The sequence below is a fragment of the Oryzias latipes genome, chromosome 21 (assembly GCF_002234675.1).
Source record: "Oryzias latipes chromosome 21, ASM223467v1".
In the NCBI taxonomy this organism is placed as follows: domain Eukaryota; kingdom Metazoa; phylum Chordata; class Actinopteri; order Beloniformes; family Adrianichthyidae; genus Oryzias; species Oryzias latipes.
The window spans coordinates 571,477-794,777 of record NC_019879.2 but is presented as its reverse complement, the minus strand read 5'-3'; the positions used below and the strand labels follow the sequence as shown (position 1 = coordinate 794,777).

Sequence of the window (223,301 nt, the reverse complement as noted above, 5' to 3'; positions counted from 1 at the left end):
AAATGTGCAAAGAGTGTCGGCCATAGTCCATGCTTCTTTTGATGACTCTCATGACGATTCCCAAGTGGGGAATTCGGAGGACCTCTTTTCCACACCCAGACCGCACTGCTATGAAGTTACAAGGCATCCGAACTCTGATCGTAAAATGATTGACTGGGACTTGAACGTACGGAAAAGGTGGCTAATACTGGGAGATTCCAACCTATCTAGGATTCAGCAACACCAGGTCCGTGACCTACAGGTTGAGAGCTACCCTGGAGCCAATTTTCGTCATGCTCAAGCACTGATGGAAAAATCAACCAGCCATGTGACTGTGGAGAAAGTAGTTCTGTCTTTTGGTATAAACCACAGAGGACAAAAGGCAAAACAGACCACAATAAAACAAGCACAGGCAGCGTTGAGAACTGCCAAAAAACAGTTCCCATATGCAGAAGTGTGGATACCACTCTTGAACTTTTCCAAGGACCTACGTCATGCAGAACGAAAAACTCTGCATTTGTTGAATCAACACATCAGACGCAACTTTCCTTTCATTCCCCCTCTTTCGGAAACTGACTTTGAAACAGAGCCAGACGATGTGCATTGGACTCGAACAACAGCTAGAGCCATGCTTAACCACTGGATTAGTTATTTAAACTTGAAAGCCCCATAAGTCTTTTTCAAGAGGGGCCAAAAGATTCTACACCACTTTTCCTTCAGAATGTTCTACTTTTAAATGAGAATTTCACTCTAACCCAGGCTCAGTGGAACCTTCTGAATAGAGGGCTAACCTTTGTTCCCACTATTAAAAAAAGTAAATTTGACACAACCCAACTTCAATATGACATTCAAAACTATCATAGGAAACTAAAATTAGCTGCATATTTTGGGGATAAAAATGATAGTAACCACCAGCAACAAAAATTTATGCCAACCTCTCTTTGGATCCCTGACAATGACAAATTACCTCCAGAAATCAAAACTTTAATTAAAAAGGATGAAAAGGACTTCTACAAACACTTTAAAATGCAAGATGAAAAACCAAACTTAACATTACTGGAACAAAGAGCACTTACGGAATTGGCCCAAAATAAACATATAATTATTAAACCTGCTGATAAAGGTAGTACGGTAGTAATATTAGGTAGAGACCAATATATAATGGAGGCAAAAAGACAGTTAAATGACAGAAAATATTATAAACAACTGAGAAAACCTATTTATTTAAACACAGTACCTAAGGTACATAAAATTCTGGCCCAACTACATGAAAAGAAATTTATTAATGAAAAACAACTAAAATATTTAAAAGGAGATGTAGAGCCACGACTGAGAAGATTCTACATTCTACCCAAGATTCACAAGGATCCTAAAAATTGGACTGTGCCCTTCAAAGTGCCTGCAGGACGACCCATCGTAGCAGATTGTGGGAGTGAAACTTACCAAACAGCAGAATATTTAGATCATTTTTTGAATCCACTGTCTATCAAACATCCCTCCTACATCAAAGACACATATCATTTCATAAGCATCATTAAAACCTTGACTATCCCTAACAACTCGTTCTTTTTTTCTGTTGATATTGAGAGTCTCTATACAAACATTGACATTCAAGCAGGCATGAGATCAATCAAAAACATATTTAATAAATATCCAGATGAGAATCGACCTGATTGGGAATTACTACAATTATTGGAAATCAATTTGAAAAGAAATGATTTTGAATTTAATGGGGAGTATTTTTTACAAATTAAAGGGACAGCAATGGGGAAACGATTTGCTCCGTCTTATGCAAACATTTTTATGGCTGATTGGGAAGAAAACGCACTACAGAAATGTAGAGTAAAACCTTTGGTATATCTGAGATACCTTGATGACATTTTTGGAATCTGGACCAATTCTAAAGAAGAATTTCTGACATTTATAAAAGTACTTGATACCCATGATTCTTCCATTCACTTGAAATATACCTTTCATGAGCATTCTATTGATTTTTTAGACACAACTATTTACAAAGGAAACTCTTTTGAACAATCCGGTAAATTGGAAGTTAAAGTTTTTTTCAAAGACACTGACACACATTCTTTATTATTCAAATCAAGCTTTCACCCACAACATACATTTAGCGGGTTGGTAAAGTCACAACTACTCCGATTTAAGCGTATCTGTACCCAAGACAAAGATTTTAGGGTTGCTGTGAAAATATTATTCTCTGCCTTAAGACATAGGGGATACTCCAGGTCATTTCTACGACGTTGTTTCAAAACTCTCAAGGATTCTGGACAAAAACATAACGATGTAAAAGAAAAAATCCCATTGATTACAAATTTCTCAAAAGGAAGTAAAACACTAAATCATAAAATAAAAAATAACTTCAAACACTTTATTACAGACCAGGGATTACTGAAAAAGCATCAAGTAATCTCTGCATACAGACGGAACAAAAGTCTAAGAGATTATTTGGTGAAGGCAAAAGTACAACCCTTACAACAAAACCAAAAACATACAAACCTTAAAGACCACTTTATTAAATTACAATACATTCAAAATCAAGTAAACAAAAAAATCTTCAAACTTCCCCAAACCTTTACTTTGAAATCGAGGAATTGTGTCTATGTCATTTTTTGTGCCAAATGCAAAATTCAATATATTGGAGAAACTAAAAACTCACTTTCCACAAGAATGGCTCAACACAAATACAATATTATTAATAAAAAGGACACAGACACTAATTTGGTCAAACATTTTATTTTACACGGATGGCATAATGTAAAGGTTGCAGGTATACAAAACAATTCCATTTGGACTGACAAAGAAAGAAAGTCAAAAGAGAGACAATGGATATATTTATTGAACACAAACGAACCAAATGGTCTAAACATGAAAAGACATTATCCATTATCATAAAGTCCCATTTTGCAGTTTCAATGATTAGTCCCCTTAATTTAGTCGAGCCCCTAATTAGTAATTTAATCACTTACCTTATAAATTACTTACCTTGAATGAATCACTTACCTTGATTGGATCTTCTTAACCTGGCCCTTTAATTTAATCCTAACCAGAGTAATTAGCCCTAACCCTAACCAAATTGAGTACATAGCCCTAACCTTAACCATATTGACTATATAGCCCTAACCCTAACCAAATTATTGAAATATTAAAGCAAATTAGAATATAGCCCTAACCCTAACCAAATCCTTTACAAATCAATAAATTATATAAATAATTAGTTTATAAACATAATTTAAAGATGGGATTATTAAAAACATGCAATACAACATTAAGATCCTAAAAAGATTTGTGTACATGTATATGTGTATGTGTATATGTATGTGTATATGTATATATATATATGTATGTGTGTATGTGTATATATATATATATGTATATATAAGTATATAGGAATAAAAATTGGCTAAAGTAACAGTAAAATTGATTAAAATTTAAAATCATTACTATTTTCTTTTACACAATTAATATACTATTTAAGTTTACAATTTAGAGGCATTAAAATTTCATTTGGTATTTGATTGGGATATTCAGTTTAAAAAGTAACTTTAAAATAAAAGGCAAAAATTAAATGAAACTGTGAAAAATAGAAGCTGGGAAAATACAAGGGGTGGAGCCCAGAGGCTATATATACAGAGAGGCTGAGCAGGGCTCATTTCTGCTCTGCTCTTCGAAGGGACAACATCTCTCTTAGTGCCAGCAAACCCAGCCAACTTTATCAGCGTGCTATATAGGCCTGAGGAAGACCTGAATACAGGTCGAAACGTCGCCGCTAAAGCACGCTAATTTGGTTTAGATTTTGCACTTGTCTTTTTTCTTTATTATATTTTTTTTCTTCTTCTTCTTTACAAACCTTTATTTTTTTGCTTTCATTCGGCTGTTTTACTTTCGTTCACAAAAAATAAAAAACACAAAAAAAATTAAAAACATTATAAGAAAATACAAAAAACAAATTTCATTTACGCCTTATTAAGATTATAATAACAAAGGCGAACCTGAAAAACAAAACATGGACAGGGAATGGATCCTTGTACAGCCACGGAGGGGAAGGAAACGTACCTTCCAACGGAACCCGAGGGGACGTAGCAATGATGCTCACTTAGGGATGGACCGTGCACCGCCCACCTTCCGCGGAAGGGGGTCCAGAACCCATCGACCTAACCCTAACCCTAACCCCTAACCCTAACCCTAACCCTAACCCTAACCCTAACCCTAACCCTACCCTAACCCTAACCCTAACCCTAACCCTAACCCTAACCCTAACCCTTGACCCTAGCCCTAACCCTAACCCCCAACTTTAACCGGGACAGAACCAAAATGACACAAAAAGTATTATTAAAAGTTGCCTTACATACAAAATTTCATATTAACATCGATAAAATTAGCTTAAAAGGGTTAAAAACTATTCAAATAGAGTTTTAGTTGTTAAAAAAATATGTAAAATTTATTCAATTATTAATAAAAATGGTCTTACTTACAAAAAGTCCAATTAAAGTTCATAGTGGGTTTAAAAGGGTTAAGCATTCAATCAGGGTATAAGATGTTTAACATACATGTACAGTTAATTACTTACAAACACTTGATTTACAATAAAACAACAAAATTGCAGGTTAAAATTCATAGAATTTGGTTAAAAGGGTTAAAAGTATTCAATTAGGTTAATTTTTATTCAAAATACATGTACAATTCATTGGCAATTCAAAAAAGACAAACCGTTTTAAATAAAAGCCTTTTATTTATTTATCGTCAAAAATAAAAAACGAAAGCCAAAAAATACATCCCAGGCAAAGACTATAAATAGGGAAAGTCTATGGGCAGCAGTGTTCATTTCACCACAGATACTCAATGAGTGAACATCTAAGAGCCTTCTCACCTATGAGTTTTTAGTGTGCTGATTCAATTTTATTTTATTATTTTGGACCTGAAGAAGACCTAAAGAGGGTCGAAACGTCGTCCTGTTTTTTCGTTTGTTTTTTCTCATTTTCATTTCTTAGCACACCTTCTTTAGTTCATTAAACAAAAAAATATAATTTAATACAAAACGACACAAAACATAACAAACACATAAACAATAGAAAAACATTTCTGCTTTTCTCCCCCCAATCATGGGTGATGGTGACTGGACTTATGTCCAGAGACGAAGGGGACGCCGGAGGGCTCCCCAAAATGACTGGAGCTGGAATGGGGACAGGTCTGGATGGACGGCCCGTGCACCTCCTGCCTTCCCAAATGGGAGACAGGTTATTTTCCCCAAACCTAACCCTAACCCTAACCCTAACCCCTAACCCCTAACCCCTAACCCCTAACCCCTAACCCTAACCCTAACCCCTAACCCTAACCCTAACCCTAACCCTAACCCTAACCCTACCCTAACCCTAACCCTAACCCTAACCCTAACCCTTAACCCCTAACCCCTAACCCCTAACCCTAACCCTAACCCTAACCCTAACCCTAACCCATTGTCTCTGACTGCAGCAGTGAGTCCTACGGAACTGCACAGTTCATAGATCACTTCCTGGGACCACTCTCCACAAAACACAACAGCTACGTCAAAAACACCATACATTTCCTTGAGAAGGTCGCAGCAGAAACCGTATCTGACAACAGCTTCCTTTTTACTATGGATGTTGAAAGCCTTTACACCAACATTGAGACGGACATGGGACTGGAGGCCATCAGAAATTGCTTCAAGAACAACCCGGACCCGAATAGACCGGACCAAGACCTCCTAGAACTCCTCCAGATTAACCTGGAAAGAAATGACTTTCAATTCGACGAAAAGTGGTTCCTCCAAATCAAAGGCACAGCCATGGGAAAACGCTTCTCTCCCTCATATGCCAACATTTACATGGCACAATGGGAAAGGGAGGCACTGGCCACGTGCCCTTTACAACCACAAATTTTCTTGAGGTACCTGGATGACATTTGGGGAATTTGGAACCACTCAAAAGAGGATTTTGACCATTTTGTCACGATTCTCAACAACCACCACCCCTCCATCAAACTCAAACCGACTCTACATTCATCCTCTGTTGATTTCCTAGATGTCACCACCTTCAAAGGAATTCGTTTCAGGGAAACGGGACACTTGGACACAAAACTCTATAGAAAACCAACTGACACCATAACACTGTTACACTTTGACAGTTTCCACCCCAAACATGTTTTCAAAGGCCTCTTGAAATCCCAAATCCTACGCATCAATAGGATTTGCTCCTCCAAAGACGACACAGATGCAGAAATCAACAACCTCTGTAACGCCCTGAAGAAAAGAAATTACCCTAGAACTTTACTTCGCAGAGCAAAACACACCACACACACAACGGCTACAACACACACTACGCAACGAGTGGTACCTTGCATCACCACATATTCAACAACCAACAAAAAGCTACAACTCCAACTCAAACACAACTTGGAGAGGATGAAACCAAGGATCCCTGCTCTAAGACACTTAAGAAGCATCACAGCCTACAGGAGGAAACCCAATCTGAGGGATCTTCTCGTCAGATCACGTTTGACGAACGCACAGCTACAAGAGGGTAACACTTCACAACGAAACATCATTCGCAGTTCCAGCACACCACGAAGATTCACCATTTCAGCCCCTCAGGATGCAAAAACAGCCAACCTGATCTACAAAATCCAATGTGGAAAATGTGGGAAACAATACATTGGAGAGACCAAAAACTCACTGGCAACACGATTGTATGCACACAAATACAACATCAGACACAACAAAAAACCACACACAACTTTAGTTAAACACTTCCGGAAACACCACTGGACCCACTTACAAACCCAGATCCTGGAACACAACCCTCACTGGACTACGGAGGAAAGACGGAAAAAGGAAAAAGAATGGATCCAACGTCTACAGACACAAGCACCTCAGGGACTAAACGACAAGGAGCACCAATCATACAACAACCCTGGAAAGTCATAGGAGTAAGGGATAAGATCCCTTCACACATCCACAGAGGGAACCCTCTGGAAACCTTCTGGAATACACACCTCAAAGGACAACCCTTCTCCTTGGAAAACATCAACCTTTTAAAAAAATTTAAAAAAATTTTTTTTTAAACATGGTCCCATCCTTACATTTTTCATTGTTTTACTTATTGGAACCTTTTGAACCTTTGGAAAAAATAAAAATTATTGTTTTTTTATATAATTTTTTAACTTTTTTATAAAAAATACTTTATTATTTATTTTCTACTTTTGTGGATAATTCTGCTTCCCTATTTCCCCAAACAAATCCCTTTCAATAACCCACCACGTCATGCCTCCCCCCCCCCCCTTTATTTTCTCCCTTTCTTTTTCCTTTTTTTTGAACACTGACTCTCCATCCATCCTTGCTCCACACCACACACTCCAAGGTATTAGATCCGCCTACACCATCACAATTACATTACACACTTCAGGGATTTTTATCCCAGTTACACATCACTGACACAAGTTCTTCCCCTCCTTTTCACACTCTCTCTTTGATCCCCAAATTTCCTTCCTATACACCACACACTTCAAGGTCTAAAACCCATCTACACCAATGCAATTACACTACCTACTCAAGGGTTGAACCCTAAGGACACCTTACTGACGCACTCAACATTCCTTCCTTCCCCCCCCCCCCCTTTTTTCCCCTTCCCCCCATAAACACCCCCCCCCCTGAATTTAATTAGATCCTGATACCTATTTTCAACAACCTATGAACATAGCGCCCTACCCTGTACCCCTCTTCTAACCCTAACCCTTTAGCACAACCCCAACCCCCACCCCTAATCTTAATTAGACTCCACACCCTATCTTTTTTTACATCACCATTACCACTAAACCCTAACCCTTTATCCCTTTTCTAACCCTAACCACAGTAACTTTCCAAATTTCACTCCAATAGGCACTGACATTCACAGGATCACTTACAAAGTACCCAAGTACATACATAAGGGAGATACTGGCGATTGCTGGGCCCAAACACCACACAGCACATCTCAAATCACCAGACACCATACACTACTGACCAGGCACCTGTGGCTGTCCGTTACCTCGACTGAACAGGAGTGAGTGTGCAACCCCCACCCCCTAGAGATCTCAAGGCCGCCAGGCTGACCTCTTTGGGGCTCCAGTTTCGCTTCGCGAAACTGTCGCAAAAACCTAACCCTAACCCTAACCCCTAACCCTAACCCTAACCCCTAACCCTAACCCTAACCCTAACCCTTTCTTCTTACAAATCAAAGGTACTGCCATGGTTAAGAAATTTGCTCCAGCATATGCAAATATTTTTATGGCAGAATGGGAAACTTCAGCCCTGCAAAAATGTTCATTGAAACCACTGTGTTATTTCAGATACCTGGATGACATTTGGGGAGTATGGACCCATTCTGAGCGAGAGTTTGAGATGTTTCTGAGGACACTCAACAGCCACAATCCATCCATAAAGCTAAAATCCACCAGCCATAAAACATCTGTGGATTTTTTGGACACTACAACATTTAAAGGTGATAATTTCCACATCATTCACCAATTGGACATCAAAGTCTTTTTCAAACCCACAGACACACATGCTCTCCTACACAAAACCAGTTTTCATCCAAGACACACCTTTGCTGGATTAATCAAATCGCAGCTCTTAAGATTTCACAGAATCAGCAGTCAACCATCTGATTTCAGGCAATCCACAAAAATATTGTTTGCATCCCTGGCCACTAGAGGGTACTCTCGGTCCTTCTTAAGAAAGTGCTTTAAATCCTTTCTTGAAACCAGACCCATCAATCTTTCACCCATCATGCCAGTTATTGTCACATATTCTCCCTTCTCCCTGAAGCTGTTGAGGGTCATCAGAACAAACTTTCAGAATCTCGCTCAGGAGACCACAGTTCTGAAAGACCACAGAATCATCTCAGCTTTCAGAAGGAATCAGAATCTTGGTGATCATTTAGTGAAGGCGAAAGTTTCCTCCTCAAAGCAAACCTCATCCAGGAGTCACTCACAGTTTTTTAGGCAAAAAAAGTGGCTCCAAAGCTTTCATAACCACAATGTTTACCCCTCATCATCAAGGGGCACTCCGCATTCTAAGAACTGTGTTTATTTGATCACCTGTCTGAAATGTGGGTTGCAGTATGTGGGGGAAACAGGAAACTCCATATTGATCAGGTTCACCCAACACAGATATAATATACTCAAGCACAAAAACACCCACACACATTTAGTTTCTCACTTCATCTCCCATGGATGGGATTCTGTAAGTGCGTCAGTAATTGAAACTAACCCCAGATGGACAACAGCTCAGAGACGCAGAGCTGAACGGATTTGGATCACAAGACTTGAAACCACACATCCAAAAGGGCTCAATCAGAAGGGCCCTTAATAACCTCAACACTTTTATTCATTATTCATTTAGTTCGATACCTCAAAATTAACAACCCCCCCCCCCCCTTCTCCTAACCCTAACCCTTTGACCTTTGCCTAACCCTAATTTTCGAGCACCCCCCGTTTAACCCTTACTCCTGGGCTTAACCCTAATCCTAACCAGAACCCCTTGTTCTGCTCTAATCCTAATCAAAACTCCATCAGGATAACATTCAATTATAACCTATAAAGCTGGGTGAGCAATCTGTTTTCCCCACATACTTCATTTATTTATCCCAAACAAGGATCCTATTTGAGTCTGAGGGAGGATGACCTCTGGACTGGGTTCCAAGATGGCCCGAGCATTAAAATCACGCCGCCTTCGGCGGCGCGATTTTCAGTCGACTTCCCCTAACCCTAATCCTAACCCTAACCCTAACCCTAACCCTCTACGGCAGAAAGTGTCGTACGAGTTCTCGACATGCAGAAGGCTGACTCTGAAGCCGAAGAGGAAATCACTCTGGAGCCAGAACCAGCAGATGAGCAGATCACAGCGCTGAGCCAGAGAAAAGGAAGCCAACGCTCCTCCCACAGAGAAGGGAGTCCTCCTCCTCCCGTCCAAACCAGCACCATGGAGAGCAGAGGGTACCACACACTCACCCCTGCCACTCTCTCCAAGCTGAGATCCAGCGTGGAGTCCAGACTAGCCGTTGAGCGAGCAGAGCAGACGACAACTTCTGCAGCAGAAATGCAGGTGTGTGCTCCAACACGACACGACAACACACCCCGCAAATTTACAGAGTGGCACCTGCACATACAACAGAAGAAGGTCATCATAGGAGACTCAAACATCAGCCGCCTCCCACCTTTCAAAGGTGGAAATGTACAATTGGACAGTTTTCCTGGCGCCAGATGGCATCATGCAGAATTTCTCCTGAAGACGGCCACCTTCCAGACGGAACCAGAGGTTCTCCTGCTATCCTTCGGCCTCAACAACAGATCCCAGAGGGATAAAAAAGCTCCAGTGAAAGAGATGATCAAAGCCCTGACTGTAGCAGGACAGAGATTCCCAGACGCCACGATCTTCGTCCCTCACGTCAGTTTTTCACCTCACCTTTCACCAGATGAAAAAGCCGTCCTGATTCATCTGAATCAACACATCCAAGAACTGACAGACTACATCCCCCCACTCAGTGGCTTCTTTGAGACCCAAACTGACAGCATCCACTGGACGGCAGCTACCGCGAAGAGGATGCTGGAACACTGGGCTTCATGGTTAAACTGAAGCTCCCTTTAAGCCTCTCACAGAGGGAGGGGAAAGATGGAGTCATGAATCTATGTGATAACTTTGTTCTTTCTCTTACACAGCTTTCCCTGCTGAGCAGAGGTCTTACTTTTATCCCTTCCAAATGTAACAGTAAGAATTTGACCTTTCAATCCAGACATGATTTACAGGAGTACCATCGCAGAATTAAGTTAACTGTTCACTATAAGGACAAAAGCAGCATCCAACCTCAGCCATTCATATTGAAATCTGACTGGACACCCCCATCTGCTACTCTCCCACCACAAATTAACCGTTTAATAGACCAGGATATTTCATACTTTGAGAATGATTTTAAAATCATTCATAACACTCCAAATTTGAGTGGTGAGGAAACCAAAGCTCTAAAAGAACTAGCCCAAAATAATGATATAGTTATTAAACCAGCCGATAAGGGCAGTCTAACAGTAATTATGGATAAAAAAGATTATTTATATGAAGGTTACAGACAGTTAAATGATGTAACTTATTATCATAAACTCAATAAACCCATTTATTTAGATACAATCCCTCTAGTAGATATAATTATTAATAATTTACTGAAAAAGAAATTTATAAATAAAAAACAAAAAACTTACCTGCAGGGCAACTCGCAACCGAGGCCCAGACGTTTTTATATGTTACCCAAAATCCATAAAGATCCCCAAAAATGGACCGTTCCATCTAAAATTCCTCCTGGCAGACCCATTGTTTCAGACTGTGAAAGTGAAACCTATTATACAGCAGAATATTTGGATTTTTTTCTGAATCCGTTATCTAATAAACATGACAGTTACCTTAAAGATACATATCATTTTATTGAAAAAATTAAACAACTAGTAATCCCAGCAGACTCCTTTCTGTTTACTATGGATATTGATAGCTTATATACCAATATTGATCACAAAGAGGGCATTGACAGTATTAAAAGAATTTTTCAAAAATACCCGGACAAAAAACGACCAGATAAAGAATTACTCCAATTATTAGAGATTAATTTAAACAGAAATGATTTTGAATTTAATGGGGAATTTTTTGTTCAAATTAAGGGCACAGCTATGGGGAAGAAATTTGCACCGGCTTATGCCAATATTTTCATGGCAGAGTGGGAATCCTCTGCACTACAGAAATGTGCTTTAAAGCCGCTCTGTTATTACAGGTACCTCGACGACATCTGGGGCGTGTGGACCCACTCTGAGCAGGAGTTTGGGACCTTCCTGGGGACTCTCAACAGCCACAACCCTTCCATCAAACTCAAATCAACATGCCACGCCTCTTCAGTCGACTTTCTAGACACGACCACATTTAAGGGAAGTGACTTTCACACCACACACAAATTGGACATTAAAGTTTATTTTAAACCCACAGACACACATGCACTGTTACATAAAACCAGTTTTCATCCCAAACACACATTTGCAGGTCTGGTTAAATCCCAGCTGCTCCGCTTCCACAGAATCTGCACCCAACAGGCAGACTTTAAAAAGGCCACAAAAATTCTTTTTTCGGCATTATACACAAGGGGTTATTCCCGCTCCTTTCTAAGAAAATGTTTTAAGTCATTTCAACAAATTAAACCTATTGATACAGCCCCCCTTTTACCCATTGTCACAACACATTCGGCAGCCACGTGCAGGATGGTGAGAGTCCTCAGGAGGAACTTCCGGGATCTTGTTCAGAGCCAGGGGCTGCTCGAGGAGCACAGATTTCTGCCAGCCTACAGGAGAAACAAAAATCTTAAGGACATTTTAATTAGAGCCAAACTTCCTCCCCCTACACAACCAAAATCCAGAGCACTCACCTCTTTTTTCAAACATTTGGATTGGATTTGCAGCCACCACAACAAAAATGTGTTTCCGTCTCTATGCAGGGGGAGCCCCCACTCTCAAAACTGCATTTATGTTATCTCCTGCTCCACCTGTGGGATACAGTACGTTGGGGAGACTGGGAACACTCTCTTAGTTAGATTCACCCAACACAGACACAACATCACAAAACATAAAAACACAGACACTTACCTGGTACAACATTTCATTTCCCACGGATGGGATTCAGTCAATGCAACGATCGTGCAGATGAATCCCAGATGGTCAACCCCAGAGAGAAGGAGACATGAAAGAAATTGGATTTCTAAATTAGACACCCTTCATCCTAGAGGCCTAAATGACAAAAAAAACACCATTATTCTAATTAGAGACACTTAACCGCTCTTCCCCCTTTTGTCCAGCAGAGGGAGTTGCTAAACAGTCCCTCTCCATCATCAGATTTTCTCAAAACCCCCCCTGTAAATTTTCTTTTTTCCAGCAGAGGGAGATTATGAATTCCCATAATCAATTTTCATATGGCCCTGCCCTAAAGGTTTTTGATCCTAACCCTAACCAAATTTAAATTGAGAGCCCTAACCCTAATTAGATTATGAAAAAAATAAAATAATTTATCCTTCATTACCCAGAGGGAGGAGCGAGATCTGAGTGGGGACAGAAATGGTCCGTGCACGAGGGCTCCAGGCATACAGCCTGGAACCCTAACCCTATCACCTAACCCTAACCCTAACCCTAACCCTAACCCTTAACCCTAACCCTCCGGTGCCTGGCGGGGGGTGGTGGGGGCTCCGTTGGTCGGGGGTCGGGTCCGGTGCCTGGGTGGGGCGGGCTGGGGTGCTGCGTGGTCCTCTGGGCTGGGGTGTCCAGGGCCAGGGCCCTTCCCTGGGCCCTGGTCCCCGGTCGCTCTGGGTGTCATCCGCTTCGGCTGCGGGTTCTGGGGTGGGGGGCTTGTCGGCCCTGTCCTGTGGGGGGGCGTTCTGGGGGGGAGGGGGGGCCCACTATTGGTACGGGGCGGGGGGGGTTGACGGGTCGGTGTCTCCGCTGAGGCAATCGGCGGTTGCCCCGGCCGTTTGGCTGCCTTGGTCCCGTCGAGGCCTGACCAGAGCTCTTCTGGGGCCGGTGTTTGGGGGTGGGGGCCTGGGCTTGCTCCGGGGGGGGGGGGGGGGGGGGGACGCTCTCTGGCTCCTCTCTCTCTGTGTGGGGTGGGTGATGCCAGGCCTGGGGTGTCGGTGCCTCTGGGGGTGGGGCCCCTGGGCTGGGTGGGCCTAGCCCCTTTGCTGGGGGGGGCTGGGGGACAGCTGTTTGACCAACGGGGGACAGTATACCAGCTGTCCCCAACTCACCCCCTTCCTCATATAACCTCATATTAGGGTGAGGGGGTGGAAGGTTTAGCCTGCGATGCGCCTTGGGGGGGGGGCTACTTGGCAGTGGCCCCCCTCCTATGGTTGCTGTATGGAGTGGGCCCCCCCTCTGTCGGTTTTATTTCCACCTTAGACATGTAGGGTCCTTGGTAGGGGGGTGCTTGGACATCACTGCCAGCAAGCAGCAGATGTCCTCCTAGCACCCTACCCGCCAATTTTAACCGCACCTTAGACATTTAGGGCCCCTTGGTGGGGAGGGGACATCACTGTGAGTAATCAGGAGATGTCCCCTTAGTGCCCTACCCGCCAATTTTAACTGCACCCCCCTTAGTACACACACCCGTCCCCCCTCAATATATACATTCCAACATAAACACACACACATGCACACACACACCCTCTCAAACACACATACACGCACACACATTTTGCAAGGAAGGTGGGACCTAGGACCATCTGTCCCCTGCCCCTTCCCTGGTGGGGGGTGCGGGCCCCTTGGCAACGGCGGCCGTGTCCCTTGGGTGCAGGCTTCCTGGGCCCGGCGGTTCTCTCTCCGCGCGGTGGGGGGGGTTTACATTACACCTGAGCCGGGGGTGTTCGTGTCCCTGGGGGGTGGGTCCTGGTCCTTGCCCCTGAGCACTGGGCCCCGCCAAATTTCCAACTGTGGCCGAGCCTGGTCGGGCCATATTTACAACACACCTTGTGGGCCCCCTTTTCTTTCCCCGGGGTTCCCCCCTCCTGGGCGGGGGCGGCGGGCCCCTACCTTGCTCCTCTCTGGACCAACCGTGGGCCGGGTGGGTGGCTGCCTGGAGTGCGGAGTGGGTCTCCCTTGGGGGGTCTTGGCTCGTACATGGGGTTGGGGTGGGGGGATGCCCGGAATTCCTGGGTGGTGATGGGGTACTCCTCTGGGGCTGTGGGCGTCCTTCTCCGGGGGGGCCCTGCGTTGGGCTCTCCCGGCGCGGCAGGGGGGCTGCTCTCCTGGTTGGGCTGGGGCGGCGCTTTCTTTCCCTCCGTGCCTCCCTGCTCTCTGGGTCTGGGGGCCTCGCGGCGGTCCTGCTGGCCCTGGCCTGGGTGGCGGTCTTGGTCGCTCGGGGTGCGGTTGTTCCCTGCCTTTTCCCGTTTGGCGTTGGGGGGATTCCGGCTGCCGCTGCTGCTGAGGCGGGGGTCTTGGGGTGGGGATGGCTGGGCACACTCCCTCCTTCTTTTCACGTTCCACCATCCATTTTAGAAGAACATAAACACTCACATGAGCACAGGTGTTAGCTCACCTTTGCACTAACAGTTTGCATGGTTTAATGACTGAAATATTTCACACTAGTTGGTTTGAAGGCACAAGTATGCGTGTGTGAACACTATCGGTTTTGTGTACATGTTGACATGTGGACATTTTTGCAGCTAACAGGTGTGTTAACATTTATTCTATACATTCTATTGATTTTTTAGACACAACTGTTTACAAAGGAAACTCTTTTGAACAAACCGGTAAATTGGAAGTCAAAGTTTTTTTTAAAGACACACATTCTTTATTATTCAAAACCAGCTTTCACCCACAACATACACACAGGGGATTAGTAAAGTCACAACTACTCCGATTTAAACGCATTTGTACCCAGGAAGAAGATTTTCGGGGTGCAGTGAAAGTATTATTCTCTACCCTGAGACATAGGGGATATTCCAGATCATTTCTAAGACGTTGTTTCAAAACTCTAAAGGATACCGGACAAAAACACACAAATATGGAAGAAATAATCCCACTTATTACAAACTTTTCTACAGGAAGTAAAACACTAAATCATAAAATAAAAACCAACTTCAAACAAATTATTACGAATCAAGGACTGTTGAAAAACATCGAGTAATCTCAGCATTTAAACGCAATAAAAATCTAAAAGATTATTTGGTGAAAGCAAAAGTACAACCTTTACAACATAGCCAAAAATGTGCATACCTTCAAGACCCAAACCTTTACTTTAAAATCAAAAAACTGTGTTTATGTAATTTTTTGTGCAAAGTGCAAAATTCATTATGTTGGAGAAACTAAAAACTCACTTTCCACAAGAATGGCTCAACACAAATACAATATTATAAATAAAAAGGACACAGACACTAATTTGGTCAAACATTTTATTTTACACGGGTGGCATAGTGTAAAGGTTGCAGGTATACAAAACAATTCAATTTGGACTGACAAAGAAAGAAAGTCAAAAGAAAGACAATGGATATATTTACTGAACACAAACGAACCAAATGGTTTAAACATGAAAAGAAATTATCCATTATCATAAAGTCCCATTCTGTAGTTTAAATGATTCCCCCCTTAATTTAGTCGAGCCCCTAATTAGAAATTGAATTACTTACCTTGTAAATTACTTACCTTGAATATATGACTTACCTTGATTGGATCTTCTAAACCTGGCCCTTTAATCAAATTCTAACCCTAACCTGGCCCTTTAATCAAATTCTAACCTTAACCTGGCCCTTTAATTAAATTCTAACCCTAACCAGAGTATTTAGCCCTAACCCTAACCAAATTGAGTACGTATCCCTAACCTTAATCAAATTTTTGAAATATGAAATCAAATTCAGAAGTTAGCCCTAACCCTAACCAAATTGTTGAAATATTAAACCAAATTTAGAATTTAGCCCTAACCTAATCATTAAAACATCATATCATTGCATAAATGTATTTTTTTTTTAAAACATCATAATTTGAAAAGGGGTTATTTTATATAAATTCATTATACGAAATACAAAAGTAAGATCCAAAAATAAAAACTATATAAATGCATAGGGCTATAAAAATTGGCATAAGAAACATTTTTTTTAAATAATTTAAAATCATTACGAATTTTCACTAAAAGTAATAAATATTAAGTAAATTTACATTTTAAATTGTTAAAATTGAATTTGGCAATTGATTCATGCATTAAATAACTTAAAAAAACAACTTTAAAATAAAGGGTATAAATAAAAAGAAACTGGAAAAAAGAAAATTTTGATTTGATTTGATTTGATTTGAAATGGTTTATTTCAAGCAATCAAATAGAAATAATACACAAAAACAATATAATCATCAGTTATACATTCATACAGTAACTAATCAAACTTAGGATAATTAGACATAATTAATAAATATTGCTTGAAAGGGAGTGGAAGGAAGCGAACTTATATAATCCCACCCCGTTATACTATAACCATTTTATTACATGATTTATCAATATCCGGTTCCTAGGTTATATCAGACAGAATTAATAATCATAAGGTATCAATAAAGCACATGCCAAAGATGAATATCTTAAGTACTACGTCAAAAATAACTATTTTAGAAATCAACATGGCAAATGCAGCATCTGAAATATATGCAAATTATGTTACTTTTAAAAGTCATGCTTTAAAACATAATACTATATCAGTAAAATAGACACAACACTGTTTCAGGAATTTTCATAGCAAAAATTTCATCAAGTATCAAAAGTTAAAAACATGTGCAAAGTTATGCTACATTAGGAAAGATTTTTGAATCAATTTATCAATTTTAGGAGCTAGTGAAGTACTATCATCAAAAGTCAATCAATTTAACAATTTTCAAAGGTGATTAATCATTTGTTTTACTCTTTTTGTATATTTTTTTTTGTATTTTTCTTTTTTTTTCTTTTTTTATATAATAAAGTAATGCTGTGGGCGAAAAATAAAAAGGGTACATAAAATGTCGAATTGTCCAAGGTTGGCATTTCTTCTTTTACTGATAACAGCCGATTCTCTTGGTTTAAACAGTTAATAGTTTTCTTCCATGTTATGTCAAATCTAGCCACAGGGGTTGCGAATCTAGCCACAGGGGTTGCAAGCCAGTAACTTCTGTGCCGGTCCCAAGCCCGGATAAATAGAGAGGGTTGCGTCAGGAAGGGCATCCGGCGTAAAAAATTGCCAAAATAACCATGCGAATCATCCACAACACTTTAGACATACCGGATCGGTCGAGGCCCGGGTTAACAACGACCGCCACCGATGCTGTTAACCTACAGGGTGTCGGTGGAAATTTGACTACTGTTGGTGGAAGAAAGAGGGGAGGCAGAAGGGTCCGTGGCCAGAGAGAGAAGGGAAAAGGCAGGAACATAGGTTTGAGAATAGGGACTCTTAACGTTGGCACAATGACACGGAAAGGCAGAGAGCTGGCAGACATGATGGAGAGAAGGAAGGTAGATGTACTGTGTGTGCAGGAGACAAGGTGGAAGGGCAGCAAGGCACGTAGTATTGGAGGAGGATACAAACTGTTCTATCATGGTGTTGATAGGAAGAGAAACGGGGTAGGAGTGATTCTGAAGGGGGAGTTTGTAAACAGTGTTCTAGAGGTGAAAAGAGTCTCAGACAGGATGATGAGCCTAAAGTTAGAAATTGAAGGGGTGATGGTGAATGTAGTCAGTGGGTATGCGCCACAGGTTGGCTGTGAGTTAGAAGTGAAGGAGAGATTCTGGAGTGAGTTGGATGAGGTCATAGAGAGTTTTCCCAGAGGAGAGAGAGTTGTTATTGGAGCAGACTTTAATGGGCATGTTGGTGAGGGCAACAGAGGTGATGAGGAGGTGATGGGCAGGTTTGGTGTGAAGGAAAGGAATCTGGAGGGACAGATGGTGGTGGACTTTGCGAAGAGGATGGAAATGGCTGTAGTCAACACTTACTTCCAGAAGAGAGAGGAACATAGAGTGACATACAGAAGTGGAGGTAGGAGTACTCAGGTGGACTACATCCTATGTAGACGAGGTCATTTGAGAGAGGTTAATGACTGCAAAGTGGTGGTAGGAGAGAGTGTAGCCAGACAGCACCGCATGGTGGTGTGTAAGATGACTCTGGAGGTCAGGAAGAAGAAGAGAGGGAAAACAGAAAAGAAGACCAAGTGGTGGAAGCTACAGAATGAAGAAACTTGTGAGGAATTTAGGCAGAAGTTGAGGCAGGTCCTGGGTGGTCAGGATGAGCTTCCAGAGGACTGGGAAACTACAGCAGAGATTATCAGGGAAACAGGTAGGAAGGTGCTAGATGTGTCATCTGGAAAGAGGAAAGACGGTAAAGAGACTTGGTGGTGGAATGAGGAAGTACAGGAATGCGTCCAGAGGAAGAGGTTGGCTAAAAGGAAGTGGGATGTAGAAAGGACTGAGGAAGGTAGACAGGAGTACAAGGAAGCGCAGCGTAGAGTGAAGAGAGAGGTGGCAAAGGCCAAACAGAAAGCTTACGATGAGCTATATGACAGGTTAGACACAAAGGAAGGAGAAAAGGACTTGTTCAGGCTAGCCAGACAGAGAGACAGAGATGGGAAGGACGTGCAACAGATAAGGGTGATTAAGGACAGAGATGGAAAGGTGCTAACAACCCAGGAGAGTGTACAGAAAAGATGGAAGGAGTATTTTGAGGAGCTGATGAACGAGGAAAATGACAGGGAAAGAAGGGAGGAAGATGTGGTTGTTGTGGAGCAGGAAGTAGCAGAGATTGGAAAGGATGAGGTTAGGAAGGCTCTGAAAAGGATGAAGAGCGGAAAGGCCGTTGGTCCTGATGACGTACCTGTGGAGGTATGGAAGTGCTTAGGAGAGACAGCAGTGGAATTTCTAACAAGGTTGTTCAATAGGATTTTAGAGAGTGAGAAGATGCCTGAGGAATGGAGGAGAAGCGTTCTGGTCCCGATCTTTAAGAACAAGGGTGACACGCAGAACTGCAGCAACTATAGAGGAATAAAGTTGATGAGCCACACAATGAAGCTGTGGGAAAGAGTAGTGGAAGCCAGGCTTAGGAAGAAGGTGGAGATTTGTGAGCAGCAGTATGGTTTCATGCCCCGTAAGAGCACCACTGATGCCATTTTTGCTTTGAGAATGTTGATGGAAAAGTACAGAGATGGTCAGAAGGAGCTGCATTGTGTGTTCGTAGATTTAGAGAAGGCGTATGACAGGGTGCCGAGGGAGGAGCTGTGGTACTGTATGAGGTCGTCTGGAGTGGCAGAGAAGTATGTCAGAGTAGTTCAGGACATGTATGAGAGAAGTATGACGGTGGTGAGATGTGCTGTAGGTCAGACAGAGGAGTTCAAGGTGGAGGTGGGACTACACCAAGGATCAGCTTTGAGTCCTTTTTTGTTTGCTATGCTGATGGACAGGCTGACAGACGAGGTAAGACAGGAATCTCCCTGGACAATGATGTTTGCGGATGACATTGTAATTTGCAGTGAGAGTAGAGAGCAGGTGGAGGAACAGCTAGAGAGGTGGAGGTTTGCTCTGGAAAGAAGAGGTATGAAGGTCAGTCGTAGTAAGACAGAATACATGTGTCTGAACGAGAGGGATCAAGGTAGAAGCGTTAGGTTACAGGGGACTGAGGTGAAGAAGGTGCAGGAGTTTAAGTACTTGGGGTCAACAGTTCAGTGTGATGGGGATTGTGGAAAAGAGGTGAAGAGGCGAGTGCAGGCAGGTTGGAGCGGTTGGAGGAAAGTGTCAGGAGTGTTGTGTGACAGAAGAGTGCCAGCAAGACTCAAAGGAAAGGTGTACAAGACAGTGGTGAGACCAGCTCTGCTCTATGGGTTAGAGACGGTAGCAGTGAGACAGAGACAAGAGGCTGAGATGGAGGTAGCGGAGATGAAGATGTTGAGGTTCTCCTTAGGAGTGACCAGGTTAGACAGGATAAGGAACGAGTACATCAGAGGGACGGCTCATGTTGCCTGTGTTAGCGACAAAGTCAGAGAAGCCAGACTGAGATGGTTTGGACATGTTCAGAGGAGGGATAGTGGATATATTGGTAGAAGGATGTTGGAGATGGAGCTGCCTGGCAGGAGGGCAAGAGGACGGCCAAAGAGGAGATATATGGATGTCTTAACAGAGGACATGAAGTTGGCTAACGTTAGGGTAGAAGATGTTCATGATAGAGTGAGGTGGAAAAGGATGATTCGCTGTGGCGACCCCTGATGGGAAAAGCCGAAAGAGAAAGAAGAAGTTTTCTTCCATGTTATGTCTGCAGACATTAGATTCAGGTCCATATCCTTCTTCAGCTGATATCAGCTGCGGTGAAAGTTGAGGTCAAGTTGTCTGCAGGTCAGAACTCTGCTGTTATTCAGGTTACGTCAGACATACAGAGAAAGTGATGATTCAGGTGTCATATTTCTTGAAATTATTTGGCTCTTTGATTTATTACTCCACGTTGTTTCAGACAACCGTAATCAAGCACTTCTCAAAGTCCTTCATGGTGTTCACGACCAGAACCTTGGACCGGTCCTCTGGACCGAGCGGTTTGACGTAAATCCTGCAGCCTTTAACCCAAGTGTTCTCAATCTGCTTCTCCTTCCTGAGAAGCCGTGCATGTTTTGAGATTTCAGCATTCCTTCTGGTCAGATGGTCGTTCAGATAAACAGCCGAACCTTTCAGTTGTTTCCTTTGGTTCATCAAAGCTAGCTTGTGTTTGTGATTCACAAACCTGATGAGGATCGCTGGTTTATCCGTCTCCTTTCTCCTGGGGAGCAGGTGGCAGGTCTCGATGGTATTGAGATCCAGGGAAATCCCTTTAGATGTGAGAAGTGAAAGTATTTGCTGTTCCAGCGACGCTGCACCGAACTCCGTATTAGAACTGCTAGCTACGCTAGCGCTAGCATTAGCAGTGCTTGCTCCTGCTGCATTCAGCTTCGCTCGAGGCTTGATTGGTACTCCAGTGAGAATGACATTATTCATCCTTACTTGCTGTTCCACATCGTCCAGTCTTTTCTCCAGAATCTCGACCCGGTTTTCTCGCTGCTCGTTTTGAGCCCGAAATCTTCGGAACTCTTCCATCATCTCCCAGAGCGGTGTTAGCTTAGCCGACACTTGATCCATAAAACTTTTCAGCATTTCTTGAATAATGTCAAGAGACTTTTTGAGCTCTTCATATTCCTGGGGTTTCTGCGGGTGCATGGTCAGCTCTCTTTTTTGGAGAAAAATCAACTTTTTAAGTAATTTGAAGATAGTTGTATTCGCAGAGAGGCACGCCACGCGTCCTGCTGTATAACCCGGAACCGGAGCAAGAATGCCAAAAATGGGAAAATACAAGGGGGTGGAGCCAGGAGGCTATATATTGGGACAGGCTGAACAGAGCTTATTTCTGCTCTCCTCTTCGTAGGGACATCTCCACAAGTGCCAGCCAATTTAGCCTCAGTGATCTGCGTGCTGTATAGGCCTGAAGAAGACCTTATTAGAGGTCGAAAAGTTGCCGCTGTAACACGCATTTTTTGCTTTTTTGCTCTTTTTCTTTTGAACACGTGTTTCTTTTGAACACTTGTCTTTTTTCTTTTTTTAAAAAAACATTTCTTTTCGAATTTGATTATTTTATTTCACAAAAAAAAAAAAAAATACTTAAATAACATAAAAACAAACAGAACGTTTTTACACACACCTTATTAAATTAGAATAACAAAGGCGAACCGGACAATAAAAAATAAAAAAATCTAATCAAATGGACGGGGAGTGGACACTTGTCCGTCCGCGGTGGGGGAGGAAACAAACATTCCCAAAAAATCAGAGGGGTCATATCAGCGATACCCGCTTTGGGATGGACCGCGCATCGCCCAACTTCCGCGGAAGGGGGGCTACAACCATTCGCCCTAATCCTAACCCCTAACCCTAACCCTACCATCCTAGGCATACATTTAAAGGTCTTATAAAATCACAAATCATCCGTTTTCATAGAATCTGTTCAAACCCCCGTGACTTTCACTCTGCCACCATCACCCTCTTTAAAAGTCTCAGAACCAGGGGCTATTCAAAACGCATCCTCAGATCCATAAAGTCTTCCACTTAGGCTTCTCTTGCTCCCACCCGCTCTCAAACTACCCCCTCCCTGCCCAGGTCCCAGAATCTGACCCCCCAGATCCCTCCCTCTCTTCACATCCCCCCTCTCACACTCCACAATTGGTACCATTTGTATCTACGTTCTCACACAAAATAACAGGACTTCATCACATAATCAAGCAGAATTTCACCAACTCAAAGGCTCACCATACAGCATTTAACAACCTCCAAATCATATCAGCATATCGAAAACATAAAAGCCTTAAGTCTCTCCTGGTCACGTCCCTTTACAGTGATAATAAAAGCACACCCCAACCCAAATTGACCCATCATTTCAAATCCAGGAAAATCATCCACAATACTAAAACTGGCTCATCATATCCAAATTTAGCTTTACTACCTTTAGCCACAAGAAACGTAGTTTACATCATCACTTGCACCCTGTGCAATAAGCACTATATTGGAGAGACACAACATTCACTTCAAACCCGTCTAAATCAACATCTTTATAACATCAGGGCAGGACGACTTGCCACCCACCTGGTTTCACACTTTACACTACACCCCATAACTCACCTCATAATATCTGGACTGGAACACAATGACAGATGGACGTGTGGGCAGAGAAAGAGAGCAGAGAGAATCTGGATCCGAAGACTCGGGACGATGGCCCCGGGCGGCCTGAATGAGGATTGACCTCCCTGACTAACCACACCGGTGCTTCCACTCCCCACCTATAAAACAACCTCCGCCCCTTTATGCGTTTTTTAATGCATTTTAAAACATTTTTTTTTACTTTTTCAAAGTATTACTTTAATTATTTCCTCATCTTTTTCCTATGATTACTTATTTATTTATTTATTTATTTTTACCTATCCGGTGGTGGGCCAATAGATTATTTTAACCCCTTTCCCCAAAAAATTTGATTTTAAATTTGACTTCTGAGTACTATTGTGGCTTACACTTTTATCTTGGTGGACGATGTAATACCTAATTGTTCTATATTGTATTTTGATTATTTATTAATGCATGCGACCCTAATCTTGCATGCTTTTATGTGTGTTTTTAATCTTAGCACTTGCTTTTATCTTTAGCACTTTACAATTTTAGCACTTGTCTTTTAGCACTTACTATTGCATCCATCCACCTCTTAGCCACCTATATCTCTTATTTTTTAATTTCTAGGGCCCCTGAATTCCCCCCCCCCACCCTTTTTATTTTTATTTTATTATTATTATTATAATTGTTTTTTTTTTTTTTCTATCAAGTTGTTTAAATAGAACTCAAGTTCACAGGACTCCATGGGTTCCCAGTGGCACAATCTGGAAATCACTGGCCTGTCACTCTGAAAACCCAGGATCAAATCCAGCATAGAACTGACATTTGTTTTAAACCACAATGTCAGCCGGTTGGCCAATGCATATAAGTATATCCCTAACTCCTAACCCCAACCCTAACCCCGCCCGTGCCACTGTGAGGACCACTGGAAATAAACAGCTGGAGCCAAGCAACATCCACCTGTCTTGAAATAATCTCATTGTTATCATGAAATTTTAAATGTATTATTTTCACTCTTCTAACCCTTAACCCTAACCCTAACCTAGGACATTTCACACAGGTCCCTTCAGCACATTTCACCCTGGTTTCCCCAATGTCTAATCCCAGTTTTTTACTTCCCCAGTCGTGCCCCCCAGGGTCTCCGGATGTGCAGTGTGGTTCCCCCTGAAGCATAGCCATGCTAGTGGAAGAGGAAATTAGCATGATGAACGGGCATGCAGATGTCGAACCTGACCTGCACAAAACCCACTCTGATTCCTCCTCTATCATTAAGGGGGCCTATCTGCAGCCCACCGGGACCCCGGGCTTCCTCTCCTCCTTTATCCCTCCAGCATCCCTAAACAGGGAACTAACCCTTTCCTTCCTTTTCCCATCCCTCCTTAGTAACCCTAAAACTGGGAGCTATTTATCCTTTTTCCTTTCCCTGATCCTCCCCTTTTGGAACCCTACTCAGGGTCTTAAGGACCTACACTCCCACCCACTGATAGCTACCTTATTCAAGGAGCCCAAGAAAGCTAATTGACCCCTTTAATATTTATTTATTCCCCCCCCCCCCTTTTTTTGTCTCTCTCCTCCTCTTCACCCATTGATCATAATTACTAAGCTGAGATGCCCACTCTACCAGGTAGGCTCTCGCCAGGAACCCTAACCAGGGAACAACCATTAATTTTTCATAACCAGCCCCTGTTGGCATCCCTAGCCTGGGAACTAACAATTTAAACCTGACTGACCCCCTCTCCCCTTCCGTCTAGCATCCCTAAACCGGGATCTAGCTCTCCCTTTCCCTTCCCTGATCCTCCCCCTTAGCATCCCTATTCAGGGTCTTAAGGACTCCCACCCTCACCCACCGATGGCTACCTTTCTCAAGGAGCCCCAGAAAGCTAATTGCCCCCTTTAATTATTATTTTTCCTCTTTTTCAATATTTTTTTTATATAAATGAATTTAATTGGAATTCTAGATTAGGTTTGTGGTATTCTCTTAGGGACAGCAAGATTTTACTAACCCTTTGTATTAACTTTTTTAATCTGCTTGGTTTTATATGTATTGTTTTTTTAGCACTTATTTATAGCACTTATTTTTAATATTTTTATTAACGCACTAACATTTGTGCATGGTTTTTACCATGTTTTTAGCACTTTTTTAAATTGCTGCTCCTAATGTAACTGCAATGAAAGTTTATTAGTAAAACAATTTGTTAAATTTCTATTTTTTAACTATCCATTAACCTTTTTATTTCTTTTATTTTATTTTATTTTTATTTTTTTTTGTTCCCTTTTTTCTTATTTCCCTTTCTTATACCCCCCAACACCTAGGGTTTACATAAGGACTAGTAGTGTAGTGGTATTGGAAACCGCCTGTCATGCAGGCAAACAGGGTTCAAACCTCAGCTGGGCTTTTTTAAATGTCAAGTTTTATTTCAGTTCCCCCTTTCCATTTTTTATTTACTTTATTTTGTTTTTCCAGTACAGCAGGCCAGTGCTAAGAAAATACAATCGCATTTCTCCAAACCCCAACCCTAACCCTAACCCTGTTTTTAAAGACGTCACACACCACCACCTGATGACGACCCTGACGAAGGCGGAAGGTATTCCACAGAAACATGTCGGAACGTTTTACAAAAAACAAACCAGTGTCTGATAGAAAATAATCTAAGTACTCAGAGACTCTGCAAGTTTCTCATAAAGGACTGGTCAGCCCAATTTGACATTGCGTCGTCCTGGGCCAAAAGAATCTGGGCCCCCACTTAAAGCAGGGGACAATAGATCATGCCCAAGGTGTCATTGTGGCTAAACTAGCAGATCTAATCAAAGATGCTGATGCTGCTGCACCCCCACAAGAGGAGGATTCAGCTAAAAGCCAGGCCAGATCACCACAAGACGCAGCAACAACTGATCTTCTGGACATGCAACCACTGATCACACAGGCACAAAGGTCAGCTCCCACGACTTCAGCACCACAGAGGACCACAGGCAGAATTAAGGTGAGAGCAGAAATACAGGTGAAAAATAAAGGTGAGCGGCAGCAAGACATAGTATCTGAGTTAATGAGAAAAACTAAAGAGGAACAGAGAGCAGAGGAGGTGAAGGACTTTAAATTAACAACAGAGACTGTGGAAAGAGGTGGAGAGGTGTTCAAACAGGTTGGAATGGGTGGTAGTGAATGGGTTCAGGTGTGGTGTTGCTGCAGTTTTGCTGCCATCTTCTGGTGGAAATAGGGAATAGTTTTTTTGCTATTGGCCTTTTTTATTTTTTAAAGGGCTGAGGGGAGAGAGGCCGCACTTTGGAAATGCCTGAATTTTATAGGCATAAACTCTTTAAAGGCACCCAAAATGTCCACAAAGGGTTGAAGTAATGATGGAAATATTTTGAAGCCTGAAAGTTACTCCACAACTTCACAATTTACAGTTACAGTTACTTCACAATTGTGAATGCCATGCTACATATAGAAACATCTGTTCACATTTTTCAAAACACTTAAAGTGAAGGCTCTATTTGTTTTTAAACCTCCCAAGTTCAAAGGTCAGACAGTTTGCCGAAGCCTATTCCAGCAGCATCTGAATGGACCACCCTGAATAGGTCGCCATCCATCACTAAGTGTTTTTAAACAGGCTGAACTGATATCTAAAGACATGCTTTGGAAGAATCGCAGAAGCTGGAGAATCGTATCAGTTCCAGATCTCACAGAAACCCGTAAGATTATGTCTGCTGTCTGCAGACTTTTCAAGCCTTTCAGCAGATGTCTGATGCAGAAGAGGTATTCTATGGCATGGAGAAAGAGCTGCTGTGTTTCAGTGCTTGCATTAGGTCCCGCCTCCACCCTCACTGGGAACAGCAGTCCTCTCATGAAGCAGCAGACGGAGCAGCTGAAAACATCTGCAGGATGCAAGCCGCGATTCTCCTCTGGATCCTCAGCCTCCTGTTGAAGGAGGTGCAGGCATGGGGCTACAGAAATGGAATATTTCATAACTCTATTTGGTTGGGTAAATATCCTCACTTTAAGACTGATGCTTCAACTCGGCTGCTTAACTTCACCTTCATTCACTTCACTGGTTTGTAACCCTTGTGCTATCCTAGGCCCTTTAACATTTGGAGTTGGGTCATCTAGACCCACTAGACAGTGCTCTGAACCTTTTTTCTTCAATGATTTGTGATCTTCACTGCTGTCCATGGATTACATGAAATCTTTCCACCTTTATCCACCTTTGTCATGGTAGGGAGAACACGTCACTGTAAGGGTGGGGTCATCTAAGATAGCACAAGGGTTAAATGTGATTAGGTTTAAAGGATTGAGCAGATCAAACAACCTCAATGTTTGATCTGCTTATAGTGCTTATAGTACAGTTGTTTGTTTTTAGTGGGATAAAAGGAATACATCCATGAGCTGAAAAGAGAAGGACTAAAAGAAGCAGCTTGTGGGCTCCTTGTTTATGAGCTGGGAAAGTTTGGAAGTTACTTCATCTGGGTTTTGCAGAAGCTCCAACTTTGCTAATCTTCCACCATTTTTCTCTGAATGTGTTCCTCTGTATTTCTTCCATGTGTCTCCTGTGGAAATCTTTTACTCATTTGACATAGATTTCACAGTTTACAGAACTCCTGTTAAATTAGTTAATTTCAGTTTTGGCATTGTTGAGCTGAAGCAGAAAGATTACTCCCTCTGGAAGTGTTTCCAAACACTTTAGCACAGAATTGTCCTAAATTTTCTCAAGCAGTCAGTTTTCTTAAAGAGCACATACTTAAACAGCTGTAGTCCTGGCCTGATCCACTTTGGTCCTGGTCTAGTCCTGGTGTCCTGGTTTTAAAAAATGGTTGTTTCCTTTGATGGTCATCTTGGTTTGTTAGGTATGAAATTTGACTTTAAACTCTGATTTGGAACAAACAAGAAAACTCTGGTACTCTTCAGTACTAGGGTCCATGTTCTCTTGCAGATGAACTCTGGTGTGGTTCACTTCTGTGGGAATGCAAATGGACTTCCACCAAACCAAAGGGAGAAAATGTTGAAAGCGCTCTGTGTTTGGAGGGAAAACAGCCTCAGAGTAAATCTCAGAAAAGAGGAACCATGAAAACATTTAAAATATCTGGGTCCCCTTCAGTCTTTGGTTGTTAGTGTTGTGTGTGAAAGCATATTAAACCAGATGTGGGGGGTCTGCAAGAGCTCCAGTTTTCCCAACTTTTCTTGAGGAATCAGTACTACATGTCATATAAACCACCAACCTGCTTTTTCCAATTACGATGGGGGGGGGTTCTGCTTTCTTCCCAGTTTTTTGCTGAATACTCAGCATCAGAGTGACAGCAGCTCACTTCAATGCAAAACATTGATACTTTGCTTCAACTCAGACTTTCTTCTCTCTTTGACAGAACAAGCTGCTGGAGTTTACCACAGAGAGTCACGCAAAGGGAGATACCAGCTGACATTCATAGAGGCCAAGGCTGTCTGTGATTACGAGGGGGGGAAGCTGGCCACCTACGAGCAGCTGGAGGCGGCGCGACAGATAGGTCAGCAGCAGTCTCCTTGGAGCAGACATCTTTACATTAATCTCAGGGTTGATGTGGTATCGCTGGATCTCCACACTATCATGAGTCTCTGCACACGTCTCCTTTTATCTGGCTTTCCTTCCATTAAACGAGTTCAACTCCAGGTCTGGGGGCAGGGGTGGGCTGTAAAACATCCTATAGCTGCTAAAAAGCTTTTACCACACAGAAAGAGGAAAGGTTAACGTGTGGAAGAGTGTCAACCTCGGTTTGTGTGTTTCATGGTTGTGGTTCCTTCTATCGGAGCCTTAAAAGCCTGTTGACACTTTCTAGTCTGGAAATCATCACTGCAGACAGACTGGCCTTCTCTTATCAAGCCACTCTGCTAACTCTCCAACAAACTTCCATCCTGCAAAGAAAAACTACATGTTGACGTCATCTCTGGCAGGCTGACATCCAGATGTTTGTTGGAGAAGGGAGGAGGCCTGCATGTCTGCCTGCATGCTGTTGGTCTTTTGTGCTTCAAGACAGTAGAGCCTTTCTTCTGCTCCTCAGGTTTCCATGTGTGCGCAGCAGGATGGTTCGACAAAGGACGCGTTGGTTACCCTATTGTGAAAGCTGGCATCAACTGCGGCTTTGGAAAAGTTGGCATCATCGACTATGGATTCAGACTGAACAAGAGTGAGCAATGGGATGTTTACTGCTACAACCCAAACTGTGAGTCTGAATGAATCAATGAATACATAAAATTTATATTATGGAAAGACTGACATTAACAAAGATTAACAAAGATGCAAAGAGATAAAGGTGATAAAAATGGGTCAAATATATTGGACCTCTTAGACCAGACCTACTTTAATTTCTTTTTTTTTTTTTTAACTTGTCCTGTCCAACAGCTGGGCAGGCAGATGAGAGCTGACGGCCTCTTGTGTTGGACATATTTTACTTTAACAAGAGGGGTTATTAATCTTCAGACAAACCAAAGGTATGTCTGAATAAACCCCTTTGTAATTGAGGCCAAACTTTATTAATTTCAATCATGTTTAGAAATCTTTGGTGTTGGACCAGACGGAAAAGGAAAGAAGGGAAGAAGAGAGAGGGATGTTAGAGAGAAGGGGGGGGGTAAGATGGTGATAATAGGAGGGGGGGGTAAGACCATGAAGCAGCATAAAGCAACAAGTTTACTGGTTGTTTATCATTATGGTAAGGTTCAAATGCAGTACAAAAAGGGCGGGGCCTGTCCACACACACACTCAAATGTTATCAACACACCTGCTGGCTGAAAAAAATGTCCACATGTCAACATGTACACAAAACCGATAGTGTTCACACGCATACTTATGCCTTTAAACCAACTAGTGTGAAATATTTCAGTCATTCAATCATGCAAACTCTTAGTGCAAAGGTGAGCTAACACCTGTGCTCAGGTGAGTGTTTATGTTTTTCTAAAATGGACGGTGGAATGTGAAAAGAAGGAAGGAGAGTGCCCAGCCATCCCTACACCAAGACCCCCGCCGCAGCAGCAGCGGCAGCCGGAACCCCCCAACGACACACGGGAGCAGGCAGGGAACAACCGCCTCCCGGGCGACCCAGTCCGCCACCCAGGCCAGGGCAACCAGGACTGCCGCGAAGCCCCCAGAGCCAGAGAGCAGGGAGGCACGGGGGGAAAGGGAGCGCCGCCCCAGCCCAACCAGGAGAGCAGTCCCCCCGCCGCGCCGGGAGAGCCCAACGCAGGGCCCCACCCGAGAAGGGCGCCCACAGCCCCAGACGAGCAGCCCATCACCCCCCAGGAGTTCCGGGCATCCCCCCGCCCCAACCCCAGGTACGAGCTAGGACCCCCCCAAAGGTGACCCGCTCCACACTCCAGGCAGCCACACACCCGGCCCATGGTTGGTCCAGGGAGGAGCAAGGCAGGGGCCAGACACCCCCGCCCAGGAGGCGAATGCCCCGGGGAGAAAGGGGGCCCACCAGGGGTGTTGTAAACTTGGCCCGACCAGGCTCGGCCACAGTTGGAGATTTGGCGGGGCCCAGCACCCAGGGGCAAGGACCAGAACACACCCCCCAGGGACACGGACACCCCCGGCTCAGGTGTAATGTGACCCCCCCCCCCCCCCCGTGCGTAGAGAGCACCGCCGCGCCCAGGAAACCGGCACCCAGGGGACACGGCCGCCGTTGCCAAGGGCCCCATACCCCCCACCAGGGAAGGGGTATGGGACAGATTGTCCTAGGTCCCACCTTCCTTGCAAAATGTGTGTGCATGTATGTGTGTTTGAGAGGGTCTGTGTGTGCATGTGTGTGTGTTTATGTTGGAATGTATATTTTGAGGGGGGAGGGGTGTGTGTACTAAGGGGTGCAGTTAAAATTGGCGGGTAGGGCACTGAGGGGACATCTCCTGATTACTCACAGTGATGTCCCCTCACCCTCCCCACCAAGGGGCCCTAAATGTCTAAGGTGTGGTTAAAATTGGCGGGTAGGGTGCTGGGAGGACATCTGCTGCTTGCTGGCAGTTAGGGAGGCGCCGACACCCCCGGCCCAGCACCACCCACCCCACACAGAGAGAGAGGAGCCAGAAAGCGATTGGCCCCCCGGACTAAGCCCAGGCCCCCACTCCCAAGCGCCGGCCCTAGAAGAGCTCTGGTCAGGCCTCGACAGGACCGAGGCAGCCGACTGGCCGGGGCAACCGCCGATTGCCTCAGCGGAGACCCCGACCCGTCAACCCCCCAAGGTCCCGTACCAATAGTGGGCTCCCCCTCCCCCCCAGAATGCCCCCCCACACGACAGGGCCGACAAGACCCCCACCCCACCCCAGACCCCGCAGCCGAAGCGGATGACCCCCAGAGCGACCAGGGGTCCCAAAAGGGTTGTCCCGTCCCACCCCAGAGCTAGGGAAGGGCTGATCCCAGCCCCAGGTGTAGATGGGCAGCCCATCCAGCGCCGTTGCCCCCCCCCGCCCAAGCAGGGCCCCCGCCAACCCCCCCCAACACAGGCAAAGGGACCAACCCCCCAAGCCAAGACCTACTTTAATTTCTATAAAATACTTTTCGACAGGATAATAAGCAGATGGGAATGCGAGTTTAACTTTACTGAAGTATGAGAGTGATTGACAGCTGCTCTGTTCTTTTGTTAAAAACCAGTTCTGAGGGGAATCCTTATTAGTGGACCTGCAAGCAACAGGGGCCCAAAAATTGTATGGTTTTGTCCAGCTTAATGGGTCCATTTTATGATGGAAATGCTCAAAGAACTGGACTGGACTGGACCGGACCGAGGCAAGACATGTTCCTGGTGTCTGAGAAGGACATTGTAGAAGTTCAGAAAAAATCATTTCCATTGTGAAAAAAATAACATCTGGATCAATCCCTGAGTTGATTGAAGTTTGGTAAAAAAGCAGCCCCAGACAGACTCAGTGTAGTCAGGGAAAAGGTTTCAAACCAACATTCACCTTCCATTGAGAAATTTGAGACAAACTGTTTTGGAAGGAGACGGTGAACAGCGATGGCTTGAATCCAGCTGAAAATGCTCATTAACAACAAATGATACTGTTATAATAATTGTCAAAATTATCCTCATTAAGAGCTTCATTTCTTAAATTAACCTGAACTTTTACTGATATTTGTGTTTTTGATGATTCATTAGCAGAGCAGCTGTTGATCAGAAGCCTTTGTAAAGTCAGCTCACCCATTCAGGAAGATGCCAGGGATGATGAGGAAACCACAATTATCTGGAGGGAAGACATGGTTGATTCAAAACCACAATTTCAGTCCCACCCTATGAGTCAGTGTCAGACAAAAAAATTGGTCGCTAGAAACAATTAGTGTTTGTAGGCAAACAGAGTGAGGGACATGGAGGCTCATCTGTGTGGCTGATTCATTTCACAGCCATGGTCTTCTGACGCAAATGCACATCATAATAGTAAAGGTCAAAATATCTGGGCTTGGGTCAGAGGTTTTAAGGCTTGACTCAAGGAGGATATTGAGCTAACATGTGTAACCCTTGTGCTATCCTAGGCACTTTAACATTTGGAGTTGGGTCATCTAGACCCACTAGACAGTGCTCTAAACCTTTTTTCTTCAATGATTTGTGATCTTCACTGGTGTCCATGGATTACATGAAATCTTTCCACCTTTATCCACCTTTGTCATGGTAGGGGGAACACGTCACTGTAAGGGTGGGGTCATCTAAGATAGCACAAGGGTTAATCAGACTTAGAAACAAGGTTTTGATAGAAGAAATGTACAAAGTTTATAAACATCTGAAGTAATCACAAAATAATATAGGCTTGTTTTTCTTCACAATGTCCACAAGATCCACCATGATGTGGCGAGTTTGAGTTCATGGTGTTAATGTGTTTTGTGTCTGTGTGAAGAAGATAAATGGCTGTGGCTCCTCCTACCTAACAGGCAGAGAGTCACAAAGGATCTAGTTCTTCAGGTTGGAGGTCTAGTGGATAGCTCACAGAAAATCTGGTCTTCACAAAAGAGGGCCAACAACTTAGTAACAGTGTAAGGTTGCTGCTAGAACTGAAAACCATCACATGGATATGCTTTTCATTTAGATTCAACAAAAGTATGTCTATACACATTTTCAAAAGGGTTAGGGTTAGTGTTATGAGCGTGCAAGGATCCCAGTATCACAGTCAAGAAGATGATACATCCCCTTTCAGTGCTGTCATAGAGAGAAGAAGAAAACAAGGGAAAAAACGGTATAGGGACAGCAGAGCTCCATGTCTCAGTCCGCAGGAGGACTAATGCTTTCATAGAACTTTTATAGACTCATAGAATGCAGCAGGCTGAAGAACAGCAGGGTGCACTGGGAGAACTGATTGGGCGTTGAACAATCTGCAAGGTGTTCTCCTGCTTGGATGCTGATCATAACTGTGTCATGACCTTCCATACATAGGTATGAACATGTTTGTAAAGAAATGGAATGCAACGCACAAATCTGTGAATGTTTTATATTTTGTTACTTAGACATGTTTGGTTGTGGGAAACTCACTTCTCAGTGTTCCACTGCAGTGTGAAAAGGCATACTTGAGTGGGTGGAAATGAGAAGAAATGTTCAAAAATGCTGAAATTTGCTTTCGTTTGTTTTTTTGGACTGTGATGTGTAAAACATAATTCAAAAATGTGTTTGCGTATTATTAATACATGCAAAACAGCGAGGAATGAAACTGCAGTGTTCAGGTGAAAATAGATAGTTTTACTCTACTACACAAACATGACTTTTTGGTATTTTATGAAAATTCAGATCTAAGGCCCAAATACATTGACATAATTTTTCTAAATCTACATAATTTCAAAAGATGATACTTAGTTTTTATATTAACCAGGTTCCAATAAGCCACACTAACAAGGAGAATTCAAATTTAAAAAGCATTTCAAACAAGCTCGAATCTTAAGAGGGATTTAATCCTGGATTCAACATCTGCTGTTAAAGGAGGGAGAGGCAGATCACATCGAAGTCGCTATAAGAAAGTGAAGTGTTTGAAGGAAAGCTTTTCCTCCACATCTTTTATGTGTCCAACAGCAAAGGAGTGTGGAGGAGTTCTGACCGACCAGCAGAAGACCATCCAGTCTCCTGGTTTTCCTGACAAATATCAGGATGGACAGATTTGCTACTGGCACATACGAGTCCAGCTTGGTCAGAAGATCCGCCTCAGCTTCCTGGAGTTTGATGTAGAGGATGACACATCATGTTTGGCTGATTACCTGGAGGTCTACGACAGTTACAACGACATCGCTGGCTTTGCAGGGAGGTCAGGAGTGCCAATTGACGAGTGGATCTCAGCATGTTCTTCTTTTTTCAGTCACTAGTGAATTTTCTGTGTTAACCCTTGTGCTATCCTAGGCACTTTACCATTGGGAGTTGGGTCATCTAGACCCACTAGACAGTGCGCTGAACCTTTTTTCTTCAATGATTTGTGATCTTCTCTGGTGTCCATGGATTACATGAAATCTTTCCACCTTTATCCACCTTTGTCATGGTAGGAATAACACGTCAAAGTAAGGGTGGGGTCATCTAAGACAGCACAGGGGTTAATCTTTCAAGAATTTAGCCTCACAGACATGAAAGCATTTCCAGTTAAATATTCATCTGAAGGAACTTGATGGAATTATGGGACAAACATTTATTAAAAAAAATCAGGCCAGCTCTAATCTATTTATGAAATTCATAATGAAGATTGTCATGAAGCTAGGGTATCTGAATCCAGGCCTCGAGGCCCGGTGTCCAACATGTTTTCCAACCAACATTGAAGCTCCTTATTGGCTGAACACACCTGATCCATGTAGCAGATAAGACAGGATTTCTGGAAAACAGTGGGTGGCCGGCCCTTGAGGCCTGGAGTCTGAAACCCCTGGCATAAAGCAATGCACAAAAAGTAAAAAAAAATAAAAAATTGACAGAACTTTATTAATTGTGAGTGTCATCACAGTGTCAGTCAAGGTCAATTTAAAAGGTAAGATAATGTCAAGTGACCAATAGATTAAGGCGGTTCATAAGATAGAAGGGGTCCAGCCCGGTACTAGCAAGGTGTACCTAATAAAGTGGCTGGTGAGTGTAAAACTAGTGCTGTCATACAATTAATTTCTCAGTGCAATTAATTAATTGTTAATTCATTTAATTAATCCATTTGTAACCCTTGTGCTATCCTAGGCACTTTAACATTTGGAGTTGGGTCATCTAGACCCACTAGACAGTGCTCTGAACCTTTTTTCTTCAATGATTTGTGATCTTCACTGGTGTCCATGGATTACATGAAATCTTTCCACCTTTATCCACCTTTGTCATGGTAGGGGGAACACGTCACTGTAAGGGTGGGGTCATCTAAGATAGCACAAGGGTTAATGGCAGCTATTTTTAACCTAATAATTGCTGTAAAAAGCCTCATTTTTGAGATATTTTCATTTAAAATAATGACATTGTGATGCAGTAAAAGATCAAATTACAGCTAAAAAAGTGACTTCATTACGTTTTCTTGATATAGCAGACTTCCAAACAAAAAATTTTCTCTTTAAAAAGTCTCTAATTCAACAAATTAACTGTAGAAACACCTTTCAAAACAATCCAAAAAATAATGACCACAAACCCCTTATTACTATTACATAAATGTTGAAAACCTTATTCCACAGTTTAGCGTCCCATGCGATCAGCCCCCCCCCCCCCCCCCCCCCCCATTGATTTATGAAAATAAACACCTCGTCAGGCTTAATGTCTTAAATAGTAGGTAATAGTTGTGTTGGTGTGGGCTTGTTTGCATCATTTCTGTCTAGAACTACAAAGTTCCACATTGACGTCACAGTGGCAACGGCACGTGTTTCCAGACACCAAAACATGCACTGAAAGGGATGTAAGAGCAGAGTTAAAAAAAAAAACATTACGCAAGTTTTTTATTTTTGAGAACACGAAAATAGTCACAGATTATAAATAAGATTAACGCAATAATTTTTAAAAAAGCACGCTAATTAATTAGTTGCAATTAACGCTATAATTTGACACCCCTATGTATAACCACAAATAACGCTCTGATGTCTAAGCTGAGAAGGTATAAAGTTATGGCACGAAGCCCATCCACAGCATCCTTAACTACAAAATATTTATCAAAAAGAAAAGTTTGTGAAATAATGCATTTCACCTCTGAGGGACAAAAAGGGCTTCGTAACCCTTGTGCTATCCTAGGCACTTTAACATTGGGAGGTGGGTCATCTAGACCCACTAGACAGTGCTCTGAACTTTTTTTCTTCAATGATTTGTGATCTTCACTGGTGTCCATGGATTACATGAAATCTTTCCACCTTTATCCACCTTTGTCATGGTAGGGGGAACACGTCATTGGAAGGGGGGGTCATCTAAGATAGCACAAGGGTTATTCATATCATGTTTTTTTCGTCGCACGTTCTCTCTGACTATTTTCGGTTTTGTTTTTTTAATCTTTCTTCAGGTTTTGTGGTGACTATTTACCTGAAGACATCGTCAGCACTGGTAAGGGTTTGTTGCTTCAACGTTTGCAGTGTCAATTAAAAATGTTGATCCAGTGCTCATTTCCTTGGTGTTTAACCAGGCCTTGTGGTTAGTGTCCGCCCTGTGGCTGGAAGGCTGTGGGTTCAAACCTAGGTCAAACCCGTGTCATCCAAAGACTTTAAAAATGGGACCCAATGCCTCCCTGCTTGACACTCAGCAGTAACCCTTGTGCTATCCTAGGCACTTTAACATTTGGAGTTGGGTCATCTAGACCCACTAGACAGTGCTCTGAACCTTTTTTCTTCAATGATTTGTGATCTTCACTGGTGTCCATGGATTACATGAAATCTTTCCACCTTTATCCACCTTTGTCATGGTAGGGAGAACACCTCAATGGAAGGGGGGGGGGGTCATCTAAGATAGCACAAGGGTTAAGGGGTTGGATTGGGGGGTTAAATCCACCATATTGGTTCCTGAGCGCAGCTGTGTCTGCAGCTCACCGCTCCCCCAGCAGATGGGTCTAATGCGGAGAACAAATTTCACACACCTAGGCGTGTGACAGTATGATTTGAATTTAAGTTATGTTGACACCAAGGAAATGGGTGGATCCATTTTCTGACGAAATGTCCCTTTTTGTCTGATCTTGTCTATTCTTGGGGCTTATTTTTGGATTACTTTCTGAAATGGGAAACTTTTTAAACTTCACCTTTTACACACCAATATTCTGGTGGTGACAGCTCTCAAAAAGACTTGACAACTTTGGAAAGCAAATCTTCACAAATAAAAGTAATGCAGATCAAAATCTTGGTCAAAAAGTAAGATGAGATGTCATCGAAAAAAAAGACAGAAGAAAAATGCTTGGTGTAGTCACACAAAATCCAACAGAAACACCAAAAAAAATGTCATATTAGTGAACTTTTATTAGCTTATAAGATAATATATTAATTATTTAATGACCATGTACAGTTATTGTTTACAGGCTGCAGTGCAAATTTCTGAAATTTATCCAACTGGGGGAGACAGCCCAAAGTGACCTGGCAAGAAAATAATACCGACTGTAGTTTTTTTTTTTTTTTTAAATCAGACAGCAGCTTTAGCTGCTGTTTGATGACAGCTGGACAGTATCTGATTTTTATTCTATCTGAAAAGTAATTTTCCCCAGAAAAACTCAAACGTGGGTCAGAAAATTTTGATTGGAAAGAGAACCCTGAAAGTTTTAGACAAAAAGCCTCTGCATTATCATTGCTGTGACATTCTAACCAAGTACGGCCTACTGGATTTTGAAAGTTACAAAATGCACATGGATGCCCGTCTCATTTTTAAAGTTTTGAATAGGCTGGCCCCTCCCCCCTTGTTAGATTTTATAAGTAAAAAAACAAATGTTGGAATGGGCACCAGGGGGGACTGTAATGTTCAAAGGCGCAGGACTAAATTCAGCTAAACTGTGGTGTCAATCAGAGGCACATAGTTATGGAATACGCTGACACATCATATTAGAAACTGTGAAAACTACCCTACCTTCCAAATAGATCTTAGACAATAGCTGAAAGCAAACCAGTCCTGCAGACATTGATGTTATTGTTGTTTTTCTTGGACTTTTTTAGACTCACTTTTCATTGTAAATAACCTTTCGTAAATATTTTTACCACTAATATTGTACTATTGTATTGTGTTGTAAATGTAACTGTTGAACCTTTTATCCTGTCTTAGAACAACGGATGAAATTTAGCTCCTGTGCTAACTCTGGCATATTTATGTCGAAGCAGCTGCTGAAACATTTCTTTAATATGCACTTTCCTAATTTAAATACATAAATAAATAAAATACATAAATCTCTGTCAGCTGTTTTCCTGGCTCAATTCAGCCCAGCTGTAGATGAACAGCAAAGACACCAGCATGCCACTGACCACTTTAAATGTGACAAATTTCACTTGTTTGTGTTGCAGGAAACGTGATGACGCTGAAGTTCCTCTCGGATGCTTCAGTCACCAGCAGTGGCTTCAGGCTGCAGTATGTCGCATTTAACGCGACAGAAACACACCAATGATGTTCCTGCGCACAAATTTCTTTCTGCTCCATTTTTATATCCTACAATACTTTTAGTTCTAATGACGCATTTAGTATGTTTTCATAAAGACATTTGGTGGTGAGAGGTTTAAATGTGTTTGGGAAAATAACAGGGTCATTGTTTTGCCACATGTTTTTGTGGAGAGCATTTTTACTGCATCTTATTTTAGTTTTAAAAATAAGATGCAGTAATGGCCTTATGTTAGGCTATGTAAAAATATTCTTAGAGGCTTTCGTTCTGACAAAAAGTTTCTTCTGTTACACATTTTTTTCAAAGTAAAAATACATAAAGTCCCACTGTGATCATGTTTTGATGTTTTGTCAAAGCGCTCTCTTTTTTTTACGTTTATTCAGTGACGTGTTGACAGCAAACACATGAGACGTTTTTAATGCTGCTGTCACCAAAAAATCCATTTCCCTGTCAATGCAACACTTTTAGGAACAGTTGAAAGCTAACATCAGTGTCTGATTAGGAGAACTGCGTTTCTCTACAGCACATGGGTGTTGAACCCTCATCACTTCGCACACACCTAAGCATGAGAGGGGCAGGGGGTGCGCGTTTGGGGGGGCAGTGAGACTTTGCCCCCCCGTCCCAGTTTCTGCATCATAACTGAAGCTTTTTCTAAAGGCAGTTTTTCTTCTGCGACTAGAATAAAGAAAATAGCCAGAAATGCAGTTTTGATCTGGATTTTTCTCCTCCATCATCAGAAAAATGCTACAAGAACATGTTAACACAAAAATAGCTGTTTTGTTGGAGTGGGTCTTTAAATGTCATCACAGACTTTGAGATAAGTCATGTTTTAGACAACATACCAGTAATGTGACATTAGATAAAGGATAACCAGCATTCATGACTCAGCAAAAACATCAGTTAAGGTTGTAGCTCGTAGCTCTGCAACCTTGAATGCTGTAAGAACCATATGGTCCAGTTTCTTCCAGACCAAAACCTAGAAGAGCCACCAAGTCCCACCTCCCCATTTACAGCATTTACACTTTATGCTTCTATGGCCTTCATTTATAAAATGTAGCTTTTACCATCCCATCCATTTTTTTTTTCAAAATTGGAGGATCGGTATAAACATGACGACCTAAGCTTGAGCTTTAGGGCTACAAGCTTCAAGTAAAAAAAAATTGAAAGGCTTCTAAAAATAAAAGGAAGTGGAGGGTTTTTACACAAAAATCACAAAGATTTCTATCAAAAAGGTAAGAAACATGGACTTCATTTACAAGAAAAGGTTACACCAGAGTGCAAATTCTGTTTGTGTGTGTTATTTTGTATGAGTTTTTGTGTTATCTCTGTGTGCGTGTTAATATTGTCTGTCATATAATGGCGGGAATTGTAGCTTTAAGAACGAGTGTCTTTTTAAGGAGAGGTATCAACTGAAGCTACTGAAAGACCCTGAAACGCATTTTACGCCAGAAATGTGAATAATGCAGACTTTCAGCAGCATGGGAGAAGCGGGGCTGGTGAGAAACAGCTGCGGAACGCTGCAGACGCTGGTCGGTCAGAGAACTTTAGAATTTTAGAATTAGTTTGCACGGCGGGCGGTTTTTCTCTATCTGCTACCTTGCGGGTGTTGGGGGGGTCTGGACTGCTGCTGCGGCTTGGTTGTGGGGATGACTGGGCACTCCATCATTCACATTAGAAGAACATAAAAACTCACTCGAGCACAGGTGTTAGCGCACCTTTGCACAGTTAGCGTGCCTGAATGAAATGTTTCACGTGTTGGTCTGAAGGCATAAGTATGCGTGTGGGAACATTAGTTGTATTGTGTACATGTTTTCTTTTTTTTTTTTTCTAAAAAAAAACCAAAACTATCCGCTGGATAGCTCCAATATTGCTCGCCGTGCAACATTTATTTTTAAATAATTAACTGTCTGAATCCTCTAAGAGTTGCAAAAGCAAAATAAAGAAAAATAATATTTTCTAAATTATTAGACCCTACAAAAGCTGTTTTTGTGTTTTTCTTTATCTAAATGGTTTTGTTTACAGACAAAATGTATGGAGTCCTATACTGTAGACAAAATGTATGGAGTCCTATACTGTTCACAATTAAATAAATAAATATTTAATTAAATAAATAAATATGAACTCATGCAAATACACAATCAACCAATAAATCTCTCATAAATATATAAAAAGCAAATCATGAAATTAGGAAAAACCTGCACACCGATTTTAAATTAGCCATGATATTATTCAATAGATTTCATTTTGCTTTAAAAACCTGTTCATTATTTTAAAACAGCATTTTAAAATATTTATTTTATTCATGTGGATTATTATTATAATTCTACGTCTTTTTTCGGAAGCTCGTATTTCAAAATCAATATTTTCCAAAGTAGCTTTGTTTTTATTTCATGTTTTTCACAATGACTTATTTATTTAATGAAGAGCTTTTACAGGAGAATCAGTCTATCTGTCAATCAAACCAGACAAGGCGGACACACTTTTGTGATTGGCTACTCCTTTACTCAGACATGAGCAGCAGCACCCTGACTACATCGAGCGTAGATGCTTCAGCGAACATGACGGCGCAATGCACACCCCTCAACACTAGGGGGAGTGTGCACCTCAACACATCCACAGTGTTACTATAACTTGGGCAGTTTTGGTTCTAATTTTGCGGATAAAAGTGGCTTTGGGCGAGTGTGCATAATTCTGTTGATTTTGTGGTCGGTTCTGCAATTTTCATCTTCTCATGAACATCTAGTAGTGGTCTAAGTTAGGCTGGGTGGCTTTTGGAGTTCCACTAAGCTTCTATGAACTGGAGTTCCATGAACACACCACGCCGCGTGTGGGAGGAGCTACCAGCTACTGTTTTTAGCCTGATAGCCACAGCCTGATAGCCACATGGAGCGGTTGCCTGTGCTTATCTCAGTAACAATGCATGGATGCACAATGCACAGAGAATGTTAAGAGATCAGGTATATTTATTTTGAATAGTTCTACATGATAACAATGTTTCCATATTTGAGTTCATGAGATCATCCCAGAGAGAGTCTCTGCTTCAGCTCCTGCAGTCAAACTACGTCTTAAATTACGTGTAAATCAGAGCGCCCAGGCAGCGCAAGAGTGTGTGTGTGAGCGCAAGTTAAGGGTCTGTTGCCCAGTTCCCCGGAGAAGTAATAGTAAAAAAGGTTTCCTCCAAAGTACAGAGCCTGATTCTTTTATTAACCCGCTGTGGAGGGTCAGAACAAAACAAAACAACCATTCGTGCAATTTGGACTAACGTCATTCAAACATTTGGCTGCCCGTCCCGGTTCCATTCTGATCAGGGCCCCAATTTCGAGTCAGAACTATTTAAACAGCTTTGTGACTTGTACGGGGTTAAAAAGAGTCGAACCACTCCCTATCACCCAGCAGGTAATGGGCGAGTGGAAAGGATGAATCGAACTTTAGTTGACATGCTCCGCACGTTGGAGATTGATCAGCAGAGCAGGTGGCCAGAGTACTTGCTGGAACTAGTGCAAGCATACAATAACACCATACACAGTGCAACAGGTTTTGCCCCATCCTATTTGATGTTTGGGCGTCATTTTCGCCTTCCAGTCGATATAGGGATGGGGGTGGGACAGCATGAGCACACCGGCAGCCTGACCGATTGGGTGCACGATCATCACCAGAAGTTGCAGTATGCATTTGGTGTAGCACGCAAAAAAATGTTTGTGGCTGCTGACCTTGCTTGTAGGGGAACGTGTGTGGGTTAAGGATCGAAACTGTAAAGGGCAGGGAAAACTACATGGGGGTTGGGACCTGAACCCTATGTTATACTCGAGGCAGTCGGTGACACAGGAGTGGTTTACAGGTTGAAATCTGAACGGGGAGGGATTGTGAAGGTGTTGCATAGGAACTCTTTAAAACTGTGCATAAGTCCCATGTCTTCAGAACAAGAAACTTTGCAATCACCACAGGACAATACCCCAAGAAACCTGCTTGTTTATGACTACGTCCTTACGCCGGTGCCGGAGTGTGTGGACCTACCAGATCCTGCACCCGTAAGACGTTCTACAAGGAACAACTTTGGTGTACCACCAGCACGCTTCCGATCATGAACATGGCAGAGACTGCCAATATTCCATTGAGGGGGGATGTAACAGGGTGAACTGTTTTTATTGTGTTTTTTATTCTTTGTGAAACCCGGAGGGTCCCTGAATGCAGCAGCTCATGCTGCAAGAATTGGACACAGGTGTGCACTGGGGGCGTGCTGCTAAGAGACTGGATTAAAGGATCAGCAGAAACGCAAGAGAGGAGCTCTCTACAGCGAGGAGACGGCGGGGGGTGCTTCTTCCAGTGGTCGGTTGCGCGAACCAGTGGAGCCAGCGGAGCCAGCGCAGCCAGCGCCGGGCCGACGGCAGAGGAAACGCGCTTGGAGTAAGGCAGCTCCGAGTGAAGTGGCGCTGGAAGACGACCAGAGGGAGACGCCCTGCGTAGATGGATGAGCGCTGACCCGCACCGCAGGATCAGCTGAGCCAGGAGCCAGACAGCGTTCAGAGAGGGAAGCGACGTTGGAACGTAGAGGGGTGTGGTTGTGACCCGCCCCTCTTCGAGCTAAGTACCCCTCTGCTGTTTATCTGTTTTTTTAACCCAAGAAAGACTTTTTGTATAGCCGCCAGAGCCACGTTTTAACAAATTGCATGCTATTTATTTTTTTACTAATTGTGTGTGTGTGTGTGTTTTTAGTGGGTTTTATTGAGCCTGGTGTTTTAGCTTTTTTATGGACTCCTTGGTTTTTATTTTCTGTTTTTAGACAGAGGCTCCTGGCTCCAACGGATGGACAGAGCAACAGACTCCCCAAACATCGCCCCCCTGGAATAAACTTTTTTTGTGCTCCCTTTGAACGGTGGTCCCTGGTGTCCTGTCTCCACACAGATCCAAATCTGAGAATTTAGACAGAGGCTACACCCGCCCCTTTTAGATTTGTATTGCTGTCTTTGCTGTCATTGCATCCACTGACAGCTCTCTTTCAGTACTCTGCCCTCGACTTCGCTAAACTCTGCCTGACTCAGCTTGATGCACCTCCGCCACTTCATTTGTTTTCTGCTTTTAACCTCCCATCCGTTGATCAAATGAGTGAACTCATCCGAAAATCCAACATCTCCTCCTGCCAGCTTGATCCAATACCCACTGCTTTGGTCAAGGCTACTCTCCCTTCTCTGTCCCCACTGGTCACCAGCATCATTCACGCCTCCCTCAAGACTGGAACAGTTCCCACTCCCCTGAAATCAGCTGTAGTCACCCCCATACTAAAGAAATCCTGGTTCAGACCCCTCCAACCTCAATAATTTCCGTCCAATATCAAATGTCCCATTCATCTAAAAAATTCTTAAAAAACTGTAGCTGCTCAACTCCATGCTCATTTCTCCAGCAACAATTTATACCAGGGGTGCTCATTACGTCGATCGTGATCAATTGGTCAATCTTCAAGAACATGAGGGTAGATCGCAGGTCAGCAAAGACAAATAACCAAAAAAAAAGTACTTCTAAAAAAAATCCAACAGCCAATCAGATCCTCTTCCTCCCGTCAACTGGCTGTTCCACGACCACGTATGCTTACCATGGGTGGTAGAGCATTCAGCAGCTCTGCCCCGCAACTCTGGAACTCCCTCCCTTCTGATCTACAAAATATGGAATCACTCTCTCAGTTTTCCAAACATCTCAAAACTCACCTTTTTCGTCCTACATTCAGCACATGATATTTAAACTGCTGTTTTAACTTTTAACTTATTTTGGGTTTTGTGGAGTTTTTATTGTATTTTTAGGCCTTTACATAATTTTGTACTGTACCTTGAGTGTCCAGAAAGACGCCATATAAATACAATTTATTATTATTATTATTATTATTGTATCGCAAATCGTATCGTAAGGTACCAGTGATTCCCAGCCCTGGTGTAAAGCTGTGTGTGACTTTCTAGTGTCTAGCCATGCAGATAAGTCGATTCTAGGTGGAAAAGCTTGTGAACAGCTGCACCTGGTGAAAAGAATTGGGACAATCGCAGCAGCAAAGTCTCCACAACCAACCAAACCACCAGCAACCAAAGAAGAACTCATTGAGAAGTATGCAGAGGTTTTCACAGGCTTGGGTGAGTTTCCTGGAGTTCACCACATACACAGACCCAAACGTCAGACCTTTGATTCATGCATGCAGAAATGTTCCCCTGTCCATAATGGACCCACTGACAAATACACTGAAAGACTTACAAGACAGAAAGGTAATAAAGCCAGTCAACGAGCCCACAGATTGGTTAAATAGTCTGGCTGCAACACAAAAAAAAGAACAGAACACTAAGGGTGTGTTTGGACCCTTGTGACCTAAACCAAGCAGTGAAACGCCAGCACTATTCTATCCCCACACATAAGGATGTTCATAGTAAACTGGCGGACAATCAATTATTACCATTCTAGCTGAAAAAAAAGGTTACTGGCAGATCAAACTGGATGAGGCATCTTCTAGGCTCTGCACCTTTAACACAACTTGGGGCAGGTATCGTTTCCTCCGGCTCCCATTTGGCATCAAGTCCGCCAGCGACGTTTTTCAACAAAAGAACTGTGAGACTTTTGGTGACATCCCTGGTGTGTTTATCTTCGCAGATGACATGATCATAGCAGCAACTTCAGAGAGCAAGCATAATGAAATCCTGCAAAAAGTAATGGACAGAGCAAAAACAGACAATGTGAAGTTTAACAAAATTTCACTTCAAAGTAGACACAGTGAAATACATGGGTCACATCATAACTGCAGCAGGCCAGAAAGCAAACAACACAAAGATCAAAGCCAATATTGACATCACAACTCCGGAGGATAAACAAATTCTCCAACCTCTGCTGGGAATGGTGAAATTCTTGGCACAGTACATATCAAATGAAGCGTCGCTCACTGCACCATTGAGACAGTTACTAAAAAAGTACACTGTGTGGCAGTGGCAACCACACCACACAGCAGCGTTAAGCACACTAAAGACAGCGCTCACTCAAGCTCCAGTTTTGAGAATTTATGACCAAACTAAACCTTGGACTCTACAAGCAGAGTCCTCAAAAGATGGACTGGGTGTGTGCCTGCTACAGGAGGGACAACCCGTCTGTTATGCGTCACGAGCACTGACCGACAAAAAAGAGATAAGAACCCTTTACTCCTCCAAATATACATTCCAACATAAACACATACATGCACACACACACCCACCCTCACAAACACACATGCACTTCTCAAGGAAGGTGGGACCTTGGACATCTGTCCCCTACCCCATCCCTGGTAGGGGGTACTGAGCCCTTGGCAACGGTAGCCACGTCCCCTGGGTGCTGGTTTTCTGGGCCCGGCAGTGCTCTCTCCCCGCAGGGAGAGGGATCCCTGAGCTCTCTAGCAAGGCCAAGAGCTGGGGACACACCTGAGCCCGGGGTGTCTGTGTCTCTGTGTGGGTTCTGGTCCTTGCCCCTGAGAGCTGGGCCTCGCCAAATTTCCAACTGTGGGTGAGCCTGGTCGGGCCATGTTTACAACATCTCTTGTGGACCCCCTCTTCTCCTGTGTGCCCTCCTCCTGGGCGGGGGCGGCTGACCCCTGCCTTACTCCTTCCTGGACCCACCGTGGGCCGGGTGGGTGGCTGCCTGGAGCGCGGAGCAGGTCTCCCTTGGTGGGTCCTGGCCCATAACTGGGGTGGGGCGGGGGGAGGCCCAGAACTCCTGGGTAGTCATGAGGTACTCGTCTGGGGGTTTATTCAGACATACCTCTGGTTTGTCAGAAGATTCATGACCCCAGTTGTTAAAGTAAAATATGTCCAACACAAGAGGCCTTCAGCCCTCATCTGTTTGGCCAGCTGTTGGACAGGACAAGGTAATAAAAGAAAAGAGACACGAACCAATTGTAAAAGAGTTGCTTGCCATTGTGTTTGCTACCAAAAGATTCCACCAGTATGTCTATGGAAGACCAGTGACTGTGCAATCTGATCACAAATCTCTCAAAGCAATCATGCGCAAACCGCTTTCCAAAGCACCAGCGAGATTGCAAGGAATGCTGTTACAGCTTGTTGGAAAATATAATCTGTCGCTTTGAGATTACTTTCCTTGTTGCATGTTCAATAAAGTTGAGAAGAAGAAAACCACGGGATTCGGCCGGATTAAGTTTAACAAATTTATTCCCTAACAATATTTCTAAAAACAGAGTAAAAACAGATCGATCTGGGTGTCCAAAATCAAGGCCTGCAATACGCAAGAGGTTACATTCCGAATTCACATGCAGCTTGTCTGGAGACACAGGAAAATTCCTTGAGTTCAGAGTTTTAAGCATGTGGTCCGAACATCCTCCCCCGGGAGCAAGATGGCCGCCGAATCTCCGCCTCTGGTCGCTGGAGATTGGCTGACAGAGGAGCCCGCCTACTTCCTTCAGCCCATGTTAGGAGTTACAGCATTTGGTCCTAGCTTCCTGCTTCAAACGTCCAGGGGGGTTATTTCAAAGACGGACCACTGTCCGACCACCAACAGTGTCCCCATGGGGGTCCAGCACCGTCGCCCGGATCCTTCTCCGCAGGCAATCAGTCCCAACTCTTTGTCCTTTTCATGTGAGTTGACACCTTCAGGGGGTTCCCATGAATTGAATTGAATCCTGGAGACAATTTAATTCTGGTCCATGTCAGATCTACAGTTAAGGCTTCCAGATGGTCTTAGAAGATCAAAGACTGTTTTCTCCTGAAGGGGGTTGGAGGTTGGAGCTGCATTCCTGAAACCTCTCACAACTTAAAGAAGCTTCTTCGAGGTTTTAAGGATGTAAAAGCACACACTTCAGCAAATGACTTATCTTCAATGTAATAAAATTTAAGACTGCAAACCCTAATGAATTTACCAAAAAAATATAAATTCCTTCAAGCTGCAAAGGTAAGAACTTACCGTCACATGCACACCCGGCAAAAATGTTCATAGCCAATGCCCTCTCACGTGCTACCGCAACCAGCAACAATTATGCCACAAATGAAAATGCCTTTAATGAAAGAGTTGTATATGCATTAGAGGCTACAGAGGCACTGAGTGAAAACACACTCAATAGACTGAGAACAGCAGTTGCAGCACAGTGAGCTACAAGCTGTGCGTGAAAAACACATGAATGGGTGGCCAACTAAATGGAAAGTTTAGACAGAGCATTATATGGCTACTGGCCCATGCAACACAACATTAGAATTCATAAAGGCATAGTTATAGTAGGAGACAAGATTGTGATACCACAGAACTTCAGACAAACTATCCTGGCAAAACTGCACATGGCTCACCAAGGTATTCAGCGCGCCAAAGCAATAAAAGTGCTGTACTGGCCTGGCATGTCCAGTGATATAAAGACTATTCAGAAATGTGAACAGTGCCAGCAAATGCAACCAAAGAATCAGGTAGAGCCACTTTTTCCACACATGATTCCAGTGCTGCTGTGGATGAAAATTGGAGCAGACATTTTCAAGCTGAATGGTCAATCGTATCTGTTATTAATTGATTACCTCACCAAATAACCCTAACCCATGTTCACTGCTGTTCCTGTGACGTAATTTCCGGGTGAGCGTAATCCAGTGCTGGTTGTGATTGACATTAGTCTGACCACTTTTGCTTAATATAGGTGTTATTTGGGCTAATATTCACATCTAGCACCTTTTAGTAGCGAATACACTACTGTGTTAACCGCTTGCTGTCCGCCTATTTCTAAGTTTGCTAAATAAACTACTTCTCTTTAGCTAAACACCGCTAGCCCTAGCTTTGCACTTTTTTAGCATGGCTATCACTCCTGCCTTTCCCCCTCTCTCCTGCCCCATGTGCCATATGTTTAGTTAGGATCCTGCCTCCTTTATTGTAGATAAGGGTAGGTGTGTTATGTGTAGTCTTGTGTTAGACTTGTGTTAGAGGCCAGGCTAGAGTGGCGTAAATGCTTTGGTCTTAGCTTTGGGGTAGGTGAGGGGAGTCCAGGCCCCAAAATGTCCCGATCACCTCCCTAGAGAATTTCCGTCGGCGAGCACTCCAGCCAAACCCTCCTCAAGGTCCAAACTGGATTCTTTTCCACACAGGATCAATATAAGGTTCTGATAAAATCAGTATACACGCCACCTATAACAGCGTATAAGAAACAGCAGCTGTTTCACTCTTGGGAGCTTTAGAAAGTCCCAAGGCTCTGTTCAGCACCTGGTAGAAAAAGCGCTAAGCCGCGCTATCCGCAGAGCTACAAGAGCTCACCCTTTGGCCGCGAGTATCTGGCGCTGTGAGGCTAAACCGGATGTATACAAATGGAAGTGGGCGGTCCCAGTGGCCAAATGCTGCACATCCTGCCAGTGACAGCTTAAGGCTTTTGCCCCAAGAGGCCATCGCTCGTAATTATTCTCCGAGCCACACCTGAGCCGATTAATCCTGCCACAGTGACATCGAGGGGAACCTTAGGATGTTAGCTCAAAGTAAGTCTAGGTTCCGTCGAGTCATGATTCACGCAGGCGGTAATGATGCCCGACGGAGAAAATCAGAGGTTCTTAAGTTAAATGTAGCTTCGGTGTGTAATCTGGTTAAGACGATGTCCGACACTGTCATTTTTCTCCGGTCCCCTGCTGAACTTAGGGATGAAAAGTACAGCCGCTTTTCATCATTTAACCGCTGGCTTTCTAGATGGTACCCAGAAAACGGCGTTGGTTTTGCTGATAATTGGAGCGCGTTTTAGGGTAAACCCGGTCTCATGCGGAGAGATGGCGTCCATCCTACTCGGGACGGTGCCGCTCTTCTTTCTAGAAACATTTCTGCTAGCCTTAGTCTGTCAACCTGACAACCCAGAGACGAGACCCGGGCGCAGAGCAGCAGTGGAAAACGCTCCTCTGAGCTTCCCTTAGGGTTAGTGCTGGTGCAACGTGTGTTCTCCCTACCATGACAAAGGTGGATAAAGGTGGAAAGATTTCATGTAATCCATGGACACCAGTGAAGATCACAAATCATTGAAGAAAAAAGGTTCAGAGCTCTGTCTAGTGCAGGGGTCGGCAACCCAAAATGTGACTGCTCTGTTGTTGAAGTTTAACTTCATTACAATATCAATGAATTATGTTTCATTGCTTTGATAAAATTAAAGAAATGTAATAAAGAAATCCTATTTTTGATGTCATTTTTATTTTGAGGATTCGAACAAAAAACAAAATGGAATGTGTGTGACTTGCCCTTCTCTGGGAACTAAACAGAGTGCAATAGGATGCAGCCTGGGTTTATAAAAAAGAAAACAGCAGCCTTTTGAAAAGGTAAAGTATATAAAATCAAATGAATACAGTTGAATTGGATTTCTGTGCAAATGGCAAGCAAGTCAGTGCAAGGGTAAAACGCATCTCTGGCAAAGACAGTCAGCTTGCCCTCGAATGACAGAACAGCTTGAAGCATTTGTGGCGCCTGGAGACTTTCATTCAGCTCGTTTAGCTGGCTTGTCAATGTCATATCCACCAAAAAGTGCAGTTTTTCGAGGCACTCAGTATCATCCAGTTGCGGGTAGTTCAACTTCAGGTCTTTGCTTTTCAGGAATGTTTTCACGTGTTCGAAACAGACGACAAAGCGACACAAAACGTCACCCCTGGACAGCCATCAGACTGTGTTGTGTAGCAGGAGATCAGAATATTCGCTTTCAACTTCCATCAAGCAATTCACGGAACTGACGGCGGTTTACATCAGCCACCTGCCTAGCGGTCCGCTGCCCTGCTGGTAGAAACGTGTGTCACAGGCTATGACGCAAACCTTCGTTGACAGAAATGTTGAAATTTAACATTGTAGTGGCAGTCATGTGCATTTTAGGTCTGTTAGCAGCAAGGGATTGTGGGATGCGGTCTTCTGATATAATTAGGGCTCAGCAGGAGCGTTTCTGTTTGCCCACGTTTCTTTTCATATGGCAGTTTTGTTGTTCCACCTTAGTTTATTCTTCCTGTTATGTTGTTTCTTTATGTTGCACCATGAGTGTGGGAGGGGGAGAGGTTGACGATCCCTGTGCAATGTTCAATGTGGTATGTGTTCAAAATAAATGGGCTTGTTATGCCGAAAAGGAGACTGCGCTCTCAACTTCTCTTTCTGCCTCATCCTCTCTGAGACTGTTCAGAGTCGAGCGGTGTTTGGGACACGGACAGTCCTCTAGTGCAGTCAGTTGACTGTCGGCTCAACTTGTTGACAACGTGGCTCCCGAATTTCCCGCGACAAATGACGTATCTGCTGGGCGTTAAGAATGTTTGTGTCATGTTTTTCCTCCGACAGAAATAACAAAACAAAACATATTTCTCTCACCCATCTTTTTACATTTTCAAACATTTTTGAAAATTCTCCAGGGAGCCACTAGGGCAGCGCTAAAGAGCCGCGGGTTGCCCACCCTGGTCTAGTGGGTCTAGATGACCCAACTCCCAACATTAAAGTGCCTAGGATAGGTTACATTATAAAAAGGCTCTGGATAAAGCTAGAAGCCAGTACTATTCAATCCTAATGTCAGAAAATGGAAATAATCTAAGATTTCTTTTTAGCACTATAGCTAAATTAACTCGCAGTCAGAGCTCAGTAGAACCACATGTTCCTGTTTCTCTCAGCTCTGATGATTTTCTTACATTTTTCCATAGTAAAATCTCAAATATTAGACATAAGTTAAATCAAGTTATTCCTACTATCAGCCCAGAACAGGCTGAAGCGGTAGAAATGGAGGCATCCATAGAAACCTCTGTAACATTAGACTGCTTCACTGCTGTGGATCAGACGGAAATAACATCAATTATTACGTCCTCCAAATCCTCAACGTGTCTGTTAGACCCAATTCCCACTAGACTTTTTAAAGAAACTTTTCCCCTAATTAATGATCCCATATTAACAATGATAAATGCCTCTCTGGAAACGGGTTACGTGCCACAGTCTTTTAAATATGCAGTTGTTAAACCTCTTCTGAAAAAGCCCAGTTTGGATCCTAGCATCTTGGCCAACTATAGACCGATATCAAACCTGCCCTTTATTTCTAAAATCCTAGAAAGAGTTGTAGTTAAGCAGCTTTACTGCCACCTACAGGACAACAGCCACTTTGAAGACTTTCAGTCGGGGTTTAGACCTCACCACAGTACGGAAACTGCACTAATTAGAGTCTCTAATGACTTGTTATTGGCCTCAGAAAAGGGACTACTTTCTATTCTGGTCCTGTTAGACCTCAGTGCAGCCTTTGACACCATTGACCAGAATATCCAGAAGAGGATTGGAAGTATTGAGGAAACTTCAATGACACTTTAGTTGGAGGAGAAAAACTGTCCATTAGCTCCCCCTTTTATTTTAGCATTTAAAATCCACAAGTAAACTATTTATTGAGATAAAAATTATGGAGTAAAATGAGTTAAAAGCTAAGAAACTAGAAAAAACAAAATATATATATATACACAACAGCAGAACTAAAAGCTGGATGGAGCGGCGTCTTCATGGATGACGGTAAGAAAATGCTAAAAATGTTTGTGGACAAACACTGGAGAGAAGATGATCTGTCCAAAAGCTCAACACTGAACAAAGCCAGTGTTCAAAAAACACTAAAACCCCACTCCTGCTCCCTCGGCACAGCAGCATCACAGTTTTTGGAGGCGGGTCTGCATCTCCGCCACCATGCGGCTCATCATGCCTCCCAGGTGGGCGTGAATGTCCACCAGCTGCTGCGGCGAGAGGCTACTCAGCTCCATCGGCGTCATCCTGGAGCTCAGGGCCTCCAGCTCCCCCAACAACCCGCTAGGATGCAGCCCCTGTGCAGGACTTCGGTTCCCCTCCAGCGCCATGGTGTCCAGCTCAGGGGGAACGTCTGAGGACAGCAGCTGGTCCAGCGGCTCTGCGGCTGCAGACACCAGGAAACAAAGGTCACACCGAGCAGAACGCCTGTACTCCACAACTTCTGTCCCTTCAGAGCCACTGGGAGAAGAAATCTGCCCTTTAGACATTGAACAGCAGCTCAACCCTACAACTACTCAAAGACACAAAGCAGAAGCGGGGGGGGGGGGATCTGCCTTTCTGTCCTCAATTGCGGTGATGCCGAAGCTCTGCATCACCATAACCACCATGAAGCTTAGACTTGGATAGCAGAGGGACATCAGCGACCAGAGGGTTGACGCTTGCTCACCTCTGTCTACTAAAAAAAGACGAAGAACACTCGAGGAGGAAGTATACGGGTGCAGAGATGAAGGTGATGCCTTCAGAGGAATAACAGCAGTTTGTTTTGAAAGCTTATCCTGCTCACCTCAAATAAAGAAACAGCCTTACACTTTCTGAAACCTGAAGCTTAGGTGGGTTTGAGGACTAAACAAGGCCCCACCCCTCAAAAAAAGCAGCAACATCATAATCTCTGCTGTTTCCATTTACACACCAAGCTGTCCAGAGGTCTTCTCCTCTTCGTCTGGGTCATGAGGGGCGCTTGGCTCCTCCAGCTCAGAGGTCATCATCTCAGTTTCATCAAAGCTCTTCAGCTCGACTCCTCCCCGTCCTCTCCGCTGTGGAGCCACAGCTCAGGTTAAACCTCCTCACTGCAGCAGGGCCTTCTTTGTGTGGACTTTGTGCTCACCTGTTGCTCAAAGATCTTAAGGGCCTTCTTGACATTTGACATCTTCGGGGAACGAATAGGCAGGGTCTTAATCTCGCCAGGTGTCAGAGCGCTGAGGTCACCGACAGTTCTGATGTTTCTTGCGCGAACAAGCTGTCCGAACCCTCGAAACCTGAGGCCAAAGTCAACAACAGCATTGAGTCACAAAAAACACTGCCTGAGGATCTCTGTGAGGAACAGAAAACTCTCACCACATGGTGGAGGATATCTGGGACAGCACCGCCTCCACGGGAGCAGAGCAGCCGACCAGGGCGGGATAGATGCAGTCTTTGGACACAGCTCCAGGTTCCTGACTCATTTCCGAAATCTGGAAAAGTCAGCGGGAGACAGTTCTCCTACAGATGTGGTACAAACAGGTATGAAGACTGTAGACGCTAATGTCTTGTGGAGTCTTAAAGTGAAGCTTTTAGCAAAGAATTGTCGGCTGCAGGACTTTTGATCTGCTTTCACCATCAGCCTTTTGCAAAAGCGTCTCCAAGTTTAGAAGGTGTGAGCTCTCCTCAGTATGCTAAGAGCAAAGAGAAACTCCAATCAAATGTTCTGATGCTGATGTGGTCCAAGCTGCCGTAAACATTCAGCTCCACCGCTGTAGACGTCAGGAGCAGAGACCTGTCACTGTACTAAACAGCAGGAAGATTTCCTCATTTCAGCAGCTCGTCTCATTGAAAGGATTTAGTCGATGAAAAAACTGCTTGCTTCATGTTTAAGTTGACGTAAAAAAAACAAACCTTGACGTCTTGGGATATTTTTAGCGATTTAATTGTTGAGAAGTCATCCTTCACTGCTGAACAAATGGTCAGAAACTACCACCCATGGTCATTTCAAGAAGACATTGCCAAAAGAAATGTTTCCGGCTGGCATCACCCATCAAGGCTAACTCAACAGCTGGTTGGACAGGGAGAACGCGAGTGGCGAGAGAGGACACAGATCTCCACCCCCCTTTTGATCTGTGACTATGCAGTGATGAAAGTCAGGCAAGGAAAAAATCCCTGAACTTTTCTTTGAGCGATATGGCGGCGCAGAGAGAAATTTTTGAAAAATACATAGTCTTAGATGCATTCTGGTGCATTCTGGCAGCTCGTTATTCACTTCTTAATCAAGAAACTAAGACTAATTGGAGCATCATCATTTGTCATTCAAACCCCTAGTTTGACTTAACATTAAGGACTTCCTGGTCCTAAAAAAGAATTTGGATCATTGCTCAAAGTATAACAATCCTACAATCTAAGCTTTTCCTAAAATCTGCAAAAGATACAATTGCTAAAATATAGTAACATCAAAGCCCCAAATGGCTAAAAGAACACCAGTAACTATGATATTCTATGAAAATACCTCAGTTATTTATACATTATTTCTGCTTTAGAAATGACTGATGTACAACATTCACTTGCACTGTTTTCTCAAACTATAATTACATCAAAATATGGGATCTGCTTTAAACTATAATTCTATAACATAATACATCAATTCTTTAACACCAATACTAAGTAATCTGGGAAATATCAAAACAAACATACAAACTAAATTAAATATTGTAAACATTATTTTTTAAGGGAGTGCGGGTCCAAACCATCAAATACTTATAATTAATGTCAACTATACTGAACTAAATCATGGTAATTAGGAAATACAAATAAATTAGATAGAGAAATGTATTCAAAATAAAAACTGAAACTCAAAACTAAAACTGAAATTATTTCTGAATTTGGTTTTGAGATTATTTTACACAAAAAAGTATTTGACCTACACTACCTTAAAAATATTTTTCTTCCAGCCAAGACCACTTCAATTTGTTTTTTATCGTCTTCTCACAACTGAGGTCGTGACCACGCTCAATAATGACGATGCCTGCCATTATTTTAACACAAATTTGATCGAAAACTCTTCAGATTTGTTTGTGAAAGTTTAGCGTGGGTCAGCCAGTTTTGGTCTCTAGGGAAGCAAGTCACGCTGACCACGTGGTGCAGACAGAGCCAATCAGACCCGTCGACGCATCCGAAAGCAACTAAAACGTCCCGTCATTGGTCAATTAGGCCGGGAAGACGAGAGATGGCCGCGACCATAGAGGAAGCGATCCGCGGAGAAATATAGAAAATAAAGCTAAAATTCGCCGATTTCAGACCATTTTTTCATCCGGAAAGCGATTTGTCCGTAAAGATCAGGTCTTTATTTCCCGGAAAGTACGTTCGGTTTGCTCAAAAACCCGGATTTCCGGGAATTCCCGGAAGACTTTCATCACTGCTATGAGCGCACATCTCACTTTAAAGGTGTAGAAAACTCATTTGGAGCTTGCCATCATTCCAGATGAATTAACTTTAGTTAGATACCGCTTGATACTGGAGTCAGTAGGCCGTTCAAAGTTACATTGGGATCTGCGTGGAAGGGATAAATGAAAGGGCGAACACATTCCACGAGACTGGGAGGCGATGCTGGATGAGCTTTGAAGGCCAGAATCATCGCGGAACAGCAGAGCAGCAACCAGACTGGCTCAGATAACGACAAGAAGGCGTGTTCATTCTGAAATCACTCATCACTGAAGATGAATTTGAGAACAAGGAATGAATAGAAAAGTGTTTGTACAAAAAAAAAATCTATTTTCATCCCACTTCCACTCATCCGGGACAGCATTTGAGTTATTAAAAGAATTTCATTAACTTAGACATATCTAATTTTTAATCTTTTTTGCTTAAGATGCCTTATAATCTAGTACAGGGGTCGGGAACCTTTTTGTCCGAGAGAGCCATAAACGCCACATATTTTTAAATGTAATTTCGAAAGAGCCATACAATAATGTAGCGTCCCTTTCCCACACTGAGGCACGGAGACTTAACCTCTTTTAAGGTTCTTAATTCTGGTTACTGCAGACCACAACAAACGCCGAACAATTAATTCAGCAACTCCTGAATCTCTCCCGCCGAGACGAGAGCGCGTCTCCCAATTTTATATTCCCCTGCTCCCGCTGCAGCCCTCCCATTTCCCTTATTCGGCCCATAGCTGAACCCCATTGGCCCAAATTACCTAACAACAGGCTGAGCGACAGAACTGAGGGCCAATCAGATCTCTGCTTGACGCGTTCAATGAACTCCAGAACTTTTAACTCGGCCCAACAGCCAAGTTAAACTCAGTCCGCGACAATATGTTTAAAACTAAATATACAAGTGAATGTGTGCATTTGATGTAAATTCAACATTTTTAAAGTACAATAAGTCTGTGGATTCTTTTTAATAACATCGTTATGCTGTTGCTAATAAATGATGATTATTTCTGGTGGTAGTTTAGCTGATGGTCTAGTCTGGTTGATACGTGGTGAGTTTCTGCTTCATGCAGGCGTTGAGACTTTAAACGTGATTTTAGGTTAGTATCAATGTTCTGTAGATGTGACAAAGACTGATCACATGCAGACGGGGAGCCAAACACACACTCACACGCTGCAGTGAGTGACGGGCAGCGGGTTTTACGTTTTTACAATCCCAGCGCGATTCACCTGCTGCCGCCCGCCCCCCCCCCCCCCCCCCCCCCCCCCCCCCCCCCGGCTTTCTTCCTCACACATCCCGTCCCCGCAACTGCGCGCTCTTTCTCAGAGACGGGAGTGCGCAGTTTTGGGCACGGCAATTCACAGGTTTCAGGCTGGTACAAACTCTGTGAAATATTAGATAATAGTAACTGATAGCGCTGGCGTAGATTTTGTTCTCCAAGCACGGCTACTACTGCGCGCCTCTGCCATCGCATCGCGCCCGAGAAGGACTGGTCTAATGAAAAAAAAAATTATAATTAAAGATTTGTCTGCGAGCCACATGTGACCATCAAAAGAGCCATATATGGCTCGCGAGCCATAGGTTCCCGACCCCTGATCTAGTACATCTTTTAAAATGCAGTACATCAATGAAGCCGTTTTTTTTTACAGCCTAATTCGATATTTTGCATTACGTTCTTTACAGTTTGGTTTACATAGTACAGAAACGGCTATGGAAGTGACTTCAGAACTACGGAGAATCAACACGCGACACATCCATCCACCTCTGCTCAAACTAACTTGGGAACTGTACAGGTTATCTGGTGTGAGTGTGCCTCAAACAAAAGTCTTTGCTGTTAGCCCCACAGAAGATGGAACATACCAGACACTTCTTGGAGCTCTTGTACCCTGGACTGTGCAGATTTCTGGGACTCCGCACCTGTAAGCCTTTTGTTGGAGTTGTCACAAGCTGGAACCAGAAGACACTCAGAGTTTGTCTGACTTCAGGACAGCTAAGTCCCCCCCACACACACTTAGATGGACCTTACCTTTGGCTGTGGGATGGTGTTGCTTTTGGACCTTCTGGGGGAGTTGGTGCCAACAGCCAGACTGCGGCGATCAATATCGTCAGCGGTCTCCTGTTGCTGGATTGGATTAGCAAAAGACACTCGCCTGGACTGCAAAGTGACAAAGCGTGGATGGTTACCACCACAAGGTTCAGAAGTGAGGGACTGAAGGAACATTTAACACTTACCTTCACAAGAGGTGAACTCATCTCTACCTCCAAAGGTCTTTTCTGGGCTTTTTTAAGGATACTGGTGGAGGGTGAGGCAGACGGAGACCAGGTACCTCTGGTATTACTATCACTGGGACTTTGGCCAATGTCAGGCCCTGTCACTTTGTCCTTGGGCCTCATTGGGGACTCCTGACCTACCCAGGTGGGGTCAAGTAAAACTAATTCTGTCTGTTTAGAGACACAGGCTTGTGTAGCCTCTGCATCCTCCTTTGGTGTATTCCCGTCTTCATTAATGTCCTTCACCGGTGCGACTCCATTTTCTGTTCCTGCTCCAGCAGCTGAGACAGACTCCCCACCACACTGACTGACAGGGGCCAGTGGCTCCTGTGAATGCTCCCCCTGAACCCCCTCCTCGTTTGGGGCAGTCGAAGGATCTTGGGGATCTGCGTTTGACTCCATTGATGTTTTTTCTGGGTGCGCCTCGCTGCCTTCCGACACTTCCTTTTCCATCTGTGATGACTCTGAGACATTCAGCTTCTCCCCTGTCTCTTGGGGGGGCACCACACTATCAGCAGCACATATGCATGGGTCCTGGATCAGATGAGTAGCAAGCCCAGCAGACTCCAGTGTGTTCTGGTCTTCAGGCTCAGAGCTCTGCACCATGCCGCCCTCTTTCCTCTCATCACCAGCAGCTGAATGTAAAACCTCAGAAGTCTCCGTCCGTGTTGAAGACTCTTCCTCTCTATGAAGTTCCTGTGGATCTTGGCCTTCTGGTGCCTCCGCGACTTGTGTTCTTCCTTCTAGACTCTGGGTCATTTCTACATCACCACTGCCCTCCTTGCATTCTATGGTACGAGACGGAGACCCTCGAGGTTTCCTCCCTCTCTTTTTGGGGACTGGTGACTTATTCTGAGTCTCAGAGGTGGCAGATTTTAGGGACTCCAAAGTGACACCTGTTTTTAGGGACGATCTTCTCAAATCTCTGCCACCCTCCTGAGAAAACTCTGTTCCAGAAAGATCTAAAGATGGAGAACTTTCTGCGGTAGATTTAGGACTACATTTTAAAGGATCTTCCTGATTTTTTTTTCTTCTTTTTCGGCCACCTTTGGTTTCAGCCTCTACGTCCCTGACTGAGACTGTCTGAGACCTTCTCCATGGTCCAACAGACTCCATATTTTGACCTTTATCTTGAGACCTTTCTGTGTCAGACAATACTTCATTTCTTTTGGATTTCCTTTCAGGTTTTGGCTGACTATCAGAAGATGAAGGTGTGACCGGCTGACTATCAGAAGATGAAGGTGTGACTGGAGAGTTGTCCTGACTGAGGATGTCCTCAGAACCTTCCATTCCTTTGATCATGTTCTCACTCTGTGTCTGGTGTGCCATTTCATTCTGGGGGTCTTTTGGTGGTGAACAAATCTTAGAGCCCTCCTCTTCTTGGGAATGGTCAGCAATGTCAGATGAAGACGCTTTCACCTCCAATGTCTCAGCAGGCTGTAATTTTGCATCCTTTTCTTCCGGTTTCATCACCTGTGGCCCAGTGTCCTGAGGAGCAGCAGTTGTAGTCGGCGAGTCCATTGCAGGCAGATTTCCTCCATCATTTAGTTTTGTTTGGTCAGGACTTCCCTCACTCATTTCAGCTTCTGGATTGGAGAGAAGTGAGACATTTTTTGATTGAGAGTTATTCTCAGTTTGGCTCCACTTGGGCTCACTGATCCTTTTCTTTTTGCGGTCTGGTTTTCCTAAGAAAACATCAACAAAAACCAGTAAGAATTAGTCTAAAAATGCCAAAATCCTGTGGAGGCTTAGAATTACCCAACTTCCACAACTACTTTCTTGACAATAGATTATTATACTTTTTCAAATGGTTAAAAAAACTCATGGATGGACCTGGAAAAGGCGCTATGGGGAAAGATCAACCTGTCAGATCTACCATTTATCAGCCAAACAGTTAAAAAACAGGACTGCTTCCAAAGTATTAATATAAACGACACTTTTACAGCCTGATGGGAATTTCTCAAAGTGTCAAACGCCTCACTTTTACCGTGCAAACTGACACCCATCTGGAACAACCTAGACATCCTTGTCAACAAAAAAATGTTACACATCCCAGCTTGGCAAGAAGCATAACACTACTAGTGCACTTAATTATTCATAAAAGCTTCATAACTAGCGCATGCGCCGCAAGAAGCTTTGGGGGCTTTACATGTGTTAGTTTGTGTGTAGACAGGCCCCACTCCTTCTGACTAACTTCTAAACCTGACAGTAATGGTGATTATCCTCCTGCATCTTTTGCTTTGTGATTCTACCCCCCCCCCCCCTGTAATCATCCTCCAGATTTCTTAACCACTTTTTCTCCCCTTCTTGGACCCTTATGCCAATTTCTATCATCCCACTCTCTTCTCTCCTTTATTCCATCTGGTCCAACAAAAATGTATAAAAACATAATCAATATAAATAAAGTTTAGCCTCAAATCCAAAAAGGGGTTTATTCAAATATACACCTTGTGTGTCTGAGGATCCTTAAACCCCTATTGTAACAGTAAAATCTTTCCAACACGAGAAGCCTTCAGCTCTCCTGTTTGCTGTTGGACAGGACAAGTTAGAAAAAAAAGTGATGTTATTCATCTTACCCTTGGGGGTGCTTTGGCTCAACTCTGAAGAGTATCTTCTAGATTTGGTCCGAAGCCCATCTCCCTTCCTGCTGTCCTCAGCAGCCAGTTTGGCTCTTGTGTTTGGTCTGCTTTGCTTGGCCTCTGGTGGCACGCTTTTGGTTTCTTCTCCAGAACACCTGCGTTTGGAATTTGTGAACTTTGCCTCTCGTTCCTCTGGATCCTCTCCAGGAATCTGGGGCCTCATTCTCTGACGTCCAGACCTTCTAGGTTCCTCTGGGGATGTCTGGGTCGATAAATCATCTGGCACCGGTTCTTCCTCTGTATTGGTTTCTTTTGGAATCAAATCTCCACTCTCCATTTCAGTCTGCATGTCGGGAATAACACTGGCATCCTCGCCGGGGTCTTCCGGCAGTCTTTCAATCAGCCGCACAGGCTCCGTTTTGGCCCTACAATCCTTAGGTCTACGGGGGGATTCGGGGTCTGGTGGACTTAGTTTCACAGTCGGGTGAGAATCCTGTGATTCCAGACATGTGGATACATGGGAAGCTTCAGAGAAAACCTTGTGACTATTGCAGGCTACCTGAGGACCAGTAAATGACGAGCCATTGCTGGGACTGGCAGGTTTTCCATCACTGTACTTCTCCAGAGTGATAAATGACTGACGTCGACTGTTGAGTTTCTGCGGAGTCCCCAACACCAAATCTGAAGACGAGGAGGTGTTGGGACTCGTGTCATTCTTAGACTCCACATTTTCTGTCGCCTCATCACTCTTCTTGTCAATTACCACAGAAACATCAGAGTCCTGGATGATCTCCTGAGGACTTTCAGTCGTCTCTGTTGTAGCAGTTCTGTCATGCTCTTGGAGCTCCTTCATTAGAACTTCTTTGCTTTCTTCATTTTTGGGAGGAATCTAAAATGAAACCGACAAAATTTACAAAATGTGGTGGCAGACATCTGCAAAGTGGAGTCGACATGCAGACATCTGCAAATGAAATAGGAAGAATGAAAAGCAGGTGCCTTACCTCGTCTGGAGTTTCTTCAGTACCTCTGACATTTTGTTCAGCTGTTGCTTTGTCGATACTGGAAAAAACAATTGTTTTCTTGCATTCTCAAAACAGGAATCCTAACAGATTTCCTCTAATTCAAACAGAAAAACCTACCAGTCCTCTTGGCTCTGGGTGTACTGGCTGAAAACGGTGGTGTCAAGAGAAGCATCCAGGTTGTTGTACATGGCGGGAATATCAGCCCTGCGTTACAGAACAGCTCAGTGTCAAACAGCAGAAATAGCCATCATATGACAAACGGCGGTAATCTGACCTTTTGGTTCTTTTCATCTCTTTTTGGTGCTCAGTCAGAACTCGCTCTTTTGTCTCAGGAGGTATGAAGACAAAGTCAATGGAGGCCTCTTCTTCAAGAACACTCCTGCTTGGAGGTCTGGGGGAGTCAAAGTCCAGCTTTGTCTAAAGAAAGACAGAAAAGTCTCTGAATAGTTAGGAAAACTAGGACAGTCCTGTAGATTTGGCTGGACTAGGAAGGAATGCTGATTAATCTGGATTGGTTCGTCTTAATATTACACTTTAAGGAGACAGCTGACGCAGAAAAATCTGAAGCAGGAGCAATCCTGAAAAAATTTGAAAATGTCAGCTGGGTAACAGTTGGTGTAGATCGGAGTAGGTGTTTTTTCATAAGCCACGGTTACATGCGGAAAATATCTTGATGGGATCAATGGTCAGATTAGCATCCAACCGTGCACATGGGCCCAGTCAAACTTTTTCCGATATTAACAAACGTTCACATGGCCTCACTTTTGGTGGGAATAAATCATCTGGGCATGCTCAGTAGTGTTGAAAATACCGGAAGAGGAAATGAGTCCTGATGTAAACAAACCTAGCTGCCATGCATATTTATGCAGCAGCTCAGTAATATACGAGACGATCTTCTAAACGTGCTTTTATTAATGTTGTGAATATTATGAAGCGCCTGTTTGCTCATTCAGTGCTTTGTTTGTGGAAGAACGGAGCCGGAAGAATCCAGGGCTAAGAGAGGCTAACACACGCTAACAACACGCTAACAACAACATTAGCCTTCTATGAACATAATCCATGCAGGAAATGCTGCAATCTGCATCCTGGCTGAATGTAAATATGTGGGAATAACATCAGCCTTTATTTTCTCGGGACACGACTGGAAACACAAATCCATGTGATTGTTTGAACGGTTTCTAAGGACTGAGCCACATTTCTGCTTTGAACAGCTCACACACCGCCCAAGAGCCGCTGAGTGAGCTGGAAGTCCGAGCTCTGCCCGGAGACACGGTTCTCCTGAGTCCGGCAGCCGCCAACCCAGAGTGGCGGGACGGATCGCAGTCACACAAAAAAACAAAACAACAAAACGCACACGTAACAAAGCATCCTCCCTCCCCTCAAACACAAACTTATTAATCCGGCTGCTCTGCTCAGAGACACAGTTCGCCCGGTCCACCGGCACCCGAGCCCGGACCGCACAGGGTCCAGACGTCACGGGGCACGAAGCGCTCCTCCCCCGCACCCCCCTCGTGAGGGGCGTAAGAGAGGGGAGCGGCAAAGAGCCAGCGGGACAAGGGCGGGGCGGCGCTGTGCTCTTCGCTCTGGGCGTCTGCGGAGCAGTCAGCCGGTTTGAGCTCCAAAGCTTCTGTGGAGCGAAACACCGTCTGAGCATGACGTTAAACCAGAGCAGAAGTGACACGATCGGAATGAACCGTTCACAATCGGATCAACAATCGGTATGACCCACCTATCTCCATCAGAAAGAAATTTTGATCCGAATGAGTCTGATGGGGGCAGAGTATTCCGAACGGCGTGTTTACATGACGCATTTCTATTCTGATCAGGCGTTCTTTCTGATTACTTTTGTTCATGTAAACGCAGCTGTAGATGACGGTCAAACGACTAGCCGGACTCTTCCTGTCCCGGTCAGAGTTTGTTTCCAGCAACAGCAACTCAAAATGATCAGCTATTGGAACTCCAAGACTTTTCAATGTGGCACCCAATTGAGGGTGAAACCTATTTCAACATCTCCCGCTCCATCAGTGCCAGTCCTCTTGTGTTACAGCAAATTCAGGCTTCTGGTTCCTCATCAGTCTCAGTTTTAAGGACGCAGATCGCTGTGAACCTAGTCTCTTAGCATATGAAAGAAAATCCCACTGCTCCATTTGGCCTCTCAAAAAACTTACAGAAACTGGTTTGTTAGATTTCCTGGAGCCCCTTTCCTCAGCAGCTTTTCCAAGCATGGAGTCTCTCTTCCCTGCAGATGAAACCGGGATCCCACTGAGTTCGGTCTCCAGCTGAGAACTCTCACTCTGGAGATGCACAAATCACAGTTCAGTGGTGAAGACAGCTGCAGCTGCCAGCAACCTAAAGTCCAGCAAGTTACAGAAACTCACTGAAAACTGTTCGCTGAGCTCTTCAGGAAGAGTCAGCACCTCAAAGCCAGGAAGGATGATGGGAGTCTTCTTCTTCACCTGGCTCAGGACAGGCCTTTGGGAGCAAACACAAATGATTGAGACGATGCTTCTCCAGCAAAGTCTCTCTCTGATACTGCACGGCTCACCTGATCTCTTCAGGGTAGGTCAGGCTGACCGAGTTGGCAAAGGTTGCATTCCAAAAGTGTGTGATGGCGGTGCGCAGGTGCTTGTTCTTGTGAAGAAACAGCACACTCATCAGAGGCGTGAGCTGAGCCAGCAGCTCGCTGTCGTACGCCAGTGTGCAGTGAGTCTGCAGACAACCCAAGATGTCGCCCAGAAGCTTCTCCAGCTGCAGGACAGAAACGTTTACTGCCTTAAAGGCCCCAGGGTCAAATGTGTCATCCCAAAACCACTTTGATGGAGAGCCCACCTTCCCCAGGAGCTGTGCTGTAAACTTGGACGTTTCACTGGATGCTTGCTTGTAGAAGAGCGCCAGAGGTTGGACCAAGGAGGTTAGAGCTACCTTGATGGCGCTGGTGAGGGCCAAGTTGTTAAAGATCACCGATAAGATGGAGAGCAGGGTGGAGCCTATGGCTTCAGAAGACTCCTCCACCACCTCCAGGTAAGTGTGCAGGGTCTGCACCAGCAGAATCTGGAAGCTGGATAAGTTCCCAAGGGCTTTGCTCTGCTTCCGAACCCAGTTTATCGGCGTGTGAGGAGCTGCGAGGAGAAACTGTTAAAACACATGAGCCTCTACAGAAGAAAATGACAGAAAATGTTCTTACACTTGAGCTTCTGCTGGAACTGAGAAGTATATGGAGAGAAATCCACAGACTCCACCATCACGTGGAGGATGCTGGCCATGGCGTTTAATGTTGAAGGAACCTGGATCACAGTGTTCAAATCAGCAGATTGTACATTTCTGAGTTTGGAGCCTCTGAACGATGAAGATCACCTTCAGTGCCTCACTGTCGATGGCTGCTGCCATCTTGGAGCAAAGCTCCTCGCAGCAGATGTTCTCCTCAGCTGTCACCACCAAGGCAGAGCAGCGTGCGAACACCTTGTACAGCTTGGACCACGACGACAGCATTGACTTTTGGGCCGCCTTAACAGAAAGAAATGATCAGAATCCTCTACACAAAACTTTGGATGATGGTAAAGCAGTAAACCAAACCTGAGGGAGCGAGGCTCCGTCCAGGAGGTGCGTGATGGGGAACATCAGAGAAGAATGGATCGCACTGAAGTTGTGCTCCAGAGCGTCACCTTGGTTGACTTCGTTAGACTGATAAGAAGAAAAAAGTCAGAAACTTGTCAAAGCAAAGATTAAAAAAGGCTTTCATCTTAGTCCCATCTTGAAACAAAAGAGAAACAGCTTCTGAATGTGAGGAACAAGAAGAAAGAGCTGCAGCCCCCCCACCTGTGTTATGGCGTCCGTCAGCAGGCTGACCAAGGTGGTCCACAGCCTCCACTGCTGCTCCATCAGCAGAGACGAAGCGCTGCGGCTGATGGCCGCCAGCACAGCCTCTACAAACGCCAGAGCGGAGGTGGGACCGGACAGGCCACAGCTGATCAAAGTCTGGAGGCAGACAAGGAATCTGCAAACACGCGTGGACATGCAGAAACGTTTGAACGTATGCAAACATGCAAGAACATGTGACAACAGGTTAGAACATGTCAGAGAAAAAACACGATGCATAAGTGCTGAGATGCAACTCTGAATTTGTGCTCCGCGTCAAAATGTTCAGCTAAGCTCGCTGATTGCTGCACCAGCTGCTCAAATTACACCAACAAACATGTGGAAATGGGGTAAACTCGCGGGAGTTGTTGCAATGGCAAAATACTGGGGGGGCTAGCTAATTAGAATATAAAAACAAGCTCTCCTGGGAACCCAGGAAGAAAGAAATCAGAGCTTTAAACTGGGAGGATGGACACTTGCTACGGTTTCAAACCTGAGGCCAAAAGCATTTTGCCATCAATTCCCATTCCTTCATGCACACGATGCTCCCCCGCCACCAAAGGAGCCAACCCATAACAACCAGGAGCAGCATGGGATTCAGTGCCTTGCCCAAGGACGCTTCAGCACATAGGCAGATAAGGTGGGAGTTGATCCTCCAACCAGAGGTCTACCTCTGTACCACAGCCATCTGAATGAGGAAGCCATCAGCGAGTGTACAAGAGACCTGCTGAAAAATCCCCAGTCTGCTTCGGGTTCTAGTCACTACAGGCCCTGAACCCTCATTCACCATAAATCACGCCAAAAACAGAAGTGCATCATGGTCCCACAGGTTCAGGTGAGACGTCGACTCAGAGCCGAGTCAGTGTGACTCATCTATAGAAAAGGATTCCGGCTCCAACCCAATGAAGTCGATTCAGTCGCCTTATATCGAGGCATCTGATTGGTCTGTTTATAACTTCAACTACAGAAAAAAAGTCATGAAAAAATGAGGATTTTCAAAAACGTGATAGAAAAAAAGGTATCAGATCTAGAGCGGTTCTTCTGACCAAAAGAATGAGCAACAGCCGTTTATTTCTCTATAGAAGTCAACGGGATTTTGGCTTCTTGGAGCCACTTCCTGTGTGGAACGCCAGGGGGGCGGGGTCACTCAGTCCAGCTCTCATACACAGTCAATGGGTGTGATCAGTTGTTTTCCAGTGCAGTGTTTTTAGCCCATTACAACAGATCAGCAGGCGATGCCCCACCCACCTTTCATCCTCCACGAAGGCGGGAAGACTGCTGCTGTTGAAGACGAGGAGGACGAGGAACAATGCCGGCGTGCCCTGAAGAGGGAAACAGAAGTCAACAACCCTCCCTCTGTGAGACTGACACGCAGCTGGGCAGGAAAGACTGACATTCAAAACGTCCATCTTCCCAACTTGAAAGGAGGTGGAGCCAAGAACTCTGGGAGGGATGTTCTTCACAGTGGCCTCAAGCAGAACCTGAGGAACACGGACCACAGAGTGAAGACCAGGATAGTTTCATTTCTAAGAGCAACCACCTGAAACTCACCAGAAGTCTGTCTGCAGGCAGAGTCTCTGCGATGCTCTGCAGCGCCTGAAGCATGGATGTGAGGACTTCACCGCCTTGACGCTCCTTCTTGCTGCCTGTCCGACAAGCACAGACCTCATCAAGACCGTTCAGGCTCGAGTCAATTCTGCCTCGTATGTGAGAGGAGAGTCATCATCGGAGACACGCCCCTCAGAGTTCTCCTTTCCTCACAGAAACCCAGATGATTTGAGGGCTCAGACTTAAACTGATGAAGATGATGTCAGTGGGTCGAGTAGGAGGAGGATGAAGACTTGCTGAACCTCCTCCCAAGTAATACAATCACGACCCAATGAGATTTCTGTGTGTGGAGCTGCAAGGTTGGACACATGACTGAGAGTCCGCCTACTGAGCAGCAGCCACAGGTCTGAAGACCGTTTCACCTTCATTAACTCAAACCCACCCACAGGTTTTCCTGCAGATGAAACCCACCAACTATAGAGCACCTGCAAAGCAGATGCAGCCTTCAAACTGTATCAGAGGAGGTTCATCTGAACACGGAGCAGGGATCCATGCTTCCTACAGGCCAGTGTCTCATTAGACTGAACAGGTGCAAGAGGGAAAAGGTTCAAATCTGGTCAAAAGAACTTACTAGACTCTATGGTCAAGCTGACAAATCGGACCAGTCTGGTCCAGATGATGGCCAACAGGGACTCTGCAGACAAAAGCAACGCCAGGGTCAAGAGTAGAACCTTGAAGGTAAAGGACAAACCCTGGCAGGGGGTCTGCAAATGCCCCCCCATGTACCAAGGACAAACATTATCAAGAGCTGGAGAACAACCGTGATTCATGGGGGTGTACAGTGGTCCCTCACTAAAGCTCTGTTCACCTTTCGTGGTCTGGCCGTTTCACACTTTTTTATGTGCAATTATGCATGTCTTTTCTTGTGTTGTTTTTTGCGGCACATTGTGCTCTGCGTCCTGATTGGCTGTAGACCATTGTCACTCAGACCTTCCTGATCATCCACTCTCAGACCAACAGATCCATGAACCTCTTTGTTTTCCTAATCTGAGCTGGAATCTGGATCTAAACCGGACGGATGGACCTGAGATCTACTGCTGCCATTTTTGTTGCACTGCTAATGTTAGGTTGGGGGCTGAGGGGCTGTAAGCTAGTGGGAGAGAGGGTAAACAAAATGGCACAGGCTTACTCCCTCCCAACATTTCCGCCACAACTCAGAGGCACATCATGTCAGACACCCCTTGCCCCCCACCCACCCAGCTGGATGTGACGAAGTCTGAGAAACTTCATATCCGGTGGTTATCATTAAACTTGTGTTGCTAAGGACAACCAATAGTTTACGTTTCATGATTAAACTGAAACTAACGTCGATCTGTTCGTCATCCCGAGGCGACCAAAACATAAAATGGTTGCTAAGGAGATAAAAATCAACATTTTGAAAAATGTGTTTTTTAAATTAACTCATGACATGTAGCTCTCACCAATAGAGCAATGTGTTTTTCTGAGTGAGTTGATGATGCCGATCGCTATGCTAGCACTTTTAGCAACAACAGCAAAACTAGCAAAAATCCGATTAATTACCATATGCGGCTTTGACTAGCCTTTGTCAAAGGTGCTCGCTGAAGGGCAGCGGTGCTGTGTAGAGGTGGGCGTGGATGGCGGCTTGCGCCTGCGGGCCACACGACACCGCTTACGGCTTTAATTTTTCTTTATTCACTTGGACAGTCTGATCCTTCATTAATGGAGTTATGTGGGTTTTAATCAGCGGACAAGTTTAAAAGGATTTATGTTAGAGTAACAAGCAAACATATGTTTCCTATGCAACTATAATTGTCACTTTAAAAAGTTATGATAAATAAATGGAGTTATTTAACATTAAGGAATACTTACATTTATTTTTCATTACATTTAGTTACATGTATAAGTTACATCTGGCCCTTTGAGGACAGACACTTTGCTGATGTGGCCCTCAGTACAAATGAGTTGGACCCCCCTGCTGTAGAGGAACCAGAAACTGCAGCCAACAGTAACCCCAATGGGGTGCAGGTGAAGGTTCCACCTCCAGCCCTTTTGCTGTTTAATGTTTGACTTAGTCAAACTGCTAATTTAGCCGAGGCTAAAAACTGTTTTCTCAACCTATAGCAGCAAGGCTGTCCCCCCACCCCCACCATGGCAGATGTCATCATTCAGCAGTACCAGAGCACAAACCTGCAACCATCCAGCAGCAACCAACACAGGAAACTGTTTATACAGTGGAGTTTGCTGGAGCTTCACAGGGAAGCTGGATTTTTCCCAGCGTAAGGAGACTGACAGCAGCTGAAACCCCTAAAGGGGGAGGATCTACCTGGAGCGTCTTTGCCGATGCCGGTGAAGCCAACTGTGATGGTGGAGATGAGCACGGCAGCGTGTTTGCTGAAGGACGAGGCTCCAGTCAGGAGGGAGTGGGTCAGGGGTTCTGAAATGAGAAGGCCCACGTCAGCAACCCCCTCTGACCTCACTGGCATTAATTCCTGGCATGCAGTCATTTTTCCAACCCAGCTCCAGCCCGACTGTCTCACAGTCAAGGCAACCAGCAGCCAGGCTGGGCGGACAGAAAACATCTGAAGAGGTCTAAACAGCATCTTCTAAAGAGAATAGCGGATATTGTTATTCAACAGCTGGACTGTTGGAGCTGAAACTTGCTTTCTTGCAAACATCACTGAAAGACTGAAAACGTTGGACGATTCCTTCTCTGATGGAGTTTCATGTCATGTTTTCCGTTCTCATGAGGGCGGGGCTAAAGGTGAGATTTTGACCTCCAGGCTGTTTCTGTGACCCACCCAGACTCAGGACAAGCTTGTTCTTGGCTGCACATGCAACAACTTCAGGTCCAACCAAGTAATGCAGCAGCATCTCCAGGCCCAGCAGCTGAATGGAGCAGAAAGTGGAGGCGGCCTGCATGCTGGGGCCCAGGCTCATCCGGGGGGTGCTGGACAAGCTGATGAAGGTGGAATTTCCTGACAAAGACAGAAAAGACTTCAAAGTTCCACATTCAGAGCATTTCTGAGGGCTTGCGTTTACATTCACACGCTGAAAACCAATGAGGCCAAGGGGCCCTGGGGTGAAGGTGGAGCTCCACAGGTACTCTTGGACCTAAACTGCTTTTTAGCAGCTACTGCTTTAGGTTAAATATATATGTGTCTCTTGGAACAGATTAACATTTTCACCCATTCTGGCCCAAACCCTTGGCTTTCTTACTTTTAGTGGTTTTATGTTCATGAACAACAGATAAAGACTTAAAAGCCAAAACTGCTTTTTGGGCTCAGGTGGTCAGCAGGTCAGCCAATGATCAAAGGTCAGCGGTTCGCTGACCCCAGTCATCTTGTGTCCTTGGGCAAGACACTTCACCCTCCCTGCCTCCAGTGTGGCTCCACTGGTGTGTGGATGTGCATGAATGTCCTGTTGCTGGTCAGAGGGGCCGTAGGCGCGTACAGCCACGCCTCCGTCCGTCTGCCCCAGGACAGCGGTGGTGCATCAGTAGTTACCACCGCCATGAATGAATGAGTAACAGACACATTGGAATAACTTTAAGCGTCTGGAAAAGCAGATAAATGCAATCCATGATTATTATTAAATTCGTCAAGTGTTGTATTTTTGATCAGGTCTCACAGAGATCACCCAATAGCTCATAAGGCTCTCTGCTCTGAACTTTTAGTAAATTCCTTCTGATTTTACATTTGTTTGCTTCAGAAAAACTACTTAGAATGAAGGATTTGCTTTGGCAGAAAACATTTGCAGAATTTCCTTAAAATTGTAATAATTTGGGCTTTTTTATCCAAAAATGGGCTTTTCCAGTTTTAGAGGTGACATTCAAATGTATTCACATTTCAATTCAGCTTTCAACAATTACATTTAATTTCCCCTCAATCACTACTTGCTTTTGTTTTGATGCTTTTAAAAAGAAAAATGTATATATTCTTGAGCTGAGTACAGCCTTGACACTTGGACCAATGCAGTGGTTGACCGGTACGGGTGTTGCAGGTTTTTCAGTCGTCTGGGTCCATGGAGGCTCGTAGAGAGGAGCAGCGGCATCTTGCGGTTCCCTTAAGGGATGTCGTGAAAGTGGATCGTACCATTGTTGTGCGTGTGGCAAGTGTATTGTGGCGTATTCGTAATGTAAATTAGGCGTACACATGGCGTACGGGTAACACTGTTGAGTACTGGCTCCTTCCTGACCGTGTGCAAATACTGCATGCATGGAGTGTGCACGTGATGCAGTACCAAGTCCACCCAAACTACACTCCGTCTAGTTTCCTCATTTCTAACAGTCAGGGTGCACGCAAAGAGCAAAACGTATCACGTGACCAACACTAACGGGGTCCTTGGTGGGGGTTGAAAATCCATAGGGCACGCGTGCGTCTCACCTCCTTCCCCTTTACGTGTTGTGTTGAATAGACCTGTCACAGCATAAATATCATCTCTCAAAGGGTTCTCTAAGGGTCCACACAGCCTTGATGCTTTGTGCTGTATGGCCCGTGTCCGTCCGTAAGCACAGCTAGGACTAAGGCTTCAGCACAGGGTCGACAGACCCAGACCTCCAGGCCGGCCTCCTGCTGGTTTTCCAGAAATCCTGCCTCATCTGTAGCAGATTACCTGATCGGGTGTGTTTAGCCAATGAGGAGCTTCAATAGCAGGTTGGCTGGAGAACATGCAGGAAAGCGGGCCTGAGGCCGGGATTCTGACACCTCTGCTTTAGCCTCTGTCATCTGACTGCCTTTTACGCTGTAAGATTCTCTGTTTGCTTCAGAGGCAGAGATCACGTTTTTAAAGAAAGCAACTGTCAAATGCTCAAAAGGTACTTCAGCATTCAAACGTTACCGTGTCTCACAGACGAGCCTCATAACCGGCGAGGGGGGAGCCAGGACCAATATCACGCTCGCTTCACTGGCTGCCTGTGTCTTTTAGAATCACTTTTCAGATTTTACTGGTTTTTAAAAGGCCTGGCACCTCAGTATCTTTCGGAGGGTTTACATTGTTATCGTCCACGTCGAGCCTTAAGATCTGAAGATCAAATGCTTTCAACGGTTCCAGGACTCGACCTGTGACTCGGGGAGACGGAGCCTTTTCAGTTGCAGCTCTGGAATGCCTTCTCCTTTTCTGTGAGGTCTGCCAAAGCCGGCAGGGATTTTAACACTTTGAAAAACTCGTCTTTTTCTCAAGCTTTTAACTGCTGTGAGCGGATCTAGTGGGCCAGTTTGTTAATTTAGTTAATTGTATAGTTTCTTTATTGATTGCGTTGTTCAGTGATTTTATTTACATTTGATTTTATGTTCAGCACTTTGGTTGCCTCTGCTTTAGAAGTGCTCTATGAATAATACATTGATAGATTGATTGACCCTACCAGACTTGGGTGTGCCAGGAACAGAAGGTCCATTCTGGCCTGAACTTCGAGATGGAGTGCCAGGGACCGAGGAGCCGGTGGATCCAAACGTGGATTGGAGCAGAGGCACCGACACCTGTGGGGTAAAACACACCCCATCAGACTAGGGCTGTAGCATCCGCTTTCCCCCATTTGGCTCAGTGGTGGAACGTACAGTTTGGTTTTAAACCGAGGATTGTGGCATCACTAGCAGACACCTGGTTTTTAAAAAAGCAAGAGTTCTGTTTTCACATAGAGTGGCACATAATGGAGAGGCAGATGGACATTCATGTTTCCTGAAGGTTTGGAGAAGCGGTCCAGATTCTTCAAAGACTCTTCTTTGTTCCGACTACTCTCACCGTGTTGACCTGCAGTTGCCATCTTCTTCTGCATGAGTGAAGGAAGGTTGTTTTAAAGTCCAGGACCTCCACCAGTCTGTCCATCCTCCGAGGAAGATCAAGCTAATGAGGAGGAGGATGGCTAAAAGCATGCAGGTCTGATTTTAACCCTTTAACACCAGGGATGTCTCCTAAACAACACGCGCTCTTTAACATGCCATCAACGTGAATCAGCAGAGAAAAACAGCTTTTCATACATTTGTGTTTTCCTTCATGGCCAGAGGACATGACTTTACTGTTAAAACAAACGACTAAAGTGTTGCACAACCGCGCTAAGCTGCTTTCTCTGCTTCAGAATCCACTGGACTCGCCTTATTTGCTTAAGTGGTTGAAGCGTTAAAGCTCAGATGTTAAAGGGTTAAAGCAACCAAAGGAGCTGCTTCTGCTTTCAGGTTGAGTTTTTTTTTCTGAGAATTAATCTGATCATCACCTGAACTGAATACAGTGACCAAAGCAGCCCACCTGGTCAAAGTGGGACGACAGGTTGGGTCCAAGCTGCACCACCAGGTACCACCAGACCTCCACCTTAGTGAGCAGCAGAGCTTCGGTCCTCACATGGATGGACAGGAGCGGCTGCAGCAGCAGCTTCATGCGCTTGGAGCTGCACAGGATCTCTGGAAGGATTCCAACTGGACAGTCATACAACCTGATAGCAGTTTGGCAGACCCTTCTCTGCCCACTGAGCTCACCTGGATTCAGGGCAAAGTTATCAATGAGGCTTTTCCACGCTATGAAGGCGATCTTCTTGACGGTGGGGGAGGAGCTCCGGAACCCCAGTTCCTCCAGATGCAGTAGAGAGTTGATGAATGGGCCACCTCTGTGCAGCAGCTGCACAGAAAGAACGTCCCTCTGCATCAGCGTTCTGCAGTCCAGTTGAAGAGACCCTTCCATAACTGATAGTGTGGCCCCCGTCCATCCCCCGATAGTGTGGCCCCCGTCCATCCTCCCGATAGCGTGGCCCCCGTCCTCCCCCGATAGCGTGGCCCCCGTCCTCCCCCGATAGCGTGGCCCCCGTCCATCCCCCGATAGTGTGGCCCCCGTCCATCCCCCGATAGTGTGGCCCCCATCCATCCCCCGATAGTGTGGCCCCCATCCTCCGCCGATAGTGTGGCCCCCATCCTCCCGCCGATAGTGTGGCCCCCATCCTCCCGCCGATAGTGTGGCCCCCATCCATCCCCCGATAGTGTGGCCCCCATCCTCCCCCGATAGTGTGGCCCCCATCCTCCCGCCGATAGTGTGGCCCCCGTCCATCCCCCGATAGTGTGGCCCCCGTCCATCCCCCGATAGTGTGGCCCCCGTCCTCCCCCGATAGTGTGGCCCCCGTCCTCCCCCGATAGTGTGGCCCCCGTCCTCCCCCGATAGTGTGGCCCCCGTCCTCCCCCGACAGTGTGGCCCCCGTCCATCCCCCGACAGTGTGGCCCCCATCCTCCCGCCGATAGTGTGGCCCCCGTCCATCCCCGATAGTGTGGCCCCCGTCCTCCCCCGATAGTGTGGCCCCCGTCCTCCCCCGATAGTGTGGCCCCCATCCATCCCAGATAGTGTGGCCCCCGTCCTCCCCGATAGTGTGGCCCCCATCCATCCCAGATAGTGTGGCCCCCATCCTCCCCCGATAGTGTGGCCCCCATCCTCCCCCGATAGTGTGGCCCCCATCCTCCCCCGATAGTGTGGCCCCCATCCTCCCCCGATAGTGTGGCCCCCATCCATCCCAGATAGTGTGGCCCCCATCCTCCCCCGATAGTGTGGCCCCCATCCATCCCTGATAGTGTGGCCCCCATCCATCCCCCGATAGTGTGGCCCCCATCCTCCCCTGATAGTGTGGCCCCCATCCTCCCCCGATAGTGTGGCCCCCATCCTCCCCTGATAGTGTGGCCCCCATCCTCCCCCGATAGTGTGGCCCCCATCCATCCCAGATAGTGTGGCCCCCATCCTCCCCCGATAGTGTGGCCCCCATCCTCCCCTGATAGTGTGGCCCCCATCCTCCCCCGATAGTGTGGCCCCCATCCTCCCCCGATAGTGTGGCCCCCATCCTCCCCCGATAGTGTGGCCCCCATCCATCCCAGATAGTGTGGCCCCCATCCTCCCCCGATAGTGTGGCCCCCATCCATCCCTGATAGTGTGGCCCCCATCCTCCCCCGATAGTGTGGCCCCCATCCTCCCCTGATAGTGTGGCCCCCATCCTCCCCCGATAGTGTGGCCCCCATCCTCCCCCGATAGTGTGGCCCCCATCCTCCCTGATAGTGTGGCCCCCATCCTCCCTGACTTCAACCCTTTGGAGAACCTTTGGAGCATCCTGAAGCCAAATATTGTTGAGGGTGGGGGGCAGTCCACAGTTCAAGTACTGTTCTCTTTAGCAGGTTTGTTCAAATATGTTTAATATTTACTTAGTTACTTAGGTTAGTTACTGTCATTTGCATTGAGGATTTAGGAAAACAGCGTCTGCAGAGTCATTGGGATGGCGCTGTAGGTCTGGACAGAAGCAGCTTGTTCTGCTGGGAGAACTCTGGGACTGACTAGAGCCAAACGAATGGGATCGCTGATTATTGTTTGCTTTACAGCTGGGGCTTTCAGGGGAGGGGCCTGCCTGTACTACCTTCATTTACAAGTTGTTCCCACTTCTTGTTGTGAGCGTTTTATCACTCATCCAATGATGTCATTTCCTCTCTGGTTCACCCTGTGGTGAGCAAACACACACGGACACACATGCACACACGGAGACTGCCGCACGGATGGACGGACGGCGAACACAGCATCAGAGATGGGGAGGGGCACGGCAATAACTAAAACAGATTACTGCAACCATTCAGTGCGGCGCTCTAACCTGCAGCTATTTCAGTCTAGGGTTGTGCCGATGGTGATGGCTGTAGTGTTTGAAATACAGGAAGAGGAAATGAGTTCCACTGAGAGGATACATACGTAGATACCTGGCAGCTCCGTAATATACGAGATGATCTTCTAAACGTGCTTTTATTAATGTTACCGTTATTATGAAGCGCCTGTTCACTCATCATTTTAATTTTGATCAGTGCTTTTTCTGTTGAAGAACGGAGCTGGAAGAAGGCAGGGCTAGGAGAGGCTAACACACGCTAACAACACGCTAACAACAACATTAGCCTTCTATGAACATAATCCATGCAGGAAATGCTGCAATCTGCATCCTGGCTGAATGTAAATATGTGGGAATAACATCAGCCTTTACTTTCTCGGGACACGACTGGAAACACAAATCCATGTGATTGTTTGAACGGTTTCTAAGGACTGAGCCACATTTCTGCTTTGAACAGCTCACACACCGCCCCAAAGCCGCTGAGTGAGCTGGAAGTCCGAGCTCTGCCCGGAGACACGGTTCTCCTGAGTCCGGCAGACCAAAGTCTCCCACACATAGCGCACACGTAACAAAGCATCCTCCCTTCCCGTCCGTCGGCTGATCTCAGAGACACGGTCCACCGGTCCACTTGACTAATCAGGTGCAGGAGCGACTTCTTCTTTTCCATTTTATTAAAGTTACTTCCCTCAGTTTATAATGGATCGTCGCGGATGAGTCATTAGTAGGGAAATAAAAGAAATAAAGTAATAAATTAAAATAACGAATAATAATTATATAATAACGAAAAATTAAAAATACCCCCCCCCCCCCCCCCATTTCAGATCAATGAGGACATGAAAGCATCAGATTTCAACATAGAGGGTCATGAAACCAGATCTATCTGCTGGACTCCTGAAATGACCAAATACGTCCATAAACCTGAGCCTTCCTTACTAAAGACCAGGAAAAGCTTTGATGAAGGCAAAGTTCACACGCTGAAAACAGACCTTACCTTTCCCAGCAGCTTCACAAACAAAGGCCAGAGCTTCAGGACGTTGGTCTCATTTTTGGACATGAAAAGCTTCTGAAGTTCTGGAATCAATTTCTGTGACGACAAATCAAAAAAACAAAAAGACAAACGGTTAACCCCTTCATGCTCGGCCCCATTTCCACTTATAAATATACTCTTCAGTGCGTTTTCATTCAAGGTGAAGCTAAATTAAATGGAGTCTTGTTTTTAACCACACATTCCCAACATTCCACGAGAAAGGGTTAACCAGGAAAACTCAATCGCCACCTTTTCATGCTTTCTGGCCATTTTTGGGAGCAGCAACGGTCCCATTACATCAGATTGAGAAGATCACGTTTGACCTTCCTAAACGCTTAGGAAGGTCAGACGACAGACCAGGAATGTTTGAGATTCTTGAGGTCAAACGTTAACACACAGCCACGTCTACAACTTTTACTCTAATGCAGACAGTAGACTTCATCTGATACATCCCAGCCATATATTTGACATGGATTTATAGAATATTTATATAACCTTCTAGACAGGATGTTTACTTTGTGGTAAGAACTAGTGTTAGCAGTTAACCCTCCTATGGAAGTCCCCCCAACAGTGGACCGATCCATTGTTCTGAAACACCCTCTGCTTTCATGTTCTGGGTCTCTAAGGTGAGAACTTATCTACAAGCCAAAAGAGACTGGAAGAGTTTGGAAGGTTTCTCTTCCAAACCTTTCATTTCATTGATCCATTTCCTGTTGCAATGGAGGCAAAGCGGTGGTCACATGACATCTTCGGAGCTCAGGACTTACCGAGGCCATGATGGGCTCGATGGCAGCAGCCACCTCCACCTGTTTGGTCAGCAGCAGAGGCAGGCCCAGCTCCATGGCAGCAGCCGCTCGAAGACGAACCTTGGAGGCCGAGTGCACCACCAGCGGTATGACCAGTTTTGCCCACTTCACCGCCCCCTCCGCCATCTGGGATGGAACTTGCTCCAGCATCCTACAAAGAGCAGGGACAAGACTGGATCACACACCACGGCTGCAACAGTCCCTTCAGTGGTGCAGAAGTAGAGCTGTCAATCACTGATGGGAAGACTGCCGGTTCAATTCCCTGTGCTGCATTAAGAGACCGTGCATCCGACCGTCTGCGCCAAGTCGGATGCTTTTTCAGCCTCAGCTCTCCTCATCATGCCATGTTCTCTCAACCGATTCGACCTGATGCTTCGCGTGGAAGCGGCCGCGTTTTCTCGTCTCAGATGTAAGCAACCTTCATCTAGACCGAGCTGTAAATGCTTTTACTTGATGATGACGTTGAGGACTTCGTGCTCTATCACCACAGACTGGATGTTGGGGCGGTTCCACACGCTCTCCAGGGAACTCAGCACCATGGGCACCTGACAGCAGAAAAACCGGCATTGGTGACACTCCTCCACCTCTGCGTCTCCTCTGTGAACAGCAGCTCACGTTTTTGCCGACCACATCCGCAGGAAAGCTCTGTTTGGAGATGACCCATAATGCTCTGCTGCAGGTGTTTTTATGCGTCGAGTTGGTGATCAAGGAGCAAAGAGCTGACAGGATTTCTTCGGCAAAAACGTCTGGAAACAGCCAGAGAAAAATGAATCGAGCTGAGCAGCAGCAAGACGGCAGCAAAAGCAGAGGAGGCGTGGATGCGGTCACGCACCAGAGACACACACGGCCACCTGGGAGTAGAACATGCAGAAGCCCAGGGCCTGCAGGGCGGCCTGGCTCAGCTCCACGCTTTCACTGTGAACGTGAACCTGGGACACACTCAGGGGTCAGACACAGAAATGCCACAGATGCCGGAGGTCCTGTTCAACGCAGCCTCACCTGAAGAACTTTACCCAAACGAGGAAAGTGCTTCTCAACTGCAGGGAGGAAGTGGCGGCCGTCGTCTCCGCTCAGCCGACTGCAAGCACAAGACCCTGTTAGAACCCCCGGTCTAGACCGTCTCCTGTTCAGAGCCAGGCGGGCCACTCACTTGGCTATGGTGAGGTAGGCGTCTATCTGCTCCGACTGTCCTGCAGCATCGTCCTCCAGGGTCTCCATTAATGTGAGGAAGCTGGAAGTGCTGGGGGGTCCTGCAGCTGCCATCATTATTGCTCACTGCCCTCCTCTGTTAAAGAGAAAAAAAAAGTGGGAGGAGTCACAAAACCCATTAGATGGAAGCTGCAGTTGGCATAAAGACGGGCAGCACAAAACCAAATATCAGCTCAGAATTACACAACATTCATACAGGACTCAGCATAAATGAGTAAACCCCACTACATTTGTCAGAAAAACTTCAGTGTTTCAGAATCAACATTTTCTGTGAAATACCAAACACACCTACAAAGGTGCAAAAAACCTGTGCCTTTGCACACAAAAAGTGATTTTCCTGCAAGTTAATTCAAGCCCATGATGCCAAAATGAGTAAATCCCAGTCACAGTCATAGGAGAAAAGCCAAACTGAAGACTACAAAATCCCAATGAACAGACATTCAACCTCAGGTGAGTCTAATGATTCATGGAAGAGGTGTCCAGCACAGGTGACTAGAAAAGGACATTTCTTAACAGCCCGTCCCATTTAATGCTGTCAGCAATGGCTCCCTATGGAAAAGAAACGTCACCAAATCTGAGAAAGGAAATCAATGATATGCACAAAAAAGGTGAAGGCTACAAGAATATTAGCAAAGCTTTTCATAGCAGACAAAATACTAAAGCAAAAGTGATCCAAATATTTAAGAAAGATGGAAGAGCAACCGTCTTACAGAGACGTCCAGGCCGTCCAAAGAAGATAACATCTGGACAGAAGCGTCTTCTGATGAGAAGGGTTGGAGAAAAATAAATAAATAATCGCTGCGCAGGTTCACTGCAGTTAGCTAAAGCAATAGCACGCCAAACTGGAGGGACCGTTTCCATTAACGCCATACGGCGCACACTGCAGAGGAACGACACGCATGGTTATCGTCCATTAGGACGCCTTTCCTAAAGACCATGCATGAAAAAGCACGGCTAGAATCTGCTAGGGGCCCCGCTGATGAAGATGAAGACCACTGGGACTCAATATTCTGGAGTGATGAGACAAAGATCACCGTTTGTGGAACTAATGGTTTTAAGACTTTATGGTGTCGCAAAGGTGAGGATTTCAAAGACAAATGAATGGTTCCTACAGTGAAACACGGTGGTGGTAGTGTCCTGATGTGGGCTGCATGAGTGCTGCTGGTGTGGGGGGGGGCTGCATTTCACTGAAAGGACCATGAACTCAACAATGTACAGCCCTATACTAAGGGAGAAGATGCTGCATCACTTCATGCACTTGGTCGTCAAGCACTTTTCCAACACGACAATGATCCAAAACTTCTAAAGATGCTGCTGCATTTCTGAAGAACAGGATGAAGGTGATCGAATGACAAGTATCTCCTGATCTGAACCCAATCCAACACCTGTGGGGAATTCTGAAGAACAAGTGGAGCATCAGTCTCCATCCAGGCTCTAAAAGAGATTCTTCTTGAAGAATGGACAAAGACAGATGTTCCAATGTGACGCCAACTTGTTCATTCCACGCCTAGAAGACTTGGCGCTGTCCTTAAAAACCACGGAGCTCATTCAAAACACTAGATGTAGTAGTTTCTGTTGCAGAGTTTTCGTTTTTACTTTAACCAATTGAAGTAAAACTGCAGATGTGATCCAAGTTAGTTAACCTTAATTTCATGTTATGGATTTAAAGAAGTGTTCAATAAAACTCAACCTTGTGGAAAGTTTAGACATTTTCTTTTATTCATTAAGCTAGTAATTAAATTAGTACTTTTTAAAGGGGGTGTACTCATTTATGCTGAGTACTCTACATGTTTACTGTATTTAAGAGAATGCAGCTGAGATCAGACAATCCTCCAAAAAGCAGGCACCTCCTCTGCAGCCTCTGAGTCTAAGGTTTTCAGGTTTGTGCGAAACACGAAGACATTTACAGAAACAAAAGCAGGACGGCTTCAACGCAACAAGAAAAAAGTCCTGGTTTGACAGGAGTCCAGAGAGAGAAAGATCAGGCAGAACAAGGGGAAAGGAAAAAGACATGAAGTAAAGTAACTTCTTGATAATAAATCTAACTCTGTAATGTCATTTCTCATCGCATGTGAAATCCCCTTTTCAGCAGGTTTCTGTACCTTTCCCTGCTCTGCATAAAACAGGACCTGGTGTTCCAAAAGGTCCAATTCAACGCCGTAAAGCAGAGCCAACAGCAGAACGAGCAGAAAGTCACAGTGAGAGAGCATTCCCAAAAACAAAGCTGCCTGGGAATTCTTTTAGGAAACTCCTATTTCCATTATCATTTCCTACAATAGTCGGAGAAAAATCCAGAAAAACAACTAAAGACAGGAGCAGGGTCTTCATCTGCTCTGGTTCCTCACATGGCAGTTCCAGAAGAGAACCAAAGACTGAAGTGGACCAAACCACCTGCCAAAGCAGGTGGTTCCATAAGCTGATCATTTGGGGGCCCTTTGGCCTACATGAGCTCTGAGCAGGACAGAAACAGCACCTCTTACACCTCTGACCATCTTCTCTGAAGAAGCTCCTCACTGCACCTCCTCCATCCACAAGACCTTTCCAAACGTCGTCATGGTTCCTGCTCCTTCAGAGTCAAGCTATGGCGTTTTTCCCTCCAAAAAAACTGAAGTTGGAATGCACCAACACTGAATTGAATCACACCAGAGTTGTGACTTACACTGATGTTAACACCTGCAGCAGTCAACCATGATAGAAGAACCGATTTGCTGAAATACATGGTAGCATTTGAAGCCCTTAGAAATAGGAATGCACATGGTTACGCACAGAAAATGAGGTGATTGGAGTCGGCACGTGTGAAGATAGACGATAAATGGTTTGCCCTGTCATTTGTTGTTTTACCGTCCTGATTGACATTTGAGGAGTGGGGGTGCCTTCCAGATATCCAATCCCTACACGTGACTGATACCTGGTTCAGGTGTGTCAGTCCATGCCAGAGCGGTATGTTGGAAACATGCAGGAGTGCGGTCGTCAGGGCCTGGAGTCGTCCATCCCTGATCTAGAATATGACCTGTTCTGTGCAAATAAACTGCAGCAAACCAGAACCCAAAGGTCCGTTCAAATGTTTGCAGGACACCGGAGTCAGAACACCGGGCCTGGAGGGCCGAGTTCTGACCCCTGTGGATCTGGTCTTAGTTCAGTTAAAGTCCTGTTGCTCAGCAGCTGATTGGCGTTATTCTGCTTCAGGCTCCACCCACTTTTTCTAACCCGTTATTTATTTCCATCCCTGGACAGATGAAGGGGAGTTTCGGGCTCCGGTTCTGGTTCTGTGTGGTTCCAGGTCCCTGCATCAGAGGAGGCCGGTCCTCCGGTCCTGACCTGTCTGCGGACGTAAACATCAGTCTGACCCGAGCTCCAACAGCAGCGGTGTTCCGACGTCAGGTTCGGGATTCGGGCAGCAGAACCTTAAGTCTGAGTCCACATGAACAACGCGGGAGCCACCCGCTAACTCGCCACAACTAGTCCTGACCAGGTTAACAGACTAAATAACGAACTAACAACGTTTAGGAAGCCTCCCGGACACACAGCAGGCGGAGAGCGGACAGAACCCCGCTACAAACCACCGACCGAACCCAACAACACGGGCCACCGGGAACCAGCCGCTGAGCTCCTCACCCGGACTGGGCCACCGGGAGACACGCGCCTCGGTGGGGCTGCCTGCTACCGCCTCCTCCTTCCGCGGGGCTCGACTGGTACCGGCGGGAACGCTCCTGCGGTTCTGGTTCCGTCTGGAGCTGAAGCCGCGGCGCTTTACCCCGCGAAATCTGCTGGCGCCAAAGGAGCACGCCGACGTAAGAAATGAACTCTAACCCCTGACGTCACACGGACACGCCCACTTTACCTTTTAGAGAAAAGCACAGACTAAAAACAGTCAACAGTTTTTAGTCTGTGGGGAAAACCGACGAAGTAAAACAAGAATGAAATTAAAATAAACAAAATTTATTTTTCCATATTTTAAGTATCTGTAATAAATTACTTCCGGGTCATGTGACCATTGACTGTTGTGACGTGTGGTCAGTGTTTTGCTGAAAGCGGTTCTTCATCTGGGGGGTATTCCAGAAAGCAGGTTATGCTAGTACTTACCATGGTAAGTTTGAGGCTAAGGAAGTTGATAACCTCAGCTTTCGGTTCCAAAAACAGAGGTATGTTTCAGGGTAGGTCAAGTTGCCATAGCAACTCATGCTCTGAACATAACCTGGTCTGGAGCAGGTTTAGTTGAAGGTTAGTTTGTTTACAGAGAGGTGAAGCAGCATGGCGTGTCCATTTGAAGATGATTTAGTGGATGAAGAAGTTCAGATAATACTTTTTCCACCGTGAGAGGGTGATAAGACCATATATGGATGTTGGAAAAATAAACTTTATACTTTGATCTAACTTCATTATTTGCTTCAGTTAAGATAATTAAAAATCTTTTTTTTTTGTTAAGTCATTTTAAAAATAACACATAGTTTTCAGACAGTTATTTTGCTTTCATTCAAATTAATTTAAAAATTAAAAAAAGTTTTCTTTTAATTAATTCAATGAAGTAGGTGTAACTTCGGGTGCTGCTGTTAGATCGGCACTGCAAGGGATTGTGGGATACCATTCCCTTTGCCTGTCTGGACAGATTTGGGTTTAAGTGTGGTTTTTTCGACCAAATGTGTTTAGTTGTTTTACTGTTTTGTCTAGTTATTTGTCCTGTTATGTTTAATTCTTTCTGCACCATGAGTGAGAGGGAGGAAGAGGAGGATGAGTTCAATTAGCACCCCTACTGTGAAATTGGTTAAACAAGAAATTCAGAGATATGCAATATGGCTTTGAGATTCAATCGGTTTTTTTCCCATTCATTTTGTTATAAAAATGAGTATATCTGCAGGCTCAAACTTAGACATATGAGTTCAAGTTAAGATGGAAACACTTTAACTGAATTGAAGTAATATGACATTTAGTTAGATAAATATGTAAATTTGTAAGTAAGAAATTAGGTTGAATAAATGCAACTCAATTACTTGTTACCAATTACATTAATTTAAGTTGGATAAGTTATATATATATATATGCGTCACAATGAAAATAACATCAGAAACTCGTGCGTTTACTTTGTTCTTCTACTACAAGCAGAAACTCTTTCTTTTGCTGATGATGCAGCCGTATTACTTCTTTGATGGTCGTATAATCTTCATAGCCGTCATTAAAATCTCAGACTCCGTCTCACTGAAGTATAGCGATCTCTTTTTTTCTCCACGCGTTTCCATGGTGACCCCGGAAATCGTTGATCCATTGAGAATGTCTTTATATACCTGCTGTGCACGTGCATTAACCCAGGGTTACCAAGTGGAGCGTAATGACGCTAACTCATGTCCGGTCTTTTGGAACCGACATACCCAGAGTGAGCAAGTTCAGGCGGATTTCAGCCAGAGTTCAGGCTTAAAGTCCGGGGAGTTTAAACGGGCCTTCTGGAATACCCCCCTGGAGTATCCCCCCAGAAGTCATGTTTACTTACAGGTAGGAAAATGAGCTGAAAATAGCTCATATTTAAATCAAGATGTTTTCTGTAGTGTGTCAAAGGTAAAACGTTATATATATGCATACAGTTTATTGTGAAAGGATTAAGAACAGCATGATATAGACCCTTCAAGAAATCATTCATTTGAATGTTCAGACTAGAATGGCAGACATATTTTGAAATTTGCCCATAACTCCATGTCCAAAAATATGCTTCATAGGTCTCCCTGGCGTCTCTGAATAGCCTCTTGGTATGAGTGACAGAACGTGTCCCTGCAACAGACTGGTGACATGTTCAGGGGGAACCCCGCCTTCATCCAAGAGCAGGAAGGGCTCCAGAAAGACTGTAAGGGAATCTATGGATGGATGGATGGATGTGTAGGTGTGTTGATGGATGGATGCACAATTCAGGATAATTGCAGCAACAAGAAGTGGACCAGAGAGGCTTTTTAGGTTTTTATTAGAGCTCAGCCTTTCCTGCTTCTGTCAGACGTGAGTTTTACTTTTTTTTTTCTAGAAACATTTCATTTTAAAATTTATCTCCAATAAATCCTTGTACTTAGCAAAATCAAATGAATTCTATTTTCTATTTTCACAAATCAATACAATAATTAATATAACAGCTGAAGTCCCATGTATTTTGTCCGTAGGAAGTGTTACTGTTAAAGGTACAAAGGACTGAATTCAAGCACAGACACGTTTCAAAGCAAAAATCAGCTAAAGGTGATGAATGGATGGGATGGAACAGAAACTGGCTCTGTTCACAACAATCATCCAGATTCAACAGCAAGAGTAAGCAGTTCAAAGCTCCAGGGGGGGCCATGTGGGCGGAGCTACCAAAGAACAATTCACCTGGACAGGTCGGCTGCTCCTGAGCTTTATTTCTGTTCCCGTTATGACTCCCCCTTCGGAAAAATGAACCCTGCCTGCTGTTGGGAGGAAGACGTAGAAACAGCCGCTGTGAAAGCAGACCTTCCTGCCCTCCCTGCATGAATCCTTTCTGGAAAGACCCCGCTCAATAACATATATCAGGATAAGAAAAATCTAACTTCACGGAAAAATCCGATTCAATCAAAAACAGGTCTGTTTACCTGCTGGAAATCCTCCAGAAAATAATCAACTAAGTCAGCAAAACCCCAACTCCTGTCAGGATCCAGACCAGTTCAGCACTTTCAGTCTGAAGAAGGAAAAACTGCCGTACAGAAAAACTAGTGCAACCAAAGCATTAAAGTGTTCTCAATCCTCTGTGCAAAACGACGGGCTTAGTGAATGTTAGTACCAAATCTTCACTGCAGAAGCACAAAGGCGTCTTCTGGAGACGAGCATGAATGAGAGACTCTCTGCTCGGGTGAACATAACGAGTCTGCAGGCTGATCAGTGGGGAACCAGCTCTGGACTCACACCTGCCAGCATTGTGGGGGTGGAGGAGGCGTGGCAGGGGTGAGTGCACGGTCCTCCTCCTCCAGGATCAGGCCTGCTGGGGTGGGGGCCAGTGGATCAGTGGAAACCGCCATTGTAGAACTTCCCATGCATGTTCAAGTCTGTTACCAAGCGGTGTGTGGAGACGGGCTGCTTGTACAGCGGGTTGGAGGCCTGGAAAACACAGCAAAGAAGAAGACGTTCAGCATCTGCTGCCTTCAGCTGTGAGCAGACGCCCCCCTGCAACCGCACAGGACCCCCGTGAAGGCTCGTTAGCTAAAGGATGTCCGCTCCGGTTGCTTTGCTGTGAAAACATTCAGATTTCACATGCTTAACCATCGTGCACCGTCTGGAAGAGCCATTCTTAAATTCTGTCATTGAATCCTCCTTTTCAGCAGGAATGCAGCCTCCATCAGGAAGCTGAGCTCCCGTCTGTTCTGCTACATTCACACTGGTCGTGTGACGGGCTGAAAATATGCGTAGCTACACTTGAATGCAGAAGCCTGAAAAGCGCGTATACGCATGTTTACATAGAGGTTTCATTGAAAGTGGCTGTGAATGCAGCTTTACATGCAGTAACACTGAAGGCAGGTAAGTTCTGGAAACTACTAAACCTTCTCACACATCATGGTTTGGGGAATCACGTCCACCAGTGGTCCTCAAGCCTCGGGCCGGTCGGGCCATGGGCCACTTGGTACCGAGCCGCAGGCACACCGGTAAAACGGTAAATGGTGTATACTTCTATAGCACTTTCCGCAAAGGCCCAAAGAGAATGATGATTCAATCAAATAAAGTTTCTGACCTGCTGAAGAACCTTCTGAACTGAGGAAACTTGTAAAAGGGAGATGAAAGGTGACTTAGGCAGGCGGCTGTTAAGAAACTTTAACACAGAAAATGTAGTGTTCAAAAATACAGTTGATCAGGATTTATGTCAAACCAAATATGATCTTTTTAGTTGAGTTCTCAGTTTTATAATAGTGTTCTATGAAAAACTGTAATGTTGCTTTTATGGATTTTTTACACATCAGAAATAACTCCTTTCCTTCCCCAAATCCAAATCATCAACTGCAAACAAAATTTGCCAATGGTTTTGGTTTTTATGAACTAAATTTCTCGTGGTAGCATTTTAATATGAAAAATTATCTTCTGCCAGATTCCTACCCAACACTATTCAACTCTACAATAACTCGCAGTGTAGCAGATGACTTTTGCACATTTCTGCTACATTTTTGTTTTTTATATTATTCTATTTTCTCTTATGTTTACTGCTATGGTAACACATACATTTCCCACCTGTGGGATCATTAAAGTACTTCTGATTCTGATTCTTCGGCCTGGTCTGTGAAACTGCTGTCTGAAATGAAACCAGTCTGCGGTCTGAAAAAGGTTCTTGACCACTGGTCACCATAAAAAAAAAAAACCAAGACAAATAATGGCGTCCAAATAAGGTCGCCTCCTGCTCCAAAGAGAAGAAGGTAGGACTGTTGGGGTTTTGTTCCACCTCAATCAGGGACAGGAAGTGGAGAAACAGCAGGGGGGGTCGTACCACCTCATATCGAGCACGCCACCGTGCGTTCTGGAAGCGAGCGAACTCTCTGCGGTCATGAACGGTAATGACGAGCTTCCAGACGGCGAGTAGGACCACTCCCACCAGCAGGATGCTGCCAACCACGGCGAGCAGCACCATGAGGGCATCTGGACCGCCGCCACACTCTGAGGAGAGGAACGACAAGGTTAATGCTAAGCAATCAGCAGGGGGGGTGCTGCACACGCTCAGTGGAGTTCACAGTGATCTGCCGGCTAAGCTGGTTAGTGAACAGGTCACTTCAGCGGGTGACCACAAGGGGGTGTTACACGAGGAAGTCAGTGTGCATTTGCTTCAGCGGGAAACCTGACCCTACAGGTTCAAACCCCCGTGTTCTTCTGGGCGTACAGTCTACAAACCATCAGTGTGCTGGGGGGGCGGGGGCCCATCATTGTTGGTACTTTTGCACTGATGGGGGTGGGGCTTTATGACCGACAGATAACTTTTAAAGCCTGTAACCAAACTAGTCTAGACACTAGTCTGTTTGGACTCCTCCCACCATTTATTTGGACATTTACTCCTTTAAACCAGGACCAGCACCAGCACCAGGACCAGCACCAGGACCAGCACCAAGACCAGGACCAGCACCAGGACCAGCTCCAGCACCAGGACCAGCACCAGCACCAGGACCAGGACCAGCACCAGCACCAGCACCAGCACCAGCACCAGGACCAGGACCAGCACCAGCACCAGCACCAGCACCAGGACCAGCTCCAGCACCAGCTCCAGCACCAGCACCAGGACCAGCTCCAGCACCAGCACCAGGACCAGCACCAGGACCAGCACCAGGACCAGCACCAAGACCAGGACCAGCACCAGGACCAGCACCAGGACCAGCTCCAGCACCAGCACCAGGACCAGCTCCAGCACCAGGACCAGCACCAGCACCAGCACCAGGACCAGGACCAGCACCAGCACCAGGACCAGCTCCAGCACCAGGACCAGCACCAGGACCAGCACCAAGACCAGGACCAGCACCAGGACCAGCACCAGGACCAGGACCAGCACCAGGACCAGCACCAGGACCAGCTCCAGCACCAGCACCAGCACCAGGACCAGCTCCAGCACCAGCACCAGCTCCAGCACCAGGACCAGCACCAGGACCAGCACCAAGACCAGGACCAGCACCAGGACCAGCACCAGGACCAGGACCAGCTCCAGCACCAGGACCAGCACCAGGACCAGCACCAGCACCAGCACCAGGACCAGGACCAGCTCCAGCACCAGGACCAGCACCAGCACCAGGACCAGCACCAGGACCAGCTCCAGCACCAGCACCAGCACCAGGACCAGGACCAGCACCAAGACCAGGACCAGCACCAGGACCAGCACCAGGACCAGCTCCAGCACCAGCACCAGCTCCAGCACCAGCACCAGGACCAGGACCAGCATTTTTCTCAAATATCTTGCTGATATTCTTTGCTTCCATTGACCCCCCTTTTTAGGTCTTCCACACACTTCTGGACCCAATGTGGAGCAAACATTTCATAACTTTAGACATTTAGAATCTGGGTGTGTCGTCTTCATCTGTGTGGAACAAAGTCCTGCTTCAGTTCTGGAGGCTGAGGTGAATCTGAGCCGTGCTGCTCCTCCTCCTCCTCACTTTTCCTTTAGCTTTAAACTACAAATGTGAAGCAGCATTCTACATAATAGAGTGGTGGGATCTTCTACAGAGCATCACAAAATCCTAATTTAGCTCAGAACATATTAACCTGCAGAAAGTCCCATGTCTCTACATTACTGCTCCTTAAATCCAGATCTCCTATTCTGGTTTTCTCTAATCCTGGTTTGATCCCAGCTTGAAGAGTTCTGTGGTTTGGGGAGGGACTGACCGGGCTCCTTGAGTGCCGTGAGGACAGACTGCCCGCTGGCGTGCTCCGAGTACGTGAACTTCATGATGCAGTCGTCGTGCGTCTTGTAGAGGCAGAGGGTGGTGCCATCCGTTTCTACAAAGAGACAAAGTCAGTGATGCAGAATCAACTCTCAGGGTGCCCCCCAACCTGCCAGAGCTGCTCCAGCTCTGGAATGAACATGTGGAGAACGTTATGCCGGGTCAGACGGAGACGTCAGCAGGAATGCAGGGACAGACGTCAGATCTGGGCTGGAGCCCCAAATGGAATCCAAGCAGCCAAACCTGAGCTGCATTAGCCCGTTAACAGCAGGCCGTGACTAAAACCCCACTGACGGCTGCATACCATCCAGCAGCAGAGCCTGTCAGCTCGCCTCCTTTGGCCCCTCCGGGGGGGGCAAAGTAATGGAGAAGTGCTGAGAAGACGCCGTTGGATGTTTGAGCTGCAGACGTTCAGCGGTCTGTGAGGAAGAGTTGTGGACCTCGTTCCACTTCACTTATGAAGACGTTTCTTTGGAAGTGGTCGCATGAACACGAGTCGACGCGACCGTCAATGCAGCTAGAGAACACGGGGGTTAAGTGCTCAAAGGCACTACAACCCACTGGCAGTTAAACACGCCATGTTGTGAGCAGAGGTCAACAGCTGTTCCTGTACGCCAACACTGTTCCGAGTCTGATTCTGCACTTTGCTGAATGGACTGGACTTCAGCAAGGGGGCGTGGCCTTTAATCCTTTTTGATAAGTCAAATGTTTATCATGAAGTATTGATTCCTTTCTTCTGTAATGTCACAATGGTCAATCGTGTATCCATGGCGATTTCAGGTGGCAAAACTCCATTTTTCTGCTGAAGAGTGTGTTCGATTCAATAATCTGTCCATCACCTGAGCAGAAGAGGAGCCTCCTCCTCCTCGATGAAACTGATGAAGCTGAGAACTTTCATGGAGTTTGAGGAAACCGTCTCCCCATCACAGAACAGATCAGCAGCTCAAACAAAAGTATCCTCAATGTGTGTGTTAAGTGTGTGTTGACGCACTCAGGCTCTCCACAGTGAGGATCTGGTCCTTGCACAGGCGCTGGCAGGTCTGGTTGTCTGCAAGTCTTCCTGAGCCGAAGAGCCGACACTCGATGCAGTCTCTGAGGAAGAGGATGAAGATGAAGCTCAGAACCTCAGACTGTCCTAAAAAAATCACTTTTTAATGATTAGATGAACACGGAAGCAGAAAACAGAATTTCTTCTGGTCTGTTTTCTCGTTATTATGACATCCACTATATGACAAAAAACTAACATCATTACTTCACCTTCATTCTGTGTCACGCTCCAGCCCCCCACCCTAAGTTTACCATATTCTGCCAAACCCCCATAAGCGGAACCCAAACAGCCACCCAGCCCGACTCGGTCCGCTACGGTACTTTTATTTTCTACAACCTGCAGCCAAACAAGAGAAAACGAACGGATCGGTGTCTAATTGATCCATTTCATCGTGGTCGAACTGGGGAGATCGTGTGGATGTTTAAATTGGTCATCTTCTGAGAAGGTTGGTCCGGCTGCAGCTGCGCAGACGGCTGCAGTGCAGTGGTCCTGCGGTTGATGTCAATGTCATCAGCTGAACACAGTAACTACTGATGTGTCCTTTTGGGACGAGGATCAAAGGATCCATGTGGTCCCAATGAGAGGATGCTGAAGCGCGTCTCGGAAACTGGAATCTGCCTATCTGAGTCAGCAGAAAGGCCTTTCTTACCCCGGACCACCCCCTGCTCCTTTATTCAACTACCTGCCCCCATCACAGGAGCTTGGGGTCATCGGCACGACAGCGAGTCGCCCTCATGGGGGTTCATCCGTTATCCACTTCAAACAGAAGGCGCTCACCGTTTGGAGCCGCATGCATCGGGGCAGGTGGGGCATTTCTCACAGGTGTCCCCGAAAGCCCCCGGCTCTGTGCACCGACAGCGGCCGCACACGCACTGACCCCGCCCACTGCACATCTTCCCGTCTTCTGCGATGCAGGACGCCGTCTCCGTGGAGCAGTTGCAGTTGTCACCAACGTAGCCGGCGTGGCATTTGCACTGACCGCAGTGACACTCGCCATGACCTGGGGGGGGGGGCAGAAGAACAGAAGACTTGAGAATAGGAGGAACATCTACATCATGACCCCCCACCCCCATCTACGCCATGACCCCCCCCTGCTGAAGCTCCTCTGCCACACAGTAGCCTAACTGTCTGTGTCCATCAGAAGGTTTTCTTCCTCTTTTCTAGGATTGTTTCCATTTCTTCCTGACAGGTTGACACAGAATCTGAGTCCAAATGATGAGATGTTCAAACAGCAGCACGTTTTCTCACGAGTGCAGAGAAGAAACGCGACAAGAAGACCCGACAGATGTCAAAGAACGCCTGGAGAGAAAAGTTTGTTTGACGGGACGAAACTCCAGAGCTTCAATCTGGAGGACAAACAGTTCAGAAACACACACACACACCTTCTCACACACACCCGGGCTTTGTGAGAAGGTGTGTGTGTGTGTGTGTGTGAATGGGACAATGACTGTAATGCAGTGTTTTTCAACCAGTGGGAAATTTCCCTCATTCACTGATCTAAAAACATTTTCCATCTCCAGGATATCATCTCTGTGTTCATCCAAACAGGTCCTGCTAAAACACTGAGAAATTAGGAATATGAAAGATCATAAAATACTTTTTTCTTTGTGTTTATTTGATTCTATTAAAGACATTTTGATAAGAATGACGGTACCGCGATTTAGCCACAGCTACAGCTGTTTTCGGACAAGTCCCGCCCCTTTAACTGTCTCCACCAATCATTCTTGGAGGCTAAATCACACGTCACCAGTCTGACCAGTCAGAAGTGGTTAAAGTCTTCACTTCCTTGTTCTGATTCTGCTCATAAAGTCTCTCAGTTCCAACAGAAATACCAGCTAAAGCTCGTCTTTAGTGGTGTAGCTTTCCACAGAATCCGGTGTCAGACCGTGGAACAAGAGAACAAAACAATGAAGCTCAGAGAAGAGAGTCTGTCTGACATCACTACATCTCCCATGATGCATTGGGTTAAAGTGACAGCGTCTCAGCGTACAATGAGTCTCTCCTCTTAACGTCTTGAAACAACAACGAACACACATCAAACAGTTTTTAAATCTTTTAACGTAACTTTTATTATATCTTTTAGAAAAAACAGCAGCAGCTTCCAGCTTTTTCTGCAACAATTATCACTCAAATGCATGTGAGATCATGGAGGGACTGTAGATCAATACAGACTACGAGTTTCTCCTTTTTTTTTTTTCATTTTTGGATGCTGGTTTGCCGCTGGATTTTTGTCAAAGTTAAAGTGTGCCGTGGCTCAAAAAAGGTTGAAAAACACTGCTGTTAGGCGCTGTGAGCCTTCAGGATGTAGAACAGCCTCATTAGAACACGCCTCCTCCCTCCCGCTGACATACAGATGTGAAGCTGAATTCATCACCTCCAACCAGTTGCTGTGAGATGAGGAAAGAAGCACAAGCACCATTGAACCATTGAACTATTGCAGGGGTGGCGAACACGCGGCTCTCGAGCCGCATGCGGCTCTTGGCCAATGAGCGTGCGGCTCTTTGCGTCTCATCATATTTTCTATATACTTTGCCTCATTTCATAATTTTTTCCCTCTTAAACCACACTCAAACCATCAGAGGGTATTAACAATAAATAATAATAAAAGTGATTTGGCAGTGTGTGTGTTTGATGCTGCTCCCGCCAATCATTTGCGCGGGTTACGTCCAATGTCGGAACACATAGATAAAGATTTGACTTGCGTGCAGACTGTTACCCTCATGGTCAAAAAGGTGAAATTCAGAGTATAAAGACAAACACAGGACGTTTCTGGAAGAACGGGAAGATTCTTGCTTTTTACTGAACAACAATCCTCCCACTTTCCTTCTTTGCGGAGCTCACAGCAGAAAGCTGCAATCCAAATGAATGAAGCGCAGAACGTGACGCTGCTTGCGCAACCGAACGGAAACGACTGCAGATCACTTTTCTCGTGGATCCTTTAATGCAGAGACTGACTGATGAGATCCCCGCTTGTCACTGATGAGGCAGCGAGAGAACCGGAGATAAATGAGCAGAAATCTCTTTGAAAGAAGGCCCTGTTATAATTTGGAGAACAGACATCGGTCCGTTCTGACCGACACTCACGTAAAGGAGCTGATCAGAGAGGCTACAACTGGCCTGGGGCTTAGCCCCGCCTTCAGCCCCTAAGACTCATGGGAAATGGGGAATTTTCTGTGTAAAACCATGAGCCAAGTAGCTGTTAGGAGAATTAAGATGCATGCCGTTTGGCTAAATGAGTGTGAGCAAGAAGGGGGCGTGAATAACGCTGCCAGTTGAATTTTAACTCAGCACTTGCTGGATCACTACTTTTAAATATGAACTGACTCATTGCAATGTATTAATATTTAATAAATTATTTGCTTTTAGTACAAATTTCAGTCATTCAATTTTAAATTAAAAAACATATAAAAGCAAGATATTCACATCAAAGTCAAAATTAATACAAGTTGCACACAACTGAAATGTAATGTATTTAATGTGTTTATTGTGAATATGAATGACTCAGACACCAGAAGGATGCTCTGTCCAGATGTTTGTGTATTTGTTGGTGTAAGTATCATTGAAAGAGGAATGTTGAGACACAAAGAATTACCAGTTAAATGCTGTTGGATAAACGATGAAATATTCAGTTTTATCATCATAAATCTGACTTCAGAGGAGTCACATTCTCACCAGCATCAACTTTACTGCCCGTCACTGAGTAGTTGTGTGTCAGAGAGAGGCAGAGAAAAGAGTGAGATGAAGAGAGAGAGAGAGAGTGTGTGTATGAAATGAGAGAGAGGTGCCTGTGTGTGTGGAGGGGGTATCTGACCTCCAGGGTAATCTCTGTGTTAACTCTGGCTAAGCTGCATTGATGTGTGTATTGAGGGTGGACACTTTCCTTGAAATAAACACATCTGCAATACTGCTGTTCTGTTGTAGGGAGAGGAGTGTGTTAAGGACAATAATACGGCTTTAATTGCGCGTGTGTGTGTGCGTGCGCGTGTGCGCGTGTGCGTGCTGGCAGGTCAGTGTGTGGTGTGGCTCTATGACTATCACAGTGAAAAAATTCGGCTCTTGGTGTCAAACTTGTTCGCCACCCCTGAACTATTGCCTGGTTCTGGAGATAAAGGGAAGGCTGACAGCAACAATCAACCAACCCTGAACTTCCTCAGACTTGGACATGAAGATAAGGTGCCCCACACGTCTCCAGAGGGCGAGTTGTGTTCCAAGAGAAGTCATGTCTGACAAAAACATAAAGTCTGTTCTGAGACCTTCAACATCTTCCAGAACCAAAAGCTTCCCTCTGGGCAAAAGGCCAGATGTTGGGGGAGGGGGTCCTGTGTTTTTCAAGATGAAGACATGGAAGCCCCCAAATGATGTCTGACACTGTCCATCCCACTCAACCACGCCAACACTGAAGTCAGACAGAGGAAGCATCATGGTATGGGCTTGTGTGGTGAGGTGATTTTGATGATGTGGAAACATTTAGAACCAACAAAGCAAACAACAACATGACCAGCAGGGGGAGCCACACGCCTTCCCTTCATGGGATCAGATATGAACTTCACACACGCCCTGCAGATGCACAGGACACTTGGACGAGTTTTTGGGGATGAAGTAAACAGGAAATGAGCTGCTGGTTTTTCTATGCAGCAGAATGCTGTCTGCTCACTCAGGCTGCATCTAAAGCCATGTGGTGGTTCAACTCCCCCAGGGTGACGGTCAAGGAGGGGTCAGCTGAGCAGAATGCTGCTGCTGGAGTCCTGACCAGAACCAGGAAGTATGATCACATTAGTCCTGTGCTCAGGTCTCTGCACTGGCTCCCTGTACCTCAAAGAATAGACTTCAAAGCAGCTCTGCTTGTGTACAAGTCTCTCCATGGCCGAGCACCAAAGTACATCTCTGACATGTTAGTGCCATATGAACCATCTCGTACTCTGAGGACCACAGGGACCGGCCTCCTGTTGATTCCCAGAGTCAGAACTAAACAAGGGGAATCAGCGTTTCAATATTCTGCAGCTAAAATCTGGAACAGCCTCCCTGAAGTCGACAGACAGGCCTCTTCTGTGTTCATGTTCAAATCTAGACTTAAAACATTTCTGTTTAGCCGTGTATATGACTGAAAGGTCCTATCTGCACTTTTCTTTCCTTTCCTTCCTTTATTTTTAAATCACTTTTCAAAGTTTTTCTTTTCTTTTAAAGTAAATTTTTCGTTGATTATTTCTATGATGTATTGTGATTTTAATGCATTTTTCTATTTTGTGAAGCACCTTGAATTACTTTGTTTACGAATTGTGCTACACAAATAAACTTGCCTTGCCTGAGGATCCAACCTAATTATCATGTTATTATCCAAAGATGTTCTGACTGATCTCCCTCAGAAAAACTCAGCTTTGCAGCGTCCTCGTCGCTCTGTAATCGGTTTATTATCACCGATTTGAAACAAAGCAAAGACAAATCCTTCTGATAAGTGCTAACGGGACTCTGATGCCCCTGAACGCATCAGTGTGCCTAAAATCAACTTTGTCTTATCAGAGGGTGGGGGTGTGAATCCCAGAGACAGAAAGACCATCCTGACATGGAGGATTAGATGGTAGCCCCTCCCTGACATGGGGAGCTGCACTGAGGGTGGTTGCAGGCCCCGGGGGGGGGCTCACGCTGCACAACGGCCTGCTAATTACACAGAGAGCAGACTTTAGGGTGCATTCAGGGCTGCGTGGAATGCAGAAGCCTTTTTTTCATTTCAGAGGGAAGCTGCAGCGACTGAAGCCCCGCCCCATGAAGAAAACCCCGATGGCACCTGTGACCGATTTCCCTTGGGATCTGCAGAACTCTACTTCTGTTCTCACGGCCAGCAGCTCGCAGCTTCAGGGTCAGAGGCTGGGAACCATCCTGCGCCGAGAAGTCCCAGACACAACAGCAGCGTCTGCGGGATGATGTCATCTCCAACCAAGGTGGCCTCGGCTGGCGGGAGAAGTCAAACGTTCCCAGGGGGAGCAAAACTTCAAGTGAGAAGACGATGGCGCCTTCCTCCTGAGTAGTCAGCTCTTCTTATTTACTCCACATGTCTGAAGCCACTTAAACAAGTCATGGAAATGAAGGGGGACCAAGGAACCAGAAACAGAAAAAAGTTCCAAACGTTGGTCTAAAAACGTCTCTCACACGGACCTGAGGCGTCCTTTCCCTTCTGAGACACATTAGACTCAGAGTTGTGGGCTGTGTGTCATTTTTGTGAGTGTGCACGTATGTGTTGGTGTTGAATGAACACAAGTGACATGTGTTGGTCCTTGTTTCATGTAAACATGAACAGATCAGCCCGTTTGTGACTCAGTATTTCTTGAGACAGACCCGTGCTACCTTCAAGTCCAGTCTAAAAGCTGGGAGATTTGGGCTTTTTCAAATGTAAATGGTAAATCTTGATGAAAAGGTTCAGTCTGCTTTTTCATGAAGACCTGAATGTTCTTTCCTCACTTTGAAAAGCTGTTCTTTCTGCAGAAACACCAGCAGAAGGTTTGCCCTCTTCCAAAGAACTTTTGGGATTTAAAACAACTTTTGTGCCCCCCCCGGCATCACTTTCTCATCAAACGGAGTTTAGGTTTGTTTTGCTGATCATCTCAAACGACAGACTCTCATGAAGTGAGTGTCTGAAGAGCAGCTTCACGTTTCATCTCCAAAAAGCAGCTTAGTGCAAAAAAAGAAGCTGATGTCCAGAGAACCCCCCCCCCCCCCCCCTCCTCCTCAGTTTAGGGTTGGGGAAGTTAAAAACAGTTGCTGACAGCCAGAAGAAAGTCTAAACTCTTGCTGACGTGACTCACCACAGCAGAGACAAAACAAAGACGGTTTCAGTTCTGGAGGAATCGTGTTTGCAGAGTCAGCATTTCCCGTTTCTTGCTCAGAAGAACCTGGGATCAAGAACACTTTTTTTTAATTTATTTTTATTAACTTGTCCTGTCCAACAGCTGGGCAGACAGATGAGAGCTGAGGGCCTCTTGTTTTGGACATATTTTACTTTAACAAGAGGGGTTATTAATCTTCAGACAAACCAAAGGTATGTCTGAATAAACCCCTTTTGTAATTGAGGCCAAACTTTATTAATTTCAATCATGTTTGAAAATCTTTGGTGTTGGACCGGACGGAAAAGGAAAGAGGGGAAGAAGAGAGAGGGACGTTAGAGAGAGGGGGGGGTAGGGGGTGATAATAGGAGGGGAAGGGGGGTAAGACCATGAAGCAGCATAAAGCAACAAGTTGGGTGTGTGCACTAAGGGGGTGCAGTTAAAATTGGCGGGTAGGGCACTGAGGGGACATCTCCTGATTACTCACAGTGATGTCCCCTCACCCTCCCCACCAAGGGGCCCTAATTGTCTAAGGTGCGGTTAAAATTGGCGGGTAGGGTGCCAGGAGGACATCTGCTGCTTGCTGGCAGTGATGTCCAAGCACCCCCCCTACCAAGGGCCCTACATGTCTAAGGTGCAAATAAAACCGAAAGAGGGGGGGCCCACTCCATACAGCAACCATGGGAGGCGGCAGAACGCTTTCTATAGCTCACACACCAATCCACAGAAACGAGGAGTAGCAATATTGATAGTGAACACAGTTCAGTTCACATGTAAAAGGGAGGTTAAAGATAAAGAAGGGCGATTTATTATAATTAAAGGAGTAATTGACCAGGCTACAATAACGCTGGTAAAGGTCTATGCTCCACCAGAAAGTACTAAAGAGTTTTTAAAACTTTTGTTTGACACTATTGCAATTGAAACTGAAGGTATATGCATCTGTGGAGGGGATTTAAATGTGATTATGGACTATAACCTCGACACAACCAGTAAGAATAGAAATAAGAAACCAACCTCAAAATTAGTAAAAAATATGTGGAAATCAATGGGATTTATTGATGTGTGGAGAGATCTCCACCCTCTACAAAAAGAATACAGCCACTACTCTGAAACTCATTCAGTCTACTCCAGGATTGATTATTTCTTCATGCAGAAAGAGCACATAAGCACAATAATGGGGTGTAACATTGGAGTAGCTGATGTATCAGACCACAATCACCTTTATTTAAAAATTAGACTTAAGGGCAGGCTAAGAAATACTCTATGGAGGCTGAACGCAGGAATTTTAAACAATAAAACAGTGACCAAACAAAATGGATATACAAAATTATCTTGAATTAGACAATAATGGGGAATCAAATCCAGCTATTATTTGGGATGCACTAAAAGCAGTGATACGAGGGAGATTTATTGCAATTGGAAGTCAGATGAAAAAAGAAAGAGTAAAACAATATGAGACACTTACCTCAGACCTGAGAGAAATGGAACAAGCTTTCAAAGACAACGCAAACCAAACAACAAGACAGCTAATCAGTGAAACAAAAAACAAGATTAATGATATACTCCAATACGAGACCGAAACAAGAATAAGATACTTACAACAAAACTATTACGACTCAGGCCCCAAAGCCACAAGGCTGTTAGCTCGACGAATACGAGAGAAAGACAAGTAGAACTAAACATTAATAAAATACAAGACCCAAAAACAAATCAACTAAAATGTAATCCAGAAGAAATTGAGAATATATTTAGGGACTATTATGAGGACTTATACACTAATCTAATGACTGCAAAACAAGAGGAGATGCGAACCTTACTAGACTAATTAGACCTTCAATAGGAACGAAACAAAAGGATCTCATGACGGCAGAAATTTCCACGGAAGAAATTAAAAAAGCAATTGGCAAGCTGAAATCAAACAAGACACCTGGGAGTGATGGCTTTCCATCAGAATTGTATAAAGAATTCGAAGAAATAATTATCCCACTGCTTCACTCCACTTTCAATTGGATTTTATCAAGTGGATAAACTCCACCCTCCTGGAAGGAGGCAGTCATTACAGTACTTCCTAAGCCATTAAAGGACAAGCAATATTGTCAAAACTACAGACCAGTTTCTATCTTAAATGTTGACTATAAAATATACACCTCTATAACTTGAAATAGACTCCAATCATTTATATCAAACTTAATAGATGAGGACCAAACCGGATTCGTCAAAGGCAGACAAACACATGATAATATAAGATATCATAAACAGGATACACAGAAAAAATTACCAGCTGCCTTAATAGGTTTAGATGCCGAAAAGGCATTTGATAGAGTCAATTGGGAATTTCTATCCTTAACATTGAAGAAATTTGGATTCAGTGAAAAGTCAATTCAGTGTATCAGTTTTCTCTATTACAAACCTACAGGTAGAATCAAAATCAACAGCTCTCTCACAAATAGATTCATTCTGGGAATGGGGACTAGACAGGGCTGTTTCCTTTGCCCTGTACTCTTTGCTAGGGGTGTGTATTGGCAAGAGTCTGGCAAGAGACAATACATATCCCGATACTTTACCAAAACATTTTTTCTTTCTTTTTTTCTTTAAATATGACTCTACAGGAATTTTAATGTCTTCCACTGTAATAAAATGGTCAAATTCAGTTTATCACAGTAATGATCATAATGTTAAGCACTGCAATTGTGTCTCATTTATACATAAGTTGCGTTTACCGAAACAAATTCATAGTGCTTTTATTTTGGTAAGTTAAAATATAGAAAGGGAACAGTCAACATTGTCTGATTTCCACAACAAAATCTTTTTCAGTATAAGAAAAACAAAGAATGAATGAGCCTTAACGAGTAAGTTTCTTTTAGGGAAATAAAATGCTTTTTAATTTCAACATTGCTTAATGTAGCTTCTCCAGTACTTTTCAACGGTTCAAGAGTCTGAATGGTGGTTCTTCCAAAATAAAGGGTGGGGTGTGGGGGGACAAACTAATTCTTTCCAGAAACAAAGTGGGATGATGAGGCAGCAGGAAAGAACGAAGGAAAATTGCTTTAATGTGACAAAAAAGTTGCTTTGTTTACATATCAGTCTGCTTTGCCTCTGCTGCACCTTTGCAGCTACGCTTCTCACACACGGAAGTAAACTAACGCTCCTCGCCACGATGTCGGCCTTTTTTCAGAGCGTTGTACACATCCCTCTGATCCATCAGGTTGCTAAACTAGTAAACTAGAATCCATTGCTGGGAGGTTCTGCAGAACTTTGGCCCGCTTTGCCGATAGCATTTTAGCATATGCTAAGCCTAGCGCATTAGCCTATTAGCTGCTGCCGTGCTCCACTCGTATTTATCTGAGCCGCTAAAAAGCACAGAAATCCTCGTTTTCATATCTTACTGGCAGCAACATGGCTCAGAGTTTCTGTTTGGTATCCATTCAAGTAAAAACTAAGTATTTCATGTCTCATAACAGAACAAGCTGCCTCTGGCTGCAGTCTTCCTGTTGTTTTGTGTGGTGTGGAGCTGCTCAAAGAGGCTCCATGCTCTCTGCTGCCAACTAGCGGTCGGAGGGTGAAGTGGACAACAAGAGTCCGACTCAATTACAAAAGGGGTTTATTCAGACATACCTTTGGTTTGTCTGAAGATTAATAACCCCTCTTGTTAAAGTAAAATATGTCCAACACAAGAGGCCCTCAGCTCTCATCTGTCTGCCTAGCTGTTGGACAGGACAAGTTAAAAAAAAAAAAAAAAAAAAAAAAAGTCTGACGCTGACGTTAAGGATGCTCAGAAATAAATAAATAAATGAATAAATAAATATCGTCCCGGCAGCATTTTGAATTGATACAAGTATTGCCAAATGAACTATCGCGATATTTTGCCGAATCGACTTTTTCTTACACCCCTACTCTGTGCACTTTATATCGAACCATTAGCCCAAATGGTGAGACAAGACACTAGGATAACAGGAATAGACATCGGTGGACAGGTACATATCATGGGTCTGTTCACGGATGACGTCATGGTATATTTATTAGATCCAGTCAAATCATTTGGTAATTTGATGAAGATTTTTGATAGATTTGTTCAATGCTCAGGATACAAAATAAATATAAATGAAACTCAGATACTCACGTTTAATTGTGTTGCAAATCAAGGTTTAAAGAAATGGAAGATAAAATGGGATGCCAAATCACTTGAGTACTTGGGGGTGAATATATCTAAAGACCCAGCAAAACTATATCAAGATAACTATGAACGTACAAATATCAATATGAGAAAAGTCATAGAAAGATGGTCAACATACACGCTAGGATTACGTGAAAACATTCATTCATCTTCTTTACCGTTTATTCCCTTTCGGGGTCACGGGGTTGCCGGAGCCTATCCCGGCCACTTGGGCGTAGGCAAGGGATACCCTGGACTGGTCGCCAGTCTGTCGCAGAGTAGAATATCCTCAATCACACATCCATTCACTCTCACACTCACACCTGTGGACAATTTAGAGTTGCCAATCAACCTATGAAGCATGTTTTTGGACGGTGGGAGGAAGCCGGAGATCCCGGAGGGAACCCACGCATACACGGGGAGAACATGCAAAACTCCACACAGAAAGGTCCCCCATTGATGTTGTGTTTTTCATGTCCCCCAGCCGGGACTTGAACCAGGGGCCTTTTTGCTGTGAGGCAAGAGCGCTAACCACTGCTCCACCATGCAGCCCACGTACGTGAAAACATAAATGTTATAAAAAAGAATATACTACCACGGCTCATTTACTTGTTTCTAGCTTTACCAGTAGAGATCCCACAATCCCAATTCTTTATTTTGTCGGGACACGACTGGAAACACAAATTGACGTGGTCGTTTTAACTGTTTCTAAGGACTGAGCGGAATTTTGCTTTGAAAGCTCAAAGCCTCCGTGTGAGCTGGAGACATGTTCTCCTGCTGCTCGTTCACATAGAGCTGCGGGGCCGATGGCAGTCTGATGGCTCCCACACGTAACAACGCATCCGCCCCTCATCCACAAAACGTTCAGTATTAAGTCCGATTGCTCTGCACAGACACGATTTGCTCCGTCCACCGGCGCAATGGGGACGAAGCGCTCCTCCTTGGAGCCGCCCTGGCCAGGGGTGTCGGATAAGATAGGAAGGGGAGACAAGGAGCCCGCTTGGCGAGCGCGGAGCGCAGAGGCGTCCGCGGAGCAACAGTGTTTGTTGTGGAAGGAAACTTCTGACGCATGCGCCGCGCTGAGGCGCGCGCTTTTCAGTCGCCGCAGCTTTATTTTACTGGTGTGTTTTTTTAACCAGCCCTGTTACTCCCATAACGCTGCCGCGACACAAGCGGAAGGAGAGCTGTTCCCGTTCGCCCCTCCATCCACTGCTGCTCCTTGCTCATTCTTAAACACGTACAACAGTGTGGCGAGCCGGGTTAGACCCGCCTTTAGCCCCTAAGACTCATGGGAAATGGGGGATCGCAGATGTAAATTTCCTCATCATAACTGAGGTATGTAATGTTGATTATATGGTTACTGTTTTTAATTTTATGTATGATACCTAGATTGTCAATAAGTAAAAAAAAAAAAAAAAAATTTAAAATAAAAAAAACCATAACTGAGGAACTTGTGAACAGAATAGACCTGCATGCTGTTTGGCAGATGTGAGTGTATTCAAATACATGAGCCTGAGGCAAGGCTGTCTCCTCCCACAGTGTGCTAATGAATTACACTCTGTCTGGGAGTCAGGACGTGATTTGTCAGGCTGACTATGTTGCGTAATGCATGCGGCTTGTACACTGACGCGGTTTGTGTATGTACAAAAGAAGTTAAACACGTGGAAATGGGTGGGTGCGGCTTGTAATCGGGTGCGCTTTATAGTTCGGAAATTACGGTACCCAATATACAGGGGGGGAAGAGCCTTACCTAATCTAAAAGAATACTTTAGAGCTGCCCAAATACATCGTATACTATACTGGTGCAATACAGAGTATGTTGCCAGGTGGAAAGATATAGAACTTTTTGCACCCAGATTCCCAATTTAAACATGTCTGGGGGAAAATGAGATCCCAGCCACTGCTAAAGAACATTTAGATCTAAATCCACTAACATTATATACTCTTGAGAACTGGTATTATGTTGTAAAACAACTAAAATTAGGTGAAGAAATCAGATTGCTGAAATGGACAGCATATGACGACACATTTAGACCTGCACAATTTGACCACAGATTCAAACAATGGGCTGAAAAGGGTATTATGGCCATGTGCACAATAATATAGAAAGGTGAAATGAGTGAATTTCAGGAACTTAAAGACACATATGGTCTAATAAATCAGGACCTATTCAGATATATGCAAATGCGAGACTACTATGAAAAGTGAATCAAAACAGAAGAACACAAAATACACCCAATAATTAAGACATTTATACAGGCCTACAGTGAAAATATTCCCAAGGTTGTATCCATTTCATATAAGCACCTTATGGAATCAAAAGTGGGGTCAACTTTATATTCATTCATTCATTCATTCATCTTCTTAACCGTTTATTCCCTTTCGGGGTCACGGGGTTGCCGGAGCCTATCCCGGCCACTTGGGCGTAGGCAAGGGATACTGGTCGCCAGTCTGTCGCAGGGTGGAATATCCTCAATCACACATCCATTCACTCTCACACATTCACTCTCACACTCACACCTGTGGACAATTTAGAGTTGGCAATCAACCTATGTAGCATGTTTTTGGACGGTGGGAGGAAGCCAGAGATCCCGGAGAAAACCCACGCATGCACGGGGAGAACATGCAAACTCCACACAGAAAGGTCCCCCATTGATGTTGTGTTTTTCATGTCCCCCAACCGGGACTTGAACCGGGGGCCTTCTTGCTGTGAGGCAAGAGCGCTAACCACTGCGCCACCGTGCAGCCCGTCAACTTTATATGTCAAAGCAAAATGGAAAAATGATTTGAGAGAAAGAATCTCCAAGGAGATGTGGGACAATAAAACTAATTAAACTAATTAAAACTCAGCAACTCTGCTGGAGAATTTGTATGGATAAGGAATCAAATCAGACACATATTTTGGGAATGTGAGAAAATAAAACTCTTCTGGGACACCATCCACTCTGCTATATGTGAAACACTCAGGTACAAGATACCCCAAACCTGTCTTGTGATGTGTCTGGGCTACTTAGAGGGAACTGTACATAAAACTGACCAAAACCTTGGAAAAGCTCTTCTAGTGGCAGCAAAGAAAGTCATAACTAAGAACTGGCAGAAGGCTGAAGCCCCAACACACAAGAAATGGATGTATATTGTGGAAGAAATCCAAACAATGGAGAGACTAACATACAAACTAAAAATGAAGGAAGAACAATTTCTGAAGGACTGGGAAAGATGGTTTATGTACAAAACAAGAAAAGGTTATGACATATGGTTAACTTTGTGATCAGTATCCTGGAAAGGAAAAAAATCTCAACCTGACAAACTCTACGTACCTTCTTGAGGTTTTCTTTTCTTTTGTTTTTTGTTCTATATATAATGTTTCTAACTTTGTTCATGTCGTAAAAAATAATAAGATATTTACAAAAAAAAGAAATCTCAAAGCGCTACAATGAAAGCAGGAATAGCAAAAGTTTACAAATAAGAGCAAAGTAAGACAAAAAACAACAACAAAAGTACTAAAAAGCATTTTTTTTAAAAGGAAAGTCTTTAAGCCTTTTTTAAAAGTGTCAAGGCTTTGTGGGGCTCTGGGGGATTCCAGAAGATTGTTCCAGAGTCGAGGGGCAGCAGCCTGAAAGGCTCTGTCTCCCATTGTGGTTAGCCTGGTCCTTGGTTGGTGAAGGCAATGAGTAACATTTGAGCGGAGGAGTCGTGAAGAAGCATGCGGGGAAAGGAGCTCACTGAGGCAGGCAGGGGCAGTTCCATGGACGCATTGGTAGGTGAGGAGACGGAGTTTGTAGTGAATTCTGAAACGAATGGGTAACCAGTGAAGTGATTGAAGAACAGGAGTGATGTGGTCAAATCCTTGTCAGGACCCTTGCAGCGCAGTTTTGGATGAGCTGGAGCTTTTCCAGGCTCCTGCCAGGAATCCCAACAAGGAGAGCATTGCAGTAGTCAAGTCTGGAGGAGATAAATGCATGGATCAGTTTTTCTGCATCAGACTGGGTGAGTGAGGGGCGGACCTTTGCAATATTTTTGAGATGGAAAAAAGACACTTTGGAGAGGTGACTTATGCGAAGATCAAATGTTAGATTAGAGTAGATTTTGACACCAAGATGGATCACAGGTGAAGAGAGCAGAATGTTGTGACCAGAAACCATAATGCTTTTGGTGGAGGATGTTTTCATCTGGTGAGGGGTACTGATTAATATGGCTTCAGTCTTGTTGCTGGTGAATTGGAGAGAGTTTTCAGCCATGGTAAATGGTAAGTGGCGTATGCTTATATAGAACTTTTTCTACCTAAAAGGCCCAAAGCGCTTTACAGTCACAGACCCATTCACCCACTCACACACATTTACACACTGGTAGCGGCTCTGCTGCCAAACACTGGCGCCAACCTCTCACCAGAGGCAAGGTGGGGTTCCGTGTCTTGCCCAAGGAAACTTCGACACATGGGTGTGCAAGGCGGTAATCGAACCTGCAATCTTACGATCATGGGTCGACCGCCCAACTTTTGCACTACAGTCGCCATCCACGCCTCTACCTCCTCGAGACATGCCTGGAGGGCAGAAGAAGTTAGGGTGGGAGTGGAATCCATTTTTACACATAACTGTGTGTCATCGGCGTAACAGTGGAATGAAGTGTTGTGTTTACGGATCATTTGTCCGAGTGGAGATATGTAGATAGTAAAAAGTGAAGGTCCAAGAACAGAGCCTTGAGGAACTCCGCAGGTGACTATGTGTGCGTGAGATTTGGCAGTCCCCAGAGCTACATATTCTGTCCTGTTTGAGTTGTGATTTAAACCAGTTGAGTATGTTCCCAGAGAGTCAACCAGTAGTATGAAGACGGTTGAGGAGAATGCCGTGATCCACAGTGTCAAATGCAGCTGATAGGTCCAGAAGGAGGAGTAGAGATGGGGAGCCCCGGTCTGCAGCTAAGAGTAGGTCATTCATGACTCGGACCAGGGCTGTCTCTGTACTGTGAGCTGACCGGAAACCAGACTGAAATTTTTCATATAAGGTGTGCTTGAGAGATGATGGTGGAGCTGAGCTGCAACAATTTTTCAAGAACCTTGGACAGGAACGGTAGGTTGGAAATGGGTCTGTAGTTTGCCAAATTATCGGGATCCAGTGCAGGTTTTTCTTTTAAGCGTGGTCTTATAATGACAGTTTTGAGAGCAAGGGGAACATGACCAGTTTGTAATGATTGGTTAATTATAGTTGTGACAATTGGACTGATACTTGAAATGTTGTCTTTGATCAGGGCTGTTGGGAGGGGGTCAAGTGGGCAGGTTGAGGATTTCATAACCCTTAAGATGGCCTCAATCTCTGTGTGTAGTGAGTGTGAATTCAGAAGGGGTCCTTGGAGCTGTTGGTACAGTTGGATTTGCAGATGAGGTGGGAATAGTAGTAGTGGGCAGGAAGTTAGATCTTATGGAAAATATTTTACTGGTGAAAATAACCTATGAATCTATCACAGCTGCTGACACTAGCATCACTGGTTAAGTGTGGGGGGCTTAAGCAGAGAGTGTATGGTGGAAAATTTCTAGTGTTACTATTGATCTTGTGGGAACAGAACTTCGAACCGGCTATTGTAAGGGCTCTGCAATAGACTTTTTGATGGTCGCTATAGGCCTGTTTATGTACTGCCAGGTTGTTTTTTATGAGACTTCATTCCATGAATCGTCCAAGTCTTAAGAATTTGCAGTTCCTCTGTAAATACCATGGGGCTGATCTGAGGAGCAGCGGGTGAACCCGAACCTGCTGCAGCAAACCAGGGAGCAGCGCGGGAGGCAGAGCTGGCTGACACGGAAGGTCCTCCTCTGTTGGATTCCGGTCAGCAGACCAACCTTCATTCTGGAAAAGTCTTCAGCCACTGCCCGAGCTTCAGGTTCTTGCTGCAAACATTCGTTTTCAAAATGATCCATGATCTCCTAACAGAGATCTGAGCACAGACAGGAAGACTTCTGTCTGCTCTGACCAACTTCACACTTCTGTGAGGAAGGGGGGGGGGGGGGGCATCCAGCACAGCGGCTGACGGCTTTGATTGGACACTTTTGGCCATCTCTCCCCACCTTCTCGCTCTGCACACAGGAGCACCTTCTCTGCGGGTCACATGGACCCGAGGAGCATCTGAACTGCAGCAGCAGGTCATGCCGACTTTTACATTTGGCAGTAGCAAGGAATTCTGGGATAACTTGTTCCTCTCTGAATAAAAATTCACACCGTGGCGTCCCTCAGCTAACATGTCACACCACAAAGAAAAGGCTGTAGGCGGAGCCTGAAGCCACTCCTCCACAGAAGTATGACAGACTCTCTGGAGGATTCAGAACCACAGGTGGCGCTGTTCTTGTGTAGGCGCTGTTGGACGGCCTAGATCCGGAGGACAGGACTGGAAGCTGGTGCTGAGCTGGACAGGAAGCAGATCCCAGAGTCCAAAAGCAGGAGAAAAGATCCATGACATCATTCCTGCATTAGAACGATGAAACATCTGTGCATGAACGCCCAGAGGACTGCAGTCAGCCAAAACAGATCCAGCAGCTCTGAAGAACCATTCCACGCACACGCGTGTGCACGTGCACCCACAATGCAGCAGGTTCCTTTTAGAGAAGCAAAAACAGATTGTGTAAGTCTGGAAAGAAGTAATGCTATTTCTGTAAAAGGAGAGCCAGCCGAGGAGAGCTGAAAGCTTAGAGGAAGAGAGGTTTTAGGGGGGGCAGGAAGTCCTGATTAACTCCAGATTGACTGAAGCAGCCAGAATAACTGAATCGTGAGGAAGTTTAGCGTCGGGGTGGAAGCACCAGCAGACATGCGGTTATTCCCGTGGCAGGATTCCAGCAGGTCTCTGGAGGCAGAGGACTGCAGGAAAACTTCTATGAGCCGCATATTTGTGAATGTTCTGCACTGAAAAGCTGCAGAAGACTGAAGTCCAGGCAGGTCCTTTACCACTTCAACTGCTGCCACAACTTCTGTCTGTTAAAGCGAATGTATATATAAAATTAAACACCCCTCTCACCCTCCGTGGGTGGTTTTCTCCTCCAAGCTGGGGTCCTCTACCAGAGGCCTGGGAGCTTGAGGGTCCTGCAGTATCTTAGCTGTTCCTGTTTTTTTCTGGACTGAGAGGTCTGAGGTCTTTCCAGGTATCTGTTGTAGCCCCTCCTCCAGCTTGGGGGTTACTGCCCCCGAGTGCTCCAATTACCACAGGCACCACTGTCACCTTCACTTTCCAGGCTTTCTCCAGTTCTTCTCTGAGTCCCTGGTATTTCTCCAGTTTCTCATGTTCCTTCTTCCTGATGTTCCCATCGCTTGGCACTGCCACACCCACCACAACGGCTTTCCTCTGTTCTTTATCCACCACTACAATGTCTGGTTGGTTCTCCATTACCACCCTATCAGTCTGGATCTGGATCAGGATCTTTTCTCTATCATACTCTACCACTTATGGAGGTGTTTCCCATTTTGACCTTGGGGTTTCCAAATGGACAGATGTTCCGATAAATTCTATGATCTGATAAAGACACACAAACAACATGTGACTGTGAAGAGTCCTTTTGTAAGATTACAGGAACCCTGAGGCCCAGTATTTCTAAACTTTGGATCAGGATTAAATGGATCCAGATTACAAATTACTCTGATCTGACTCCACGGATCAAAGGTATTTAATCCGGTATTTCAAAACTGCCGGATAGGATCAAATACAGTCAGATCTGCTCAGATCCACCGCGCCCACAGGGTCAGAGACAAGAACCCGGAAAAAGGCGGAACATTCCCCTGCAGCGAAGAAAGAGTCTGCAGAACATTTAGAACCAAACGTGGGTAATATCTCACTCTAGGTTGATCATTTTTCAAAGGTCATATTTTGTTAAGTATCTATCATGAGAATGTACAGATCTGTAAGAGCATGACAAAAAAACAAACTTTGCAGACTTCTGCTCCATCAAGCTGCTTCATTCAGAAGGAAACCAGCTTCTTTTTACCGTCCTAACTGTTTAAACATCTTTGTCTGGGTCACAGACGTGACCATGCAGGGAACTGACAGATCGGATAGTTTTATGGTTGCAGGCCTAGTGAAGCATGACAGAGTTCATGTTTGTTTCCTCTTATTATAAATGTGTGTGAACGGATGAGTCACTGTGTGCTCAGTGTTTCCATGGAAATGCCTCTTTTTTCATGTTTGCATTCTTTTATGCCCTGAAATATCTACCAAAAACTGGAAATGATCATTAAATCCTCAGAAAAGAGCAGAGGCCTTTTGACCAGGATTTTGTCTTTGTGTTTTGACTGTCCTACAGTGAAGCTGCTTCTGATCCTTATTTTAGGTGTTTGCATTGTTGATCTCTGAATATGAATGAGAATCTCTTCATTTTATATCTAATACAATTTTAAAACAGAGGGGCGCTAGCGAGCAGGCAATGGAGTAGGTCGCATGTTTAGCGTGCTCTGCATAAATTAGCAAAAAAGAGCCATAATACTCTAAAAAGTGCTAAGAAAACTCGTGCAGCTTAGCAACCTATCTTCTTTCCTCATCGCCTGGATTTTATTCTGCAAGCTGAGATGGCAAGTAGTCTCCGCAAATATAAATATACGAGCAAAGCTGCCGCGGCTGCCTCTGCTAGCAAAACGTGCTCAGACTCAGCTAGCTCCACACTTAGCACACCACCTGAAGAGCTAGGAGCACCAATGGAGCCGTGTGAACTGTCTGAGACGGGACTTCTAGATCTGAAGAGCGACATACTGGCCTCCATCAAATCAGAAATCACCCAGCTCTTCCAGACGGAGCTCGCAAAAGTGATAGCGAAGGAGTTCGGGGAGGTGAAAATGGAGATGCAAGCGGTCCGAACAGAGTTGGCCAACAACACCGCCACAGTGCGGTCAGAGTTGAAAGCAATTCAATCTACTGTGTCAGAGATGGAGCGAGGACTTTCAGGGTGTTCAGATGACATAACAACTTTACAAAAATCTGTCCAGCAGCTGGAAAAAAACGTGTCGATCCTCCAAGAAAAGTGTGTGGATATGGAAGGACGCATGCGGAGATCAAACATTCGCATATTGAATGTACCTGAGGAAGTTCCGAGCACACCCGATTCAATCTCCAAACTACTCAAAGAGGTGTTGAAGATCGATAAAGAAGTGCTGATTGACAGATGCCACCGCGCTCTACAGACGAGACAAGCAGATGGGAAAGCCAGAGCGATCATCGCCAAGATGCACTACGATCAGGATTACACTGAGATCCTCCGCCGTGCCCGAGCTGCAGGTCCTCTCCTCTACAAAGGTGCCACCATCCTCATTTTTCCCGATTATCAACCGAGTGTAGCCAGCGCCAGGGCGGCCTTCAATGAGGTAAAAAAGCTTCTGCGTGGACGGGAGAACGTGCGTTATGGGCTGCTTCACCCGGCACAGCTGCGGATTACACACAATGGAATTGAAAAACGATTTAAGGATGCAGCACAAGCCATGACGTATGTGAAGGGAAATATTCTTTGAGGAGTGATCATTTTTTACTATTTTCTCTTCTTTTTTTTCCTCAATTTTTTCCTCATCTACGTTATTCCTGTGGGGTTTTTTGTCACACCGGGAGACTGACGGAAATGCTCATCTGTCACACACAAATCATACTTCCACTCTATATGACTACTAAAAGGATGGTAATCTGAATAAATAGGTAAACTCTGATCGGAATGAGCCATACCTTTTCCTCCCTTTTTTTATTATTAAATTTTTTAATTTAATATTTTTATTTTTGTGTGTGACCTCTTCACCTGCACCATTTAAATGGACATTTAATCTGAGTGTCAGATGTTAAAAGGCTTTTTGGTATTTCTACTCTTAAATATTTTTGCAGAGCAAACTGGACGCTAGAGTTCTAACAAGCACATAATGTGTGGATTTTGTTGTCAGAGGGTTGTTTATGATCACCATGTTCTTGTTGGTGATGGGTGGGGTGGGTTACCTGTTGCACCTAAAGTTATTTTATTTTCATCTGTTGCATCTATTTCTGTTAAAGTGATGAGATCTCATGTCTTACAGGTTGTATTTACTTGCCCAGATTAATGCCTTAAAAATACTGTTTTTCATAGCAAATGGCTAGTCAGTTATTCAATAGTCAGTATGGCTGTTGCCCAGTTAATTTTGTTAGCTGGAATGTCAAATCACTAAATCATCCATTAAAACGTAGGAAGGTGCTCTCACATTTGGAGCAGTTGAATACTGACATTGCCTTCCTCCAAGAAACTCATCTTAACACCTTTGATCACTCCAGACTTAAAGGGGGATGGGTGGGACATATTTTTCATTCTACCTTTCATTCTAAATCCAGAGGTACAGCCATTCTTATTAAAAAATCAATTTCTTTTAACATGACAAAAGTAGAAGCTGACCCGTCTGGAAGATATATAATAGTAGTGGGAAGATTGAATAATACTCCTGTTATACTGGCAAACATATATGCTCCTAATTGGGACAATGGTGTTTTTTTTACTGAAATTTTTTCCCGAATACCAAACATAGATTCGCACCATCTCATCCTCGGAGGTGATATAAATTGTGTACTAACTCCTTCCCTTGACCGTAGTTCGCCTAAATCCACACAACCATCACAGGCATCACAAGTGATCAACCAGCTTCTTAAAACATATGGAATGTTTGATGTCTGGAGATTCCGGAATCCCAATAGCAGAAATTACTCTACTCACCAGTACATAAAACTTTCTCACGAATTGATTATTTTTTCCTTGATAGCAACCTACTTTCTCTAGTCAATAAGTGTGAATATCAAGCAATAGTTATATCTGACCATGCACCATTGTTAATGACATTGAAAATGCCAAGTCCAGGTAATAAATATCGACCATGGAGATTTAATACTCTACTGCTTTCAGATAGAGAGTTTGTTAAATTTATTTCAAAGGAAATAAAGGAATATATCACACGTAATAGCACCCCTGGAATGTCCTCTAGCTTAATTTGGGAATCATTAAAAGCATACCTTAGAGGCCAAATTATATCTTATAGTGCTAGAATGAAGAGACTTCTAACTGAAAAGATTAAGAGGATTGAAAATGATATTCTCCAATTAGATGATATGCTAGCTAACTCCCCTTCATCTGACCTGTTCAAAAAGCGCCTAGCTCTTCAGGCCGAATATAATCTGTCGACTACACGGCAGATTGAAAATCTTTTAAACAAATGTCGATATAAATCATATGAACATGGGGAAAAGATAGGTAAAACACTCGCCCATCAGCTTCGTCATCAGCAAGTGGCTCAGGCTATTATAGCCATCAACACTGAACAGAATGTGAAGTTAACTGACCCTTTAGAGATTAATCAAAGGTTTCATACATATTATAAACAGTTATACACCTCAGAATCTAAAAAGGATCAAGTACTTTTTGACAAGTTTTTTAGCAAGCTTAATCTGCCTAAAGTAGATGAGGAAGTATCTCAAAATCTGGAGAGACCTTTTAAAACAGAAGATATTCAGAAGGCCATAAATTCTATGCAAAGCGGGAAATCACCAGGACCAGATGGCTTCCCAAGTGAATTTTTCAAAACCTTTGCAAAAGATTTGTCCCCTATATTACTTTCAGTCTATGATGACTCCTCCCTCTCAGGTTCTCTCCCAGAGACTATGAGACAGGCTGTTATCTCTTTGATACATAAAAAAGGTAAAAGTCACTTAGAGTGCAGTTCTTACCGGCCTATCTCGTTATTAAATGTAGATAGTAAAATCTTTGCTAAGATACTAGCACATCGCTTGGAAACTGTTTTGCCCTCTATCGTATCTGATGATCAAACAGGGTTTATCAAAGATCGTCATTCTTTTCATAATGTTCGAAGACTCTTAAATATTCTTCATCATCCCTCTCCACCAGATACATCAGAAATAGTTCTCTCGCTTGATGCTGAGAAAGCGTTCGACCGTGTGGAGTGGGACTACCTTTTTTATACACTTGAAAAATTTGGCTTTGGCCCAAGGTTTATCTCATGGATACGTATTCTCTACTCTTCCCCAGTCGCAGCAATTCGTACCAATAATAATCTTTCACCTTTTTTTAAGCTGGGACGTGGAACAAGGCAAGGATGCCCCTTATCACCTTTATTATTCGCTTTGGTCATTGAACCTCTGGCAATTACTCTTCGAGGTGATGATTCTATTAAAGGTGTTCAGAGAGGGGATTCTGAACACAAAGTGTCTCTGTACGCGGATGACACATTACTATATATATCTGATCCCCTATACAGCCTTCCTCATTTACTCGCACTTTTGCGTGAGTTTGGAAAAATATCAGGTTATAAAATAAATATGCACAAAAGTGAACTGATGCCCATAAATCCTGTTGCACTAAAAGATGTGTCAAATTCCATACCATTTAAATTAAGCCAGCATAAATTCAAGTATCTAGGGATTTGGATCACAAGCAATTATAAACATATGTACAAAACAAACTTTATTCCATTGTTAGATAGTGTAAAACAAGACCTGCAACGCTGGCAATCCTTACCAATTTATTTAGGAGGAGAATTAATGTTGTTAAAATGAACATCCTACCTAAGTTTCTATATCTTTTTCAGTCTATACCTTTATTTTTAACAAAAACATTCTTTTCTAACCTAGACAAACTGATTTCATCATATATATGGAATGGGAAGACTGCCCGCATTCGCAAAAATATTTTACAATACCACAAAGATTATGGGGGAATGTCACTTCCCAATTTCCAATACTATTACTGGGCTGCTAATATCCGCACATTGCTTTATTGGCTAGAGATATCAAGTCATAAGGATCTTAAATGGTTAAATTTTGAACGAATGTCATGTCAATCTGCCTCTTTACGCTCTCTACTTTGTTCCACAATACCACTGTCACAATCTCTCGACAAAATTTCACAGAACCCAGTAGTTAAACATTCACTTAAAATCTGGGCACAATTTAGGAGAAGCCTGCACCTTAAAAATATGTCAATATATGCCCAAGTTATGAAAAATATTATGTTTCTCCCTTCCATAACTGATACCTCTTTTACATATTGGTCCGCAAATGGTCTGAGAACCCTGAAGGATCTGTTCATCGAAGGTCAATTTGTTTCATTTCAGAGACTAAAAAGTGAATTTAGAATTCCTGATGTTCACTTCTTCAGATACCTTCAACTTCGAAGTTTTCTATCTACCACATTCAACCATTTCCCCTCGCGACCACCAGACTCACTTCTTGAAAACATCTTGACCTTTAATCCACAGTCAAAAGGAATCATCAGCAAAATATACACAGCAATCAACTCAAACACAGATCCACTGACTCATACCAAAAGAAAGTGGGAAGAAGATTTGGCTACGGACCTATCAGAGGATGTATGGCAGACTGCTCTTCAGAATATTTATTCATCCTCTATATGCTTAAGACAAAGGGTTATACAATTCAAGGTGGTTCACAGACTGCATTGGTCCAAAGTAAAGTTAGCTAGAATCAAACCAGACCGTGATGCTAATTGTGATCGTTGTGATAGGGAACCAGGTACACTTTCGCATATGTTTTGGTTTTGTCCGACACTAAGGGCCTTCTGGCACAACATTTTTCAATTTCTCTCTGACGCATTGGGGACACACATTGCTCCTGATGCCTCAATTGCAATTTTTGGTGTATCAGAGTTCTGTCTGCGGCTTCCAAGTAATTTCAAAAGTGTAATTGCTTTCACTACACTTCTGGCCAGAAGGCTAATCCTCCTACACTGGAAAAACAAACAACTCCCTACTTTAAGGAAATATCTTGTTGATCTTATGTGCCATCTTACCGTAGAAAAAATCAGATATTCAATGAAGGGTTGTACTGCAGGGTTTTTTAATGTCTGGCAGCCAGTTCTGAGCAAGATCAAAGATTTTGATCCATCGCTTCTTTCTGAGGGGTAACACTGTTACTCCATTCAGCAAAATCCTTTTTTATTGTATTTAATTCTTTTTCTTTTAGGGTGCAACAGGGTGGGTTTGTTTGTTTGTTTGTTTGTTTGGGGTTTTAAGGGAAAAAAAAATAGTTTGAATGTCTTTTACACTGTATATGTTGCTGAATACTCAAATAAAAAGAAACTTGGTTTAATACAATTTTAAAACAGACTCTTATGCTTCATTGAGAAAGTGTGATAATGTGCAAAGTGGTAACCCTGCATCTTTGTCATTTAAATGTATAAATTAATTTCTTTTTCTGGTTGGGCAGAACCCAAAGTAAGGGCTTACTAAATTCACATGGGGGGGGGGCTATATTATAAAGAGAAGTAAACACACGATCAGCCACAGATCCTGCTCTGAGCTGGGATCTGAATAATCCCTATTTTCAAGATTAAACTGATCCGGGATTCAATCCAAAGCTTTGAAATTCCCAACAGAGGTCTTTAATATGGATCAAAGGCGGAACTAGATTACCAAATCCCAATCCTCAGGATCAATTTGGTTTAAAATACTCAATTTCAGATCAGGATCCAATCCTGTAGGTTTAATCCTGTAGGATTTATGTTTGAAATACTGACTGTTGTGCAGGAAGCGTCGGGTGAGACAGATGAGAGAGTGGGGTGGACAGCCACACCCCCACACGCTAAAAAACCCAAAGTTTGACACGTCTGACTTCAGAAAGCATTCCTGAAATGATCAGCCCTCTGTAGAGGCATCATCAGGTCACTGCAGCTGACCAATCAGTTTGTCCAGACTGATATTGGAGGAACATCAGGAGCCAGCTGACTGTCTGGCAGAAAGCGCTCATCCACCCCACAGTTTGATGAGGGGGGCAGCACCACAAAGCTCTCTCTGTGGTTCCCAGGAACAAACGTTGGCAGAGAACGATCCGATCTTGGACCGCATGTAATAGGAACACAACAGGCGCGGAGAGCCAACTGGGTCTATTCATCAGGGTGTTTTCAAAGCTCTGTGGGCCTCCCAGCAGTCCAGAACAGAGCTGCCATCAGCCCGGAATCTCTAATGAAGTGACGACAACGTAGAGACCGACACAATCTGACCTTCATGCACCACATTCTGGATCTTTGCATCGACAGGAACTATGGACAAACACACCCAGCCGTTGTGTTGTCCGAATAACCAGGTTAGGTCAGCACAAAGCATCAACCAAACTTCTAAATGATCCGGAAATATCATTGAATGCTGTGAAATCCCACTGCAGTCATGTGATCAGAGTTGAGGCCCTGCAGGAGGCGAGGGACAGGATGGAGGGCCCGTTTCAAAGCGCTTTAAGTACAGCTGAGCAGAAGAATCTGGGCCTGCAGAGCCCTCCCACCTGAGCAGAGGATGCCTTTGTGCCGGGCACAGGAGAAGTCGTCGCACTCGCAGAAGCTGCCGTAGAACTTGCCAAACTCGGACTCGTAGCACAAACACTGGTTGCAGCTGCACTCCCCACGGCCGCTGCACAGCTGCTTGCCCTCCGATTCCCGGCAGGCGCTGACAGCCATACTGTTGCCATCACCCTCCTGGCACTCGCAGTGGGCACCCAGATATCCCGGCTCGCAGTGACAGGTACCACAGGTGTACGTACCTGCAAGGAAGGGGAGTTCAAATGAGACTGTGAAACAGACGGCTGGGTTTCCTGTTTGCCTGAAAATAACAGATCTACTTTTGAAACCTCTGCCAGAACATCCTCTAGTTTAAAAAGTTCCTTCTGTGGCAGGAGATTAGGTGTGAGGCACCATCTTGGGCTGCTCCTTCACCCTTCAGGTCCAGTGACTGAAAACAGAAATTTACACGGGACAAAGGAGCCTGTTGGTGTTGGAACGTGCCTCGTAAAGCTGTTCAAGAACTCTGAACTGGACAATAAAAAGATCATAACCCCATTAGTATGGTCTCAAATCTAAACTATAATGATGTTCATCAAGATAAACCCACACGGTTTTCATGGATTTGAATCTTAGCACAGAGGTGTTCAGAGGATTTAGGACTGGTCTACATGCTTGGTTTTGGCCAAATCGTCTGCTGTTTGTATCTAGAATTCTTATTTTCCCTTCAGGGTCTCCACAGCCAATCGGCTTCCTCTGTCTGTCTTCTGCATCCTCTACCAGGAACTACCTTCATGTCTTCATCATCCTCTACCATCAGCTACCTTCATCATCCTCTACCAGCAGCTACCTTCATGTCTTCTTCATCCTCTACCAGCAGCTACCTTCATGTCTTCTTAATCCTTTACCAGCAGCTACCTTCATGTCTTCTTCATCCTCTACCAGCAGCTACCTTCATGTCTTCATCATCCTCTACCAGCAGCTACCTTCATGTCTTCTTCATCCTCTACCAGCAGCTACCTTCATGTCTTCTTCATCCTCTACCAGCAGCTACCTTCATGTCTTCTTCATCCTCTACCAGCAGCTACCTTCATGTCTTCATCATCCTCTACCAGCAGCTACCTTCATGTCTTCATCCTCTACCAGCAGCTACCTTCATGTCTTCTTCATCCTCTACCAGCAGCTACCTTCATGTCTTCTTCATCCTCTACCAGCAGCTACCTTCATGTCTTCTTCATCCTCTAGCAGCAGCTACCTTCATGTCTTCTTAATCCTTTACCAGCAGCTACCTTCATGTCTTCATCATCCTTTACCAGCAGCAACCTTCATGTCTTCTTCATCCTCTACCAGCAACTACCTTCATGTCTTCTTCATCCTCTACCAGCAACTACCTTCATGTCTTCTTCATCCTCTACCAGCAGCTACCTTCATGTCTTCATCATCCTTTACCAGCAGCAACCTTCATGTCTTCTTCATCCTCTACCAGCAGCTACCTTCATGTCTTCTTCATCCTCTACCAGCAGCTACCTTCATGTCTTCATCATCCTCTACCAGCAGCTACCTTCATGTCTTCATCCTCTACCAGCAGCTACCTTCATGTCTTCATCCTCTACCAGCAGCTACCTTCATGTCTTCTTCATCCTCTACCAGCAGCTACCTTCATGTCTTCTTCATCCTCTACCAGCAGCTACCTTCATGTCTTCATCATCATCTACCAGCAGCTACCTTCATGTCTTCTTCATCATCTACCAGCAGCTACCTTCATGTCTTCATCATCCTTTACCAGCAGCTACCTTCATGTCTTCTTCATCCTCTACCAGCAGCTACCTTCATGTCTTCTTCATCCTCTACCAGCAGCTACCTTCATGTCTTCATCATCCTCTACCAGCAGCTACCTTCATGTCTTCATCATCCTCTACCAGCAGCTACCTTCATGTCTTCATCATCCTCTACCAGCAGCTACCTTCATGTCTTCATCCTCTACCAGCACCTACCTTCATGTCTTCTTCATCCTCTACCAGCAGCTACCTTCATGTCTTCTTCATCCTCTACCAGCAGCTACCTTCATGTCTTCATCATCCTCTACCAGCAGCTACCTTCATGTCTTCATAATCCTCTACCAGCAACTACCTTCATTTCTTTTTCATCCTCTACCAGCAGCTACCTTCATGTCTTCATCATCCTCTACCAGCAGCTACCTTCATGTCTTCATCCTCTACCAGCAGCTACCTTCATGTCTTCTTCATCCTCTACCAGCAGCTACCTTCATGTCTTCATCATCCTCTACCAGCAGCTACCTTCATGTCTTCTTCATCCTCTACCAGCAGCTACCTTCATGTCTTCTTCATCCTCTACCAGCACCTACCTTCATGTCTTCTTCATCCTCTACCAGCAGCTACCTTCATGTCTTCATCATCCTCTACCAGCAGCTACCTTCATTTCTTCTTCATCCTCTACCAGCAGCTACCTTCATTTCTTCTTCATCCTCTACCAGCAGCTACCTTCATGTCTTCATCATCCTCTACCAGCAGCTACCTTCATGTCTTCATCATCCTCTACCAGCAACTACCTTCATTTCTTCTTCATCCTCTACCAGCAGCTACCTTCATGTCTTCATCATCCTCTACCAGCAGCTACCTTCATGTCTTCATCATCCTCTACCAGCAGCTACCTTCATGTCTTCATCCTCTACCAGCAGCTACCTTCATGTCTTCATCATCTTCTACCAGCAGCTACCTTCATGTCTTCATCATCCTCTACCAGCAGCTACCTTCATGTCTTCATCATCCTCTACCAGCAGCTACCTTCATGTCTTCTTCATCATCTACCAGCAGCTACCTTCATGTCTTCATCATCCTCTACCAGCAGCTACCTTCATGTCTTCATCCTCTACCAGCAACTACCTTCATGTCTTCTTCATCCTCTACCAGCAGCTACCTTCATGTCTTCATCCTCTACCAGCAGCTACCTTCATGTCTTCATCTTCTACCAGCAGCTACCTTCATGTCTTCATCATCCTCTACCAGCAGCTACCTTCATGTCTTCATCATCCTCTACCAGCAGCTACCTTCATGTCTTCTTCATCATCTACCAGCAGCTACCTTCATGTCTTCATCATCCTCTACCAGCAGCTACCTTCATGTCTTCATCCTCTACCAGCAACTACCTTCATGTCTTCTTCATCCTCTACCAGCAGCTACCTTCATGTCTTCATCATCCTCTACCAGCAGCTACCTTCATGTCTTCATCATCCTCTACCAGCAGCTACCTTCATGTCTTCTTCATCATCTACCAGCAGCTACCTTCATGTCTTCATCCTCTACCAGCAGCTACCTTCATGTCTTCTTCATCCTCTACCAGCAGCTACCTTCATGTCTTCATCATCCTCTACCAGCAGCTACCTTCATGTCTTCATCATCCTCTACCAGCAGCTACCTTCATGTCTTCTTCATCCTCTACCAGCAGCTACCTTCATGTCTTCTTCATCCTCTACCAGCAGCTACCTTCATGTCTTCATCATCCTCTACCAGCAGCTACCTTCATGTCTTCATCCTCTACCAGCAGCTACCTTCATGTCTTCATCATCCTCTACCAGCAGCTACCTTCATGTCTTCATCATCCTCTACCAGCAGCTACCTTCATGTCTTCATCCTCTACCAGCAGCTACCTTCATGTCTTCATCCTCTACCAGCAGCTACCTTCATGTCTTCATCATCCTCTACCAGCAGCTACCTTCATGTCTTCATCATCCTCTACCAGCAGCTACTTCATGTCTTCATCCTCTACCAGCAGCTACCTTCATGTCTTCATCATCCTCTACCAGCAGCTACCTTCATGTCTTCTTCATCCTCTACCAGCAGCTACCTTCATGTCTTCATCCTCTACCAGCAGCTACCTTCATGTCTTCTTCATCCTCTACCAGCAGCTACCTTCATGTCTTCATCCTCTACCAGCAGCTACCTTCATGTCTTCTTCATCCTCTACCAGCAACTACTTTCATGTCTTCTTCATCCTCTACCAGCACCTACCTTCATGTCTTCTTCATCCTCTACCAGCAGCTACCTTCATGTCTTCATCATCCTCTACCAGCAGCTACCTTCATGTCTTCTTCATCCTCTACCAGCAGCTACCTTCATGTCTTCATCATCCTCTACCAGCAACTACCTTCATTCTTTCATCCTCTACCAGCACTACCTTCATTTTTTCTTCATCCTCTACCAGCAGCTACCTTCATGTCTTCATCATCCTCTACCAGCAGCTACTTTCATGTCTTCATCATCCTCTCCCAGCAGTTACCTTCATGTCTTCATCATCCTCTACCAGCAACTACCTTCATTTCTTCTTCATCCTCTACCAGCAGCTACCTTCATGTCTTCATCATCCTCTACCAGCAGCTACCTTCATGTCTTCATCATCCTCTACCAGCAGCTACTTTCATGTCTTCATCATCCTCTACCAGCAGCTACCTTCATGTCTTCATCATCCTCTACCAGCAGCTACTTTCATGTCTTCTTCATCCTCTACCAGCAACTACCTTCATGTCTTCTTCATCCTCTACCAGCAGCTACCTTCATGTCTTCATCATCCTCTACCAGCAGCTACCTTCATGTCTTCATCATCTACCAGCAGCTACCTTCATGTCTTCTTCATCCTCTACCAGCAGCTACCTTCATGTCTTCTTCATCCTCTACCAGCAGCTACCTTCATGTCTTCATCATCCTCTACCAGCAGCTACCTTCATGTCTTCATCATCTACCAGCAGCTACCTTCATGTCTTCTTCATCCTCTACCAGCAGCTACCTTCATGTCTTCTTCATCCTCTACCAGCAGCTACCTTCATGTCTTCATCATCATCTACCAGCAGCTACCTTCATGTCTTCTTCATCATCTACCAGCAGCTACCTTCATGTCTTCATCATCCTTTACCAGCAGCTACCTTCATGTCTTCATCATCCTCTACCAGCAGCTACCTTCATGTCTTCATCATCCTCTACCAGCAGCTACCTTCATGTCTTCATCATCTACCAGCAGCTACCTTCATGTCTTCTTCATCCTCTACCAGCAGCTACCTTCATGTCTTGTTCATCCTCTACCAGCAGCTACCTTCATGTCTTCATCATCATCTACCAGCAGCTACCTTCATGTCTTCTTCATCCTCTACCAGCAGCTACCTTCATTTCTTTTTCATCCTCTACCAGCAGCTACCTTCATGTCTTCATCATCCTCTACCAGCAGCTACCTTCATGTCTTCATCCTCTACCAGCAGCTACCTTCATGTCTTCTTCATCCTCTACCAGCAGCTACCTTCATGTCTTCATCATCCTCTACCAGCAGCTACCTTCATGTCTTCTTCATCCTCTACCAGCAGCTACCTTCATGTCTTCTTCATCCTCTACCAGCAGCTACCTTCATGTCTTCATCATCATCTACCAGCAGCTACCTTCATGTCTTCTTCATCATCTACCAGCAGCTACCTTCATGTCTTCATCATCCTCTACCAGCAGCTACCTTCATGTCTTCTTCATCCTCTACCAGCAGCTACCTTCATGTCTTCATCATCATCTACCAGCAGCTACCTTCATGTCTTCATCATCATCTACCAGCAGCTACCTTCATGTCTTCTTCATCCTCTACCAGCAGCTACCTTCATGTCTTCTTCATCCTCTACCAGCAGCTACCTTCATGTCTTCCTTCTCTGCATCCAGAATCCTCCTCTCTGGTCTTCCTCTAGAACTCTGGCAGCTCTAGACTCAGCATCTTTCAGTCTCAACCATCTCAGTCTGGCTTTATCTCCAGAACCTCTACCATGTTCTGTCCCTCTGATGTCCTTTTTCCTGATCCAGCCTGGTTCCTCCCAAAGAGAACCTCAGCATCTTCATCTCTGCTTCCTGTCTTCCTCAGTGTCTCTAGGAAACAACATGGCTGCTCTCTCCACACTTTTCTCCACCTTTCCTTTCATTCCAGCTCAAACTCTTTTCTGACACTTTTCTCCACCCATTCCAACCTGCCTGCTCTCTTCTTCACTTCTTTTCCACTCTCTCCGTTCCTCTGGACTGCTGACCCTAGATCCTTCAGATCCTCCTTCTTCATCTCTTCTTCCTGTAACCTCACTCTTCCTCTTGGGTTCCTCTCATTCACACACATGTTCTCCGTCTTGCTGCCGCTAACCTTCATTCCTCTCCTTTCCAGGACAAACCTCCACCTCTCTAGCTTCTCCTCCACCTGTTCTCTGCTCTCACTACAAATCACAGTATCGTCTGCAAACATCATGGTTTGTGGTGGTTCCTGTCTAACCTCATCTGTCAGTCTGTCCATCACCAGGAAACAGGAAGTGGCTCAGAGCTGATCCCTGATGTGATCCCACCTTTTAGGAACTTTTAGGAAGACCAATGTTTCAACGTAATCGCATAAGAACACTGATAGAAAAACAGATTATGTTTCCATAATCCTTTGTTTTCACTCATTTATTGTTCTCTTTTTGGAAAAACATATCTTAACCTAAAGTGCTTCTTGTTGCAGATAGCTGTGGTGACCTCTGATGGGATATGCAGGGAGGTGAACAATAGATTGACAGGGTAACGGCTGTCTATTTCTCCAATGACGTCTATAGGATTTGGCTTCTTGGAGCCAGCAGGTACTTCCTGTTTGGACCATGGGGGTGGGGGCAGTAGGTGATTACTCTGTCCAGTTGTCATTTTCAGTCAATGTTTCAGCATATTCAGCAATAATTTTCCCCAGCCTTTGAAGCCAAAGCCTTCCTTCTGTCAGGTAAATAGTGACCGACCCCCACCTCAACGTTGTGGGTGGGGTTGAGGATGAACTGTGCCACCATTGGAAATAGAACATAGAACTCTTTAAGCAGCTCTTTCCATGTCCTGATTTCTTACTGATCATGTTAAAATTGCTGGTTGTTTGTGTTATGATGGTTTGTCTTTGTTTTACTCTAGCTGTAAAGTTTCTACTATTAACATGAAGTTTGAGAGGCAGACTTTTTCAGATGGAAACTAAAGCGCAGATTTCTCCTCATTTTGACGTCTCTTGTCTTCATACAGCAGACGCTTGTGTCTTTTACAGTCATTTCTACATTATTTAGGGTCAGATTATAAGGAAGGGTATAGTTTCAAGAATAGAAACAGCTCTATATAACTAAACAGTTAAAGTGAGACTCCGCCCACAGCCTGTGTATACCATGGTGTAGGTCGTTTCAGTACAGTGCAAACTGAGAAAGAGTATGATGACATCACTGTCAGATAACATCAGATTGTGGCATGCTAGCTGCGCTAATGAGGAGCTGCTACTGCAGAGGAAGCCTTTGAAAACTAAAGACCAGTGGACGTCTCTGGCATTTCCCTTTGCTCTCATTCTGTCCCGTCTACATGACTGCAGCTTCTTTGCCACCAGGGGGGCGTTTCCCTTAGACTGTGACATATCAAAGCTATCAATAGTAGACTTGTATGATGTCATCAGCTCATACATGAAAGTTTTATGGCCTTTTAGCTCTTATCATTTTCACTTCTAAAGTGGAGAGACTTTATTTTAGATGACGGTTGGGACTGCACTCTCACAGACATTTTAGTATGAAAGTTTTTAGGGTTGCTATGAGCTTCACTGAGGAAGGGGGCTGAGGTACCGATAGAGCTGCAGATGCTGCTGTTGGTCTGCGCGTTCTGGCTGCAGCCGCAGTCGCACTCGTATGTCACGGCCACCTCCAGGCGGTCCTCGAAGCCCACCGGCTTGATGGTGAAGCTCTGTTTGGGGTTGTTGGAGGAACAGCTCCTCGTCTCCACACTCACATCAAAGGAGACCTACACAGCAGAACAGAGCGGTGAGTGGATGAGGATGGAGACGCACTTCCTTCTGGTGGTTCAGATCAGGGTCATCCGTGTGCTAAAGCATGTGAACTGCACACGAGCCGGCTTCTGGGTTTATTTCTACAGAAGAATGTGTAACAGAACCAGCGTCCAGTTGACAGAGAGATGGTCAAAGCCAAAGAGCAGAAGAGCTGCCCAAACACAAGATGTTCTCCTCGCTGTTACAAAGTGGAACCACAGAAGCCCCACATAAGGAAACCATCTGCTGATGGCCATGACACTTTATTATTCCTTCACATCGCTTGGAGCCGTTCTTCATCGTTTGCAGTCAGACAGCAACAGTTTCACCAGAGATGAAGCCACATTTAAGAGGTTCCAGCTCCACCCTCATTTAGGGTCGTTCGTCGTGCACGCCCTTCATGTTTGCAGACTGCAAGACAGATGGCTGCAGTGGGAAGAAAGAAATGCCCTCCTCTGCCTGAAGGACTGGTGACTGGCTCACCTAAAGAAACGCCAAGAACCAAAACCAAACCTTCCAAACTCCAGGAGCAGGATCCATAGTCTGGTTCTGCTCAGCAAAACCCAACCAGCGTCTGTGAGGCAGCTGGACGCACTCCAGCCCTTCAGCGGTGAACCCATTCCTTAAGGATGACAGACTGAAGACCTTCCCACCCAAGCATTTGCTGGCATGCACACGTGTTCACATTCACACTGAGATGACATTTTTACCTTTTTCCTTTTCGTTCCATTTGAATTTTCTCATCAGAAAAATGTTTAGAGTATTTGTCACTAATGAAAGTAAGGTCTTTCTTTTACCTTGCAGTGTTTTTTGTAGTACTGTATGATGTTACAGAAAGTTACAATGTTGACTGTTGAGAACAACTCCAGATGCTTAAACAGTCTTTGCTGTACAGACGTAACCCTTCTGTGGTGGATCTTTGATGTCTGAACATAAATCTGCTGGATCTCCACCTCCTGAGTAAGACTGAACCATTCAGGCTGATGCAGATGAGGTTCCAGCCTCCTTTGGTTCTTAATGGACAGACAGCTCTGAGAATGTCAGCAGATGATGTCAAATGAATTTTAGGGTGACAGTATTGTGTCATCAGCATAAAGATAGATGAGAATACTGTTTTCACTGACACCCACAGCTTTAAAGGGTTCATGCTAAATCACCTTTTTGAGCTTTAAAGAGTTTTAGAATGCCCGTTCCTCACTATAAAAAGTGGCATTTTGATCCATTCACTCATTTCTGAGTGTTCCTCTAAAACCCTGCACTCTGAGCACCAGCCCCTCCCAGGCCCTCAGAATGATGGGGTCCCCAGGTTAAGACATATAAACATGAGCGAACAGTCTGCACTGCCAGCTCCGCCTCCAGGCTAACACACACCCACTTTCTCCGTGGAGCTAGCAGTGATCGGCTAAACGCGTTCATTTCATAAGAGCAATATGAACATCCATCTTTGCAAAAGTTTGGAAGTTGTTTGTTTTCATGGGCGAAACGCAGAAACAAGGCCGGCTCTAGGATGACGCCGTGAGATGGGCGGCCAGAAATGGTGCCCGTTTCACTCAACGGACAAATGTTCAAATGTCCAACTTCATCCTCGTCTTTCTACCGTGTCAAACTTCAGAATGGACGGGCGCAGCCGGAGTGCTGTCTGACCAAAGCAGGAATTTCAGGAAGCAGGAGGAGCGCCGTCACATGACACCCTGAACGCCCCCCCCCCAGTACTCCAGTGAGGGACGGTTAATGATTTAATGAGGCACACAATTCAACCCAGAGGAAGTCAGTGGAAATGCGAGTCACGAGGAAGCCGGTCAAAAAGGGAGACATGGGGGGGGTAAGAGGCCTCAGGACAGGACAGAGGGGGGCACAAAGACAAAAGAGAAAAAACTAATAGAGTGGGGGCAGCCTTCACCATGACTCAAACTGCCCCCGTGGATGACGGACTTTTAGGAAACTTTACAGGAAACAAATGACCACATGGCTGGACCTCTAATGACAAAGAACCTGCACTGAAGACACGCCCCTTTCTGTTCAAAATCGAGCTGTGGGCGAGCCCCCGTGCAGACGAACTCCCTCTGTTCTCAGTCATTGGGATGTGGAACCGGCTCACAGCCAGCCAGGAACCGGATCGGGCCGCGTCTTTGGAAAAGACCAGAAAAGCCCTAAGCCAGTATACCATTAAGATGAATGGAGCACAGCTGAACATGTTTCCGTGCACGCTTGTGCACGGATGCTGGTGAACATCCTGTTGAAAGGAGAAACAATGGAAGTGAGAGGTCCATCTGAGCCAGAGGCTAGATAATAAATGAATAGCGGGTCAGGCACAAAAAAACGTCAGGAGAACGTTAGCGGCGCCAGAAGACTCAGTTTCAAACCCCGTGTCACACCACTGAACCACATGCCTCCCTGGTCAACATACTGGAGACCAGCTGGAGGGAGGAGCTAACCGCTTTACTCGACTTCCCAAAACCTGCTTGAACTACACCGGAGAAGCCTTAGAGACGGGAAAGAAAGCTGCCAGAGCGCGCCCTGACATGAGTCAGGAATGTCAGCCAGACAGGCGGATCAGGGCGGGGCCACCTCTATTCACACGCCCCCCTTTCTATTTAGGCCCAAGTCAGGAACAGAAAAAAAAAAAAATCAGTCACAAGAAATAAAAAAAAAAAAAAATACTAACTACTGTGTAAAGGCGGACCACTGTGATCATGTTTGATGTTTTGTCAAAGCGCTCTCTTTTTTTTACGTTTATTCAGTGACGTGTTGACAGCAAACACATGAGACGTTTTTAATGCTGCTGTCACCAAGAAATCCATTTCCCTGTCAATGCAACACTTTTAGGAACAGTTGAAAGCTAACATCAGTGTCTGATTAGGAGAACTGCGTTTCTCTACAGCACATGGGTGTTGAACCCTCATCACTTCGCACACACCTAAGCATGAGAGGGGCAGGGGGTGCGCGTTTGGGGGGGCAGTGAGACTTTGCCCCCCCGTCCCAGTTTCTGCATCATAACTGAAGCTTTTTCTAAAGGCAGTTTTTCTTCTGCGACTTGAATAAAGAAATAGTCAGAAAGGCAGTTTTGATCTGGATTTTTCTCCTCCATCATCAGAAAAATGCTACAAGAACATGTTAACAACACAAGAACATGCAGGAATCACAGCAGGAACTCCCCAGCCCTCCACAAAGACCGTCATCAACACTCCAGGACTTTCGCAGAGGCACAAAGACCTCCAGCACCAACATGCATGGAGGTCTGAGGGGGGGTGCGGACAGGGACTCACCGTGTCTCCTAACTTAAGATCAGCACACTTCCTGAGGCCTGGCAGGGGCTTCCCATCCTGGCAGGTGGCGGTGAAGGACAGGTTGATGTCCTCTGGGGGGTCTGATGTGGTCAGCTCCACTTTCGAGCGGATGTTCTGAGGAGAGCAGGTCCATAACTCAGCAGCTGACACAGAACTCCAGCTGATTGACCACCACGAGCAAGAGCTACAGACTGTCCCTGAACGCCTCACAGCGACATTGACTCAACCAAGATGTCTTAAACGTTGGTCTTATATAACAAAATCCTGTTTCTATTAGAGCTTTTACCGAATGATACAGAAGACCGCCTGAAGTGAGTCAGCTAGAGGTAACGATTTGTTTTAACAACATTTAATCCACATCATCATTTGTCATTGTCGATACGAGTTATAGTGGATATCGGTTCATTCTGATCGATCTGATTGGATCTGATCCTCTGCCCTAAAGTGGATCCAGATCCTCTGTCCTAAAGTGGATCCAGATCCTCTGTCCTAAAGTGGATCCAGATCCTCTGAACCTAAAGTGGATCCAGATCCTCTGTCCTAAAGTGGATCCAGATCCTCTGAACCTAAAGTGGATCCAGATCCTCTGTCCTAAAGTGGATCCAGATCCTCTGTCCTAAAGCGGATCCAGATCCTCTGAACCTAAAGTGGATCCAGATCCTCTGTCCTAAAGTGGATCCAGATCCTCTGTCCTGAAGTGGATCCTGATCCTCTGAACCTAAAGTGGATCCAGATCCTCTTGATCCAAACTTCCAGACAGAAATTCCTGCTACTGAACAGTTTTCCAGATTCTTGGATTTCTTCCAGATCATCAAGTTAAATGAAATCTGTGTCCAAACCAACAAGTAAACTAGAATGAATGTCAAATCCATTCACATGTTAGTTTCCTAAAGTTCACCACTGTTGTTTTTCCACATCCAGAGAATCCAAAGGGAACATTCTAGAACATTCTAGACACTGGATGGTCACATGACTTTATTCACAGTCTGTCCACACATTGGACTGTTGATGACATCACGTGTGTTGTCCGCTGTGATTGGTCGGTTTTACATTATAGTAAATAAACCTGCTGTACCTCAGTCCAGATGGGATTTCCCGTTATTGATATAATCGATTTCTTTCATTTTGAAGTGATTTCATAACGGTATTTGTTAATTCGATTAAGAAATCACCTCAGACATATCCATCTGGTTGGATAGTAGGAATAGAAATCGTTTCATTTATTAATCAATTAATCGTAGCACCGCTAGTACTAATAAAGGTTATCACTTTTCTAGTAGAATGCGTCTTTTTTTTTTTGTCTACATTGGAGGGCTGGGCCCCTCAGACAAGTGGTCCCGGTTCTGGTGGACTGGGCCAAGAGATCCCCCCGTCCTCTGGTCCTGGTCCTGCCTGCATGCTTGTAGTTGAAATGAATCAACTCCCACACCCAGGGAGGGGGTCAGGCCACGGGTGACCCAGCACCTCCCCAGTCTGAGCTCCAGAACAGACGACGCTCAGATTCAGACAGGAAACAGGTGCAGACCCCCCAACACACACACACACTCACGCTGTAGGCTGTGATGATCAGCTGGATCACGTTCTTGGAGTCCTGGTCCAGAATCTCCACCGTGGTTCCTGGTATGAGGGCCGTCAAGTTCTGTGACCAGAGAAGAGATCAGTAAGGGTCCAGAATCAGAGGAACCGGACACTGGGGGGGTACCTTGTAAATGACATAGTGCCGTTTGGTAACAGCGAAGATGAGGAAGATGTTGTTTTCTGCCAGCTTCTCCCCCAGCAAAGCCAGAGATGGATAATCCTGCAGAGAGACAGACGTGATGATCAGATCATGGTCAGGACCCCTCCACCCCGAAACAGACCTCCCAATGTGCAACTTTTTCCTCAATGAAACGGCTGAAGGAGACGGCTGAAGGCAGAGGGCTGAAGCAGACGGCTGAAAGCAGACGGCTGAAGGCAGACGGCTGAAGGCAGACGGCTAAAGGCAGACGGCTGAAAGATGGCTGAAGGCATACATCTGAAGACATCCGGCTAAAGGAAACGGCTGAAGCAGACGGCTGAAGCAGACAGCTGAAGCAGACAGCTGAAGACAGACGGCTGAAGTAGACGGCTGAAGCAGACGGCTGAAGACAAACGGCTGAAGCAGACGGCTGAAGCAGACGGCTGAAGGCAGACGGCTGAAGCAGATGGCTTAAGGCAAGTGGCTGAAGCAAACGGCTAAAGCAAACGGCTGTAGCAGACGGCTGAAGCAGACGGCTGAAGGCAGACGGCTGAAGCAGACGGCTCAAGCAGACGGTTGAAGGCAGACGGCTGAAGCAGATGGCTGAAGGCAAGTGGCTGAAGCAAACAGCTAAGGCAAACGGCTGCAGCAGATGGCTGAAGCAGACGGCTGAAGGCAGACGGCTGAAGGCAGACGGCTGAAGGCAGACGGCTGAAGGCAGACGGCTGAGGCAGATGGCTGAAGCAGACGGCTGAAGCAGACGGCTGAAGGCAGACGGCTGAAGGCAGACGGCCGAAGCAGACGGCTTAAGAAGACAGCTGAAAGCAGACGGCTGAAGGCAGACGGCTGAAGCCAGACGGCTGAAGGCAGACGGCTGAAGGCAGACGGCTGAAGGCAGACGGCTGAGGCAGACAGATGAAGCAGACGGCTGAAGACAAACGGCTGAAGAAGACAGCTGAAAGCAGACGGCTGAAGACAAACGGCTGAAGCAGACGGCTGAAGGCAGACGGCTGAAGCAGATGGCTTAAGGCAAGTGGCTAAAGCAAACGGCTAAAGCAAACGGCTGTAGCAGACGGCTGAAGCAGACGGCTGCAGGCAGACGGCTGAAGGCAGACGGCTCAAGCAGACGGTTGAAGGCAGACGGCTGAAGGCAAGTGGCTGAAGCAGACAGCTAAGGCAAACGGCTGCAGCAGACGGCTGAAGCAGACAGCTGAAGCAGACGGCTGAAGGCAGACGGCTGAAGCAGATGGCTTAAGGCAAGTGGCTAAAGCAAACGGCTAAAGCAAACGGCTGTAGCAGACGGCTGAAGCAGACGGCTGCAGGCAGACGGCTGAAGGCAGACGGCTCAAGCAGACGGTTGAAGGCAGACGGCTGAAGGCAAGTGGCTGAAGCAGACAGCTAAGGCAAACGGCTGCAGCAGACGGCTGAAGCAGACAGCTGAAGCAGACGGCTGAAGGCAGACGGCTGAAGGCAGACGGCTGAAGGCAGACGGCTGAGGCAGATGGCTGAAGCAGACGGCTGAAGCAGACGGCTGAAGGCAGACGGTTGAAGGCAGACGGCCGAAGCAGACGGCTTAAGAAGACAGCTGAAAGCAGACGGCTGAAGGCAGACGGCTGAGGCAGACAGCTGAAGCAGACGGCTGAAGACAAACGGCTGAAGCAGACGGCTGAAGACAAACGGCTGAAGCAGACGGCTGAAGGCAGACGGCTGAAGCAGATGGCTTAAGGCAAGTGGCTGAAGCAAACGGCTAAAGCAAACGGCTGTAGCAGACGGCTGAAGCAGACGGCTGAAGGCAGACGGCTGAAGCAGACGGCTGAAGCAGACGGTTGAAGGCGGACGGCTGAAGCACATGGCTGAAGGCAAGTGGCTGAAGCAGACAGCTAAGGCAAACGGCTGCAGCAGACGGCTGAAGCAGACGGCTGAAGCAGACGGCTGAAGGCAGACTGCTGAAGGCAGACTGCTGAAGGCAGATGGCTGAAGGCAGATGGCTGAAGCAGACGGCTGAAGCAGACGGCTGAAGACAAACGGCTGAAGGCAGACGGCTGAAGCAGACGGCCGAAGCAGATGGCTGAAGCAGACGGCTAAGAACAAAAGGCTGAAGGAAAACGGCTGAAGGCAAATGGCTGGAGCAGATGGCTGAAGCAGACGGCTGAAGACAAACGGCTGAAGCAGACGGCTGAAAGCAGACGGCTGAAGCAGATGGCTGAAGGCAAGTGGCTGAAGCAGACGGCTAAAGCAAACGGCTGAAGCAGACGGCTGAGGCAGACGGCTGAAGGCAGACGGCTGAAGGCAGACGGCTGAAGGCAGACGGCTGAAGCAGACGGCTCAAGCAGACGGTTGAAGCAGACAGCTAAGAACAAAAGGCTGAAGGAAAACGGCTGAAGGCAAATGGCTGGAGCAGACAGCTGAAGGCAGAGGGCTGAAGCAGACGGCTGAAGGCAGACGGCTGAAGGCAGACGGCTGAAGGCAGACGGCTGAAGGCAGACGGCTGAAGGCAGACGACTGAAGCAGACGGCCGAAGCAGACGGCCGAAGCAGACGGCTGAAGCAGACGGCTAAGAACAAAAGGCTGAAGGCAAATGGCTGGAGCAGATGGCTGAAGCAGACGGCTGAAGGCAGAGGGCTGAAGCAGACGGCTGAAGGCAGACGACTGAAGCAGATGGCTGAAGGCATACATCTGAAGACATACGGCTAAAGGAAACGGCTGAAGCAGACGGCTGAAGCAGACAGCTGAAGACAGACGGCTGAAGACAGACGGCTGAAGTAGACGGCTGAAGCAGACGGCTGAAGACAAACGGCTGAAGCAGACGGCTGTAGCAGACGGCTGACGCAGACGGCTGAAGGCAGACGGCTGAAGTAGACGGCTGAAGCAGACGGTTGAAGGCAGACGGCTGAAGCAGATGGCTGAAGGCAAGTGGCTGAAGCAGACAGCTAAGGCAAACGGCTGCAGCAGACGGCTGAAGCAGACAACTGAAGCAGACGGCTGAATGCAGACGGCTGAAGACAAACGGCTGAAGCAGACGGCTGAAAGCAGACGGCTGAAGACAAACGGCTGAAGCAGACGGCTGAAGGCAAGTGGCTGAAGCAAACGGCTAAAGCAAACGGCTAAAGCAAACGGCTAAAGCAAACGGCTGTAGCAGACGGCTGAAGGCAGACGGCTGAAGCAGATGGCTGAAGGCAAGTGGCTGAAGAAGACAGCTAAGGCAAACGGCTGCAGCAGACGGCTGAGGCAGACAGCTGAAGCAGACGGCTAAAGGCAGACGGCTGAAGGCAGACGGCTGAGGCAGATGGCTGAAGCAGACGGTGAAGGCAGACGGCTGAAGGCAGACGGCTGAAGGCAGACGGCTTAAGAAGACAGCTGAAAGCAGAAGGCTGAAGGCAGACGGCTGAAGGCAGACGGCTGAGGCAGATAGCTGAAGCAGACGGCTGAAGCAGACGGCTGAAGCAGACGGCTGAAGGCAGACGGCTGAAGGCAGACGGCTGAGGCAGACGGCTGAAGGCAGACGGCTGAAGCAGACGGCTGAAGGCAGACGGCTGAAGGCAGACGGCTGAAGGCAGACGGCTGAGGCAGACGGCTGAAGCAGACGGCTGAAGCAGACGGCTGAAGGCAGACGGCTGTAGCAGACGGCTGAAGCAGACAGCTGAAGCAGACGGCTGAAAGCAGACGGCTGAAAGCAGACGGCTGAAGAAGACAGCTGAAAGCAGACGGCTGAAGAAGACAGCTGAAAGCAGACGGCTGAAGAAGACAGCTAAACTTGGAAGTCTCAGCTTGGAGAGCTTCTGTGTTGCTTCATCTCTCAGAACTAAACTGGAGAGGATTTACAATACAGGGGTAATTTTCTGACATAATGAACGCAGTCTCAGTGGACCTTACCATCTTGGTGGACGCGCTGTACTCGTTTTGGTCGTCCAAGTGGCACCGCCCATCGTGAGGCCTAACCAGGCCCCCCAGCCGCCCATCCAGAGCCAGGTGCGGCACGTCGTCCGTGGCAAACACCAGCAGGTGATACGCCTCCTTCCTCCAGCCGATTTTGTCCTGTTGAAGATCCAGCAGTCAGCGTCTCACCCACACCCTCTGCCTTTGAGCAAATACTCATGTAAAGCTGCTGAAGAAGGAGGGCGGCTTGCAGTAGAAGAAAAACCCGCAGTTTTCCCATCAGGCCCTGCTGCAGAGGCAGCCAAAGCCACAAAGGCAGGCATGACCCGAGTCTGGCCCGTGGACTAAATGCGGCCCCCATTAAAATTAAGTAGGCTCTGGTCATAACAGAACCAAGAACATGCGGCCCCAAGCACTTTCTAAAACTGGGTGCCATTGTAAACCTGCAGCAATACTGTCACGCAACCCTTGCAATTAATGGACAGAGTGAGCAGTAGCATCACTGCCAAGTATCAGCAGATCCCTCTCAGTTAAGTCATATATTTGAGCAATTGCTTCAAAGTTATTTCCTTTGAAACAAAGGCGTGGAAAGAGATTTTCAAACTAAAACCTTTATCTTTCATTTGCCAGTTTAGCTCGTGCTGGTTTGCGGCGCCTTCCGTCCGTGAAACCCGGGTTCGACTCCGGGCTGCTCCCTGTTCCCTTCTCTACCTCTGCCGGTTCCAAGCCCGGTTTGAGAAGGTTGCGTCAGGAAGGGCATCCGGCGTAAAACATTGCCAAATTTACCATGCGACTCGTTCGCTGTGGCGACCCCTGATGGGAGAAGCCGAAAGTGGAAGAAGATCTTTCATTTGGGAGGAAAACTTGAATATAAAAAACTGTATCCAAACACACACATACACACGTGTGCACACACACACACAGTGTGAAAACAAGCAGGAGAGCTGTCCAGAGCATTATCAGCAGGAACCAACAGGCAGGCGCAGACTGAACCACGGCGTGTTTCAGCCAATCAGCTAAGAGCCTCTTTGTTGTCCTTTAGCACGTCTGTGAGACCAACAACAGAAAGGCTGTTGTGTGGCGAGGCCCAACTCTGAAACAAACCATTGATGCAGCAAAGACAACCTAATCCCTGCTCAGAGGGCAAATTTACTCTGAATCCAAAAATTACAGACGCCTTCAGACGCAACGCAGCTGCACCTCCTAAACCCGGAGAGGGCTTCTGCTGGAGGGCGTGTGAATGCGGCGTGTAAGCATTGGGTGATGGAATAACACCCCAATCTGTCCAAAAACTTTTGTTTATGCCCCCACAGGCCTCTGCAAAAAAGCGGTGAAGCAGTATTACTTTGTGAAAGAAGTTCAACCAATAAGGCCACAAGTTGGGGAAGCCCCGCCTCCATGCTGTAACGGTTTAACACCAGTTAATTGCAGGGCAGGAGCCACTGTCGTGTCTGGCAAACAATTCCACTGTAGGAGGAAACCGGGCTGAAGCCAGTGCTGTGATAGACGAGCAGCCACAATGGACCTGAACTTCTTGCCCCCCCCCCCCCCCCCCCCCCCCCCAGGAAATGTGTCTCCATCGGAAACAGTGACAAAAGAAGCACCTCACCTCACATACGGCTGCCTGCAGGATGGCGTCAAACCCGCCTTCAGGAGCGTCCCTGTTGCGAGATACCAGCTGCTTCTGCACCTCTTGGTTAAATCGATCCACCTGGTCGGTCAGGGGGAGAATGTGCCGGAAACCGAAGGTGGGGACGCATTGGGGGAACAGCTTGAATCTAAGGAAGGAGATCGGTTTAAAGAACGGGCCCTCTTCTGGAATTTCTTTATGCATGTTATGTTATAAATTGGCCAATCAGATGCCTCAGTAAAAGCATGTGGTGCCATTGGCCCCCACCTCAAACACTCGAAATTTTGATTGACAGATTCTCCTGATCCTGCGTTCAGTGGTAGGGGTGTGGACGTCCAAGAAGCTCACTACGATTGGCGACAGTAGCTGCCATATCAAAAATTAACTCCAATCACTGCAAACTAATGTCAGCTGGCTCCAAATGGCGGCCTCTATATTATGGAAAAATGGCGACTGAATTGCCTACATCTCATTGGAGCCGTAAGTAAGCCATTTTCTATGGGAGGGCATCACACTCGCTCGGTCCGGTAACAGTCAATGCTCTGACCTTTATGCTAACACAGCAGTACGCTTACATGGAGCCGCAGCGTGCCAACATAAAACTACAGTATGCTAACACAGAGGTGCAAGCAAGCTAACGTGAAGCTGTAGTAAGCCCACATCCAATGGACAGATCAGTAAAATGTACCATTTCTTTAGTATACAAAGGTTAAGGCTGCATTCACACATGACACAATTTGCCCATGGGGGCGTCGAGTTTCAATGTTAAGTCAATGTACAGATGCAATCTGAGGTCCTGCGGCACAATTTGGGCGTTAGGCGGGGCGCGTGGGACGCAGCTTTGGGCACGTGACATTTCCAGTGGCTCGATCAAAGAGTAGAAAAATTAATTCAATATGGCTGCTCGACGTGAGGATTTTCATCGTGAACTTCCATCCATTTTCTCAATCCACTGGCGCTGTGGGGAGACGGCTGTCCCAGTTACTGTTGGGTGAAGGCGGGATGCGGCCTGGGCAGGTCGCCAGTGATCGAGCCCGCTCCCGCCGTCTGGCCGGACTCTGATCGGCGGCATTCGCTAGCTCCAACATTGGACTCTTTGACAGGCTGTTGACCTGCCCAGGGTGTCCCCCGCCTTCACCCACCAGTAACCGGGTTGGTCACCAGCAACTCAGTGAAAAGGAAGAGGATCTGGTGAACCCAGCTTAACATCATCCATGTTTTCATGATGCTGCAACAAATAAAGTCCAGAAAAACGTTGGCAGCTGCTCTGCGGCCGGGACGTCAAGGCGTCCAGCAGTAAATCTGACACACATCAAAAGAGAAGCAGCATACAGGAATTTGACACGTGAATCGCGTCCAGTGTGAATGCAGCATAAACTCTTCTGACATTTAAAAAATGTATTACCATCCATACTTAATAGAACAAAATAGAGTTCTTCGGTTTACCAGACTAACATGTTTCTTTGAACACAAATGGAAAAACTGTAAGATCACAAATAACTGAATTTCTTTTTTAGGCCCTAATTCCACAAAATTCACTTTAGATGTTTTAATTCATTTTTAGTTTCAGCAGAATCTGTTGTAGTTGTGGCGATGGTAACCTAAAACCTAAGATCTGCAGAGCTCCTCTATTGTTCAGAGTTTTCAACATTTTCTTTGTGTCGTTTTTTCGTGACGGTTCCACAGCCCCAGTCCTTCCCTGTGGAAGCCCCATCACTAACATGAAGTATGCAGGTCACCACAGGTCAAACCACCGCCATCCGCTGCGCTCTAACCTAAATGGGAAGTGATGCGCGATGGCGGACAGCGAGTTGGAGAGGGGGGGGGGGCTCACCTCCAGGGCAAACATCAAGTCCTCCCCTCCGTGTCATCCACCACACTTTCTTTCCATTTTTGACCTAGCACCCTAAAAAGGCAAATACGCCTTTCATTTTCCCCTTTAGCCTTCAGCCACAGATGGATCGACTTCCATCAACCAATATCCGGATGTGGAGACATTTTTGGACTGAATGCAACAGAACTTCAAGAGTCCAATTTTCAGGGAGCAAAGAGAAGAAGAGAACCAGAGGGATGGATGGATGGTTACGTCTACTGTGGTCTTTGGGTCTCTCCAAAAGAGAATCAAACATGACAAAGGGGCCTTTATCAGCATTCCCGCCTGTTCTAGTCCAAAGGCCTGACCCAGAGAAGGAGGGGGCTGCCCTGTGCTTCTGTTTGCATGTTATTTCTCCGAGCTGACAAATGCTTGTGTCCAGGTACATTCTGAAGCTATGTTCACTCCACCCTCGGCTATTCAAGCAGCCACTTCCAATGAAACGTCCATGTAAACGAGCGTGAAAGTGCATTCTGGCCTTCCACGTTCAAAACTATCACCCGCAGGTTTGGACGGCCATTTTCTGCCTCTATGCACAAAAGTTAGGGACTAGGAGTTGGTGGTGACATGTGGAGATACGGAAGTACCAAGCATGAAGGAGAAATGAATAATTGCTGGGAGAGCCTGGCTGGAATTCGTTCATATATCAGAATCGAGCTGTGAAACAAAATACCTGGAGCAAGATTCATCAGATTTGCACCAAGGCTCTTCCAGCTGCAGGTACATGCGCTAGTCAACAGTAGCAAAAGAACCAGAAGAAGCCCCTTCCTGCTGGTCTAGTGTGAACACTTCAGCGTGCTTCACATGCGGTTTAAGTAGCTTAAAGACCCACTGATGAAAACCCTATGTTTATGTTTTTAACATGACCTAGCATTTTTGACATGATGGAGGACGTTTAATAAGAAAATTAATAAAAAAAACTGCATTCTGAGGGTTTCTTTATTCAAATCGGGGTGAATCCTGAGCAGATGATGAAAGTCCCCTTTATCACATAGTAAATGAAATGGGCGGGACCAAAGTCTCCCTGCTCCACCCCTTTCTGATCATCCACCGTCATACCAATAGATCCATGAACGTCTTTGTTTTCCTGGTCTGAGCTGGATTCTGGATCAGAACTGGACGGATGGATGGATCTGATGTTGCTGCCATTTCTGTTGCACCGCTAACATTAGGTCGGGGGGTTAGGGGGCCGTATGCTAGTGGGAGAGCGGGTAAACAAAGGGATGATGAGATTTCAGTCGAAGGTTACTTCCGCGGCAGCAGTCTGGCCCACAACTCTGAAGGGAATTTCTAATAAACTCCTGCCGCTCTGCAGAAACTATGTCCTTGAAAACTACACAGGTGTTTTGATTTTGGCTAAAAACGGCATCATCATCAGAATGAAAAGACGACCAGGAACACTTTTAGAATGGATCAAAAGAGGAACAGAGTTGGACTGTAGAAGAAACTGCATCAATAATGAATGAAAGTCTACTTGGTCAAAAAGGAAGCCCAGCAGGGTCAGGCTGACCCCTCCTACCCATTGCAGGGGTTTTCCTGATACTTGGGGGCGGTGTAGGAGAAAGGGGACATGTTCTTGTCCACAAAGGAGCCGAAGCCAAGTCTGAAGTTGCTGGTGAGCTTCCCCATCTCAAGAGCCAGCTTTGTGCCCAGGTTCCGGATGGTGGCCAAGTCGTCTTTCATGGACAGAGACAGGTCCATCAAGTAGTACAGATCCACTGGGTAGTCCTCCACCTGTCGAACCTGCAGACTGAACTGTGCCTGGTGTCCTGCTCAAACAAGGACAAAGAACCCATGAGCTGGCCCAACCACTGAGGGTCTGCTCGTACGCCCAACGAGGCTGCTCCTTACCTGGACGCAAGCTCAGGGAGATCTTCTGGGGACTGACCTGGACCACACGGTCCCAGACAAACCCGGATCTTTTTGAGCTCAGGGGGATGTTCTTCAGCACTTGGACATGACTGGTTGAGAACTCGATGAAGCGTTTCTCACAGTTCTTCTTTTGCAAGTTTTGGACGAGATCACAGCGTGACACCAGAGTCTGGTTCCTCCCAAAGACCTGCAGGACAAGCACATGGGCGCTGTTGAAGGGTCTGACCCACATGGAACCATGAGCTCACAGCAGCACATCCACTTCAGACATCCTGTCTTCATGCCTGTACCAACACACTGAAGACCAACAGCCCCTCAAACTGTGCTCCGGTTCCAGAAGGAAAAGTCTGGGACCACCATGAGTCCCACTCCAACGGAACACCCCTCCCCCCGATCTACAACAAGAAGTAAGGTCCAGATCCGGAGGCTCCTGGAGGACATGAGCACACCAGACCGGACCAGTGAAGGTCCTTTAACCCAAACAGGCCGCTGAGAGACTGCAGTCAGCAGCAGGTCCAGTTCTAACCAGGCCGAACCTCAGCGGCCTGAGCATGTAGTGACCTCCTGACCTGCGCAGAACGTACGGACGAACCTCTTGAGCGCACCAGGCGCAGCTGGGATGGATCAGGAGGCATTCCGCACAGGAGGCCGCGCTGCCGCTGGTGCACACGTTCAGACCTGCAGGGAGACCAGAGGATTTCAAACATCCGCAGAAACGGGTCAGACAGAACCACGCGCAGCCCCGGGCGCTCAGAGGCTTCCCCCACATTCCTGCGGGGTTCCGTCCGCTGGTCGCCGTGGCCGTCGACCCGAGTGAGACGGGCTGGCGGTTCGACCTCACCTCTGCCGGGCTGCAGCAGCGCCTGCAGGACAAGGCAGCACAGCGCCGCGCTCCACGGGCTCCGCATGGCGCTGCTCGGGTTTCGGACCGATCCGCGGATCTCTGTGCAGACTCTCAGCCGCGTTCCGCCGCCGCGCGCGCGCCTCTCAGCTGCATGCCGACCGGGACTAGGGTGGCTGAGCGGAGCGTGACCGTGGAACGTTTCTGCGTGGACACCTGGAGACGCGCGCCCCGATCAACGGACGGTCCCGGGGGTCGCTCCTCTTCTGTGTCCCCGCCGCGAGGACGTGGAAACTAAGACAGAGTGCGGCAGTCCGTGGAAACTCCGGTCATTCCTGCGGGGATCGACTGTTGCTCCCGGTGTCTCCGCCCACCCGCCTCACCAGCTGCTGCGTTCGCTGCAGCTCGGAAATCCTGAAGCTCGGCGGGATTTCTGCTCGCTACGCCTCAACAGCAGAGGTCCGGTTTTGTCTCTTTCTTGGTCATGTTTGGATCACCAGGTGTGTTATTGTCTGTTGTTGGGTCTTTTAGAAAAACATTCGAGTCCTAAAAGCAGCTCTTCTCCTGTCAGTCACTGCTCATGTTCGAGTTTTATTATATTTCAAATCCTTTTGTTGATCTACTTCCAAATGATGTGAAATGAGCTCACAAAAAATCTTTCCTTCACACGTTCATCTACAGGCGAGCCTCCTTCAGTTCTGTTGGAGTTCTGGATCTGGATGGTCTGCCTGCTTCAGATGGGGGGGTTAGATGTGTTTGCAGGACAAGAATCATAAGATGGGATCCAAGAGACAGGAAGTTCCCCACCCCATCATCAGTGGAGTCCAGTACAATTAACACTAGAAGACATCCAACAGGCTGGAATCATAGAACATCACAGAGGTTCTGGTCTCTCCACACCTCCATCCCACCTGAACCCTCCTAGAACTCGTATTTAAAACTGGATCAGGATCAGTGATTTTTGACAGCGGGAAACAGGACCCGTTTGAAGCAGTGGACTGGAAGACTATGGAATATAAGGCTGTAACATTCCATTCATATCATTTGTGGTTGACGATCCGATTCAAAGTTGATATTTGTTCATTTAGAAAGATCCTCTGTCCTAAAGTGGATCCAGATCCTCTGTCCTAAAGTGGATCCAGATCCTCTGTCCTAAAGTGGATCCAGATCCTCTGTCCTAAAGTGGATCCAGATCCTCTGAACCTAAAGTGGATCCAGATCCTCTGAACCTAAAGTGGATCCAGATCCTCTGAACCTGAAGTGGATCCAGATCCTCTGAACCTGAAGTGGATCCAGATCCTCTGCCCTAAAGGCGATCCAGATCCTCTGTCCTAAAGTGGATCCAGATCCTCTGAACCTGAAGTGGATCCAGATCCTCTGAACCTGAAGTGGATCCAGATCCTCTGCCCTAAAGGCGATCCAGATCCTCTGTCCTAAAGTGGATCCAGATCCTCTGAACCTGAAGTGGATCCAGATCCTCTGAACCTGAAGTGGATCCAGATCCTCTGAACCTGAAGTGGATCCAGATCCTCTGAACCTGAAGTGGATCCAGATCCTCTGCCCTAAAGGCGATCCAGATCCTCTGCCCTAAAGTGGATCCAGATCCTCTTGATCCAAACTTCCAGACAGAAATTCCTGCTACTGAACAGTTTTCCAGATTCTTGGATTTCTTCCAGATCATCAAGTTAATGAAATCTGTGTCCAAACCAACCAGTAAACTAGAATGAATGTCAAATCCATTCACATGTTAGTTTCCTAAAGTTCACCACTGTTGTTTTTCCACATCCAGAGAATCCAAAGGGAACATTCTTAGAACATTCTAGACACTGGATGGTCACATGACTTTATTCAAAGTCTGTCCACACATTGGACTGTTGATGACATCACGTGTGTTGTCCGCTGTGATTGGTCGGTTTTTCCAATATCAATTATCGATTTATTTCCTTTTGAAACGGGTTTATCCTGCTATAGATAGATGGTGATTAACAACTTGCCTGAGACAGAACGATCTGATTGGATAAACTGATTCATCGATCAATTGTTACACCCCCACTCTGGAATAACCGTTATGACCCTGATCACCTTCTCCATCTTGTCCCAGACAGAGGAGCACCTCATTCAGTAGGCTTTACTGTCACACACACTGCTACAAGAAGTCATTCCTGCCTCACGCCCTAATATGTTTCACTCATCACCACTGTGCCAGAGACAAAATATCTGTAATGACTGTACCCTGCTGCAGCAGATGAATTTGGGATTAATCCATTATTTAATCAAAAGTGATGAGGGATCTGTAAAGGCATTTTCATGTTCTGGGATCATCCAATTCAATTTAATTCAGTTTTATTTCTGTAACCCAACATTACAACACAGCTGTCTAAACAGGCTTCACTACTTGTACAAAAACATACAATCAGTTATACAATTGAACAGGTGATTGCTAAACTAATCTAAACTGGGCATCACTGCCCTAAGACCCTCCTTCTCTAAAGAAAAACTTCACATGAAGGAGGGATCCTCCCCCAGGACGGACAGGTGATGTACCAGAACTCTTACAGAGAATTAGCTTATCTAACTCTACAACTACATGTTTGAATGGTCCGGATGAGCTTCATCCAGATGAAGTTGGGGGACAGCAGGGGGCGCTAGACGAGCCAGAGGCAGGATCCACAACCAAGTGTAGGAGCAGCAGCAGAGACCAGCCAACTGGAATCTGGAATCACTCACATTCCCCCGGAGGGGACAGTCCATGAATCACTGCACCAAACAGAGGCATGGAGAACTAAATGATGAATAATGATCAAGAATAGAGGAGAGTGCACCATCGTTTCCCCAGCTTCAAACTTCTAGCAGCCTACTAACAACTAATTGTTATTCAGTTTAATTTAAACACATTAACATTAAGTTAAATAATCTCTGAATACTAACTAGTCTGACAATAAGCCTGTCCACAGAGGAATGTTTTCAGTCTAACTTTGAATGTAGAAACTGAGTCGGCCTCTCTTCCATGAGCTGGGAGTTTATTCCATAAAACAGGGGCTTGGTGGCTAAACGCTCTACCTCCAACCGTACTTTTACTAATTCTAGGAACCACAAGCAGTCCTGCATTTAGTGACTGAAGTGTTCTGATTGGATGATAAGGGACTATGAGGTCCTTAATATAGGATGGGGCCATTCCATGTAAGGCCTTCTAGGTTAACAGGAGGATCTTGAACTGGATTCTAGAATCAACTGGGATCCAGTGAAGTGAAACTAACACAGGACTCTGGCAGCTTTACCACTGATTCTTCAACTTTAAATGCAATACACACATAGATCCTTCTATAGTAGAACCGACTCCAAACACATTTTATTAAACATCTGAACTTAAGATTACATGCTGAACCTTCTCTTCTAGAGTGCTTTGTGAATATTGCTTGAAATTATCTGCAGAACCATCACTCAGTTCGTTTTTCCAGTAAGTTGAATGTTTCAGCCTCTTTTTTAGTCAAATCCAGAGGAGCAGCTGTAGTTGATCAGACTCAGCTGATGATGGGAACTCTTGAACCTATCATGCTCCCATCCTCGGGTGCCAGCCTCCTGACAGGGTTCATGTCTGAAACCGGGGATGCAGGAGCGAGCAAAGAGGAGATTCTGGAAAATCGTTGTAAATAAAGTGGAAATGTGTAAAGAACGGCTTCACAGGCGCCAACAGGCTCTTCATTATTGTCTTCAAACTCAAAGGGAAAAGCAAAAACGTGAGCTTGGAGCCGTCTCAGTCCTTGTCCTGTCTGCTCAGCAGGTCAGAGGTCATGTCCTGGACGGATTCCAGCGAAAGGCTGCAGAGCGGCCCCTTCTGTGTGGCCCTCAGCCCTTTTAGAGCAGCCATGATGGAGGCCCTGCTGGCCTCGGGGTGGAGCCTTCGCAGCTGTGCCGTCAGCGCACAGATGCTGCCCATGGTTCCCCAAGTTTGCGGCACAAAGGTCTGTTTGCCGTCGAGCGACATGAAGACGTCGGCCCTGGGGGGGGAGCGTGGCTGGAGAAAGGAGAATAGCAGGTGAATCCAGCGGTCCATTAAAACGCACGCTGAAAGTTCAACCAGTTGAACTTTGACCTATCAGGGACTGAAACTTGGTATTAACGTTTGGGTAGGGTCCTTTACAAAACACGGAAGTGTCAACCATTTGAGAATCGATCAGGAAGGACAAATGAACAATTGCGGTTTGTTCCCAGCTGGAATTCTCAGACATCAAGTCTTTGATACGTGAGAACAGAGCTGTGATGGAAAACCCTGCAGCCAGATTCACCAGATTTACACCAGGCCTCCGATGACATCCGCTGGCATCAGCTGGATGCTAAAAGCGTGTTCAAGAACCCACGTTCAGCAGGCTCTTCAACACACTTCACATGCTCGGTGTGCACATAGCATCAAAATCACTATGGCTGCACCAGCAACTTCAAGTTCTGGTTAAGGCTCAGAGTCCACAGACCCTCAGGTTCTGGTCTTCCAATAGTCAGAACCAAAACCCACATGCTGACCTGTAACAGCTTTCAAACACCTGCATCCCGTGGCCCTGACAGCCAGCAGGAGTCAGGCCTGTGCTGCCCCCTGCTGGCTGCCACTCAGCAGCGCACACACTCACCTGGCTGGCCTCCTTGGACAGGTTGGACACAAACAGCACCGCACCGCTTTCCCCACCAGTGGATTCGGTACCTAGACTGTTTAAGTCCGCTGAACAACCCTCCTGCAGGAGCTGAGGGGTCTTTGCACCATCAGCCTGCTCCCCTGTTGGAGCTCCTGAAAGCTGCGACTCACTGACCTCCTGGCAGATCTCTGCAGAGCACAAAGCCTCCTCAGATGAAAACCTCTGTGGACAGGAGGAGGAGAGCCAGGCAGCTTTACCCATCTGCCTGTCGACCAGCCTGCCCCCTCTGGGGCAGGACTCAGGAGCATCCGCTCTCCTCCCGGGGTCCTCGGCCTCCACGGTCCTCTCAATGACCTGAAACAGAAGCAGGACTGAAAAGGATGGGAGCGACTCTGTAGTCTGAAGGAGATCAGGAGGTTCTCCTAACCTGGCTGCTGCAGTCGTCTTCACATTCAGCTTCTGCTGCTTCCAGGAGCTTCTGTGGGTCCTGGGGAGACCTGCAAGCCCTGAGAGAACACATTCAGAGCCAAATGTTCACTATCACAACTTGTTGAGTTTTTATTGATGCTAAAACTCTGTACAGAGAAATGAAAGCACAGGATCCCCATGCTGCTATTTCCTCACAGCAGTACCCAGCCAGACCTTCTTTATGTTGCAGTTTTTGTTTGTTCAGGGTTCTACTGGGGGAACTGGGTGGGTGGAGGGAGGAATCTGGTGAGGGAGGGGTCCCATCTGTGTGTGATTGTCCTGTGTTTTCTGTTTTTAATAATTTTCCTTTTTCACGATTATTTTATCTTATAACTGAAATGAAAGGCGCTATATAAATAAATAAGTTTGAGAAAAGCTGAAGCCCCAAACTTTAGCAGAAAGAGCTTCAAAAGCTGTGGGGGTTCTTCTCAAAGGAGAGGACGAGGCGGGCGCAGACAGCCGGTACGCACCAGGAAGATGCACGAGGCGGTCCATCACTGATGCCCTGAGCAGACAAACATCACAGCGCTTATTCTACTGCTGACATTTAAAGCTTTACAGGGGTCAGGCAGAATGAGTCTTACCTGCACAGGTACACAATGAGCTGCTGCAGAAACCGCCGATGGCCTGTATAGATGCTCCAGAGGAACTCCTGCCAGGATCTGCTGCTTCATGTGGTTGTAGTCAGAGTCCAGCCGGTGCAGAGCGTGCAGGATGTGTGCAGCCGGATCCTGAGGCCTGCAGTCAGCAGAGAGCTTTACCTCCCGACTTGTTCTAGACTCCTTCACTGACAGGATTCTAAAACAGATTTCTCCTTAAAGACAACATGAAATCTGCTCTGATGAGAGCGACCCAAGGTGGAAGCAGCAGAGACGTTCGGTGCACAAAGATGAAAACGGTGCATGACGGTGGAGAAAAAGGGCTTTCATACCCATGACACTGAAGCGCACAGAAAGCAGTGTTTAATGTGACATGTCAACAATGACAAGCTGGTCCAGAACAACAAATCTGGGAACCTTTTGCACAAAAGGCTGCTATCACTGCCATTTTCATGCAAAGAGTAGCTTGAAAGACCACAGCCTCTCTGCAAACGAACACCTTTACACAGGACAGATAAGAGGATGTGAGGACGGCGAGTTCTCACGTGGTTAAAATCTGGCTTCCATCGGCAGATGTGTAGAACAGTCTCCAGCTGTGCTGAGGGCACATGGTGCAGTGGAGCGCCAAAACACACGGCGCTCCGTCCCAGCACTCGCAGGACCCCCTCCTCCCAGCAGTCCTGATGAGACAAAGACACTCATGAGTGAGCACAACCCAAGGCATGATGGAGCTGAGCTGGCCCATACCGCTCCACGGACAGCCCCTCTGACATGCAGGTCACAGAGCTGCAGAGGTCATGGTGGGGCTGTCACTGTGGGTGTGGCTAGCATGACCGGCAACGGTGCAAATGTGAATGCTTAAAGCTGAATGAGGTCACTGAAAGAGCTGAGGCTGAAAATGTTGAAAGGATTCCTGAAAGCTCTTTGCAAAAACTGCTGAAGGATTTTGAAGTTTCTTTAAAGGGTTGATATCATGTGAAATCAGTTTTTTTTAGCTTTTAAGTGTTTTATAATGTCTATTCCTCACTATAAACAACCCCAAAGGAGTATTTTGATCCATTTCTGTGTATTCCTCTAAAAACCTGCTCTCTCAGCCGTCAATCCACAAAAATCAGCGGGTTCTCACATTGTGACGTCACAAAGCAGGAGGAGTCTGTGCTGTCAGCCCCGCCCCCAGGCTAACAGACACACCCACTTTCTCAGTGAAGCTAGCAGTGATTGGCTGAACGCTTTCCTTTCATATAGACCATATGCACATCCATCTTTGCAAGTTTGGATGTTTTTGGCTTTCATGAAATGCAGACACGCTGCTCTACAGTCGTGGCGTAAAGTTTAGAGAATGACACAAATGTTAGTTTTCACAAAGTTAACTGCTAAACTGCTTTTAGATTTTTGTAACGCACTGACATAGAATTCCAAGCCCTTCATACGTTTTGAAGGCTTTTCTGGACAATCACATGACATTTCTGCAGAGTCAGTGTTTGCAGTGTTGTTCTTTTTCAGGACCTCTGCAGTCCGACTGGACATGCTGTCAATCAACTTCTGGACCAAATCCTGAATGGTCCAGAATCACTTCTTGATATTTGTCAGAGTTAGTGGGTTTTTGTTTGTCCACCTGCCTCTGGAGGATTGACCACAAGTTCTCAATGGGATTCAGATCTGGGGAGTTTCCAGGCCATGGACCCAAAATGTCCACGTTTTATGTCCCCGAGCCACTTAGTCCTCACTTTAGCTCCATGGTTCTGGGAAATGCATTGTTGGTCACCAAACTGTTGCTGGAAGAAGTTGCTGTTGGAGGGTGTTTGGCACCATTCTGTATTCATGGTTGGGTTTTTGGGCTAAATAGTGAGCCCCCTCCCTTGGATGAGAAGCAACCCCACACATGAATGGTCTCAGGATGCTTTACTGTTGGCGTGACACAGGACTGATGGTAGCGCTCACCTTTTTCCAGATGTCCCAAACAATCAGAGAGAGGCATCATGGGAGAAAAGGACTTTGCCCCAGTCCTCAGCAGTCCATTCACCAGACTTTTAGAAGATCAACCTGTCCCTGATGTGGTTTTTTTTTGGAGAGAAGTTGCTTTTTTGCTGCCCTTCCTGACACCAGGCCATCTTCCGAAAGCCTCACTGTGATGCAGATGCGTCACACCTGCCTGCTGCCGTTCCTGCGCAGCTCTGCACTGGTGGACCTCCCATCCTGCATCCTCTTTAGGGGACCATCCTGGCACTTGCTGGACTTTCTTGGACGCCCGTGAAGCCTTCTTGATAAGAATTGAACCGTTTTCCTTGAGGTTGTTGTTGATCCCATCAATTGTTGATTTGGGTGCTGTTGTGGGTCCCTCAGGGAAGAGCTTGTCGGGCCACACAATGAACGCAGAGGAGCCAAGGTTAGAAACATCCACTGCTCCTCACAAAGCCACATCATCCCCGCTTTTACTTTCTTTAACAAAACTGACAAATGATGGAATATATTTAACAAAAGCTATTTTATTTTAGCATCTCCTTTGGAAATTGGTTAAACTAAATTCAAGCTGTAAAAATGTTTGGAGATCAATTCAGCAGATTTTTTGTGAGCTACCGCTAGCTTGAGCATCACATAAAGAAAAACACTAGAACGCGCTCGACAGTTTCAGGGGTTTAAACAACGCCCACTTTTGGAAGCTACAACCTTCAAACAGATTTAGCTGCGTGCACTTCGATGCTCCAAGTTTAAGTCACAACCTCTGTACCCCAAAGAGAAGAGGGGTGTCAGTCAGTCATCTTAACCAACTGAAGAGAAAATGAAATTGTAGTAATTAAAAATTTAAAAAATGGTGGGAAGATGCTTTTGTCATTAACTGTAAGCACAAATTCAAACATGCAGAGAAAACAGGAACAGGTTTAATCGTGCCACACATTTTATATTTAATCATAACAGCCTGAAAACAGTTTGATTGTAGTTATTATATATCATTGAAACGAGCAGCTGTTTTAGCGGCAAGTTTTTTGGCAAGATGGCGCCTGTATTTGGCTTAGCCGCTGCAGCAGGAGTCTATTGCAGAAATTTACGGTTCTGTTTCTTTCTGCACTTTTGGTTTGATTTTGTGCACACAATGTTGTAGCTGCTTTAGTTTATGCTCGCCTCACACTGCTGTCTATTGGACTAATCGGCAAAGATACCTCTTCTTCCTGCGCCAGCGTTCTCTGTTCCCTCCATCTGGCGCCTCCAGGCCTTGTTCTGCCTGAAGGCCTACCGGTGCTACGCAGATCTCAGTGGAAGACAGGAGGAAAAAGCTGGCGTCCAAGTACAGATCAGGCTGTGATGGAAGCTTGGAGTTTCCAGTAGATGGCGTTGAGTGTTCCTGGCCAGCTGTCATCTGTCGACTTCCACCGACCCAGATGCCACCCCCATCACCCTGAGCATGGCGCTCTTCAATGCCCAATCCATGGCCAACAAATCATCCTTGTTAAATGAGCTAATAGACTCCAGAAACCAGGATCTTATGTTTCTGACTGAAAGCAGGACTCCAGACCACTCGTCTCTCATTCAACTCTGCCCGGCTGGTTACTCCTTCATCGGACGGCCTTGGCCATTGGGTCGTGGAGGGGGAGTCGGCGCGGTCTTACGGAGTCGTCTCCTGTGCCGCTCGGTGAGCCGCCTGTACTGTGCTGTTGTCTACCGTCCACTCAGACCAAACAGCCTCTTTTTAAAGGAGGTCAGCGGATCTTCCACGGTGATTTTAACATACACATTAATGATGACTCTGACCTCTTTGCCAGAGGTGTCAGCAGTCTCATGGACTCTTAATTTTATTCAGCATGTGTCTGTGTCCACACTTGTTAAAGGTGGCACACTTGACCTTGTTTGTACCTTAGATGTAACTATTGACTATTTTTATTTCTGATCATTATTGTATTTTTTTAAACTTATCTTTTTCTGTGTCGCTCTTGCCTGCACGCAGAGAAGTTAGCTCTTGCATCATTGTCACACAGCTGGTTCTGGTTCTGTTAGTCCACCTCGGCCTGTGATTTTAGACACACTCTCACCTGTCTCTCTCCCTGAGCTAGTCAGATTAGTTGGCACAATGAAGGCATCCTCTTGCTCTCTCAACATGCTGCCAACATCTCTGCTCAAAGATGTCTTCCAGTCCATCGGTCCTTCTGTCCTGACAATAATTAACTCGTCCTTGCTGTCTGGTTAAGTCTCTGAGCCCTTCAAGAAAGCTGTCGTCCTTTCTGTCCCTAAAAAACCTGGGCTTGACTCCTCCCTCTTGAGCAGTTACAGACCTATTTCTAATCTTCTATTCATGTCCAAAATTTTAGAAAAAGTTGTTGCTAACCAACTTACAACTGCTCTTGACAGTCATGGGATTTTTGATCAGTTTCAGTCAGGTTTTGGCAGAGCTCACTCCACTGAAACAGCCCTACTCAGAGTCACTAATGACATCCTGATGCAGAGTGATGCAGGAAAATGCTGACCAGTACGTCCTCTTGAACAGGCTAAAAAACTGGGTTGGGATATCCGGATACGCTTTAAACTGCTTTTCCTCTTATCTTACTGGTAGATCTTTTTCTGTAGTGTTTTCCACGTTTAAGTCGTCTTCTGCATCCATAACTTATGGTGTTGTGTTTCACAAGGCTCAGTTTTGGGACTTTTATTGTTCATTTTATATTGGCTGCCTTTGCAGCATATTTTAAGTTCATCTAATGGTATTTTTTTTATGCTGATGATATTCTGCTTTCTGTGTCTTTTAAACCCCAGGATGTTTTTAAAATACAGATTTTACGCAGGTGTCTGGATTCAGTCAACAGTTGGATGAACAACAACTTTCTCCAACTAATTGAAGCCAAAACTGAGGTTCTAGTCTATGCTACTGACAATTGCCTCCCCCAGATAGTCCAGTGGTTCGATCCACTTGCTTCCTCTATCAAGCCGTCTGTTGGGAACCTTGGGGTGACTGTTGACCCGGTTTTTATCCCTTGCCTCTCAGGTCGGGTCACTTGTTCATTCTTGGCAGGCAGTTTAGCTCAGGCGGTAGAGCAGGTCGTCCAACAACCGAAGAGTTGGAGGATCGATCCCCGCTCTCCCCAGCCAACAGTCGCCCCCCGAGCGCAGCTAATCTGCAGCTCCCCCCTCTCCCCAAAGGCTGGGTCAAAAAGCGGAGAAGAATTTCCCCATTGTGGGATAAATAAAGCATCAATTATTATTATTAACTTAGAAACATTGCCAAACTGAGTCCAATTGTGTCGTGTTCTGGGATGGAGGTGCTAATCCACGCTTTTATATCATCTCATCTTAATTATTGTAACTCCATCTTTACATGTTTAAGCAAAAAATCTCTAGAATGGCTCCAGGTTGTCCAGAACGCTGCTGTGAGGCTTTTAATAATAATAATAATAATAATAATAAATTTTATTTGTTAGGCGCCTTTCAAGGAACCCAAGGTCGCCGTACATAAAAGTGAAAATAAAAATAAAATAAAGGCAATCAAATGCACAATAAAATATGCATATAAATAGGCCAGAAATAGGAAATTATCGGAGGGAATAGGCGAGTTGGAAAAGATGAGTTTTCAGTTTTTTGGCGAATTGTGAGATAGACCCGATGTTTCTAAGGTCCGGAGGCAGAGAGTTCCAGAGCCGGGGGGCAGAGCAGCTGAATGCTCTTTTAACCAATTCATCCAAGTTTTCACACGTCACCCCGTTATTAATCCAGCTGCACTGGCTCCCCATCCGTTTCCGTGTCCATTTTAAAATCCTGGTTTAACATACACAGCTCCTAATAACCAAGCACCAGTCTACATAAAAGACCTTTTGCAGCCGTCCACTCCCAGCAGGTCCCTGAGGTCATGTGACCAGGGTCTGCTGGTGGTTACAGACTAAAAGTGACAGAGTCTTTGCAGCAGTGGCTCCATCGCTCTGGATCTCCCTTCCTCTCATCCTCAGATCTGCAGACCCAGTGTTTTCTTTTAAAAAGCTATCTTTTTAAAATCGCTTTTTTACAATTATTTCTTTTATTTTCAGTGTTTTACTGTGAAGCACTTTCTGATTTTTATCTTGAAAGGTGATATACAAATGAAGTTTATTATTATTGTTAACGTTAAAGCTGCAGCTCTCACAAGGGAAGGGAGTGGAAGGATTCAGTACAGCATCCGACAGTTTTTTGGTGTAACACCAGCTCTGTAACGCTACAAAGACGCTGCTAAAACACAGTGGATTCAATTCTGGTATTATATTTTTGCATTTTTTATTAATGTCCTTTAAGTTAATGTGGTTTTACTTATGCGTCTTATAGGCCGTGAAAATACAGTCCGACTTTAAATCGGTCAGTGTTTACATTTAGGCAACAGACAGAACAGCTTGTTAGCATAGCATAAATAGCATCTTAGCATTAGCGGCTAACAACAGCGCCGTCTCCAAATCAACCCTTTTTATTCATCTGTTGCTGATGGAAGTGAAGCAGCTTCATCCTGCAGTTCTGACTGCAAGGTGAAGCAGCTTCATCCTGCAGTTCTGACTGGATGCTGTTAAAAATCGCAGCGTGTTCCGCTGTTTCATCACTTAATACTGAATGCTACATTCAGGTAGTGGCCACAGGGCTGTCTGGCGTTGCGTATTTGTTTGTCTGTCGTGCTGACGTAGAGGAGAAAAGGATAAAAGAAATTCACCAAAAGCAGACAATAAATGCACAGACCAGTGCATGTGGAAGCAGCATCCTAACAATAGCAAAGGAATGCGTCACACTCAGACTTCCTGACGTGGTCCAATAGCACAGCCTTCCCCAGGACACGGCTGGGATTCAAACAGATTCTCTGTCCGTCTCAATGACAGAGAATCAATTCTATGTTACACCGTTAGAAAAGCAGCCATGAAGCCACCGTGGTGCTGCTGCCTTTGTTTTTTTTATGCAGTTTTCCCTCAACACAGGAAGTTACCTGGATACAGTATTCCTGAAATTATGTTTCATGGGTTCCCTTCATTACAGTCCCAACATTTCCCAGCAACATCTGAAGACTGCGAGACCTTCTGAAGACAGTAATTTCAGTCTCAGAAAGACATACCTGTATAGGCTGGAGGTTACTGCCCTGCTGGAATTTTGACGTCCATCTGTTCAAAGGCATAAATCATTCTAATTAAGGGTGGATACGCCCGTTAGACGAAAACTGCAGCTCCTACTTACATTTCACAAAAACCAAATCCTGGTAGTGGTTCAGGCCTGGGTGACTGAGCAAGAACTGGTAGAGACCTCCTTTATCTGGAAAAACAGCAACCTGTCAGAGGACTCGAACGTTCTCATGTTTACAAGGTCTTGAAGTTAAGTCTTAGCAACTGGACATTCTTTTTATAAAATAATATACATGTTCTTTAACCTTTCATTAAAACATGTAAGAAGCATCTTCAGCTGAGTTCAAATAAAGCGTTCATGTAAGTAAACAGTTGAACCTCAGTTTTTCATATTTCAGAACACAACTATTGTTATGGATTAAAAATAAGATTAATGCGATAAAAAAAAGGTCTGATTTGTCTGTAATTAATTAATCATGAATATCTGACACCTCTAGGATAGGGGTGTGACAATAACCACATCACCGCAGTGATGACATCATCGCACTTTTTTTTTCTTTTTGAAAGCTACAGGACTGCATATGGTGTTTGATTTGAAGTATAATAAACACATTAATATTTGCTAATAATGTACTTTTTCCACGAGTCCTATGTTCAAACTTCAAGGGCTTCTGGGGGAATAAGCCCGCATCCTCCTGCGCAAGGAGGGACAGTCCATTAAACATTTTGGTGTCTGATTTTTAATGAACTGCTGCCATGTTTCAGTACTTGTAATGTTTACAGATAATGTTATATTAACTACACACAAACACAGGCATAAAAGACAACAGCGTAACTGAAACAGTCCAAAAAGAATCCGTGCAGAAATTGAAGTCAGGAGATTTTTGCAGGAGGAATCCCTCCATCTGCCCTCTGATCCGCTGGACTGGTGGCGGGACAATCAGGCTTGATTCCCTCTTCTGTCAAAAGTGGCAAGAAAATATTTGTCTGCATGTGCTACGAGCATTGGAGTGCAGCTGGAAACATTGTCACCCCGTTAAGGTCCTCGCTGAAACCCGACACGGTTAACATGTAGGTGATCCTGTTGCGCAACATGAAGACGGACACATAAAAGCAGCAGCAGAACGACTCATTTTGCACTTTGAAAAAGGTTGTTAATGTTTACCTGTATAGTTAGCTAATTAGTTAGTTGTTGTTACCGTTATGTTGTGTTTGTTTGTTAGTAAATATACTGCATTATAATTGTTAATTTCCATTGTATTCATTTCCATTACAAGCTGCGTGGGTTCTTGAGTGTGCGACGCGGCCGCTCGACGGAGGATTTTGTGTTGGTCGGTAAAATAATAATAATAATAATACATTTTATTTAAAAGCACCTTTCAAAACACCCAAGGTCACCATACAAAGTTAGAAGTAAAACACAATAAAATCACAACATGTTAAAAACAATAAATAAATTGGATTCATTAGTAAAATCAGCTGACAGAAAATGTGAAACTGTGTTCCGGAAATGTGAGCTTAAACAGATGAGTTTTTAGTCCGGATTTAAAGATCATAAAGGAGTCAGTGTTACGGAGGTCTGGGGGGAGAGAGTTCCAGAGTTGGGGAGCAGAGCGACTGAAGGCATGGCTCCCCATGGTGACCATACGGGCCGGAGGGACAGAGAGCTGAAGGGAGGAAGAAGACCGAAGAGAGCGAGAGGGAGTGTTAACATGGAGGAGATTAGAGAGATAGGAGGGAGCCAGGCTATGGAGGGCTTTGAAAGTGGAGAGAAGGAGCTTGAACTGAATCCTAAAGGCTACTGGAAGCCAGTGCAGCTGCTGGAGAACGGGAGTGATGCGATGGAAGGAGGGGGTTCTGGTGATGATGCGGGCAGCTGAATTCTGGACCAACTGAAGCTTATTTAGAGTTTTGTTGGGAAGACCATAGAGAAGAGCATTACAATAGTCGAGACGAGAAGTGACCAGACTATGAACTAAAATGGAGGCAGAGTGGATGGTAAGGGAGGGGCGGAGTCGATTAATATTACGTAGATGATAGTAGGCTGACCGAGTAATGCTATTGATGTGGGATTGAAATGATAATGTACTGTCAAGGATGACACCCAGACTCTTTACTTGAGGGGAGGGGAAAACTGGAGAGGAATCGATGGAAAGGGTAAAATTAGAAACTTTGGAAAGGGTGGATTTGGAACCTACGAGGAGTAATTCGGTTTTATCACTGTTAAGTTTGAGGAAGTTTAGGGTGAACCAGGTTTTTATTTCAGACAGGCAGGAGGAGAGGGAGGCAGGTGGAATAGAAGAGTTGGGTTTACTGGACAGGTAGAGCTGAGTGTCATCCGCAAAACAATGAAAGTCAATATTGAATTTACGGAATATATTACCAAGGGGGAGCAGGTAGGTAATGAAGAGGAGGGGACCGAGAACAGAACCTTGAGGAACACCAGATGAAATGAGTGAGGGTTGGGATTTAAAAGAATTCAGTTGAATAAACTGAGTGCGGCTTGAAAAATAAGAATGAAACCAGCGGAGGGGGGTGGACTTATGGTATGCCTCTCCTGGAGGGCAATTCAGTTTAGCCACTAGGTGGAGCTTGTACTATAGCTCTACTCTTTATTCTTCAAGATTTAAACAAAAAAATGTGCCACTGTTGGTACCACAACCATTCAGCATGCAACAGCCGTTCGGGGTCCTTCGACTAGTGCTGACGTCACATGATGTGATTGGCTGTCCGTTGGTCCGATGACGTGTCAGACAGTGATTGGTCTTGACAAATTACTTTACTACCATAGAAGACATAATGCAGTCCGTTGTAGACAAACAGAGCTCCGACATAGAGTGAGATTATCTTCTAAACGTGCTTTTATCGTTATGATTATTATTTACATGCATCGCAGCCGAACCCTCCTCCGGACCGCACACTGCAACAAAGCACCTTCCCTGCCTGTGAACACGAAGCTACGAGATTCCAGCTGTTCTGATCAGAGACACGGTTCGCTTGTGTGGAGCAGCAGATTCATTCTAACAGCCACAAATATTTGTACAAAGTGGGTTGTGGATAAATCTCTCTATGAACATTACAAACAATAATGTCAGATACAACTTAAGAGGGAAATGAACTTTAGGTTACAAACAGAACATTAAAGGAAAATATGTAGAGCCCAAACAGATCTCTACGCTACGTAGTTTGTCCAAGTGGGGTTACCGTAGTGTGAGGTTATCCTCAGTCAAAAGGACCCCGAACGGTTATTGCAGGCTGAATGGTTACAGTACCTACACCACAAATAGTTATTTTAAAAACATGTTTCCTTAAAAGAGTTTGGAAAATTCCTGCCTGTCAGTCTATAAAGCTGTTCATTATTCAGCAATGTATGTTTAGGTCAGTGCTTCTCAATTATTTTTTAACCAGCCCCCCCCCGAGGAAGAAGAAAATGCCCCCCCCACACACACACACATACACACAAACACAATCGCGCTGTGACATTATATTGGGTTAGTATCTATAAAAAATGTGTAAGTATACCTAAAATTGCATCTTTTAACATTAACAAAAGAAAAATCAATATAAATCCACTTTAAACAAATATTACATTTATTTAGCCACAGAGACCCTTGTTCTAGTGTAAAACAGAAAAGCTTAAAGTGCCTGAAATAAAATACAATCTGTCAGTCATTATTTATATTAAACTACAAACATTTTGACCAACTGAACCATTTGATGCTAAATAAATCAATAAATAATATTAAATGTAAATTGATCTGAAACATTAACACAGCAACACCAATATATTTAACGTTTTTAGTCTGAAGAAATAGATAAAAAACATTGTTCTGATTTTTTTCTAAATGATGGATTATTTATTTATGATGTCATAAAGTGCAGCTGTTTTCCTGCATTATCTGCTGTCTTTATGTCAAATACTGACACCAACTAAACCAAACCACATTTATGGAAAATAAAGACGTGTCATCAAAATTTCTGCAATAGTTCATAAAGAATGACATTATTAGCATGAACTGAATCATCTAGAGGCATGTGATGATCCTGGTGTTGTGCAATGTAGCGCTCCGCATGCACGTTCCACCTCGCAGCCTGAGACCCCTACCCCTCCCCTCTCCTCACACACGCGTGTGACGGCAGTTCACAGTTTCAGGCTGTTACAAACTCTGTCATATAACAAATAATAGGAAACCAATAGTGGACCAGCTTTTTCTCCAAGCACTGAGCCGCTGTCACCACCGTCCCCCTTTAAATTTGCGCCCTGGGCAATTGCCCGTACTACCCCTGCCTAAAACCGTTACTGGGGGGAGCGATGCGATGCCCCTGGGGGGCGCCCCACTATTTGAGAAGCACTGGTTTATTATATTATAATTTTATTATACGTTCGCATCATCAATTTTAATTTGCATGTTGACAAGAATGACGATATCTATACCTGTGAGTTTTTAAATCTTCTAAACATCATGGATTTTCAGCAGCATGTCACACAACCAACTACAACAGGGGACACACCCTAGACCTGGTCATTACCTACGGTCTGTCCACCGGGGTGTCCTCTGTTGTTGACTTGGCCATATCAGATCATTTTTGTGTGTTTTTTAATGTCACCAGTGAAATCCAGCAGGATGCCTCAGTGAGAACTGTGAGGAAACGGTATTTACCTCCTGAACTGGCTGCAAGTTTGATATTTTTAAGCAAACTCCTGCTCAGATTTTACCTGCACCCTGTGATTTTATTGTTGATCATTTTAATAGACTTCAGTCTTCCATAGATGCAGTGGCTCCACTCAAAACAAAAACATTAAGAGCCATTCCTAAAATGCCATGGAAGACTGATGACATTAAGGGTCTGAAGCAGAACTGCAGGACAGCAGAGAGGAGATACAGGAAGACGAAATTGATAATTCATAAAGACAGTTTAAAAGAACAACTCAAAATCTACAATAACTCAGTCAAACGGGCCAGAACCTCCTATTTTTCAAAAATCATTTCAGAAAATAAAAACAACCCCAAATTTCTTTTTAAAACAATTGATATTTTAAGTTTCCGTCTCGCGAGGAAATACGACACAATTTACTGCGTTAGTCATTTCCATTACAAGCTCCGTGCGTTCTTGAGACACGGCCGCACACCGGAGGATTTTGTGTTGGGGGGGGTTATTACTGTTCTCAGTCACTCTGTAACACCAAACATGAACTGTTAGATTTCAATGAATATCACTACATGTTTTGTTTGGGAACTATTTTGTGCAGCGTAAAGTTACGTGTCTGTATAAACAAAGGCGGAGCCTCCTGCCCCACGTTCTTCATGGGTTTCAGGCTTCATGGCTACCAGAAAGGTGACAAAGTGTCTGCAGTCTGTTTATTACTGAGCAATATATAATATTCTGAGAAGATGTCTGTACCAGAGAGCACAGGTGAAGCCTCACATGCAGCTAGAGAGCGGAAGAATCAACACGCACCCCCAACACACGCGTGTGCTCCTTCCTCCTACACACCAGCTGACACACATACATAGTCATTGTACAACACCTATATATAGTTAGTTCATTAGTTAGAGAGTAGGGGTGTGCCACAATATCGATATGGTGATATAATAATAAACTTTATTTGTATAGCACCTTTCTAGGATAAAAATCATAAAGGCCTTCACAGTAAAACACGGTAAAACACACAATACAGAGAGAATTAAGAAAAAGCTATTTTAAAAAGATAGTGTTTTCTTTTAAAAAGCAGCTAAAAACCTGGGTCTGCAGATCTGACGCTGAGAGGAAGGGAGTTCCACAGGGATGGGGCCACTGCAGCAAAGACTGTCACCTTTAGTTTTTAACCGGGTTCTCTTAACAACCAGCAAACCCTGGTCACATGACCTCGGGGACCTGCTGGGAGTGGACGGCTGCAAAAGGTCTTAAGTGGACCGGTGCTTGGCTATTAAATTGATATTAAATATATAATAAATATATAATTAGATATTAAATAAACATTAAAGGTCCCAAAACGGAGCCTTGTGGGACACCAGAAGTGGGGGATGTAGAAGAGGACTTAAATTTGGAAAATACAACAGAGAAAGATCTATCCGTCAGATAAAAGGAGAACCAGATACCCCAACCCAACTTTTTAGCTTGTCCAGGAGGACATAGTGGTCGACAGTGTCAAGGGCTGCAGTCAAGTCCAGTAACAGCAGCACAGAGCATTTTCCTGCATCAGGATGTCATTAGTGACTCTGAGTAGGGCTGTTTCAGTGGAGTGAGCTCTGCCAAAACCTGACTGAAACTGATCAAAAATCCCATGACTGTCAAGAGCAGTTGTAAGTTGGTTAGCAACAACTTTTTCTAAAATTTTGGACATGAATAGAAGATTAGAAATAGGTCTGTAACTGCTCAAGAGGGAGGAGTCAAGCCCAGGTTTTTTAGGGACAGAAAGGACGACAGCTTTCTTGAAGGGCTCAGAGACTTAACCAGACAGCAAGGACGAGTTAATTATTGTCAGGACAGAAGGACCGATGGACTGGAAGACATCTTTGAGCAGAGATGTTGGCAGCATGTTGAGAGAGCAAGAGGATGCCTTCATTGTGCCAACTAATCTGACTAGCTCAGGGAGAGAGACAGGTGAGAGTGTGTCTAAAATCACAGGCCGAGGTGGACTAACAGAACCAGAACCAGCTGTGTGACACAGAGAGCTCCTCAAAGATCTGACTTACAACTTTCTTCAAGACCACAGTATCCGTAAGATCTGACCTCAACGGTTCTGCTATCGGTTCCGGAGAAGTTGCATTTTTTTGTGTCCCACAAGATATAAACAAGAGCTGCGACGGTGTGGCATTTTTGATCACCACGGTGATGAAGCAGCCACAAGTGTTGGGGGTGTGTACGCATTTATTTTTGTTGTTACAGAGTGAAGGAGAACAGTAATAAAAAGTTTCCCCCAGAGGAACGGTATTTGATTATTAAACCGCTCTGGAGTAAAGCTGTGACGGTGTGGGATTTTGATCACCGCAGTGATGAAGCAGCAAGAGTCGCAGTCTCGGGACTCTTGCATAATGAGGAAAGAAAACACTTTGTTATTAATTTGTAATTTATTTATTTATTTTTCGTCCTCAAAAAGTATCGATAAGAGTATTGTTAAAATACCGGATCAATAAGCAGTATCAATAAGAGTAGCAGTACCGTTAAAACTTTAACCATACCCATCCCTACGTGACGTTTACAGTGCAATTTATTAACAAGGACTGGGAAATGAAGTAGTATGTCCTTCAAACTTGAGCAATACACGAATCCCAATTCAATTCAATTTTATTGATCTAGCCCAGTAATCACAACAATAGTTGTCTCGATGGGCTTTTTAATAAACGTGAAATCATGAAGTCATATAATTTAATAGGTTAATAACTAAACATAGCTAAACAGACTAAGCTAAACTACCGGTTGGCATCCCTGCCCTTAGACCTCCCTTCTCCTCAAAGCAGCGATAGACGTGCGGCGTCTTGACGCTAAAAAGCCTGTGGTTCTCAAGAAAAACATGAACATATAAACAACATCACATGCAGCTTTTCCCCAAACGTTTTGTTCACAAAGATGTTTACTTTTAGATGCACTTTAAGTTCATGTACAGTCAGGACCATAAATATTTGGACAGAGACACATTCTAATTTTGTTTCTGTACATTACCACAGTGAATGTTAAATAAAACAACTAAGTTGCCATTGAAGTGCAGACTTTCAGCTTTTATTCAGAATCAGAATCAGAAAAAGCTTTATTGCCAGGTTCAGTAGAGCGCACTTTACAGAACGAGGAATTTGACTTGGTGTTGGCAGGTGGTGCATCTCAGATGAGAAAAAGAAAGTGCAAACAGTATAACATACAGGTAGTGCAATTAAGGATAAGTTAAAAATTAAGTTAACAAAAACAGACTATATACAGTGGAGTAAAATGAGAGCGCAGGTGGGCTGGGATGGTGGGGCCTGTTAGTGGCAGCGATAGTCCTTGGGTGGTGGTGGGGGGGGGCAGCTGGGGGGAGTTGGGGTACTGTTCAGCAGGCTGACTGCAGTGGGGAAGAAGCTGTTCTTGTGGCGCGAGGTCCTGGTCCTGATGGACCGGAGCCTCTTGCCAGAGGGGAGGAGCCGAAATAGTTCATGTCCTGGATGACATGGGTCGGCTACAATCCTGGCTGCCCGCCTCCGGGTCCTGGAGATGTGCAGCTCCTGGAGAGACGGGAGGTGGCAGCCGATCACCTTCTCCGCTGAATGGATGACGCGCTGCAGCTTGGCCTTGTCTCTGGCCGTGGCCGCAGCGAACCAGACTGTGATGGAGGACGTGAGGGTGGATTCAATGATGGCAGTGTAGAAGTTAACCAGCATCTTTTCAGGGGGGTGAAACTTCTTCAGCTGCCTCAGGGAGTACATCCTCTGCTGGACCTTCTTAGTGATGGAGCTGATGTTCTGCTCCCACTTGAGGTCCTGGCTGATGATGGTTCCCAGAAAGCAGAAGGACTCCACAGAGGTCACCGGGGAGTCACAGAGGATGACAGGGGGGAGGGGGGCTGGGGCCTTCCTGAAGTCCACTGTCATCTCCACTGTCTTCAGAGCATTAAGCTCCAGATTGTTAGCGCTGCACCATGACACCAAACTGGCTATCTCACTCCTGTAGGCCGACTCATCTCTGTCAGAGATGAGGCCGATGAGTGTGGTGTCGTCAGCAAACTTCAGGAGTTTGACAGACTGGTGACCAGCAGTGCAGCTGTTTGTGTACAGGGAGAATAAAAGGGGTGAAAGGACACAGCCCTGGGGGGATCCGGTGCTTGTGGTCCGGGTATCCGAGACGAGCTTCCCCAGCCTCACATACTGCGGTCTGTCCGTCAGGAAGTCTGTGATCCACCTGCAGGTGGAGTCAGGCACATTCAGCTGGGAGAGTTTGTCATGGAGCAGTGATGGGACTATTGTGTTGAACGCGGAGCTGAAGTCTACAAACAGGATCCTGGCGTAGGATCCTGGAGAGTCCAGGTGCTGGAGGATGAAGTTGAGGGCCATGTTTACAGCATCGTCTACCGATCTGTTGGCTCTCAAAGGACTTCATAACTACAGAGGTCAGAGCAACGGGTCTGTAGTCATTCAGTCCTGTAATTCTGGACTTTCTGGGGACAGGGATGATGACTGAGGATTTGAAGCAGGCTGGCACATGACAGGTCTCCAGTGAGGTGTTGAAAATGTCTGTGAACACTGGAGACAGCTGGTTGGCACAGTGCTTCAGGGTGGAGGTGGAGACAGAGTCCGGGCCCTCAGCTTTGCGGGTGTTCAGCCATTTAAAGAGTTTGTTTACATCTCCCTCAATGATGGAGAGGAGGGGGGGGAGGCTGAGGTGTGAAGCTGTGTGGATGGGTCAGGTGGGGTTGTGGGGGGAAGGGAGATGGGACTGCCTGCTGTCTGCTCGAGGCGGCAGTAGAATGTGTTCAGGTCGTTGGCCAGACGCAGGTCGTTCAGACAGTGGGGGGCTCAGGGTTTGTAGTTGATCGTCTTGAGCCCTTTCCAGACAGAAGCAGAGTCGTTGGCTGAGAATTGCTGTTCCATTCTCACACCATGGGCTGATTTAGCTTTCCTCACCTCCTTGCTAAATCTGTGCTTGGCCTCTTTGTATTTGTCTCAGTACCCAATTCTGAATGCAGCTTCTTTCTCTGACCTCAGCTGTCTGAGCTTAGCTGTGAACCAGGGTTTGTCGTTGTTGTAGCTCACCCTGGTGCGTGTTGGAATGACGCTGTCCTCGCAGAAGTTGATGTAGGACGTCACAGTGTCTGTGTACTCATCCAAGCTGTTGGTGGCAGACCTGAAAACGTCCCAGTCTGTGCAGTCCAGACACTCCTGAAGTTCCCCCACAGCTTCGCTGGTCCATTTCTTGCAGGTCCTCCCAGCCGGCTTGCAGAGCTTAGATTTCTGCCTGTAGGCTGGAATCAGATGCACCGTGATGTGGTCGGACAGGCCCAGTGCAGCACGGGGGATGGCACGATAAGCGTTGCTGATGGTGGTGTAGCAGCGGTCTAGTACCCTTCCCTCTCTGGTCAGACATTTAATGAACTGTTTATATTTGGGGAGTTCAGATGATAGGTTGGCTTTATTAAAGTCTCCCAGGACGATGACTTAGGCGTCTGGGTTTGTCCGTTCTACACTCAGAATCTCCTCAGCCAGCGCTCGCTGGGCAGCGCGCACGTCGCCCTGAGGTGGGATGTAAACGCCGACGAGGAAGAATGAGGAGAACTCACGGGGGGAGTAGAAAGGCTTGCAGTTGATGGTGAAGGTCTCTAGGTCCGGAGAACAGAGTTGAGAAACTTCTGAAACATCGCTGCACCAGCCGCTGTTAAAGTAGAAACATATTCCACCTCCTTTCGTTTTTCCGGAAAGCTCCGCGCACCTGTCCGCTCGGTACAGCTGGAATCCCCGAAGCTGTAGTGCAGCGTCCGGTATGAGGTCACACAGCCACGTCTCCGTAAAACACAAAACACATGAAGTGGAAAAGTCTCTGTTTTTGTTGAGTTTTATTGCAAAGTGAGCGCACGTTGGAGAGGAATATTCCGGGCAGCGCGGTGCGAAATCCGCGGAGACGCACCAGCACACCTGAGCGCGCGCCTCTCCTGCGGTTAGGGTTGTGCCGATGGACGATACCATCGTCCATCGTGATGGGTGAGTGACATCCCGATGGAGAGACACCATCGTGATGCCACGCCCCCGGCACGTTGCGAGTCGACACCATAAGCCGCGGTTACATGTGCAAAATTCTTTGATGGGATCAATGGTGGGATTAGAATCCAACCGTGTACATGGGCACAGAAAAATGTTTTCAGAATATAACAAACGTTCACTAAGGTCACACTTTCGGTAGTAATAAATCATTCGCACATGCGCAGTAGGGTTTGAAAAACCGGAAGAGGATATAAGTTCCGCCGAGCGGCTATTTTTTTCCCCAAACTTTATTGAATGTAACAATTCAATACAAAACAATGTTAAACAGCGCCGAGCGGCTATATACATTGACATGTCAGCTCGGTAATATACGAGACGATCTTCTAAACGTGCTTTTATTAATGTTACGGTTATTATGAAACGCCTGTTTGCTCATCATTTGAATTTTAATCCGCGTGGTCAGTGCTTTTTCTGTTGAAGAACGGAGCCGGAATTAGCAGTATGCTAACACGGGCTAACAACATTAGCTTTGGGTGGTGCTGCATGCTGACTGCATGTAAACATGTGGGAATAACATCAGCCTTTTATTTAGTGGGGACACGACTGGAAACACAAATCCACGTGATTGAATGTTATCTAAGGACTGAGCGACATTTATGCTTTGAAGCTCAAACCACTGTGTGTGCTGACGATCCGAGCTGTGCTCAGACACACACTTTTAGACCCGGTTCTGAGTTCTGTAGCTCGTACCCTTAGAGCTGCGGGACGGATCGCAGTCTTAAATCTCCCACACATACCGTTCATGTAACAAAGCATCCCCCCCCCCATCAAACACAAAGCTGTAAAGGCCTGTTCACACCGGGACGAATTTCGCCGGCTAACGCCTCGTGACTAAACAAAGGGCACCAATGTGAGTGTGCACACCGAGGCGAAAAAATGCCAGGCGCCAAAGCGTCAAAAAAAAAAAAACGCCTCGGGTTCGTTTTTTTTTTTATTTATATCTATTCGACCAATGAGAATGGCGCTTTTGCACACGTGTCTGGAGCTTCTGAAGTTACAGTAAAACACAACTTGGGGGCGCTCAAACACAAAACTGCCTTGCTGAGCACACATACCAGCGAAGAAGTTAGACGCCAAGTAGCGTCTACACTGCCGCGAAGAAATAATGACGGACATTCTTAAATATCCCCTTACCAAGTACCAGTTGGAGCAACTGATGCTTGAAATATTCATGTTTTCTTTGTATGATTCTGACAAGCGCGTAAATACTTGCTCTCTTCTTCTGAGTGAAAAGCGATTTAAGAAGCGTAAAGTTGCGCAGCGCCACCTTGTGTACAGGAGTATTTCTGTTTACATTAAGCGCCATCTAATGTCAGGGAAGGGAATTGCATGTTCGCTCGGCTCATCGTCAGCGAAAATCGCCTGGGTGTGAACACAAAAGACGTGGCGAAAAACGCTGGCGAATAACGCCTGGCGAATATTCGTCCCGGTGTGTACGGGCCTTAAGTCTGCGCTCTGCCGGTCCACTTGACTAGTTAAGTGCAGGAGCGGACCATTTCTTTTCTATTTTGTTTGTTACTTTTTTTGTTAAAGTCACTTCCTTCAGTTTATACTGGATCATCGCGGATGAGTCATTAGTTGGGAAATAAAATAAATAATGTAATAAAGTAAAATAACGAATAGCAATTATATAAGAACGAAAAATGTAAAAAATAGCACCCCCCCCCGACGATATCATCGTCCATCCCGATGGTTGACAGCAACCATCGTCAACGGACAATTTAGGGGACATCGCCCAACCCTACCTGCGGCACTTCACCTTCTTACGTGCTTGCTGGGTCAAAATAGCCAGTAAATCCACGGTAGAAGCGAGAAATGTTGGAAAAAGGTCCACGGCGGTTGTAGCTCTGATGTTCATGAGCTCGTCCCTGGAGAAAGAGCCCCCAGAACTGAGGCAGGAGACCGAATTAAAACAAAGTAAAACAAAGTAGGAGCGCACCAAAACACTGAGGCAGCCGTCCGTGGCGCCATCTTAATGCAATCCCATGGGTTCCATGGGTTGAACAAAAACATTGCATAAAAATGTGAAAAACTGAAGCATTTTTTAAACACAATCCCTTCATTTCATGGGCTGGTAAGTCATTGGACAATTGACTTCTATGCTATTGAGTGGGCATGTGTGGGCAATTCCTTTGTTATGTCATTATGAGTGAAGCAGATAAAAGGCCTGGAGTTGATTAGAGGACTCGTGCTGCATTTGGAAGATTTAGCTGTGAACAGACAACATGCGGTCAAAGAAGCTCTCCATGCAGGTGAAAGGAGCCATCATTAAGATGAGAAAACAGAAAAAAACCATGCCATTAACTGCTACAGTATTAGGAGTGGCCAAATCAACAGTGTGGTCCATCCTGAGAAAGAAAGCAAGCTCTGGTGAACTCAGCAACACAAAAAGACCTGGACGTCCACAGAAGACAACAGTGGTGGATGATGGCAGAATCATTTCCATGGTAAAGAGGAACCCGTTCACAACAGCCAACCAACTGAACAGCACTCTCCAGGAGGTAGGCGGATCAATATCCAAGCCTACCATCAAAAGAAGACTGCATGAAAGTAGACCCAGAGGGAACACTGCAAGATGCAAGCCACTCAGAAGCCTCAAGAATAGGAAGGCTAGACTGGACTTTGCTAAAAAACATATAAAAAAAGTTCTGGAAAAACATTCTTTGGACAGATGAAACCAAAATCAACTTCTACCAGAATGATGGCCAGAGAAAAGTATGGAGAAGGCGTGGAGAAGCTCCTGATCCAAAGCACACTACATCATCAGTAAAACACGGTGGAGGCAGTGTGATGGTCTGGGCTTGCATGGCTGCTAGTGGCACTGGGACACTAGTGTTTATTGATGACGTGACACAGGACAGAGGCAGCCCAATGAATTCTGAGGTGTTCAGAGACAGACTGTCTGCGCAGATCCAGGTGAATGCAGCCCTGTCTGCGCAGATCCAGGTGAATGCAGCCCTGTCTGCGCAGATCCAGGTGAATGCAGCCCTGTCTGCGCAGATCCAGGTGAATGCAGCCAAACTGATTCAAAATCCAGATGGACAGCAACCCAAAACATACAGGCAAAGCAACTCAGGAGTTTATTAAAGCAAAGAAGTGGCATATTCTTGAATGACCAAGTCAGTCACCTGATCTGAACCCCATTGAGCAGCATTTCACTTGTTGAAGACTAAACTTCAGACAGAAAGGCCCACAAAAAAACAGCAACTGTTTGCCACTGCAGTAAAGGCCTGGCAGAGCATTCAGAAGGAGAAAACCAGCATCTGGTGATGTCCATGAGTTCAAGAATTCAGGCTGTCATTGCCAACAAAGTACAAAATAATATGACAATTTGGTTTTCAGTTCTTTCATTTGTCCAATTACTTACCAGCCCATGAAATGAAGGGATTGTGTTTAAAAATGCTTTAGTTTTTCACATTTTTATGCAATCTTTTTGTTCAACCCGTGGAATAAAAGCTGAAAGTCTGCACTTCAATGGAATCTGAGTTGTTTTATTTAACATTCACTGTGGTAATGTACAGAAACTAAATCAGAAAGAATGCGTCTCTGTCCAAAGATTTATGGTCCTGACTGTATTTTATTCCTGGTCATTTATTTTGAAAGCAGTTTATGTCTTAAATAATTTAAAGGAAAGTTTCTAGCTACTTGATTTTGTTTTTCTGGGAGAATTTTACTTTTGCTTACACCACATTTGCACTAAATGGTGTCATTTATTTTTAACAAAGACACTGTAATTTGTTCACAGAATTAATATTGTTTTATATTCATTGTGTTTAAACTAAAAAATAAATGGCGAAATATTTTCCAAAAAGCAGTTTTTCCTTCCTAAAGTTTGATATATCGTGAGTTGTTAGAGACGATATATATTGATTATAACATTATCGCCATATCCTGATAGTATCGTTATCGTGAGCAATGTATCGCAAATCGTATCGTAAGGTACCCAGTGATTCCCAGCCCTATTAGATAGATAGTAGTTAGTTGTTACTGTTATTTGTTAATAAAGAATACTGCGTCGTAATTGTATTACAATTTGGTCCGGATCAAGTCTTGAACCTTGCGTTAGGTCTGTCTTCAAACTGCTGTCAAGCAGACTTTCCTGTTTCAAGCCAAAGTTTGTAAACAAAACCACATGACTAAAGATCTTTTCAGTCATTGGCCAGGAATTACAAAGGCGAGTAAACTAGAAGCAGAATGATGGAAGTCTTGCGCTTTGCAATCCTTGTCGGGATAGTTCATTCCAACCTTATTTTTCGCTAACCATTTTTAATACCTGTGTCAACGTCAGGCACAACACCCTTTACTCTGTTTTTTGGGGGGAAAAAACACCGGTAGAGGCAGAAAAATAGCTCGACCCCCCCCAGTTGCCTCACAGAGCCACACAAGGCATGCATGACCCAAGCCTTAAGCTACAGACACACCGGGCAAGTGATGTACATTCATGAAAAAGCTAAGCACAGGTTCTTCAACCCACATTTGTCCCATGGTGTTCAGACTGAACCATCTTGGAGGGGCTTCTTTTTCTACTGTTTACTAGCACAAGTTCACCACTTATAGTTGGAAAAGTCTTGGTGCAATAAGTCAAAGGGGTGTAAATCTGGTGAATCTTGCTCTGGTTTTTTTCTTTTACAGCTCTATTCTGATATATGAGAATCTTTATGTCATAGAATTCCAGCTGGACACAAACCACAATTATTCATTTCTTCTCCATGATCAACTTTCAAACAGTTGGCAGTTGTCACAACCAAATCCGAGTCCCTGACGGGTCAAAGTTCCACCGGATTTAATTTTCAGATTTTGTACATAGAGCCTGAAGGTGGTCTTGAAAATGTGTATAGCTACGCATTAACACTAGATTTTTTATCCGAAAAGGCCGAAACGCACATGTAAGCACATGGAATTTGCATTGGAAGTAAAGCTGTGACGGTGTGGGAGTGTTGATCACTGGGTGATGAACCAGCACGGGGCGCAGAGTCGCAGTTAACCGCACGCCCCCCCATGAGGTCATCACCGCGGTGATGCTGTCATCGTCACACCCCTAATTGGAAGTGGTCACTTGCCGAGGGCTTCATGCTTAAAGACGGCGACACTAAGCAACCGGATTCGAAGTTCCCAAACAGCCAAATTTTTTCATGGACGTTTTATTGTCCTCTAGATCAGTAAATACTAGGGGTGTAACGATACACGTAGTTGAATTCAATTAAAATTTATTTGTATAGCCCAAATTCACAACAACTTTGCTTTGTATAGTTAATTGAAAAAGTTAAACACAAAATCAGAAGGATCATGAATACATAGAGTTCAATAGGAAAATCTAAATTGAACTAACAAACTGACTAAACTAAACCGGACATCTCTGCCCTTAAACCCTCCTTCTCTGTAAGGAAATACTCCTAAAAAAAAAACGGATTCCGGAAAAAACGAAGAAACTTCAGGGGTGTCCACATGAAGGAGGGATCCTCCCCCAGGACGGACTTAACTTATCTAAAATCTACAACTACATATTTAAAGTCCAGCAAATGATCTTCATCCAGATGAAGTTGGGGAGCGGCAGAAGGGGGCCAGAGGAGCCAAAGACAGGATCCACAGCCAGGTGTAGGAGCAGCAGCAGTTCTACACACCTTGTGTTAGTACACTCCTGTGTTAGTTTCACTTCACTGGATCCCAGTTGATTTTAGAATCAAGTTTAAGATCCTCCTGTTGACCAGAATGAGGATATAGAGAAACTGAATGCCTGCATCAGAGACATCAAGACCTGGATGACAATTAATTACCTCCTCTTGAACCCAGAAAAAACTGAGGTCATTATACTAGGTCCTAAAAACCTCAGGGATGCTCTGTCTGCTCAGATAGTCTCCCTGGATGGTGTAAGTATAGCCCCCAATTCCACAGTTAGAAACCTTGGGGTTTTATTTGACCAGGATTTATCATTTAAGGCTCACATATCTCAGGCGTGTAGAACTGCCTTTTTTCACCTGTGGAATATTGCTAAGATCAGAAATATACTTTCTAAGAGTGATGCTGAAAAACTCATCCATGCATTTGTTACGTCGAGGCTGGATTACTGTAACTCCTTGTTAGCAGCGTGTCCTAAGAGTTCCTTAAGAAGTCTCCAGCTTGTTCAGAACGCAGCTGCTAGATTGTTAGCTGGAACCAGCAGAAGAGATCACATCACTCCTGTGTTAGTTTCGCTCCATTGGCTCCCAGTTGATTCTAGAATTAAGTTCAAGATCCTCCTGTTAACCTATAAGGCCTTACATGGAATGGCCCCGTCCTATATTAAGGACCTCATAGTCCCTTACCAACCAATCAGAACACTTCGCTCGCAAAATGCAGGACTGCTTGTGGTTCCTAGAATTAGTCAAAGTACGGTTGGAGGTAGAGCGTTTAGCCACCAAGCCCCTGTCTTATGGAATAAACTCCCAGCTCATGGAAGAGAGGCCGACTCAGTTTCTACATTCAAAGTTAGACTGAAAACATTCCTCTTTGGACAGGCTTATTGTCAGACTAGTTAGTATTCAGAGATTATGTAACTCAATGTTAATGAGATTAAATTAAACTTAATAACAATAAATATTTGTCTTAAAAGGCTGCTAGAAGTTGAAGCTGGGGTAACTATGGTGCTCTGGGGTTCTGTCCTCTTTTCTCATCTACTTCTACCCTTCCTCTCTTCTCTATTCTTGATCATTATTCATCATTTAGTTCTCCATGCCTCTGTTTGGTGCAGTGATTCATGTATTGTCCCTCTTTCCCTCTTTCCCCTCCTGGGGAGTTTCAATTCAATTCAATTTTATTTGTATAGCCCAAAATCACAACAACAGTCGTCTCGATGGGCTTTGGAGTAAAACATGAACTCAAAAGGATCATGAATACATAGAATTCAATAGGAAAATACTAAAATGAGCTAACAAACTTACTAAGCTATACTGGCATCCCTGCCCTTAGACCCCCTCGCAGGAGTGGGAGTGCTTCCAGATTGGCTCATCCGTGCTCCTGTACCTGACCGGTTACTTTGTCTCTGCTGCTGGTCATACACCTGCCTGTGGATCCTGTCTTTGGCTCGTCTGGCGCCCCCAGCCGCCCCTTCATCTGGATGAAGATCATCTGCTGGGGCCTCATTTATAAACGTTGCGTACGCACAAAAGAAGGCGTACGCCACTCTCTACGTAATAATTGAGATTTATAAAAAGCAAACTTGAGGGGAAAATGTGCGGTCCTTCACGCTCTGACCCAGGCGTACGCACAAAAACGGGTGAAATGAGAAACGGCGACACCGTCGGCAGATGGAAGAAACACCTGAAAGTGGAAATGACAATACTGCCTCTCATAAATAACATGAAGACTTCACAAAGCAAGTCTTACAATTAACAGCTACACCAACACCCGTTTGATCGATCAGCAGTGAAACAAACAAAAAGAATCAAACGAAAATTACAACAGAAATTCAAATGAACACTTATTTGCAGAAAGAAAGGTGAAATATGTTCTGCAATATTGGCATGTTGTGCAATTCATCCTCATAAATAATATAGTTAACAGAACGAAATAATGTACAAAACTGATATTCTCCTCAATGTGTCCGTCTGGAGGAGCAGATATAGGTGCAATTAGACGGACAGACAGACAGATAGATGTATTAACTGTCCATTGGGGAAAGTTGTTTTCATAGTAAAACATTTCTTCATAAGCTATGGAATTATGGTATTCATGCATATGCCTTTAGTTTGTTTTATTTTTGATAAAACAATGTATGGCGTATGTCTCGACCATTCAGAAAGCAACAAGAAATTACATTTGCTGATCAATTTCCCATTTCCACGTGGATTATTACCGACATCTGTAGCTTGTCAGATGTAATTAAATGGAGGGAAATAAAATGCTCCATCACGATGCGTAATGACGCACAATGGCTGATCTTGCGCTCTTAGAAGATGTGGCAAATGGAAGAATTCGGAGTGAACGCATCTTTAGACCGCAAGAAGACTTGCTGGCAAACGAGGACGAGTGGCTTATGAGCCGGTTCCGACTTCCTCTGCGGGCTTTTGGGGGGGTGTCACCCGGTGCATCTGGCGCGTCGGTGCTCCCCCTGCGCCTCAGTCACCACTCCACTTAAAAGGGATTCCCCAATTATTGCCGCCAGTCTCTCATAAAGTGGGGTCAGCTCCGGTGTCTCTCCCCCCCCCCGGTGGCAGAGACACTCTGGCGATGCAGCGCCAGACGTTTTTTTGCCTCGACTTTGATGTCCGACCATTTCTTTTTTCTTTCGGCCACGGTCCGGGGTTGTGAGGCTACAGCATTAACGGCGTCTGTCACCGTCTGCCACTCACGTGCCTTTTTGGCATTAGTAATGCCCACACTGTGCCCTCCAAACAACACTTTTCTCCTCTTTTCCACCTCGCCAACGATAACTTTTACTTCACATTGAGTGAAGTTACGTTTTTTTCATTTCCTCTCTGTGTTGCCATGGTTTCGCAATCAATGAATATTCATTTGTGGGCGTTTCACGGACTATTTATGGGCAACTATGGGCGTGTCATGAAGCCGCAAAAGCTACGCTGCATTTAGAATTGGTTGCGATTTATTAAGGGAAAACTCCGTAGGATGTGCGTGCGCACGGTTTTATAAATCCGAATATTTCTGTGCGTACGCACGTCCTATGTTTCATCCGTACGCCACTTCTGACGCAAATCCTACGCAAAGTTTTAGAAATGAGGCCCCTGGACTTCAAATATGTAGTTGTAGTGTTAGATAGGTTAATTCTTCTCTAAGAGTTCTGGTAAATCGCCTGTCCGTCCTGGGGGAGGATCCCTCCTTCATGTGGACACCCCTGAGGTTTCTTCGTTTTTTCCGGAATCCGTTTTTTTAGGAGTTTTTCCTTACCGCGAAGGGGGGTCTAAGGGCAGGGATGCCAGTTTAGTTTAGTCAGTTTAGTTATAGTTGAGTATTATCCAACTGGAGTCTATGCATTTATGATCCTTTTTGATTCTATGTTTACCTTACAATTACTGGCCCACTAAGATGACTGTTGTTGTGAATTTGGGCTATATAAATAAAATTGAATTGAATTGCCTATGCATTGTAACGACCCGGCTGCTTTGTCACTCGTAGCGGGGAAACGAGTGCCGAGCTGTTAATGCAGGGGTCGGGAACCTTTTTGGCCAGGAGAGCCATAAACGCCACATATTTTTAAATGTAATTTCGAAAGAGCCATACAATAATGTAGTGTCCCTTTCCCACACTAAGGCACGGAGACTTAACCTCTTTTAGGGTTCTTTATTCTGGTTACTGTAGACCGCAACAAACGCCGTACAATCAATTCAGCAACTCCTGAATCTCTCCCGCCGAGACGAGAGCGCTTCTCCCAACTTTATATTCCCCCGTCCTGCTCCAGCCCTCCCATTTCCTTATTCGGCCCATGGCTGAACCCCATTGGTCCAAACTCCCTAACAACAGGCTGAGCGACAGAACTGAGGGCCAATCAGATCTCTGCTTGAACGATGCGTTCCATGAACTCCAGAACTTTTAACGCGGCCCAACAGCCAAGTTAAACTCAGTCCGCGACAATATGTTTAAAACTAAATATACAAATGAATGTGTGCATTTGATGTAATTTCAACATTTTTAAAGTCCAATAAGTCAGGGAGGCAATTCAAAGGTTTCCGGGTGGTACAAACTCTGTGAAATAATAGATAACAGTAAACTGATAGTTTTCTCTCCAAGCACCGCTACTACTGCGCGCCTCTGGCATTGCATCGCGCCCGAGAAGGACTGGTCTAATGAAAAAAAAAAAAGTATAATTAAGGATTTGTCTGCGAGCCACATGTGACCATCAAAAGAGCCATATATGGCTCGCGAGCCATAGGTTCCCGACCCCTGTGTTAATGGACTAGCTGCATTGACTGTCCTTGCCTCATACTCCACACGCCCTCAAACAATCAGAGAGAGTAGACAGAGAAATACATGCTCCAGCTCCTTTCCAGCATTAAACCTGTTTGTTATGAACACACACGAACAGCGTAACAACAGGAACCTCACTTCTCTTCATAGCCATCACACAATCAGTGATGGTTGTGAAGGATTCAACACACAAGATTTCACACTTCCCATGAGTCTTAGTGGCTATAGGCGGGGCTAACCCCCCGGTCGCCACAGTATTAACTTTGCGCCGCGGCGGAAGTAATATTAGCCGTGAGTTTCCTCCCAGACGCTATTAGGTAAAGGACAGTTAGCATGTCAACATATGGCTAATGCAGATGACAGGCCAGAGATGAGGGACCCCCCTCCCCATCTCCTTATGCTCTCCTGTGTGTGTGGGGGGGGGGGGACACTTTGGCTTTGTTGTCAGCATCCATGAAGGAAAAAGACAGTTGGATAAGTGGAATGCTGTGTGTTGACATTGTTACACAAAGATGGCGTTTGCCACAGTAACACATACAATCTGATAACGAACTTAAAACAGCATCACCGACTGTAACAATCGGGTCTAAAAGAAAACTAATGTGCAAGTTAACATGTTTTTTTAAGGCCAGTGTTAAGTATCCAAAGTTTTTGGTTCCTGGAAGCTAATAGTTTTTCTTATTTATTAAGCAGATCACCTACATAGGTCCATTTTATTTATTGTTATGTAAAACCAATAAATGTATTTTGTAAGTAATATTTTTCTGCCTTAGTTTTTTGTACCGAAAAAATACCGGAAATAGATAGATGGATAAAAACTTTATTAATCTCCCAAAGGAGAAATTCAGGTGTCTGGGAGCAAAACACACACAAACACACACAATAAATAAAAATAAATGGCAGTTCATATCAGGCAGAGTTGTTAAACAGCAGTACCGAACCGAATTGAGATTTTAGCGTATCATTACACCCTTAGTAAATACACTGTTCCCTTGCTACAACGTGGTTCACTTTTCACAGTCTCACTGTTCACAGTGTTCTGCGTGTTGATTGGCTGTAAGAGTACTGTCAATCAATCTCCTCCATCCCACATCTCCTGTACAGAATGCGATCAGTTTGAATCGATGATCTTTGTTTTCTGTCTATAATTACTTTTCTGTGAAATGCTAAACTTCCATGTGCTCCAAGGGAATCAAACACGTGTTTTTTCGTGCTGGACTGCATGCAAACTCAAGCAGAGACTCACCATGAATGATCTTCCTGTCCTCCAAACACAGAGACAGGTACCAGCGCAGTAGCTCCTGGTCTGTCAAAGCCAGATGATCAAAAGATTCCACCAAGTTCAGCACCGACCTGCAGAGAAACAGCCATGATCTTCCCGTTTCAGCGGAACGGCAGGTTGAACGTGACGGAGCTCCAACCTCTGCAGGTCAACCACTCTGTCCTCTGCTGTGGAAAAAGACGGGAAAATGAAAATCAGGTTTCTTAACATGTACATGCAGAAGTCAGAGCAGCTCACAGAATGACCTAACCTCTCCCATAAATAGGTGTTGGAAGCTGCCAGAAAGAGGCTTCCCAGACTTTTTTAATCTGGCTTTTAGCAGAAATTTAGAAACTTGTTTGATTCTAAAATAATTTTGTTACATCTCTTTTTACTTTCTTTATATGTTTTTATTCACACTTAGTGACTTATATCTGTTTTATTAATATGTATTCATTTATTTATGTATGAATTCTTTCTTTTATCTGGTTATCATCTCTGTTTCTGCTTTATGTCTTTTGTTCGTTCTGCATTTTTATTTTACTCCAGTGTTTTCCTCAGAGGGATCCTCCACATCAGTAATCAACTCTTTTGGTAAACAGGGTCACTGCAGTGGGTCTCCAGGGTCCGGCGCTTGGGTGCCGCCTGTGGCGGCGGGTCTCGCTGTGCGCGGAGTCGGGCCAGTAACTTTCAAAAACTACTGGCCCTGTGGGCCAGTGCAAATGTCTGGGCTATGTCAACCCCTGTGCTTTGATCGGGGGGGGGGGGGGGGGGGGGGGGGGGGTCTATGGTACAGTGGGTCTCCAGGGTCTGGCTCCTTGCTTTGATCAGGGGACCTGTGGTGCAGTGCAGGGGTGGGCAATAATTTTAAATGGGGGGCAGGGCTCCAGACTAACTTTTTTCACTAGGAGCACAGTGGCCCCTAACTGAAAATTTTAGGGGCGCAACCAGAAAATTTAGGGGCGCATACCGTAAATCAACATGCTAACCAAATCTACTATTTTCCACTGTATTACTAATAAATACTTTAATAATAGATGCAGAAATTACAATGTTCTGTTTCAGATTCAGTGTCACATTTTATTCTGCACTTTTGAAGATGCAACAAGAAGGTAAACTGACATCACCATCGCTGTCATGACAGTACAAATAAGTAAAGAAAATGGATGGAAATTTATCTTTGTGACACCAAATAGGTGCAGCCAAGATGCACAACAAGCGTGTTTGAGATCACCCAGGTGGACTCAACGCTGCGCAGATCACCTGGTGTGTGACATATATTTTTGTTTTTGCTCCAACATTAACTGTCAATCATCACAAAAATATCGCGAGAAAGGGGTGGGAGCAAGGGGCAAACCTACCCGGACACAGCTGGAAACTGAACTGACTGAAAGCTGCCCAGATGACTACAAAACAATGCATTATGGGACATGTGTCCTGATGGTTTTTGTAGTAGAGTGATTAATTAAAATAATTTAAAATACCAATTCATTAAAAAAGGCTACATAAATCACAAAATATTAAAATAATCATAAAATATATAATAACACAGATCATACTAAGGGGGAGAAGAATATTAAATCTAAATTGAATGTTAAGGACAACTCCAATTTCCTGTTCTCCTTCAGTCTTGCTGCAGATTCGCCTTCATCTCACAGCCGCCCCCCCCCGCCTGGTCTCCCCAACGATCCAGGCGATGTTCATCTCAAACACGTCTATCGTTGCATTTTCCCCACGTATTTTCAGTGAGTCTAAAACTAATGTTATTTTTGCTCGAGCGTGTTTAAAGTTCAAGCCCCGTTAGCTGTCACGCATGTAAGTGTGGGACATTTATTCTCCTCAGCTGACCCGACTCCCGCGGGACGGGGGCGGTCGGTGTGCTGCCGTAACCCGTATGATGCGCCGCCGTAACCGTAGCCAAAACCTAAACCTTCCTCCGGGTCTGTGTGACCCAGAGAAAAGTTCAGCACGGACTGCATGTATTTAGAAAATTACGAGCGAATAGATACGTTCTAGAAAGGAAAGTAAAGAACTCCTTAATGTGGTCCGGGGAGGGAGGGGGCTGTCAGGTGTCCTGGTTTCAAACCCTGTCATTGTCACGCCCCCAAGAGTCATATACCCCACTGTGATTGGTTGGTCAGCTCTAGGCCCCTCCCCCTACACGCATTTTAGCCACTCACAGTGACTTTCCCTATTCTTCTCACACGCAGTGGCCGCCTCACAGACAGGTATCACGCGAGAGTGTACGTGCTCGCGTTTCATGAGTATGTGCGCGAGTGTGTGTGTCTGCCTGCGTGCGTGTGCGCTCGCGTCTCATTGATTATTTCATTGATCATTGACGTGCCCCTTCCAAGTTTAATGTCTAAAAAAATACGGAGGGTGGGGGAGGCAAATTTACTGCTCGCACATGTGCGACTGGATGTAAAATTTAGTCGCACACTCAAATTTTGGTCGCAAAATGCGACCAATTGCTCGCAGTCTGGAGCCCTGCGGGGGCCACATTGGGTTCTAAAAGCTGTGTCCTGCACGTCTGTTTCTCATCCAGTAATGAGAAAAAGCTCATTTCTATGTCTTCTGCTGCAGCTAATCATATTTCTGCGTTACTTTTTCACCAGAACAGAGTTCCTCGTTTATTGCAGGAGTTACCTTCTAAAAATAACCGTGATCAGTGAAATCCATGGAGTCTGGTTCCAGACGTTTATGGCAGGAAGACTCCTCACTGCATAAATACACTTTTCTCTGGTTTAAATTCTCAAACCTTCATAAAAAATTAAGTCCAGGATCTGAGACTGAAAAAGATCTGATCAATCACAGATTTCTGATCTGAAGAGCTCCACGTTTCTGTACAGGAAACTCAGAGGAGATTGATTGACAGGGTTTCCAGCCAATCAGGACACAGAACATGACGCACTGTTTAAAAAAAAAAAAAGCAGCATAATCTCTCTGAAAGAATGAGCTAAACCGGGAAAGATGAACTGCGACATAGAAAGGAAAGACTGTCTTCTGTTCTGTTTGACAGAGATTTTAGGGGATTTCAGGTTGGAGCTCAGACTGCAGAAGGGGGGAATGAAAGGTCACGTTCTATGCAGGTCTTTATCATGTGGCCAGATTAAATAAACAACATGGGTCTCTACATTGTTCAGTGGGCCGGACCAAACGTGGAGGCGGGCCGGATCCAGCCCGCCGTAGTTTGCCCACCCCTGGTGCAGTGGGACTCCAGGGTCTGGCACCTTGCTTTGATCGGGGAGGGGGGGGCTAGGTGCAGTGGGTAGATGTAGCAGATGTAGCTTAATAAAATCCTTTTAGAATGTGGTATTTTTAATAAAATAACTGTTTTATTATTGTTTTATTAATACAAAGATCATGACTTTTTTTAAAAATATATCATAGTATTTTAACCCTGTTTTGTTTCATATTCTATGGAAAATTTGTATTAGACATTACTTCAATAATTTTTTCTAACTTTGATCATGTGTTTTAACTTTTTTTATGAAAATGGTGTCTGCCACCTGCATATTTATATTTATATTTTCTCTGCTTTCAGTTTTGGACTCCATGGCTCCAACAAAGAAGAAGAATGTTTTGGTGATGCTGGGATTGCTGCTACAAAAGTTCAAACCCAGGAAATGTAAGAAAAATAATCTAGTAAAACCAAGATGTGTTTTTTAAAGGTAAATCGTTTTATTTATTTATTTATTTATTTTATTTTTTTAACTTGTCCTGTCCAACAGCTGGGCAGACAGATGAGAGCTGAGGGCCTCTTGTGTTGGACATATTTTACTTTAACAAGAGGGGTTATTAATCTTCAGACAAACCAAAGGTATGTCTGAATAAACCCCTTTTGTAATTGAGGCCAAACTTTATTAATTTCAATCATGTCTGAAAATCTTTGGTGTTGGACCGGACGGAAAAGGAAAGAGGGGAAGAAGAGAGAGGGACGCTAGAGAGAGGGGGGGGTAGGGGGGTGATAATAGGAGGGGAAGGGGGGTAAGACCATGAAGCAGCATACAGCAACAAGTTTACTGGTTGTTAATCATTATGGTAAGGTTCAAATGTAGTACAAAAAGGGCGGGGCCTGTCCACACACACACTCAAATGTTATAAACACACCTGCTAGCTGCAAAAATGTCCACATGTCAACATGTACACAAAACAGATAGTGTTCACACGCATACTTATGCCTTAAAACCAACTAGTGTGGAATATTTCAGTCATTCAGTCATGCAAACTGTTAGTGCAAAGGTGAGCTAACACCAGTGCTCAGGTGAGTGTTTATGTTCTTCTAAAATGGATGGTGGAAAGTGACAAGAAGGAGGGAGAGTGCCCAGCCATCCCCACCCCAAGACCCCCACCGCAGCAGCAGCGGCAGCCGGAATCCCCCCAACGCCACACGGGAACCGGCAGGGAACAACCGCCGCCCGGGCGACCAAGCCCGCCACCCAGGCCAGGGCCAGCAGGACCGCCGCAAGGCCCCCAGAGCCAGAGGCCAGGGAGGCACGGAGGGAAAGAGAGCGCCGCCCCAGCCCAACCAGGAGAGCAGCCCCCCCGCCGCGCCGGGAGAACCCAACGCAGAGCCCCACCGGAGAAGGACGCCCACAGCCCCAAACGAGCACCCCACCACCACCCAGGAGTTCCGGGCATACCCCCGCCCCAACCCCAGGTACGAGCCAGGACCCCCCAAGGGGGACCCGCTCCGCACTCCAGGCAGCCATCCGCCCGGCCCACGGTTGGTCCAGGGAGGAGCGAGGCAGGGGGCCCGCCGCCCCCGCCCAGGAGGGGGGAACCCCGGGGAAAAAAAGAGGGCCCACAAGGGGTGTTGTAAATATGGCCCGACCAGGCTCGGCCACAGTTGGAAATTTGGCGGGGCCCAGCACTCAGGAGCAAGGACCAGAACCCACCCCCCAGGGACCAGACACCCCCAGCTCAGATGTAATGTGAACCCCCCCACCGCGCGGAGAGAGCACCGCCGGGCCCAGGAAGCCGGCACCCCGGGGACACGGCCGCCGTTGCAAAGGGGCCCGTACCCCCCACCAGGGAAGAGGCAGGGGACAGATGGACCCAGGTCCCACTTTCCTTGCAAAATGTGTGTGCGTGTATGTGTTTTTGAGAGGGTGTGTGTGTGCATGTGTGTGTGTTTATGTTGGGATGTATATATTGAGGGGGGAGGGGTGTGTGTACTAAGGGGGGTGCAGTTAAAATTGGCGGGTAGGGCACTAAGGGGACATCTCCTGATTACTCACAGTGATGTCCCCTCACCCTCCACACCAAGGGGCCCTAAATGTCTAAGGTGCGGTTAAAATTGGCGGGTAGGGTGCTATGAGGACATCCGCTGCTTGCTGGCAGTGATGTCCAAGCACCCCCCCTACCAAGGGCCCTACATGTCTAAGGTGCAAATTAAACCGAAAGAGGGGGGGCCCACTCCATACGGCAACCATAGGAGGGGGGCCACTGCCTAGTAAACCCCCCCCCCCCAAGGCTCATCGCAGGCTAAGCCCCCCACCCCCTCACCCTATTATGAGGTTATATGAGGAAGGGGGTAAGTTGGGGACAGCTGATAGACTGTCCCCCAGTGGTCAAACAGCTGTCCCCCGCCCGCCCCCCCCCCCCGCCCCCCCAGCAAGGGGGCCAGGCCCACCCAGCCCAGGGGCCCCACCCCCGGAGGCGCCGACACCCCAGGCCCAGCGCCACCCCCCCACACAGAGAGAGAGAGAGCCAGAAAGCGCTGGCCCCCCCCCCGGAGCAAGCCCAGGCCCCCACCCCCAAACGCCGGCCCTAGAAGAGCTCTGGTCAGGCCTTGACGGGACCGAGGCAGCCAACCGGCCGGGGAAACCGCCGATGGCCTCAGCGGAGACCCCGACCCGTCAACCCCCTCTGCCCCGTACCAATAGTGCCCCCCCCCCCCCCTCCCCAGAATGCCCCCCCACAGGACAGGGCCGACAAGACCCCCCCCCCAGACCCCGCAGCCGAAGCGGTAAATCGTTTTATAAACATTATGTTATGCTGAAGATGTCAATGTTTACCACACAGCATCGGTGCATCTTCAAATTAAACTACAGTTTTCTTGATTATATTCTTATATCATTATAATTTGATGATAAAGAAATAAAAGTTGATTGAAAAATCAACTTCAGTTCTTGTAGTTCTTATGACTAGCTTTGCAACAATGCCTCCTTTCTTGGATTGGACAGTAATGAGAAAGTTATGACACTAAGAACTCATCTCTGCTGAGCCCTCCGGTGGTTACAAAAATTAAAAATCTGATAAACGGTTTAGTATTCCGTGTGCACGGGTCCTGCAACTTCTTCTTCTATGGTGTGTGACGTCATCATCAGTCGGAGGCCACGCGGCCTCCTAATGACACCATAGAAGAAGAAGTTGGTCCTATTGTAAACAAACCAAGCTCCAACATAGAGAGATGATCTTCTAAACGGGCTTTCATTATTGTTATGATTATTACTAAGAGTATGTTTGCTTATAGGTTTCTTTCTTATCTGCGCGGACAGTTCTTTATTCTTGGCTAAACTGAACCGGAAGAAGGGTTAGGATTAGGTTAATACATGCTAACAACATTTAGCCGTGGATGAATTTAAACTGGAATAACATCAGCCTTTTGTCTGGACTTGCTTGGAATCACAAATTCACATGATTGTTTGCACGTTTTCTCAGGACTGTTCATTCCAAAGCCGCCTCCGCCCGTCCCAAAGCCCGTCCTCTGTCTGGAGATACAGATCTCCCAGGAGACACGGTTCTTCTGAGTCCAGCAGCCCGCTCACGTAGGACAGGGGAACGGACTGCAGTCGAACCCCCCTCCTGCCAGCAAGTAGAAGCTAAGAGTCTGGCTGCTCTGCTCAGAGACATGCACATGCAATGTGGGTGCACACACGATTGCCCAACAGTACGAGCACAATTGATTAATACTAAACCGTGCGCACGGATTATCAGATTTTTTTTTACATCTGATTTGGGCCACAAACATTTTGTTGCTTTGCTTTTTATTCAGGAATCAAACTCTGCCCTACATGTGATCACTTGAAATCCCTTTTTTTCTGACCGACACCAGTGATCTTGATACCATTGGAAAGGTTTCTTTAAGAGTTCGGTAAAGTTAGAAAGATCTTCACAGATTCAGACTTCCGCCCTCAATAACTCCTCTGATAAACGTTCAAATGTGTCAGCAAGTACCTCAATCATTTTGTATTAACACAGAGAGTGAACTGCAAATGCATTTGGAAAGAAAAAAGATCATTTTTTTAGCCTTTTGATAAGAATCGTTCTCTTCCAGGTGTAAATGCAGACATGCAGCAAGCCGGTTGCCAAGGGACCGTCAACAAAGTGCAACCTCTGTGAAATATCGTTCTATAAAAATCAATATCTTTTAAAAAGCGAATAAATGTCTACATTTATATGAACTGGTAATGAAGACCTGTCAGCATATTCATGCTACAATCAATATTTTATGAAAAAGTCCATCTTTGTTTTATTGCATATATTTTTCACATTTTAATAGAGGTATGAATCATAATTAAAGTTATCAATAGCTGTGAAGAAACTGAAACTATTGTCTAACTATTGTACCAACTAATCATGACATTATTGTCCGACTACAACAGAGATTTGGTCAGAATTTCACTTTGTTTATTTATATGAGTTTTTCATACAGAAATATGGATCATATTTGGTCAAAAATGTTTAATAGCTCTGAAAATACTGAAGCATCTGGCAACAAACTTCCTGTACTTACTAATCATGTCCTTATTGTCCGACTACAACAGGATTGGCCAAAAAAATAAACATTTTTGACCAAATATGATAATTCTAACTTTACCGAACTTTCTTTAAGCCCCTCCACTGAAATCAGGGCAAACCAATGCATTTTAGTCACGTGACGCACCAACAGAAATGGCGGCGGCTGCAAACATTACTGCACAGAAAACGGAAAAGAAAAGATTCCGTTTTTCACCTCCGGTTTCTCCTTCTTTCACCTTTCTTTTTAATTTTACTCACAGAATAAAGCCCGCCATCCCAGATTAACTCACTACGGTGCTCTGTCTGCGGCTGCGCGGGGTTCGGGTGAGAACCGCCGTCCTTCTCGGTATTTTCGCGGTACTTACTCTTTGGCGGCAGGTAGAGCGGCGGGAGGGCCTGCGGTATCAGCATCAGTTCGTGTGTCACCGGGATGGGCGGGACAGCGGACGCCCAGACCGCCATGGCGGCGGGATAACCGGACCACGCCGCCTGAAACCCGGCCATGAACACAGAAACTCCGACGACCGCGAGCTTCAAAGTCAGAGACTCTGAGACGCAGAACAGACATGCGCACTGTACTACGCACGTGACTCCCGCCGTTTCGGTGCCTTCGCGTGCTATATACTGTTTCTAAAAAAAACTTTATTGCACGTTATGCGATTTAACAGAAATTCACATTCAGGTTTGCAACAAGAACGCAATTGCAAATATAAAACACACATATGTGAAAAAAACAAGAATTAAAATAGAAAAAAGTCAAGGTTTTAGGACAAAGTATTGAATATTTCACATACAGACAGAGATTTGATCACTTTTTGCTTCTCAGAATTACAAATACTATTAATATAAAAACTGAAACAAGGTTTTGGTCCAGAAAATGTTGTGGATATGAAAATTGTCCAAAATGAGCCAGAGATTTAAAGTAACCCAGAGTCCTTCAGTAAATTCTTTGATAGAAGACCCAACAAAACATCTTCCAGAATAAAACAAAACAAGCATCAATTTGGTCATGAATGAAATCACAAATCTTCCGCCAAAACACTTTAATATGAGGACAATACCAGAAAAGATGGATGACTGTTTCCGGGGAATAGCAGCAAAAACTAGAGAGTATCAATGTTTCATCTCAATCTATTTTGAATCAACATTTTAGCTGGTAAATAATCCTAAAATAAATGTCTTTTACTTTATTGATCAAGAACTTCCATGCAGCATCTTCTACAAACATGTCCAATAAGACATGCTGGGAGGAAGTGGAACAATGTTCATTAGAAATGATGCATTTACTGTTTTCCTGGAATAACTGGACAGAATTCCCCACAGGAGCATTAATGGGAGAGAGCAGACGAGGCTCAGACATCAACTCTGTTGAAATGTCAAAAGCATGCGCCTGAGGGAACAGCTCCAAACACTTTAGCGTGATCTAAAGGGGGAACAGGGACGTTCACCTCAGAAAGAAATGCCTCACATGTTCAACTAAGCCCTGGTTGTTAAATAATTGATACATAAAAATAATCTTATTTCAAAACCTTTGTTCTATGAAGACTGACTTTTGTTTATTCCCAATATAATATTTGTGTGGTGAAAAGTTGTGTTTGTACACATGGACCATGACAGGAAGGCTTGGCGGTTAAATGCAGAAAATTTAAGTGTGATTTTACAAACATCATAATTACTCACTAGAAAGAAATCAATGCCACCAATCTTAGATAAAATATGAAGAAGTATAGTATTCTAAATGGAGCTGGCTTTTCTAAAAAGTTGTTTCAACCAATTAATTTTGAATGTGTTATTTAAGGCAGTGTTTTTCAACCAGTGTGCCGCGGCACACTAGTGTGCCGTGAGAGATGCTCAAGTGCGCCATGGGAAATTGCCCTCATTCACTGATCTAAAAACATTTTCCATCTCCAAGAAATCAGCTCTCTGTGTATCCCAACAGGCCCTGATAAAACACTGAGTAATAAGGAATATAAAAGATCTTAAAATTACTTTTTCTTTGTGTTTATTTAATTCTATTAAAGACATTTTGATAAGAATGACCAATGAGTTATATCACTAGAGGAGACATCACGTGGTTCCTCATGGGAGGACAGCACCGCCATCTTGGTGAGGTCAAGTTACTGCTGCAGTGCAGCATTTGAACACATTTTTTGCATAATACCAGTTCATTGTCTGTGTTTCAACTGCCAAAATCAGAGAACTGAGTCCATGAAGGAGGAAGTACATCATTTCAAAGGTAAGTACTATAATTTTTTATCTTTTAATGCTGCAGGGGCTTTATTAATAGAACACATGTTGACATGCATGATGCTGCAGGGCTGTTATCAACATGCTGCATGATGTACGGAGAATTTGCTGTCAACATAAATGTACATTTTATTTTGCTAAACCTGTATACAGCATACTAGGCTATTATAGTAATATAGATTTATACATTTCTGACTCAGTGACTGAACTTTTCACTATTCAGACTTAAGGAAAAAGTGGATCTCAGCAATAAAAAGAGCTAACCCAGATGGATCACTGTGGTACCAACTAGTAATACAGTCTGACTGTTCAAAACATTTTGTGGAAACAAATTTTGATGAGAGGCCAGACTGTTTGCTTGAAACCCGACACCATAACATCTGTGTTACACAAATTGATCACTCACATGAATCAGTATAGATCTATTATTTTTCTTTGTTGTTGTTATTTTAGGGTAAATTTATTTTTCACTTTTGGACTTCTTTTGAATATTTATTTTATTATTATTATTATTATTATTATTATTATTATTATTATTATTATTATTATTATTATTAATAATATTAATAGACTTATATTTTATTATTTATTGACTTATTATGTATGTATTGCTATTATTTATTGTTTGTATTGACTTACTATTGATTTATTATTATTATTATTATTGACTTATTGTTGGGTTTTTCTAAATAATTTAAATTACATGTCAAAGAGGTCTAAAACTCCTAAATGTTTACAAATATTTTTTTTAATTTCTTTGTAATAATTTTTTTATTTGTAAGAAGTCCTGCAACAATGCATTTTCATTAAAGTTTGAGCTTTTAAGTTTGAGCTTTTAAGGCTGACTGTTTCTCTTCTTTAACAACAACAAATTATGTATCTATATATATATTATATATATAAATATAATATATTTACATATATGTATAAATATATATAAATTGTTAAAACATATATAGTATATAAAAGCTACTTAGACACCACTAAAAGCAATAGAAATCATTGTCATGTGGGCGTCGTCGACCTCACCAAGATGGCGTCGCGCTCCGCCACCGTCGGCCAGGCTTCTAAAACGGGCGTGTCTCCTCTAGTGATATAACTCATTGAGAATGACGGTACCGCGATTTAGCTGCAGCTATAAGTGTGTAAAGAAAAGTCCCGCCCCTTTAACTGTCTCCGCCAATCATTCTTGAAGGCTTAATCCCATGTCATCAGTCTGACCAATCAGAAGTGGTTAAAGTCTTCACTTCCTTGTTCTTAATTCTGCTGATAAAGTCGCTCAGTTCTAACAAAAATACCAGCTAAAGCTCGTCTCTTCATCTCTTAGAAAAAAACAGCCGCAATTTCCTGCTTTTTCTGCCACAATTATCACAAAAATCCACGTGAGATTGCGGCGGGGGGGGGTTTTTTTGTCAAGGTTAAAGTGTGCCGTGGCTCAAAAAAGGTTGAAAAACACTGATTTAAGGCATAACAATCAAGAGAATTAAGGCCACCTTTTTTATTCAGAACAGTTTTAAGTAATCTGTTTTTTCATATGAAATTAAAAAGCATTTTGTCAATTTCTTTATTTAACACATGTCAGCAGAGACATGTGTTAAATAATTTAAATAATCTTAATTTAATCTAAGAGTCTTGGTTTAGATAAAACAATCTCTCTCTTGTCCTCAGAACTAATCAGTAAAAGCAGTGAGACAAGAGACTGAAAAGGTTCCACAAATAAAGCTGTTTTTCAAAGTTCATATGGACTTAAATACTGAATTAGTTAAATGAGTAACTTAATCATTTCTGTTAGTCTCCATCTAATCAAACACTTAGCTTGACTTGTTTTCCCACAACATGAAGCAAATCAGAGAATAAACAGATGACCGTGGACGGCTGTAGAAAAGCCCTGGGTCCTGTTGAATAAACACAGCATGAGGTGAAAGAACTGCAGTCTGGAGGACATGTTCCTCCCTGAGGCCTGAGATTGTAGGGCAAAACAACGCAATGGAGCAAAAACTGTGGAATGGAAAGAAAAACTCCGCCTGGGTCCTCTTCAAGTTGACCTTAATCCTGCTGTCAGCAGGGAACCACTAGAGGGCAGCAACGCTCCAGACAAAGTAAAGACTAGTTATAAAATTAGGAAAAAAAGGTCATATCTGTGTGTGTGTGTGTGTGTGTGTGTATGCGTGGTGTCCATGTGCACGTGTGTGGTTGTGAACTGTGTTATGTAACAGAGTTGGAGGCCACAGGGGGGAACAGTTTGTTGAATTCATTCTGAGAAGGATTTCAGCTCCTCCATTCTCAGAATCCTGAGCATGTCTGAAAAAAACAGATCAGCTGATTTTAAACGATTACATCCAAACACAAAACTGCTGCACTTTCTTTGCTAAGATTTAACAGACTAGATCAAAGAGACAAAAACATTTACAGCTTATTTCCTCAACTTTTCTTTTTTACCAGTTGTGTGCTCTGTCGTTGAAAGCACCGACATGTGACCTGAAACAGAACGGGCCTGTAGAATAAACCTGTGTGCCGTCAAAATCCTATTTCCCCCCACTGATGATCTACTGCTGTAGGTTTTCCTCATCTTCCTTCTTCACCTCAGAGATCTTTCTCCTTAGATCCGTCTGCCTTCAGCTGCTCTTTGTTCCATAATCTGAAAGCCGTCTTCTTTTCATTCAGGAGAGTTTGGAGTAATTCCTGGTTGGAAAACTCCATATTTTCTGTCAGGTAGAGCGTTTTCAAGAGGAAAGTTTCAGCCATGGTGTTGATGGAGTTCCTCCCACCTTTTCACGATAAATGTCACGTGAGACAGTTTTGAACATCGCAGGAAGATAATGCTGTGGTCAGCAAAGACCAATATGAGAACCACAGCATGTCCTGTTGGGTGTTGTCTCTGGTGGGAGACACGCCGTGGATGAAGGACAACAAATGATGGAGATAATGAAGAGTAGGTTGTGTTTTGAGTCTGGCCGTCAGTGTTCTGCCAAGAAGACGACACTTGCGATCGCCTCAAGTGGTTGTGGTTCACCTTTCGGCACATCCCGGGAGAGGTCGCTACAGCCAATCAGCTTCCACCAATTCACACAGGTGGTCTGGCAGAGATTTTTACGCTAGATGCCCTTTCTGACACAACCCTGTATTTCTATCTGCGCTGGGGACCGGGCCGTGGGACCCAGTCTATGTGGCTACATGGTTAGGCAGTAGAACAAAGAGTCCTGCCCAAGGAGCCACACTGGATGAAGCTCCTCCAGGGAGTCGAACCGAGGTTTGGAGTTTGGCTCAACATTTCCGCCGCACAGCTGCTCGTTCACTGAGCAGCACCTCCACCAAAACCCAAAGTCCTGCTCCCTTCTGCTCACCCATGTGTGTCCTTCTGTCCACCGGTAGAAAACTGCCCAGGAGAAGGTTGGGGGGCTATTCATGCCCCCCCCCTTCCCCATGAAAAGAAGGAAACCACTCCCCCCGAATTCACATGCGCTGAACTTGTCCATTTAGTTGGTGATGGACGTTCCGGAACGTTCCACGTTGTCCCAGAGGGAGGAACCAGAATGAAACTAGAACTTTCCTTGCGGCACAGAAGGCTCTGTGTCTCTGCTGACATCACAACTACACAACTGCTCCACAAACAGCTGGCAAAAGAGACACACAATCTCTGACACGTCTGGACCGAGGAGAGTAAATGTCTGAGAATAGAATAGAACACAAAAGAATAGAAAAAAATAGAACAGAATAGGATAGAATAGAAAATAGAGAATAGGGGTGTGACAATGGACCAGGGCAAGGTGGAGGCGGTGCTCCAGAGGTCCCAGCCGACCACAGTGGAGGAGCTGCAGTGGTTCCTCGGGTTCGCCTACTTCTACCTGTATTTCATTGGTAGCTACAGCACGGTGGCGGCACTTCTCATGCCTCTACTAAAGGGCGCTCCCAAACGCCTGCTCTGGACTCCGGCAGCCACAGAGGCATTCCGGACGTTGAAACAGCGCTTCACCCAGGCGCCCATCCTCCATCACACGGACCCAGCCATGCAATTTATCGTGGATTTGGAAGGTTTGGTAATGAAGCATTATATCTTTAGCATACAGTGACTTCAGCCACAGTCAACACAGTTTGCACTGCATTGTGCAATCTGCCATGAACCTGCACTGGTGCTGCAGTCTGCGCTGTAACTGAAAAGGAAATACGAACAATACACACATTTGAAGGATTAAATAGTTACGTTGATTAGAATGATACGTTTAAATTACATTTACAGAACAGATTAGTGGACATTCTTTTCATTTTATTATTAGTTGCTCATGATGGTGAGGATGCTTGCAGGTAAGGCAATGACTCATCTGCCTCCCACTCTCTGCACATCCCTTATTGAAACCTTTCTAACCCTTGTGTTATACTATGACCCCCCCCCCTTCCATTGACGTGTTCTCCCTACCATGACAAAGGTGGATAAAGGTGGAAAGATTTCATGTAATCCATGGACACCAGTGAAGATCACAAATCACTGAAGAAAAAAGGTTCAGAGCTCTGTCTAGTGGGTCTAGATGACCCCACTCCCAACATTAAAGTGCCTAAGATAGCACAAGGGTTAAATAAGGAACCAACGCTGCTTTGCAAATGAAAGTCTAAAGAAGTCACCAAAGCAAGCCCAAACCCATGTCCCCTACCTGCCTCTGTCCAACTCTCCATTTGTGTGTTTTGCAACTTTCTGCAAATTGATATTCTGTAAGGATGTTGTCACGGCAACACACGTGATTGTCAACATCAGACTCTGTAGTAACAGTGCATTCACTAACGCATGAAACAAGTAGAAACAAATGTCTCCACTTTGCTAAACAGCTCATTTAAATGGAGACACTTTAAACCAATGATGCTTCCACTTCTAACAATTTTACATTTTTACCTACTTTCATATTTCGCTCTGTTTTTGACATTTGTATTTGTTCCAATAGTTTCATATAGATCAAGGTCAAAAAGACCTTATTTAAACTTTAAAGAAACTTTTAATTTTGTTAATTCTGCTTAAGATGTGACTCCCGTCGTCAGGACAGAAAACTACAACCTGAACAACGAGGGACTGTTCATCTTCAAAGGGGACAGCACAAATACATGGTAAATGGCGTGTGCTTATAAAGCGCTTTTCTACCTTCTTCAAAGGCCCAAACCGCTTTACAGTCACAGTCCCATTCACACACTGGTGAGCTGAAGCAGAAGCAGGCTTCATGTCAGGCCTTGATGTAGGTGCTGACATGCTGCACTGTTAGGAAACGTCTCCCCTCTCCTTGGGCGGGCACTGACAGAATGATCCTGAAAAGATTCTGAGCCTGGGCTTCTGGGATACGATTTGGGGGTGCTAATGCTTTTGATATAAAACAGAAAACTGCAGTCAGGACTCAGAAGAAGGAGGCTCTGATGACGCTCATGAGGACTAACATCTGAGTCAGAACAGAGGGGTGTTCATCAGGACCTGTTCATGTCTGGAACAGAGCAGCCATAGAGAGAAGAGGTGAAACCTCAAGGACCTGACGCCAGCAGAACAGCGTCAAAGCCGTTTGTTTCTGCCTCTGAGAATTGAAAGGGTTGAAAGGGTTGCATGATGGCGTCTGCTTGTGATAAAACTGAAGGTGCATTCCAGTTTTTGGAAAAACTGAACACGTTTCATAATTGGCACATATTTGAGTCAACATTTCAGATGAAATCTTAACATATATTTGGTTTTCATGTGAAGAACATTAAAGTGAAAGTAATCTATTTCTCATATTTGTTAAATTTCCTATTCACAAATCTAAATGTTCTTTACAGCCTGTTTTCCCTGTGAAGATTAATTATTAGAATCTTCCTTCTTTACAGTTTCTTCACACTTTAACCCTTGTTCTATCCTAGGCACTTTAACATTGGGAGTTGGGTCATCTAGACCCACTAGACAGTGCTCTGAACCTTTTTTCTTCAATGATTTGTGATCTTCACTGGTGTCCATGGATTACATGAAATCTTTCCACCTTTATCCACCTTTGTGATGGTAGGGAGAACACGTCAATGGAAGGGGGGGGGGGTCATCTACGATAGCACAAGGGGTATACCAAAAAGCTAGAAATACGTGTGAAAATTTTCTGTCGTGGAATATTTTGAATGCACTACAATGTACATGCTGTAACATCCCTACATTCTCACTGCTATTGTTCTATTGGTTCGGAATGTTCGTTGTGTTTTGTATAGTAATGACATGATTCTGTCAATGGTACAGACTGACAACATCTCCATGGTTTTAGTTCGACTTTGGAACTTTCCAGTGATCCCCAACAACAAACGGACTCAGGTAACCAGGTAAACGCATCCATTGTGACGTAAAGGGTGAACACCTGTCCCGTCTCTTGACGGTACTGTTAGCCATACCGCATTACCAGGAACTGTAGCGGTGTCGGCTTTGTGACATGGTGACACGTTCTGTAGAACCACTTCACATAGATAAAACATTTCCAAGAATGTTTTTACTAAAATGGTGGTTTTAACATGTTCTAGTAGTATTTGTCTCATGATGGAGAACTTTTCTAAAGGACATTTAGATAAAACTGTGGTTGAGTATTGTGAGTACTGCTTCAGAGTGAAGTCAGTCATGAACTCACCAAGAATCCTGTAACACGATTTGATTGGATTATTGAAATGAAACCAGCTGTCCCTAAATACCATTTTTCAATGGGGGGGGACATTTTACTCGTGCATTCGTCTTTACAATAAGACACTGATTGGCCTCAAATACCTGCCATCCGTGTTTACAGATACACAGGTGTGAGGCTGTACAGGAAGTTTACCACTAGAAAACAGGAAGTGATGTGTCTTTCCAGGAATCCGATGCTATAGATTAGCCCCTCCCCACTTTTCTCTGGTCACATAAAAGATTCAACAGCTTTCTAGTGTGGCTGATGATATTTATTAGCATTTGTACATGTGGTTAAAAGGATGTCACAGAAAATCAAGCAGGACTTTGGTTGAACATCCAGATGATCTTTTTTTCCTCAATCATTGATTGATCATTCTGACAGATTAATGAATCAGATGGATCATTTTTGTTTGGTTTGATTTATTGAACAACATTAATATTGTTAAAGCTTTTCATCGGTATTGAAGCATTTTATTAATATGATCAGATATTTTGGAAGATACCAATCCAGGTCTCTGTGAAATCTGAAACAGTTTGAGGTTTAAACGAAGAAAAAGGTGGACTGACTGGAACAGCAGGTTACCGTTTCCTCCCAAACTAACGCCAAACGTCTGTCCCAGCGCTGGCCAATAAACGATGGGGTCAGCTGTGGGGGTCAACAGTAAACTCGCTGTGGCACGGCAGCATCATCCCACTGAAAAACCACAATCTGTGTGGAACCAGAACCTCATCTGGACTTCATGACCTCATTTGGAGCCGTTCAGTACCGACTTGTTGGACTTCTTCCAGCAGCACACGGCTCTAAAACCTCAGGATCTCATGTTACCCCCCCATGCAGTGTCAGCAGTTTCTGGTTGTGTCAGGACAAGGCGGCAACGTTTCAAAGTAGAGTGTCATCAGAATTCCTGCTGGACCCGTCTGGACTCGGTTCTTTCATCAGACTTTTTGTCCAAAGGGGAAAATCTGAAATTCTTACTGAGGAACCAGAATCGATCAAAACGGATCCGTCAATTTCAGGAACTGAAATCAGATCTTCTGGCAGAAATCTAGTCGGATTTTTTGAATCCCGCCTTCCTTCTGGATTCTTCCAGTGATGATTGACAGTTGGGGGGAGCATGTGACTCAGAAATGAGGGCAGTCAGGCTGCGACCCCCCCACAGCAGGAGGAGGATGAAGCACAGCAAAATCCTGAAGGACTATTTATTGTACAGATTTTCATGAGGTGACCACGGGGGAGGGGCTGAAGCCTCACATGACATCATCCTGGCTCATGGTCCAGGTGAGGGGGGGGCCAGAACCAGAACAAATGCAGCCTGGTAGCAAAAATAGACTTTGTAGGAGACAAGTTTGGACCGAACAGAACCATGACAGAACCATGCAGGCAGAAGAGGATGCAACATTCATGCAGGTAACCCCGCCCCCAATTTAACAGGAGTGCTTGTTGACCCAGCAGGTGGGGGTGGGGGGAGAGCCCACATCATGCGTTAATGTTAAAAAAGACAGTGTGTGTGTGGGGGGGGGTGAGAGCGCCCCCCCAGAACTGCCTGAAACACAAACATCAGGACCTGACGAGTGGGGGGAAGGCCTTCATGATGTCATCGTTCGGTCGTGGCGTGGAAACAGTGTGACCACAAAGGGAAACTCCGCCCCCTCAGAAAAATTCCAGTGTTTCTAACAAAGGCAGATTGTCACTGAACCAGTCAGGTACGGGGGCCGTCTGTCCACTAAAAGCTGATGCTGCGAGACCTCGCTTGTTTGGGTTTCCACGGCAACAGCAGCTCTTTGCTTCTTGCTCAGAGAGGATGTGGAGTCCAGTTCCCCCTCTCAGGGTTTGCAGGCCCCTCCCCAGAGCAGAGGAGCGGCTTCGGCACCTCCTCCGGGAGCTCAGCCGGCTGTCCCTGTGCAGCTCCGCAGAAGGCGGCGAGGAGTGTGTGCACGTGTGCGTGCACGGGTGCGTACACGTGTGCGCGTCCGCAGCGGCTCAGTAGCAGAAGCCGTCAGACAGAAGCTGGCCCGCGCACTGCTCTGCGGCGTCCAGCAGGAAGGGGGCGGTGTCCTCGTAGTGGGTGAGGGGCAGCGTGTCGTCGTCCAGGACCGGCACACCGTCCGGGTCCACCTTCAGGCTGGGCCTCTGGTTGTCCGGGAAGGCCATGGAGAACAGTGCCTCGGGGTCGCACACAAACTTGTACACGTACCTCTCACCAGCGACCTGAGAAAGACAGACTCTGTCAGAACCCCCCCAGAGGGAAAGGGCAGGACTTGAGGGCGGCGGCCCCACCTTCTGCATGATGCCCTTCTCGTAGTAGTAGCGCAGCGAGCGGCTCAGCTTGTCGTAGTTCATGGCTGGACGGTTCTTCTGGATGCCCCAGCGCCGCGCCACCTGACAACAAAGAGGGGGCGGGGCGTACGCTCAGGCTCTGCTGTTGAGACGCCGGGAGACCCCCTCCCCAAAGGCGGGACTCACCTCCTCAGGCTCAATCAGCTTGAACTCCATGCCCCGGCCGGTCCAGGCGATGAAGTAGGCATTGGCGGGGTCGTCCAGCAGCGTCACCAGGAACTGCCAGAGCTGCAGGGAGCCGCGGCGTTGGTAGGGGGGCCCGTCCCGGTACACCGCTGGCTCCTGCTTTATTCTGGCTGTGGGGAGGGGGGGCATGGGGCTGTGAAAGATGGTCTGAAAAAACCCTGTGGTGGATCTGATGCCCCACTGCCAAAACCTGGATCTCTAGACGTGGGGGGCTGTCATGCTCCCATGATGCCTTTCTTTTACTAATCAGTTAGGGGTCTTACCTTCTAACCTCTCAGGGACCACACAGGTGTCATCAAAGTACATCGGGGCGTCTCTGTCGAAGGGGAAACCTGAAACAGACGCCCTGGTCAGAGGAGGCGGGGCTTCAGCAGCATCAGGTGGATGATGGACTTACCGTCATGGCTGCTGTGGTAGAAGCTTCCCGCTCTGCCAAACGAGGACTGGCAGTTCGGCACTTCTGCAGGGAAGAGGCAGAAAGTCAGAGCAGAACTTTGAGGTCCTGCTGCGGCTCGTCTGGACCTCTGAGCCCCCCCACCCCCACATTCTGCAGAGTTCAGGGAAAACTGATGGTCAACATGCCCCGCCCCCCAGGCAGGAACATCCACAGTGACGCAGGGACTTAGAGGCAGTAAGACCCTAAGAGGATTGGATGTTACGTCACCCCGTCCCACAAAGAGGAAAGTAAAGCTCACTGCAGGCTTTCAGTCTATGTAAGGGGGGGCAAGCAGTCTACATGTGAATCCACACCCACATGGGGGGGGGGGGGTCACACTCACCAGAGTCGAAGCTGAAGTCACGGGGCTCCTGCTTGATGGCCATGGGGTGAAAGGCTGCCCCCTGGGGGGGCACGGGGTTGCCCTGCTCGTTGTATCGGGGGTCGATGAGCTCCTGCTTAAAACCCCGGGGGGGCACGGCCACCAGCGGCTCGGACATCTGCCTGTGAAAGGAAGGCCGGCCGTCACGCGGTACCGCGCTACTGCTGGGGGGCTGTGGCAGGAAGCGGGGCGGGGCCTGGCTCTGGGAGGGGGGGACGGGCAGACAGGGCTCCGACATCTGTCTCTGGAACCTGCAGGTGGAGGTGTGCCTGTCACACGAGGGTCATACAGACGGGGAAAATGAGGGAGGAGGCGCGCTCACCTGTGCTCAGGTGTGAAGCTGCTAGCATCCTGGCTGATGGGGGGACAGGGCACCGTGAAGGGGGGGCTGTGTGTCACCAGAGCCCCTGGTTCTGGATGCTGCTGAAGTGGACATGCTGCTGAGCTGGGCATACGGGGGTGAGAGCGGGGGGATGTCACCCCACTGGAGCCTTCACAGGGGGAGGCAGGCGTGAGGGGAGGGGTCAATGGCTTAAACTTCCGGTCGCAGGCACTGTAGCCAAAAAGGAGGCGTGGTTATGTGGAGCAGGCGCCGTGACGCCTGTGCACGCATGCGGCAAACCTACCTGTGGCTGTAGAGGCACTTGTCTTTGCAGGAGGTGGGCGTCCTGTCCTGAAGACAGTGGGACAGCTCTTTGGGGGGGGTCAGCTCCCGTTTAATCTTGGCTGGAGGAGGGCCGTGAAACATCACTGCACAGGAGACAATCAGGGGAGCAGAAACCATCACCTGACTGTCAACAGCCAGAAATTGAAATAAATGAATCAAATGAAAACCGGGAAAATCTGGACTGAGGTTCAGCAGGTTTAAGTTACTATAAGGTCAGACCGACCAATCACAGCGGACAACGCACATGTGGTGTCATTCCATTCCATTCTGGTCCATTCCAGTCCAACGTGTGGAAAGACTTTGATCAATCAGATCGCTCAAGGTGAAGAAAACTTTAATGGAGTGGTTTTTAAAATAGATGGTTTTGATCCTCTTCTGATCTGTTCTCAAATCCTTCCCAGTCGTCTTTTGATGAGTATTCTGCCGTTTTTAGCCTAAATTATAATCCCGTGTCGTTTTCTAGGACCTAGTTTCTGCAGAGCAGCAGGAGTTCATCTCTGAGTTATGGGCGGGACTGCTGGCGTGGAGTAAGCCGCCCTCATTTCCCATGATGCCTTTGTTTACACTTTTTCCCGCTAGCTTACACAACCACTCCAAGCTAGCGTTAGCACTGCAACAGAAAGGGTGAACAATCTCCAGCCGTACGGTTCTGATCCGGATTCCAGGAAAACCAAGACGTTGGTGGATGTTTGTCTGTGGGGGGCGTTCCAAAGAACCCCCCTGTTCCCGCAGACGACCTTTGCCCCCACACAAACCCAGTGCAGCAGCCCACTGACAGAACCAAACGCCATCACCCCCCCGGAGCATTTCTGTGCTCCACTGCAGCAGAGCAGAGCGGCGTGCAGGAGAGTGGAAAATCAGATTAGGGGCCTCGCTCATGTGACGCCCCCCCGCGCCCCCCCGGAACAGAGCAGGTACTCACAGCTGTCCGACTGGAAGTCTGGAACAAACTGCTCGTCATCCGGAACGTGGGCTGTGGAGCGGGGGGAGAACGTCAGTGTCTTCGTTTGGACCGCATACGGGTCAGAAGCAGAGCTGGTTCCGCCGGTCCAGAACTCACCCTCAGCGATCCAGATCTCCTGCAGCTGGCTGAGGTCCTGGAAGAGTTCTGCGGGACAGGAACCAGGACCCGTTAGCTCAGAGGAACCCAAACACACCTGAGCGGCGCCGCCTCGCATCCTTTACCTTCCGTGTCCAGAGTTAGCTCCGCCTCCACAAACTTCCTCTTCCTGTCGCTCACAGGCCGGTTTGGAGACGACTCCATGGCTGCCGCCTGCTGCTGGGAGAGACGAGAACATCAGTCTGAGCCGCCACGCCTCAACCTGCAGCGCCGCGCGTGACTTACGCTGGGAGGAACCACGAAGGGGACCTGCTGGTCATAGAAGGCGTCCATGTTCTCTGATGGGGGGTCCAAAATGAAGGGGAGGGGATGGCGAGTGCTTTAAAGCCGCCGCTGTCCACAGGGCACTAAACACACAACAGAGACACTGAGCTCCACCTCCATTCAATGAGCACGCCCACATCATCATCATCGTCATCATCATCACCACAACCAGCATCTGAGGCCTATTTCACACACAAACAGCCTGGAAGGCGGCGTGTCCGTCCATGGAGCCGCCGCCAACACTAACTCTCTTACATAAACGGACTCTTTCGGGGCTAATCCACTTGGAGACGTGGATTCAACCACGTCCTCAGACTCCTGACACGCCACGGCTCCACGGGATCCACAGGAGCCGGTCTGAGACTTCCAGGTGGTTGTTGGACGAAGTCTCACTTCAAAGTGAGCGCTGTGCTTCTCCCCACAGAGTCTCATGACTCACTGCTCTGTTCTCTGATAATGGATGATGCATAAAGATCGCTGCTGGCAGTAATCACATTACTGTTCCCTGTAGTCCGGGGGAGGAGCTTCTGCCATGCAGGAACGCACTAGGACGAGCTGCCTGGTGGTTCTGATCCAATGCCATCGAAGCATCACTGCTGGAAACGACTGCGACGCTTCAACTTCTCTTAAAGTTTATAGTCGTCATCACAGCGCGTAGGAGAACGGTCCGTGAACGCAACACAGACACATGAACTCAGGCGGCAACACTTCACGGCCAGAAAAAAAAAAAACGGCTGAAAACGGCTGGATAAAGCAGCAGCGGCGGCGGCGGGGGGGGGGGGGGGGGGGTAGTCCACCCGACACTGCCTCCTGTCCCTCCCCCACCCATGTGCCCTCCCTTGTTTTTCTCAATGAAGTGAAACTCGATCCGTGTGGAAAAACAGAGCAGGGGGGGGGGGGGGGGGGGAGTCCATTCATAAAATCACAAACAGACGGAGATGAGGCGCACCAGCGACTGCGCAGTTAACCCGGACCAGCACCAACGCACGTCATTCAGTCATTTCAGCGCGCGCGCGTCGAAAACCTGCAGCTTTCTGAAGTAAAACTGGTTCTGAAGTGACGCACTGAAAATTCTGTTGGAAAAAAAACCCAGACACCAAAAACAAGCTTTCCAAACAATTCCCGCGCTTCATCCTACCTTTAGCGCGCGCTGAACGTCTTCAGGTTAAACAGAAAACCGCTAAAAACGGAACCAGTACGCCGAACTTTGGAGAACCGACGCTCCCCGACTGAAACCAAAAGTTGACTGAGCGCTTCGCTGAAGCTCGCCTCGGTTTTGCCCTGGGCTCGAGCGCTCGCCGTGACGCTCGCTGATTGGTCGATTTCAACTGTCACTCAACACAGCAGCCAATAGCGGCTCGTAAACTCATGTCTTATTTCGACGGCGACATCCGACCAATCAGGGTTCGACAAAAGCCTATTTTTATGAATGGCAGGATTTCATTCACTGTTTTTCGAGCTCCGCTGCCACAGAGCGCGTTAAAGGGCCAGTCCGGCGTGGACATCACGCCTGCGTGATTTGCGTGGCGGACTGTCATGGCGTCACTCCGTCGGAACAAAGTGTAGCTTTCTGTGCGCTCTTTGGGCCATGAAGGTAGATTTAACCTCTCGGAGACAGACGCACGTGGCCTTTGAAGGACCGTGGAGTGGATGAAGAGGAGGAGCCTCGTGTCTTCATCTGGACTGTCCAGATGTTTTTACATACATGACCCAAAGTTTACATGAACTTTTCAGGAGCGTTCTGTCTCTGCAGAGACCGGAAACAAGGCAGTGGACGGACTGCTGAAGACCACGTGACCACATTTTCTTTGATCTCGGTGAAACTTTTAACAGAGAAGAGAGAAGAATTTTGATTAAATCAGATTTTGACTTTTTCATTTCTAAATGAACTGAAAGTAAAAATCCTATATATCTATCATTTCAATAGTAGATTAGTCATGTTGTATATTTATAAGTCACTTTATTAATAATCAAAGGAATAAAACAACTAAAAATTTTATATAGTTAAGTTCCAAAAAGTTTATTCTTCAAAAACCCTCAGACTGTTTCTTTTTTGTAATCTAAAAAGGCTGAAAGGTTTCTGGTTTGATCTCTTCATCTCAGCAGAAATGCAGCACCCCCCCCCCCCCCCCCTAAATTATCCTCAAAAATGCTTCTTAGCTTCTCATGATGGGGTGGGTGGGGGTGCATTCGCTCTGTCATGATCATGTTTTTAGAGACCGCCGGGTGCAGAGGTCACACGATGAAACTTACCAGCTGCTATGGAAACTATCATCCCTGCACAAAACCTGCAGAGATGACTAGACTACTGCAGAGTTCACAAGGACAGACAAACATGCGTGTGGATGTTTGCATGTGACTGACAGGTCTGAGCTTGTGGGGAGGGCAGGTGGATCAGAACCACCAGAGGAGCCTGCAGGTCTGGCTTTGCTGTTGTCCTCGCTGCAGCAGATGTGGTGGGTGGTCACTTGGAGGCGTTCAAACAGCGAGCTTATGGCGCTGCTGTTCTCCTTCCTTATCCCTTATGCTATCTTAGATGACCCCCCCACCCACTGACGTGTTCTCCCTACCATGACAAAGGTGGATAAAGGTGGAAAGATTTCATGTAATCCATGGACACCAGTGAAGATCACAAATCATTGAAGAGAAAAGGTTCAGAGCACTGTCTAGAGCACATGTGTCAACCTCAAGGCCCAGGGGCCAAATGTGGCCCTCCGTGTCAGGATCTGCTCTCCAGTGGTTTAAATCCTATCTGTCTGATAGGTATCAGTTCGTTAATGTAAATGGCCATTCCTCTCAGTGCACTCGAGTCAACTATGGAGTCCCACAGGGCTCAGTCTTGGGACCGATCCTGTTTATGCTTTATATGCTACCCCTAGGAAACATAATCAGGAAACACAGCATTAATTTTCATTGTTATGCCGACGATACGCAGTTGTATTTATCCATGAAACCGGACCAAAATGACAATATAGAGAAACTGAACGCCTGCATCAGTGACATCAAGACCTGGATGACAATTAATTACCTCCTCTTGAACCCAGAAAAAACTGAGGTCATTATACTAGGTCCTAAAAACCTCAGAGATGCTCTGTCTGCTCAGATAGTCTCCCTGGATGGTGTAAGTATAGCCCCCAATTCCACAGTTAGAAACCTTGGGGTTTTACTTGACCAGGATTTATCATTTAAGGCTCACATATCTCAGGCGTGTAGAACTGCCTTTTTTCACCTGTGGAATATAGCTAAGATCAGAAATCTACTTTCTAAGAGTGATGCTGAAAAACTCATCCATGCATTTGTTACGTCGAGGCTGGATTACTGTAACTCCTTGTTAGCAGCGTGTCCTAAGAGTTCCTTAAGAAGTCTCCAGCTTGTTCAGAACGCAGCAGCTAGATTGTTAGCAGGAACTACCAGAAGAGATCACATCACTCCTGTGTTAGTTTCACTTCACTGGATCCCAGTTGATTCTAGAATTAAGTTCAAGATCCTCCTGTTAACCTATAAGGCCTTACATGGAATGGCCCCGTCCTATATTAAGGACCTCATAGTCCCTTACCATCCAATCAGAACACTTCAGTCACTAAATGCAGGACTGCTTGTGGTTCCTAGAATTAGTAAAAGTACGGTTGGAGGTAGAGCGTTTAGCCACCAAGCCCCTGTTTTATGGAATAAACTCCCAGCTCATGGAAGAGAGGCCGACTCAGTTTCTACATTCAAAGTTAGACTGAAAACATTCCTCTGTGGACAGGCTTATTGTCAGACTAGTTAGTATTCAGAGATTATTTAACTTAATGTTAATGTGTTTAAATTAAACTTAATAGTAACTATTTCTTTTAAAAGGCTGCTAGAAGTTGAAGCTGGGGTAACTATGGTGCTCTGGGGTTCTGTCCTCTTTTCTCTTCTACTTCTACTCTTCCTCTCCTCTATTCTTGATCATAATTCATCATTTAGTTCTCCATGCCTCTGTTTGGTGCAGTGTGATTCATGTATTGTCCCTCTTTTCCTCTCCCCTCCTGGGGAGTGGGAGTGCTTCCAGACTCCAGTTGGTTCATCCGTGCTCCAGTTCCTGACCGAGTACCTCGTCTCTGCTCCTGCTCCTACACCTGGATTTGGATCCTGTCTCAGGCTCGACTCGCGCCCCTGACTGTCCCCCCAACCACGGCTGGATGAAGCTCGTCTGCTGGACTTTATATAACCCTTTGAGGACAGACACTATGCTGATGTGGGCCTCGGTGAAAATTAGTTTGACACCTCTGGACTAGTGGGTCTAGATCAGTGTTTTTCAACCAGTGGGAAATTTCCCTCATTCACTGATCTAAAAACATTTTCCATCTCCAGGATATCATCTCTGTGTTCATCCAAACAGGTCCTGCTAAAACACTGAGAAATAAGGAATATGAAAGATCATAAAATATTTTTTTATTTGTGTTTATTTGATTCTATTAAAGACATTTTGATAAGAATGACGGTACCGCGATTTAGCCACAGCTACAGCTGTTTTCGGACAAGTCCCGCCCCTTTAACTGTCTCCACCAATCATTCTTGGAGGCTTAATCACACGTCACCAGTCTGACCAGTCAGAAGTGGTTAAAGTCTTCACTTCCTTGTTCTGATTCTGCTCACAAAGTCTCTCAGTTCTAACAGAAATACCAGCTAAAGCTCGTCTTTAGTGGTGTAGCTTTCCACAGAATCCGGTGTCAGACCGTGGAACAAGAGAACAGAACAATGAAGCTCAGAGAAGAGAGTCTGTCTGACATCACTACATCTCCCATGATGCATTGTGTTAAAGTGACAGCGTCTCAGCGTACAATGAGTCTCTCCTCTTAACGTCATGAAACAACAACGAACACACATCAAACAGTTTTTAAATCTTTTAACGTAACTTTTATTACATCTTTTAGAAAAAACAGCAGCAGCTTCCAGCTTTTTCTGCAACAATTATCACTCAAATGCATGTGAGATCATGGAGGGACTGTAGATCAATACAGACTACGAGTTTCTCCTTTTTTTTTTTTTTGATGCTGGTGTGCCGCCGGATTTTTGTCAAAGTTAAAGTGTGCCGTCCCAGTGGTCCCAATGGTAAAGTGCTAGGATAGCACAAGGGTTAAATAATCGTTCCAGAGGGCGAAGCCCACCTTTCACAGGGACAATGGCGCTCTGAGGAAAAGGCAGGACCTGAAGCTGGGACGTCCTGCTCCCTGCAGCAGTGCAGCGGTAGGTCAGTGTGACACTGACATAATGGCCTGGTCAGCAGCTTCAGAGCCATGTAGGCTAATCCTGATCTTCACAGAGAGACGGAGCAAAAGCACTTCACCTTTATCCTCTACTGCTCAGTCAGCCCCAGTTTACAGATTCTCTGTTAATATTTGATGAAAGAATCAGCAAAGCCAGAGGTAGCAGATCATGATAAGTTTGAGATTTGAACTGCAAATGCTCTTCTTCTCTGCCCTGAATCATCACTTCAGGAGCTTCATCTGCGTCCAGAAAGGTTTGGTCACCTCAGGATGTCCCAAGGAGCTCAAGCAGCTCAACCGGTCCTCTGCAGCTCAGTCTGTCCTCTGCAGCTCAACCGGTCCTCTGCAGCTCAGCCTGTCCTCTGCAGCTCAGCCTGTCCTCTGCAGCTAAGCCTGTCCTCTGCAGCTCAGCCTGTCCTCTGCAGCTCAGCCTGTCCTCTGCAGCTCAGCCTGTCCTCTGCAGCTCAGTCTGTCCTCTGCAGCTCAGCCTGTCCTCTGCAGCTCAGCCTGTCCTCTGCAGCTCAGCCTGTCCTCTGCAGCTCAGCCTGTCCTCTGCAGCTCAGCCTGTCCTCTGCAGCTCAGCCGGTTCTCTGCAGCTAAGCCTGTCCTCTGCAGCTAAGCCTGTCCTCTGCAGCTAAGCCTGTCCTCTGCAGCTCAGCCTGTCCTCTGCAGCTCAGCCGGTTCTCTGCAGCTAAGCCTGTCCTCTGCAGCTCAGCCTGTCCTCTGCAGCTCAGCCGGTTCTCTGCAGCTAAGCCTGTCCTCTGCAGCTAAGCCTGTCCTCTGCAGCTAAGCCTGTCCTTTGCAGCTCAGCCTGTCCTCTGCAGCTCAGCCGGTTCTCTGCAGCTAAGCCTGTCCTCTGCAGCTAAGCCTGTCCTCTGCAGCTAAGCCTGTCCTCTGCAGCTCAGCCTGTCCTCTGCAGCTCAGCCTGTCCTCTGCAGCTCAGCCTGTCCTCTGCAGCTCAGTCTGTCCTCTGCAGCTAAGCCTGTCCTCTGCAGCTAAGCCTGTCCTCTGCAGCTCAGCCTGTCCTCTGCAGCTTAGCCTGTCCTCTGCAGCTAAGCCTGTCCTCTGCAGCTAAGCCTGTCCTCTGCAGCTAAGCCTGTCCTCTGCAGCTAAGCCTGTCCTCTGCAGCTAAGCCTGTCCTCTGCAGCTAAGCCTGTCCTCTGCAGCTAAGCCTGTCCTCTGCAGCTCAGTCTGTCCTCTGCAGCTAAGCTTGTCCTCTGCAGCTCAGCCTGTCCTCTGCAGCTCAGCCTGTCCTCTGCAGCTCAGCCTGTCCTCTGCAGCTCAGCCTGTCCTCTGCAGCTCAGCCTGTCCTCTGCAGCTCAGCCTGTCCTCTGCAGCTCAGCCTGTCCTGCTCCACTGAACTCGTGGATCTGAGGATGAGAGCAGCTCATGTACTTCGACTGCTCCAGACCTGGTTCTGGACTGAAACTTCATGTGTTGGACTTGGCTGAAGACATCTTCGTGGATCTGTATGACAAATACTTTTTAGGTAGCTTTTACAGTGGAGCTGTAGTGACCCCATTAACTGTTCACAGCAGACCAGATGTTTGGTCAGTGCTTCTCAAATAGTGGGGCGCTGTTACGGCTGTGGCCGTATTTGGTTTTGTTTTGTTTGTTTGTTCGGTCTTTTGTGTATTATTTCTGTATCAGAGTGGGACTTGTGTTTTTTGTGGATCTTTGTGTTTGTATGTGATTATTTGCAGGTGTGGTGCATGAAGGTGTGGCCTCCAATTGGACCAGAGCTGGTGGAGGCAGCCTTAAAAGCACCTCATGGACCTCCAGTCTGTGGGAAGGGAGCTTGGCTGCAACCAGTCTCCATTGCAGCGTGGACCTCTTCTCCAGTTTGTTTTGTAATTCACCACCTGTTTAGTTGTGTTGCACTTTAGTGTTGTGTTGTTCAGTATTTTGTATTAGTTCTGTGTAGTTTATGGTTTAGTGCCCACTCTGTTTAGTGAAGTGAAGCTGTAGGGGTGAACTGCCATTTTCTTTAGTGCTTGTTTTCTCTTGTTTTTGTTAGTCTAGGGAGGTTAGTGTTTCTCACTGATTTCCCTTTTTCTTTCATTTACAGGTAAGATGACATGTTTCAGTTGGGGGGGGGGGGGGGGTTGTTTGTTATTTTGGCTTTGGTTCACCCTGAAGCCTTTTTGCCTCACTTTTAGTTCTTGTTGGTTGTTGTTTATTCATTTGTAAATAAATTTGATATATTTTGCATGGAGACACTGGTTTGGTGTGTTAATTTAAATTTAGTAGCCAAATCTTTGCTTTTTTATGTTATGCTCCCCCTAGACACAGAAGGGGGCATAACAAGCACGCCCAATAGTGGCGGTTTTAGGCACATGTAATACAGGCAATTGTCCGGGGTGCAAATTTAATGGGGGGGGGGGCGGGTGACAGTGGCAAAAAAATAATTGAGAAGCACTCTGTTAGATGAAGAAAGCTGTTCCAAAAGTGTAGTGCAATTGTTGGACTTCAGAAAATGGCTCTGTTCTGTGGGGCCCAGCTTTCAGCTTTCCTCTTTTTGGGCTTATGTCAGGTCATCAAACCCCATGCTTCCCCAAAACATGCAAATGTGGCCCTGTTAGTCTTTAAAACTCACGTTGTTTTAAAGTTCTTCATTGGACAGTCTATCAAATGATGACGGGCTCCTGTAACCCTTGTGCTATCCTAGGCACTTTAACGTTGGGAGGTGGGTCATCTAGACCCACTAGACAGTGCTCTGAACCTTTTTTCTTCAATGATTTGTGATCTTCACTGGTGTCCATGGATTACATGAAATCTTTCCACCTTTATCCACCTTTGTCATGGTAGGGAGAACACGTCAATGGAAGGGGGGGGGACATCTAAGATAGCACAAGGGTTACACCACAAATCTGGTCAAAAACATGAAAAATGATGTATAAATGGATTTTCAGTATGATATTCTACCCACAGAGGAGAGAAAAATAGTTGTAGTTTCAGAGTGAGTAGAGACTGACATCGTAGTGAAACAAACCACCTAGTGGGTATTTGGTGAACTCCCCTGGTAACATATTGGTTCAGTTCTTCATCCTTTGGATTCAGGAGGAAGTGAAGGTGTTGCCTTTCTGCTTCAGAAAAACTCTGGATGTCTGATTTTCTCAAACTTCAAAAATCTCATAACCTCTGAAAGTCTTCTCAGACGCACAAACAGAGTTTCTTTTGTTGGCATCGACTGTTCGCTCTTCATGAAGTGTATCTTCACACAGACTGTGCACGTGGGCCGGGTCAGTGCACGCAGCCAGACAAGCCTGGAAAGATTTCTCTGTCTGTTTTGCAGATGCAGCTTGACTTTAAAGAGTTCATCTGTCTGCAGGAAGAGAAGGCGTCACAGCAGCAGCATGGAACGTTTCATGTCAGCAGCAGAGCTGGGAGGCAGCAGTACTTCCTTAATGAAGCCCTGAAAGGTCTCTGAAAGGCAGAGCTTGGGCTGGAATGGCGCCTTTAACGCTCAGCTTTGTCTCAGTTGGTGCAGTTTCTGGCTGAATGATTATTTCAGAAAGAGTACAGCCTTGGAGCAGGACGCTGTGGGACAAGAAATGACTTGCCTGCTATTAATAGCACTGATAACTCCTGCCTTTTCACTCAAAAGGCTCAGCAATGGGAAACTCCTGCAGCCTGGGTATAACCTGGTTCTTTGGTGGTCTTCCTCCTGCATCTGTTGAACCAGATTCTGTTGTTTTTCTGCTTCAACAGGTCTCAGATGAACAGTACATGAACAAAAACACTTCCTATCGGATGTGACGAGCTTATCACACAGCAGCTGTTGGCTTTGGTTTCAGGCTGCAAATCTAAAGTCAGTAATGGACTTTGACATCCCACCAGGCTCACAGATACCAAACCTACATGAGAATCATCAGAGGGGACATGAAATCCTGCTCAGCACCGAGAACACACAGATCTGGAAACTTAAATGACGTCTGCCGGGACCCTCAGAAACTCTGGAGCCCGACTCGAGTCCAGGCAGTCATGGCTAAAGAGTTGGTTCAATTAGAAATGGGGACTTAACCCCTCCACCCCCGCCCCACCACCACCACCACCAACCATTTTCTCATACTGTTTTTTTTTGTGCTTTTTGTTGGATTGGAGTCTTACACAACTTGTTTGTGATCAGGAAGGAGCTGAGAGCTAAAAAGGACAAAAGGACAGACGTTTTGTGACGTTAAGACAAACCAAGCAGTGTTCCTGACCGAGTACCTCGTCTCTGCTCCTGCTCCTACACGTGGCTGTGGTTCCTGTCTCCGGCTCGACTCGCGCCTTTGACTGTCCCCACAACCACGGCTGGATGAAGCTCGTCTGCTGGACTTTATATATGTAGTTGTAGATTTAGATAATGTAGTACTTCTCTATGAGTTCTGGTAAATCGCCTGTCCGTCCTGGGGGAGGATCCCTCCTTCATGTGGACACCCCTGAGGTTTCTTCATTTTTTCCATAATCCGTTTTTTTAGGAGTTTTTCCTTACAGAGAAGGGGGGTCAACCTGCAGGGATGCCAGCATAGCTTAGTCAGTTTGTTAGTTCAATTCAGTATTTTCCTATTGAATTCTATGTATTCATGATCCTTTTGAGTTCATGTTTTACTTTTTCAATTACAGATACGTAGCCCATCGAGACGACTGTTGTTGTTAATCTGGGCTACAAATAAAATTGAATTGAATTGAATACATGCTATTCCACATATAAAGACGGGATCATGTTGTTTTCTAGACAAATTATGGTCACACATCAGTGAGGTGGGACTGTTGTTTCGCTAAACCTGCACTAGGATGATGATGTTCAGGCTTCAGCTGGTTTGTCCTGAAGAAAGAGGAAAGAACGTCTTTTTGACTGTTTGGTAAAGTTCTCATGCTGTGTGAGGGAGAGGATGGCATCTTTGAAGCTCTACTGAAGCTGAACTGAAGCTACATTGACTTGTGTGTGTTTGTAAGCCACACATCCATGTTGTCACGTCAGAATCACTTAGATTCTGTTAAACCATGTCCTTATGTCCTTATATTTATACACCGACTCTGAAACAACGAAAGATGCTTCTTCACTGTACTCCAATCAGTTGGATTGCTGTGTCCATGGTAACAACATCAAGCTACACACATACACATCTGCCACTTTGTTGCGTTTGATCTGATTTCTTCTTGATGCAGGAACATGCAGACACTGACGTCCTTCAGCTTAATGTTTGAATCCACAGGAGGAAACAGTTAGCATCCCCCCCGCACCCCCGAGTAACACTGGAGAGGAGTAACTGAACCACACGTGCACAGCTGTGCCCAGTTCTTTTAAATAGACAGGAAGGTGACCTAGTGTTAGAATGTTAGACCTGCTTTGTGAGTCTCCTCACAGAACCATGAAGCTGCTTCACAGACAGCTTTATTCTGCACTGAATACAGTATAAGTTCTGTTCTCCCACATGAGCCCAACACTGATGTCTGAGGCATAAAACATAATCTTCTGTGTGTTTGTTTGTTTGTTCAGGCCATTGATTTAGTCAAAGGACAGGAATGATCATGAGCTGTGACGTGCACAGTGATGGGGTAACTGCTGTTCAGTCCTACAAACTTTATGATTGACAATCAACTCCACCTTCCAAATGTGTCAGCAGCTCCCCCCCTTCTAAAAAGATCCCTGTCATCATCAGGCCTCGCTTTCAATACCAGCCTATTTCCAGAGGATCCTCTCTTCCCTGCCTCATCAGCCTCCCCCTGCAAACCATTACTGTGGATAGTACTCAGGATTCCCTATGTGGCACCACTGAACAGCACAAACCTTCAGTCCCTTGCAAAGAACAAACACGGTTTGCTCTTTTGAATGCACGATCAATCTCGAACAAAGCTCATTATCTGGGTGACTTGTTCACATCTGAAAATCTTGACTTCATGGCCATGACAGAGACTTGGCAGCAGGAGCAGGACTACTTCCATTTAAATGAGCTATGTCCCCCTGACTGCTCTGTTTTTGGAACACCTCGGGTTGAACGGCGTGGAGGAGGCCTTGCGCTCATCCACCGTAATTCCTTCCATTGCAGGCAAATGAAGCCGGATCATTTCAACTCATTTGAGCTCCAAATGACTAAGGTTGGAAATTTAGACTTCTTTTATTGTATTTTAGTCTATCGTCCCCCTGGTTCTGCTAGAGAATTTTTAAATGAATTTTCTGAATTTTTATCTATTCTTATCAAATTTGAAAAAGTTTTAATTCTTGGTGATTTTAATTTGCATGTTGATGACCCATCTTGTAAAGTAGCTTCTGAATTTTTAACACTCACTGATTCTTTTAGCCTAAAGCAACATGTTTCTAGTCCCACACACAACAAAGGTCACACCTTAGATCTTGTTTTTTCCATTGGCCTAGATATACGGTCTCTGAATGTGGTGGATGTTCATGCGACTGACCATTTCTGTGTTTATTTTAACATATCCAGTCATGTGTCCAATAACTCCCATAAAGTGGTATCTCAAAGGCGTATTATAAATCAAACTGTTGTTGAACAGTTTTCAAAACTGTTTCATCTTAATCTTATTGATTATTGTGACAATGTAGAAATCCTTATCAATCATTTTAATGGTCATTGCCTGACTGTTTTGGATATAGTGACACCCATGAAGCTTAAAACTAAAACATCTTCCAACTCTCCTCAGCCCTGGTTAAATGAAGAGATTGCTGCTTTCAGAAGAACATGTCGCCAGGTAGATCGCTTGTGGAAGTCCACTAACCTGGAAGTACATAGACTGCATTTAAAGGAGATGACTGGGACATTAAATAATATGATTAAGCTCGCCAGATCTAAGTATTTTTCTGACCTAGTACATATGAACAAGAGAAATCCCAAAGTTGTCTTTGATACCATTCAAAACATTGTTTCACCCTCAGCTCCACCTGTACCTGTTTACACCACTGACGATTGCAACAGATTTTTACAATATTTTGTAAATAAGGTGAATGAGCTCAAATTAAACCTAAAATCATGCAATGAGAATACCACTATTGTAGCCTCTTTAAACTACTCCTGGACTAACTTTTCTGCCATCTCAATAGACAATATCATGGTCGTATCAAAAAAGATGAAGCCATCCTCATGTCCCCTAGATATATTGCCATCATCTATGTTTTTTAAAGTTATCGACCTAATTGCCCCATTTCTTGTTAAAATTATTAATCTGTCTCTTTCCACTGGTACTGTCCCAAACTTCCTTAAACAAGCAGCAATAAGTCCCATCTTAAAAAAGCCCAACCTGGATCCATCACAATCCTCCAATTATAGGCCAATTTCAAAATTACCTATACTCTCAAAAGTCTTGGAGAAGATAGTGGCAGAACAGTTAACATCTTTTTTAAGCAACTATGAACTCTTCGATAAATACCAATCTGGTTTTAGAAAGATGCATTCCACGGAGACCACTTTACTTAAAGTTTCAAATGATATACAGATGGCTGCTGACTCTGGAAAGTATACAGTTTTGGTTCTTTTGGACTTATCCTCTGCATTTGACACTGTTGATCATAAAATACTGTTGGGCAGATTAGAAAATGAGTTTGGTATTGCTGGGTTTGTTTTAAAGTGGTTTACCTCCTACCTGACTAATAGAACATTCTCTGTCTACATAAATGGCATGCTTTCTGATACCGCTCCACTCCTACATGGTGTGCCCCAGGGATCTGTTTTAGGACCTCTTTTGTTTTTAATGTACATCTACCCTCTTGGAAAGCTTTTGAATAACTTTAAAAATGTGTCATACCATTTCTATGCCGATGATATTCAGCTGTACTGCTCTTTCAATGACACAGAACTCCACAAACTTACAGAACTACTAGATTGCCTTGCTTGTGTTAAATCTTGGCTCACGAGTAACAGTCTTCAGCTAAACTCAGAAAAGACAGAAACACTAATAGTTGCCCCAGAAAACAAAATCCCAATAATTTCCCGGCATCTTGGTTCTTTGAGCTCCTCTGTACAGCCCTGTATCAGAAATCTTGGTGTATGGTTTGACCAGTCAATGTCTTTGGACCATCATTCCAGCCTTTTAATTAGAAACTGTTTTTATCATTTACGTAACATAGCAAAATTGCGGGCGTTCTTATCTAACTCAGTCTTAGAGATGGTTATCCATGCTTTTATTTCTTCTCGTTTAGATTATTGTAATTCTCTTTTTACTTGTTTTAATAAATCTGTTCTTAACCGTCTTCAGTTAGTTCAAAACACTGCTGCAAGGCTTTTAACAGGATCCGACAAAAGGGCACATATTACCCCCATTTTATCCTCCTTGCACTGGCTCCCAATCAAGTGGCGTATTGATTTTAAAATTCTAGTTTTAACCTATAGAGCTTTAAATGGACAGACCCCAAAATACTTATCAGACTTGCTCTGTCCCTACGCTTCCAGCCGTGCCCTCCGATCCTCAGATCAAAATCTTTTAAAGATTTTTAAGACAAAGTACAAAACCAGAGGTGACCGGTCGTTCCAGGGAATAGCCCCCAGACTCTGGAATGCCCTCCCTCTGTCCCTTCGTGTGGCCGACACCGTCGATTCTTTTAAAAGTCAACTGAAGACACTTTTATTCAAAAATGCTTTTAGCTGACTGGTTTTATTGTTACTTTTATTCTATGTTTATTTTTCTTCAATTTAGTTTTGCTTACATTATATTTAATTGATTGTTTTTCTGCTTTTACTGGGTTGTATATTGTTTATTGTTCAGCGCTTTGTGATTTTATCTGTGAAAGGCGCTATATAAATAAAACTTACTTACTTACTTAACTGGTCTCTTCTGACACATGCAAAAACAGGAGTGTTTCCTTCAGTCAGATCTTCTGTCTGCTTGTTTCAGCAGACTTGGAGTGATGCAGGGTGTCCTTAGATAAAATGTTTCACAGTCCCATACATTTACTCACATGGGCCCTAAACGTTCTCTGGTGTAGCAGTAGGTCAGGGGAGGGAGCACGCACCCTTTCTCAGCAGAGCTCTTGTAGCTCCAATCTCCCTGTCAGCTCTCAGCATGTCAATGTTTAACCTTGAAGATGCAAGTATTGATGAAGTCTGGGTGTCACAGCGGTGGTTCAGGATGTTTTTTTTTTTTTTAACTTGTCCTGTCCAACAGCTGGGCAGACAGATGAGAGCTGAGGGCCTCTTGTGTTGGACATATTTTACTTTAACAAGAGGGGTTATTAATCTTCAGACAAACCAAAGGTATGTCTGAATAAACCCCTTTTGTAATTGAGGCCAAACTTTATTAATTTCAATCATGTTTGAGAATCTTTGGTGTTGGACCGGACGGAAAAGGAAAGAGGGGAAGAAGAGAGAGGGACGTTAGAGAGAGAGGGAGGGGGTGATAGTGGGAGGGGGGGATAAGACCATGAAGCAGCATAGAGCAACAAGTTTACTGATTGTTTATCATTACGGTAAGGTTCAAATGTAGTACAAAAAGGGCGGGGCCTGTCCACACACACACTGAGATGTTATCAACACACCTACTAGCTGTAAAAATGTCCACATGTCAACATGTACACAAAACAGATAGTGTTCACACACGCATACTTATGCCTTTAAACCAACTAGTGTGAAATCTTCCATTCATTCAATCATGCAAACTATTAGTGCAAAAGTGAGCTAACACCTGTGCTCAAGTGAGTGTTTATGTTTTTCTAAAATGGATGGTGGAATGTGAAAAGAAGGAGGAGGAGCGCCCAGCCACCCCCACACCCAGACCCCCGCCGCAGCAGCAGTGGCAGCCAGAACCCCCCAACGCCACACGGCAGCAGGCAGGGGACAACCGCCCCCCGGGCGACCAAATCCGCCACCCAGGCCAGGACCAGCAGGACCGCCGCGAGGCCCCCAGAGCCAGAGAGCAGGGAAGCACGGGGGAAAGAGAGCGCCGCCCCAGCCCAACCAGGTGAGCAGCCCCCCCGCCGCGCCGGAAGAGCCCAACGCAGGGCCCCACCCGAGAAGGGCACCCACAGCCCCAGACAAGCACCCCATCATCGCCCAGGAGTTCCGGGCATCCCCCCGCCCCAACCCCAGGTACGAGCCAGGCCCCCCCAAGGGAGACCCGCTCCGCGCTCCAGGCAGCCACCCACCCAGCCAACGGTTGGTCCAGGGAGGAGCAAGGCAGGGGCCAGCCACCCCCACCCTGGAGGGGAACACCCCGGGGAAAAATGGGGGCCCACAAGGGGTGTCGTAAACATGGCCCGACCAGGCTCGGCCACTGTTGGAAGTTTGGCGGGGCCCAGTGCCCAGGGGCAAGGACCAGAACCCACCCCCCAGGGACACGGACACCCCCGGCTCAGGTGTAATGTGACCCCCCCCCCCCCCCCCCCGAGCGGAGAGAGTATCGCCGGGCCCAGGAGACCGGCACCCAGAGGACACGGCAGCCGCCGCCAAGGGACCCGTACCCCCCACCAGGGAAGGGGAAGGGGACAGATGGTCCTAGGTCCCACCTTCCTTGCAAACTGTGTGTGTGGGTGTATGTGTGTTTGTGAGGGGGTGTGTGTGCATGTGTGTGTGTTATATGTTGGAGTGTATATTTTGAGGGGGAGGAGGTGTGTGTACTAAAATTACCCGCCAACTAAAATTGGCGAGTAGGGCACCGAGGGGACATCTCCTGATTACTCACAGTGATGTCCCCTCACCCTCCCCACCAAGGGGCCCTAAATGTCTAAGGTGCGGTTAAAATTGGCAGGTTTTCCCTTCTATCTCTTTTTTTCTTTCCTTTACTCTCCCCCCCCCCCTCTCCCCCCTCATCATATGTAAATCACCTGGAAGCAACTCATCCTCGGTAAGTATTTATTTATGCGCGGAACGGGCGTGCGCGCACACAAGCGCACACACGGGCGTGCACATGCGATCCCGCACACACGCCGACATACTGCAATCACCTCACACAGGCTCTCATAGGACGCACGCGACACGCAGCTCACATAGCCAGAAAACGTTCACGTGCACAGCGCTTCTCAATGCGGGCACGCGCACACGGACTGGTACACAAGCACTACTTAGCTTTACACCTTTTCAGTCAGAGCAGTTATGAACAGTCTTAACATCGTTAGCTGGAATGTGCGTGGACTTGGCTCTGAGCCAAAGAGACTGAAAGTGTTAAATCACCTGGATGGTCTAAAAGCAGATATAGCTCTACTGCAGGAGACCCATTTATCGAATTCTTTGAACCACTTTATGTGCTGCTTACAATTTCCAGTTATATACTCTGCCAGTTACAACTCCCAACAACGAGGAGTTGCTGTTTTAATTAATAAAAATCTTAATTTTACTCATAAGGATACAGTTACTGACCCAGAAGGCAGATTTGTAATCATTAATATATCCATTCAGAATAAGGACTTTTGTATAGCGAGTGTATACGGTCCTAATGTTGACGACTCTTCCTTCTTTCACAGATTCTTCACCTCACTCTCAGTTCACTCTGACTCCACAATCATTATAGGAGGAGACGTCAACCTTGTTTTGGACCCTGAACTTGACAGACTCAGCACAGCAGCAAATCAGCGTACATGGCAGTCTGCAAGTATTCTAAAGCAGTACATGAGTGATTTGGGTCTCTGCGACGCGTGGCGCTCATGTCACCCAAACACTAAAGGGTTCACCTTTTTTTCTCCAGTTCACTATTCACACTCCCGTTTAGACTATTTATTAATCAGTAACTCTCTTTTAAAAAATATTCAAAGCTCCAATATCCATCCAATTATTATCAGTGATCATGCACCAGTCTCTGTAAACATTTCTAGGGAAAAATCCACACCCTCTGGTACAACCTGGAGGTTTAATACATCTCTGTTAAAGGACCAGGAATTTCTTGAATTCTTTAAAAAAGAGTGGGCAACCTTCTTAGACTTCAACAATACTCCAGACATCCCACCGTGCGTTCTTTGGGAAGCAGCAAAGGCAGTCATGAGAGGGAAAATCATTTCTTATTCAACGCACAAAAAACGCAAAGAGAAAGCAGATTTATTAGAATTAGAAAATAAAATCAAAACCCTGGAGACTGCTTATGCTGCTTCAGCACAGGAACGCATTCTGGGAGATCTGAAAAATTTAAAGCTGCAGTTAAATGACATCATTAATAAACAAACACAATTTCAAATACAAAGGCTTTGACTTGAAAGATTTGAAAACTCTAATAAATCTGGCAAATTTCTGGCTAATCAGCTTAAAATTAATAGAGAAAAATCATCAATCACCTCTATTATGGACCAAACAGGAAATGTCACTCATGACCCGGTCAAAATTAATAACGCATTTGAAAACTTTTATAAAAACTTGTACACACCGCAGATCAATCCGTCAGAGCAAAGTATTGACTCATTTCTTAATAATGTAAACCTACCCAGGCTAAATGAGGATCAAATCACAAACTTAGATTCTCCGCTCTCGCTGTCTGAACTTCATGAAGCTCTGTTACTTATGCCTAATGGTAAAGCACCAGGGCCTGACGGCTTTCCTGCTGAGTTTTATAAAGAATTCTGGGAACAACTGGCACCAACATTTTATAAAACGGTCACATCTATTAATGAGAGCCAATCAATGCCACCTAATATGAACTCAGCCAACATAATTCTTCTTCTAAAACCAGACAAAGATCCCACTAGTCCTTCAAGCTATCGCCCTATTTCTTTAATCAATGCAGATGTAAAAATTATCTGCAAAGCACTAGCACAGAGAATAGAAATAATCACTCCTCACATAATTCACTTCGACCAGACTGGATTCATCAAAGGCAGACACTCGGATGATAATGTCCGTAGACTAGTTAATATAATAGACTTTGCCACCATTGAAAACCAGGAAATGACGGTACTATCGCTGGATGCTGAAAAAGCCTTTGACAGAGTAAATTGGAAGTTCCTTATTGCTGCCCTCCATAAGTTTGGTTTTGGAAAAGCATTCATCAATTGGATCAAAGTATTATATCACAACCCCAATGCATCAGTTAGAACTAATAAACAGACTTCAAACAGGTTTTTTCTTGGAAGAGGAACCAGACAGGGCTGCCCACTCTCTCCTTCTCTTTTTGCTATATTCATTGAGCCTTTAGCTGCAGCAATAAGACAGAATGAGAGCATTATAGGAATAAAAACCAAACACAGCCATCATAAAATTAGTCTCTATGCGGATGACATATTACTGTTTTTAAGGAATTTACATTCTGTAAATGAAACAGCAATGATCATAAATGAATTCTCCTCCATATCAGACTATTCCATTAATTGGAATAATTCTGTTTTATTACCACTCAACAGGAATATGGAACAAAGACTCACAATTCCAGTTAAAACAGGAAATATCAAATATCTGGGTATCTACTTTTCCCCCAAACTATCAGAACTGGTGCAGCTAAACCACACCCCATTACTGAAAAGCATACAGGACGATCTAACACGCTGGACCAACCTGCCTCTGTCCCTTATGGGCAAGGTAGCCACGGTTAAAATGAAAATCTTACCCAAGGTTCAAAACATTAGACTCATCCATATCAAGCTTTCTATGGAACAACAAACCTCCAAGAATTAGTCTAAAAACTTTAAAATCTGCAAAAAGCTGTGGAGGATTAGAATTACCTAACTTCCACAAATACTTTCTTGCAAATAGATTACAATATATCTTAAAATGGTTAAAAAATAATCCAGAAACCAACTCATGGTTAGACTTGGAACAGGCGTTATGTGGAAAGATCAACCTGTCAGATCTTCCATTTATTAGCCAAACAGTTAAAAAACAGGATTGTTTCAAAAGCATTAATATAAATGCCACTTTAACAGCCTGGTGGGAATTTCTCAAAATATCAAAATCATCAATTCAACCGTGCAAAATGACACCCATCTGGAACAACCCGGACATCCTTATTAACAAAAAAATGATTCACTTCCCAGCTTGGCAAGCAGGGGGCATAAAACAACTAGAGCACATAATTATTGAAAGAAGATTCATAACTCCCCAGGAACTTCAAGACAAATATGGAATAAATAACTTCTTGGAATATCAGCAAATTAAATCAAGTATTACTAAAAAGTATAAATTTAAAGACGACGATTTAAAGCTACCAGATGTAGTTACCATTTCGATTAATTTTTCAATGAATAGAACTCTCTCCAAAATATACAAACTTTTATGTAATTTAGATAACAATATTGCCCTTCCAACAAAAAAATGGGATGTAGATTTGAGCATCAGCACAGATGAAAGCTTCTGGTCAGAACTCTGTCTAAACACCTTTAAACTGACAAAAAGTCCAAATCTGCAGCTAATCCATCTCAAAACTCTACACAGAATTTACTACACTGGACAGAGGATGTTCAAGATGGGTCTCAGTAACTCAGACATTTGCGAGCACTGTGATAATAATCTACCCGACAGTTACATGCACGCACTGTGGTTCTGCACGCCTGTCCAGGCTCTCTGGCAGCAGGTATGTGCCGATTTATCAGTCTGGCTTAAGGTTTCAATCACGGCCTCACCGTCACTTTGTGTGCTTGGTGACATGAGTGCAATCGATATAGAAGAAGGATTAGCATCTATCATTTTCATAACTCTTTGTATTGCCAAAAAAACTATTTTAATAAATTGGAAAAGCAAAAAAAATATAAATATAAGTCAACACAGAAATCTGCTGCTTGATCATATCAGCTTGGAAAAAATGTCAGCCCAAAGTTCAAGTAACTTCGAAAGAATTCGGTCTCTCTGGTCTCCCATAGCTAACTCCGTGACTTAGGGGGTGGGGGGCTTGGTCGTCGCTGCTCCTTGCCCTTCTGCCGTGGTTTGGGGTGGGGGTCGGGGTCCGGTGCCTGGCGGGGGCGGTGGGGGGCTCCGTTGGTCGGGGGGTCGGGTCCGGTGCCTGGGTGGGGCGGGCTGGGGCGCTGCGTGGTCCTCTTGGCTTGGGTGTGGGGGTGCGTGGTGGGGGTGGTGGTGGGGTGGTGGTCTGGCTTGGCTTGGGGGGTGGTCCCTTTGCCTGGGCTGGGGGGGGTTGGCGGGGGCCCTGCTCGGGGGGGGGGCCCAGCGGCGCCGGATGGGCTGCCCATCTGCACCTGGGGCTGGGATCGGCCCTTCCCTGGCCCTGGGACGGGACGGGACAACCCTCTCGGGGCCCCCGGTAGCTCTGGGTGTCACCCGCTTCGGCTGCGGGGTCTGGGGTGGGGCGGGGTGGGGGGTCTTGTCGGCCCTGTCCTGTGGGGGGGCGTTCTGGTGGGGAGGGGGGGCCCATTATTGGTACGGGTCGGGGGGGCTAACGGGTCGGGGTCTCCGCTGAGGCAATCAGTGGTTGCCTCGGCCGGTGGGCCTCCTCGGTCCCGTCGAGGCCTGACCAGAGCTCCTCTATGGCCGGCGTCTGGGGGTGGGGGCCTGGGCTTGCTCCGGGGGGGGGGCGACGCTTTCTGGCTCCTCTCTCTCTGTGTGGGGTGGGTGGTGCCGGGCCTGGGGTGTCGGCGCCTCCGGGGGTGGGGCCCCTGGGCTGGGTGGCCCTGGCCCCTTTGCTGGGGGGGGGGCTGGGGGACGGCTGTTTGACCACCGGGGGACAGTCTACCAGCTGTCCCCAACTTACCCCCTTCCTCATATAACCTCATATTAGGGTGAGGGGGTGGGGGGTCTAGCCTGCGATGCGCCTTGGGGGGGGGGCTACTTGGCAGTGGCCCCCCTCCTATGGTTGCCGTATGGAGTGGGCCCCCCCTCTTTCGGTTTTATTTGCACCTTAGACATGTAGGGTCCTTGGTAGGGGGGGTGCTTGGACATCACTGCAAGCAAGCAGCAGATGTCCTCCTGGCACCCTACCTGCCAATTCTAACCGCACCTTAGACATTTAGGGCCCCTTGGTGTGGAGGGTGAGGGGACATCACTGTGAGTAATCAGGAGATGTCCCCTTAGTGCCCTACTCGCCAATTTTAACTGCACCCCCCTTAGTACACACACCCCTCCCCCTTCAATATATACATTCAAACATAAACACACACACATGCACACAAACACCCTCTCAAACACCCATACACGCACACACATTTTGCAAGGAAGGGGGGGACCTGGGTCCATCTGTCCCCTACCCCTTCCCTGGTGGGGGGTGCGGGCCCCTTGGCGATGGCGGCCGTGTCCCTTGGGTGCTGGCTCCCTGGGCCCGGCGGTGCTCTCTCCGCACGGTGGGGGGGTTCATATTACACCTGAGCCGGGGGTGTTCGTGTCCCTGGGGGGTGGGTCCTGGTCCTTGCCCCTGGGCGCTGGGCCCTGCCAAACTCCCAACATGGCTGAGCCTGGTCGGGCCATATTTATAACACCCCTTGTGGGCCGCCCTTTTTTCCCCAGGGGTTCCCCCCTCCTGGGCGGGGGCGGCGGGCCCCTGCCTTGCTCCTACCTGGACCAACCGTGGGCCGGGTGGGTGGCTGCCTGGAGTGCGGAGCGGGTCTCCCTTGGGGGGTCCTGGCTCGTACCTGGGGTCGGGGCGGGGGGATGCCCGGAACTCCTGGGTGGTGGTGGGATGCTCGTCTGGGGCTGTGGGCGTCCTTCTCCGGTGGGGCCCTGCGTTGGGTTCTCCCGGCGCGGCGGGGGGGCTGCTCTCCTGGTTGGGCTGGGGCGGCGCTCTCTTTCCCTCCGCGCCTCCCTGCTCTCTGGCTCTGGAGGCCTCGCGGCGGTCCTGCTGGCCCTGGCCTGGGTGGCGGTCTTGGTCGCCCGGGGGGCGGTTGTTCCCTGCCGGTTCCCGTATGGTGCTGGGGGAATTCCGGCTGCCGCTGCTGCTGCGGCGGGGGTCTGGGTGTGGGGGTGGCTGGGCGCTCCTCCTCCTTCTTTTCACATTCCACCATCCATTTTAGAAGAACATAAACACTCACCTGAGCACAGGTGTTAGCTCACCTTTGCACTAATAGTTTGCATGATTGAATGAATGAAAGATTTCACACTAGTTGGTTTAAAGGCATAGGTATGCGTTCGTGAACACTATCTGTTTTGTGTACATGTCGACATTCTTGCAGCTAGCAGGTGTGTTTATAATATTTGAGTGTGTGTGGATAGGCCCCGCCCTTTTTGTACTACATTTGAACCGTACCATAATGATTAACAACCAGTAAACTTGTTGCTTTATGCTGCTTCATGGTCTTACCCCCTTTCCCCTCCTATTATCACCCCCTACCCCCCCTCTCTCTAACGTCCCTCTCTCTTCTTCCCCTCTTTCCTTTTCCGTCCGGTCCAACACCAAAGATTTTCAAACATGATTGAAATGAATAAAGTTTGGCCTCAATTACAAAAGGGGTTTATTCAGACATACCTTTGGTTTGTCTGAAGATTAATAACCCCTCTTGTTAAAATAAAATATGTCCAACACAAGAGACCCTCAGCTCTCATCTGTTTGCCCAGCTGTTGGACAGGACAAGTTAAAAAAAATAAAAAAAATAAATAAAAAAATAAAAAAATTGGCAGGTAGGGTGCTAGGAGGACATCTGCTGTTTGCTGGCAGTGATGTCCAAGCACCCCCCCTACCAAGGGCCCTACATGTCTAAGGTGCAAATAAAGCCGAAAGAGGGGGGGCCCACTCCATACGGCAACCATGGGAGGGTTACCACTGCCAAGTAGCTCCCCCCCCCCAAGGCGCATCGCAGGCTAGACCCCCCACCCCCTCACCCTAATATGAGGTTATATGAGGAAGGGGGTAGGTTGGGGACAGCTGGATGTTCAGGATGTTTGAGGGGAATCTGGGTTAATGCCTGCAGAGTGGGGAGCTAGGAACTAGAACATTGGCCTAGAGTTCAGTCCTGCTCGGGCCTCACAGGGAAGCTCCCCACAAACCCCACTTAGCGGTCAGGTAGAAGATGGACCTGCTGTTTTGTGCAGATGTAGCCCGGGTTCCCAGCTCAGTGGGTGGTATTAGCCGCAGTTACATGGGCAGAATAACTTGTTTGGATCAATGGTCGGGTTAAAATTCACCCGTGCACATGGGATCAGAAAACCTTTTTCCGATCAGAACAAACGTTCCCATGGCTCACACTTTCGGTCGGAATGAATCATTTGGGCATGCGCAGTAGTGTTAAAAACTCCCGTATGAGGAAATAGGTCCCGTTCTAAACAAACAGCTGCCACAGACATTGATTTTATGCAGCAGCTCGGTAATATATGAGACGATCTTCCAAACGTGCTTTTATTAATGTCATGAATATTATGAAGCGCCTGTTTGCTCATCGTTTTATTTCATCCGTGTGGTCAGTGCTTTTTATTGTGGAAGAACGGGGCTGGAAGCAGCTGGACGGTCCCGTATGAGCTCCAAAGCTTTCTCTCAGCGAAACACCATCTATGCATGACGTAAACCAGAGCAGTAGTGACACACGATCGGAATGACCGTTTACATGCTCCGCGATCGGATAAACGATCGGTATAACCCACCTATCTCGATCGGAAAGAAAGTTTGATCCGAACGAGTCTGACCGGGGCAGAGTATTCCGAACGGCGTGTTTACTTGACGCATTTTCTTTCCAATCAGTCGTTCTTTCAGATTACTTTTGCCCATGTAAACGCGGCTATTGACTCTGCCCTTTAGGATTTCATTGTCTTTCAGAAAATGAGGAAATGGAAAAACATGTCTATCTGTTGGAACATGCTCAATAATGCTGCTCCAACCAAGCAAGTGATCAAAATTACATTATTATAGTCATTTTCACAGCTCATTTTCCTACCCAGAAGGATCTCTGCCTTTCCCTCCTTGTGGGTGCCGCCCATTTCATGACATCAACCTAGAGCCGGCCTCAGCAGTGTGTCTGTGTTTCATCCACCAAAACATCCAAACTTTTACAAAGATGGATGTGCATATTATCTAAATGTTCCACTTTTAAAGCCCTATGGTCATCCGGTGCCTTTTAGGTGTCCCTAAGGTGACGACCAATACTTATGGTGAGGCCTTGTTCTGCCATTACGGTCCTCGCTTGTGGAACAACCTGCCGGTGAACCTCAGGGCCACAGAGACTGTAGATGTTTATAACCCTTGTGCTATCCTATGACCCCCCCCCCCCCTTCCATTGACATGTTCTCCTACCATGACAAAGGTGGATAAAGGTGGAAAGATTTCATGTAATCCATGGACACCAGTGAAGATCACAAATCATTGAAGAAAAAAGGTTCAGAGCACTGTCTAGTGGGTCTAGATGACCCAACTCCCAATGTTAAAGTGCCTAGGATAGAACAAGGGTTAAAAGCTCAAAAAGTAGATTTTGCATGATCTGTAGGTTTTCCTTTTAGCAGCTCCAGCCTTAGCCAACCTTTGTTTTCTAATTCATGATTTTTCTTCAGATTTTCGCTGCCTTTGTCTTGTACAGCTATTTTAACTCTAGAAGTTTATTAGTGAGTTCAGTCTTCTCAAGTTTTAATGAATAATAATAGTAATAATACATTTTCTTTATAATGCACTTTTCATTAAATCACATGGGTCAACCTCAAGGCCCGGGGGCCGAATGTGGCCCCCCATGTCATTTCATGTGGCCCGCGAGAGCATAAAAGTTTTTAATTTCTTAAAAAAAAAAAAAAACAATTGGTGTGTATTTATCCACATCTAAGGGGAATTGGACTTGAAATATCAGATTGGGCAACTATACATTAGGACTTAAACAATGTCCACATAACCTAACCTGACAGAATCAAATGTAAAAGGATTTATAATAGAGTAATAAGCAAATATATGCTTTCTTTGCAACTGTAATTGTCACTTGAAAAAGTTATAATTAATAAATAAATGAGTTATTTAACATTAAGGAGTAGTTACATTTATTTTTCATTAAATTTAGTTACATGTATTAGTTAGTATATCTGGCCCTTTAAGGACAACTGCTATGCTGATGTGGCCCTCGGTGAAAATTAGTTTGTCACCCCTGCATTAAATGCAACCTCAAAGTGCTACAAGATATGAATAAAACTCAATTAAAAGAAAGAATGTGCACATTTTAATACAAAACTAACTTAAAACTCTAAAAGTAGCACTTAACAAGCAAAAAATAAAACTATCAGCAGTCATAGGCTTTTTTAAATAGCAATGTCTTTAAAAGGGCTTTAAAGGAGTCCAGGGTCTGTGATGTTCTGAGATTGATAGGAAGGGAGTTCCAAAGCCTCGGCGCAGCAGAACAGAATGCTCTGTCTCCCATCGTGCAGAGCCTGGTGGGGGGACTGAAGAAGGAAGCTTCCGGATGAACGGAGGATACGGGTTTGTTTCAGGGGAGTGGGGAGTTCCTGGAGGAGGAGGTATGGTGGTGCTTGACCGGCCGTGCATTTGTAGGTGATGATTAGAAGTTTGTATTCAATCTGGGATGAAACAGGAAGCCAGTGCAGCAATTTCAGGATGGGGGTGATGTGTTCATATTTCAAATTTCATTGTGTTCAATGGGGTTAAATCCTTCGGCTGCATTTCAGTACATAAGAAAAGTATGTATGTAATGGGTAAACAATACTCTTGAGGCTTATGGTCACATGTATGAACTGTGAGAAGGAGAGGTGGAGATGCTCTAGTGGTGAAACATGTTTGCAAACTGCAGTTTCATTTTAGCTCAAATGTCGGCGACACATGACCAACATTTGAGGAAAATCAATCAGAGTGGCTCCCAATGAAAACCATGACTTATTTGGACTTTTTTACAGTTTTGTGTGACCAGCTTACGGTCCAGTTGATCTCAGCTGTATTACACATTACTTTGTTGTGTTTGGTACACCAACAAGTTTCACGTGGTGATCCAAGTTCCTTCCACTCTTTGAGAAGGCGACATGATGACACAGTCCTCCGCTGTCTGATAATTGTGCAGTTTTTGGGACCGCAGAAAACTAGTTTCTTTTCAATGTCACATTTTTCACGAACTCAGTCTTTCAACAGCTGCCATGATAATGTAACCCTTGTTCTATCCTAGGCACTTTAACATTGGGAGGTGGGTCATCTAGACCCACTAGACAGTGCTCTGAACCTTTTTTCTACAATGATTTGTGATCTTCACTGGTGTCCATGAATTCCATGAAATCTTTCCACCTTTATCCACCTTTGTCATGGTAGGGAGAACACGTCTATGGAAGGGGGGGGTCATCTAAGAAAGGACAAGGGTTAAAGGACTTGTGCACATTTAGGGAGTTACATGGTAGTAGGAAGTGGAAAGGGGTGCTGCATCACTTGGAAAAAAAAGACACTTCAAGAAAACATTAGTGTGAACAGTTTATGTGATCAATACCATTCAGACATATACATACACAGTCTGGGAACATCAGTAGGGATCACTTTGGATACAGGGTTTATGAACACCTTTGTCTGCTCACTTTTTCCTGTTCAGTTTGGTGAAAGCTTGCGAGGGACTCACCGCAGGAAGCAGGAAGTTAATGCCCTGACAAAGATGAATGAATCTGGTTCTTTTGTGATGAATAAAAACACTTTTTACTCTTTGCACTGACACGAATGTCATCTGAAAGTCAAGGCCCAGAAACTACCGACAGGGTGGTAACCAGCAGAGCACTATAAACTGACTCATTCTAGAATAGTTTTCATACTAGACTAGAAGGTGGGAGCCTCTTGTACAGCAGATAGAAGACTAGAGGCCACAAAGATGGACACAACGCTACATCTCAACCAGGCACATTTGTTTTGAACCAAGAACTATTTATTTGAACCAAGAACTGTTTATCTAAACCAAGACCTGTTTATCTGAACTAAGAACTGTTTATCTAAACCAAGAACTGCTTTTCTGAACCAGGTACAATTTATTTGAAAAAAGAACTATTAATGTGAACCAAGAGCTGTTTATCTGAACCAGGTACCATTTATCTGAACCAAAACTGTTTATCTGAAGCAAGAACTGTTGATCTAAACCAAGAACTGTTTATCTGTACCAGGTATCATTGATCTGAACCAGGGGTCGGCAACCTGTACCTCTCAAAGAGTCAAAGAGCCATTTGGATCAGTTTCCCACTGAGATGAAAGCACAGGGAGCCGCAACATTAGGTGTGTTAGAGAAAATGTTTTTGCCGATATATTGTGATAGTTCATTTAGCAATACTTGTATTGATTCAAAATGCTGTCAGGATATTTATTTAATTGTTCATTTTAATTATTTTTATTCTTTATGAGCGTGATGTTTCCTTTGTTCTTTTGTCCATTTTCCACAACCTAGAATAGACTTTTCCGTCTGTCAAACACCCAGAGTTAAGATAAGTGAGATGTGTCTATGAAGACTCTCATTCATCCAGGTAGATTCCATCATAGTAGTAGGTTTAAAGCTTGACTTGTTTTTTTTTTTTAAAGTTGAAGATGTTTCACCTCTTATGCAAAAGGCTTTGTCAATTCCTTATTTCTTCCGGTTCCAGGTTACAGCACGGACGCGTGTCGCTGACTGCGGCTATACAACTATCTTCAAATGAACCCTGCAGCGTGTTCTACACAGACAGCGCAACATCGAAGCAGCAAGGTGACAGGATAGTGGGGGCGCCCTAATGCAAATATTTTAGTCTTA

The 223,301-nt window shown here is 45.5% G+C and overlaps 5 protein-coding genes across 15 annotated transcripts; 1 reads left to right on the top strand and 4 right to left on the bottom strand.

Moving 5' to 3' along the window:
• The first annotated feature begins 25,474 nt into the window (after positions 1-25,474).
• On the top strand, positions 25,475-40,447 carry tnfaip6 (TNF alpha induced protein 6). Its single transcript, XM_023951127.1, has 6 exons — positions 25,475-27,138; positions 28,514-28,651; positions 29,183-29,344; positions 34,151-34,379; positions 36,564-36,604; positions 38,530-40,447. Exons 1-6 carry the CDS (start codon positions 26,895-26,897, stop codon positions 38,628-38,630), a joined length of 915 nt encoding a protein of 304 aa, XP_023806895.1. The 5' UTR covers positions 25,475-26,894; the 3' UTR covers positions 38,631-40,447.
• Positions 40,448-51,867: 11,420 nt separating this feature from the next.
• rif1 (replication timing regulatory factor 1) lies at positions 51,868-82,317 on the bottom strand. Of its 2 annotated transcripts, none has more exons than XM_023950614.1 (36): positions 82,028-82,316; positions 78,354-78,488; positions 78,203-78,281; positions 78,036-78,132; positions 77,819-77,949; positions 77,654-77,748; positions 77,165-77,354; positions 76,362-76,454; positions 73,236-73,374; positions 73,009-73,160; positions 72,131-72,245; positions 69,570-69,746; positions 69,095-69,205; positions 67,382-67,444; positions 66,754-66,848; positions 66,597-66,683; positions 66,451-66,524; positions 65,164-65,341; positions 64,921-65,028; positions 64,702-64,851; positions 64,532-64,631; positions 64,177-64,466; positions 63,893-64,095; positions 63,726-63,819; positions 63,516-63,641; positions 61,622-61,764; positions 61,465-61,551; positions 61,327-61,384; positions 60,323-61,214; positions 57,708-59,431; positions 57,502-57,630; positions 57,336-57,422; positions 53,412-53,527; positions 53,182-53,332; positions 52,987-53,110; positions 51,868-52,461 (listed from the first exon to the last, which is right to left on the bottom strand). In XM_023950614.1, exons 2-36 carry the CDS (start codon positions 78,467-78,469, stop codon positions 52,202-52,204), a joined length of 6,834 nt encoding a protein of 2,277 aa, XP_023806382.1. In that variant the 5' UTR covers positions 78,470-78,488; positions 82,028-82,316; the 3' UTR covers positions 51,868-52,201. The 2 variants fall into 2 exon arrangements, with proteins under 2 accessions (XP_023806382.1, XP_023806383.1); XM_023950615.1 differs by having other exon boundaries at positions 51,898-52,461; positions 57,708-59,332; positions 82,028-82,317.
• A 2,022-nt stretch (positions 82,318-84,339) lies between these two features.
• On the bottom strand, positions 84,340-139,346 carry itgb5 (integrin subunit beta 5). Of its 2 annotated transcripts, none has more exons than XM_023950461.1 (16): positions 138,987-139,346; positions 138,738-138,823; positions 138,125-138,332; positions 137,793-138,042; positions 134,380-134,548; positions 132,768-132,929; positions 128,880-128,975; positions 128,727-128,816; positions 127,157-127,291; positions 123,691-123,865; positions 116,069-116,323; positions 90,617-90,839; positions 89,783-89,883; positions 88,733-88,846; positions 86,862-87,028; positions 84,340-85,489 (listed from the first exon to the last, which is right to left on the bottom strand). In XM_023950461.1, exons 1-16 carry the CDS (start codon positions 139,051-139,053, stop codon positions 85,394-85,396), a joined length of 2,394 nt encoding a protein of 797 aa, XP_023806229.1. In that variant the 5' UTR covers positions 139,054-139,346; the 3' UTR covers positions 84,340-85,393. The 2 variants fall into 2 exon arrangements, with proteins under 2 accessions (XP_023806229.1, XP_023806230.1); XM_023950462.1 differs by having other exon boundaries at positions 86,865-87,028.
• A 2,962-nt stretch (positions 139,347-142,308) lies between these two features.
• Positions 142,309-181,958, bottom strand: LOC101164790 (RNA-binding protein 44). Of its 3 annotated transcripts, none has more exons than XM_023951041.1 (12): positions 181,715-181,956; positions 173,764-173,791; positions 173,589-173,695; positions 151,837-151,911; positions 151,718-151,763; positions 145,224-145,358; positions 144,664-144,817; positions 144,550-144,584; positions 144,039-144,117; positions 143,869-143,965; positions 143,609-143,799; positions 142,309-143,001 (listed from the first exon to the last, which is right to left on the bottom strand). In XM_023951041.1, exons 1-12 carry the CDS (start codon positions 181,851-181,853, stop codon positions 142,741-142,743), a joined length of 1,347 nt encoding a protein of 448 aa, XP_023806809.1. In that variant the 5' UTR covers positions 181,854-181,956; the 3' UTR covers positions 142,309-142,740. The 3 variants fall into 3 exon arrangements, with proteins under 3 accessions (XP_023806809.1, XP_023806810.1, XP_023806808.1); XM_023951042.1 differs by having other exon boundaries at positions 173,764-173,788; XM_023951040.1 differs by lacking the exon at positions 173,764-173,791 and having other exon boundaries at positions 181,715-181,958.
• Positions 181,959-190,484: 8,526 nt separating this feature from the next.
• LOC101165293 (ETS translocation variant 5) lies at positions 190,485-196,929 on the bottom strand. 7 transcript variants are annotated; one of them, XM_020702110.2, is made up of 13 exons: positions 196,765-196,923; positions 195,588-195,709; positions 195,428-195,521; positions 195,303-195,350; positions 195,165-195,215; positions 194,202-194,325; positions 193,898-194,128; positions 193,537-193,826; positions 193,155-193,217; positions 193,021-193,089; positions 192,698-192,867; positions 192,512-192,613; positions 190,485-192,442 (listed from the first exon to the last, which is right to left on the bottom strand). In XM_020702110.2, the coding sequence occupies exons 2-13, from the start codon at positions 195,633-195,635 to the stop codon at positions 192,215-192,217; spliced, it is 1,518 nt and encodes a 505-aa protein (XP_020557769.1). In that variant the 5' UTR covers positions 195,636-195,709; positions 196,765-196,923; the 3' UTR covers positions 190,485-192,214. The 7 variants fall into 7 exon arrangements, with proteins under 7 accessions (XP_020557769.1, XP_023806478.1, XP_020557767.1 ...); XM_023950710.1 differs by having other exon boundaries at positions 190,485-192,613; positions 196,765-196,926; XM_020702108.2 differs by having other exon boundaries at positions 195,165-195,350; positions 195,428-195,518; positions 196,765-196,925.
• Between the last annotated feature and the right edge of the window lie 26,372 nt (positions 196,930-223,301).

Bases quoted from the DNA above. Each gene is read 5' to 3' on its own strand.
- tnfaip6 (XM_023951127.1), top strand. From the start codon at position 26,895: ATGTCTGATGCAGAAGAGGTATTCTATGGCATGGAGAAAGAGCTGCTG. The intron at 28,652-29,182 runs GTCAGCAGCAGT...TCTGCTCCTCAG, and splicing joins GGAGGCGGCGCGACAGATAG to GTTTCCATGTGTGCGCAGCA. The intron at 36,605-38,529 runs GTAAGGGTTTGT...TTTGTGTTGCAG, and splicing joins TGAAGACATCGTCAGCACTG to GAAACGTGATGACGCTGAAG.
- rif1 (XM_023950614.1), bottom strand. From the start codon at position 78,469: ATGATGGCAGCTGCAGGACCCCCCAGCACTTCCAGCTTCCTCACATTA. The intron at 61,385-61,464 runs GTAGGTTTTTCT...TGTTTTTTCCAG, and splicing joins ACCCAGAGCCAAGAGGACTG to TATCGACAAAGCAACAGCTG. The intron at 53,111-53,181 runs GTGAGCACAAAG...GTGGCTCCACAG, and splicing joins TTAAGATCTTTGAGCAACAG to CGGAGAGGACGGGGAGGAGT.
- itgb5 (XM_023950461.1), bottom strand. From the start codon at position 139,053: ATGCGGAGCCCGTGGAGCGCGGCGCTGTGCTGCCTTGTCCTGCAGGCG. The intron at 134,549-137,792 runs GTAGGAGGGGTC...CTCCTTCCTTAG, and splicing joins CAGGAAAACCCCTGCAATGG to ATTCAAGCTGTTCCCCCAAT. The intron at 132,930-134,379 runs GTGAGGTGCTTC...GATCTTCAACAG, and splicing joins TGCAGGCAGCCGTATGTGAG to GACAAAATCGGCTGGAGGAA.
- LOC101164790 (XM_023951040.1), bottom strand. From the start codon at position 181,917: ATGTCTGTTCTGCGTCTCAGAGTCTCTGACTTTGAAGCTCGCGGTCGT. The intron at 151,912-173,588 runs GTGAGTCTCTGC...CTGTTTTTCCAG, and splicing joins GGACAGGAAGATCATTCATG to ATAAAGGAGGTCTCTACCAG. The intron at 144,118-144,549 runs GTGCGTACCGGC...GTGTTCTCTCAG, and splicing joins CCGCCTCGTGCATCTTCCTG to GGCTTGCAGGTCTCCCCAGG.
- LOC101165293 (XM_023950709.1), bottom strand. From the start codon at position 195,635: ATGGACGCCTTCTATGACCAGCAGGTCCCCTTCGTGGTTCCTCCCAGC. The intron at 194,129-194,201 runs GTAGGTTTGCCG...TTTTGGCTACAG, and splicing joins AAGTGCCTCTACAGCCACAG to TGCCTGCGACCGGAAGTTTA. The intron at 192,614-192,697 runs GTGAGTCCCGCC...CTTTGTTGTCAG, and splicing joins AGCTGATTGAGCCTGAGGAG to GTGGCGCGGCGCTGGGGCAT.